Source organism: Cottoperca gobio, chromosome 17, assembly GCF_900634415.1.
Source record: "Cottoperca gobio chromosome 17, fCotGob3.1, whole genome shotgun sequence".
Lineage (NCBI taxonomy): Eukaryota > Metazoa > Chordata > Actinopteri > Perciformes > Bovichtidae > Cottoperca > Cottoperca gobio.
Window position 1 is genome coordinate 9454684 of NC_041371.1, and position 259166 is coordinate 9713849.

At 39.3% G+C, this 259166-nt stretch overlaps 15 protein-coding genes and 1 long non-coding RNA gene across 43 annotated transcripts; 7 read left to right on the top strand and 9 right to left on the bottom strand.

The window, feature by feature from the left end:
• Positions 1–2346: 2346 nt before the first annotated feature.
• Positions 2347–8310, bottom strand: ube2v2 (ubiquitin-conjugating enzyme E2 variant 2). Its single transcript, XM_029454053.1, has 4 exons — positions 8155–8310; positions 4378–4526; positions 3352–3477; positions 2347–3208 (listed from the first exon to the last, which is right to left on the bottom strand). Exons 1-4 carry the CDS (start codon positions 8168–8170, stop codon positions 3062–3064), a joined length of 438 nt encoding a protein of 145 aa, XP_029309913.1. The 5' UTR covers positions 8171–8310; the 3' UTR covers positions 2347–3061.
• Positions 8311–9592: 1282 nt separating this feature from the next.
• mcm4 (minichromosome maintenance complex component 4) lies at positions 9593–18126 on the bottom strand. 2 transcript variants are annotated; one of them, XM_029454279.1, is made up of 17 exons: positions 17990–18126; positions 16924–17001; positions 16627–16785; positions 16129–16292; positions 15890–15991; positions 15708–15803; positions 15351–15446; positions 14911–15049; positions 14477–14697; positions 14212–14332; positions 13549–13808; positions 12126–12491; positions 11891–12018; positions 11393–11600; positions 11045–11273; positions 10476–10609; positions 9593–10131 (listed from the first exon to the last, which is right to left on the bottom strand). In XM_029454279.1, exons 1-17 carry the CDS (start codon positions 18087–18089, stop codon positions 10036–10038), a joined length of 2697 nt encoding a protein of 898 aa, XP_029310139.1. In that variant the 5' UTR covers positions 18090–18126; the 3' UTR covers positions 9593–10035. The 2 variants fall into 2 exon arrangements, with proteins under 2 accessions (XP_029310139.1, XP_029310140.1); XM_029454280.1 differs by lacking the exon at positions 17990–18126 and adding an exon at positions 17848–17898.
• A 3644-nt stretch (positions 18127–21770) lies between these two features.
• Positions 21771–23189, top strand: cebpd (CCAAT enhancer binding protein delta). The gene has a single exon (XM_029454278.1). It carries the CDS (start codon positions 21991–21993, stop codon positions 22867–22869), a length of 879 nt encoding a protein of 292 aa, XP_029310138.1. The 5' UTR covers positions 21771–21990; the 3' UTR covers positions 22870–23189.
• Positions 23190–23279: 90 nt separating this feature from the next.
• On the bottom strand, positions 23280–53376 carry spidr (scaffold protein involved in DNA repair). Its single transcript, XM_029454143.1, has 20 exons — positions 53163–53376; positions 52706–52867; positions 52508–52571; positions 51407–51580; positions 50920–51062; positions 47273–47502; positions 46290–46387; positions 44642–44861; positions 39238–39442; positions 37840–38093; positions 31924–32082; positions 29362–29449; positions 28475–28615; positions 28309–28371; positions 27601–27799; positions 26772–26942; positions 25542–25635; positions 25334–25445; positions 24427–24483; positions 23280–23799 (listed from the first exon to the last, which is right to left on the bottom strand). Exons 1-20 carry the CDS (start codon positions 53175–53177, stop codon positions 23680–23682), a joined length of 2769 nt encoding a protein of 922 aa, XP_029310003.1. The 5' UTR covers positions 53178–53376; the 3' UTR covers positions 23280–23679.
• A 1904-nt stretch (positions 53377–55280) lies between these two features.
• Positions 55281–67994, bottom strand: mapre2 (microtubule-associated protein, RP/EB family, member 2). Of its 3 annotated transcripts, XR_003833967.1 has the most exons (8): positions 62848–63157; positions 60815–60942; positions 59627–59772; positions 59314–59530; positions 58937–59085; positions 57008–57166; positions 56592–56736; positions 55281–56412 (listed from the first exon to the last, which is right to left on the bottom strand). XR_003833967.1 is itself a non-coding variant. In XM_029454020.1 (7 exons), exons 2-7 carry the CDS (start codon positions 60933–60935, stop codon positions 56665–56667), a joined length of 864 nt encoding a protein of 287 aa, XP_029309880.1. In that variant the 5' UTR covers positions 60936–60942; positions 67942–67994; the 3' UTR covers positions 55281–56664. The 3 variants fall into 3 exon arrangements, 2 of the variants coding, with proteins under 2 accessions (XP_029309880.1, XP_029309879.1); XM_029454020.1 differs by lacking the exon at positions 62848–63157 and adding an exon at positions 67942–67994 and having other exon boundaries at positions 55281–56736; XM_029454019.1 differs by having other exon boundaries at positions 55281–56736; positions 62848–63155.
• Positions 67995–69551: 1557 nt separating this feature from the next.
• Positions 69552–90096, bottom strand: dtna (dystrobrevin, alpha). Of its 11 annotated transcripts, none has more exons than XM_029452877.1 (24): positions 89846–90096; positions 86647–86714; positions 85882–85962; positions 85590–85803; positions 85179–85264; positions 84514–84668; positions 84308–84413; positions 83724–83890; positions 83441–83565; positions 82481–82489; positions 82023–82106; positions 81734–81802; positions 79781–79876; positions 78327–78408; positions 77859–77953; positions 75632–75745; positions 75330–75426; positions 74226–74249; positions 73627–73786; positions 73440–73529; positions 73255–73354; positions 72038–72170; positions 71869–71907; positions 69552–70677 (listed from the first exon to the last, which is right to left on the bottom strand). In XM_029452877.1, the coding sequence occupies exons 2-23, from the start codon at positions 86711–86713 to the stop codon at positions 71890–71892; spliced, it is 2172 nt and encodes a 723-aa protein (XP_029308737.1). In that variant the 5' UTR covers position 86714; positions 89846–90096; the 3' UTR covers positions 69552–70677; positions 71869–71889. The 11 variants fall into 11 exon arrangements, with proteins under 11 accessions (XP_029308737.1, XP_029308735.1, XP_029308736.1 ...); XM_029452875.1 differs by lacking the exon at positions 89846–90096 and adding an exon at positions 88306–88477; XM_029452876.1 differs by lacking the exons at positions 82481–82489; positions 89846–90096 and adding an exon at positions 88306–88322.
• Positions 90097–91526: 1430 nt separating this feature from the next.
• ccdc178 (coiled-coil domain containing 178) lies at positions 91527–110535 on the top strand. 6 transcript variants are annotated; one of them, XM_029452871.1, is made up of 20 exons: positions 91527–91597; positions 91944–92088; positions 94859–94995; positions 95094–95146; positions 95234–95313; positions 95712–95930; positions 96038–96258; positions 97454–97596; positions 98562–98715; positions 98812–98907; positions 99139–99275; positions 99398–99581; positions 99701–99763; positions 100144–100272; positions 100387–100500; positions 100658–100803; positions 101078–101237; positions 103926–104075; positions 107350–107484; positions 109772–110535. In XM_029452871.1, the coding sequence occupies exons 2-20, from the start codon at positions 92031–92033 to the stop codon at positions 109889–109891; spliced, it is 2499 nt and encodes an 832-aa protein (XP_029308731.1). In that variant the 5' UTR covers positions 91527–91597; positions 91944–92030; the 3' UTR covers positions 109892–110535. The 6 variants fall into 6 exon arrangements, with proteins under 6 accessions (XP_029308731.1, XP_029308729.1, XP_029308732.1 ...); XM_029452869.1 differs by having other exon boundaries at positions 91580–91688; XM_029452872.1 differs by having other exon boundaries at positions 91580–91688; positions 95727–95930; positions 109772–110534.
• A 7878-nt stretch (positions 110536–118413) lies between these two features.
• Positions 118414–133966, top strand: klhl14 (kelch-like family member 14). 2 transcript variants are annotated; one of them, XM_029453662.1, is made up of 9 exons: positions 118414–118469; positions 119346–120246; positions 122142–122263; positions 126722–126811; positions 127565–127643; positions 128057–128247; positions 130172–130330; positions 131668–131825; positions 132315–133966. In XM_029453662.1, exons 2-9 carry the CDS (start codon positions 119369–119371, stop codon positions 132453–132455), a joined length of 1818 nt encoding a protein of 605 aa, XP_029309522.1. In that variant the 5' UTR covers positions 118414–118469; positions 119346–119368; the 3' UTR covers positions 132456–133966. The 2 variants fall into 2 exon arrangements, with proteins under 2 accessions (XP_029309522.1, XP_029309521.1); XM_029453661.1 differs by lacking the exon at positions 118414–118469 and adding an exon at positions 118574–118701.
• LOC115022615 (uncharacterized) lies at positions 130572–138202 on the bottom strand. Its single transcript, XR_003833926.1, has 4 exons — positions 138131–138202; positions 134838–134938; positions 131609–131815; positions 130572–131010 (listed from the first exon to the last, which is right to left on the bottom strand). It is a non-coding gene; the product is annotated as an uncharacterized LOC115022615 (long non-coding RNA).
• Positions 138190–190963, top strand: cacna1eb (calcium channel, voltage-dependent, R type, alpha 1E subunit b). Its single transcript, XM_029453660.1, is given in 52 exon segments — positions 138190–138413; positions 140576–141023; positions 146634–146897; positions 150766–150871; positions 151606–151745; positions 163399–163502; positions 164222–164380; positions 165312–165502; positions 165588–165691; positions 165778–165893; positions 167065–167118; positions 167850–167887; positions 167889–167931; positions 168034–168243; positions 168382–168494; positions 168751–168863; positions 168975–169106; positions 169430–169499; positions 169901–170018; positions 171094–171111; positions 171114–171160; positions 171324–171391; positions 174028–174610; positions 174612–174787; positions 175230–175474; positions 175725–175899; positions 176006–176135; positions 177172–177231; positions 177326–177432; positions 177943–177954; positions 178703–178799; positions 178916–179076; positions 179634–179771; positions 179868–180069; positions 180165–180329; positions 180995–181105; positions 181360–181440; positions 181708–181827; positions 181945–182010; positions 183129–183220; positions 183330–183504; positions 183608–183735; positions 184049–184145; positions 184523–184628; positions 185246–185353; positions 185439–185539; positions 186249–186355; positions 186446–186545; positions 187807–187911; positions 188316–188451; positions 188657–188817; positions 189132–190963. Coding segments are annotated over 51 exon segments (7170 nt in total). The 5' UTR covers positions 138190–138413; positions 140576–140613; the 3' UTR covers positions 189639–190963.
• A 1598-nt stretch (positions 190964–192561) lies between these two features.
• Positions 192562–195663, top strand: LOC115023009 (RING finger protein 11-like). The gene is made up of 3 exons (XM_029454148.1): positions 192562–193201; positions 193588–193757; positions 194244–195663. The coding sequence occupies exons 1-3, from the start codon at positions 193079–193081 to the stop codon at positions 194410–194412; spliced, it is 462 nt and encodes a 153-aa protein (XP_029310008.1). The 5' UTR covers positions 192562–193078; the 3' UTR covers positions 194413–195663.
• Positions 195664–197583: 1920 nt separating this feature from the next.
• Positions 197584–203956, bottom strand: rpe65a (retinoid isomerohydrolase RPE65 a). Of its 3 annotated transcripts, none has more exons than XM_029452911.1 (14): positions 203746–203956; positions 201415–201497; positions 201094–201244; positions 200687–200794; positions 200315–200456; positions 200051–200198; positions 199722–199803; positions 199494–199626; positions 199244–199383; positions 199018–199147; positions 198320–198434; positions 198137–198231; positions 197941–198052; positions 197584–197848 (listed from the first exon to the last, which is right to left on the bottom strand). In XM_029452911.1, exons 1-14 carry the CDS (start codon positions 203781–203783, stop codon positions 197703–197705), a joined length of 1623 nt encoding a protein of 540 aa, XP_029308771.1. In that variant the 5' UTR covers positions 203784–203956; the 3' UTR covers positions 197584–197702. The 3 variants fall into 3 exon arrangements, with proteins under 3 accessions (XP_029308771.1, XP_029308773.1, XP_029308772.1); XM_029452913.1 differs by lacking the exon at positions 203746–203956 and adding an exon at positions 201873–202080; XM_029452912.1 differs by lacking the exon at positions 203746–203956 and having other exon boundaries at positions 201415–201545.
• A 28-nt stretch (positions 203957–203984) lies between these two features.
• On the top strand, positions 203985–211038 carry LOC115022077 (serine/arginine-rich splicing factor 11-like). Of its 6 annotated transcripts, none has more exons than XM_029452918.1 (12): positions 203985–204291; positions 205048–205181; positions 207744–207859; positions 208179–208259; positions 208370–208407; positions 208528–208661; positions 208845–208917; positions 209344–209463; positions 209577–209666; positions 209793–209858; positions 210064–210256; positions 210450–211038. In XM_029452918.1, the coding sequence occupies exons 1-12, from the start codon at positions 204170–204172 to the stop codon at positions 210546–210548; spliced, it is 1266 nt and encodes a 421-aa protein (XP_029308778.1). In that variant the 5' UTR covers positions 203985–204169; the 3' UTR covers positions 210549–211038. The 6 variants fall into 6 exon arrangements, with proteins under 6 accessions (XP_029308778.1, XP_029308781.1, XP_029308776.1 ...); XM_029452921.1 differs by having other exon boundaries at positions 203986–204291; positions 210064–210272; XM_029452916.1 differs by having other exon boundaries at positions 203986–204291; positions 210354–211038.
• A 427-nt stretch (positions 211039–211465) lies between these two features.
• On the bottom strand, positions 211466–221748 carry LOC115022076 (ankyrin repeat domain-containing protein 13C). 2 transcript variants are annotated; one of them, XM_029452914.1, is made up of 13 exons: positions 220817–221748; positions 220628–220669; positions 219873–219977; positions 217772–217857; positions 217507–217552; positions 217211–217277; positions 216923–217067; positions 216706–216837; positions 215694–215855; positions 215530–215609; positions 214862–214960; positions 212948–213048; positions 211468–212849 (listed from the first exon to the last, which is right to left on the bottom strand). In XM_029452914.1, exons 1-13 carry the CDS (start codon positions 221184–221186, stop codon positions 212719–212721), a joined length of 1566 nt encoding a protein of 521 aa, XP_029308774.1. In that variant the 5' UTR covers positions 221187–221748; the 3' UTR covers positions 211468–212718. The 2 variants fall into 2 exon arrangements, with proteins under 2 accessions (XP_029308775.1, XP_029308774.1); XM_029452915.1 differs by lacking the exon at positions 220817–221748 and having other exon boundaries at positions 211466–212849; positions 219873–219978; positions 220628–220661.
• A 35-nt stretch (positions 221749–221783) lies between these two features.
• On the top strand, positions 221784–222992 carry znf830 (zinc finger protein 830). Its single transcript, XM_029452923.1, has one exon. It carries the CDS (start codon positions 221812–221814, stop codon positions 222826–222828), a length of 1017 nt encoding a protein of 338 aa, XP_029308783.1. The 5' UTR covers positions 221784–221811; the 3' UTR covers positions 222829–222992.
• A 52-nt stretch (positions 222993–223044) lies between these two features.
• On the bottom strand, positions 223045–229716 carry efcab14 (EF-hand calcium binding domain 14). Its single transcript, XM_029452922.1, has 9 exons — positions 229042–229716; positions 228201–228349; positions 227912–228057; positions 227554–227652; positions 227348–227455; positions 225892–226044; positions 225676–225775; positions 225457–225588; positions 223045–224572 (listed from the first exon to the last, which is right to left on the bottom strand). The coding sequence occupies exons 1-9, from the start codon at positions 229215–229217 to the stop codon at positions 224394–224396; spliced, it is 1242 nt and encodes a 413-aa protein (XP_029308782.1). The 5' UTR covers positions 229218–229716; the 3' UTR covers positions 223045–224393.
• Positions 229717–259166: the final 29450 nt, after the last annotated feature.

Below are 259166 nucleotides of genomic sequence, written 5' to 3' on the forward strand. Positions count from 1 at the left end.
CCGAGTGGTACAAGTGTAATAGGCTCAGTGTGCTCCCACTGCGGCTTCAGCTGGTGCCTTTGTGCAGGTGCATGAGTTTGAAATTCTGATTAGTCTGAGGTTAAATAGTAATGGAAGGACTTCCTACTTCAATTCAAATGAGATTTTAAAAAAATAAAAAAAAGTTCAGAGAAGTGTGCTCTGGAAATACATGTGTTGAATAAAGGAATAAACCTGTGTAACCTGAGGCGGTGTCTTTTATATGTTGGGATGACTGTACTTCTGAGTGAACTGGCTGCAATACAAGCCACTTCTGATTTCATATTCATGACTTCCGAGAAGAGTGAGGGGGAAAAAATAAACAGAACAACAAGCAAGCAAGGAGAGTATATACAGTAGCAGATGGAAGCTAGAGCCCATATACTAACCGTCACATCCAGAAAGTCAAATCTCATCTCACTCAGACTGAGGTCATCCTCCGCAGCAAACACTGACTCATCTCACTCCCACATGCACACAGTTTGAAATAAGAAATCTTGCTTGCACTCATATCTAATAGCTTCATTGTATAAACGCTGGTTTAGTAATCTAGCAATGTGCACAAGCACAAAAGGCCCATAAGGACACACAAGGACTCCAGCTAAGAGTCTTTGGAACAGTCGCCTACATACAGCCGGGCTGTAGTTCCCTACAGCAAACTGCAAAACACATCACTTTTCTAAAGGAATAATGGCAGCAAACACAAATGGAGCCTGGAAGCATCACAGTGGCTGCCTTTTCAGGCAAGTCATGTCCTCTAAACAGAACCCCTTCAGAGAGCCTGCCAATGACATCCATGAGTGTAGAGCGCCCTCTAGGGGACAGAGCTCTGAGCTGACGTACATGAGAAGCAGCCAAGCATTCCAGTGCAACCAGACACATCAAAGCTCACCCTATGCAAATGTGGCTTTGTAATGTAGTTAAAAATGTTGACTTTTGATATGCAAATGCTGCACAAATTCACAATCCAAGCATGTTTTTTGTTTATGCGTTGCTTTTCTCATGCAAATGTATGGTTTATATTCATATAAAGTAAAACACACTGAGTCAAGATGCCTTTGTGGTTTGATTCATCTTTATGCAAGTCAGCTGCCTTGAGATTAAATACACAGAATGTGACCCCAGTAACAAATTACAGGGGGCATTTTTTTTTAAATCATCAGCAACGCCGAGCTCTTCCCATGCTGCAGTGACAAGTGTTAGGTGCGGAGTCAACGTGGCAGACAGAAGTGTGCTCATCCCAACCCCGAGACAAGACAAGCTGCCCGGAGTCAGGCTCTGCTGCAGCGAGGAAGATTTATGGCCTGGGAGGTCACACGGGTCGAATGTGGAAGCCGCCACACTTCATCATTTTTAGATGTCACACAGACAGACCGTCTTGAAGCCTTGAATGCTTTTGAGGTTGGAGTTGTACTTGCTTACAGAGAGGCTTTCAAAACTCAACATCCATCATAAAAAGGTATTGACAATATATGGGACAATATCACAAGCTCTGGGTAGAAGAAAATAATGTCAAGCCAATGATTTGACTGATGGCACATTAATGTTTTGTGGCTGGACCATCAGATACTAATCCTTCTAAATCAGTTGTCTGTTGCCAGTGGATAATGGGAATGTAAATTGACAGAAATCCCACAAAATACACGATTAACCTTCCCTCACAGACCATCTACTCTGCCACTGGAAAAGAGAATGTGGTCTTGCTCAAGTTTCCTGGTAAATAGGGTTTAAAAAATAGTTTCATTTAAAAGATGCTTCAGCAACTTAATGTTTAGCAATACACAACTAGAGTAAACAGTGTACTGAAGACAGAAGACTACATCATCTGCAGTGACTCACCTTTAAATGCCAATTTGGTGAATTAAACTTTGAATAATCAAACCACTGAAAAGCAACAAAAGGTCACATTGTCAGAGGGAACAGTACCCTTGCTTCTCACCGCCACACTAGATCTCTAGCACCAAACACTGTGCACGGTCTAAAAACAAGAAAATACATCCTAACGAGGTTTGGATGGACCATCAAATCGTTATGAAACAGGGTTGTTAATCTAATAAATATGCCACTAAATGAGAACTGCAGGGTATAATTAATGGCATTTTGATTGTATTATTCTAATAAGCACCAGTCACATATCATACATCTGCCGCGTGGTGTCACCCAGCAGTTTCATTAACCTGGTTTCCATTACATGTCCCCGACAGGGCGAGAGCTTACTCACAACGTGATGTACGACTCAAACATCAACTTGTCATCTGAGGCCCTCTTGTGGGGAAACTGGCAAATGTTGGTGCAGCTGGGGAGTCAAATAAAACTTCAACCTTGGGATTGTTTTTCGACAGTGATTTTAATGTCAGAAAATCACAAGTTACACCTGCCATTTTCACAAGAAGTTAAATGCAGGGGTTTCAAAACAGAACAGGCTTCAACGTCTGTTACATGTCAAAGAGCTGCAGAACAGAAACATATTGGTATCGTGTCAAATACAGATATATATATATATTTATAAAAAAAAAAATCCTTCTTACCTTGTGACACTACTTTTAAACTACAGCCACAGTTCAATATTTAGCCATCTGCATGATATTTTAACAAACCTGCTAAATTTGACTAACAAACTCAAAAATGTGGCTTCTCTTCGACTAGGTTTTAGTTACAGAACATGCCATCATACACACTTCTTGCTGTTTACTTCAGTGATCAGCCATTTGGACTTAAAACTATTGGGACTCTGGTACAGCCTTTGCGTGGCGTCATGCTTCCCTCTTCAAACCCACTCAAGCTGGAACATGTCAAACGTAGGTCATTTTTTCAAAGTAAGTTTATTAAAGGCAGATAACTGTGGTCTTGTAGTATTTTAATCTATCTATTCAGTGCTTAATTGCAGGGACATTTTCTTTTTGAATGAGCTATGTATTAAGAAAGTCCAATCTTGCTCTTGCAGATGATATTGTTGATGTGTGAAGTGAGCTTCTTGATGATTTTACACGATATTTCTAAGAGAGTAAGGTTTAAGACAGAGGGTCGAAACAATCCATTACGATTAAGTGCTGTAGGTTTGTCCTTCTGGTGGTTGTGGAAGCTTCACATTTTCTTTGGACAGCATTAGACGCCTTAACTCTTGAAGAACAATTTTAATGCTATAAGAATTCTGCCATTTTGCTAAAACGGGTATGCTACGGGAATCCACCTGTGAGATGAGACCAAAACACAAAATCAGTCATTGTGACAGAGCGGCTGAAAGTGAGTGAGTGAAACAATTTCTGAGATCGACAAATGATAAGACGGAGCAACACTCATACATAACCTTGTCAGATTTCTGATGACACTTACCAAGCCGTTGGAATTATTTATCCCATTCATGCTAATTTTTGTTACAAATCTAACATTGGGGGAAATGTCTGGGTATCTTGATCCACATTCCACTTTCAGACTGTATATCCTGTTCTCATAATTGGTCTGAAAAACAAAAACAAAAATTAAAAAACAGATTTACATTGGTAGGTCTGCACGATATTGGACAAAACATTTCTGCAATATAAATGGTGATATGAAAAAATACAGGAATTTCCACCAGATGTCTTGATGTCTTGTCTATTTGGAAATTATTTTATTATTTTGTTTTGTGTGAATCAACTTTTCTTGAACTTTATTACTATACAATTCATTTCAACACACCAAACACAAAAGCAGGTGAGCGCTGAAGTGATTTTGGATTGGTAAATTAGGTAAATGAATACACTGGTCGACTTGCCATGACACCATTGTATTCATATAATTCTCAATCCAGGCTACAGTCAATGATCTAACACAGGGGTGTCAAACATGCGGCCCGGGGGCCAAAACCGGCCCGCCAGAGGGTCCAATCCGGCCCGCGGGATGACTTTGCAAAGTGTAAAAATGATTTGTCTTGATCATAAAGTAAACTACTGTTCCAGATACCTGTGACGAAATGTTTTGTGCATTTGTAGATACACTGTGATCTGTAAGTTGTGATGCACATGTGTAAATGATAAGATGAGGCACTAAAACGAAGGGAAATATTTGGAGTTGTCGTTATTCATAGGTCATTATGCTGTGATTTTACTGGTCCGGCCCACTTGAGATCAAATTGTGCTGCATGTGGCCCCTGATCTAAAATGAGTTTGACACCCCTGATCTAACATGTCATGATTAATAATGCATGTTGCTTTAAATGTGAATGAAGAAGGGTAGTGTCTGTCTTGCCATGCGACTAATGCACATTTGCACATCGCAATGTTGATGCTGAAACGATATATGTTGCTGCCCCAGCATGTAAAATAGTTGACAGTATGTACATTGGAATGACAGTCCACATGGTGAGTTTGCTCTGCTTACTCTTGCCGGTCCAATGATCATGCCTGTCCACCGTGTGAGAGTCATGTCTTCGTCATCCTCGAGGCCCCAGCTGACTGTGCCATCACCTTCGCCCTTCTGCCCTTCTTCAAGCTCCTCCAACAAGCGAAAATTGCGTGGAACTTTAACTCCTAAAATAACAAAAACAGAATTACACAGATTTTAAGAGGAGGTGTCTGATATTATATCTTTCTTCTGTTTGCAAATTCCTCAAAAATACCAAAACCAACCAAATCATCCGTGTTGCCAAAACCTGGTATAGTGTAGCTTATTCCTCTGTAACATAGACATCCAGTGAGCTTGAGTGGACTGTTGCTTGGACAAAACAAGCAATTTGAAAAGTCGCTTCAGAAAACTGACAGGCACACGTTCTATAGACCAAAAGGTTAATTGATTAATCTACAAAATATTTTGCAGAAGAATCAATATAGTAAATAGAATTAAAACAATAAATTGATCGCCAGAAAATTCTGCAACTACTTTAATAATCGATTAATTGTTCCATTCAAATATCAAGGAAATACTTTCAAAATTCTGCTTCCTGCTTCTTAGACTCAAGAGATTTTTGTCTTCGTTATATCTTTGTATATTAAGTATTTTTGATATTTAGACTGTTGGTCAGACAAAACAATAAAAAAAACAAATCATTAGTTTCAGCTCTAATTGTAAAAAAAGTTTTAAATTCAGTTTTCCCGCTGAAATATGACTGCAACATCATTATGAAAGTGTTTTGTCACTGTTGTTGCGCCAACTGTCATCCTTTCATGAAAACTAATGCAGATACACATTCATCATCCTAAGATGACATGAACAAAACATGTGCAAGACGGGACTGATTACAAGAAACGACTCAATAGTTTGGTGCGCTATACGCACACAGCACATCCTGGTCTACCTGCTACCATCTAATTTGATACCTTGTTCACAAGACATTTATTTAAGATATCTGATGTTGCTGAAGATTGAGTAAAACTAATGCTATTCATAATCATGACCTTGTAGACAAATTCACAAAAGGGAAAGTGAAAAGAGCGTTTTAAAAAAGGAGGCCCTGTGGCTGAGGCAGAGGACACGGTGAAAACATTCAAATGTTCCCTTTGGTCATCGAACCGTTGATTTCACCTCCTTCAATGTCAGACAACATTCATCAAAGTGAGCCTTCACAAACCACTTTTTAAAATCAATATTTCACATCTGGAGTGCAGTGGCCACAATGAAGGATTGACTCTTAAATGGTGCTCACATTTTCTTGAATATGCAAACACTGGTGAAGGCACCAATGTTAGCGGCTAATTTTAGCTCACCTCAGCGTTACTGGTATCAGTGTATGTCAGCTGCTAAGTAACATGAAACGGCAGTGCATAAATGCATTAGACTTACAACTAACATTCATAACCAGATCATTAGCCTTCCGATTATGTTATCATTTGTATAATAATAATAATAATAATAATAATAATAATAATAATAATAATAATACATTTAATTTATAAAGCACTGTTCTAGATACACAAAGATTATTTACAATTTTAGAAACATTCCATACAAGTATAAAACAGACATATATACAAATTCGTACACACACAAGATGCAAACAGAAGACTAACCAGAACAGGGAGCAGTTAAAACTAGCAGAGTCATGAGATGGGGGAAGGAGTTTAGTAGGGGGAAAGCAATCTTGTTTGGCCTATAAAAAAGGTGTTAAGACGTACACATTTCCTAGAACCCAAAACAACGTCATCAAATAAACATTTTGTACGAAACCTAAAGATTAATCGGTTTGATGGGATGTAAGACAAAAGGAAAAGCAGTAAATCAACACATTTGAGAAGCTGGAACCCTCAAATGTTCCCCATTTTTGCTCGAAAAATGGTGTTTAGTTAATCAAAATTAATTAATTTTTGGTAAATTGAATAATCATTGAGTTTCAGCTCTAGAAGATAATAATAATAATTACATTTTCCAGTTTATTATTATAATTTGCTCTTAGTGTTATGTTTCTCAAACTGTAAAAAGCCAACTTAGTACTTGGTCTTGGTCATATCTCTTTAATAACCAAATGTAAGGGATCCTTATGAGAAATGTTTTTGTAATGCGTTATACTCAGACTTTTTTTAATTTCCAATATCTATATTGGTATAAGATTCAAAGACAAGTAGCTGCACATTTCGAGGAAATGAATACCTGATAGAATCAAGTTGCTGATCTAGTATGCATCAGTTAATATGTTATTTGTAGAGGCTACTCCCATCCTACTTGATAAAAGACCGAATTAAATCAGTATCGTTAGGATCAGCCTTAGTTTGTGCCTCTCATGTATATTCATACTGCATAGTTTTATTTTCATCATGGCCTTTCCTGCTCTTTTTTGGTCCTCAATATTGTCATTAATAGGAATACAATGCTGTTATTCAAACATTTGGTCTACGTTAAGTATATTAGCACTACTGATTATAATAAAAGCATGAGGTGTAGGTCAAATTAATTATTCAATTTATTCTAAAATACAATATCCTCTCCTTCAAGAGCTATAGGCCTAATTGTTTTTTGGCGTCCCATTGCCTGTTCTTCATTTTCACTCATGTCACTAGTAACTTCAACCTTGCTAGGTTAAAAATTAATCAGCAGGTCGCGTCCACTTCTCCTAAGGTAGTTTCGATTATGAAGTTACTTCTCGATTAACCCGTTTGTGATTATATCTGTTTGTCGTGTGACTAAACGGAACCAGAGGAAACTAAGTTAAAAAAAATTTTATCGTATTAATATTATTGAGTTTTTCTGTGATTCTGTAAAATACTTTATTGTTGTAAGTTTGACAACCACGCTTCCTGCTGATCGCTGAAAGCAAGCCTGGGCTCCGACTACTTGCTGAAACAAAGCGTGCTAACTACAGCGTAGCGTTTTAACAATCTGGTGCGTTTCTACACTTCCCCGCCTAATCGTTGCAAACATCTACCTAATGCAAAATACACCGATATGTTTTCTGTATATATTCTTAAAGTTAAAGAGTAAACCTGATATAATTTGACAATAACGTTAGCAGGTGAAGTGCTGATCAAAGCAGCAGCGGGGATGGTTCCTTCATTAAAATGTAACGGTGTTGCAATGTGAGGTGTGTCACAGAGAAGCCATCAAAAATCCCCGCACAATATTTGTCACTGTAAAATGATTGCATCTGAATTTCTAGTTTCACACAAAATACTTGAGCTTGGGCAGTAAATACATATGATAATAATAATAATAATAATAATACGTTTATTCTGATCATATAACTAGCTATCCTGGCACAACGGAATCGACACTCGCTGCCTCGCGGTGTTGGAATATTCTAGTAGGTGCTAAAATAGCTTAGCTAGCTAGTACTGTCTGCGGTTGTTTACAATCCTCATACTAATGCCATTTACACACCCCATTAGACTTTAACATCGTATTATACGTCTATGGGCATTTCTTAGTGACACATTAAAGTCAATACTTGCAATACTGACGCTTATTTTTCACTCCTTGAGCTATTTTAGCCAACTCACGGGGCAAGCTATTCGCTCGCGACACAGTAGCTCCATGACATAGATGGCTCCCGTGAAGAGCATTGCCTTACCGAGAGGCGATAATAACGAATACGTTACAATTCAGAGCCAGTTTTGAAAACATTAATTAAGTGAGCAAGTTGCCACGTTTTGGGGCTGAAATGTCAGCGCGGGTCGCGGCTTCGCCTACACTTTGTGTCGCTGTATATGTTTAGTTTGAAGGCACACAAACCTGCGGCGTTCGCCATCTTCTTCAGCCGAGTCCAGAAGTACACAGAACTGTGACATCACCACCACAGCCGTTAAAACCGGCAGATCACGGCACTGCACACTGCTGTGTTCACACCCCACCCGGTCTACACACAGTTCACTGTTTACAGCAAGTATACCACTAGCAATTTGATCTAACTTTTAGACTTTTTGAACCATTGTGTTCGGGTCCAATTTGACCAGTTTCAAATTTCATAAATATCTAGTAACAAGGCTTCAAATCTGTGTTCCTATTTTACCTATTTCTTTAGGAATTTGATGATTTTTGGTTTGATGAGATGTTCCAGAGTCTGGGAACATAGGACCCTTTTTCATATTACCATTTTGTCCCATATAAATCTGGGGAACAGGACCCTGAAAGAGCAACTTTGTAGAATTTGGGATGATAGCACCCTTTTTCATTATGTGTGATATAAATCTGTTAAACATTGAACCCTGGGAACATAGGAATGACCGTGACCCCATTATTGTTAGCTAACTGCTGCACATTATTGCTTATTAGCGTACACTAGCCCCAGTGAATGGATAGCATAAAACATAGATTGATAAATCCCACACAACTACAAAACAGAGTAGGGATTTCTAGCACAACATCATCTACTTCCAAAGAGCATGGACAAGGGTTAGGGGGTTAGTCTTATTTGCTTGGTCACAGATTGCTATTGCAACATAATGTTCAAATGAAACCAAGTGCTGGTGACAGAATAGAAACTATTTTACTAAAACAAATACCATTAAAGAGTAAGTCCCCAGAGGAACAGTTGAAAAGGTTTAACAAGGCTTTGGAAGTAAACCCTGCCTTCTCATACTCATTAATTCAGTGTCTTGCTTAAATAAAGACTTCAACCCCACTGGTTTATCAGTTCAACTCATGTTGCAACAGGAGCATATTATGTTCCTAGCCAAGTGTTGTAAGCCCCAGGGTCCCATGTTCCTCAGCTCAATATCTTGATATGACCCATTAAGGAGAACTTTCATAGGATTTTATGTTCTCAGCAATGCGTTTTCCCCAAGGTCAAACATTCAGTGTTTTTCGCTGGGTAAATTTGTTCATCCACCTACAGCTAAAAACCTATTGAGGTTATCCTCCTTAAACCTACACACTCATATTTACTGGAAAGACAGTTTTCATTGATATCTCGATATACACTTATTTAAACTTCATTTGAAATGTGTATACAATGAGACAAGATATCTAAAATAACTCCATTTGATAAAATGGTACATCATAGCTTCAATGAAGAGCTGAAACTACCTGGTGCAGAACATAATACAATATATTATACAGCCAGAGTGCATATTCCTTTGATTATAACCTTTAAAACACTCAGGGGGAAACATAATGGGAACACTGGAATTTAATTCAACTTACCACTATTGGGGAAAAAAACTTTCCAAGCATTTTTTAGTGAGCATTATTTTTATTTTTTCCTCTATTAACAGGTAGTCAATGCAAGCTACAAGAACAATTCATCTCTGTGGAAATAAGTGACTGACTTGACACTTAGTCATTACAATGTACAAGTTGGAACAAAAGAGCTTTTAACCAGTGAACACAAAAACAGCAAGAGCATTACTTGAAAACAGGTAACAAACTAATGAAATACAAGCACTTTTAAATATCAACTCTTATCAATTGCTTCTTTTCCTCAGGACACCAAAGTTTGAATGAGTCATGTGGTTATTCTGAATCATGTCTCTAAATTGCAGGATATTCAAACATCTAATATGACCAGAAGACATGGTAGTTCAATTATACATAATATTTTTTACAGTACATGAAAAGAGGTTGCCACGGGATAGCATTTAAAATTAAGGACTGTACATAATTGCAGGGTGTATCTTAGGCGAGGAGACGAACGGTCTTTCCAGTAACAGTTAAGTAATCCTCGTCAGCCAGGGCTCGGAGCCCCTCGTCAAACAGCTCCTTGGTGATCGCCTGAAAACAAAGTCACAGAGACACAATTCAATTGACGATGTACATTTATTACTTTGTAGAAAAGTTAATCACAAAATGATGTCATAGCTTTTCATGTAATTTAATTCCCAACATTGTAAACTGGCTGGCCAATATCAAACGATGTATTCCTGTTTCTTACATCAATGTCTCGGACTAGAAATTAAAGACCTCTCTTCTCGTTCGACCGAATTAGAAACACGAACACGCTGTTCTCACAGTGTTTTTGTATCATCTCAGGAGTTGAAAAAGAAATTTGGTAAAAATGTTTCTGAATTGGAGTTCAAACGGTGGTACAACGAAAAGCAAAATAAAAAAGTATTTACAGTTTCAGACTGTCTTCTGAGTTCATCAAGCAGCTGCTGGTATTTCATGGCTGGTGTCTTTCCTTTGGTTTGGATCAGTTTCTTCAGAGCTTGGGCGATCTCCTCCTTGCGCTTGCGGGCAGTGGCACTCATACCTGGAATCACAAATTAATACACTCAAATACACCGTCAGGCTGCAACTAATGATTACTTGCATTGTCGAATTATCTGCAGTTTAGTTCAAATTGCTTCTTTCGGTCAACCAACAGTTCAAAATGACAACCATTCAGTTTTCGATCCCATTAGACGAGGAAAAGCAGAACATTGTCGCATTTGAGAAGCCGGAACCAGTTAGTCTTAGCTTTTCTAATTATTCTTTTGAGCAAAAAAGACAAATTGATTATCAATTCACATAAAAACAATCAATACAGTTTTCAGTATTTGATATTAGCAAGATTGTGTCTCTCCATTAGCAATATCTCTCCCCAAATCATGTCACACATCACCACCATAGGTTTTTGCTATTATTATTATTATTATTTCAAATGCATACAAAACACTTAAAATTCACAAGGCCCTGTGTTGCATACCTGTTGTGAGAATAGAGATGTCGACAAATCCTGTTCTGGGGTCAGTGGCCGACTGTTTGAGGGCCTCTCTGTGCAGCCGCTTGGCCTCCTCCACGTCGATGGTCTCCACCTTCTCAGAGAAGCGGACCTTGGCGTGGGCCTCTGCCAAGCGGATCAGGGACTCCAGCTGTCTGGGGTAGGCGGACACCATCCCCCGTCCACTGCCTACCTTCCTCATGTCTACATAGGCCTGAGGAGAAACATTTACAAGGTCAGTTGAGGCCTGATGTCTAATTAATATTACTCGACTGTTATTAGGCAAACCGTTCTGCAAATATTCAACGTAATGCATCTTAAGAGAAAACAAACCTCAATTAGAGCCTGGCTGGCTTCCTCACTCAGCCTTGGATTGATGTATGTTCGTGCATATGCAATGTAGTCCCTCAACATAGCCATGTCGAGGAACTCTTCCTCAATCTGCTCCTCGCTCTGGTAGTACAGCGACACCAAGTGGTGGGCCAGCCTGCGGTCGTAAGCCTCGTCTTGGGGATCCAGCATCAGGAAGATTAGGTCGAATCTGATGGAAAAAACAACAACATGATGAAGTTTAGGAATAGGCTTCGAATTAACTCCTTGATAATTGCTTGTCTCCATGAACAGCTGGTAAAATAAACAAAGTGACACTATACATTGATTGCTGTGGGTATACTTTCTGTAAACCTTTTATAATTGAGATTTAAGGCTTAGAGAGTCTGGAGATCTTTGGTTAAAGTAGCTGGAGCGTGCGTAAAAAGTGCTTACATTTTCTTAAAAAGCAGTCAGAACCCTCCAGATGTCAGTGTGATCGTGCTGACTAACAGTACTAACCTGGACAGCAGTGTGTGAGGCAGCTGGATGTTCTCAATCGTGGTTTTTTTGGGGTTCCACTGAGATTCAATAGGGTTAGCAGCGGCCAACACGGAGGTACGGGCATTCAGTTGACAAATAATTCCAGCCTGCAGACAGACAAAAAGGAAAAAGAGAGTGAGAACTTCATTTTGTAACTTAATAAAAACATGTTTGAGTTTTCAGTCTCATCTGCCAGAAGATTTGTCAAACACACCTTGGCAATGGAGAGGGTCTGCTGCTCCATGACCTCATGCAGCACAGAGCGCGTGCCGTCACTCATCTTGTCGAACTCGTCGATGCAGCAGATGCCGTTGTCGCTCAGCACCAGAGCTCCGGTCTGCAGGACCAGCTGCCTGGTCTCCGGGTCCTTCATCACGTAGGCGGTGAGACCCACAGCGCTGGAGCCCTTCCCCGACGTGTACTGGCCACGGGGCACCAGGTTGAAGACGTACTGCAGCAGCTGGGACTTACTGGTGCCGGGGTCTCCGCAGAGCAGGATGTTCACATCTGCACGGAAGTTGCCCCGGCCGGTCTGACTGAAGTCCTTACGACTGCCGCCAAACAGCTGCAGCAAAATGCCCTGGAACCAACAGAGAGGGAAATAAATACTAAATAAAATCTATATCATGAAGCATCTATTTAATCTAGAGTTACCAATAACTGTGATTGGAATAGACACCAGCTGGGATTTGGTTTTAATTGTTTTTATCTTATTATTAGGGCTGTCAATCCATTAAGGTGGATGAATATATACATGTGCACATAATTCTCTGGGTAGCAATCGGACATTTTGAATCTTATCATATGTCAATATTTGCTTAGAAAAGTCCCCAAATGAAGATATTTTAACTCCCAAACATGTCATTATTGTGGCACATTACTACATGATAGAATAGGAATATCAAAATGGGGCATTAGAAATCAATATATTGTTTTATTTCCAATGTGTCTGAACCCCTGACAGTCGGGTCGTTTGGCAATACAGGTAGCGTTATTCAGCATGCAGCAATTAACAAACATAAAATAATATGATAAGAGTTATTTTTTATAATTAATTTATCAAATTACGTCTGGATTTGACAGCACAACTAATATACACTTTTTTAAAATTGGCTTGTGGATATTTTTCTAAACTGTCTTGGGGAAATGGACAAATTGGAAATCCTTAATAATGTCAGATAACAGATTAAAAAGGTTTTTTCACCTCATGAAATATAATGATGATAATTGATGATTTCCACCCACTTAATAAAACTAGTTTCACTTTTTCTCCTTGCTCTGCGTCAAGAGGGCCTGAAGCCTTTTCTGTGACCATTAACATGATGGTATTAGAGATACATCATTATACTTATGTTAACGCCTTTATGGCATCATCTTAATTTAGGTGTATGCCTCATTGACTAGATTTCTACTCAACCTTAAATTTGACTTGCCACAGCAGGACGCACAGGTGTGACTAATAATATTATTTCGAGTGACCTTATAAAACACTGTTCGACTGGTCGTAGCAGATTTTGTTAACGATGGCTCAGTTATATCAAGTGTCCCAGTATGCTCAGTATCATGTTACTCTTTTTACTGGTTGCTTGTGCAGGAAACACTCATGTGTTGGCTTGCATCCATTCACACTTGCACACCTTTTTGATGTCCTCATGTTCATAGATGCTTGGTGCGAGGGCTGAGGCGAGGCGTTCGTAGACGTCTGGCTTGGCTGCCAGCTCCTTCAGCGTCTGAACTCGGTCTTCGGTGAAGAGCTTCTGTTCAGAGTCCTCGTCCAAACCGTGCAGGCGCTTCTCGTCTGTCTTACGGAAGTGGATGGCGTCGATGTGAGTCTTGTACACCGACTTCACGTTGCTCTGGCGTGGGTTTGCGCGCATGGGGACCGCTCTGTAGACACCTGCAGGAACATTTGGGAAGCTGTTAGTATGTCTATGACTGACGAGACATATGAAGCAATTTCTCACATTTTATAGACGTTATTAGAGATTACGTATCTATTGGCAGAAATGTAATGTGTAACTATTTTTAATATAATCAATTGTTTCAAGCAAAAATGTGCGTCTCATTCTCATCACTTTAAAAATCACCAATCTCTAAACATTTCTGGGTTTGGGGCAGTTGGTTGGACATAAGCAATTTGTCTTTAAATTTCAGCTCTGGAATAATGGGAAGATCAATTCTGACTATTGTGTGTCATTTTAAAAAGGCCAAACGATAAAACACAAACAACAGGCAGATGAATCGATAATGAAAATACTCATTAGTTGCGGCCCTCGCGGTAGAGATTAAGGAAATCTTACCGGTGATGTTTATGCGGTCTCCTGGCTGCACTTTATCAACCAGGTCATTGTGAGCGTAGACAATAGTTGTGTGGGGCGTCTGGCCAGCCGGCATGTCATCAGGAGACTCTTGAATTTTGACCTGTTGCAAAAACAAGATCAATGCATGAACAGATGTCATGACCTCAACGGCAACACGTCACTAATTAACACTCAACTAATTCTGAGATTAGGTGTCGCTGACTGAAAGCAATCTGCCCCTTTAGCAACCCTGTCGAACTCTCACCATCTGTTTGTCTGAAAATACTGAGCGATTGTGAACGAGCGCCAGGCTGTGGGTGGTGTTGCAGTGGCGGCACACAGCCGGCTCAGCAATGCGCCCGCGATCCACCTCCACACGGGTGCTGAAGGCGCACACCTGGCACTGGAAGAAAGCCTCCTGCATCTCGGGGATGAGCTGCGAGGTGCGGATCACCATGCCGCTGATAGTGATCAGCTGATCGATGTCTGTGGAGGCAACACATAAGGCACACAGACGCTTTAGCCTGGACCTGATACCTCACATTTTATCAAAGCACGGAACAACATTCACAAAAATCCCACTCGAAATATCATGGTATGGTAGTCCTTATAAAGTGTGATGTGACTTCACACACACACACACACACACACACACACACACACACACACACACACACACACACACACACACACACACACCTTCTGGGTTCAGGTTCCTCATGTTTCTAGTTTTCAGGGCGTTGTAAGGGCGGACTTGGATCTGGAACTCCAAGATGGAGTCTGGGAAACGCTCAAAGAAAAGCTCATTGACCGCCATGTCGAAGGTTGGGATGACTTCCTGTAAAGGGAACAAATTACACCCTTATTAGCGTCAATATGCTTAAGTGTAATTTAAACTTTAACAACATCCTGTGGATGTAATCCCATTAATCAGTTACATGAAGCATGGTTGCCTGTCAATGCTTTACATTGTATGAACAAATACGTGCCCTCAGTTCCTCTGGCACGAGTATGTTTGTTGTTTCAAGGTGCAGGACTAAAACCTTTGGTGAATTAGTAGCAAAAAACATATTTGGATAAAGATTGTATAAATTAAATTTGTAAAGCACATGAGGTCATTATAAAATATAGGACATTACCTGTGGGTAGCAGACGAGCTGCCTGTAAAGTTCTGCATCAAAGGACTGCACATGCAGACAATTCACATTCAGCACGGGATCACCGACAACACTGATCTGCGAGACAAAAAGAGAAATATTATTATTATGCAATCTGAGATTTCCTGTGATGTTTAGAATTGAATCATGTTTTGTGGGCGTTTCTCTCTCTCACTCTCATTTCCTGTATAATAAAAAAAGGAAAAATGGCCAGAAAATACACAGGAATTAATCTAATTCAAAAACAGAATCTACTGCAAGTCTGATTTAAAACAAAGTGCAGGTTGTTCTCAATAGTACCACAAAAACTAAATTTAATTTAAAAGAAATGCACACTACCTCTTCCAGCTTCTGCATGTATAAAGGCTCATTCAGGTCCAGACCAGCGTTCTCATCTTCAGTGGAGGTTGGGTCAAGGAACCTCTGCAGGAACCTCTGAAAGAAAATTGACGCAAATAATTAACTCTGCTGCATTAAGAATGTGAAATATCTTATAATAGCTGAAATGTAAAGGATGATACCTGAAACTTCTCCTTGCAGGTCCCAACATTGACATCAGTCCCCCAGATCACAAGCCGCTGGCCTGCATTTTGCTCGCTGGCTACAGCACCATCGGCACTTGGCTGCAAAGAAAATAAAAAAGTGTTTACTGTGGTTTTAAGTTTGTCATCCTTAACGGTTCCATGATTGTCTGATTGTCTGATCCTGGCTCATTTAATTGCAATACAATCTAAATAATTTTCTTGACTCGTCCACTGACCGGCTCAGACTGAAGATCGACTTGTGGAGCCTTCCTGACTGACCCCAGATCAGGACGCTGTCTCGCTGGAGTGCCACGCACTCCACTGCGTGGGGTCCCCTCAATCCTGGAGCTGGGTGTCCCGTACATCAGAGGGGAGCTCATGTCCACTTCATTGGGTAGGACTGTTAAAGAGAGACACTGGAGTTAACACAAGTGTCTCACAACAAAGAATATTAAAACATCCCTGCGTTTCCATTGGATGAGGCTAAAACCAGACATTAAATAAACTTAAAAGGAATACTTCCCCCACAACATGTCTATTTGAATATCAATTACTCACACTGTGTTACCTTGAAGAAAACTTGGTGAAAGAAGAATAAAAAAAACAGAGAAAGTCTTGATGGGGGGCCACATTAAACAACAGAACAATATAACATCCGTTTACAAACTCTCACACGATGAGCATTTTGTGGGTCAAGTATTCCTTTCAAATTTGGCACACTGTGTGATTGGTACCTGAGGGTCGAGGGCTGGAGAACAGAGAAGTGTCCTGAGGTGCTGATGGACTGAGCACGTCGTTAGCCGGGGAAGTGGGCATTGGCATCAGGTCAGCGTTGGAGGAGTCCTGACCTCTGCGCCGCTGAGAGGGAGGAGAGGTGGGACCCTCACTGCTGGCTGAGAATAAACAAGACACCAAGACAAGTTAATAACAGTACAGACACATTCAGGTGGACAGATCAGTGGTACATCAGTTGAAATAAAAAGGAACAGTTGAACAAAAAGTTTCATTTCATTTAGGACACATGGACTTACGTGTGGGTGGGTTGGTGTTCCTTCCACGTTTGCGGCCACCAGGAGTCGACATTGGGGAAGACATTGTTGCTGGGATATCTGAAAATCAAATGGAATCAAGTGAATTAACTTTAGCCAAAAGAACGGCTGTCATAGTATTTACAGACTTCTGTAGAGGAAGTAAAACAAGAACTGCACTTTCTCAGGTAGGACTTTTAGCATAACACCTTGTGGATGTATTTCAAAAACCTGCCAAGTCGGGAATGAAAGTCAGGACAGTGTGTTTGATCGCGCTTGTTTTCAGTTGGAGGCTAGGGAGGATAATAGCCTCACTTTTAAATGAGTTGAAGTTTGTTTTGTGCAGCCAAAACATTTTACAAGGGTGACTGTTGCAGTTAAATCTACTGAATATGCAGAAAAATACAAAGATCAGCAATTTGTGAAAGTGTGGAGAAGTGCTTAATATTGTGTTTTATTGTAATAAAATGTCATATTCTGTTCTTTAATTTTCTTATTTATGTGATGCTGGTTGTAGGTTTTGTTTACTAGTACTGAGGTTTAATGTTTCCATTTTTACTTTACCTCAAAATCAGTCTACTCTTACTCTGCAGATGAACACAAAGCATACTAACATTGGAAATATTAGTGACAGCTACAAGTACATTAAAGTATAATGAAACAAGTATCAAGTATCATTTTAACCATACGTCAAAGTTGGAAATACTGACTTCCTTCACATGTTAATTTGTAACTTCCAATACTTCAGAATAAATTTACTTACATATTTTATACTTGAGCACACTATACAGCTACTTCTTTATGTATGACGTTATTGTTAAATTACTTAATTGTGCTTTTGATACTTTTATGGAAGGCTTTGGTTCAGACAATAACTTTCCACCATTTCACATGTGGCTGCAGAAGAAACAATGAGCTGAAACTTACTGCGCTGTTTCACCTGATTTGACACTTAAAGTGAGCTTTCAAGTTGATTCACTACCACACAAACATGTGTAAAGACAGAAAGTATGATGCAATCAACATGATCGCTCGATAAATAAGTTAACCAAATGAAGTTTATTCCTACCTCTTCTTCTGTGTACGTCCGAGTGCTGCAGATCTGGCGCGAAACTGCGAGTGACGTTGTTTTCGCGGGGAACTTTGGACCAATAGCATGGCAGGATCATCGTTTCCTTTCCGGCCAATTTCTTCACTGCAGAGGGGGGTTCATTTTGAGATTCACTCATTGCGGCTTTAATTAAACATAATAAAACATTTTAACAAATTAAACTATTTGCGTGAAAGATAAATAAAGCTACAGGTATTTTCTTTGTTGTATCTAAAATACGATCTGCGTTTCCTGCGCGTGTCCTTATGCTCGTGGATACCCTCTGGGCTGATGTAGTTTGGTCCAACAATAAATGGCCCTTTTTTTCCTTTTCTTTATTGAAACAGTTCACAATACAAAAATACAGAAAAATAAACAGTAGCATGACGAATACTAAATTAAAATGACAACTGAGAATTGGAAGTTAATAAATATATGTAAATAAAAATAAATAAGTAATAATACATTGTTCAATGAGTTTCATAATGTCAAATAATATATATATATAAATATATACATATAAATATATACATACAAATAATATATATACACATATATATATATATATATATATATATATATATATATATATATATATATATATATATATATACACATATATATATATTTGTTTATATGTATTTATTAATACAATTAATACATATTTAAATATATATATATATATATATATATATATATATATATATATATTATACAGTATATATATATATAGAGATTTTGTACTAGGAAATAAAACATTTTTAAGAAAGGTCTAACAAATATAGTCCGAGGTATGGCTTGAAAGGAATTATTTTCGACAAATGAGTTTGCAATTTTCCTTTTATCAGTTTAAAGCAGTAGTAGTAAGTAGAGAAATATCTACTCAAAGTAGGAACATTTTAAAGAGTAAATAGATTAAACCCACCTCTTTGTTGCTATATGAGCAGCCTGAGGAAATGTCAACTTTAAATATATTTAATCGTCATCATTCATTATAAATGATAAAAATATATGAATTATTTTGAATCGTTAAAAGGTCACATCATCCTGCAGGTCCATTCAGTCACCACCGAGTGGCGCAGTTTACATTTCAAACAGGGCTTTGACAGAGGAAAAGTACAGCACACTTCCTGAGGGGGAAATCATATGGGATGATTTCCAAGAAGTGCTGGAACATGTGTCCCTTAAGGCATGACCAACCTGTCCTGTAAACATTAGTCAGTGCAATAAAATGGAAAATAAATACATTTACTGTGTTTTATTGTTTTATTATAAAGAATTAATAAAATGTGGGATTAATAAAGTACTCTATCTATCTATAATCAGGTTCTCTATTATATGCAAAACTGAATGTAAACAGGAATGTACTAAATGTATATGCATAATAGTAAGTAATAAATATATATACACAGAGATGGGAACACTTTGTAAATCATTTAATATGATGTTAATAACTTGGAATGAGATGATAAATATAATATACAAACACTTCATTGTCATACATTAGTCTAGTAAGCAGACTATATTTATTGTATACTCTCAACATATGCACAGTAACCACCTCTGTATATAGAGACACTGTCCTTATATATAAGATATGTTGCTGCATACTTGCATCTATATGAACCATAACCCTGTATGTTCAGTACACAGTAACAATGTGACCTTTATATAGATAGATATAGATATAGATATAGTTTGTTGCCTGCATGTAACAACAATAATGTATGTTAAAGTTTGCTTTTTTGTTAAGCTTCTAATCTTTGATTAGGTTTGTTTCCAGTTTTGTATCTCCGTAAATGAACTCTCTTGCTGTATGTAAATCAAGAGCTAGAAATATTTGTTAAATTCCCAGCATGTGTTAACTAAGGCTGCAAGTAATTATTAATCTTGCAATTCTTTTCTTAATTCATCAATCTTGTAGTCCATAACAAAAAAAAAGTGAGGGAGAAAAATGTCAGAGCCCAAGGGGACATTTTGAAATTGCTGGTTTGGTTTGACACAAAAAATAAAACAAAAAACGTACAGCCTGAAACTATTAATCGATTCGCCTGTAAAACATAATTGCTGCTTTATTTCCTGTCAGCCAATTAATCAATGGATTGCTCCAGCTCTAGTGTCAACACATGATTCAGAAGATCCGTTATAGGCTTTATCTCTGTTATCTAATGCCTTATTATTTATTTTTATGTGCATTCTTACATAATTACTACTACTACTCCTACTGTACTTAAGCAGGATAGTACTTACAATTTTGAGTCATGAATGTTATGAGAGCCTAAAAAAGTAGGCATGTTGCATTTGTTTTTTCCCTCCACGTCACTTTTATCACATAATATTTTGCATATTTGACCACTTCTGGGACAGACAAGTCAAATATAAACAACAGAAATATACAGAAATAAATCATATAAAACATTTAATACCAAAATAACTTAACTAGAACTAAAGACTAGGGCCTGTACGCTCAACTCTTAATACATGTAATGACAGTAATATGCTGTATATGGTTCGTGTAAGTCTTGTATTGGTATGGCATACACACTAAGTCATGCTTATATTTTGTAAGTAGTACATTTTACAGAGTACATACATCTTTATGTCGTACATCAGCGTGAACGTATTTACTATCATATGTTTTGGTGGCCTTCCATCCACAGCAACACTTTTATCAAATACTATTTCTTTATACTTTACCACTTAAAAGACCAGTGCTAAAAAGTACATTTACTCAAGTACTGTACTTAAGTACATTTGTGAGGTACTTTATTAGAGTATGTTCCTTCTCTGCTACTTTCTACTTATACTTCACTACAGTTCAGATGAAGATATTGTACTTTTACTCCACCTCATTTATCTTAGTAGTAACTTTTCAGATTACGATTTGTACAAAAGAAAACATGTGATCAAAATATGATGTATTGTTACAGATGAAACTACCAAAAAGTATATAAAGTAATAAGCATGTACATCACAACCATCTAAAACATTACGGATTATGAGACTATGAGCCCATCATCTTTCCTACATAAAAGCAAGACACATACTTTGTGATGTTTTTGCCTCTTTTTGTTGTTATTTTGCGTTGTAGTCGTTAGGAGTCTCTCTGTGGTTATTTTGTGTTCCTTTTCTGGTCTTTTAGTGTCTCTCAGCAGTTGCTTTGTGTCTCTTTGTAGTCGTATGCGTCTTTGTGGTCCTGTTGCATCTTTACCTGGTTGGTTAGAGTCTCTTTAAGAGACATTTTGTAGTTCAAAGCCAGGGGGCCCCAGACACTTTGGGTCCCTAGGCCTGTTATAATGTAATGTATCAGTAATAATGATCCTGTAATGTAATGATATACTGTAACACATTCTCCACAATGAGTACTTTCTCTTTTGATACTTTAAAGTACATGTTGATCATAATACTTCTGTGCTTTGTACTTTAACATCTTGAACGCTTGCATAAAGTACTACTACAGTGTACTATTCTTACTTGAGTTTTAGGAAATGTTCTGAGAACTTCGCCCATTTATAGTGCTGGTGACAAATTAAATTAAATCCCAAACACTCAGAGCCTTCAGTATGTAAACAACTCTGAACCATTCATACTATCGTAGTAAAAAAAAAAAAAAAGGGTGGCATGAGCAACACGCCCCCTCTCTCCTCAAATGGGAGGTTAACGAACACCACGTGACCCTCGTTTTGACTTGACTGGCTCGTGAGAGGGCGGCACGTGTGACGTCAGCGGGTCAACAATACAAAACACTGCGCGAAAGTACAGAAGCCCCAGAGAAGTGTCAAGTGTTGTCAATGACAGAACCCTGACATCCAACAACAAGGGCAGAAATCCAAAGAAGATTTTTCTAAAAATAAGAAAGACAAAAGGGGCGCGTGGACAGAAAGTGAAGCCGCAGGGTTGTTGTGCTGTCTCAACTTTTCTATTACATTTTAACAAGTTTATATCCTTCCCAAAACCACGTGGGCACTCCACCAGGGTTCATGTGTGACATATACAGCCTGGACTCTCACTGCGTGTCTCCACGATGCAACATGAGTTGGGCGATGGAGCCTGCTAACTTCTACGAGAGCCACAAGCTGGGCGTCCCGCAGCAGGGGGTCTGCAAGCCGGGCAGCAGGAGCGAATGTGCGGGCGAGGACGGCACCATGGTGGAGCTGAGCACCGCCCCTGCCATGTACGACGACGAGAGTGCCATCGACTTCAGCCAGTACATCGAGTCCATGACAGCCGTGCCAAACCTGGAGCTGTGCAACGATGAGCTCTTCCTGGACCTGTTCAACACTGTGAAGCAGGAGAAGGCGGATTTCTACAACATGCAGAACCCCGTGCTGCCCGGCGACATGCAGCAGCTGTCAGCCGCGTACGCAGCGGAGAGGAAGGCGGACAGCGGGCTGGACAGAGTGGCGTACAGCGCGCCTATCAAGCAGGAGTCCGACTGGAGTGACAGCGACATGTCTTCACCCCTGCCTTCCCAGATCGAGAGCTGCGCTCAGACCTCCGTCAGCCTCACCACAGGGCAGCCAACTCCACCCACCACCCCGGAGCCTGGCTCCAATGTCAGCTCGGCCAAATCCTCCCCGCGGAAGATCGGCAGAGAGAAAGGGAAGAAGGTGGACAGGTACAGCATAGAGTACCGACAGAGGCGAGAGAGGAATAACGTTGCAGTGAGGAAAAGCAGGGATAAAGCCAAGAGGCGCAACACGGACATGCAGCATAAATTGCTTGACCTGAACTCTGAGAACGACAGGCTTCATAAAACTGTCGAGCAGCTAACCAGAGAGCTCTCCGGGCTCAGAGATTTCTTCAAGCAGATGCCCAACTCCTCCTTCCCGGGCTCCACAAGTGCAGCGCACCGGTGACAGATCAATTATCCTATGAACTGAGCTTCTAGGAAACATACCTCAACAGACATTTTTTACCATCTGTACCAGATGTATTTTAAGCTTACCATAATGGCACTGGAAAATATATGATGTTGCTGCCATATTTTTTGTGGGATTTTTCTCTATTAAATTATTTTACCACTGCATTTACATGATGTTATACCTGATATGGTACTTGTTTTATAATTCAAAACTTTGTATAAGAGCCAGAGCATGATCTTTTATATAGTTTGTATGAAACCTTGAAAACATTTGTTTATGGAATCTATAATAAAATTGCTGAAAAGGTGCAGAAATATCCTGGTCTGAGTTGTTTTTGCATAAAATATGTTGAGGTAGCAACTGGAGTGCAGAAGTAGTAAGACAGTGCAACAGGAAATAGAAAGTCAAGTCAGCAAAAATACAACTTTTTATTGACACAGTGTCAGTAATCATAAATACAGAGGAAGAGGAAGATCGTTAGAAAAAAGTTTTTTTCAGAACACTTAAATGTGTTTACAACCAAAAGTCCATAAAGTCCTTGAGGAACCACGTGGGCTGCTCTGACAGACTGCATGCCACTTGCCTACCCTTGGTCTGTCAACTCCTCGTCCACAGGATCACATATCATTAACACAAACAAGACCTCGTCTATGCAGCCGGTTCACTTCAGCACAGCCTTAAGCTGTCAGGCCTTCAGAGGGGGGAGAGGAGGCAGAACGGGCTCAGACCGAGGCCTCATGTGCAGATCCTTGGAGCCTGCTGAGGCATGAGGATTGATAACATGAGCTACTTGCCCTGACAGCTTCAGAGGCAAATTTCTTCCAGGCCGATCCAGAGGGCAGGTTTCCTGGTGACGACTCGGACGTAAACGGCGAGGGGGCCCACCTCTTTTCCCAGGACATTCTCCACATCGTAACCTGGGAACTGAAACACACTTTATGTACTACTTGTTCAGAGCACTTTAGGCTGAAAACTCTGGGTTTTTTTTGTATAAAACATCTCCCCTCAAAACACCCCCTACTAACCACACATGAAAAACTTTTTTTTTGCAGTGTTTAAATCTGATAAAGTTGCACGAATATTTGGAGTGCATTCAAGGCCCTGACCTTTGCACTCTTCCCCTTGGTCAGCAGTATTTCTGTTGATTCAAGACTTTACTCTGCACGAACAAGTTCCCCTGCTAAAACGCATTAATGCCGACGATGCAAAATTGCAATGAATTTGCACGTTTATGAACAACTCCACTACCTGTAGGTTATATAAGAAACTAATTGTTAATATTCCCAGTGTAAAAACTGCATGCATACTTAAAAACAAACAATCACTAAATTCAGGAGGTGGGTGGAAGATTACGTCACAGTTTTGGCGGCAAATTCCTTTAACTGTGTCAGTGTCAAGCATGACTCAGGGAATTGTCTTGTTCAGTACAGAACAGGCTTTATCATCGTGACATGAGCAGATGACAGTGCTTTCAGGACATATTGACACGAGATCAATGCACCGAGCAGTTCAGCCCAGAGCTATGTAACAGTTTGCAAAGATCAAACCTACCTCATTACCCTCCAGTGCTGCAGTGTTTAGGATGGACATAATCGTCTTTTGCTGCAGCTGTCGGGAGAGATGAAAAGATTTGGAGCCATTAATGTCTCTTAAATTATGGCCTTTATGTTGTAAATAAAAAAAGACATGCTGCACTAGCACACTGTGCTCACTGGTGAGTAATACACTGATAGAAGGGGTTGAATTATCAGTTGGCTGATAAGAAGGAGGCTGATAATTTTATCAGTGTGGCTCACTTAGTTTTCTAATTTGCAAAGTCACAGCACGCTTTACACAATACAAATGCTGTCATGCAGATGCACATGCATTCAATGATTTTATTTTTTAATGTGCAGGAATGTCCCAGGGAGGATTCAGGGTCTTGCTCGAGGACACTTCAACAGGACTGATGTTTGTTTGTCTAAAGGTTTGGAAAACAGTCTGCCTCTCAACACTGCTGCTCTTTGTACTACTTTGTCATACTTCTGATATTACATTTGCTCTTAAGCTTTTTTTTTTTCCCAGCTTCAAGCAATACGACAAAATACTAAATGTTAGATGAGAGGATCAATACCTCTGTCATGTCGTAAATATGAAGCAGCCAGTTATCTTAGCTTAGCTCAAGGACTGGAAACAAGGGGAAAAAGCAAGCTGGCACTTTACAAAAATCTGCCTACCGTCACCTCTAAAGTCTCGGAGAAGTTGGGAGAAGGAAACCAGTGGAGACTCCAGGAGGTTACTGGTCTCAACCAACAAATAGTCTGACACATGACCTCAGCAAATTGTCCTTTTCCTTTAAATACATGTGAGCTACAGCCCTAAAGCATTTAGATTGTTAAACTTCATTCACCGTACAGTGGACACCAACATATTGGTATTGAAATGCAAAGTTAAAACCCAATAACAGTGTTCTTCTCACCTTAACCTTCAAAGTGCAACTACTTAACGAAGAAGTCAAGAACACTTCCAGTCGGATCCTCGTGTCCGGCTTGTCCATCGACGACTCACAGGAAACGCAGCGGAAGTTTTGACTTTGGAAAGAAAACATAATGAAGAAACGATTTACCATCATGTGTTTGTTTGTTTGCATGGACATTAAGCAATTTTGATCAAACTCGAGAACTTACAGTCTTTCATCTAACATCTCTAAATTGTCACTTCCACAGTGGTTGCAGGCAGGCCAGGAATAAGATGTGTTCTCATCCACACCAACTATAACCCCTGCAGGCAGGAATTAAAGTGTTAAAATTGAATATTAAACACACAAAATAATCTTTTGGCAAACATCCATGCACACTATACCTTTCAACTTGGCTTTAGTTTACTTTTATTGGCTTATTTTTTTAAATCAATAACTGTATTTACATTGGATGCCAAGAGGAAACGCATTGAAGCCTAACTAGAAGACACGCTGATAAATGATCTACGCATGGGTTTCAAAGTGTGTGTACGTTTGTGACAGGGTGTGAGAGATAAACACATCCCTTTCAGTTTTATCTGAGATTGTCGTGATAAACGCAGCAGAGTGGCTCCCTGCCTAAACACCGTGAGATACAGAATTTAACTCTGATAAATCGATCTTGTGCATTCTTGGTCTGAACCTTTTTCCTCTGGTAATTTCCAGGAGATAGTTTCGCACACGAGCGCGAGAGATAATGATGTTTGGTTTATTTTCTTGCAGCCACCTGACCAAACATGTACGGCCAGAGGGGCCAGAACCAAGACGGTTCACGGTCTGAACTATGCCCTCAACTGTGACGCAAAGCCGACAGATGCAGATCATCATCTGCTTTTGGGCGGCTTTCTTTCTGCACCAAGCAAAGCTAATATTTGTCAACAAGGACTTTTAATTGACATCCTAAGCAACAACAAAAAACAGCAAAGCTGTTCTTCGATATTTTAATTTAGCTGCAAAAAGTCACGTTTCTCAACATATTTGATGTTGAGATGAGACGTAGGGGAAACAATGCTATGTTCCTTCAATCTGTAACTTATTTTCACTACACCCTCATCTGAAATTTAAAGCCTTATGGGGGGGGGAGCAGGCAGGCTGGCTTATTTCACTGACAAAAAGACATGGGAATTGACATGAATCCAACTAAATTTCATGTGTTTTCATTTCATAAGGTCCCAAACAATGACAGCCTGAGGACACTGAATAACAAACAGCAGAAAGCGATGCCTTGAAGCCACATCAAGGCCTCTTGCTGAGTTGTAAACTTATGAAAAACAAGTGGTTTTCTTCCCCCGAGAAAACAACACATTGGGGCATGTTCTACAGGAATCACTTCACATGAGGCGAGTTACATGAAAACCACAGGACTCAGTGAAAGGGGGGGGGGGGGGGGGAAACTGACCTGAGAGAGAACAGAGGGAGTTGGGTGTGATGTCGGGACTCAGGGGATCCAGTCTCACAGGTTGGGGCAGGGTCTTTGCCTCAGGCTCAGGCGGCAACTGTGGAAGCGAGTGAGACCTGGACTCGAGTTCGCACATCTCAACAACCGACTGCTCCGCACACAGGAGAACACCTAGATTTGGAAAGTTGAAAAATGATTACAAAAGGAAATATGAGTCCTGATGGTGGTGGAAGAAGCTCCCCATGGAACCAGAACAATATTTTATAAATCCTTTACGTGATGCATTAAATACATAAAGCTGATAATACTTCTTTAGTTTTACTTAAGTTGAATTTTAAATGCACAAGTTTTACTTTTAAAGAGTATGTTTACATTGTATTTGTACATACAAGTACTTCTACCACCATTGCAAGTACCGATAGCTGCCAGATAAATGTAGTTTAAAAGTACAATATTTTCCCCTGAAATTAGAAGTATTATTATTATTATTATAGTAAAAAATGATTTTACATTCCAACGACTGTCTTTTATTAGTGCTTATTAAGATATACAATTGCTGCTATTTCTTTTATTGTTGTTATTCTTGTCCACTACGGCCCTGGAGGAACTGTTTTGCAATCTTTTCTTTACATGCCTGAAAGGAGAAGTAATGACACAAAAAAACACTTCAACTGTAAAGTAGCAGACAACGGAAATACGAAAGTAAAGTACAAGTATCTACGAAGTGTACTTGAGTAAATGTGCTTATTTCCACTAGTGTTAGGGTGACGTGGGCACCTCATCTCATGACAGGATAAGATGACATGTCAGGTCACCAAAGAAGCTCTACCATGTTCTCTGATGGCATCTCTGAATGACATGCGACAGGCAGCGGGGGAATTTAGTGCTTCGAGGACAGAGGAAGTGAGCGCACAGGAAGTGCTCACACACAGGGCCTCCGTTCGCCTGCACGGACTCTGGGGCTGCTCCTCCTGAAGACTGGAGTCTGTCAGCACCAACCAAACCTCACGCTGGCCTACATCACTGCTCTGAAACAGAAAACACAATAGGCCAACAAAGAACAGACTGAAGAATTACTTAGAAACAGCATGACCTAGAAAGAAAAAGCTTAAAAAGGAAACTTACAAATACACGCAAATTTACATTTTTGTCATAAAATAAAAGACACTTAAAAACAGCTTTGGAGAGATTATTCAGTCGACACACGACGCTGGTGAAAAAGTACAACAACATAAAAAAAAAAAGGGTTTATGTGGTGTGCGCGTGAGGCAAAGTCCGCCACTTTGTTCTGAGCTGCTATCTCATCTTGGTCAAAGTTTAAAGGTCCCACCAATCAATGCTAAAGAGCGCTCGGGCCTCACAAAGACCATACACAGCGATATGAACGCCGCTCTCTACGTCAGAGCTCAACCTTATCAGTTCAATTCAAATGATCACAAAAAAGATGAGCGAGGAGCTCTTTAGGACACCGTGTTCATCACGTCCTTCTGAAGTCAAAGTAGAAATCAGTATTTTCCAGAAACAAGAGGAAAAGTACCTGCGTTCTTCTCTTGTATAGAACAGTGGCAACAAAACTGCAGCGACATGTTTTAATCTCACTCTGCAAAAGAAAAAGAAAAAGAAAAAAACAAGTTTGAGATCGACCCGCTGAAGATAAGGTATCACGATCTGCAGCAGATGTTGTGCGTGTGTAAAGAGTTCACCTGCAGTAAGTCTCGTAAGGTTCGTTTTGCGGGAGGAAGGTAAAGCGGGGACACAGTTTGCTCCTCGGTGGGTTCAACCGAGCTCTCTTGACCAGAGAGCAGGTAACAGAAACGTGGAGCTGGACCGGGAGGTCTGCTTTCCTATAAAAACAACAACAAACGCGTGTGAAAAGCATGTTTAGGAGAATATATCGATTCCTACATTTGAATCAAATGGTCTTCTCAACGAGCAATTTCTCCTCAGACCTTTCCAGACGTAACGCACTTCTCTACATGCTAAATAAAAAACACGTTACCTTTATTTGTGCTCTTCTGAATTTGTTTGTTTTCTGTATCTGCAGCATGTTTTGTTATTCTGAACATGTGTCAGCTTGGATCATTTGTCAGTTCGCCCATATTTGATTTCTTTGCAGCGTTTATTTTTAAGTGTTGCAGATGTGTTGTCGAATGGGTGAAAATGTTTTCTTTATTTAATTGACTTTCGTCTGCATCATGCGTCATGTACTATACTTCCCCCGTTTGGCTCATCTTTGGATGTTTGCAGCACTGGTACATTACTGTGGAGCTTTCTTGTAAACATTTTATTTTAATAAAATAACTGACCGATACCTTGATAAGACAGAAAATCCCTTTTTGTATAAATAAAAGCTTCTTATATTGTGATGATTTCCTGGTTTACTTTGTCTTATGTGCTAGTTCACTGAATAACTTCAGGGTCATTACCTCAGACTTCAGGACATGTTCAGGGTGTTTTATAGGCCAAACAATAACTCAATCAGGAACACAGTCAGCAGATTCATTGATCATGAAAACAATCATTAGCTGCAATACTAAATTGCTTTTATAAAAATGGAGGATGCATGATTCTTGCTAAGGGAAGAACTTACGCTGGAGATACTAGGCGTGTTTCCATGAACTTTAAGAGGCAGCACTGGAGGCCACAGACTGTCTATCAAGCTGAAAAGCCTGATGCTCCTGAGAGTGAGACACAAGAAAGAAAAAAAGATTAAGAGGGGTGTGTGTGTGTGTGTGTGTGTGTGTGTGTGTGTGTGTGTGTGTGTGTGTGTGTGTGGGGCTACTGAATAAAGGGACTAAAATGGGAAGACAGAGCCAGTTTCAGTTCCAGTGAAACCCAAATCTTGTTGAGTCAGAGCTTGTTTTAACGAATAAGAAGCGAGCATGCTTGGGCTGGCAGAGCACATAGACACAAAAACTGTTTTTACAAGCAGGTTTTGGGCTGGGAAAACAGTTCACACACCCCATGTAACTCACAACATCATTGTGGTGCAAAAGAAACCAAGGTTTAGGAAAACAATTACAAAGTGATTTCAACCGCCGCATTTAAAATGCTCCGATTAGTGACGTTTGCCTTCTTTCACCACATTCTTAATCGCAGCACTGACAGATTGAAATGTTATCATCCTCGATGTGTTTTTGTGAGGTTTCATTTACGTCAAACGGATGAAATAATTAATAGGTGAGTGGCAACTCAAACAGGAAACATCAATCCCCTTAATTCAGGGTGGCCGCTCCATGTTACCTATTCATCCCTGTGTCTGTGTCCGTGTGTGTGTGTGTGTGTGCCGTCACATCAGCCAGCGGTTAACAGCCTGTCGTTAGTCATCCGGCAACTACAGGCTTTCTTTGTGTGGAACTGGTCCTACAGCCCAATCAAGTCCAGTGAGGTCTGCTCGAGGATAAGTAACAACAGACTAACAGGACTCTTTCAATTCACTTGGATTTTGATACTAAGCTTAAATACTTGTTTAACGCCAATACACCTTGTTTGAGTCTTTAGGTACGAGCCGTTTGTAGTTTGTACTTTTTAGAATGTCTCCCTCTATTGTTAAGAGAAGAGGTGTTGATCGGTACTTAAGACTTTTAAAATAAAATAAAAATCAGGGTTCCTACAGTTTAAGGCAAATTAGATGAAAGACTTTTCAAAACTTTTTTTTAATGCCACTCAAATTTAAATTCAAGATCAACTTTGCAATATCAAAAAATGGAAGAAAAAAAAAAAGCTCATTACTTAGGGTGAGGTGAGGGACAATTTTGCTTCCGCCTTGTGCTGGAACCGGAGATGAGGGTGGGGGCGTGGTGGAGACGAGATTAGAACAGAACCAGGAAATACCTGAAGTCTGTTGGCGGGCTGACCTGGCAGATTTGTGTTTCTCACACTACGTGTGGGATCATGGCAAATTTGAAGCACTTCCTGCACTAAAGACACCATATGTCTGATATACTGTACATTTCCAGGTGCCGGGGTGGCCTCTGTTTGACCCCTCAGAGACTAAGATTGTTAAAGAAATAGTTAGACATCTTGGGAATTACACTGTTTTTGCAAAGAGTTCGATGATTTCACCCCGTTTCCAGTCTTGAATGCTAAGCTAAGCTAACGTTCTCCTGGCTGTAGCTTCACGTTGACCATACAGTGGTACCAATCTTCTCCTCCAACTCTTATGATCTGCTTAGAAGGCATTTATTTACTGGTTCTAACAAATATACGCCTGATTTATCCCAACCGGGCTCGTGTGCTTTCCCACTTGAGCTCGTAATACGGCCCATGTGCGAGCAGTGGAGATAGCCCATCCGTCACAGTCCGACCACCTCCAGAGACATTATAGGCTGCAGTGGCATTGGATGTAAACATACCCCCAGCCTTTAAATGTTCCCATGTCAAGTGCTTCTAATCTGGGATCCTGACTATGGAAACTCACAAGGGACGCAGAGCGTGCGCCTCGGTATCACTTTACGTGTAAACACAGTTGCACGGCTGCCAAGGGGGGGAAATAATCAGGCTCATATGAGCTGCAAACTTTAAATTATTGTTAATGTTTCAGAAGGGCATTTGCTCAGAATTTGCTGTAGGTTTAAAAACCCAGAGATTCACACATTAGACGCTAAAGCCATTCGCTTTTATTTCATAAGACCGTCTTCACCTTCCGTATTGTCGGACTTTCCATAATCAATATTCACTGTAGTGCAGAGGACCATCTCTTGGTTCCATCTCTACAATCATTAAGTACATTCTCGTTAAGCTATTCAAAAAAACATCTAATATGCATCTCACCTTGTAAACATAAACTTCTATTTAAATGTACATTGCAATCAATTTTTGTGTTACTGCATCTTAAAACCTTTGTTAATCCTGCCACACCGAGAAGTCTATTCCAACACTGTGCATAGTCATGTGCAATACTCTCATTCTCTTTGCTGTAACGTGTGTGTATATGTGCAAATCATCAAAGTCTATGTGTGATGTTTTTAGCTTGAGGCTCAGTGCCTCTGCAACACTAGGCCCTGGGGTTGTTGTTCCAGAGATAAATTAACCTCACATATAGCACAGATCCATATCCCAGATTGGTCACAGGTTGAAGTTTACCCATGGCACTGGGCTAAGATTGAGATGAAAAGCTACCCGGGCATGGAGGGATCAGTGCGTCTCTCACCTCTCTCGAGTGACCCGCTGCACCACTTTAATGTTTCTCAGCACGCACGTCCTCCCCTGCCACATGTGGCAGTACTGGCGGAGGTCGTCCTTGCAGGGCAGAAGGTGGAGCTGGACCACGCTGAACATCCCGTAGCTATCCTGGACAAGCACACAGAGCCTGAGGAAAAAAAACACAAATACTAAAATTGTCATTTGTCATTCCTCGTGACGCCGCACAATACCACCAAAACTGGAACCCACACGCCACAGGGTACAAAGGAACAAAAGGAAAGTGACATTTTTCAACTGCAAGTTACAGGTCGTGGCCGACGAGGTGCAGAGGCATTCATCAAAACTTAAACGTGACAGAGAGAAATGTATTTGGGATTAAATATGAGTATAAATGTGCTTCAGTTACCACCAACTCTCTAATCACGCTAATAATAACACAGCGTGTGCCTATTAGCGCTGATCTTTGTGAATTGGGCTAATTTGCACAGAAAATGGATAGAAATGGGCCAATTTCGCATCAAATGTTTGCATATTACCTCATAAGTGCAAAGGAGCACGCATTATTTGCTTGGCAGTGCCGTCGGGGATGCATTTCACCTGCTGCGGTTGCTTTTAGAAACACAGTTTCTTTTTGTCTTATTTGTGCAGGTTAGAAGCTGCAAAAAGCTACACAATCCTTCTGACCCTGAATATTAAACGGTATTGACCTTCAATGTCTTCGCCAGTTCTTGAGGTCCAAAACGTCGTCCATTTTAACTTTTAAACAAACATTAACAAGAAGTCCTAAGAGCAAATTCAGTTGGCACAAACTAGTAAGTAGGACCTTGAGTTTTGTCACTTGATTTATTCATTTCTCGTGAGCTTGTAATACTTGGTGTGAAGAGTGCATTTGTTTCCTTTGTGTGTCCCGGCTGCACCTGTACGCTACCGGGGCTAGATTAGAATGAATAATAAATACATAAATGGTTCAACTTCAAGTATTTGTGCTATTGTAATAATCCAATATTTAAATGTGTTTTTATATATCCGATACTTTTTTGTTTTTATGAAAATAATGAGCCATTTATACAATTAAGAATTCATAGGAATGAAACACCACTGCTCCCAGTGACACACTAACAATACACAGTTAAGGCTCAGTACAGACACTTAAAGTGTTAATGCTGACAGAAGAGACCTTTGGCCCACAAAGTTGTGCAGCAAAGTCCTGCTGTGTATTCCTGCACTCTGCTGCTCCCAGTGAGCGAGAAACAGAAACGTCTAGAAGCTCCAGTATCTCAGCCAGTCAAGCCCAGACACAGCCCTGTACCAGCCCTGAGAGTAAATAGTAGAGTTCATATCCCCTGGTTAGACAAGCAAACGGCCAGGGAAGAAGTGGAGGAGGAGGAGGAGGAAGGAAAAAAACAGGGAGGAGGACTGTCAGCAGGCTCATCATACATGTGCATGCATGCGCACATCCCAGACATTGGGAACGTTTTGAGACTGTTTTCAACCACCTGATTAGGCCTATAAATGTCTCCTGTTGGTAAACATGGAGTCTGTCTGTGTTTGTTTTGAGGAACCTGGAAATAGATAACTCAATAACATTCCTGACATGACCTCTGGTGGTGTAGGCCAATGTTTTCTCCAAGATTATTCTCAGTTGTTTGCTTTATTCAAAATCCAGACCTATACTACATCTGGTTAAAACAACAAGCATTGGTGTTGAGCATACAAACAATGTTTTTCTGTAGGTTTATGCGTATGGAGCCGTACGCACGGGTGCATAACTTTAAAGTTAGGTACAGCCCATTTTACTTATTGACCTGTATGAAACCAAGTCAGACAAGAAAAGCCCTGAGGAAGAAAAGAAGACATTCCTGAACACTGTTACGTTCTGTCGAAACACAAACATAATATTTACCACTGTTGGAGTGAGAAAGAGGATACTGTCCTGCGATGAACCTGGTAAATTGTAAACAATATATATATATATATATTTTTTTATTGTTTTATAAAATAAGGAGTCGTTTTCAAATAACCAACTTTAGTATGCAGATTATTAATGCAAACCATGACACTGCACAAAGCGTAGGGAGATGGCTACACTTATTAAGGCATGAAAGATGTAACATACAAGTCTTACGATGTTCTGTACTTTTGTTCACAATGACGCTTGTGGTCTGTCAATAATTTACAAGACGTTTATCTTTAAAAGTGCGTTACAAAGATATCAAATGATTGTTTTGTTTTTTTAAAGACATAATCTTTCCTTAAAACTCGAAATGTAGCTCATTTCAGCTACAGATTAATTAAACATATTTGGTGCGAGTGTATACAGCAGCAGGACGGCGTTAGTGGGATCGATACGTAGCGAGCATGCTCAGCGTAATGGAGAAACATGTGACCCAGTTCAACAGTGGGGCTCAATGATGTGTTTGTAATGATTTTTGAACAACAAAGGAGGAATGTTTAGGATGATGAGCGCAGAGGAATAAGATGCAGCAGTCTTTGCTTGAAGCGGAAATACTGGTTATCAGAATCAGTTCACTGTTGCTTTGGTTTCTTTCATGGGATTTGTTGACAATAACAACATTATAACACCATAAGTATCCTTTTAACTATAACTTCAAGCACATAAAACAGTTTATAAATTAAAAAATGTTGTTAAATACTGTTTTCTGTACTTAATATTTACGTGTGAAACCAGGAGTTTAGAACAATTACTCTGCAGTTCAAATCAATCAATAGATAAACATTCCCTTGCTTAATTATGAATACAGCTGCTAGAGGCACATTTGGTAGGAATATATTTGCACTTTCACTTTTAGTGGAGCTTGTCTGAACTTGCAAAAACTTGGTATGAAATCTGATATGACACTTGATGGATAGAAAAGAAAAGGGTGATGAGACTCTGGTACTAGCTTGACATAAACAACCACCTCCCCATTCAGTCACTCCTTTCAGTCGTTCACAGCCCAACTTCCTCAACAGCGACCCCTCACACCCCCCCCCCCACCCCAAAAAAAAAAAAACCCCACTCTGCCATTGGCCAGTTTCAGTTGCAGGCCGTTTTCAGGAATTTGTTATTGTGCGCGATCTCAGAATTCTCAGCAACTCAGGTTTTCTTCCAGGAACTACGATCCACTGAGCATGTGAACACACAGTCACACACACAGTCACACACAGTCACACACACACACACAAGCACATTACTTGGCAACACACAAGCAAGTGACCCACACATTAAGAAAACAGCAGAAAGGCCTCATTGGTGGGGGGCGGACAGGCGGGATTCCTTTCTATGTTTTGTCCACCAATCAGTGCAGGCAGAGTGATAAACACGGTTGTAACAGGATCCTTGCAGCACATTGTGTTCCTTCTCCACAGAGAAAAGAAAAAAACCAAACTCGCCTCTCCTCACTTCCTGCAAACAGTTAATCTTCTTGTTTATTCTATTCTGAATTTACGGGAACTTAACATCTTCTTCAGGCATAAATATCCTACTGGCCTCCCTCCCATATGTTGGTTAACATGGAGGGTAAACAACAAAAGGATCAAATAAGTATGCTGACCAGGGGAGTGAGTCATAGAAGGCTGGGGACACAACATGAGAGGCACAAACTGTCCTTGTCTTTACACAGAACAGAGAGAGAGGGGAGTGAAGTAAACTACCCTGCCCAATGCAGAGCAGGCCTGCATCCTGGAAATGAACTATAAGTAACAGCATGTACTAAGAAGTTGTTATTCAAATCAACACCTATAAACAAACAAAAAAACAACCCCTATAAAAACTACAGGCATAAAAGTGAATTCATTTAGAAAAAACATGATGGTACAAAAAGGAATGTAAAATGTATGATTAAAAAAATATATCTTTCCAGACATTGTTTAAAACCGACACAATAGGCTGGCAGGCGTTGCCCACGTTATTTGGAAGTCAGACCCTCGTGATCACTTCCTAACATCCATCATTTCACCACCAAATGAGCCTGTTCAATCTGGTTTAGTTAAGACAGAAACGGGAGGGTTGTGTAGGAGTGTTTCCGGTCATGAGGGCGGCGTTTATTTACCAGCTGGAGAAGCAGCATGGCAGGAGCAAGTGTCATATTACCACCGACCCTCAGTTTGTCAGTTTGCCTGTCAGCTGACTGAGGGCTCTCCTTTAACCACAGAGTGCCCCTTGGGCCCCTTCAAGAAGAACCAACGTTTTTTTTCTTTTATTACTCAGCAAAGAGTTAAAACAACAAGCTCGGGGCGGGGCGGGCAACTAAAAAGGTCAAGCTCGCTGGATTTGCGTCAAATAGAACATTCAGTGATTCATTAACTATATAACAAGACCATCTTGAGAAAACCTCAAAGTAATTTCAATAACACAGGAAGCTTTGAAACACTGCAAGTCTTTTAACAAGAGTCAAGAGTTTTGTAGAAAGGTGATCACGTCACTGAATAGAATATAAGAATATAAACTTGTTTTAAAGCAGCAGTAATCAATATGTTTGTATCAATAATGGAAAACAACCTAAAAGGGCACTTTGAGAGCACGGACCACTGCGGAGGCCATTTCCATTAGTGAAAGAATAATGCGTGCATCTGCCCCCGTGTTTCAGATCCGCTCTAAAATGTAATGGGTAATGCTTGTAACCTGACAACGGCAGATGGCTGGTTACACAGAAGCGTCCTAAAAGTGGTCATTGGAAACTATTTGGAAAGGTCAGGTACTTTCAAGAAATAATTGACAGGTGATTGGATGAACCATCTGTCAAGCAAAGCCACCGTTTCCGTCGAGAAAATCTTTCAGTGCCGTTCTATGCTCTTCTTTCAACAATCAAATACTCCAGTTCTGATATTGCAGCATCTACCGTAACCTCTTTAAGAGCCGCCATTGGTGTTGTTGAACAGTCGCCTCTAAACCTAAACCACGCCCACAGCTGCCCGGTTGCTTTGCAGCGTTTGCCAATGCTAGTATAGCAACTTTTCCACCATTGAATCAGGCTTTCACCATCTGAAGGGACATGTGTGTGCATCAGCCAATAGGAACGCCTTCTCTCAGAGATGACCTGTGATTGGCCAAAGTCTCCCGTCACAGGCAAGATTTTCTAAAACAGACAAGAGGGGGCGCAGAAGTCTAGTTTTCTCTCCGAGCACTTGAACTACAATATGCTGAAAGGTAATTATGGATTTTTTGCCCAATGATGCAAAAAACGGCCTACACCAGCATTAAAAGATTATTCGATTATCCAAATAGTTCGCCATTCATTTTCTGAAAATAGAAAACTCTGTTAATCTAATGGTTTCAAGCTCTACGATACATTTTCTTTTTACAAAGAATACAACGTTCTGATCGCGCACCACCTTCAGATAAAGTTTAAAGCTTAAACAAATCTCACCCGCTCTCCACACGACTGTACAATGTGACACTGAGAGGCATGACGTTTCTACACCCATATAAAATATACTTTTGGTTTTCATTTAGAGCATTAAGGTAATCAAAGCTGTTGCAAGCCTATTCCACCCAATTGAGTATTGGTGGGCACCAATTCAACTCCGGCTTGCTGATTATGAAAACATCATGCTGCCTTTCCCCAGAATTGGCCTGAATGGCTCACGGAGGGGCTGGATTCAATTAGAAATGTTTGTGTCCTTTGTCAAGCAGTGCCATATGGCTGGAGACAGTGTGAGCACTTTTTGAGGCCCACTGTGCTGTGAACAATAGCTCGACCACTTAAGACACATGTGCCACCAAAGAGAAGCATGCGAGGCCTGAGACCAAGGAAAACAGCATGACATTTATTTTACAGTAAGAGTAATTTATATTGTGGGAGAGACACAGAAGATAAAATATGATTCATTCCTCCCCCCCCCCCCCCAAGTCTCTTTTGGCATCAAGTGACAAACCAAAGGCCTCACTGGGCCGCCTAATTATCAGCTGGTCCAACAGTACCTGGTTTTGCCTTTTTCTGCAGGAGGAGGAGCTGAGGAAGACCTGGTGAGATGTCTGGGCTTGAGGATGGACACGGGCGAATAGTCAAGAGCAGGGATGGAGTAAACTCTCTGGACCGTCACCTCCACGTCCTGCCCCACAGAGCCAGCCTGGCCCAGGCCCTCGATAGCTTCGAGGAGAGAAAGGCAGTGTCTTGTTAAACCTCCTAAACCTCCTGAACCTCCAAAACTGCACAGGGCGTCGGAAGCAGCAACCTGAAGGGCAGAGAGAGGGAAATGACACTTCATTTGAATCGCGTATAACACTTTAGAACTGCACCGGTTAGTCGAATAATCGATTAGTTGATATAAATATTTTCTGTTCGGTCATTCTTTAAGCAAATTCTGAGTTTATTATTCAGTTTAATGATTAATCAGTGATCAGCATTTGTTACTACCTTCTGACATGATATAGCCCGAACAATTAATGTATTCATAATATTTGTTGCAGCTATGCTCTGGGTTTGTGTATGCGACATAAACAAACACAGCACTAATTTCCCTTACATGTTTACCATAAGCATCACATTTTCTTTACACTGCATTAGAAAAAAAGTAGGGCGTGGTCGATGGCGCCATGTTTTTCTGAAGTTACTTAAACACTCACTTATTTGTATTTGCTCAAAGCAAACAGAGATTCAGATTTAAGAACACTGAATGCACCTGTTTCCGACTGATGTGGGTCGAATGCTCCACACAGACTATTTATTACCAGCTGAGACAGCATGTGGCTTTTTACCTTGCGAGCCTCTGTGTGTGTGTGTGTGTGTGTGTGTGTGTGTGTGTGTTCATGGCTAAAAGTGGTTCTGAGACACCTACTGTAGCGGGAACTACCACAGAAGCTGTTTTCAGTACTTTGCCAGGTGTTTATTTTTCTGTTTATTTTTGTCTGTGGACAGATTTCTTGGCACCGCGATAAGTGTCACAACCGTGCAAGGTGACATCACAAAACTTTACAGGTGTGTGGATGAGATCAAAATAAGGGCCGAGTTCGAAGGTGTGTGTGTGTGTGTGTGTGTGTGTGTGTACCCTGTGGCAAAATGTTGTCACAGATGCACCTGTGATTTAATAAGAATGTATTCTTCATAATCATATTTGTGAAGAATATTGACATATAGCTTCCTGATGTTTGATCATTCAAGTTCACTTGCACATAAACAACTAACCCCGAGTAGAACCTTATGGCTTGTAGCTTTAATGGACTGATTTATATGATCATGGTTACTGAGTGTGCAGTTTAAGAGGCGTTAAAAAAAAAGGTTAGTTTGATGTCTCATATTATTTACTAAAAACACTACATGTTGAATTGGGCATTAAAAATGTACTGCACGTTATTCTAATGATATCGAAGCATACACACTTGTTTGCCGTCGATCTCCGCTGGGGTCCTGCATTCCTCCAGTAGTCCAAATATCTTACACAGAGAATACGGCTTGCACCTTTCTGCTGAGAGCAGGCCTCGAGGAAGGGACAGGGTGGCTGCTTTAGTAGCAGAGGAGACTTTCTGGCTGAAGTGTGTGTTCAGAATAATATCACAGCTGGAGCCCTCTATAGAAAGACTCTGCCTGCAAAGAGATCAAGTTAACTTGTTTTAGATTCGGGGTATAGCAGTGGTTTCATAGTTGCATTCTGCACTTTTTCTTTTTGAGTTTTGGACCTTGCATTCACCAGGATATTCAACATATTTAAAAAAGGTGTTGGTCAATGATTAACAGTTTGTTTTGTGATTCAGCTGATAAAAGATGCAAAGACTCAGATTTTTACAGTAGATGAAATTGAGTAGATGATTGCACAAACGTAAGGGGGGGGGGGGGGGGGGCTGGGAGCTCGAGACTGCTTGAATGTCAAACTCAGATAAGGAAGCAACCACCTCCACAGGTTCATTAGTTTTAGAAGAGCACAGAGTAAAAGTGAGAATACACAACGGATGCATTTGTCTTCCTTTAACGAGGTAAAAGATACATTTTCCATGCAAGTGGGGTTCTTAAAAGGCAACACCTCGCAGCGCAGCAGAGCTCGATTAAAGCACTTTCCAAATGTGACATCATGTGTGGAAAAATACTTCAACACCCGTGACAATCAAACAGGTTGAGAGTTCGCGGATGAAAAACACCAAATCAAAAGCACAGGCTGCGTACGTGTGACCTGAAGCGCTCGTGTTTCATTTTGTTCGGCTTTTTTTTTTTTAACCCTTACCAGCTTTAAGATTTCACTCATCTGTGTGTGTGTGTGTGTGTGTGTGTGTGTGTGTGTGTGTGTGTGTGTGTCAAGAAGGAGACGTTGAACTTCTCCATAAATTCAAAGAAAAAAAAAAAGGTTTTCCGGTCAAGTGTTTTAACTCGTCGAGGTAAATGACACACACCTGAGTTGTACCGAGCCTGAGAATAAAACCACTAACAGCCAGATAATTATAAGGCTCGTTGTTTTGTGGTGAGTTTTAAGTTACAACTTGATTTCTTCCCCATGTGACATGGATAATAGAGTGATGGTGGCTTATCATTGACTCATGCAGGCTCACTGTGGGACTGCCGAACATGTCGCAGCGCGTCCAGTTGAACCACAGAGCAGGAAAAAACTATTTGTTTGGATGTACATTGAAAACAGGAAGGGAAGAACAAATGATGATATAGTCAGTTTACAGTTTAGCTCAAATGCAGTGTAATGTCACCTTTGTGAAGGCTGTGCCTTTCTGTTTCTGTCTGGCTTCAGGTGTTTATGGTCATTCTGTTGGATTGTACCGCATAAGACTGGGAGGCGTTTCCATTTGTTTGTGTAATCTCATTGATATAAATGACTTAGTGTAAACACTGTGTCCTTTTACAAGTGGAGCATTTTCCTAATAGTTAGCTACAGAAATGATCACATATTATAGATTTAAAGCACATAAGAGAAAGAGGGAGGACACAATTACACCAACATCTGTACAGCCTCATGTGGAGTTAAATCAACAACTAAATAAACATTTTAAATGATGTAATCTTTACCAAGGTAGTGTTTTTAGCAGGTTTTTGTCCTCGACTACATTTAACCGTACGTACATGTTCATGGCACCGTTTTCATCTCCTGCATTAAAGCAAGACTATTGCATACACAATGCACATCCAGTCCGGGCTGCAGCAAATGTGTTTATTTATTTATTTCATTTGAAGCACATTGAACACAAATGTCTGTCGTCATATTTGTGTTATCCCTTAAAAAAAAAACATATTTTTTTTGTTATTGTGGTTATAGAAATGTAATGTTTACATTTGTTGGCTAAAAGAAAACAAATGTAAATTGAAGCCGAATATTTTATTAGATAACATGATTTTTTTTTTACTCTCTGGAGTTATTGGAAATGTTTGAATCGCACGAGACGGAAACAATCCTACGCAGCCACCACTAATCTAATTCTGCAAATAATATTATAGTAATAATTTTAGTGTAGCCAAATCTTTATCTGGAACTGTGAACAAATACCATGTTTAAATAGAATTAATAGATATGGGGGGGGGGGGGGGGGGGATGTCAACGTTATGAATCAAGCATCTAACTACACACTGTGTGCTGTACCATGCCGGTGCATGACTCGCTCATTACTCACTCAGCTGAACTTTGATCCTCTGGTACCCTGTCATTTCTCAAGTGAACATACCTAACATTTTCAAAATGTACAAAAAATATTTTCTTTCTATGAATCATATTATAAATGACTCCTCGTCAGACTTCGCATGCATCGCCATTTAAAAAAGTTTTATACTAAAGACTTTCTTGAAAATGTGAATTAATACAAATGATCATTATTTGTGCTGGCTGTAGATCCCCATCGTCTGTTACTACTTAATCCCTCTCATTTGTGTATCTGTTTAGCGTGCCAATTGTTTTAGTATCTCAAATTGTCTAAACTTTTATTGTATGTCTGTATTGTATAGAGGCACACACACATGTGCTTCTATTAGGGATCTTTAAATAAACCCAGCAGGATGTAAATCTGGTATAATAAGCACCACAACAAACTATAACAGTAGAAATACAGTTTATATGTTGATGCGTCCATACTAATAAATAAAATAACATTACATGTTATTATTATTATTATTCAATAATAGGATGTTCTCCCTTCTTTAATTATCTAATCTTGGGAGGGGGGGGGGGGGGGGCATACAGTAATGTTAGTAGAGCAGAACATCCTGTTCACGGGAACAGGTACAACACTCACACAGGAAGTCTGACCCCATTGTGAACAGGTGAGTGGGCAGCTGTCATTCATCAGACAGGTAGCCGAGCTAAGGAGTGGCCGCGGCTGCTGCCGTCACAGCTCGTGAATGAATAACGCAGGTATTTCCGCTCAGGCCCACTCACAAGAAGGTGTGGGAGGTGGGAGGAGCGAACCTACGCACTGCAGGAATGGTGGAGGAGGTTAACCCCTCTTGAGCGTCACACAGGAAACTGATAAGAGGAATTTTACCAGACACTCAGATGCTCTAAACTCCGGGTTTTTCCACTTCAGCCCCCCCCCCCCCGAATTTTGGATTAACTAATATATTTCTCGGAGAACATAAAGTCGTCATCAGTTTATTATCGGTTATGAGTGTTTTGTTATGATTTGGGGATTTGTTTTATTGAGTTAGAATGTTAATTGATTTAACATGTTGACAAAATGCTGTAACCAAAAGCAACTTCATTTATTTATTTCCACTTTATACTTCTACTCCACTACATTCAATTGACCGCTTTATTGACCGCGTGACTTTGCAGATTTAGATTAATAATGCAAAATATAAATCAAGTAATATATAAGATGTATTATTATAGGTTAAGATACCCAGTAGTATATAAAGTAACTTCCACCTTTACCAGCTGCAACGTTAAAGCGATGCACACATAAATGCATGAATAATAATAATCCAGTCTTATATATATATATATATATATATATATATATATATATATATATATATATATATATATATATATATATATATATATATATATATATATATATAACAAGTACTTTTACTTTTGGTACTTTAAGTATATTTTAAAGCTAACACTTCTGTACTTTTAGTTGTACTCGAGTTTTACACTGTAGTATTGTTACTTTTAATAAATACTGCTGAAAGTAATTTACACAAACAAAAGAGGACTTCAGGACGCTTGTTCAGAGGAGAAATTATTCTTTGAAAGAGTAACTGGGAGTGTTTGGTGGGGGCTCCACTCTCTCTATGATTTCAGGAATAGAATATAGGGAAGGAGAAGTGCTAAAAGGCAGAAATACTTTCAAAAACCACCATGTGTTTTCAATCTCAGTCCTTTGGCTCTCTCCACTCTCTGCTCCCAAATGCTCCAGAAAATAATCCCACTGTGTTTTTTCCCCAGCTTGCTGGAAATGACCTAACTACTGCCAGGAAGAGGAATGTGAAGCATTCCCTGGAGCTGTTCGTGACGTCAGAGCGCTGAGGTGGCCCCTGCGCTTCCGCCAGCCTGGATATTCCAGAGTACACTCAACCTAAACTCCCAACAGCTGGAGTCAACTGCTGCCTCGCTCGAACTCCAAAACAATCCCGAAAAACACACACACACACACACACACACGCCCCCCCTGCTCGCCTCTCTGCCCTGCCCTCACATCTGTGCATTTGCTGCTTACTATTGTGAGCTGAGAACAGTACATTCTTATACTTAAAACCCAAAAGAAATGTGATTCCTACAGAATTATTATTACACTTTTTGTCAGTATTTAATATATATATATATATATATATATATATATATATATATATATATATATATATATATATATATATATATATATACACATAAGTACATAAGTGTTGTATTCTGACAAACAAAGTATGCCTCCTCAGCATTATTTCATGAGATCCTGTTACTCTTTGTCCAGCACACAGTATTGAGTCTTGTGTTGTGCAACTGCGTCTTTTTGGTAGTTTTTGATTGCTGATGACGTTAGAAATAAAAAAACAGGGGCGTGCAAGAAAAAGTTAGACGGATCAGTATAATGTACACTGTTCAAAAATGTGTCAATATTCTAGAGTTGAAAAGTAAATGTATCTATTCCTATGATAGCTGAACAAATTAATCAATTAGTCTATTGACAGAAAATTAATTAGCAGCTATTTTTGATACATTTATTAAATTATTTGTGTCAGGCATTGGTTCCAGCGAAACAGAAAAAAGCCTTTTGATTTTATGATTATATACGATATGATTTTTTACCTTACCCTCTAGTCTAAGGGGACAAAAGATCCCCATTATTTTATCTCCCTGTCAAAGTTTTCTGCAGCTGGTGCTCAACGGCTGTCACTTTCAGACTCTGCTCAATGTAATAAATATGCAAATCAAACTGCGTGCAAAGTGCAGCAAAATGTGGTTTTCATTTAAATACTCCTTCAAGACAAGACACAGAAATGTGAAAATATTCTACTTTGACTAACAATGTGCGTCTGAGATGCTTTTTCCACAGAAAATCCATTTCAATAACTGAATTTTCTATACATGAAGGCCATTAAAGTACATTTTTATAGGGTTAAAGATAATTCAAACAACATGTCTCTTACGTCACTGAAAAGACCTGCATCGGTTTATGTCCACTGGAGGTTTCAAGTTACTTATTGGACACAGCAATGGCTCCAAACTGATGTCATAAAATCACACAGTACGGAGAGCACAGTGAAACTGTTCTCCTGCAGCAGAGGAATGTTAAAACAGTCTTCTAGTGTCAAACTCTGCACATGTATCATTCTGCACACATTGCATCCTCTCACCATGGCGGGTATATGTGGACGATATCTCTGGGTGCAAGCATCAGCTGGGCTGCAGTCTCTCTGTTGAACAACGCCAGCAAATGTGCTCTTTCTTCAGAGAGAGCGTTACTCTGCTGGTGGCCCTCTCCGGGAGGCTGGTGGCGCTCACAGTGCACCAGTTGCATGCTGCACTCCTCCTGAACCTCCAGCACCTCCAGCACCAGCACACCAGGCCTGTCCACTGGAGAGCAGAGTAACAACAACACAGATGTTGAGTGTGTGCGTCTGTTTCAGTGCGTGTAAAGAGTGCACTCGTGCTCTCCCGGACTCTTGCTCTCTGAGGGACTCATTATACGAGAGTAATTTACTTTTAGCATTAGAGAACTTCACACTGCATAACTTTAAAAGCCGTTACTGACTCAAGCGTTGGATATGAAACGCAGTGAATCCCACTGAGTGAGTGTGCAAATGTTTGGAATTTCACCACAGTGCTGACTACGCTTTTGCCCCCGAGCAAAAAAGTCGACAGACTTAATTAAGAAGAGCAAACGGAGACAATGCCCTGAAGCTGTAAATCAAACTAACCATGCACATTTTGTGGGTAAACATGATTGCATTGAATTGTGAAAATTGCCGCAGAGGAGCTCACAGTCAATGCAGCTCTGTGTCTGTGTACGCTCACAATCCCTGAAAGTGGCCAGAGGGGGAATTTTAATACGACAAGAGTAAATCATATCAAAAAGGGAGCTTAAGAGCAATAAAGTTCTAACATGCATTTGTCTAAACATGAAACCGAAGTACTTCTTTTGCACATTTAGGTCACAGATTATTAAGTCGTTAAAATAACACGAGGGCAGTATGCCAAAAAACTGAGATCGTCCTGAAATCCTTCACTGGTTTATAATGATTCGATAGGTTGTTGGCAGAGCATCACGTCGGGAAACAATTTGAGGCCTTTGTGCGAGTGCACTGAAATTACACAGCAAAAATTAAGCCAATTTTTTTTTATAAACAGATGTCCTGTAACAGCACGATCCAGCCAGGTAACAGTGTTGTTAAGAATGAACCAGGGAGTGGGACAAATACAAATTAACCTTCCTGAGAAGGTTTAATTATGCACTCAGCACGCAATCTGACTTCAATGCTTGAAAAAAAAGAAAGAAAAGAAAAACTCTATAGATGTCGTCAATGCAAAAAACACTAATGATTGGAGCATCTAAAATGAGGTCATGTCAATATAAACCTCCACGCTTTAACCCTCCGCTCAACTCTTCACACATTGCTCTAATCCAATCATCGACTGACCGCAAACTGGGATCAGGTGGGTGTTTCCTTTTTCCACAATCAACTGTCACTTTTCAGGCTCTGCTTGTGTCCGATTATGAGCAGATACATAACAAAGAGAACACAAAAGTGGTTTGGTACACCGCGAAAAGGAAAGAAAGAACTAGGCAAGCAGTTTCCTGTCACCTACATATTGAATTCACAGTTCAGCCGGCACTTCCTCAGCGTGGCCTCTCTCCACACACACACACACAGCAATACAATCACGCCTGCTCAGAGACGGGCTTCATCCCACTCACAAATCAAAGTTCATCGTTAAAAAAAAAAAAAAAAAAGGTGAATGGTGATTCATTCTGGAGGAAACAGTAGTTTTTGTGTGGATCACCTGTCGCTGTGGTGTCAGAGATAGACTGGTGCCTCCAGAAGCTGACAGCTGACCTCTGTCTGCACTGGAGTCGATTCAGCCTCTCAGCAAAGCCTCCACTACGCAACAAAACAAAAGACAAAAAGGTACAGTAGATGACGTTACTTGATAAACTCACGCAGCTTGAACTCGCATGAATTTCAAAAAAAGCTTTCTCACAAGCTGTCGAAGACTGCAGATAGCCATCTGTCAGATTGGGTGGGCTTGAAAATGGCAATGACATTTAGCACCCGCATCATGACACCAGGTGTCCCTTTCATCGTCAGTTCTGCCGTGGAAACATTGTTGTCTGGCAGCGAGCAATATCTCTTACTTCGTTTGCCCTTATTTTAAAAGGGCAATAACCATGTGACACTTGATGATCATGTGCGTGGGGATGCATGTATGGATCAGTTGTTCCCCCATTATTAAGCAGGTATCAGCTACACATGACGTACAGTTTCTTTAATAAAAGGAATACTTATCACCTAGAATGTGTGAAGATAACTTTGTTTTTCCGCGCATGCCTCTATGTTGAGCGAATAATCCAAAATCGGATGCTCACTGCTCCCTAAAACCTTGCTATTTAAAACACTTACACATAAACAGTACTCACATTGATGAGCAACACGCCTGCGCAAGAATGGGACAGTTTATGCTGAAGGGTTTTAAATAGCAAAAATACATGTGTTTGGGGAGTAATGAGCCTATGACTGGATACATGAGGCTTGGATTACACTGCACGTGTGAGGGTTTGTAAACGGATGTTTTGGTATAGTTTGTTGTTGTTGAGCATGATTTACTTCAATTTATCAAATATTGTCTAGTTTTTTTATTCTTCGTTCGCCGTGGAGGAAAGCGAGGGAACACTGGTACAGGATACTCCCAGTCGAGATCTCAGAATCAGTGTGACGAGACAGAGAGCTGAATTTGATGTGTCCCTAAGGTGATAACAACATCCAAACCTTTTTAATTTCCTTTTCTTTTTGGCGGAGTCTTCAGGGGTCTTGGACTGCATCTTGGACTGCAGTTTCTGAGGCGTCTGCAGCATCGCCTGAGCAGATCTGACCCAGTCACGAATCGACCTTCTGCTGCCCTCACCCGTTTCAAGAGGAGAGTCCAGTCTGCTCGAAGTCATTGTGGCGTCAATAATCTCGCCGTCAGACACGTAGCCTGATATCTCCAGCTCTGTCATCTAGGGATAAATAATAATTATTAAATAACTATTTTTTTAAACTGTCATATTTTAATTATATATCGTTATAAATATAAATATAAACAGCTGCATATAATTATAAATTTATAAAAAATATGAAATAACACTGTATATCCGGGTTAGGGTTAGGGTCATTAAAATGGCCTAATGGGTCATTAAAGATTAAATTAAATCAATAAACATAATCCTACAGTGGGTGGATATGGTACACTGACACACTGATTCATCTCAAGATATGGAAACAAAACAATCTCTTTTCTTTTTGCTGCATCACTGCACCTGAAGGAAACAGTTCTCATGGAAAAATCCACAAGAAACCTGAGTTCCTGTCATGTGCAGACAAGACCAGCATACCCGCTCTGTCAGCCAACGTGCTCTCTTGTTTGTATCAACTTGACCCTGCTAGGCGCCGTGCCAGCAGACGTCACACTCTAACCAGCTAGAGAGAAAGGAACACTGTGTTCCTGGCTCCGAATCAAAAATGTTTTCACCCGGCACTGAAAGCATTGTAAGTGGCTCTGCTCAGCTTCATCCACTCGCATGTTTTCCTGAACAAACGGTAGTAAAAAGATGTTTATAGTCCCTCTCTGTTGACACGCCCCTGATCTAGCGAGTGAGCCCTGATGTGGTGGAGGTTGTTGACCCTTTAAAAAAGGGTCTGAAGTGGACACGCTCCATCTGGGAAGTGGCCATCCTCTTTGGCCTTGAGATGCTAAAAAAATCGACCTCACAGCTCCGCCTATCCACTTTCAATGCTAGTACAATAACACAGAAATCTGGCAGACATACGTCGAGTGAGTCAGCCGAACATTTATCCGGAGTAATAAACTGTGATTTGGACTCAGATCTTCTTCCCCGTATCCTGTTAGATCCGGTTTGATTTAAAACTGGCAGAGAGGAAGAAAACTTTCCGGGAAACAAAGAAATTCAAACTACTTTGTTCTAACTCAATCAAAATGCACTGTATTGTTTTCTGAAATGTTATAATAAATGCTAAAGATAGACACACGCTGTTCCCATTGCTAAATACGCACTTGAGTAATAAGCAATTAAATGGTCAAATAGGGCTGCAACTAATTGTTAAGATTATTTTCATTGTCGATTTATGTTGATCATTTTCTCGATTAGTTGTTTGGTCTATAAAATGTCAGAAAATGGTGAAAAATGTCGATCAGTGTTCCCCAAAGCCCAAGATGGCGTCTTCAAATATCTCGTTTTGTCCACAACTCATAGATATCTCGTTTACTGTCATAGAGGAGTAAAGAAACCAGAAATGATTCACATTTAAGAAGCTGGATTCAGAGGATCTTTATCTCGAAAGAAAAGTTACTCAAACAGATTAATCGATTATCAAAATAGTTATTTACTTAATAGAAATCGATGAATGTTCACAGCTCTACTGTCAGAAACGCATACGTTTAACCATATTTGAAAAACTAGGACCCTTGAGAGTCTAGGAAGTCTCTGACCACAAGCCTGCTGTTAGGTGATCTTAAGGCTTGTTTGACCCCAGAGAGCTGATAGCAGCACATTAACTGTGACAAGAGGAAGTAGCTGGGTCTGTGGGGGTGATGTTAATCTGTCTACAGGCTTCCTCTCAACATTCAGCAAACTGCAAAACCTCAGAGCTTCATCACAAGGAAATGGTACTTAAATGCATCTCGAGTTTAATTAGCAAACACAATATAGGAGGGACGCAGGGGTGACATATCGTAGGCCAAATGGGAAAGTTAGCGTCGCCCTGGTTCTCTTGACAAAAACCCAATTGGATTTCTCCATTGGAGTTTTGCAGAAATTAAGCTCTGTGGCAACAAATCACCAGAAGTGAAAACGTTAGGCTATGAACCAACTACACGACGGTTGCATGACTTCAACGTCACCACCACTGAGTAGATGAGCTTCCCGGTGTTCGGCGGGATGACGTACCTCTGTAGTCTCATTTAGCCACTTGTTAGCAACCGCGTAAAAGCTTAAAAAAAACGTGAACGTCTCTTAAGCTTGTGTTAACACCAGCTTCAGGCGTCTAACAAAAAACCCATCGACTTTGAGACGAGGGAACTAAAAGTGCATTTGTTGCAAATGTTTTTGAACTCATTCCTGCAGCGCTCTATTGTACGGTGCTGATTCACTCACCACCACCATCCTGTTAAGAGAATATTTTCACTAACCACTATCTACACAATCGCCTCGGTAATTCCGCCACATCTAGCTGATCAATTACTTGTTGTGAATGTGAGCTCGTGTGTGCTTTCTTGAACCCGAGCACGGCACCTTGACCACTCCTTGTACATTGTGTCAATGTCAGCTCAGCCTTTAACAAACACTGCTCCTGAATGGCTTCTGAGAAAGAGCAGTTAATCCGAGTCTCCAATGTATACAGGAACAAGGGCCCACAAAAGATTGTATGCTATGATAACTCAAATATTTGTGTCTAATGAAACAGCATGATAAGTGTATTCAGTAAACCACAGCGTATGCATCATAATACAAGGTTTTATAGTCAGAGAGCACTGAAAAATGGTCATCACAATGTCTCAGAGCATAAGCTGACGTCATTGAATGACTCGATTTGCATTAAAAACTCGCAAAAATATTAAATTCACTGTAATGCAACACAAAGAAGCAGTAAATCCCCACATGTGTCAGCTCTCCAGTGTTTTGATTTCCATGAAGAACACTATTAAAATAGGTCTCATTCTTTACACATCTGAGTTTCAAAAGGATCAAAAACAACTATTGTTTGCATTAAAGTAGAAAAGTTGAATCTTCACTATTCCAACTGTTTTAATATCTGCTTTGTATCAGTGGCAGCTTATCCCTTCACACTTGCTTTATTGCTACCTCAGCTTGTGAACTTTGACAGTTTGGATAATAACCTGAACCTAGAAAGAGCACAATGCAAAGCTGGTTTAAACCCTGCAAAGCCCTTTCAGGACATGCAAACAGGACTACAATACTCCACCTAGTGGTATAATGGCTAAACATACACTCAAAACAAATACAATAAAATAAGTAAATCAACACTGAAATTAAGCTTAAAACTATTCTTTTACATTATACTGAAACGTATGCATTCATGGCCATGTAAGCCAAAAGTGATGGTAAAGCTCATCAGGTTTAAAACACAGTGAATATAATGTCATGCTGTGCCTCACAGGACTTTAGGAAAAGTACTGACACTCACAGCCAAACACTTCTAGGATAACTGCATGCACTGGGAGTAAACTGAGCACTTTTAATTAGAAACATACACTGGACTCAAAAGATATGTAGATTTAAAGTGGTTAGGTGGCGCCATCTTGTGTTCGGTAAAACACATAACACCTTTGAAAAATGTGTTATGTTATATAGTGTCTGAAGCTACAGAAAGTGTCCGAAAAAACACAGTTCACTCACATGTGTAGGTGTAACGGGTGAATCTTCTGCTTTTTCATCAAAGGACTGAGATTCACACTCAGAGATTCGTTGCCCGCTGTCCTTTTCGGCATCTTCCTCAGATTCATCCAGATCACTATCTGTGTCAATAACAGGAAGTTCATCTAAAGAAGGAAACATGAATAATAAATGAAAAACAAAATGACAAAATAATCTTTCAACCACATCTCACAGCCTCTCAGTAGAAATGGCTCAGTTCCTTACTTAGGTCACAGGTTGACATCTGAGTAAACTCTAGAGAAAGCTAGTACGTGGACCCTTGACTTAAATAATAATTCAACATTTATCATAATATGCTTATTCACTTTCCTGCTACAAGTTAGATGAGAAGATTGACACCACACTCAGACACTGACGAACATATTTAAGCCATTTTTCGTAGCCGAAACTTAACTTTAACTAATATGTCCCTGCCATGAGTCAGCAAATCCCAACAGACATAATGTACCTTTATCAGAGCTGAGCATGCGCAGCGCTCTTGTGTAAGACTGAATTGGAGCTGTGGGTCTCTCGGGTCTCTGAGGACGCTGCTGCTGCGTCTCTTCATCAGACTGTTCACCATCACTGGAGCTCCACGCAATGTGCACTGGGTCTTCATTACAGGGAACAGCACTGGTCTGCACTGGGCAAACACAAGAGAATGACAATATGAGGTGATGTCTGTTAAATTGCAATAATTAAAACCAGTGAGACATTATCCACAGAGGAGAATGGTTACACTACCCACACTAAATTAAGCACTCGGACAATTTATATTCTTATTTGTCCCCTACTCTGCGCTCTCCGCGGTCTAAATGAAGAATAGAATAAATCACTGGTGGGTTTTGTTTGAAATTAAACCTGATCCCTTACTTATAAGCTTCTTTTCCTACAAAAACGTTTTTAAGAATGAAGATGAAGATAAGATAAGATGAGGAAGATAAAGGTAGAAATCAGTGTTCCCAGACTGCCTTATCTGCCTTATGGTCTCATTCTCAGATTTATTTTAAGTCTATTTTATTTAGTATATACACATTTATTTTATCCTTGTTAATTAAATAATGTTTTTGCTGGTACAGTTCAAATCTCAAAATTCCTATATCTTTTAAGTCATCTGTTTTTAATCTGTGAATTGATATAATTTAATTATTTCATATAAATGTAAATAAGCATTGACCAAACAATATACATACAATATAACATTAAATGTTGTCTAAATACAAGCAGCGTCATTTATTAGGGTTAAACAGGGACATGTTGGATGAAAGAATAAGTAAAAAAAAAGATTTAAAATCTGACCAAACATTCAATAATAATTTCACTAATTCACAAAAACAAACAAAAAAATAGGTTTGATACTCAGCACAAGTAGAAACTGACTGTTTAGTAACATATATTAAATAAAATGTGATTTTATTAGGAGTGTGGACATTATAATTTAATACTAAGTACATTTAAACAACAATATTGTGTTTCATGAGTGACTAGACGATGTTTAAAGTGAAGATACATCTTCAATATATTGCACAGCCCTTAAAAGTATTAGACAATTTATTTTAGACTAAATTACCTAAAGCAGGGGACTGGGACAACTTTCTTATGTCAGACAGTTTCCTTCCTGATGACTTGAGGTTCTGCAACAAAAAACGAGCCCCAACACCATCAACAATGTTAGAGCAAGAGGAGAGTCCCACATCAGAGTAGGGGGGGGGGGGGCTGTGGTGATGGGTTAGGGGTGTCAGTCATGTCATGGTGCATCTTTATCAACCTTTATGACTGGAGTGTCCAGAAAACTGTCCCCACACTTCTCCCAGCTCTTGGCCGAAGACACAGATGAGAGTGATGGTGGCTCTTTACCAACTTTTTGTAAACCATTTCCGACATCATCCGGAAAGAAAACACACTTTACATCCTTGTAGTGCCATTTACGCTACACAAAGATTGAACAAAGAGAAAACAGGGGTTCAGGTTAAAAAAAAAAATGTCATCACTAAATAAAACAAGTGGTTTAAAAGCTTTAACTCAGCGCTGATTCTCATTGTGATGGCTACAACAGTGTATGTGATAATGAAGAATGTAAACCAGTTAACACATGACTGACAGGTAAACCCCACTCAGCTGCGGGCGGGCAGGGGCAGATAACTTGGGCTGGCAAAGCTAACTAGCCTGTAGCTTCAAATGAGCGCAAACTGGCTAGCAATTTAGCTAGCTAGCAGGTTTCTTACCTTCCTGGAAGACATGACGACAAAATAAAGTTAGTTTAAACGATAGCTGGAGCTTATGTGTGTGTCCACACAACGCTATCTAATTAAATATGTTTGTATTAACCCATCTGTGTGCAGTAGCGGTGATTTCTAACTCACTAGTTTGCAAACTAACTCGCAGAGTGTTGCTCAATCGGACGAGGGGTGTGTTTGATTATTCCACAGCGTGGACCGGATATGGTCCGGATCTAAACCCGTGTGTGTGTGTGTGTGTGTGTGTGTGACGTGTGTGTGTCTGTGTGTGTGTGTGTGAGTGAATGTGTGTGTGTGTGTGTGCGTGCGTGCGTGTTTGCGCGTGCGTGCGTTGTATAATTTTATTGTATTCTACTTTATTGTTATTCTATGAATCTATTTTTTTTTATTTCATTCAGTTCTAACACTATTACTTTTTTTTATTAAATTGTTTTATTAAATTGTATTACATTTCTATCCCTTTATGGCTCATGTACATGGGTGTCAAATTGTCCAATTGTTGAATTGTTTTTGTCTTTTCAGTTGTTTTCATCTTTTCTGATTGTCATCTGTCAGCACTAATCTGTATGAAAGGTGCTAGAAACATAAGTTTAATTGATTGATGACACTTTTTACTTCTACTGTAACATTTCAGAGTGAAATATTGTTTTTCTTTTATTACCCTACATTTATCTGGAAACTTTAGTTACTAGTTAATTAAAATGTTAAGATTTATGCACACAAAACATTATGTAGAGCTTAGAAAATATGTTTTGTTATAAATTAAACTACACCACAGTTTATACAAGTACAGCTGTAAGAAAATTAATTGACAAATATTAGATCTTTAAAATGCAAAGACAAAAACTTTACTTACTTAATTAACATTTTCAATGCGGGACTTTTACTTGTAACATAGTATTTTTACTAAAGTAAAGGATCTGAATCCTTCCTCCACCACTGCTTTCACTTTACTGGAGTATTTCCATTGTGTGCTACTTTATACTTCTACTCCAGAGTAAAAAGTACAGTATACAGTAAGTATACTGTACTTTTTACTCTCACTACACTTATTTGACAACATTAATAGTGGTTACTTTGCATCACTGATTATAATCCAGTAATATTATACATTATTCTGCCTGATACGTTTGACTTTTGGTACTTTAGGTATATTTAAATTCCAGTATTTAACATAAGATATAACAATTGTAACAGAGCATTTTTACACTGTGGTATTGCTATTTATACGTATGCAAAATGATGGCCTGCTTGCAATGATGCAAAGTAACTAAGTACAATTTCATAAAGCACTGCTTAAACAGGTAGAAGTCCAAGGCATGCTCTGGTCTTTTAACTTCACCACATTGCAGCCGTCGTTTGAGAAGTAACCTGTGACTTAACATACTCTGTTACAAGTATGTTAAGTCCTGCATTCAAAATGTTACTCAAGTATAAGCACAGAAGAATTACCAGCGAAATATCAAAAGTGAAAGCATTATTACACAATGCTCCTTTCAGAATATTATATTACAATTATAGGTCATTATTTTTAATGTATTAACATTTAAGCAGCACTTAATGGTTGACGTTACTTGAAATGGAGCTCATTTTGACCACTTTAAATAATCTTGAGTATGTTATAAATCATAATTTAGAGGATTATTATGTGTTTTGCATCTACATTTAATTTACATCTACTAAATACAATTATATAAAGTAGTTAATATCATCTCTATCTCCGCCAGGTGGTACACTTCTGCTTAATGTATCCAATACATATAACACTCTTCATAATGAGTACTTATAATACTTGAAGTTAATTTAGCTGGTAATTAGTTCTTTTATAAAAACAAGTACTTATTCCAACACTCCCCGTTTCTATGGAGCGTTCCCTGCATTTGAAAACAGGTTTGTTAAATGATCATCCAATTAAATACTTACACAACCCTTGCATACTGTATCTGTGTGAGAAACTTTCTGTTACTACTCTAAATAGAGAAAAACACAATCAAACTTAAGTAGAAAGTATATATTCTTGTTAGTTGCAGCAGATAACATAATTTAGTTTGTATACCTATGAGCAAGGCTAGTTGAAGCTATTGGAGTGACATGACAACACCCCTATGGACTTAAAACGTAATTTTATTACAGCAAATCCATCCAAATCTCAACATCTTTCAAATAGCCAGTTAAACATACAAAAAGCTCACTTACTGTAACATACCTTGTTTTTTATTAAATATGTAAAAAGCAGGTCAAGTTATTCACAAATAAAATGCAAACATGCAACACATTTTTTGGGGAATGCATAATGAGTGGGACATGAAAAAAAAAACATTTACCATTCATTAATTTTTGACAGTACATGTTTACATTCCTTTTCATTTACACAATAATATATAACTAAAGCATTATGGTGCACTGCCCAGTTCAATATTAGTAAATGCAATATTAAGAAAGGGTATACAATGTACTTACTGGAATATAGCATGGCAAATTGCTCAGTGAACTGACTCTCCCTAAGACCTGTGGTTAAAAAAAAAAAATAACATCTGAAATCCAAAACAGACCACAAGTTCCAGCTGAGGTTTAAAACTTAAAATGCTGCATCATAATAAGACTAGTCCACAACGTTTCTTCCTACGTTTATGGCATACCAAGTTAACTCTATCACCAAACCAACTTGTATGATGTGAATAACACAATGTTGAGCACACTGATCATCTGAAATGTTGTAATTTGTGAGGATAGTTGTAACAGTAATACGTTGACATTATACTACATTTTATTCACAATTCGTTGACTGTATTGTCCTCCTTCATGAGGATTCAATGCAGAATCTCACACAATTCCTAAGGCTTAATAATAATAATAATAATAATAATAATAATAATAATAATAATAATAAATATGGTGAGGGTCTATGGACAGATTGTCCAATACAGAGTCAAATGTCAGTGCAACATATGGAAGGAGGTTAAATAAGAGCTACTATGAGCCCTTTCTGGGCTTTGCTTATTGCATTTTTGTGGTTAATATTGTTGGTATGCAAAAGAAAAAACAAAATGAAAAGAAAAAAAAGGACAGAAGCTGGGAAGTTAGCATTTGCACCGATGGGTAACAGTTACCCGTCTGAACTTCAGTATTTCATCACGTCTACTGTAGAATTTGAATCGACTTGCCACCCACACAGTCCTCAGAAAAACCTCTGTGATGGTCTGAGCTCGTTCTGCTGGCGGAGGTGGTCACCACAAACCTGCCACAGCAGTTCATCAAAAGTCACAAAAAACATTGAACAGTGAGCAGAGGGATACAAAAAAATAAAAAACTGTGATTGTGGCTTCTATTCAGGAGGTTGCTTCATGTGCTCAAGTCTTGGAGAGAACAAAAAGATAAACCATGAGGAAAAAATTAAAATCCTTTAACAGTTCTCACATATTAAAAAAGGAGGGATGTAACTGCGGTGAGGGATGATGGCAGTCAGTATTCATCCTGTTCCTCCTGCTGATCATCCTGTCGCCTCCTCGTGGACTTGCTCCCCTACTTCCTCAGCATCACCTTCAGCCAGCTCTGCTCCTTCCTATAGGAGTAGGAGGGGGGGGGGGGGGGGGGGGCACAGAGACCGCTTAACACTAGTGCTACTGACATGTGCTCATGGTGATGAACATGTGATCACACACACAAAGACCGACTTCTTATCTCTTTCAACCGCACAATAACTTTCACATGATTTTACCATCAGGAAAATCCACTGGTATACACGGCTAGGAAACGCTTATACGTATCGTATACGTCAGAGGGGGGGAAACATCCCGATTCCTGTTGGGATCAATCGAAGGCGACAGACTGACCTGTTCTTCTGAAGCGTATAGGACCTCCATTAGCCGATCGACAAACGGGGCATTTTCTTCACCCTGATCCTGGCACAGCAGCTCCACCTCTCGCAGTTTGCTGAAGTAGTAGTCCCTCTCCTTCTCCACTCCTTCCAGTGCCGACTTTAATGTGTTCATCTACAAAAATAAAAGTCACAGGATTATTTTTAGCATCAATATGAAAACGCAAATAACTTTGGTTACAGACAAAAGCACCTGGACGAATCACACACACACACACACACACACACACACACACACTTAATGTTTTACATTGTTTTTGTAAAAATATCGATTATAGCCTTTTTTCCTGATACAAGTTGTCTAAAGTGCACAAGTCACATGTAACTAGATTAGTCCAGAGTAAGTTGCCTAATTGATAAAAACAATGGCACTCAATCTTATCATTGTTTAAATAATCTGATTCAATACTTTATTGACATATCAACATGATTGATTGTTAAAGTGAGCTCACTGAAACAAAGACAACAAGAGTAAAGCCACTCACTCATGAAGCACATGATACATTAAACTACAAATAGGTAATATCCATACCCACAAAATAATCATAATAGCTGAAATAAAATTGAACAGCATAGCTAAAGCACCTGTAGGGAAATTAGCAACAACCTCTAACGACCCACTAGATAAAGTGCTTCAAGTACATCTACCCTATTCGATCCTTTAACCTGCCGCGTGGCCTGCAGCTACGTTTGTGGTGTTACAGCTTCAATACATGTGCTGGGTGTTCTGGTCCTAATGTTTCTTAGTCTTTTGTGAGAAGGAAGGAATTCAAAAGGTTGTTATGGTGAGAGGGGTCCTTTGAAACTTTGAGGCCCTTCTTTTTATAGATTGTTAAAACTACCATAGTATAAACTACCACACACACACACACACACACACACACACACACACACACTCTTCATTTGGTTCCATTATAAGATGCAATACTTTGGGGGTTTTGCCGGCTACTGGTCACACTACATAAGCAAGTTCCAGCTCACTTTCAGAATGACCGGCTGCATTTGCAGAAACACGTTGGATCACTCTATGGAACACTACATGATATGGATTCTATAAAACTGAACTATGTACGTGCAGCTCTACATGTTAAACCTACTCAGCCATGTAGTGTCTGCAGTTGAATTTCTACTTATTTTTCTTTTTTACCATATTCAAACATGGAGCAACAGTAAAAGTAATGTAAAACAAGTCATAGTAAAAGCAAAGCCAAATCTTTGGAAGCTTGTGCAGCCTTCATCTATGTGGATAGGTCAACAAAGTCAAATTGTGCCAATATTTTTAGACAAGATGAGTCTTTGGTATAAGAGATTAAAGAATTGGCTACTGAAAAAAAGTCTAATGTTTTTACAGGTCACTGGTTTGTGTTACATACAAGTAAAGCAGGGAGTGAAGGTTTTCCAAAAATGTTGTTTACTCATTAAGTTTAGTTGCAGTTCTCTGGCCTCTTCTCTCTGTCTTCTAGAGCTGAAGCTGAAGGTCGATCAATGGACATAAAATTAAATCGAGAACTATTTTTAAAATCGTCTCAGTCATTTTGCTATAAAACGACAAACATGCCCTGGTTCCAGCTTCTCAAAGCTCGTCTTCGTCCTTAGTGTTTTGGACAGTTGGTTGGATAAAAGAAGCAATTTGACTAAGCCACATTGGGCTTGAGGATACAAGTATAATATATATCATTTTTTACTATTTTTGGTTACTTTAAAAGATAAAATGATGATTCGATAATTAAAAGAATCATTAACTGCGGCCGTACTACCATCAGAGCGGTTTACAAGTGAACACAGTGTTGGAAGTTGAGCAGTGTGAAGAAAACAAAAGAGATTGGTTGTCCGTTTTTCAGTTTCGGCACGATAACCATCACAATCGAGCTTTTCATAAACATACCTGCTCGGTAAGTTGTGTGACCTGTGCTTCCAGTTCTTTCTCTCCTTTGGCAGGAATTGGTGTTGCAATTGTCGGAATCTTTTTGGCCGACGAGGGCCGGGATGTTGGTGTCGAGGACTTGGGGGTTGTAGAACTCGACCGTGATGCTCCTACGGCAGACCAAAGGTTTATTACTCGGGGATGGATGACTGGCAACGTAATAGTATAGTAGTAATAATCACTAAAGTTGTTGATGTGAAAATAAATACCACGGGCCAGGTAAATAAATGTCAACATGCTTTTGTGTCTGCAAACATTTGACATACACTAGGATAGGTAACAAGATGTTTGCAACTAACATAACCTTTGCTTTCCTTTCTGCAGAATATGAAGCTTACCTGCAGTAGGGGAGCTGGCTGCGTGGAGGGACTTCTTTGGCAGGTTGAAGATCTGCTCACCGGGGTCAGGTGGGGGAATAGCATCCTGACCCTGTCTGGCTGCAACTGGGTCGTATTCTTTACCATCGTAATTGGCATCAAAGAACTTCTTAAACCACTGGATGAAATCAAGATTGTCCTGAAATCTGCCTTTAACCAGTTTCTCCACAGGAATAATCTGAATCCAAAAAGAGAATACAAATGTACGGCGTTTACTCAAAGCACATACAGTGTGGAGCGAACATGTAATTGAAGAAAGGTTAGGAAAGCTCACCTTGTCCACGTTCATCCGTTTGAAGGATGCCTGCAACAGTTTGAAATTGTGAATGTACTCGTGCTCCAACTTAGCTTGAAACTTGACCTTCTTAAGACTGATGCAGCCAGGGAAGAGCAGATCCATGAACTGGCAATAGGCAGCTCCTAAAGACGTAATAAAATGTTAGTTGAGTACATAATCCCTTGCTTGAAAATTAGAAGACTAGAGTCCAGATATAGGGCAGGATTTATCATGTCTGCCTTTGCACGACAAAAATCCACTGGAATACAAGAATAGAAAAAAGCCCGGGAGCCTTTTCTCCATGTCCAGATCTATCACCCCGTTTCCTCAAGAAGAAAATGATTAGAGTTGGGTTGATTTCCAGTTTTGCCGGTCTGGTCCGGTCAACAACTTTAAAAAATCTGTTGGATTTAATGCATTCTGGAAATTGTACAGTTTTACACGTTCTGACAAATTAAAAAAAATAGCTTACATCAGCAACCTGTGCCGATGGCGTCACAACTGCATCGCGGCGCAAAAGCCAATGTGAAATAATAATATTGCGTTTGTATGTAAACAAACTATCGTTAACGCGTCCGACAGGCGGAGAGCAATCTACTAACTTCCCGAAGCCGTCAGCATGAAAGAAATCAAAATCCAGTAGAGGTTGTAAAGTTCAGTATACCGGTCCAGTCCAGAGTTTGGCTTAATATCAAACCAGCTTGAACATTTTTACACCGGCCCAACCCTGCTATACAGATTATTGATGCCTAATATTAACTGAAGCCTAGTTAGACCTTTCTCCATTTGGCACCTTTCTCCATTTGGCACCAGCTAAAGCTATGAGATCAAACACATAAACCCATAAACTAGAGAGCACGTAAGAAATAATCTACATCAAACAAGTAGTTTACACCTTAAGAAAAGGGGTGTGTGTGTTGTGTTTCTGTTGGCAGAGAGTAATTGAAATTGGATTACTTGGTAACAGCATGAGAACACAGCAGGCTAGAAGTTTATTTATAGACAACTCTCTGCCAGCATGCTTCCACAGGTTGCTTTAACTGCCAGCTTACACTGCTGATTATTTGAACCTTGCGCTCTACAGGAAAATATGTAATCTCTAAAACATGCATCCCATCTCAAACAGCTTCTTTGACACAAGCAGAGGGAGGAGGATGGAGAGAAAGTGTTTTATTCTGTTCTCACCTGAGGAGAGCTGCTCCACTTTCGTATAGTTTAGGCAGAACATATCGTTAACCCAGGCAGTGATGTCATGCCTGCTCATAGTCTCCTGGGTTATTGAGGTAGAATATACGTTGACCGCCATTCCCCAACTGCAACAGAAAAACAACAACACTTAAAAACAAACGCAATGCATCTAGAATAAGAGGTGCTTTTTTCCTCATGACTTAGGTTAGATATCTAAATTGTTGCAGACGCATCTTTCTGCCGATCGTTTAAACGATTATCTGTACACACAAAACATACTTTAATGACACAATAATAAACTAAACAACTAACAGTGTGTCCGTGAGTTTGTCGTGTTGCATACTTTGGCTCTTACAGCTCTTTTTTCAGTTCATTCAAATAGCTTTCTGCATCTTTCGTGAAACTGACAGATTTAAAGACACTCTCTACACTTATGGTAGTAACACATCTTTTTTTTTTTAGCAGTACACCTCTCGATATTAACACCTGGGTTTTAGCAGACATTGCAGGCCCAGTTTGAATTTGTGCACAGGATCCTTTAAATCAGATTTTACCTGCATGGCAAATAGAAGCGGTACCAAAGTTGGATTAGTAAGGATGTAGTTATTTCACCTTCTTGCTTCCAGGGCACCTGCCCCACTTAACACATGGGATATTTAAGTCTACACACCAAAAGCATACAATGTGCCACAAAAGATGCATCGGGGATCTCCTTCAACTACAGGTTAAGCCTTTACACGGCAGGGCCACAACACAATGAATAAATGCATACCATTTCATTTGTTAACTCTTAGTGACAGACACATTGAACAGCCAAGCCAAGTATATTAAAAGAACACCAAAGTACATCTGGGCTCATTTTTAACAAATATTAGAACATTTAGTTGACTATTTATAGGTTCAAAAAAAACACAACACCTTGTTTGCAGTTTGCCTGTCAACATGTGTGTTTTGCAATACAAAAATTGTTTGTGAAAGTCAGTCCTTTAAAGCCTATTTGTTAACTGACTTGACCTTGCACACTAGGGTGTGTATATTAGCATATACATCATAAAGTAATATTCACCACATACAATAAATCAAGTGTGCAGTCCTCTTTAATTCCTTTAACAGAAATGAAGAATGTAGCATAACCATAATATTAATTAGCATCATAGAGAACAGCAGGACTGCACTTAAAACGCCCCTCTTTATTGGATCATGGCTGCGACTGATATGCTGTTAAATCATGCTAAATCATGATCATCACCATCAACTAGCCGACACCAGGGCACGCGGGGTAATAATAATAACCCTTCAGTGTTAAAGTTGTGCCATCACAGCACTGCAGGAGCAGATCCTCGGCTGACTGAATCTCTGGGAAGGAAGGAAACTGGGCCAGCCGATGTCATGTCAACAAAGCGGATGTATGTGCTGCCTGCTAGCATGCTTTGTTAGCCGGGCAGGGATAGCCAGCCGACACCGGGGCTGGGCTGATGCCTTCAAACACGGGGAGGGGAGGGAGGGGATCAGGCGTGTGCAGCAGGTAGTAAGGGGGTCTTACACATTAAAACACATCCCCTAAAGACACACACACACACATCGTGATAATAGGGATTATTAGATAGCTGCGAAGTGTCATGTCACGATGGGAATATACTAGCAGCAGCAGGGGCGGCTGTCTGTGTATTCCTGTCATAGAAAAAAAAGCGATCCACTCCTGCAAAATGTACCAGTGCCATTGCGCACCGAAACACTTCCCAACATTATACTGGTGCCAGCTATGATTTGGGGCGCTTATATACCAGCAGAAGAAGGGTTTAAGCTAACTTAATTTACGCCACATAGAGAGAGCTAACATGACAGGAGACTGAGAGACAACACGGGGGGAGAAAAAGCGGATGGGTGCAAAGCAAAAAAACAAACACACGACGAGGAGGAAGAGGACCAGGCCGGAATGCAGGTTTCTGTCTGCAGCAGTGCTTTTAAAAAATAAATGTGTTTCTTTATTGCTAACATAAAATCAAATGCGGATCATTACACTGATTTACCTGTAGGCGCGCTCTCCTCGCACTGTATTTTTCCTGTAAGGAATGATGTTGGTTCCGTTGTCCGGGACGATGTCGTTGTTATTCTCTCCATTTGGGGAAAGGGCTTGGGTGGGACCGGGCATTTGGGTCTCTAAAATGTTGAACAGATACTCTGTTCTCTCTCTGGCCAGGAAAAAAACGATGCAAATGCTAAGAAAGTGTCGCACCTCCGGGTCTCTTTCCTGCTGTCTGCTTATTCTTCACAAATCTCTGCCCTAATGACGTTGCTGCACCCTGTACCACGTGACTGATGGGGCTGGCTGCCTGTTCCTTATGGTGGGCTATTTCAGTAAACCAAATTACATTGATTGTTGGAGTGCTTTAAAAAAAAGAAAGAAAAGAAGCATGATCAATGCTTTCCGCTTTTGTGATGCAAATCCACTCAGTGACAGCTCATCAAATGCTCCAAGACAATAAATACCCAATGATTTTTGATTAACAAGGAAAATGCAGCCCACCCAGTTTCACCTTCAAATCTTTAGGTGATTATTGGATTACAACACCCAACAGATAAGAGAAAAAAGCAGGCAGATCCTTATGGTTGAATAGAAGTGGTGCTAATGAAAACGATTGCAACACATGGTATGAGGAAGTGTAGTAAAATGTTTTGATTACTAACCATATGAATCCATTTTCAACATCAATTCAACTGCTAAAATGTTTTAGGACTGCAATAGAGCTGCAACAATTAGTCGACTAATCGATGAATTAATTTAATGTAGAAAAAAAAATGCAACTATTTTGTTTTATATCATATTAAACTGACTATACATTTAAAAAACATAAAGACAGTACGAGATATTTTTGGATGATATAGGACTTAAATAATTAATCGATTATCAAAATGGTGACAGATTTATTTTCTGTCGACCCTCGAGTTAATTAATCGACTAATCATTTAGCTCTAAGATGTGAGCAAATGTACAAATATCCAATAGGGGTGTAACAATACGATTTATCATTCATAAGATCTAAATTAAATTCACATGGTGTTGCAGTCCTGTGGTCACTAAGATGTTTCCTGTTTGTGTCGTCACATGTTGTTTTTATATTGTAAATCACTGCTTTTGTTTTGTATTTTCTGCTGAGCGGCCACCTATGCCTATATAATTGATTTAATACCTTAGTAAAGACATTTGATACAGATTTTAACTTTTTTTAATAAACTGGCAAAAGCTATTAGATTGTTTAGACATTTCAAATTTAATTTAATATACAACTATATATATATATATATATATTCAGTATGTATTCAGTATATTATAATATATAAATATATATATATTTACTGAAACTTTTACAATTAAAAACTGGAACATGTATACTATATGTAATAATTGTAATACATTTTTTCAATAAAGTAAAAAACAAAAGAGAATGGCTCAGAGGAAACTACACCGTTTAATTAAAGGCTTGTACTACATTTAAAGGTGAATTCTCAACTACACATGTTGCTGTATTAAAAACAAAATAAAAATTTGTCAAATTGTGAGTGACATAGTATCCAAATTGTGCCATAAAACATTACACCCCTAACATTAAAATATCTGTACGAGTCGAGGCCAAATCAGTCCGACTTTATATGAACATGGTTAGTAATCAGTGATAAGAAGCTCTTGTATGTGGACGAGCACATTAACAGGCATGATGGAAATCTTATGACAACACAGGCAGCTCCATAACAGCACTGAGCAAATACAACACAGCTGTAATGTTTTATACAGGAATCTTATGCATGAAGTATGTGCAGTAAATCATACGCCCTCCAACTCTACTGATGTAGCTTTGCTTCTGCTTTCAGGACCCTGACAGCAAAAGGACGGCATTTCTATAATTCTGTAAAGTTGTTTTCCAGCCTTGGTTTTTTTTTCCCCCTGCAGTTTTTTCCTTGTTTTGTTGATTTAACTGAAAGCCCCCCCTTCTCTGATAGTCCTAACATTTAAAAACACAGACTGCCAAAGTAATGCATCTACAGACTTTGAGATCAATACAACGATCTGTCTATAGCACCGCTATCAGTCCGAAAGTCAACTCACATTTTTGGCCAGTATTGCCTTCATCTTTTTTGGGTCTTTTTTTACGTGTAAACAGTTTGTCCTCTGAGTTTCTTGGGTCAGGTTGAGTCCAACAAGAAGTCTTAGCGTCAGCCAGGTCACTTCTGAAATGGTTGTGACAAAACTGTCAATATGGCCAAAATAAATGATTACTCCTGCTAGACACACAATGTTTTGCTATTGCACTCAACTTTGTTGCTTCTTTCCGTACAAATGATCGAAGCACTGCCTTAGTGGAAAGGAAGCATCTTTAAGAAGCCTTTAACAGTGCTCATCTACAAAAGATTTTAGTGCCAGCAGTTACTTTTTCTTTCAAAATGGCGAATACTATTTTAAACTGTCCATCCATGCTTTTAAAATTGGATAAGGAATGTCTAATACTCATAACATTTGGTCACCATCTGTTGCTCACTTACAAATGTTCCTCTGGTGCCACCATCAGGCCAAAGTTGAGGTCACTTTTATCTACAACTTATAAACTTTCACAAAGAGCGTACAGACAGACTCTTGATCTCCGATAAATCTGACAAAAATAAGTATAAATTATTCATTTTATGTTGTCTTATTGTAGCAGTTTATCCAATTTCCTCTTTGCTTAGCACATTATAGTTATTAAAAGGGATTTTTATTCTCCATATTGTATGTTGAGTAAGTTGCCTTGTGTATATTCCAAAATTCCAATAATTTACATCATCAATCTGATTTATTCGGCTTAAACTAATCACACTGGAGCTTTTAAAAGTCACATGTCAGCAAAGAGGATGCATGTGCCAAGGATTGCATATTTGACTGCAAAAATGTGCATTTAAGCTGTTTTTAGAATATTTGAAAATATTAGAAAACAATTATGAATGCAGGATGTCCATGTCTTGTGTGGTTATTCTGTAAAGACAAATATTCAGAATCCCCTGCCTCTACTGGGTCAAAAGTGCCCTTTAGTCTTTACACAAATTCCCGCAGAGCCAAACAGAAGGCAAGAGCTAATCTCATTAAATAACCAAACCGTGGCGTGAACACAAGAAATGTCTCCGATAAGATCCCAAAGCATGCTGTGCTACTGTTCTACTACAGTAATGCTATAGGCCCTTTCAGACTGGAAAGTGACAACTGACACATATTGATCTCATCACAATTAGACAACAGCGAGCACAGAGGTCCGCTTTGTATCTGGCAGCAAGCAGCCTAAGTGTGACATGGTCGAACTTCAGGGGCAGCGGGAAATCAGGAAACTGTGTGCTTGTTCACATGAGCAGCAACTGCATTCCCCGTACTGCATCACTGATAAATTGGGTGGCAAAGCTTTCGCCAGGCTGTCATTGGAATTAACTTGCCACTTCCCAGTTTGATGGGCCTTTGAGTGTCGCCAGAGGCGAAGCATGCATGTCCTGTTTAAAATAAATGTTCAGACTGTAAAGCCTAAGATTTAAATATGGAAATAGCAGATCATAACATGAGAGACATGTCATCTGTCGGTTTTTGATTATGCTGTCAGACTGAAAACAGCACTGTTGTTTTAGGTACCAGTCAGGTTATGAAATACAATCCAAGTCCAGTTTGGGTATTAGAGTCAAGAATAGTAAGGCCAATTAGATGCCAAAACACCACACAATGGCTTATATTACAATGGAGAGGGATTTTACGACACTGAAAAATAATCCATCAGGAATGTTAAACATATTTAACTGGCCTACGTAGTGATGACGTTGCACTGTGTTGGACAACCCCACGTCTGAAATGAATTAGGGTGCTAACGCCTGTCTGAACACGGCCATACATGTTTCAAGACTGTTGAACGGAAAGTTTAGCTATAGAAAATATGCAGTGAGCCTACTTGCATGGGGTGACATATTTGTTTGGAATTGAGTAGGTCCAAGTAGCTATGATAGAATCAAGTGGGTAACAGGCTAGAAACACAGCAAGATAATCTAGATATTACAGCTGTGTTGTTTTTTTTATAGCTTGCTTAACATTCTTGGTTAAGGCTGTATGTGAGGCTACAATAAACCATTGGGCTGTTGTGCATAAGCTCATTCCATAAGAGGAGAAGCAGTGCTATGTTTGCTCTCTCCATTCATATCTCACCAGGCCTTCTCTTGCACTGGGTAATCAAGTGGGTGGGTGAGGGGTGGCAGCTCCACCCAAAACACCCACCCTAAATATAAAAATAAAAATAGCAAGCAGGTCTCAGTGGTGTCCTGATTTGCATGTTGGTCAGGTTACAATGTTTGTTTTCTAGGTGTATGAGGTTATATTCAAGGTGCATATTATTCTTGACAAACAGAGAAGGGTGTGCACAGACACTTTCAGGGGAACCTCAAACCAAAATGAAGGCAGGGAGGACCAGAGAGGAGGGAGCACTGATATTTTATATCTTACATCTTTTAAGCAATTTGTTTTAAATACACCATGTGTGTAATTAAAAGTTCTCTTTTGCGATTAAAAAAAAAAGGGCAATTTTGCAGCCAAGACAATAAACCAAGGAGGTCCATGGTCTCCTCTTCTTCTAGTCTGTCCTCAGGGTACGCCACTGCCCAGGAATAGCTTTAAAAGGAGGAAAACACGAAACCGCTTTTGCTCATTTCTGTGATTTTTTTTGCGCGACTAGAAGCAGCTAGCAGCAGCAGTGAGTCTCGTGAATGAAGCTAACTCAGCTTCCTGTTGGGGATGACAGTTCAATGAGAAACAATGATTGTTAAGCCAGGCTACTATACAGTCAAACAATGGCAGAGCAAAAATAAAAAAATAGGGTTATACCAAGCCAGACGTTACTTACAGTGACTGTAGTACACCTTGTTCAGCTAACCGCAAAATTAAAGTAAGCTAATTTTGTTCCAGCCAAGACTTTGTCAGAATAGTGACAGCCGACATATGCCCTGACCCTGGGCAACATCACCGTACAACCCACGTTAAAAAACGTAAAAACGCACCGGTTTTGGCATGCACATATTATAATGCACGTCTCAAATAAATAACAAACTGCAATTGTTGAAATAAGACTCACCAGTGAACTCCAATCCGCAGGTTACAAGGTGTTAAAAAAATGCTGTTTTCCGGCTGAGTCACCCCACCCTCAAACGCCCATTCTCACATACGCGATGAGCTGAGAACGCGCAGTTGATTGGACAACTCTTCATCGGCGTCGCAGCTGATTGGTCCGCTACATCTGTCGCAAATTCGACCAATCATGTATTGATGCGTTGATCATTCGGAACATCCGACAGCCTTCCGTCTTGTCGCTCACTGTCAAATCACTTTCCAACAGAGAGGATCGCAAAATATTTTCCAAAACTAATAGATCACAAGATTGACTCAATCCACCATTATGTCGAATCAAATTTCTTCCATAATAAATGAGTAAAGTAGAACAATATATGACAACAATTAGCTAAAAAGGAACATATTTAAACCTTTTTTTATGCTTATTAGTACAAGATATTAGAGAATTGAGTGAAAAATTGGTGATTAAGTCGTTTAACTGACTTACTGAAAACTAATAAGCAACACTTTTTGATAGTCGATTCCTTGTTTGGTTTAATCAGGCACAAATGACTAAATAATAATAATAATAATAATAATAATAATAATAATAATAAATTTCTGGTTCCAGCTTTTCAAATGTGAAGATGTGCTGCTCGTCTATGCTTTATATGATTTAAAGTTGAATATCTGAACCATTGGTCAGACAAAACAAGACCATTTATGAGGTCACCTTGGGTCCTTTTTCATTTGTGGTGGCCAGTTCAATTTCAAAATATGGGTATTTTCTGTACACTACAGTTTTTAGTTTTTTAATTGTTATGGGAAAATATACATATTACTTTCAAGGGCCTTGCTGAGCTAACGACATAACGATGTATTGTGAAATACCACTTTCTATTTATTGTTGTATTTATTGTATTATCATTCTTTTAATCATTCAAATTCTAGGCACAGAGCAACACTGTTTTTTTCAGAGGGGAATACAGTGCACAAAGTCTTCCTCTTTGATTAAATAAACCTGATGTTCAGATGCTGGCACAACTGCATTCCTCATGTTTTGACACCAGGGTGCAGTAATGCACTTGATACAAGACAATTGATATCTGGAAGAGGCTTGGTCTGAAATCCATCTCTATTATATCTGCTTTGCTAACTATGATACAGTACACGACATAGACCAGATAATAAAAGGACATATTGTGGGAAGATGGCAACATTCAATTATGCAAATATCTGGTGATTAAGCTGTTGGTCCATCTTATAAATGTGGAAAGGACTGGGCTTGTGTTGAAATGTTTTAAAAGTACTGATACTCATAATAATAATACTACTACTAATAGTAATAATAATGAATACTAATATCAGTTAATTCATATGCTGAGAATATTGCCTGAGCCTGAAAGCAAAATCCTCCCTCTTAATATTCACATGACCGTGAGATTCAGTCCTGGATGGTTGCTTTTATGTTACCTCAGATGGTGGGTCTATGTGATGAATTATAGACAATAGGTTGAGGGCAGCCAACAGTGCATTTATGACAGATAATAAATGTGCACTGCCAAACCAAGCCAATTGAAGTGTGCCGGTCTGGAATGGAAAAAGAAAGAGAAAAAGGAGTTCATAGGCAAAAAAAATTGTGATATTGTGTCAACACTTTATTATGCATCACCACCATGCAAAATCACTGCTATGAACTTGCTCAAAAATCAAACTAGATATATTTCACACATTTATGATTTTAGATTGGCTTGCCACTTTTCCTAAAGTGACTGAGTAAAGTTTCACGCACGCTCAGAAAATACATCAAGTGTGTGTGTGTTTGGTGTGCAAGTCACACAGAGGTTTGTGTGTGAGAGCATCAACGCTAACATATGAAACAATGGCAAATGATTTTACCTTAATTCATAAACCATTGATAGTAAACACATGTTGTTCAATGCCCTTAGCAGTGTAAACCTTTGAATTTGAGTTATTTGGAAGTCTCTGTGTTACATCGTTTTCACTGTACCTTAAAACACTTCCAGATATCATAACTAATCCTTCTATATTTTACATTTAAGTGACAGTTTATATGTAGACAGAGTACATATTAGCAGAGAAAATCCCTTCCCAGCATCAGATTTAATGAGTTTAACCTCATTTGTCCGGTAAAGACAACGAGCATTTCTGCTGAACAGGTGTTTTGTTGTTCGCTACATGCTGCATTGACAGTTTGAATGAGTTCCTTTGAGAGGTCATCCAATCAGCTAAGGCATGTGTGCATTATTATCATTAATGTATCAAATAAAATAAACTTATCTGATCGGACTGCTTGAAAAACAAGTCAAAAAACAATAGCCACTCAACAGCAACTGTAAGAAATCTATGGACTAAATCTGGAGTTGTAAAATTATAAAATATTGCAAATTGTATCTATAACTTTAACTCCAATGCAGATTTATACCTTAAATCAGAAGACAAACAAACACTTACATCTGGTTCACTGTTTGCAGAAACATGAGAATTTGAAGTGTAGTACATTTGTTTTTTATGGCACCTGTGGTGTAATAGACAACTCCCTAATTAATCTCTTTATATCAGCTCACAGTATTACCTTAAATATGTGGTTGGTTAAAAAATATATCTTTACATAAATGTAATCTATGGTTGGATTCAGCCATTTATTCAACTTAAATTCTTCATATCTTCAGTGCTCTGTGTCGGCCCAGTGTCGTCTCGTCCAGTGTCTTCTACTATTGTTGCTTTTCATATTACTCGCCTGTTAAGCATACAGAACAAGTTACCAGCTGCACAATGCAATGAAAGAGCTAAGAAACACAGATAGAAACCTGAACACTGTGGCATGTAAACTTTATCCATTGATGCTTTTTTAATGCACCTAATTTACAATTATAGTACAAAAAATTATTCCTATTATGAATACATTTATTTTCATTGTGAATTAAAAAATGGTTGACGGCCGATCGTTGGCTCACGGGCCGTAAATTGAGTATCACTGACATACATGCCAGAATGAAAGGAAAAGTCTGATACTTTTAGATAATCATATTTCTTTTGGGAATGATATATTGGATGTCAAAGGGAGATCTTCTTACCAATGTTTAATTAAAAAATATAGATAATGATATATATATATATTTACAAGGCATTGCTATGTGCAGCTATCGTCTGCAATCCCTTTATTGTGGAGAACTTTGATCAAAAAGTTGCAGGATAATTTAGCTGTTAGTCGCCTCTTGCATATGAAATTAGAAATGGTTGGTGAATTGTAAAATCAACTGATACATTTCTTTAAGTCGTCTGAGAATATAACCTCTCATCCATTTCATTTATCACTCCTCTTCCTTGGTCAAAAATGTTTAAGTTCATTTAATGGTCATCTTGATCTTAATCATGGGCTTTCCAGTTAAAAATGTCAGACAAGAAAAATTCTTAAATTATGGAGATAATATCAGATAATGTTGTGCTGAGGAGGAGGATGCATTCATTTTGGTATTGTGCAGTTGTTGCATCCTTTTGGCAGCAGATGGCAGATTAGTTATCTGAACAAACATGTTCAAAATATATTATTGAACATCGTTGTGTTGCTTGGCAAAGTTTATTTATTTGATACTCCAAAAAAGAGGGTTTTAGAAAAAGTTCAGGTTTGAATAAGTTGGAGATCCTCACAATTTTGAATTATGGATATTTTATGATATCATATCTTAATATTATCTAGCTTTTTTTAAAAAGTATTTAATTTGAACTGATGTGATTTGTTGTTGTTTTTACAATTACATATAGTACATTACATGTATGTATGTACAGTATATTTATAGATGTGTTACATCTAAATTGTATAGTTATGTCTGTGCTTTTATTATATTATATTTGCCATTTGTTTTGTGTTTAAAAAGCCTGCCACCAGTAACGTGAAGAATACGTTTTTATTGTCGTTTCAGATACTCACCAGTCACCTGGACTAACACGGTCACGGCTGCAGTGTCACCTGTACCACACAACCAAAAACACACTCAGCAAAGTAGATCAAGTATTGACAAGGTGTCATTTAACAATTCAAAACACACAATATGCCACCAGCTCCTTCCATTTACAGTCCCGGAAAAGCTCGAACTCACCATGCACGCTTTGTCTGGTTCCTGCCTGTGCTTCATGAACTCCTCCAACTTGAGCTCGTCTTCCAGCTGCTGCTCCAGATCGTTCTCAAAGCTCTCGTTCTCAAAGCTCTCGTCCTCTGCAGCGCTGGCACTCCTGCGACAGATAACGGGCACTTTAAAATAAGACTCAAGATCGGAGGTGTGCCTGAAACTGGAGGTATAGTGGCAGAAGACGAGAGCAAGAACAACATTTGTTATTTTCAAGTAACACAATTGTATTCAAGTTAGAAAACAACGAGAGTCAGAGCTGAAGACCAATCTTACAACAACTGTTACATTGATTCACATCAGTGGTTTAAAGAAATGTAGGACATGACCTGGTGTATAAAGCATTTAGTATAAGAAGGGTTTTTCTTTGGATTAAAATCACACCATTCTTCATGGGCTACAAAGCGTTATGCTGTTTTTGAGGTCGGGGGAATTGCAACATATGTTTGGTAATAATTTCTCATGCAGCATAAAAAACTAATTAGAACAAAGTCTCTCAAAATTACGAACATATAATCAAATCAAGCACAACTATGGCACTGAATCGAAATGTGATGGCAAACTTATCAAGGATTCAAAGCTCTACAGAACAAGATCCTTCCTCTGGCCCTCGAAGTCACGTTTGAATTATGCAATTTACGAGAAGTTGAGACTGAATCGCATTTTCTTCTGTATTGTCCTTATGATGATAGAATATCTATATTAAATCAAATGTCTGTTCAAAATTCCAGAAATGTTCTGCTGCACGGACAATGGAAATTAAATTGTAACGCTTATAAACTCGCAACCTTTGTTTCTAAAGCTTGGAAAAAAAACATTGGGATGTTTTATTGGTTTAGAAATTATTTGTAATTTATGTTGCTATTCTGGTTTCTGGTCTCTTTTTGATAAATATTAATGTCTTGTAAGCCTGTTTGGGCTGGGCATATTATTTACGCATGAAACAATAATAATAAAAATCAATCAAATCAATTATTTGGCAATCACATCTGTATGGGAAAAAAAAGCAACACTGCTGAGAAGGCTGGCAACAGAGCAAATAAACTGTCAGGAGGAATCAGCAAATTGTGCCAAACCAGTTTCACAGGTTAAGCAGCTACAAAGTGTAGAAGAAAACACTAATTACTACTTATTACTTGTTATTATTACTTATTATAACTAATTGTTTCCGACACATCCTACAGTAGTACCTTGGTTTATATGTGTAGAAGGGATCTGAAGAGGTTGTGGGCAAGAGGTCACCACGTCCAAAGTCTGAATCCGCAGTGCTCTCAGTCTCACTTCCACCCTCTGTGGGAAAAATAAATTTTTAAAACAGCCGTTTTATAGAAATTCAGAAATCAAAAATACACCTTTTTCCACTAATTTTTTGAACCTGAATTGAGTTCCTTAACCAGCGATGACATTGTGTTGGTGATGGAGTCAGCAGCAATAAGAAGGTCGTTTCTCAAATTTCTCCTTGGACCTTTGAAAACGCACAGAAAAAAGTTTTGCTTCCAACCATACTTCGATCACCATATCTATGAGCAAATGTACGCTTTTTCTGCGTGTGACTGTGTTACCGTGAGCGAAGGCCTCCTGAACATCCCCTCCCACGCCCATGAGTGAGTCCTGAGGTGTGTGAGTCGGGGTCGTGCCGGCAGAGTCAGAGTAGATTGGTGTGGGGATCTGCCGGCTGATGGTGTGGCTGGGGGAAGAGCGTGGAGAGCCGGTACCCTGAGTCTGCAACACATAGAGACCACGTGTTGGCATTGTTAACAAAGAAACCTACGCTGTAGTGGAAAGACTGTAAGAAGAATTGAACATAATCTTAAATCAGAAGGTTTCTTATCAAAGCAAACATCCACGAGCAATGCAACAAATCACACAGCAAAGACCATCAATTCAAAACTACAAGAAACAGCTACAAACTACACACTACAGAGAAGCTCATTTGTCCTAAATATAAACCACAAAAGCTTTATAAGTACCAAACATGACACACATGTTAGAAATGTAAAATATGTGGATTCATTAAGATGCATTTTCATCACTTATTCCCACAAACCCAGAGTCGGTGCCTTCTGTTGAACACCATGCATCTCCAAATTTACTTCAAAAACATTTTTGAATCCAAGTGTAGTTTCAGTCGCATTTTTTGCTTCACAGTTTTCTCACTTACGGCTTGTTTCCGTTCCTCCTCCAGCTGAAAAACAATATTTCATGGCTCATGAAACAACAACCACATTACATTGAATATTTCAAAAAGAAAATCCAATCAGTGATTCCTCTAGGACGTGAAAAGCATGTGGCTTCCTCATGAAAGTTTAATAGATTAACATTGATCCTTTTAGCCTAATTAGATTATTATCCTCCCCACTTAAGTCAGTATAGTGAGCAGTTTATGTAGGCTTTGAACTCCTGTATTGTTGACTGCCGATGATATTATCGCACCAACGGTTATCCTCCTTAGAGGGGGGAGGGGCATAATCTCAAACTCAACATCCTGCTCTTAAATCGTCTGTCTGGACCTTTCGCACTTGAATAACATAACAGCTAATCACGGGGCATATGTGGCATCATTTACAAAAACGTATGTAAGAGAGGGCACTTAATATTAATCCACATGTAAACAGAACAAGATCATTTGTAACAAAGACCAAAACACAGATTTAAAGTCGATTTGTGAGTGACAGCAGGACTGACACTAGACACCAACTAGATTATGTTTCTGATGCGATTAAAGGTTTGTTTAACAAGAAGACATGTTTTAATTTTGATCATGATAGAAACACAGAAAAGCAGATATTTAATTTATAGCTTGAAATCTTAAGTTATATATGCGATTGTCCTGTAGCTCTAAAACATGACATAATAGGACGTCAACAGAGCCTGACTATTAAAATATGTCCGCCCTCTAATGGACATGTTGGGTAATTGCTGACATGTTTTCCTCATCTGCAAAGTGCAGTGTTTGCTTTACATTAGCATGTGGGGATCAACAACAGCTGTGAGAAACTGTGATACAAGTGTAATCCATCATCTACCCATATTGCTCACCACCCGCATCCAAAAAAATTAATCAAAAACACAAGTCCATGTATATAAACATTCAACAGAGCCGATTCTGCCCGAAAAAGCAAACTTTAAAACTAAATTACCACAACCTTATTGTTCCCCGTAGGAAACAGAATGCGTGTGTGTTCGGTAATCATGAAGGCGTCTCATCTGTGTTCTGTATTTGAGTGCTGTGAAGTCAAACAGATGAAAGGCCCGTCTGTAGTACCTTGAGAAGCATCATTAGTTGCTCCAGCTGCACCATGAGTTCCCTGCGACTCTCCTGCAGAGTAGACATTCTTTGTTCAAGCTCATCTTTGCGTTGCCTAACAGAAGAAACAAGTTGTACAGCGTGATGATACCATAATGTCACGTCAAATAAAATGTGTATTAACATCTGTAGACTCTTAACGTGTGTTGTTCATTTTCTAGGAAAAGGCAATTACAATAGGTACATTCTCCTGCTGCATAAGCAAACATGTCTGTTATAAACGCACTGCATTGTGCAGGATTCAAAGTAGGCAGAGTTACCTGAGAAGTCGTAGTTCAGCCAGAAGAGTGGGGTTCTGCTGACCCCTGTCAGGTGGCAGCTGGGAGGCCTCCTCATGCTGAAGGCGCAGCCGCTGGATTTCCTGCAGGATTTCTCTGCGGCACAAACATATATACAATCAGATAATATTTCAGACATGGTTAGTCTGTATGACCCTGGGTCAACACAAAATAACAGGAAAGCTGCATTTTTCTACTGTGGAACAAATTGTTAGTACAACCTTCCAGATGATAATAATAACAACAATAACTTTATTTGCATATTCCATGTAAAGATGCATCTTACCAAAACAAGTTCAGATGAATAAAACAGTAAAAGTAGTAAAATTACCCCAAATTAAAAAAGTCTAATAATTTAATTTCTTTCAGTTTGCTGTTCTGATATGCAAGGAGAGGGAGTTCCACAGTTTAGAGCCATAACACAGAAAGCAGTTTAGTTTTTACTGTCCAAATCTGACCACGTTTAAATCTGAACTAACAGCTGCAATAACTGATTTATGTCGGCCACTAGGTGGCACTAGAAACAAGCTGTGTGTGCTACAACAGAGGGAGCAACATTAGCTTGTGTCCACTTGATGACAGAAGTCCAAGATTTACTCTCTTTCAGCTGCTTTTGGTCTCTATTAACTCCTGAAGGAAGTATCTGGCTCTTTAGCTTCCAGATACTCCACTATGTTTACCAGCTAGTTGCTAACTTTGTCTATCTGGCATTTTGTGGTGCTGCACAGGTTAGTGTAGAGTGGGGTTTTTAGTGCTCAAAACGACAGTAAGAGTGAACTAAAAACAGTAAAGATACAGGAAAACCAAAGCAATGAGGTGACAGACACTTTAGACTTTTTGTACAACAGATATTTTTCCTTGCAGGATAATCTAAGATGTTACTAACAACATAAACCATGGCGCCGTTCTATTAAAGCCATGACAGTGTGACCGTGAGCCAATAAAGCTCTGCAGAGCTGAAGGTGATAATTATCTGTGGGTTCCTCACCACGTGACCGCCGTCATACACAAGTAGTCATGTGATCCATCATGTGTTTATATTAAATAAAAAATATAAATTATAGCTGCATTAAAACCTACATACTTGTTCACTGTTGCCTGTAATTGAACTTTTGTCTCCACTTTGGTTTCATTATTCACTATTATTTATTGCTGTCATTTTAATGTTAAACCTGCCGTTACTTTCAATGATACTCTAAGTCTTCTTAACAGCTTTTCTTTTTTGTCTTATACTAGATTTTTGTTTTAATTGTATTTATTGTACAAATAAGTAAAAAAAGAAAACAGAACAAACAAAACGAAACATGAAGCAAATGATCATAAACAACATAAGGAAAAAGAAATAGGAAATATACATTTTCATAATCCTAGCTCCATAACTCAAACATTCAACTTAATATTTATCATGTATACAACTCAAAAAATACCTCAACGCTATTATGTACAACCCAAATGTCCACCCAGAGTCAATCAATTACCTCACGTTCATCCTCTCAACACTTCCTCCTCCCTAAACCTCTTAGAAATACTTTTGTTTTGCATCTTCTTGAATTGATTTATATTTTTTAACTTTGCTTATTTTAAACTTTGGAGTTCTTTATCTAAACCATTATACAAATTGATTTGACTTATTTTAATGCAAATTGTAAAGCTATTTTGAATTTACCACTGTATATGTAATATGTACACAATATTAATAAATTGCTTGACTGGCCTCACATGATCAGATATTCATTGGCCCATATTTTATACAGAATACACACAGTTACTTACCTCCTTAAAAATGGCTTGTAATGTCTCTCTATGAAGGCATAGATATCTGTGCGTATGTACATCTACATGCATGTTTGGATTTTGTTTCCCAGGTTAAAAGGTTGTTTTTCTAAAGACGGATTTTATAATAAAGACTAGGGGTTGTCCTTCCTGATTTGGTTTGTTTGAGGTGCGAAAGGGACAATAAATCTACATATTTTTAAATAAAAATATTGTAAAAAAACCCCAAAAGAAGGCCAATAATGAAAGTTTCTAATAATAATAGCAATAATAATGGTAGTTTTCAGTAATATATGTGCTATGAGGTGTGTATATTTTGGCAGACAAGGCATCTCTTTCTTCTCAAGGAGAATTTCTTGAAAAGAAAAGAAGAAAAAAAAGAAAAGAGACAAACAGAAAAGGACTGAACAGCTTCACAAAAGCAGTCATCCCCGACCTGTTTTTGCTTTCAAGCTCGGCAATGAGCTGCCTCTGCTGTTTGTTGGCATCCAGAGAGCAGGGGAGGTCTGTGGGGATCCTCTGCTGATGAGCCTGTTGGTGAAACCAAGCAAGAGACGTCACGTGAACTGGCTTTACCTCGGGATGATGTCACCCATTACTCTCATATCTCACATCTCACAGGGGGGAATAAAACAGTCAAGTCACCAGCCATCCATCAAGACCTGATCCGAACATAAACCGGCATACAAGTCTGCTTATAAATGATCATCACCTAAAAACTCCTTCATCATCTTAGCAATAAAAAGGACTGAAACCTTCAAAAGGTAGAGTAGCAGCGTACGTCAAAACCTCTTCTCAGATATTTGGCAGTGGACACAGATGAAAGATGCCACGATATTGTGAGCAATAAATGTATTTTATTTATGTATATATATATATATATATATATAAAATATATCTCTACCGCGGCATCAGCAGCCAGTCTAGCAGCATAGCGGGCGATGAGACTGTGCTCTTCATCTTGATAGCTACTGCTCACCAGCAAACTGATTGGAGAGGAAAATTGAGTCACAACAGGACACAGTTACTACACTAGCTACGCATACGATATAAACTGTGCAGGAAGAAAAATGCAAAAATCAAAAGAAAGTTTAGTTTGATCAAGAGTCAGATTACTTCTTTGGCAGTAAAGCTTCATAAGTTTCACAGCAGAGGCCCGCGTCATCATGCTAAACTACTTTGTACAACCACAAAAGCAGGAATGACGTTGGATTATTATTACATAAAAATAGAGCTGAAGTAATCATTGTTAGTAGAGTAAAAGCACTCGCACAGGAAGATACATGAGAACTAATATAATACAGATAGCTAACATGATAGATGACACTGCAACCAGCATCTCACACACACACACACACACACACACACACACACACACACACACACACACACACACACACACACACACACACACACACACACACACACACACACACACACACACACACACACACACACACACACACGGGAAACAGCAGCTAAATGTATTTGCTACCAATGAACTACCTAATCTGCCCTAAGCATTTGGATTATAATTTTAATGTGATAACTATGCAGTGTTGGGGAGGAGCTAGTTACATGTAATGGAGTTACATAATTAAATTACAAAATAAATGTAATTGTTATCAGATAATGTAATTAAATTACAGTTACTAAATGTTGGTGATTACAAAAGAGGGTTACATCCGAATACAATATGTTTTTTGGTTAAAAAATGTATATGTAGAATATAACATTAATTATGTTGTTCCAATATTTATTCAAGTTACATTGAAGAACCTTTAATAACAGTTTGACATCGTCTGGTTTAAGTTTTTAGGACTTTTCAGCTTTATTGGCAAGTTAAGACATTTATTAGAAAAGTAATGAAAAATAATCAAATGTAATAAGTTACATTACTTAGATGGAATCATTTAAATAGTTACATAACTTTACACTACATTACTTGCAAATATGGGACCTTTTTTTGCCCTTTTTTCTTTTGCAAATTTCAGTCAAAAGACAACGATATATATATATTTTATGAAAAATGTTGAATTCAATATTATGTAGTCGTGTGTATACTTAGAAGGTATTTTAACTACTTAAATATGAAGAATGTAGTTTCACCTTGGAATCAAATGAAATATATTCAGTTCAAAACTCAATCACTCAATTAATGCTGTTGAATAACAATGATGGGTTGACAGAAGTGTAAGATGTCGACGGGACTAGTTTGTAAAACTGGCAGCATGCAGCGTTAGGGCTGTAACACACTCAGAATAAGGTCGGGTTAGAGGAAGGCTTGCGAGGGGGCAGTTCGGCAGAGCACATGGTTTCCACTGGTGTTTGGCAAACGCAGTGGTAAACCAAACTAACCATGTTTTGGGGTCGTTTTGGAGTAGATTCACATAGAGGCCAATCAGAACATGTTCGTCTGAAAGTCTATTGGCAACATCGAGGTTGTAGCTCAACCTGGAACAGTGCAGGGTTTCACAAAACATAAAACACGACATTACACAGGTGACAACAGAGGGACAGGGGACGAGAGGGGAGAGGCAGCAGAGAGAGAGAGAAGTAGAAAACGTAACAAAAGAGAAGAGGGGGAGAGTGGCTGAAAAGAAGCCATTCATGGGTGACTAGAGAGAAACAACCATATTATGTTTGGGAGGGACGGCAGTGATGAAGGCTAGGAGCACGATTAATGACATGCCCTGCATAAGAAGACTCTAAAAGCTATACGTTTAAATTCTCCAAGCGTCAATCACTCAGTGCTCTATTATTAAACTATTGAAAGTCATTATTTTTAAGTCAAACAATCTGCCACCCAAGATATGTCATGCATGCACAGTCTTTTTGGTGTAGCTCCTACATTTATAGAGGCGTTCCACCTGCATCACAAACTCCTATAGCAACCATTCCTACTGGTCAATGCATCGCTGTGACCATAACATGTCTCAAGAACAGCAGCCATAACAAAGAAATACATAGTTAATCAATCCAGAGGGGGGAAAAAAGGGTTACTGTTACAAGTGCATATTGTCTTGTTAGAGTTGTTTTATGTATTTATTGGCTTCTTTAATCGTAGCTCTGAAGTATCTCAAATTGTAGCCTGTTAACCTGAAATATTAGCATTTTGGCTAAACCAGCAAGCTACCAAATCATTAAGCTACTTTAGCAAAGCAACTAACTAAAACAGAAAAACACTCAACCACCAGCTACTGCGTACGGACCTCATAATGATGGCTACGACCCATTTCAAAGTACACACAGTCATTCAATTCATTGTCAATATAAGACTATTGGTTAGAGTAGCTTTAACAGAACAGCCTACATGCAAACCTGCAAACTGTGGATATGGACCGTTAACCTTAATGGAAGCTTTTTGTGTTGTAATATGATGTAGAGTCTACAAGTCAGGATATCTTGCCATCACTCCGTTTTGATTTTAACCACTCTTTTTAAAAATGTGTCCCTAAAAAAAAAAGAGATACAACTTTATTAAAGCAGAGTACTAAACCGCTGCAGTGCTCCGTTAACTGCATTTTTCCAGTCTAAAGTCAAAACTCTTGTCATGAAGCCTGGGAATGTAATCAGGTATTCTCAAGTCATTGTTGTGCAAAAGCCAGTCAAGCTCCGCAGGGCACATCAGCTGAAAGCCTGCTATTATATGGTGTCCGTAAAAAAAAAAACAGTAACCGCGTGTCAGATGCTCCGACATGCATATCGAGAATAAACTAAAGAACGGCACTCACTCGTCGCATCTGTATGTTTTTCTATAAGCCCGAGATGTGAAAGGGAGCAGTGTTCCCTACAGAAACACTTCATCGAGTGCAGGTGCAGAGGAGCTCAAAAGGCCTTTTACTAGAAAAATCATGATACTTTTATCTTCCAAAAATAAAACATAATAGCAACTGAAAACATGAAGTTAATCCCGTTTCTCGTATACTTCTCCACATACATCATAAAAAACCAGCCGGGGAATTTAAAATGTTTAACTGCTACGGCTTTAACATAGAGGAGATTGAGGGGTAAAGTGAAAGTGAAGGCTTATATACGAAACTCTTTAGTATTTCCCATTTCTGTGTGAATAAAAACATTGTAATAGACACTCCAAACTAATTGCCAATGATCTTCATGACACATGCTTCATATAGCGTCTTTGAAATAGCCCCTCGACTGCAACAACGTAAACGCCTCTATAAGAAAACTGGCTCCTTTTTAGGACGATAAACAGCACTCCAGTTTATGCCCTATGATTATTATCTATATTAGTTTATGCATGCGTTTGAGCTACAAAGGCGTTCTCATATGCACACCTGAGTCACTTACCCTCTCCCTTTCAACAGATGTGGGGCAACCTCAGTCAAAGGCTTTCTTTTCTCAACATCATTACTCTTGCTGTAAGGCAAGCCATTTACATTCAGCACAAGGAACCACAAAGAAGAAAACAAGGAGCACGATGATGCACAAATGTCCACATACACACACACACACACACTTTGGAAATAAAGACAGTGCGTGCCACAGAGTCTACAGGGGATGGCGCCTTTAGGGAGCGTGGCAAACTGAAAAGATCTGCTGTAAAATCCAGGACATCCATTGTTGCGGCTGTACTCACTTTTTGGTGGAGTAAGGGTTCCCTGATGTAGGCATGGAGTGGGAGAGTGAGTAGTCATTGGTGATGTTCACTGGTCTCGGTGGCCTGGACAGGAAACAAATGTTTTTTTAAGGCTGTTTTTTTTTTTATGTTGAAGAGACATCAAATGCCCCTGCCTTTTTCTTTTGTCTGTGTGGATTTCCTCCAACTTTACAATGTCTTTATTTCCATTTCGGGAGGTGACCTGCTTTACATACATATATTAAGACGTGGCAACAAAATCAGATATGATTAGTTATGTAAGGTGTGGCAAACAATGAAAACAGGTAATGAATGGAGGAACAGTGACTGTCAGTATGCTAGGGCGGATGGGACTTGACAATTCTGGATAGGTTTAGGACGAAACAAAGGATTCAAAATCTACAAATATTGTACAAACACACATTTTGTGATGCGTTAAATAATCAAAGCAAACTCACCACGTATCTCTGAGGAAAGTACAGAACAAGAAAAGGAATGAAAATAATTTATTACAATCAGCCGAGCAGTGCAAAGACTCAACTACACGTAGAAAGTCCAGTTATTTAGAAAAACAAACCAGAGTTTTGAATCAATTCAACAAAAAAAGGAAAATTATAAATGTGCAGGACAATATTATTGGCATAAATGTCAGCCAGTAAAAATCATCAAATCAGTAAAAATAAGGAATCTTAATGTTGTGTCATATTTCTGCTATTCTGTACTGTTCAAATATTTGGATACTTTGGCAACATTGTTCTTGAAACTTTCATGCCCTTTTGAATTTGCAGTATATACATCTTTAATATCTCCATCTTTGACACTAGTTTGTGTTCTAATGTCCTAATTTAAGGGATCCTTATCAGAAAGGTTTATGTGAAGAAATATATCCACTGCTACGTATCATTATCAGATTGTTTTAACCGACACTAATACAACATTTTGGCTTCAAAAATCCAGTATTGTTCAGGCTCTAAAACCGACATTCAGTTCTGCAAAATCTTTAATAATCCTTTTGGCTGTTTAAGGGTCATAAAAAATACTGCAACTACTTTCAATTTACGGTAAAAGGTAAAATAATAACACAGATAAAGCCAGTAGGTGGGTTGATTTTTGCACAAGAAGTAGCCTTACTGTATGTCCCTTTACGGGCCTCTAATAAAACAGCACGTGGTATGAAGTCTGTGCTCGTGTAGGCTGTCGTTTCATTATTTATAACACAACCCGAAACATCAGTCAAGTCAAGGAAAAGGTAGCAGCAGTGTTGCAGATCACAAGCATCCCCAGGGCTATAATTAAGCCTCATTGATCAGTTGACCCAAGAGATTGACTGGAATCACTTCAGACTTCGAGGTAGCAACAAGATAATTATCAGCTGAGGAGATACGAGTCAGGGAGAGAAAGAAAGAAGATGAACTTACACAATATGAGCTAGGTTGAGAGGTTTGTCTGGCATTTCAGGAAACATGGGGTGAAGAGGCTCTCTGCTGGATGCACAGCTCAGTGATTTACTGAAGGCATGGGATAACTTCTTAGCAGGGGATTTCTGGGAGAAAACACAGAACACAGAACGGCGATACTGTACACCTGCATCGAGCATTCAGCATCCTCACATTGTGGTGAAGCAGAACGGGAAAAGAAAGCCACAACGACAGGTCCAGTGCAGACACACCTCCCTTAACCCTCCCCTCTTCCTCCCCTTACCCATGACGTATACTCCTTCATTTGGTGCTGGTTGCTATGGGAACCGCTGGCATGCCCCCTCCAGAAGCAGTCCTGACAGAGCTGGTAATTATGACATTGCTGGCAGCGGTAGCGGAAGCCCATCATACTCTCAGTACGGCAGTAGGAGCACTCGACCGGGTGAAAGACTGCAGGGAGGAGAGGCGGGGTCAGACGCACAGATGGACAAACACATGCACACAAACAGATGCGATTGTAAACCCAGAGATATTTTTGCACATTTCAAAGAGAAGAGGATTAGTTTCCATTAATTTAAAGGACAGATGTGCAATTCAGTCTGTTGTGAAGACAAAGTTAATTTTATTTAAACGACGAGGCCGGCATGTTGTATAAATGTAAGCATGGGACTGTTTCTTCTGCACAAGTAGAGGTGGTTTGTGACACACGAACACACACACGCACACTCATGGTGTAAGGTCCCTAGGGGTCACCTTCACTGGAGGTGTGTCTGCATGACTGATTGTGTATGGTGACTCAAGATTATGATGCAAAGCTGAACTTTACATCCTCCCAGACGCCCCCTGTTTATAAATATTCCAACTTACCGTTCTCCACGTTGGCGAGCCGATGCATGAGAGGTAACCACACCAGACACTGAGGGGGCGGGTCTGACATCAACGTATCGAGGAATGTATTAAGGGTGACCTTTTTCTGTCGCAAAAGGAGAGTGAGAGGATTCATCAGGAAAAGTCCTGCACAACGTCAACGCTAAAACAATCACCGACACACTCTGTGGTTAATGAACCCTCACCTGCTGTGTAAAGCACGTTCTTGCAGCTTGTTCGGTGTAACCAAAAGAAGGTCCCTCAAAAACTGCCATGGGTAATTTGAGCACCTCCCTCAGAAATTGGTCAAACTGCGAGTGCACTATTATCCCAGCGGAATCGGATATCTGGGAAAAAATATCTGGGAACAACGCAAGGGAGACATTACACGAATGAATCAAACTAATTGTCTGTTGCCACCACAGTCGGCTAATTACAGCATAACACAATACAATTATCCCCACTTATTTGTGAAAACAAATCAAAGTAAAGCAGTTATTCAAATCATTGTTATAATACACCAGCAACATAGCCCTCTTTTTTCCTCCCTTCACGAGCCATTGCGACTGCACCCACGGATTTAGTAGATTATGTAATAAACCCTATCCTTCAGATAATGAATAATGACTTCTCCCAGACATGAAGAGCTAGAGCAGTACTGCTTCTTCCTTTAGGAACAAGAGGCTAAGCAGGCCGAGGTATAGAAAATACAGTCACTAATAGGTTTGTATTAGAAATTCCAAAGCAGTACATTACTTAGACCAGAAACTGCATGAATCAATTTGGTGATTTATTGCCAATAAAATCGGTGATTTCAAATTTCATTTTTCACAATTAAAAAAGTGAAATAAGTATTTGCCGTGTCGCTTACATCTTAATTTATCCAGGATTTTCCCTCCACAGATTGTTGCTACGGCCATCTTCACAACAAAGACACATATCTTGCCATGGCTCTCCCTGAAAATGAGCAGAAACATTTTTTACATTATGGTCAAAGATTCTTTAAAAATAAACCATCAAGGCACATAATCCTATAAACAGATTATTTTTATAACCTTAAAAAAAAAAGGTAAACATGAATTACAGTAAGCATAGTGAATGTAAATAAATGTTTAGCTTGGCTTTTAGAAGCATGTTGTGACATTATGAAAGTAAATAGTATTTTCACTCCACTTTGGCAGACACTTCAAGGTCACATTTCACACTACATTAGCTCGCGTCAAAACCTCAGATGGGAAAGAACACAACCAGCCGCAGACGCGTCACGTGACGCGTTACTCACGGGTCATAGGATGCCAGTAGGAAGTTGAGCAGCAGGCTGACGGACTGTTCCACATTGATTTGGTGGGTGGTGGGCATGCGCTTGTTCAGCTGGTAAAAAATGGTGGACAGTACTACTTCTAGACGAGCCACAGAGAGCTCGGCGCTGAGGTCCATGTTGTTGATGCCGTTCTCTCGGAAAGCCTCGATGATGTTCCAAATGTCAACCAAATGCACTGGAAACAGGAAAACTGAATATAAACATTTTGACGGAGCAAAGTGATGAGGTTAACAATGCACTGCATCATACTCACAATTGCATTTCTTCTGCACAAATCTGAGTTTGCAGGCTGTCCTGTATGTCGATAATCGTATAGAGTCCAAATCTTGAGCCCCTGAGGAAGAATTACTCATCATTACATAACATCGGAAATGTCAATGATAGTTAATATTGTGGCCACTTTTCTCACCATGTGCATTGTGATCCAAAAACAATATATATATATATATATATATATATATATATATATATATATATATATATATATATATATATATATATATACACACTGACTTTTATATTTTTCTCGTATGTGAACTCAAAAGCTTCTTAAAATGAGTATGTATTATGAAACTGGGACATTTTTAAGACTTAAACTATAAAATTAAATAGGAAAAATGGCGATTTGGAACAGACATTTTGAAATACTGGAATAAAAATTAAAATCATCTCTATAAAAACATTATATTCTACAACTTCTACATGGTTATATCGTGAAAAAGATCTCCATTTCCTTCATAATGTCTTGCTTATGTATCTGATATTGAACACCTTGCGTCTCCATAGGAGCGTGCATCCACACTGTAAATAGTGAGAGAGCACGAGGTCATACTGGGATGCGTGTACGTCGGTGTTTAAAATCCATCTTGTTGACACGAGTGTAGACACTTGATCTTCACAATATTTGCTTTACAAGAACGCTACAGAGAAGAATTTGCCATTTTTATGATCAGTGAGTAAAAAGAGTAGACAGTAGACAAACATAGATCAGGCTGAGCTGTGGCCCTGAAGCACTTACTCATCTCGACAAACAGTTGCCTTCGATCTGCCATGTTGTCACCGCTCGACTCGAAGTCTTCAATCATTCTGATCAAGAGGAGAGAAAGTAATGTCAGAGCCTTCGTGCACAGAAACAGTTCCAAGTAGGGCAAAGTTTAATCACTGAATATGCTCTTCCTATTGCGTTTCAGCTTTATTCTGTTTAAATTAACTGCAAAACTCAACGGTTTCTTTCAGGAGCATCACAAAACATCTGTTAAACTACTGTGTATAACACATCTATAACAAACACTCACATGGTTAACATGGTAGACGTACTGTAATAATGTTATGCCCATTTGACAACTTTAAATATACATTATTACTGTTTACATATGCAAGTTATAATATACTACTGGGGGGGGGCAACAGTGGCCCACAGCTCATTTGACCACTGACCTCACTTTTGTAGCGTTTAAAAAAAGTACATTTCAAATTGAATGTAGCACACTACAGTGCTCATCAGAAATGTGAGGGGGGGGGGGGGGGGGGGGGGGGGTGCACTGAAAAACTTAAGTAAGACCAGGACAAGACTTTCAAAGGGGCATGGTGTGAGAGAGAGCTCACACCATGCCTCGCTGCGCACTGTCCGAGGCAATCTAATACACCTAGTCATGTGGTTTGTTGCCATGGCAGCAAAGATCCCAGCCGCTCCGTCCATAAAAACATAGCACTAGTCCCCCCACACACACACACACACACACACACACACACACACACTCACTACACACACACAGTTTGTAGAGAAAAGTTTCTTTTCACTGGTAAATATCTTTTATGAGATAAATAACAAAGTGTGATGACACTTGAGAGCACAGTGGCACTTCTTGGCCGAGTGGCTTCGAAAACACTCTTTCTGCAAGACGACCATTCAGGCATGGCATTTCAAATTAGTTTCGACATTAATTGGTAGACCCAAATATTATGCTGCACAGACCCATGGTGTGGAAATTTGAATTCCCCTAGTGTAAAAAAAAAAGAAAAGCAAAGCAACAGCAGCAGCAAACTTTTTCCCTCTGCTTCCAGTCAGTATAAGCAGGCAATTATGGAGCTCTAGGAATCTTTGAAATCCAGTTTAAGAGGGAAAAAGATTAAGATTATAAATTAACCTGGAATTACAGAATCAAGTGCTGTATTTGAGGAAATCAGCTCACAGCATAGCAGAGAAAGTGGTCATTATTAATGGCATATTATCATGACAAGACAGAGCAGAACATCTACATAAGAATTAAAAATGATCTGTACTTTAGGGTTTATATAATAAAGAGATACAAATGACAACCCTGTAAAAATATAAAGAGAAAATGAGTGTTTCAAGACAACAGTAAAGAGCTGTTTTAGACGTATACACAGCAATGTCAGGCCACTACCAGCAGCATGAAGTCCAACGTCATCTTGAAAGTAAAGGAAATGCAAGCCCATTCATTACAAATATACGCTATTTTATAGATTAACATTGATATTCTTTGCACATCACAGGGAAAACACATCCCAAGTGCCAGATATGTGACCTTCTGGGGCCTGTTTTCAGTCTCAGAAATAACTGAGATTGATACAATCTATTCCAAGAGCAGATATTAAACCAGCACAGCCAATGCAAAGTGTACGATGGTGAGGGGGAGCAAGATCATCAACATACCTTTCATAAAGCACCATGGTTGTATTCCTTTCCCTTTGCCTGAGCTGAGTTATTACAGAGCCAAGTCCTCCTTCTAGAAACAACACAAACTCCACTCTAACAAGGAAACATTACGACAAAAGAAGCCCAAATGGACGACTGAAGATGTCCGAAATTAGAAACGGTCAGCTAGGATACATCCCGTGCTGCCTCTATCTTTAACCACAAATGAGAAGGCTCCACATTCTTGTACAGCTTTGCTGGCTCTCTAGTTGCAGACCCCAAACCTCATTCCTGGCATGTGCCCAGCAAACATTACTCTTTCTCTGTGGCACTGTCACACTGGCAGCATTAGGAAATAACTGCCCTTAAAAGAGCAAATCATCGTATACCATTAACAGTGCAAAAGGATCTGGTAGGGCTGAGCAATGCCAGAACAACCTTTACAAATTCCTGATTAGTCAGTTATTTACATTATGAGTCCATTTTTGAATCAGCGCCTATAAAACACAGTGGACAGTGCTGTTCATTTATATCTTCCTTGATACACTTGGAACAGATTGTCATGCAACATTTCCAAACACAAGCACTCGAGTTATAGAGCAATCTGTGTTTGGCTGGCTCGGTACAGTACATCGCAGCTGTTACCACTGATTGGCCAGAGTTATTTTTACATCATGATACTATAAACTACACAGGCATCCGAATCCCATCCCCTGAAAGGAATAAAAGCCGTGCCATTGACTTAAGGTTAATCAGCAAAGAGATGTTGTGCTTTAGTGTTGTAGTAGATTCTGTGTAGGTATAGTGAAACAGTTTTCTTCCCCTGTCTGGTACCAGCAGGAGATGTCTGCTGGAGGGCCCTGTGCTCTCTGTTGCCTGCTGATGATCACCATGGTTTCAGCTGCAAAAAGGCCAAAACTTTAGGACCCCGGTGAGAGTGCAGCTACACATTTACGATTTGCTGGTGCTGCTGTGATTTTGTTTACAACACTGTTTTTGAGTTCTTTGCACAAACTAAAAAAAGTTGGTTCTTTAAAAGTTTTTAAAAATAGTAAAATCACTGGAATAAATGGAAATATATTATAGTTTCCTGTGAGAATGTGTGATGGTTTAGACGAAAACAGAATTACATATGCATTTCAGTCACAAGCTTGAAAAGAGATGTACTCCTGGGCATAGACAAGTGTCACGTTGCCCTCTGGACATTAGGGGGAAAACACATCTAAATTCCACCACTGACTAAAAAGGTAAAAGGGCAGCGAGAAAGGCAACAGGCACTTTCTGGTAGACTCCATACTCAGCTCAGACATCACCTGCCACGCCAGAGACACCTGTGTGTACGCGACACAAAGATCTCATTGTTACAGAAATATCTGCCAGCATACACGACTCCCTTTCTAATGTTTTTTATCCTCGCACATCCCCACTTCTATCGCTGTAACTTGATCGAGGAAACTAATTTCGCCCACAGTGACAAAGTAGGTTAAGGTCGCTGTACTCCTTCGCTGCTTTGCCAGCCTCCAGCAAGCTGCAGCAAGCGCACATGCACAATACTTACCACCATTTATTTCGAGGACATGTCATGCAACATCACTGTTTTTCCATCCAAGAATCCGACAGCCGGTCGTGTTTGTCCTGCGGTGTGATCAGGGTTTCTTTGGTGTAGGGTGCTGCATCACTGCACGAAGCGGCCGATCTTGTGCCGCTCTCCTGCAAAGCTTGTGTTGTGGAAATTTTCGGGTAGCTACTGGCTGAGGAGAACAGAGGCAGCACTTGCCTCCAGTATGTGGCCTCGCGATGACGTAATGCGGAATCTCTTCGCTTACGTCAGTTTGCGGCTGCAAAATGTTAGTTTGATTAAACAAAAACGGGCGGGGGGGTAGAGGGGATAATTAACTTACTATTGTCATGGAGGAGGTCATGCAAAGATGCGTTCATTGGCTGGTTTAATCACGTTTGTAGCTTTATCGAGATCAAATAAGTCAATCTTTGTGAATGAAAACAATATTCATCAAAATAGGCTAATTGCATTTACAGGAAAACTTGTTTGAAATATCTTTTTTGAAGATAGATACAGGCTCGCTAATTTCTTGTCATTACCTCCTGTAGTACATACATCCATATATATTTTTGAGTTGTACACCAACACATTATTAATATGAAGTAAAATAGGGTCTAATCATTAGTCTGCAGAGGTTTTGTAGCCACAAATTTAAAAAAAGGAACATTCATATTTCAAGGGTTATATAGGTTTGATATGTTTTGCACATGTCTGTATTCAAGTCTTTTAGCTGTCCAAAGCTTTTGCAACACTTTCTCATGAAACATTCAAATGATTTTTAGTAGTAGTGCAGTTGCATCCAAATGATTTAGCCTATGAATGCCTGAAAAGACACAATTGACCAAAACAATCAAAAATAACACGTTTTTTGGATTTAAATTTGAATTTCTATCCTATTATAAATCCCCTCATATGTAATTTGCAGACCTACAAGGATTAAATTTTTTTACAAGTCCTTCATCCCAAGTCGCATCAATATTCTTAACTCAACAAAGATTTAGATAGAGATATTTACATGAACTGTTTTAGTAATATGACCCTATCTAAGCGTTTGTTATTACTAACTGCTTTTTATGTTGTTGTCTCATGTGTTTGGTGAGTCGAAGAAAAATGTCCACCCTGGTGGACAATACAGATATATTGTATTCTATTGTATTCTATTGTGTGTTTTCTTTGGACATAGTATGTCGATGAATATTTTCATATTGAATTCTTAAGCAACTTAAACACCCCATTTTTATTTTATTTATCTATATTATTATCATTATTTTATTTTGTGTGTTTTCTTGTTTCATTTTAATCCTCCTGTCATTTTCTCTCTTTTGTTTGTAAAACCCAAAAATTCTATTTGCATTTAATTTATCTGTAAAACTGAAAACCAATAAAACCTTTTTTTTAAAAAGTCATTATTATTGTGGCCTAGTATGCATGTGTTTACAGTTCTACACGACATAATGCATTACTGACATTGCCTAAAATGATCTAGATAAAAATAAAAACAATTCTTATTCATTAACTCCCGCCTCTTTGATTCTATTCTATTCCTCAACAAAATGTGCTTAACTTCACATGAAACGAGTAGGAAACATCCCTCAGTGCTGCTAAACAAAAGCACTAACCTTCATTGCTGCTCTTGAACGCAACTCCAAGCTCAGCCCTTTGTTGCTTAGCAACCTCAGCAGAAGATTGACAGCAACTTCAGTTGATTCATTTGGAGAAAACTTTATTCAAAGGCAACTTTTTTTACAGGTAAACTGCAGCGTTGTCACCACACAGAACAACAGTTACAAACTTCAAGATAGCTAACAGATAGCTGGTAGTCAAAGGTGTATTAATACAAGTAAGTTGATAGCCTGCCATTTTTCGCTTTCACTTTCTGCCATGACAACAACCCCCCCTTCTCATTAATATGTCATTAGCTTAGTTAATTAACCGTCAATTTAACGTTAGCTAAAAGAGCGAGATGAGGGAAGGGATCAGTTGCAAGTTTAGCTAACATTAGCTAACGTTGTCCGGAAGATTATAAGACTAGTATCTAATGTGTAAATAGAACAGCTAATTAACGGTTTGCATTTCTCCCCCCAAAATAATTCAGAATAATGTTGGACGTCAACTCCTCTACGTTTCTTCGGGACGGTGGAGATTAAACTGGAGGAGTTTTAATATCGGACAAGTTTCAGCGATGCCAGACGTGGAACCGCTCAGATTCCCTTCAAGGGAAGGACGACCAAGTCAGCAAGGTAATAAGAATGAACAGTGTTAATGTTAAACAAGTCGACTTATAATGGTTTAATAATTAATATAGGTCATTTGTGAAATAAATCAGCTGTATCCCATCTCTGTAACTGTATGATAAGGAAAAGTAACACAACATGTTATGATTGGTCTGAAATTTAAGTTAACTAACAGTTTAACTTCATCACATAAACAAAGTCAAAGTTAGGACTTTAGAAAAAATTAAACATTGTGTTTATTAAATGTCTTTGTCTTTGAGTTCATAGATAAATAATGTTTGATTGTGCTCCTTGTAGTGTCTGAGCCTATTTCTTATCACACTAGGCTACTGTTTTTTTATTTATTTTTAACCTATAATATCATTAAATATATAGTAAAAACAGTTGTCCCATGTGCTCAAAGACTTGCTGCCAATCCCAGAGAACACTTCCAAAATAAATTTCAGATTCGGGCAAAAATGGGTTTATGTCACACACTGATCTCCTTACTGAAGGTTTTAGGTCTAGAGATAAACAGACATACAATCTGATGGAGATACTCTGTTACAGCACTCTCAATAGGAACATAACTACAAACCATTATGGATGACAGAAACTAACCAGTGTGGTTACATTATTTATTTTGACAGTCATTTTTATCTTAACACACAACCTAATGAGGGTCATCCTTATGTTCCCAGGGCCCTGTGTCCTGTGTGTTGGTTAGTGCAACAAAGGCACATGTACGTTTTAAATGCAGTTTGAATGGTAAACATGAGTTCAGCCACTGTGGAGATATCAATGTCTAGAAAGTCAAGAAAACTGTTCTGTCTGCAATTTTTGTATGTGGGTGTTTCCAACATATTGACCGAGGGAAGCATACATTGAACCTTTTGACCAGAGAAACACATTGCAGAGAACATAAAACCTTTCATAAAGGTCTCTTTAATGTGTCACATTAAAAGGATATTGAGCTGGGAAACATAGGACCATGGGAACAAAGATACACTCACACTTAATGTAGTGTTTATTTACTGTCTACGACTATAAAGTTAGTCTGGAGATCACACCTGTTCCCAAGTACAGAAAGAAAGCTGCCCACAGACACTCACAAAGTCCAGCTTGTAGACTGTAATAACTGGACTGCACTTCAGAAATGATATCACGGTGGTGAATACGTTTTTTTTATGATGATTACATTCAAATAGCTAAATCATTAGTAAAAATGAGAGGTGTAACTAGGGGATTGGTTCTTTAGATGCACACGGAACTGCTCTGTGGCTATAATACACCCTGCCAGTATGATATAGAGCTTATTCAGCCCACTGGTGACATATTGCCTCACCACCTTCCTACCCCACTTGGTTCTTTCATTGTGTATTATTCATCTAAACTGCTCTGCAACAGATGGCCCTCATTTCTGGTCTCCACACAGTTTTTCCTCGACTGTTCTTGTGTCGGTCTGAGTCAGCTCTCTCACTAGCCATAGTTGTAATTAATGGATCATTATGGCAGGATAACAGTTATCTCAGGTGGTAAAGGTTCAATAGTCTCACATACAATCTGTGATCTATTTCTTACTGATACTAGTACTAGTTTGTCAACTGGTCATTGACGGTTTTTGTTGTATCATTTACCTGTCTAACCTGTGACGCCCCAAACATGTGATGCAGGCAACACAAGATGTCACCATGGGGGCACTTTTGGCAAGACAGGTGTATAATCACCTGGTGGTGCATGTCACATCACCATATATATATATATATATATATATATATATATATATATATATATATATATATATATATATATATATATATATATATATATATATATATACATATATTATAATGTAGATCGGTGTACAGTTTGTCAGTTGGGCAACATACATTGGAGTCATACTGTATCTTAATTTCCAAACATGATTTTCTAAATAATCTATATATTTGTGATTGTTTCATATCTTCTTTATCTACTTACTGCTGTATATCGCAAATTATATTTTTACATTACTTCTATGAGAAATGCCTGTTAGAGATCCCCTCAGTTCCACATTCATTTATAACTGTGATAGACTAACTGGTAAGTCCAGGCTTTTTTTGAATGAATCATTCAGGGACTGAATTAAAAGTAGTTTGTGGTAGCATTCACATACTGTATATTGAAATAAAATACAATACAGGGAAGATTTTTCCACAGACATCAACTTGGAGTTCAGTAATCTTCACTATTTTGAATTTGTCCAAAGGTTACTGTTAGTTGTGAATGAGCATGACTTGTCTTTGCACTATAATATAGACAAAAGACTAAGTCAGTATTTCTCAGACTATTGCCATCTGCAATCTGTTTTTTTTTTACCTGTTTCATCAGCCAGATGGCGTCCTTTCACCACTAAGAATTGTGCCCATGGGTTTGTCTTGAGATGTTCAAATTAGTTGTCTCTGCTCTCTCACTGATGCTTCCAATATATGCAACCAGAATCAAAGAGAAAGTAAAGAATCACAGAACATATTTCACAGCCAAATACTTTTCCGTAATTACTTTTCAAAATAAAGTTACTGAAGTAGGGTGAGTGTTTGTTCCAACAAAAGTCTGTTGTTTTCTGATTTGTTTTCCCCTCTTCATTGAGGGATGGTTCATCAGTGTGTTATTTATCAAATATTTCAGGGGCTTTGTGCCATTACGTAAAGAATATCAGGAGGTGTGGTTGGCTTTTCATTGCTTCTCTGAGAGCAATTGTTTGTTTGTGATAAACTAAAGTCGCATGTACAGATCTCAATATTTTGTGTTCCTCAAGATCAAGCAGATCTTCAAGCCGTCTGCTCTGGTCGACGTCGCACATGTGCTTTGCTCAACAGTCCCTCGCCATGTGTCAACAGTGTTATTTACCATATCCAAGAGCTGAAGATGGCGGTGGAAAATTGGTGTCAACAGGTAAACTGATGTCAGATGTGAGCAGACATTTGAGAGATTGGTGTAAAAATCTATTTAAAAGCTGTTTTTTTTTTCTCCCCCATTCTGTTTTGTACCAGTCTGGAAAATATCAGATCAATCAGGACAAACATCGATATAGCAAAACTTTACGGTTAAGTCCTTTTGTTGTTTTCCTTTTTATTATTTATTTTTGATTTATTCAGTAGGACGTAAAATCACGACATGAATTTCTCTACAGATTTCAGTCCAAAGACTCAGATACTGAATCAATTATGTCGACGGAGTTGTTCGTTGAAGGCATCGCAATTAGTGCAAGAGGTGAACCCCTTTTGTCTTTCTGATATACTTTGTCTCATTTTTGTTCTGCAATAGAAAAGCAAACACTGTCGCTAATGCAGCTAAAAGAGCAAGACATAAGAGCACTTCCTTAGGAGAAGCTCTAGATTTAGATGTGATTTTATTCCTTGCAGTAGTCACTAGTCCGTACGACAATAATTCCTACCAGTCCCAGTTACTGGTTTACATCTTTTGTCTGCGTAATAATCAATTAGATACCATCCAGTACCCACTCGTGCTAGCTAATAGAATACCATAGATCAATTTGTAGTCGGGGCAGATTATGTTGTTGCTTCGCAAACGTGTTTACTTATTAATTCTTTTGTTTTATGAGTTGAAAACGATTCTACAGCACAATGCAATGTGCCAATGTTGTAAAGTTTATCGTCCTCCAGAAAGTTGTCCTTTACCGCCATTATTGAAGAAAATAAATGATGTCCTTGGAGAGGTTGTGTATCTGATTGAGCGGCTGGAGGCTGATCGGCAGTATGCAGAAGAAGCTCTCCACAAGGAGAAGAGAAGAAAAAGATTTCTGGAGAACAAAGTTGACAGCATTTCACTGTGGATGCAACAAGAGCACTCTGTTGTAGTGCAGAAAGGTAGGTGACTGAAAGATGTGTTATCATCTCCTCATACAAATGTTGCTGCTGTTCTTCAAAACGATGAATACACTTTCTAATTCATTTTTGACTGACGTTTTTTCTAGAGCACGAGGCTTGCATTAGAGACATCACTGAACTGAAGTGGCAGCTAAAACTGGAAAGAGATAAACTTGAAAAAGCCCAGAAGACACTTTTACACACGGAGGTGTGTCACCAAAACGTACAAGAGGACATCATCTTTGCCAAAAAACAAATTCCCATTGTGAATGAAAACCTGGAGCTCCAGAGAAGCATCATAAATCAAATCAACACCGCACAAGCTGAGGTAACCTCTACTTTCAGTTCTTCTTTTAAAAAACAAAACAATTCCTGTTTTATAATTTAAAACCCCGAAAGGCTGGAGAGTTGTGTTTGCCAGCGATACGGTCTTCTTCTGTGGTAGTTCCACACAGGTAAGTGCTAAAAACCAAATTCCTGTGCACTTTATACATACACAAGTAACCACATTAAAATAAGCACCAAATAATGCACATTTTCAGATTTGCTTCTCCCTTGCACACTCGCTCTCTTTTAGCTCTATTCTTTATCCACAAGTGGCATGGCACTTGGGATTGCAATGTTTGTTGGTCTAATGGTCCAGTGTCCATCCCACACACTGGTTGAGTAAAATCATTCTATTCTAACAATTAACTGGAATGCCATGAAATTTGGTGCAGACATTCTTGGTCCCTTGAGGATGAATCCTAATAACTTTGATAATTCTCTGTCTTTTTCATTTAGCTTTTCTCCCCGTTAATTTACTTTTCAATTTATTTACGTCAGGATGCATCAAAAATCTAATAACCGAATTCCGCCGTTCTTTGGGTTTAATGCCGACATGCAAATGTGCCATGCAAAGTGTACCAATAGAGATATGAGTGATGGAGAAGAAACAGAGGGGTCAACTTTATATTTGCTAAATGAAACACCAGACTCACTCAATTAGAACAAATTACATGTTTGTACATGATCAAATTAATAAAGGCAGCCTGTAACAAGAACTTAGGCTAAGAACAATAGAATATGTGAAATAACACAAAGGAAGGCATAAAAACAATAACACATGTAAAATATATGATGGAAAAAAAGGGAGAGTGACGGTGAAAGATAAACGCTAAATAAAATAATCAAGTCATTGGCTGTGTGTGTTTAGACGATGGGAACACTGGGCTCTGATATTCAAGTGTTAATGTTTAAAAGCAGGATGAGGCCGGGGGTTAACGGCTAGGCTTGAGCTTTCTGGAATTTCTAGCCAAAGCTAAGTAAAAAATGTAAAAAGCCTTTTCAGTGCATAGCTTCACTCTTGGCTCGTGGCTTACTGTAGTTATGAGATTCCGAATATTTAGTTTGATAACGGGTACGATTTGATAACTGGATAATGTATTACCTTTTTAATATCAGTACCTTTTTTTTTTATATGAAATTGTTCACAAATAATGTGTGAGGAAAAGTAATGAGCTCTACCTTCTTTCTTTTTTTAGGCTGATGAAGTATTCTCGAAAACACAAAGTGATCTCACACTGATTCAGAAGGAGTTAAGAAAGATGGAGCTGGACGCCAACAATGAGACGATATCAGTGGATAATAAAGTGTTGGCAACGGAGAATCATCTGGCTAACAGACTGTGAGTATCTATCCTAACTGCAGGGAAAACAAACAGGTTCACCCTCAAAGTAGTACAACTGAGACAGGCGACATCTTTCTTTTCAGAAGTTTGAATCGTTAATGTCAACAAGTGCATACAAGACAGTATAACAAATATATATATATATATATATAGATATACACACTAAAGTGGTGGCTTCTTTTCATCTGGTATGACTGTTTTATTCTTGTGGATTTATTACTTCCAAATGCATTTATTCTATGATTTCGAGGTTTTATGCACAGCACACTGAAAAAAAACAAAACACTGAAGTCAAATGTTTATATCCCGTCTGCATCATTGTTGCTGCATAACAACACAGTCATTAAATATTATGTCATTCCTATTGAAAGCTTTTTTTGTATTTCGGATTATGCCACTGAAAACACTCGCGCTGGCTCGCACGTGTCCATTAAAATCATGTAACAGGACCGGTCGAACAAAGATATGGTCAACAGTTGCTTTGAATCAGTGTGCAAGATATATTAAACTGCACGTAACCATAGCAACAACAATACTTCTGCTTGATGCTGCATTACCAGATAACAAGTGTCATTGTAACAGACCTAAGCATTCATTAAACACACTGAAAGATTATTTGAATACAATTTTAAATGTGTTCTTTGATGACAAAGTGACAAGTCATGTTTTATATCAACTCTGTAGTAAAAAATAAAAAAACAATATAGGATTGATTCCTGCTTTGTTCAAAAATACCTTCATTAAGAGACTATTTTCCTATTACACAGTTATCACGCTGTGTTGTAGATGATTCTCTTGCAATATATTGAGTATCGTGAGTTGCTTGACTGTGCAACATATTGTGACAGCATTGAATTATGAGTTATTGTGTGATTCCCGACCCTAAGTGAACATTGGATTTCCAAAAACGTCCTTTAATTCACCAACTCGATAATAAAAGACAAAACTGTTTTTCTCTCCAGGGAAGATGTAAACCAGTGGACGAAGCATGACGAAGGTCTATGTGCTGAAATACAGGATGCTGAAAAGGCGATTGCACAAACGGAAGAACAGTGTGCCGCCATAACGCGACGCATCCCTGAAATAATGGCGCTCGAGAAAACTGAAAAAGATCAGGTAACTGATATAGTCTACATTTTAATGTTTAATGTCTAAAAAGAAAAAGGTAGCTTTCAAGCGTTTACATGTTTTTCTCTCCTTTTTTTATAACAGATTTTGCAATTGAAACTTCAAATTGAGGATGAAATGCGAAAGAATAAGAAATTAAAAGAGAAACTAATTGCACTGCAAGAAGACATTGAGAGAACTGTAAGTATCGTGCCACAAAAACTGGACCTTTCTACATAATGTTAGTGCTGCTTTTTCTACTTATGTGTGTCTTGATAGTTCGTTGGGTAGAGCATGAAACGTGACTGCCAGACTACGATTGGACTCTCACCGGAGCTATGCATGCTAATAATGTTTGAATTCATAGCACTGTAAGGCGTTTTGGATAAGTGCATCCACTCAGTGGCACACTGTATGTTATGTTATCCACAGAGACTTCATGGGGAAGCGGAGGTTTCCTGCATAGAAGAGCAACTCCATTCAAAACGTAATGCTTTTGCAGCTATCCGTAAAGAAAACATGGAGTATGAACAGAACGTAGAAGACTACAAGACAAAAATTTCACAGAGGTAGAGTGTAAAAGTCAAAAACGATGCAGGAACATATTAACATCCTCTATTTGTCATTACTTTATACAATAGTAGGCCAATTACGTGTGTTTACCATTACTTTTCGGTGTGATTTTTGTTAGTGCGAAGGCAGCGAAGCAGATGCTTGAGGAGAGGAAGCAGATGCTCCAGAAAATCATTGACAATGACGAGCAGTGGGAAAAGGCCAAGGAGGAAGTGAACCAAGTTGTAGCCCAACACCGTGTCACCGAGACTAAACTGGAAGAGCAGGAGCAGCTCACCTTCATGGAAGAACAGAGGGCCAGGGTCAGTGGCAACATATGTACATGTTCTATGTATACTGCATGGGTCACAGTTTGTGAGGGGAATGTGAGATACCAAATGTTTTCTTCAGTGTTGTTCAGGGATTTCGCTATGCTCTACAGAAAGAGATTGAAAACCTGAGGAAAGATGTGACAGGTCAGATGACTGCCCTGGAACTGCTGAAGGTAAATTCATGATGCGCCTCAGAAGAAAAATGTAATGACAATATTTTTGATGCAAACAAAAGTACATTTAAAGATAAATATTCAAAGATATATCCCTGTATCCTTGCAAACTTTTCCACTTTCTGTGGAAGTGTATAAGCGTGTAGCTATGATGAAAGGTATGAAGAGGTGAAGCTTCACAAAGCACAGTCTCAATAAAAAATTTAACATTATACGTTTCATAAAGATTTCATAAAGTTTTAAATGCCCGGCTGTATTCAATTGCATCCTTTTATACTTCCCTTCTCCCGTCACATTTCCTGTTACCGTTTTTTATCCCCTGTAAATGTTTTAAGACTGTGAGATAATGACATTCTGCCTTGTATTTTCTTTTGCATCAGGGTCAGTGTGAAAATAAAAGTGAAGAAATGTATCAGCAGCAAAGGAACTCAGATCTAACCAACCAAAAACTTCAGAAAGAGTTTGAAGATGCAGCCACAGCAACAAAAGAACTGGAGACAAAGATGGAGGTGATGATGAAGCTTAATATGGATTCATCTTAGTCTCATGACGATTTTTTTTTTTTTTTTTTAAAGCAAGAAAATATATAAAAAGTTGATGTGACTAATCTTTTGTTTGTATAGAAAATCAAGAAATTGACAGACAATTTTGAAAAGAATCAACGTGAACACTTGAACACGTTAGTCAACCTTGAGAAGGAGAAAGATCTCCAACGTGACCGTCTGAAAGCTGCTCGGGTAAGAAAAGAAAAGTTAAGGGTCGCATAAAGCAACTCCTCTTGAGTCAACAGTGGCTTAGTCTGCTTTACTCTGTGAAGCTCATTGAGCACAAAGCTAGTCACGGCTATTTATATAAGTATGTTCTTCCAACATTAATGCACCTGTTTGATTCCAGGACGTACACGCCGCCACTGTAAAGAGATACGACGAGACCCTGGGCAGGATCAGTGACCTCACGGAGAAGAGCGAAAAATACCAGGATGCTTCAGAAAAAATGGAAGAAATAGTTGAAAGCACGCCAGGAGTTATAGCAGAACTTCAGTAAGTTAGTTATTGCTGGAGAATACTCCGCCTTTTCTCCAATACCACCCTTTGTGAAAGAAAATGAATTCATGTTTCGTATTTCTCTGATTTGATAAGTGATAATATTGAACTCTTTTCTAGAACGCTAGAGTATTTCTTAAATGAATGCCTTGCTTTGAGTTTACATTTCTACCAGCTCCCCCACTGGTGCAGTAATTATACATTTATGATATTCCAAACTAATTTTAGAAAAATAATATTCATTTTATGTGTTTTTGATTTCTCCTTCCAGAAGTGTTTTTGACATGTTGGAATTCAAAAACAAATCAGCTTCTCTCGTAATGAGCACCTTGCAGTCTGATATTAATAACTGCCAACAACGAACACAGCGATCCATGCAGACACACACTGCTCATGTTACTGCAAGAAAAAAGGAAATGGAAGACACCAAGGTAACAAAATGTTGTTCCGTATTACTTTCTGTAAACGCACGACTTTTGTGTGTCACATACTGTGAAATCAGAGACAAGCAGAAAAAAAACACACAAAAAAAACCACCTCATTGTTTATTTGTTTGTGGATTAGTGTCAGCACATTGCTTGTCACAATACTTCCCTTAAGATGCAGGGAAAAGAGCTGTGTGCAATTAAAATTACAAGCCATGGTCAATCTTGTTTAAGTGCTTTTCCCACAAATGACAACTCACTGTTGTTATAGTCTTTTGTCTGGACGAATTTGATGATGCGTGTCGTGGTGAGATGCTGCGCCTATTTTGTTACCTGTAGGCCAACATTTTCCAGAGCAATTTCAATGTAAGCATATAGTTCACAGTATCAAATAACCATATCATCTGTGCTTTTTTTATATCAGTGTCAGAAATAGTCTCTCTTGTAAAAACACTCTGCACCAAACTGCATGTATTTGAACACTCCTTTGTAAGAGAAACCCCTATTTATTGTAAGGTTTTCATCTGCAGGATTATCAGCCCCAGCCAGAGCCTCTTTGCTGATGGGGGTTTCACATGGCTTATCTAATGTGAAATCGCCATGTGGTATATAGTTTCATTAAACGGTGATCAAGAATGCATTAGTTCAAAACAAGAAAAGGCAATGGAGCTTAAGCCGCCATGCATCCAAGTGCAACAACTTTAAAGAAGTTGTTGGCGTGAGACAATTTAAGAATTAGAAGTCTTCCTCATAGACACAACTCCCATTAGCCGGATAAAAGTTACCCATGCAAAAAAGGGGTTTAGTCTTTTCACTTGACGAAATAAGATGATACAACAACAATGCTCCTCACCAAATAAAAATATCAGAGAGAGTCTGAGGTTCGAAGGAAATTGGTCACTTTAATCACTGAGACCTGTGTAAGGCACACATAATGTCTGCATTAGCATAACATAATAAGCAGAGTGTGCATTCAGGAGCTACAGTGCGTGAAGCAGAATGGTTAGACTCTTTCAGATATTTCTTATAGAAGAGATTTCTGCTGACCCCATACAATACCCTTATAATCTCCTGTAGGTCACGGACTCCTCTTCTCAGTAGAAACTAATACAGGTCAGTAAAGCTAATAGCCTTATGGAAATTAGTATGTGGCTGTATTAAATACAACCTGCAGATACAAATACAGAGGTGACACAGGTTGATTCCTGTTGGAATCCGCGGTCATCTCGATTCTTTTCTTTCATACGTGCACGCAATTTTTTGATTTGATCAGGGCTCGTCGTATGGCGAGCACAAAGTAAACAATGCAAACTGCCGACGCCATCAGTTTCTTATGGGCAATGAAGTGTAATTTGTTCCATTTACACTTCACAACAGCGTCAGATGGGCTTTGTCAGTGCTGCATGGAGTAATTAAACCTGGAATCAATAGCAGGCATTTGTCATGTTTACAGCCCCTCTTTCTGCTGGGTTAAACTCATCACTTTAGTGCTGTTCTGTTTTACTGCAGAGACACACTTCATTATGTCTGCAGGTAGACTTGAGATATTCACCAACCACATAGCCAGTACTTGGGGAACATTGTTCAAATGGAAGGATGACATGCAGAGAGACACATACTCACTTTGATTTATTTGCATGATTTCACAGAAGTGTCCATTGTTGTATCCCTGTTATTTATATTGCCTTAATTAACAGCACAAACAAAGAACGCATGTTTGTATTGCACGCACACATAGCAGGTCAGTGATACAATTAAAGTATCTTCTAAATGGTTAATGTGCTGTTACTGTACAGTGTGTGCCGTGTATCGACTCTGCACTTCCCTACATATGAAATATGTTCTTGGGTATCTGTACATGTCATGAAAACATTGATCCATGTGATCATTCGTCACATATTTTATATCTATACTGCACACAATGCTGCCTCAACAGTTATTCTGCCAGTGTAGCTGTGGTCTACTGCAAACATATAAGTATGATAATCATCATAGTAACACAAATCCATTTGTAAATGCTGATTTCTGTGTAAAAATCTTCATGTAAGTGTAAGAGGTCCCTGCTTCCAGTCCTTGTAACATGTTTTGGTATATTGGTGATAGTTAGGGATACAAAAAAAAGCTGCGTGACGTTTCTGTCACAAGGACATTTCTCAAGACATATCATCAATCATAAAGTGACACAGCGCTTAAATACATTCCATAATTGCGTGACAGTTACATACAGCTGGGGATACACCAATCAGATACACCAGAGTTTCTGATATCAGTTATATTAATTTAGTCACAGAGGGACTCTAACGCAAGTTTTTGGCACCACAGCGATCCCTGGCCTCATGTTACCGTACATAAAATTATTTCATTTTGCACAAGATGTACACATTTTAAATTTGGGAACGAAAGAAAACTGATATTGGATCAGAACCCGGTATCGACAGATACTCACAGAATTGCTCAGAATCAGGATTGCAAGACAAAACGTTGCATCAGTGCATCCTCAGTGACAATGAAGTGTAGGGACGCCACAATAAGAATAGATTAAGAATACTGGTCTGCAGCCGACCCTGTGCCCGCTTGTGTCTTGATGGTAATTTAATAGCTACAGTAAACATATTATTTACCTTTGCCAATTTACCTGAACGTTTTATTTTCACGTGTGCGTGTGTGTGTGTGTGTGTGTGTGTGTGTGTGTAGGAAGCACTAAAAATTGCCCTGAGGGAGAACAAACAGCTTGCAAGCGAGTACGAAGGTCTTAAGAAGATCCTCATGGAGGCCAAACAAGAGGCAGTGTCTGCATTGAACGAGAAAAACCATGCACATAAATCTTTTCATTATTACACACAGGTATGGTTTGTATAACCTTTCGTGATGTTTACTATCACCCCCTCTCTTTTTAATTATGTTTTATGACTTAGGATTTGTGCTCTGATACCTATTCCAGGCTATTCTTCTTTGCACGAGATGGCTCTTCTTTGCATGGGCAGTAATTTTAAGAAGGTTTCACTTTGGCAACCAGTGAGGAGGTAACTGCAGCAATCTAATAATGATGAGATAACTTGAGTGGAGGAGGATGATGAATGTGACATAATGTAATGATAGCTATGTAGATTTGCCACCAAGGGGAGTAAAGAGAGAGGTCGATGGTACATGTAAATACTATACCTTCTACATTTTCTTGATTATAGTTTTTTTTTTTTTTTTTTTTTTTTTTTTTTAAGGTTTAAGAAGGTTTTTAAGAAGTGAAACATTTTATTATCAGGGTTTTATAAATGTGCCTCTGCTCACCACAGCTCACACACAACATTGGTTAGGGATCAGCAGCCAACACAGGTTAGGATCAGACAATGAACGTGCCTTCAGTGCTAAAATAGCACCAGAGGTCTTGACTAGTTGAGGGAGACAACTCTGCAGCATTTAACTGTTTAATCTTTATAGTTTTTGACACTATTTTACTGGAATAGAATTACACATGACAAGCATAACGGCAGGAAGAAGCCACACTGCTCCCGCATTGAAAAAAAATCATATTATTTGTTCCAAAAATGACTAATACCTTTACTTGAGCAATTCCTCATCTAACTGCATGAATGTTATCAAGTGAAAAATGCATGCAAAAATAAAATCCTGTGGACAGGATTTTCCACGCTCATGATCAAAGCCTGATTTTCTTTTACTCCGGATTCAGCCTTCACCATTTTTGTTTGTTTCAACTCTACACTTCTATAACGACAGCCTCTCGGCTAGTGTTTTATGCCTGAATTTAGTTTTTTATAACAAGCTTATAATAAACAATGTTTGTGAAATTTAGATCACATTTAATCTGATTTATACAGGAACATTCAAGGCCCCTTATTTCCTGTGTCTAATTTAAATAATTCTCATAATGTTTGAATTTATGTCCCAGTTAGTACATATATAACACAGTGTGATTGCCCTTAATTGATTTGTTTAGAACTGGAGGCAACAAGGTAAATGCATTTAACATTATCAGGATGATTTGAGAGATCAGAACATTCGTGCTTAGTGTGTGAGATGCCTCTCGCCAGTCGTTTGTGTGTTTGCAGAGCCCATAATCTCTTATTATATTCATGTGAGGGACACAATGAAAACCATCGCTTAAGAATCCTTGAAGTATAATCCTGACAGCAGGCATTTCTGACAGTGACAAGTTAAAAAAACCAACATACTATGCTTTCCAGAAAACTACAATAAAGCCTTACTTATAAACTGATATGAAGTACGGTTAGAGTTCTACTATTATAAATAGAAAAAGCATCTAAAAACATGGAAACCTGAAACCTCTATAATAAAGGATTAGGAGTGGGGGTTATATTGTTGTGATTGGAACTTCTCCACACAACCCATCGTTTTTTTATTCACATGTTAAAATGCAGGTTATAGTTTTACCTTTAAACCTGAAAGTATTAACTCTCCGCAGGCCGTCGCATTGAAATACGGTTAAATAGATGCAGCATCTAGCGCCAAGCTTATCTTGTGTGAAGTTGTTACCAACCAAGTACCTTAAATGTAAGTCAGGGATGGAATCGACGCGCCTCACGTTTTCCAGGCGGCAAAAGACGCGGACATGTGTCCGAGGCGTGTACGTGTAGCGCTGTACAGAGTGTTATAGCTTTAACTACTTTAACAGTTTGTAAAATAGTTCAAATGAGCTCATAATATAATATATACAAGTATAACACTCACAGGGTCATTCTTCTGCAGAATAAGTACTTTTACTTTGAAACTTTAACTAATAATACTTATGTACTTTTACTTAAGTTACATTATCAATGCAGGACTTTGTTTTTGTACTGCAGTGTTCATACTTTTACTTAAGTAAAGGATCTCAGCACTTTTGCCCACACTGATGGTAGTGTATTATTTATTCTGTATTTATTCCCACTGTCACCCGTTACAGGTGCAACACGTCATGAACATTTCTTAATAGATGTGTAAATGTGCTACTTTTAGTGTTTCGCCATACTCCATCTTAACAGATGGGCTATAAGTATATGTATTACTAAAAAACAAATGTTTGCTGATTGCAGCTTTAATATACTTGTATTTCAGATACAAATCATGTTATGCAACTCAACAGTTACATTCAACCACACAAGTGTTGCATATTTTGTGGTATGTTTGTATTTATGTGGTAAGTGTGTCCTATTTATTAAAGATCCAAACAAGGCGCATAGCAGCTGCTTTATCTAATATTACCGACAGCAGTTTTCTTCTAAAAGAGAGAATGTAGTAAAACATTAGGACATTTCTCCATCAAAATTCAACAAGTATGAATCCATTAAAAAAATTTAAAAAATAAAGTAAAACGACAAATAACATTTGTAAATGAAGAAACGTTCTGATGAATTAACATCTGATAACACTTGCCAGTACAGGATGTGCCTCTTATAAAAATCCTCTTGACTCTACTGTACGTGTTAACATTTCTTTGTTTATGTGGAGGCTTTCAGCTCTTGGGTTTTAACAGGGTACACCATAAAGAGCATTCTTGTTATTGTCTTTCCTTCAGGAGCTGATGACTGAGCTAATTCGCTTTAGTTTTCAATGCACTGGGGAACACATTGCCAAGCAATGATAAGCTTTGTAGGAAGAGTAGAGAGATGGAGGGGGAAGAAAAGCAATGGCATCTATCAGAATTTAAACCTCTTTGCTTGAAACTGTGTTCAAATAATAAAGCAAGCAGCATGTCTTTCCAAGAGACTAGGAATAATTTCTGGTTTCAGTGGGGGGTTCATGACTCTGTGTGTATGTGTAAAATATGTCTTGAGGGGATTGGTATAAAGTTAAACTGGGTGAAGTAGAAATATTTTACTCATCAGCTTTGCAGTCACAGAGTTTGCCTCGGCTAGAACAAAACTGCTGAAGCATTTAGAGAAAATTAACCCCCCATCCTGGCAGCCAGATGTGACTGGATTCTGATGAGTGCACACGAGTGGGCAGAGAAACCAAGAGACTGTGAAATTCCTGTCAGGCCCGTGTACTGCAGAATGGGCTATTGACTGCTTTCTCTATTCCCCTCCATCATTCTTCTTGAACACTGCCATTAATTTCCTCTCCTGCCTTACCAATTCCTTTTCTCTGCCTTCTCTCCCCCTAGCTCTCTTTGTTGCAGAAGAGGATGCACAAAGCTTTGGTGAAATACTTCAAACAACGCAGCCTCTACAGCCAGGCTGAACTGGACCGGTGCCAGGCTCTTTCTCAAGACACCGACCAGAAAATAAAAACAGCCCAGGTATTTGTACAGACACATGTAAAACAGGCTGGAAAAGTCCACAAACTGTCACCATTCATTTAAATGGTAAATCCCTCTATTCAACTTTTATCCCAGTCTAGGTATTCTACCGGATGGAAGCGTATTCCTCTGCATACTACAGTAACTCCATGTTATGCATGGCATTGTTTGAGCTTCATCCGGCTAGTCAGTTGCCTTGTGTCTTCTTTGCCAAGCAAGGGCAGCCAGGCAAACATCCACCAAGGCTTTGTGCCTCACTGCTATGGTGGAGTTAAAGACGCCACTGTTACATTAGAGTCTATACATTCATTCATCAGATCACAGGCTGATGTGATGGATGGTGTGTCTGCTAGAGTGCCTCTGCAGTGACCCCATGTCTGAGACTAGCTCTGCCTCTCTAGATAACTCTATATACACACAACACTTTGTGTTTGGTCACATTGCATTTACATCCGAGCTTGTTTCCCGTTTAGCTGGGGATGTTTTTTTTTTTACTTCACGGCTAATTCAGAGTGAGTTCATTACGCCGCTTGGAATGTTTCTGTGTTGCAGCTTCTTCTTTGTTAACAGAATAACCTTCTGTACGTCTTGCAGAAGAGTAGCGGCATATTCAAGGATATTCAATTAGAGGATAATCGGTGTCTAATCTGTGCTGTGATGTGAGATGAGGTCAAAGCGGACAGAGGGACAGTGATGAATCTTTATGAAATGTCCTGTTCAGCATTACCGCAGAGCCAGGTAGCATGCAACCATACCATGAACTACTTCCAGCCTTTTTTTTTTACTTCTTCTTGCCTCAAAGGTGGAGCATCCCAATTTCTGCTGTTCCCTATTTTGTTTTTGTTGTTCACTGAAATTCAACTTTATCAGATATGCTGGAGGCATATTATGCTCAGATTTGATTAAAGGTTTTCCAGGGGAGTACCTAGTGAAAATACTATTAAGTGGTTTCCTTCTGTGTTCCTCCTCCTCTGACTGGTGACATGTTTTTTGATGGGTCTGGTCCAGACATCACAGGGAGCAGCCATGTCTCAGTGGCCCAGCCTCAAAAGGCCCCAGCAGATCACAGCTCAAGGCAGGGAGGAGTGGGGCACAGGGGGAGGAGCTATCGGGGAGCTGCCGAGTGTGAAGGACAAAAGAGCTGGTGTATTCAAGCGCACCACACCGTCACCCGTCACAGCTCAGCACAGGGTCCATCAGAGCAGGCAACACTCACTTTAAACAGGCTCCTCCTGAACAGTCCAGCTCAGCGTCTATCCTCCAACAAAAAAAAGTACAACCTTTATGAGAAAAGAAAAAGAAAATCCTTTATGAGCAATCACACAATCTGCATCATTACATAAATATTAAGCCTTCGATGTGATGTTACGATCCGCGAAGAAATGCACTGGCAGTATGCAGATAGTATGAATGCAGTAAGTCATTACTAATTCACAATTACATAATACGTACATTATCAAAATCATTGCCACTTAGTAGGAAAGAAATGAAGAAATCAAATTGATTGATACCAGTTGTGACTGGAGTTAAACCCGGCTGAATCCCGACGAGGCCCATACTAATCCATCATGTCCACTTAACCCCACAAGCGTTCGGAACATAAGAGAGGTCAGGTTTGCGCTTTCACGGCTAAGGCGTGCTCGAATCAGAAGCCAAATGGCAGTTTGTTCAAAAGTAGCTTGAGGGGAAGAAGGCCGGGAAACCCTAGGGTGGGCGAGTGGGAGTGGGCGGGGGTGGTGGTGGGAGTGGGGGGGGGGTGGCGGGCTGTCATCCTGTTACAGTCCTGCCAGAACTGGCAGTTCAGCTTTGTGTTCTGCGAGTTTACACTAGGGATGGCATAATTGACAATGGCTAACAGCGGAGAGCAGTGCAGAGCCTTGTTGAATGGCCAGTAATGATTGGAGCAGACGCCCACTGCCCCAGTCCCAGGGGACTGTAATCCAAGATCCTGTTTCTGATATAATTGTTAGTCAGAGAATTTCTGCATGGCTAGGTCGGTTCAGATTCCCAAGCTGGTTGACAGTGCCAGGCAGTTTAATAGAAAAACTGGATGCTGAGGTTTTTAAAACAGAAGAGCACTGAACCTGGACATGGTTCACCAGGATCCTCTTGTTCTCCTCCCTTACAAAAATAAGAACAAGATGGTAACTTTACTTTCACAAATGTAGACTCAACATCGGCCGCACGTGAGATGCAGATAGAGCGAGGAGTTTGTGTTATTGCCTTTCTTCCAAAAAACAGCATTGTCCTAATTAGCTTGTTTCCATTGATCATGTTATTCAAACAGGAGGGGTTGTCAACCGATCTTCAGCTCATCTCTGCGTTCCTGCAATCCTTGACGGACGACTCTACTACCACTGATGATGCCGGGGTGAACAAACAAGCCGGTCCAGGATCGAAGGAGTAGATGCCTTCAGCTCAAATGGCAGTGTAATTGGACATTCACCTGTACCAGACAACTTACTTACCCTCGCACGCTTCACTATTCCCCCCTTTTTTACTTGCAGCGAATCCATAACAATGAAACAGGTGACTTTCATGCTGCTGTCAGGACTGATCTAATTTTAGCTGGGTGAATGATTGCAATTGGCTTTGCCTCATCAGATAATTAATCTATGTCACCATTAATTGGAAAAGAGAATAATTACAGGCAGTGTTGACAGAAATTCTACGCTTCTCCAGATTCCAAGATCTAATTACAACTAGTGAAACCCTGTGACCTTAACTAGCACTTAGTACACCTTGGCCACCTTGACCATGCCCATGTGTGGACCAGTGTCTCTTGAAAGACCCTGTTTTCGTTCCCTGCGTGGTGCACTCCTCCACTCTCCTCTCTCTCTCCTCTCTCTCTCTCTCTCTCTCTCTCTCTCTCTCGGAGAGCTGTCTCCCTCAATCACTTTTCAATATTCAATCTTAATTTTGTGGAAGTTTAGCATTTTCAATGAGCTGGAGATGAATGATTAATGAATAAATTTAAATGCTTCATTTTGTCCATGGATCATTAGTTAAGTCCTTTGTGGGAAGGACCTGAGAAAGGAGTGAAAATTATTGAGACATTAGCCTGAAGCAATCCAGGGGTAAATAGTGTGCACAAAAGGATGTTGTGTGCACACTATCCACTGGCTTTCTAAAGAACCCTGGGGAAACACTGTTTTCAATTTGGAATCTTAACTCAATCACATTTAGTACTCGCAGAAAATAGATTTTTGTTTCATCAAGTGTCATACTAATGGAACACAACACTAGGGCCTGTTCCACGTAGACTTTAAAAGTTCAAATGTTTCTGTACAAAGAATATTAGTCTAAATCGTAATACATTTAAAAAAAAAATGTACATAAAGAACTGAGATAGTAGATAATAACGGTCATATAATTCTTGGAAGATCACACAGGCTGTTGATTTTCTCAAGGTCGATGCTTTTGGACCGCTCCTCAAAAGATCCGGTAGCCCTCTCTTTCGTGTGTGTGTGTGTGTGTGTGTCTGCTTGATAGAGATGCTGTTGTTTTGTTGATACGCTGGATGCCTCTCCTACTCGTGGGGACAGAAGGGGGCAGTGTGAACACAACAACCTTAGAAGGACATAATTGACTGCAGCACGGTCCAGTCTAGTGTCTTAACATGGCCGTAGCGTTTCCTCTCAAATAAGGATTATTATTACTCAGCCAACTGGAACATTAGAAACCATTTTGGTCAAAAAGCATTATGAAGTGTTCACACTTTTATACGTGTTGTCTCTTTTATCTATAACATTTGAGTTCAGAGTTTTCTGAAAGTTTTCTTCTGTGGAATGTAAACCTACTGTATAACATTATACATACACAACAGCCTGTGTAATGGCATTAATGCAGAGTCTCATATTGACTATTCGCACCGTGCCACTACATCTCCAAAAGCACCTTGAAGAGAAAAATGTTCAGTCCGTGTCATATTCCTTATGGACTATATGGCAATATCTCAAATGGAAGTGCCTCCCTAACACATTTATCTCCTCTCTTTGCATCTAATCAATCCCCTCAATATATGAAAGTGAGCCGCAACTACATGTCATCACATTTATCTGCAGGCGTGGCTCAAAGTGCCCACACCTAAAAGAAGGTGGACTGTGGAAATACTGATGGAGCCACTTGACAGCTGAGATGTATTTTCATCTATGTTAGATGTTTTTTTCGGGGTTTTTTTTTGTATGATGAGGATAGAATGAACAGCACAAGCCTCTCTGTGGTGTTTTTTGTTGTTGTTGTTGTTGTAGTTTTGTATAAAGGCAGATTTTGCTAGAGACATGTTGGGAAAATCTGATTTACAGGCAGCATGATTCTCAATTTCAGCCCGGCGCCACCATGCAGACGATGGGCTCGTTTCGTTTGGATTCACTCCAGTGATCACTTCTGATCGCTGAAGTGAAGCCAAGTGAATCAGAGCAACGTCCTGTCTTCTCAAGCTAACCAAAAATTCTGTTTTGAGATCTTTTTAAAAAATCAGGGAAAAAATGGAGGTGTCCACTCAAGCCGTCCTGTCTTTGTTCATGAGTAAGTGGAGAGTTGAGCTGATGGAGTCAAGGAAAGAATGTGAGTGGAGAGAGGTGCTACTGTGTCTAAAATATCAATGAGGGAGATGCTGCCAAGTTTTGGAGCACACAAGAGGGAGTAGGTCTTCTGTTAACATAAAATAGACCAGACAGCTCTGGACTGCTTCATATATTAGCTCTTAATAGCCTTTATCTTATGGAGACTATTTAGTTTTGACTAAACAATTAAAAACATTGTCTACTGTTCATTCCCTTCAGTATTCATACAGTACAGTAGGTTATTAGGGAGTGTGTTCCTTTAAAGTTTTGGTAACTACAGCATCTGTCATTCAGTCATACTTTGCAGCTTAACAATACACTGGAACAGTGTGTTTGCCCAGGTGAGTCTTTAATGTGGAACTGGGAAGAAAACATGCCAAGCAAATTCATCAGTATAACAATACATGTTCCTTGTGTTGCCACACTCATTTGATTTCAAAGATATTTATCTTAACAGGATAATAATTTGTGAAAGTCTCTGACATTTGTGGCTAGCTAGCATGATAATAAATCCATGGCTTGGAACATTTTTTAGTTAATTAGAGTCAATCAATCCAAACTTTGCTCACTTACCGGTGTGAAACCGGAGTATAATGAGCAGAAATCAGCATGGTGATTGGAAAACACAAATTACAGCTGTTAAAGAGAAACTCATCCACTTTTCTTCTGTTGATGCCAATGCCTGCTGCGAGGATTTAAAATTAGCATGGCATCCCTTTAATGGATGTTAGGAGAATGTGCTCCTCTATAATTAAAAAAAAAACCTGTTAATATCCTCGTGGGCTAAAATAACAAGGCTTCTTATGATTATATGACACCTCTTACAAAGGACATATTGGTCAGTTGTCTAAATGTATTTAATTGTGTTTTATCATGAGACTAGTGTGTGTTTCTATTTGAAAAATATCCACCTAAATGACCCAACACTGCTCACATACAGTAGATGCTACTCATGTGATATATTAGTTATGTTGTTTTCCCGTTAATATATATTATGACCAAATGAAGTAACGCTACATAATGGTGTGTGACCATAGCAGCGAGGTGGTCAGCACTGCTGCTTAAGTAAGATCACGTGGCATATTAATTAACTTCCCTGATATATATACGGGACAGTCTTTGCCGTTAAAGGCTGTGCGTACCTCTATGGATAGGGCTACATTCACATTATTCTTGACATATTCCATGCACCTTACATTCATGGTGTAATGATGTGGGTAATAACTTGGGGATGTTAACAGACCTTTATCTGATCTAGGTTCTCTGACGGCAGTATGATTATGACCCGAGTGCTAGTGGCCACGATGTATGTGACCTCAGCGCTGGATGTAATTTCCTCTCAAGGGCTCTTGGAAAAGGGAGAGCTTATGTTGTTGAGCTCATGTCGTCGGGGCTGGTAACAGCAGCTTGCCATTGTATTAATTATTGTCAGGGAATCCAAGGGGTGTAGATAATACAGAATGCACTGGTTGGTCCCATTTGTTTCACTTGTCAGTGGAGTGAATAATTGGGAGTGCTGACCATATTAGACACAGAGAATTTCTAAACATACGACTCAAAACAGTTGCAACACAAAAGTATGGCTTGGAAATGAAAAAGCTTAATGTCTGAGAATTTTCACAAATCACTATGGAATAATTTGCTGGGTTTCTGTTGCCAAAGGAATTTACATAAGTTTATCTCTGACAACAGTTATTCAGATTCACAGTGAAACATACAGTTTAGAATATTATGCTTAATTAGAGAAGCCTTTCTTTATGATTGTATTTCACATTTTATTTTCTGAACACAGATTAATACATAGCACTTCAGCATTGCATTTCAACTTTAAAGCTTGCAGCTTCTCAGGTAAGTGTCAGATGTGTTGCGCCCCAACTTCTTTCTTTAAAGGCTTGAGAACATTGATACCGTTTCAGTAGAATGGGGGGTTGCTAATACAATGGGGCTCATCTTGCAATTCTCCCAAGGAATAACTATCAGTCCTGCTACAGCAGCTTCAGCGTCCCTAGGTGACCGCGCCACTGAGCCCGTGCTCGCTCCATCGCACCCCACTCCACGCCTGCTGCCACCCTGAAGGTAGATGCATCACGCTGGGGAGACTGTGCAACAGCAGCCCCCTCTCCCACCAGCCCCTAAACCTCCTCCACAGCACAGCGGCCTCCTACGGCCGCAACACATCTCCGGGTCGCCACTAAAGCCCTGGTCCCTACAGCCCACAATCTCCCCTTAGGTGAGTCTCCATGCCACCTCCATGTCTCCTCCCACCTGAACTGCACAACTGGTATCCTTTCTGTCATTTGAGAAATGCCACACAAACACATACTGTACACACACACACACACACGCTCCTGTGCTCACTCTGAAGGGGACACCGCCTGTTCCTTTCTGCTCACCTCCCGGCTGCCGGCTGACTCTCTGAGCCGTGTCTGTGGTGGCTACGCCATGTGTGGGGATCTAGGGGTTTAAAACAGCAGGCCTCCCATACTCCCTGAATGGCAAATATAAGTGCTTCCAATTTATTACACTATGGACTTTTTATGAATCATCTCTGACTAACTTTGATCTGAGATGACAAGCACGCGCTAATCAGTCCCAGTATCAAAATATATGTAAAAACTAATTTTTTTTAATCAAGTAAACACAGATCTGTTTATAATATTCAAATTCATCACGAAGAACTAACGCTGCCGCTAGAAATGTGGCACTTTAACTGACCCTTTCACTTTCGCCTCACCTCTATAGATTAAACTAATGCTTCAGGTGAACTCATTTGTTCCATTGGTGTCGAAGCTTCTCTTGGGAGATGACAAACTGGTACAACCTCTGCCACAGACGGTTAAAGTTACAAGTTACAGGTTACTGGGACTCTGAAACAGTGACTCCCAATCAAAACCTCTTCAAATACTGTATAGTAACTGTTTCCGTATCTAAAGCAGTGATATCACATTATAATATAATTTCACACATAACTGTGAACTCCTCTAAGATCATATAAGACGCAGGGAGATGGATGTGGAATCAAAGGAAACCCTGCTTGTGTTTAGAAATATAGTTAACTAGAATTGAGGCTGGGGGTCTTTAATATAAATGTAACTGCTGAAAGCTTTGTAATTCGGTATTACTGTCACCTGCAGTTTGCATTAATTGTGTCTCATCACAGTCTTTTTTAAAGAGGCTGGCTGCTGCATTGTCTGTTCCCCCCCCCCCCCCCCCCCCCCTCCCCTTTAAATGTATTTTTTTTTTTATCAGAAAACAACCTTTTCCGAACACATAAATTACAACTTTCACTTTATAGGTTGCCATACCACACCACACTTAGTTAACAAAATATTTTACAAACAAGATGATATCACCCTCTCCATGATATTAATATGATATGTTCTCTGATCTGTAAACAGCTGGTTATCTTGCTTTTCCACGATAAGAGAAAGTGCTGAGGATTTACGCTTGGTGAGCACATTTGGGCTGAATCTTTCACACGTCACAAATTGCAGATGGGAAGCAGTGATCTTGAACAGCCGATCACATTTCCGTGACCATCTGACACCTTCCATTTAGGAAAATAATACTTTCTATCTTAGCATACCCCTCTGCAGCAGCCAGCAAAAGGAATTATGCCTGGTAGACTTTTGCTATTCACAACTTTGGAGCTTCTCCTTTTGTTTTGTTTTCATTGCACTGATTAGATTAAAGGACATATATAAATATATATATATATACTGTATATATATATATATATATATATATATATATATATATATATATATATATATATAATCTGTTATTCCAGGCTACATATGTCTACAGTTTCTATTGTTTAGTTTTATACTTATGTGTTATAAACAATGAAAAATGGTGATATAATGTCTTAGACAGGAGGTAGTGTAGTAGCGGAGGGTTAAATAAGGTGCATAATGACCCTACACTACATAGATGTCATGTAACTGCTGTAATTTACTCTAAAAATATTCCCCTCTTGTGTTTCCATAATGTTTTAGAACAAATAGAAGTAAAGGCTTTTTTTACCCACAGAGGTAGATATAGTATCTGGAGTAATGTGACAGATAAATATGAGTCGGGTTAACTGGTACAGAGAGTTGTAAATCACTGTGGTGTGATTCTTTGTCTCAAAGGGTTTAATTAGTCTAGAAATTCTTCTCTTATCTGATGACCCCCCCCCCCCCTACACACACACACCCCCCCTTCCTCTGTACACTGCAACAACTTACAACCATAAACGCCCTGCAATCTGAAGACCAGGGGGCCTCAGGAGACTGAGTTGCTACAAAGAGCTGAAAGAGTTGGAAATGGTCATTTTATTGCGTTAGAATAGCTCGCTCGAGACTTGGGTAATGTAGTGCTAACTGAGTGCTAGTAAAGATAACAGTATGCGACACACAAGTGAAATACAGTGAACTAATACAGCGCAATGCTCTGCAGTGATAAGGGCTTTGAAAATGAGGCTACGCAATAATAGTCGTAAACGACAATACAAACTGCTTTCTCAGTGGCTACAAACCACTAATTAATACAACGGTAGTATATTTATGTTGCCGTGAGGATTATTATTTGAGATGCACACTCTAATCATTCATCTCGCAGAGTTCATGTAGAATGAATTTTCTCAGTACAACTACAAGTGGGGGATATGCTGGCTGCCTGCTTGTCAAATACTCAAACATCAAACAATATTCTATTATAAATGCTACCTATATGTGGCCTGTTATAGCTTGACGGTATCATGGTGTTGCTCTATTTCATAGTACATGAACAAACCCATTTATCCCTATCTGTCATTTCATAACTTGTGAAGTATCTGTCACTTCTGGTCCCATGGGAGTCCTGTATGTAAGTTTCTTTACTCTAATTGAGCTCTTTATTTAACTGACAGATTATTCTGTCCTAATAAGTCATTTCTAACAGTTTTTGCAAATATGTTATTTTATATATTTTGAACCTGCAACCCACTACTGATTAGGATTACCTACGATCTTAATTTAGATCATAAGATTAGTTTTTTTTCTTCCTAAAATCAGTGTAAAACATACAGAACTCAAGTTCCAGGCTGCACAGAACTGAATACTGTTTGTATACTAAGAAGTAAAGGAAGGTTGACTAAAGTGTTAAGACAGTAACTATATAATACAGGCCTGAAAGTACTTTGGGGCTTTTAGCTTAGCTTTTTGTGTGTGTGTGTGTGTGTGTCCTCTTTTCATGATCTTGTTTTAATGTATAAAGGTCAGTGTTGTAGGTGAAAGTGTGTAGGACTTCCACATGCAACACACTACTGTGCACTGATGAATGTTGCATTAGGTTTCAACCCTTTGTGTTTTCTGGCCTGCATCTCGACCTCAGGTTGTGGAACAGTGAACCGATCGGACAAAAGTAGACACGAAAACACTGTACGCTAAGTCGTGGTTTTATAACTTTACAGCACTTTTGGTAATATGTTGCGTTTCAGAGTGTGTGATGTGGCCTGATGCTTTTTTGACACGTATATATACATTTTAAAAAAGGGGGGGATTCTATATGCTTTAATTCAACATTGTAAACAATGTGTGGACATTAATGTGCATGTTGTATCTATGATGCAGATGCACAACTTGAGTTTGTGTAGAGCACCTTCTTTTTGAAGGACTAGCAGGAGCAGAATGAGATGAGGGGTTATTTTGGCGATGGAGATTAAGGCAGGGGCTTTTTGTCATTTGTGCGAGACAAGCCATTCATCCATCCAGTTCACAGCCAAAAAAAGGCTGGTCCCAGAAATTAGCAGTTTCAGCTCAGCAGCAAAGTCGTCGGGCTGTGAAGGCAGAGAGAAATTGACTAATTAGCAATGCGCACTAAAACTTGACGGTTCTCTCTATAACAGCGAGGGAAAGACTCGGTTTTTCTCCCCCTTTCTCTTTTCTTTCTTCCATAGATGTTTGAAATCGCAGTCATTTACGCTCGACAGTTTTTACAATAGCCTTGAGCCATAATTTTGCGAGTCTCTCCAGCATCCATACCCCTGCATGGTCTCTCTCCACCGGCCATGCACGACCGTTTCTCTCCCCAACCGTGGATTTCCTATTACTCTCGTTACGACTCACTGAGCCCCAGGCCCAAGGATAATGATGTGTTGTTTCTTGGTAGCATAATTTGTCACACGTATATTTCTTCTTCTTCTTCTCTTGCAGAAAGCACAGCTCCCTCTCACACACTCACACACTTCTTGTTAATTCAGAAGAACAAATGATCAACGTCAACAAATAACCTGAAATAGTGACTTTATGAGTTGGAATCAATGGTTATTTTGAGACACCACCGACCATAGACTTTAAAGGAAAGGACATTTCTTAAAAGGAGAACAAAGGAAAAATTCAAGTGAGAATATTGGGAACCTGAAGCTTACTTTCTTTTTTTGTCAAGAGCTGAAGTCAGGTAAGTTTGGCTCCTTCTCAGGCGAGCTGCTCACATCATTTAGTTGTGACAGGCGCTTTTAGTGAATCTGGCGACAACGTTACAGCACGCTTGTGTCAAGTTTACACACATTACGCACGTAGAAATAGCTTCTGTTGTGCCTAGGAAACAATAGATATGCATATTACGTGTAACTTTACCGAAAGCTGCATTTCAGCGAATATTTTTCGATACTCACGTCCGCTTAACTCAGGTAGGGCTTAAACATCGAAACGCAACCGTACTGCTGCTGACGGCTCGGAGACAAACTAATTGCTTTTTTTTGTATGACTCTGTAAATCTGTGCGATGTGTAATGTCCTCATTGTTGGGGGGTGTGCAGCAAAGATAGGAGAAGGGATAGGTGTTAGCTGAATGCTGCATGTTATCCGTCCACCGTGTCTCTCTTTTTTCTCTTATCCGACAACTTCAGCCGCGTTGCCGAGGGGGGAAGCGCTGCAGCAGCTCCGTATGCTCGTTTTGTTTTGACAGCGCCCTTCAAAACCTCAGCCTCCATTTAAATCATCTTTGAGTTTAAGAATGACAAAGAGTGGCACGCTGTGGGAACTACTGCGTTTTTGTTTGTTGCTTTACGACCAGAGCTCAAAGTTGAAAGCGACCGAAGCCGTATTGGATGTAGATTCTCGCCGGCTGGCATGGCATGATGGCTCTTTCTCCCCCCCCCCTCCCCACCCCCCCGCTGGATGGACGGGAGATATGTGCAATAACTTACTCTAGAAATCGTTTTCTGTTGTAATAGTTGACTGTTAACATCTATAGGCTGCGTGTGTTGTGCAAAAAAAAAAAAAAAAATACATGACCTGAGGTAAATGGCTTGCATGGTTTATTTGTTGCCTAGGTGGCGTTCACTGTCAGGAAGTCATGTCCAGATCGGGTGATAGAACATCCACCTTTGACCCAACACACAGTGACACCCTGCTGCACGGGCTCAACCTCTTATGGAGAAAACAGCTTTTCTGTGATGTGACTCTCACTGCCCAGGGACAGCAGTTCCACTGCCACAAAGCTGTGCTGGCATCCTGCTCCCAGTATTTCAGATCCCTCTTCTCTTCCCACAATGTTATCAACAATGAGGGGAGCAAAGGGGACCAGGGCAGCAGTGGGACCCCCTCATCCTCTCCTGATGACAAACTGGTGACCCCCAGGGCCAGGTCCATCAATAACCTGGTACTCCAGGGTTGCTCCTCCATTGGACTACGATTAGTGCTGGAGTACCTGTACACTGCCAACGTGACTCTTTCCCTGGACACGGTGGAAGAGGTGCTGTCAGTCAGCAAGATCCTCAACATCCCCCAGATTACCAAACTCAGCGTGCAGTTCCTCAACGACCAGATCTCTGTGCAGAACTACAAGCAGATCTGCAAGATCGCTGCACTCCATGGACTGGATGAGACCAAGAAGCTGGCCAACAAGTACCTGGTGGAGGATGTGCTGCTGCTGAACTTTGAGGAGATGTGTGCCATGCTAGATGCTCTGCCACCCCCGGTGGAGTCAGAGCTGGCTCTATTCCAGATGTCAGTCCTCTGGCTGGAGCATGACCGGGAGACTCGCATGCACTATGCGCCGGACCTTATGAAGAGGCTGCGCTTCGCCCTCATACCTGCTCCAGAGCTGGTGGAGAGGGTGCAGTCTGTTGACTTCATGAGGACTGACCCTGTGTGCCAAAAACTTCTCCTGGATGCCATGAACTACCACCTGATGCCCTTCAGGCAGCACTGCAGGCAGAGCACGGCCAGCAGGTGAGGATACAAAACATACAAAAGACACAAAAAGAGGAAAAAACACACACACACACACACACACACACACACACACACAGCAATGAGCTGTTACAGAGTAGACGTAAGGTGATTAAATGCCTCCAGCTTGTTAAATTTGAACAAATTGCCAACTCAAGAATTGCCCACTCGCTCAAGCACTGGTCGCACCGCCTGTGTAGTCTAGACCATGGAGGTGGTCGGTCAGAGATGTGAGGTCTGAGGCCCAGTTAAAGAGGATGTTGGGGACTTTTCCTGTAAAAAGACTGCTAGCTGTCTATGTCTATGATTTACTCTATGCTACACTGTATCCATAACTACAAGGTTACCTTATGTTATAGTGAAGAAAAAACAACTCTTTATTTCTTCACACATCTGTGTAATTGCTCTCTAATCAGTGTGGACAAGATGCCGCAAACTAGATGAAGGTTATGTGTTTGAAGTGTAGCAACTCTCAAGAATACAATTTGAAATGCTGTAATTTAATTGTTACCAGGATTACATGGTAATTATGTAACAATTATGGTATGAGTACAAGATATAGCGCAGCTATCGAGGATACAGTATACAAACATGAAATATACAGTCAGAGGGAATTCAATATATTATATTATTTCCCTATATACAGGTTAGATAAATGTGTCTCACTCACAAAATGACTTCCATGTTTGTCCTGATCAGCACTTTAAGGAGCTGGTAAGTAGGCAGGCGTTGTCAGTAAGATGATTGATTGATGGTGCTGTTGTCAGGTTTTGTTTACAGAGCTAACTGTACAGCCACAGCTGAAAAAAGGTAGTGATGACATCAGTGTCACAATTTCTTTTGAATTCACCGGACATACCTTTTTTAAAGAGCAGAAAATTAGAGCTGAATCACTGAGAAGCTCTAAACTTTCAAATCACATTTTGCACAAAGAATCTCAAAAGGAAATAATTGTACATGTGTCTACTCCTACATTATCCCAATAACATATATATTCCCACATATGGACCTGAGTGAGCAAAGAATCAGGAATCCTCATTATTAGTTTCACATGCCACTGTTTCTCTCCTCTCAATTAATCACCATTATCTATGTCCAGGGGCTCATTTGCATATGAATAACCCCAAAACACTTCCGAGTGGGCCAGTAGCAGAGAGAATGTACCGAGACGATTGTGATTTTGCCAAGCATAAAAAAAGTAAAATAATAAAAAAAAAGGGGGAACCTGACTGAATATAAAGGCCAGCTGCTCTTAATCTTTTTACTGCATATTGTGATTAATTGGTAGCGTTGTGTTCAATTCCATTAGGAGCTAGATAACGGTCATTAATGTACAGTAAAGTGTGTGGCTTCTGGGTTATATATCATATACAAACAGCAGGGAAAATCTCACAACTGGCTGAAAGATGTCACATGAATCATTGCAGCCAATGAAATCGAGACAATGTATAGGCAGGTTTATGTACTCAATTGCGCTTGTAGCCTCCAGCATGGCACCCTGCAGGATCATCTTCGTTTCACAGCTAATTGAAAAGATATCTTTAGAGTACAATAACCATTCAATAACACATCAAAAAGGATAAGTACGCTGTTGAGCAATCTATTGGTAATTATAATAAACCTGGCCACATATTGCCTGCTTTGTAGCTTCATGTTCAGCAGTTGTACCCAGACAAGAAGCAGGTATCAATCGAATGCTTGTATTTATCATTCGTTGACGATTTCATTCATACATTCAGCATTTCCACAGTGAAAAAATCAACGTAATTATGTAAATTGAGAAATTAAAGGTTCAGGTTGAGCCTTTTTTTAGTGTTTTTATTTTAAGGCTTAATACCTGTTTTGTTCTGTGTTTCCTAACACTTGTCCTCACACCCACACTTTTGACATTACAGAATCCGTTCCAATAAGAGAATGCTGTTACTGGTGGGTGGTTTGCCTCCTGGACCTGATCGTCTCCCCAGCAATTTGGTCCAGTACTATGACGACGAGAAAAAGACATGGAAGATCCTCACAAGTGAGTAGCAAAAGGGCTCTGCTGCTTTCTTTCTTTCTTTTTCTTTTTTTCACCTGAGGCATCTTGTGTTAGTGGCTTTTTATGATGAGAAAAAGTTGTTCCTATGGATGACTTTAACACAGGTTAATTTCCATGGAAAATGAGGGGAAGGAGTTCCCTAAATCCTTTAGGTAATAATGTATCACTATCACTTTTAATATAAGTTTTTAATCAGAGCGTGACTTCACAGCACTGTGGAGAGCTTCATGCCCGGTTTGCCTTGTTTTTGCTGAAATATGCTGGCATGATGCATGATGAGATTTACTTGAATCTAATGATCTATTGTAGCAGAGAGAGAGAGAGTGAGAGAGAGTGAGAGAGAGTGAGAGAGAGTGAGAGAGAGTGAGTGAGAGAGAGAGAGAGTGAGAGAGAAAGAGAGAGAGAGAGAGAGAGAGAGAAAATAATGAATGACATCTTTCAAAAGCTTTTACATGTAGCTTAATTATTCACTCACATTGATCAATGATGAGGTTGAATTACCCCATACATACTAAAAACGCAGCCTGTTGACCTGGTGTCACTATTGATATTAGGTTTATGTAAGGAGAGTTTAATACCAAAGAGACAGATGGGGTTAGAGTAACACAGCAGCTGTTATGTTGAGACAAAGATCAGCAAGCAAATGTATGATTTTCATTGACTAAATAGCAAAAATAAAAGATATAAAGACATATCCTATAACCTGGAGGAATTTATACCACGGTACAGTTTATGATATTGATTTCATGATATCAAATTGAAAGCAAGTTGTCATAATTCCCCCAAAGAATCTATATATATATATATAAGTATTATCTCTAGAGAAGATATTTGAAGACTTCCTGCAACACTCACTTCTGTAATGTGTACTATGCTCTTCTTCTCTCTCTGTCTTCCCTGACCTTTTATGGCTCGCCACTATATTGTTGTCATATTGCAAAGGTCAAACGAGAGCTAATGGGAAACCATATTTGTCCTTTGCATCATCATTGCCAGATATATTGAGTTTTTGTCCTTTTGTTTTGGTTGGAGCCATATCTCCGCCGTGTCTCTTCATTCGTACATATTAGCCATAGGTCTGTTTTCTGTCAGCTCGGTACTGTGCAGTTTATATTCTCAATTTATGGCCCGAGTGTTCAATGAATCTGTATATCTATATCTCTTAAATTCAGAGAAAGTTTCCGGCCATAGTTTCTTCCTCTAAACAAATCGTAGCATTTTCTTTTGGGCAGTAATTTGTTATTTTAGCTCATGTTTGGCTAAATCTGTCAGGGTGCATATTCTTTTACTAAAAAGGGAGCCCTGCGTGCACAACAACAGCCTGCAGCTCACTGGTGTTTGTATTGTCATTTTCTCATTTAACTCACACTCCTGGGTATAGACTGCAACAAGCAAAAGGTCACTAGGGATTTCCATCACTCTAAACTAAAAAGTTAACACTCAAATGGTCCGTGGCCAAGTGGAAGGACAAAACTGCAAAATCATCCCCTTAACACATCAGTGACCATCTTATGTACCCTCCACACAATGGATGTGGAATAGAAGATTATTAACATTCAATCATAACTTTTCAATGAGGCGAAACCTGAGAAGGACAGCCTTTGATTAAGACATTCATCAACACAATTTGGGGAAAGAATCTGATCCCTCTCGTTTGTGTCACATATATCTACTGCTCGGTGATTCCAGTGTAAAGTTTGCCATCTAGTGTACCCACAGCAGCGTGGACGAACACAAGACAAAGGCAGGCGCAGGCTCAGCCACGATGCTGGACTATTCTCTTCTTCTTCGTCTTCGTTTAAACCAACCTGATATTAAAAATCTCCCTATTGCAAATGGACCTCATCTACGCAGCATGGCCTAGAACAAAGGAATTGAGCTCAGTGGGATACAATTGTAATGATGTTAAAGGCACGTCAGAGCTCGAGCAGCAGTGGTGCATTAGCTGTGGAGTCATTCAACCAACCCCGACTGTGCCTCTATGCAGAGGTTTCTGACTCCCTCTAGTGAGCCCTACAGCTCACTGTAGACTGGAGTGATGGCGTCCATCTCGTAGAGGACGTGTTCATCCTGCCCTCCTATGGCTGTTCACCCCTGGGGTTAGTGGAAGATTTAGGGGACGCATAGGTAGATTAATTTCCCACTCTCTCTCAGGTGATAACTCTCAGTGAAGTATTACATATTATACAAAGGGGAAGATTATTCCTATGTTTTATTATTTTCACAAGACTATTGCAGTGCTCTCAATTATTATTATAGCCTGCGACTTATCCCACTGTTCACCTGTATCTGAGACACCTGTAGAGGCAGGCAAATGTCCCAAATCCTCCCACAGCGCTCCTCATACTGCAGCCTGTGACATACTGTAAAGCAATAATCTTCTTTTCACATGGGTACAAGATGATTTTTAGTACGAGTACAAGTCGCTAGACATCAAATAAAAAGCCGCCCATCCATGTCCTATATACTGCTGACTGAATGATATTGTAAATAGCATGTAAGGGAATTTGGCAGTCATATGGCACTCGTCTTTGAGGTGCACTGGAGGCAGGCAACCTAATCCCCTCGTTTCAAGATAAAGCTGTGTTTAGTGTATGTAGTATTAGTTCCTATCTGAGACTCCCCTCCCATAGAGGACCGGCACATGTCAGACAGCCAGAGTGAGATTGCAGGGAGAGGCCAATTGGAAAGAAATGAGATTCAAGGCTGTCTAATTTTGCAGCAACTGTGATCCATCAGGCGGTGGGGAGGTGACAGTGGAAATGACTGATGGAGACAGACAGGTGGGCTTTAACATTTCACTGATTTGTGCTCAAAAAGCACCGGGCCTGAGATTTATTGAGTGAACACGATCATGTTCATTATGACTGTCACCTAAGACCATTTCTCTACATCTCAATGGGGTCACTTCAGTAAAAGAAGATGGAGGAGAGGAGGGGAGCACGAAAACATACATAAGGGAAGATCCTCCACGAGGGGTCCTTCTGCAGCTTGTAGCCGTTTATGCTAACTTGTATGAGTGTGATATATTAAAGATCATATACTCAATGTATTACTAGATGAATAGCTGCTGTGGGATATTTAATGCTAGATGAAGAGAAAAGGAAAGCTATCGCACTGTGAGGTTCAGTCCGACCAGTACTTACTGGCGGGTGACCACAGAAGCGTATTGACCTTAACAGATAGGTAGGCAGGTGGGTCGGTAGATATTATCGCAACAAACAGTAGACTGTTTGCTCTGCCTCGTACTTTGATTAGTTCCAGTTTAAGAGTCAACTGGCTTGATTCCCCACAAGAAATCACTTCCTGTAGATGGATGAATGGAGGCAAAAAGCAATGAGAAGGGGGAAATAAATCCTATAATATTCACTCACTCACACTGAGGATGGTGAAATAGACGTCTGCCTGTGTCGCCGTAAGCGAGCAGGTCGGTCTGTGGTGATGACTACATCGCAATCTTGACCTGTGTGCCATGAGCGCTCCATGTCAAATAATAGGGCACTCGGCGTGACGAAATAAAACGACTCACTTAATAGGGAAGACTGATGGTACAAATATTTCTCATTAAAAAGTTAAGATGGATGATCTTTTAATAAGAACCTGATTTCATTGTGACTGACGTTTATTATCCGACCCAGCAGACCTACAGTATACCAATTAGGTTCAACCAGAGCCAGTCTGTTGAGCTTTGTTTAATCATGGGTCAATGTAGTTTTACACTGGCATGTAAGTATTATCGTAATTCATTTAAGAATACAATGGATTTATACAACTATTTTTAGGATTATGTTTGATGGCAGGTGTACATACATTTAATTAAGTACATTTGAGTAAAATACTGTGTTGATTAGTAGTATAATGCTGCATCATATCATATCAGCATATCATGTGTTTTTATATGGAGATAGTAACTATAAGTGGAGTAGAAGTATACAGTTGCATGAAATGGAAATACTCAAGTAAAGTGCAAAGTATTTGAAAATAATACTTATAGTTAATAGTTAAATGTGCCTGGTCATTTTGTTAAGAATCTAACTAACGTACAGGATTGTATGTTCTGTGTTGCACTACTGGAGATGTAATGGATGGGTGACACAATAAACTGTGGCGTTACTCATTTAATGGCGTAAAGAAAGTAGTAAATTGTTTTTGTTGTCGGTTTAGAAAAACAATGTTATCAGCAAACTATTTATTTTGAACCGCCACTTATTGTGTTTGTGAGAATCTGTAATTGTAAATTAGGATAAAGCTGTGGAATTACAACTTTGCTCATGGGGGTACCTGCTTCATTTAAATCAAGTATTATTTATCCGGTATGTTTATGAGACTTTATTTCAGCACCAGGGGTAAGCGTTAGGGTTTTCCCATAAATATATAGTGTGTTTTACATGCATGCTTTTTCAGTGATTGATGGCTTTTTTATGTCTGTGTCTCGTCTAGTAATGCCTTACAACAGCGCCCATCACTGCGTGGTGGAGGTGGAGAACTTCATTCTGCTGCTGGGCGGAGAGGACCAGTGGAACCCCAACGGTACAGTCACACCACGGACTGAACGTCTTGCTTTCCAGTGATTTCACACAGCAAATTTGTCAATGTTTACTTCATTTAGAGAGCGCGCTGAGCCAGAGTTTATGCAAGTTCAATCCCATCAGAGTTGATGTAACACTTTCAGATAGTTTTAAACACTCATCCTAGAGCCAGTTCATCTCTTGAGTGCACAAACAACACTCCACTCAACACTTGTCAATAATTGGCATAGAAGAATAACTGTTGTTAACAGTAAAATATATTTATGGTGTGGAAGTGTTAAGAGTGCTTTTTGCGAAATGGCTGTAACGCACGGAAATTGTAAAAAAAAAAAAAACTGTAAATGATCAACGAATCTGATACTGTCCTTTTGTTCTCAGTCCACCAAGTGCCATAACCAGTGCTCTGAGAGAGAACATCAACACTACCAATACACATCATTATAGAGATAATTTAAGATGTTTCCAACAGATTATCCTGATCACTCTATGATTACAAAAAACAAAGACTTCCGTCAACACTTGTTAACTCTACTGACGGTGAAAAGCAGCACCTATTAACACTGAAGATCATGTGTGGGTGGTGATTTTCAGATAATATGTTTATATTGAATGAAGACACAGTTGTGCATTTCAATTGGTACTGTGTATAGCAAAGATTTTTTGGCAATGAGTTAACCAATTAAAACACAGCTCACTCAAATAAGTCTTTTGAGTAATCAGTGTCATTGATCTTGATTTCTATCTGTTTTTGCAGGAAAGCACAGCACTCATTTTGTCAGCCGCTATGATCCCAGATTCAACAGTTGGATACAGTTGCCTCCCATGCAAGAGAGGTAAGTCTGGTAACACTTAATTTATGGTTGCCATAAGGAGTTATAGGTACAGTAACAGGATTTTCAGAACTGCACAAACATTATTGTAATAAGTCCCATTTAAAGAAAAACAAACAATATTTTCATTCTTTGATGTTTAATAGGTTTCCATACAAACATTGTATATCGCTCTCTTATTACTCTAAATGTATTGTCTTAAGAATTTACAATATTAATTCAAATGTATTATGCAAAAGTAAGTACACACATTATTCTTGCATAAAAAGAAGTGCTTGCAGCTGTTCAGCACGACCACCAGCACAGTTAAGATACGTGTAATGTGGAAGGTGATTTCCTACCTTACACGCAATCCTACAATAATTCTTGTCGTTGCTGGTTTAATGATGTTGTCTGGTTGACACTTCCTTCCTCAGGAGAGCCAGTTTCTTTGCCTGCTGCATGGATAAGCACCTGTACGTGATTGGTGGTAGGAACGAGAGCGGCTACCTCTCCAGCGTGGAGTCCTACAACCTGGAGACTAACGAGTGGAACTACTTATCGTCTCTGCCGCAGCCTCTGGCCGCCCATGCGGGATCAGTGCACAACGGCAAGATCTACATATCAGGTCAGGAGAGACACACTTATTAACTTCTTTTGACATTATTGCATTTGAAAAACATAAATATATCCTTTAAAACGTTATTTTATGATAAGAATATAGCACAACAATATCAACCAGTAAGCTTTATTATCACAGCTGAACATGTATCATATTAAAACAACAGTGACCACAACTATGAACACATACACAGAACAGAGTAATGCAATAGTGGAATGTAACTAAGTACATTTACTCAGTGGGGGAAGAAGTACTCAGATCGTACTACAAGTAAAAGTCATGCATTCAAAAACCTCACTCGAGTAAAAGTATGAAAGTATTCTACGCAAAAGGGAGTTTAAGTAGGAAAAGTAATTGTGCAGTAAAATGTTCCCTGTCAGTGTTTTACTGTTACATGTGATGTTTTTGGAATATTAATATCACTGCTGCATTAGTGTTGTTGCATTTTACTTCTGTAGATGTTTACGGTTGTGCTAATTTTGACTGTTTATATACTGTTGGGTAGTTTAATCTACAGCAATGCACCATACTCTATAAGATCACCATATGTTTGTAGGGTCGCTGTCCTGTGAGAACCACTTATCTCTAAAAAAAAGTACATTTGTCATGAGCTCACGAAAACAGCTTTCAGCTTTTTGACGATGCATTTTCCAGCTGACCTAAGAGGGTTTTTAAACACAATTACACTTCTATACAATTAATCCTTCAGTCTTTCAGATGAATTGACTGAACAGGAAGGACCTGAAAAATAACTAGTTACTAAAGCTGCCAGGCGAATGTATTGGAGTAAAAAAAGTAGCATTAAAAGAAAATACTCAGATTTATAATACAGTGCTTGAGTTACACTCCACCTCTGCATTACTACGTGAGCTCCTTTTTAGTATTTAAACTTCTATTCCACTACAGTTAAGGGGGAAATATTGTACTTTTTACACTGTTACATTTGTTTGACAGCTATAGTTATGAGTTACTTTGCACGTTAAGATTTTTTTTTAATATGAAACAAGTGATCAGTTTAAAAAACATAATGCATTTTTATAGATTATATTACCCAAGAGTATACTAAGGAGCTAAATCAGCCTTCACCATGACCCTGTACAACATTAGTGTGCTGTTAACACACTAATGCTTCAGCATTTGTAATTAATTAACTTATTACAATTATGATAATTTAACACTAACGGGCCTCATTCTGCTCCATAATGAGCACTTATGTTTCATTTGTGCTTTTTCTTTTTTTGTCACCAGGCAAAGTTTCCTGTAAAGTACTCGAAGGTTAAAGGTGCCATAAAATGCCAAAATACAAATATTTAAAAAAACCAGCTCAATATCACTTCAATGTAATTCAATACAATACTTCTTCTGAAATCTATAACGATATCTTTTGTTTTAGTGACATTCAAATCTGTCAAATACTCATCACACCAACGCAGAGTGTCATAAACCAAAAAATCCTCCTCTTCCGAAAGCTGACTATCACTGAATCATCAGTGCATTTTATGACTATTGTTCTGTATTATGCACCACGCCAGTTATTAAAATATTAAAACTAAAAGAAAGGAACAAAGACACCAACCTTGAGCGTTTTGAATAGAGATGGTTGGAGAAGGCGCCATTGACTGTGACGCACTCCGGTCTATTAGTTAAAGAAATGAAAGAATTCTCGCCAGCAATAATATATTAAGATTAAAATAAAAGTTTCTCTGTAAGTATATGGAAAATATTAAAAGTAAAGAAAGAAATCTATAAATATTAATCATATGCCGAGTGATTTTATATTTAAACCCTGTTAATTATTAAGTTCTTTAAATGAGGATTATCACTGATGAGCATACACAGTTTGCCCTACAGTGTATTACATGAGCGGTCAGTGTGTCTTCTCACAGTATGAACTTCGACACAGTATTAAAAACATAGTTCTGTGTTGTAGGAGGAGTGCACAATGGAGAGTATGTGTCCTGGCTCTACTGTTATGACCCTATAATGGACGTGTGGGCGAGGAAACAGGATATGAACACAAAGCGTGCCATTCATGCTCTGGCTGGAATGAACGACCGCCTATATGCTATTGGTGGAAACCATTTGAAAGGTAAGCACTCGAGCGTTTCAGGAAATTAACAGAAAAAGAGGTCAAGATTTTCCCTTTTTTGTTAGGTTTTTTTTAAAAGAGAAAAGTGAAAGAGATGCTGCCATTATGAGAAGGCAGCAATGACCTTTTATTACGCTGTGAAAACTCTTTCACTCTTTAGCATTCAAGGTACAAAATGAAAAATACTGAACAAACAACTGACATCTGTATTTTATCAGCAAAAAAAAGAATGCTGGCATTTGAATGGGAATTAGGAAAAAAGCTGTAATTGATGTCTTTCTTTTGGAATACACTGTTAAACTAACTCATTTAAAGGACTATTAAATGCACATTACCAATGCATAAAAGCTCTGATCTGCCAGTTTCAAATGTAGCTCATGGAAACCTATGAGTCCGCCTGAGATCTGTCACAACTGTATCCACACTTTTATTTCTCTTCTTTGTTTTCTCAGGCTTTGCTAGTTGCTGCATGAGTGTGTTGCTTTGTGTATCTTTGGATGGGGTGTTGGATTGTGTGTTCTTAACTGTACATTCATTTTAATGTACACTGATCTAAAGTAAATTGACTTTACTCGAAATGAAATGTGCTATATTAATAAAAGGCCTTGCCTTCCGATTCTGGCAACGTTCAGGTACTTGAGGAAAAGCTTGTAGATTTAATCAAACCGGCGTCGGAGGCCCTGAGAGAAATAAGGAAAGAAAAACAGAGATTATTTCGACTGATCCAGAGTCTTGATGTTCCATCTTTTATTTCTCCTCTATTTACCTGCATATATAGTGATCATCATGTTGCTCTCAGTATATTGACTGAGCAACACGTTTAAAGTTAAACAGACATTGTGCATACTGTACAATGACGGGGCCTGTTTGCAGCGCATGATGGTGAACTTGAGTTCTCATCAACATTAAGTATTCATGGCTACATAATGCAACAGTCAAGTTAAATTAAACAAGGTAAGGTTGGGAGAAACGAAGCATGTTAAGGTTTATTAAGAGTGTAAATCTCAGCTGATATGCTTCATCAGGACTGTGTGGGTGTGGTTTGATTTACAGTGGCATGGTAACATAAACAACAAACTGTGACACAGAAATATGTGAGGTCACTTTTTTTTTTCTCCGGCCACTTAAACACCAGTAAGAAGAGCACAGAGAAAATGTTACACAAAGAAAATAACCAAAACATTGCTCCGAGTAAGAGGCTCATTACAACAACAACAAAAATTCAGGGCCTTTAAAGTCAAACAAGCAGTTTACTGTAACCTGGACCTACAATATTACCTGCACGGAAGTATTCTCATCAGATCCTTCTTTAAGATGTTGTTCTTCCTCTCTCACAGGTTTCTCCCATCTAGACGTAATGTTGGTGGAGTGTTACGACCCGAAAGCTGACCAGTGGAACATCCTGCAGACGCCCATCCTGGAGGGTCGCAGCGGCCCGGGCTGTGCTGTTTTGAATGACAGCATCTTCCTCATGGGGGGCTACAGCTGGAGCATGGTAAATTCTTACATATCAGATTTAGATTATTTGATTAAAGGATTACGTTGGCAAGTCTATATCATTTTGTTGTTATCAAAAAATCTCATGAACAGACCAAAACCAACAATGATTTGTTAGGAACTATTTTCAGCTGCGGATTAATACACATTTGGCGCACTAACGGATATTTCCGGCAGCAGTGTTGAGGGTCAAGGGGCAACAGGTTTTTAATAGTTTTTGGACAACAGTAAAGTTCTTTTGCACAGAGCAATAAGCTATGTCTGGCTTTGGCTACACGGGAACTACTTCTTAGTAGGATACATTCATTGTTGGTCTTTTCATGGAATTGATTTGACAAAAGAAAAATATAAAGAAATCACCAGACTTGATGTTTAAAGTTGTCCCTGCTGTTTTTGGCTTCATGCATTTATATAAAACTTGAGTTTTTTTTCCCATCCCACATTCCAAACGGGGTTAAGAGGAAATGACTTTGTCTTTATTTCTCAGGGGGCCTATAAGTCTTCTACCATCTGCTACAGCCCAGAGAAAGGATCATGGACAGAGTTGGAGGGAGAGGTGGCAGAGCCCTTAGCCGGCCCCGCCTGCTCCACCATCATACTGCCCGCCTGCCTTCCCTTTAACAAATGACAACTAATCAAACCGAGGGGGGGTAAGGATTCGGAGCAGTGGAGTGAATGGGGGGAGGACCATCAATAAGCAAAACAGTCGTCAACAATTTTGTGACAAACCCTCCGGTCAGACGACAGGGGGTGTGTATAAATTATTTTTTTACAGGTTTGACCAGAGCACTTTCGTTATTCCCTACTGAAGGTTTAAAAAAAAAAAGGAAAAAAAGAATAATAATTGTGTAACTCATGTATTTAAAATCATCTGTGTTCTGAGAAATGGTCAGTTTCATATTTGATTTGATTTAAACTGGTAGTAAGTGTTTTTGGCTTCTCTTCTATAGCACGCATAGTGTTGAACTGAATTATAGCTTTCAAATCCATTGTATCTTGTATTCAGTAGAGGCATAATTCCATCAAAATGCAGTGTTGTTTCATGGACTGGGGAGAAACGTTGACCAGTTCCAAATAGTCATGGGGTTAAGTTAAACTAGGGCTGGGTGAGTTACAGTAACCCATGGAGATCAAAGTGTATAAATATTCTTCTTTACTTATGTTATAACTCACTTTTCTCTGGCTGGATTGTGCACTTATCATTATGCAACTGTTTTGTTGTCTTTCTCTAAAAATAACCACATTTACCTGTGCAAAATGGGGACATTTCCAGAAACATTTCCTATCTGCAGTCATTATTGAACTGACATGATATGAAAAAAGAAATCATTGTAACTAGACCTGCAAGCAGGCACACCGGGTCCAAACACAATCAGGATGACACTGTAAAAAAACAAACACATTTACACAAAGATCTTTATGAGGATGTGTCCATATCACCCAGCCCTAATTTACGACTAATTATCTTAATAATTTACACCCAGACTGAAGTCGTGTTTCTGTATAACTTGACAGAAAAAATAATCTTGCCAAATGTTTTCTGCAAGCAAAACAATTGAAGGTTTAACATTGATTCTTAATATTCATGCGACGCACTAACGTTCACATTAATTATACAATGACGGTACAATCAAATTGTAATTGCTAGCCAATGTATTTATGGGTGGCATGTTTGGGAAAACAGATGGAGAGGACATTGGGTGTGTTCACCTTTACAAGTTAATGCTAACAGGCCTGTTTATGAGGCCACGTAGTATTTACATTGATGGGATTTTAATCTTTAATGTATGAAAAACAAACAAGCATACAATGGTCCTTAATGCACTAATAGTGAACTTTTAATTCAGCAAACAAAGTTCACTAAAATGTAAATTAATTAATGTGCTGTGTTTCAAAAAAGTGGAAAAAAAAGTGATGAAAATGATTAAATGAATCTAAGTCCAGTCTAGTCTACGTTATTAGGTTCAAAAAGTTGACTCTAAATATCGATGCAGTACCTGTTGACTTCTGTAAAGATTTGTTGATTTCATTCTTGTACATAATCGCTTGCAGTGAAACATTTTTGTGCACTCAACCTTGGATTTATTCTCAAATCCTGTTATGTCCTTTGCATTTTAGAATATGAAAATAAATTGACTCTTGATGATTAAAATAAACGTTTCAGTTCTTTGTCATTTTAGACAGAAAATGCTTAATTAAAATGTATTGTGAACTAGATGTCGGATTAAGGTCTCAAAATAAAGGGGGTTTCTTGAGATTATTAAGCATATTTTAATGTAAAGTTAAAGTTTGCCCTTGTCATACATACACTGTGCTAAAACAGACTTTAAGAGTTCGCCAAAGTTATATTTTGAGATGAGCTTTTGACAGGAAAACATATTTCTACCATCAATTCTTGTATTTTTCTTGGACTAGTTTTCTGCTTCAAAATGTAAATGAAACAACCCAAAGACACAAAATCATTCTTTGGTTGAACTGTTCACCACTCACGTAAGAATTGCCTTAATTATAAGGAGTCGTGAACTAAAAGTTTGAAGAGGAACTTCAAGATCTGTGAAAGAACTCAACTTTGACAGAATAAAGCTAAATGCTAAGTGTTCACAACTAATGAAGACATTTAAAATGTTTTTCCCTTTCTGCTCGCTTATTACTTAGAAACTAGAGCTCGCTTTCAATACTTATCTTAAGACTCTTGTGTCTTGTTATGTCAGAGAGATTTTATTTAACTTGCAGTTCCTAATAAAGACTTATTTCCGTACTCTGAGCCTACAAAAGGTTAGATTATCAATACATCTGAGTTTAGGATTAAAAGAAAACACAGCATTACAACAAGCAGAAGTCTGTACAATGTGAACCAGCAAGCATACAAAGCAAACCTGATGTTTATCCTCAGGCCGGCCTCTCCAGACCAGATTTGATTTGCCAACCATTTACTACCAACTGTCTCAAGCACCAAACAGCATGCTCATCCTCCCACACACACACACACACACACACACAACACACACACCTGATGGTTTATTTCTCATGTCTTTTTTTCTTCTTCTTCGTTCAATGGCAGCCGTTTCTCTGCTTGGCGTCTCCACGTCATGCATCCACTTGGTCGTGTGCCTGCAGGATAAGACGGCAATTATTTCCTCACAGCGATGATTCTGCTAGATTACATAAATCCATATCTAATTCATACAATATTGCACTGGGACATTAGAAAATACTCAGTTTTTCTTTGTGTCACGAAACCCTCAGAGACATGTCTGACTACTACTGAGATACTGCAGTTTATAGAGATGTTTGAATAGATTAAGGAGGGAAATTTAAAGAACAATATAACTTTGATTAAGACACAGATTTGGAAAGATGTTCTAGGACAAAAATGAAGAGAAATACAGTTTTAACTTGAAGTCTTAATTTACCCTTCAGTGTTGGTGGTAGCAGATGGTTTCTGCAGCGCTCTGTCCCTCAGCTAGCACCTCTTCCTCAGTTTAGGGAATAACAGGATTTGGTTAAAATGAACACGTCTGACCTTTTAATTAAGTACATGGACCATAATGGCTCGGTTTTAATCACGGAAAACGTATTCTCTGTCCTTGACTCTAGTTTCATAATGTAGTACAGACACAGGACACATTTTCATGCCCTGGAAAGGGTTCAAAAAGTATATTTATAATAAGGATTTTGGAAGAAACCCTTACATTTCTTGAGCCTTTTTTTTTACAATGCTTATATATCAAGCTGAGAACGTTAGATTGTTTCTGACATAAAGCTTTGTACCATCTACACTGTAGTGATGCCAGCACTGCGTAGATTATACACAGTGCTGGCATTACTTTCTTTCCACAAAAAAAAATAGTTATAGTTTTCATTTATTCATCTGAGTTTACATTACAGGTCATTTAGCAGACGCTCCTATCCAGAGCGACTCACAGTGAACTAACTACAGGGACAGTCTCCCTGGAGCAGCTCAGGGTTAAGTGCCTTGCTCAGGGGCACAATGGTGGCAGCCCTGGTATTAAACTCACAACCATTTGGTGTTGTATTTGAAAGCCGTACCACTAGGCCATCACTACCCCAGTTTCAGCATTGTCTTATGTCAAGCTATTGTTCTGCACTTAAATGATTTCACCTATTTGAAGCTAATGTACTTGCAAGATTCTTGCTGTTTGGAGTTGTATCCTCGAGCTTGTTTGCACTTTTTGTAAGTCACTTTGGACAAAAGCATCAGCTAAATGAACTGTAATGCAATGTTATATGCTTTAATCGAACTTTACTTTACCTGCTTCAGCATCTTACTTTTAGCATTTTTGTTTTTTTACTACTTCTATGTCTTTTATACCTCCCAGTTCACTTCTTCTTCTAACTCTGAGACACACGTAATCCCCCTTCAGATTTGCTTTAAGGTATGTAAAACACTCTTAATATTTTGTTTACCATAGGTTTCCCAAAGAAAAGTAAAAAATGAACGAGAAATGATGGATCTAGCTTCGCCTCGCCCAACGCAGCTCGCGCTGTAAGCAGTGCGCAGCTCGCGCTGTAAGCAGTGCGCAGCATGGCGGCGCAGAGCTCCGCAACCGCGAGTTTCGGCGTCTGCTCTATTTTCTCCAATAGAGGAAACACCTGAGAGATTTAACCGTACATGTTTGACTCAGATGATGAATATGTTGTGCACTTGCAGAGGTATCAGAATGGTGAGTGTAGTTAACATCTTTAAATTAGTTTATGTTGTTTGTTAGCTTGTTAGCTTTTAACTGGCAGTGCAGCTTTACTGGTTGTTCAATAATATCTTGTGGGATTTTTGGTAGATAAAGAAGGAAGCTCCAGGGTCAGGTTTGTTTACATCCAAAACTTCATACTCTACCTTGTTTGCTGTCAAAAGTTTCAATATGCTAATGCTAGCTCATACTGTCTACTGACAGTCTCAGGTTTATTTGCCGCCTGTGTTGTGTCAAAGTGTTTCTCTGTTGACATGTGTGGACTTTTGATTATCAGACAGCAATTGGCTGTTTCATATTTGTGACGTAGCTAATCTAGTTTGCTGAGGGTACGTTTAGAGTAGTAGAGGAATTAAACTTTGCACTGATACAAGTCAGTATAGTCAAGGTCAGAGAAACACATCTTTGAGAGGAGGGGATTTTAAGAGATACTAACACTGTTAAAATACTGTAGTGACAACTAAATAAGCCCTATAAGGATATAGTCGTATACAGTTTTACCCAAATTGATTTTTTTTAGTTGTTATTTAAATATAACAACATATGTTTAACAAAAAGAAAAACATCTTAACTCATGGTCCACTGCTTTTGTTTTACCTCATCTTCAATTAGGCTACTGAAATGCAGTTTTTGTCCTCAAAGCAAAAAAAAAAAACGTCTTCTGCTTAAACTGGAAAACTACAGCATATGCTATTAATTCATACAGTGCATGCATCTTCTAAATTAGTATTTCAAGAAGAGATCATTTACATATTACATTACAAAGAAAACAATGAAATGCAACACATGTGCCACTTTGTGAGTGACTGAAGTCTGTTTCCCATCAATTACAGATATGACATCTTTGCTCATTTACATATTTATTCAAGTAAATTGTCTTTTAATGTTCTTATTTTCCTTAAAGAGGAAACCACTGAACAGGTGTGAAGTCCAAGGTTAATTTATTTACTTTATTCTATTGCTTTTAATTGTAGTATCACTTTATTTCATGGGTTTATAGATCCCTCATAATTTCTTAGGACATTTCCAAGTGATTTGGCTCTAATTCTTAATATTATCGGTAAAACAGAGTTAAACTGTTCCAATTGATTAATTCAAAACTAATGCTTAACTAAACATAGTTTTAGTCATAGCATTGTAGGTCAGAACATTAAAAAATGTGCAGTTTTTCTACAGATAAACCTTCAGTTCAACATATATGAATAATACTTTGAAAAATAATAAATAAATGACCCCAAAAAGTATTGTGCTGACCGTGCTGTTACACAAACAACTGAAGAAAAAGAAATAATATTAGGATGCAGGTGAAGGTAAAAATCTGTACTTTATACCTTTTTGTTGGCAAATGCCTTATTCACTGCACCTGCTGTCAGGTATGCGGCTTTAGTCCACCATCTAGTGGTAAATATATCTGAGTCAACGCAATTGTCCGCACACCAGACCCCCGTTTCAAATCAGCAGACCTGTTGCATTTACCTCCTTTCACCAAAAAAATCCTCATCTGATTTCCGGACAGGTAAATCGCTTCAACTGTGCACATTTCAATTAACTCTTTAAAGGAAGTTTGAAGACTCAGCCATTCACACTGACCCACATTAAGTGACTCGTATATCACCGCAGCTCAGCTAGTGAAGATGACTGGGATTATGTCCATGCCTCGCTCCTGTCACCATGCCTGTTTACGTTCATGTGAGCCACGCTCCTCTGGCTGCCAGCCACGCCGCGGTATTTATAGCCAAACAGTCGTAATCATCACTCAAGGAATCCTCGCGAAATCATCCTCAAACCTCTAAACTTGGAGTGAGAGCGGCTGAATTTTAGGATCCACCTGAACGGGGTTCTCTGTCTGACGATGAAGGAGCGCGTGTCACCTCAAGGTAAAGCTGTCAAATTCATTAATCATGTCATTACTTAATTGATATTTTTTCCCTGTCGCGCGCGCAGCATTAATCCTCACCCTCCAGTGAACATTTTTAGCATTTTATTCATCTATTCTTTACTTGTTATGACTGCTGCTGCGTGTTTTTCCTTTTCTTTCTTTCTTTCTTTCTTTCTTTCTTTCTTCACGTGTGTCAAACAATTAAACTCCACATAAATAAAGAATCAGCATCCTAATTAGCAATACCTGGGAACAGGATAGTCAATGTATAAAATAAAAAAAAACACCATTGCAGACCTGCAGCTGACGTGCACAAATTAGACTAGGTGGGGGCAGCAAGTTGTGCCAGTAGGCTATACAGTGTGAGCACTAATTAAAGGAAATCAGAGAAATATGAATTTAATATGAAAGAGCAAGTGTTTTAAATGTAATTCATGATGCAGATAAGGTGGACGCCTCTTGCAGCAGTAATTATTGTCTGTAGGCACACTGCAGTGATGCTCTCATCTATAAAGCAACCTCATCAATGCTGCCATTCATGATTAATTTCATTTCATGTTTGTATAAGTAACCCAGATGTCATGGATTCACCCTGCTAGTTTGTTGCACCTGCTGCTTTTTGAAGTGTGTTGACATTTAATTTCCCCTCAGCTGTGGCGGCAAAACCGGCAGATAATACAAGGTATCACATATATTTTGAACTTGAACGGCTGTGCTAAAATCAGAGGCAGTCCGCCCATCAGCCCGAGCCACCCGTGTAAATGTGCACGCTGACCTTGCATACTCCACCGGCTTTCAGACGAGCGCTGTGTTGCTTTTGAGGGCAGAGCTCAACTCAGATGTGTCCAGTTTATGTCTGAGGAGCCCTGCTGCTGATGTGTGCGTCACTGTGCCTTTTGCTTCAGCTCTCCCACACTCAGTCATTTTCCTTTCAGCTCCGGCTCAGTGGCAACAGCCTTGTTTCGTCTGTCTCCGACTGGCTCGTCTCAAACTTGCTGTTTTCCAGCCTTGCCACCTCATCTCCCTCATATTTCTTTGTATCAGTCACACATACACGCTTAACTGGACAATGGCAGCAACAACAGGATAATGGTTTTACAGGTCTGTTATGTTGTGTTCAGTATTCTGGAAACAAAACATGAGATGAGATTATAGCAACAACAAAAAAAGTCCAAATTATGTTCAATGCTGCTGACCCACTTTCTGCAAGGGCTGTGTATTGGCAAGAATATGACAATACGATATGTATCAGGATTAGGGCTGGAACTAACGATTATTTTCCTTATCAATTTATTTTCTTGATTAATTAGTTTGCTCTTTAAAATGTCAAAGAATTATGTAAAATGTCTATTCCAGTCCAAAACTCAATGATTTTCATTTGAATATAATATAAAATGGAGAAAAGCAGAAGAATATCCATATATGAGCGGCTGAAAACACAATTTTCTGCCATTTCTGTTTGAAAAATTACTTTAACGATCAATCGATTATCAAAATAGTTTGCTACTCAATCGACTAATCAATTAGGTGACTCATCGTCACAGCTCTAAGTGCATCTCAAGTGCATCTCCAGTATAATGATATTTTATTTACACCACTTCCTACTCATTCCGTTCACCGGTACAATTACGGCTAATATTTCTGTATGACCTCTTGGTGGTTTCAAAGCTTTTGTATAACTAGTGTCATACACTACTTGCATCAAAGATCCCACTGGATGTTAAATGGTGACATTCAGAAAAGAATCCGTTTTTGTTCCAGGAGCTGTCAGTTTATTTACTACATGTATCTTATCCGTATGCCATATCCACCATTTAGTACATTTATAACAGTTATCAATAAAAATGTGAGAGACATTCAGAGGAATGAACCGTATTCTATCTATCTGAGACTGTCTGTCTGGTAATGGGATTCATCCTCTGAGTCATACAAACTGTATCTGTGCAATCCATCCAATTGTAGTTAAATATTTCAGTCTGGATCAAAGTGGTGGACTGACCAACTGACCAACATTGTGGTCCCTAGAGCTAAGCGTCTAGCATGGCTATAAATAGACAAACAGAGAGGCTTCAGGCAGGCAGGATGTGAACTGTTTCATGAATGTGTTTCACCTCTTTTCACACAGATTCTTTCTGCCTTTCTTTTCACCCCCATTTGTAGCATTATGGTGAAACCTCCAACTACCGTCCTCCGTAGATATGCTCACCAGTTCAGACCAGTCCCCCTCCCGCTCCCTCACACCGAACCTCCACTCTCCATCCAGCTCTGGTGGAAAAATGCACGTCCAGTCCTCCCTGTCCCTCCCCGAGCCTGAGGCCTGGAGGAAGCCCTGCTCCACTCCCCGTCACGGCCTGGCGCAAGGAGCCCGCTCCAGCTCCCTGCAGGTTCCTCATGCCCTCCCCGAGTACATGGGGCTGCCTCCTCGAGCCGCCAGCTTTGACGTGTCTTGTGATCAAGAAGATGGCTCGTCTGATCAGGGTTCAGGGTCTCTGAGCCCCAACTGCATGCAGAGGCGGCGCGGGGGACTTGTGGAGCAGAAGGACATCATCATGGCTCACCAGGCTCACAAAATCCAGAGCACGCCACAGGCCCGCAGGAAAGAGTGGGAGTGAGTATAAAAGAGATTCAGAGGCAAAGGAGTCCTCTTAAATTACATGTGTAAAGATGATAAATCTCCACGGAGGAGGATGAAAGAAATGCTGTATAACGTCTCGACCTGTTGAATGTCTTCGGTGGGTCAGTCGTTACAAACACTTGCTGTGAAGACACATAACTTTGTTTTAATGGGATGGGATCCTTGATTTCAATAGTTCAGTCACTAATCATTATTCATAGCAGACACTTGGACTTGTGATTATAGGAAAAGCACAGGTGTAATTAATAACATTAATGATTGCTCCATTCCTTCTAAGCGTCCCAATTTGGTTATTGTTATTAATTGCACCTGTTACTTTCCTGCTATGATGCCTCAAAAAGTTGTGAAAAGATCCTGTAGAAGTGTGACATACTGTAGCTTCAACAATGTAGAGCAAGCAGATACACAATACAATATATGTCATTACTGCTCAACTTAAAGCTGCACGTATCAGTATTTCTTAAATGAACGATGAGTCCAATGATAATTATTACCCAACCCTGCAGTTACCCTCAGCTCTAAGGAGTGTTTTAGCATCTTGCCGCTTATTGTTTTGGTTTTATGGCCCACAACTTACTGTTTTGGTTCAATCTCAAAGCTCTCACCAACTGTGTTTACAGGAAATATTATCTGCCCGGCAGAACTAGTGAATTTAGCGGTGCATTTAGAAACCAAAGAACCAAATATTTCCCTCACAGGGAGACTAAATCAGAGCCCAAGGAGAGTCTATATTGGATTTAAATTCTTAAAGTGGCCAGAAAATGACTCCAAATTAATGCTAATGTTGCTCCATGTCTGCTGCGTAAATAAGCAACTGTTTGCTAATGCGTACTCCATGTCAACTTTATAAGGTAATAATATGTACATGTTGTCAGCTTCACCACTGAAAAAAGTTTGATGACTCTCTAGGCTCTCACCAAAATGCCGTAGAAATCCTGAATAGATATTAATGTAAACAATTATTATATGAAAGACAAAAACCTGAGCTAGAGTTTAGCATGTAGGACTACAATCTGAATGATCCTAGTGGCTAGTGAAGAAGCTTGAGCATTATACATCTCCAGATATTTCTCTCTTGACTAAGCTGGACCTAAATAAAGAGAGAAGTTTAGCACTTACATTACTTAGGTCTACTGGAAAGCTTCGTGTTGCTTTACAATAATCCGATAATACCAAAAGTATGTCAGGCTTGGAGTCTTATATCCCCCTAGTGGTCAAAACTGGAGGAGCATCTTTAAGGGAACAAATAAAAGGAGTTGTAAACTAGTTTTTAAAGTTTTGTTTTCATTGGCGGTTTCTCACCAGACTGCATTGTGTGTGTCCTTGGGGCATAATATATGTATTGAATAGCAGCTAAGGGACTATGGAGGAGTTTTGCTAACTCCAGCATGTTTACATCTTGTATTTTAATACTGATCTTCATTACCGTGCTCTCTCCCTATCAAATAAACAAACAAGTAAAGTAGTTTAAGGAGTTCAAGTTAATACATTTCCTCATAAAACATCTGCGGAGCCGAACTTTGGAAGAATTTGAAACCCGCATTGTTAACGTCCATGTTTGCTTTCCATCAGTCTTCTCTTTCCTCGCCTTTCTGAGTGCATTGCTACATCTCTTGGTGTTACTTCCACTAATTGTCAATCAGTGAAATAATGTGTAACCGTCGGCATGACTGTGCATCACATCTTGCACGCGCATCCTTGTGACGGTGTCCCAGTCTTAAAAATGATCCACAGTGCTACTAATGGTTCAAGTGTCCAAATGATACGTATTATTGTTGTTTGGTTGCTTAGCTACAAAGTGCTTGTTTCAAACGGGGCTCCATAGTAATGGAAATACATACGCATATTCTTTTGTTTTCAGCATTGTTATAGTTCCGCCAATGAATCACCAAATCTGTTCCCACTGCTTTCATCAGTTGATTTGATGTTTTTGTTAATGCCTGTGTAACATTGCTGCGGTTTACTGTGATCAGATACTGGATAGCGTTATTAATGGCGGGGCTGAGGGTGCTTGCTTGTGAACTTTCGCACTCTGGAGCCACATCGCTCTGATTATCTGCTTCCCAACACTCGAGTGTGGAGAGGTACTCCATCAGTGTAACCCCCAACCCACCAACAAGCCCCCTCCCTCCTCCTACTCCTTCCTCCATGCTCTGATTTCTTTTTACTTCACTGTACCTCCACCACCCACTCCACATCCACTTTACTGATGTCATTCTCTCTCTGGCTTTTCATCTTTCTCTCTCATGTACAGACACTCAAACACACGACTTAAGTCATTTTGCATATTCTCTTATTATCAACATGTTAAGTTTTGACTGAATGAGCAATCTAAGGTATAAAAGTACAAAATATTAAACCAGGGACAAACAAAACAAGACTGAACAGCTGATTTCAGAGTACTACTGTGCATGTATTGTGGTTATTTGTCCATTAGGGGATGCTAGGGAATCAAAGTAGAAGAGCAGCAGGGAAGCAGCATATGATGTCTTTGAAGCTCAGCATCTGAGTTTGGACATTGTTAATCTTTACTGAAATATTGATGATATTTCTTTTAATTGTAGGATGACATTTTAGAAAAAGATCACAATCAATGAGTGATTTTAAAATCCCTGAATAATATGACTTTTGAGAAAAGGTTATTTCTTTACGACAGAAACTTTTCGAGCTTTTTTTGTTGTTGCTGTTAATCTGCAGAGTTGTACGATGTTATCTGCAATAACCACAAGTTCATATGTTTCAAGGTAAAAGGTGTCACGGCAATTTGCGGTGATATATAAGTGGCGGTTATTGGTCGAATCAAACTGACATAACTCAGTACTAGAGGATGTCTGTTGCTAGGGAACAGAGAGAAAAATAAAATGCTAAAACCAATGCTGGATGAAAGCCTGTCTGCAATTATATAAATGCTCTTCAGAGCTCTGGCACAAAGTACGCCCATTAACGTTTTAACTCACAGTGCATGTCACCTGCAGCCTCACTTCATCTGTCTTCCGCTATACAACATTTCTTAAGATGGACTATGGACATAAAAATACATTGTAGTTCTCACATCTCTGTAGTATGGCACTAATGTTCACTAATGACCCCTTTCTTCTACAGTAGGTTCATCTAATTCAAAGTTTGGTTAAGCCCGAGCAAATTGGTGTGAGCTTTTCTGCTTTTATCCGCTAACAGTTCACGCAGCTATTTTTAGAAGCCTTTGTGTAGGCTGTGAGCAGAGCAGAAACAAAAGCCAAACACTCATAAAGCGGGCTACATCTGGTCACATATATACAGAACAATGGAGTATCAGTGTAGTGACGCTGCTGCTCCTTGTTTGTACAATGACCCTGATGGTGTGTTTGTTTGTGCGCCTGTGTGTGTGTGGGTGTGTGTGTGTGTGTGTGTGTGTGTGTGTGCGTGTGCGCCTGTGCGTGTGTCGGGAGAAACAGATTTCTTTAGGAAGAGGTTGCTCTATTGTGCAACATGGCTTTTGTTGGCAGAAATGAAAAGAACGAAGCAGAAATTCAAGAGAGCTATGTCGCTATGGAAACAACAGCAAAGAGAGAGAGCAAGACACACACACACACACACACACACACACACACACACACACACACACACACACACAGATAGATGGACAAATATTTTTTGTTGGGCAACATGCAAGTAGATTATGTTTCTTTTTCTAATGAATGCTTATGTAACATTTTTAAGTAGAAAGTGGGGAAGAGTGTGAGATATGTTGCAGATACTTTTAGTGCAGTGCATTACAGCAAACTGTACGTATGACATGCTAAGTGTCGTCCTGCTATAGTTACACTCTGCACTGGATAGGTCAGTGTAGCCCTTTGTTGCTCTCCTGCTTTGCATGAAGTGACACGCCCGCCTGCTTCATGCAGATTAGTAAGAGGAGGTAGTTTTTGGAGCTCACTTAGGGACTTATTCATAGATCCTGTTCCTGATTTTTATTTTTTTCTCTTCTCCCCCAGATCTCGACTTGTTTGCCAAGCATGAATTTGTCACTCTCTTTTGGCTTGCTTTCGCTGTCCCCGCCATCTGAGCCCTCGCTCGCTGCCCTGCTGCACACTGCGATACCTGCATTGTGCTGCTGCACAGTTGAGTCTGTCAGTCAGCAGCAGAGAGGGATATTATTGTGTCAGGGATGATCCCGTTGTTGGTCTTAATTGCATGTATTTGACGTGACGAACAGCAGCTTTCAGCTACGATTTAATAATATCGTGTCTGTGGGGGCTGAAGTGGTCATCTTCAGGAAACAGTGAGGAAGGGAGGAGAGCAGCAGATGGAGCGAGAGAGCCCAGTTGCCTAATGAGGTCTCACTTGTGGCACTGAGTGAGAAAAAGACCCTGCTTTCTTCTCTGCTCCCTCAAAAAGGGAGCAGCCCTAAGATCTATTTCATGCTCTATTTTTACTCCAGACTTTTACTCCAATATTAGCACAATGGCCCAGTTTTATATGTTTTAATAGTGCAAGTCTGTCTCCATTAATGAAAATATGACTGCTGTGTGACTATATCGAATCGGGGGTAAATGAGTCAACCTTTTGTTATTTTATTTTACTTGCTTGCCCTATCCACACACTTGTTGCCTTTTGTCTGTGCATTGTCTCACCTTTTAGTATTATATGTATTTTCACACCCCTTTCTCTTGCCACCCACCAACATCTTTACATAATTGTTTTTGAACCACATACCCACACAGCATGTGTATATATATTTTTTTAGGCAACTGTTTTTGTTCATCCTCAGCAAACTCTAATTGCTATGGTAACAAAATATATGTACCTCCTCCCCACCAGCTTTCATTCAGATGAATTTTGAAATCGCCATCATGAAATATTACTGTGGGAGGGGGCTGCTGGTGCTGGCTGCTTGATCATCTTTTTTCCAGCAGGTGATAAGATTGTACGATGATCGAGCGATTCAAGCCACTCTCTCGTTACATGTTCGACTGATTAGAGAATAACTTCACGTGCAGTTTTATATATAAAAAACAAACATTTTTAGACGCGTTAAACGGGCTTCCTCTCACGTGAGATCTTCCTTTTTGTCAAGTTTACCGGGTCGAGAAGATGCGTAAAGTTTGCGAAGACTTCCCTCGGATCTCTCCATCTAAGCAGCACAGAGTAGTTTCTGATCACGCAGCTACAGCTTTGTCAGATCAAAACGAGCTTGGATGTTGATAGAAACACTGAAAGGTGGATCTTTTTTTTTTCCTCCCTCCGCTGCCTGCAGAGTTTAGAGGCGCGCACATATTAAAAGTTGTTCAGAGCTGATTGTAACGCGCTGTTAAACAGATGGGATAACAGAGATGCTGAGATTTTGCACCTGAATCGAGATTAAGTAAATGGATGTTTTTTTCCCTAAAATATAAGACAACTCAATGATATAATCCTTTTTTTTCTTGTGGATATGGAGTGATAGGAATTTGCAACTTTTGGGGGGATTTTGGCGCTCGAAAAGCTGTCACCGGATTGCAGGTGGATCCTTTTTTTCGTTTAGCTCCACTTCACATTTTTCTTTACTAGAAGTCGTCCTGTAGGGAAACAATCTAAGCCGGCAGTTTCCTCATCTCTTTGTAGAATGGCTCGGTTTGGAGACGAGTCCGCTCCCAGCACGGTGGACTCCGGGGATGGGGACTTGGAGCGCGGCGGGGAAGGACAGGACGCGACCGCGGAGGGGCTGGCGGCTTCCATGAAACAAGCCAAGGCGCAGCGGGCCCGGACCATGGCTTTCTACAACCCCGTGCCCCACCGGCAGAACTGCCTCACCGTCAACAGGTCGCTCTTCATATTCGCAGAGGACAACATCCTTAGGAAAACCGCAAGGCGAATCATTGAATGGCCATATCCTTCCATAAAAACATGTTTAAAGTTGTCTTACAGTTTGTTATAGAGAGAGTGCATGTTGTGAGTTCAGCACCATGGACAGCTGCAGGCAGCATGTGAAGCCTGCAGCATAAAAACTACAACTCCTGAATGTTACATCGTGTCTAAAAAGTGACAAAAGTACAGTTTCTTTGAGTGCAATCTCATGTGTTTTGCATGCCTCTTTCACATATATGCATCCTCTTTGTTTAGTGTGTGCCTATCTGCATAATGCTCTCCAGCTGTTAGTCAAATCACCAGATTAATTTATTCCTCTGCACAGCTAAATCTAACCTTCTTCTCATAATTGTGCTCAGTAACTTTGCCCTGATTATATTCATATGTGGGCTCCATGTGCTCCAGTGTTGGCACAAGACAGACAGTTAGCATGTGGTGATCATTAGAAGCAGCTCTGCTCACTGTGGGGGTGGCATGTAGGCACATCTCTGCTGCCTTAGTGCTCATTGGAATATGAACCTGGCCATGAGTAGGTGTCAGTTCAAATACACCAGGCATGGTTCTCTCCGTTTCCTGCTGCAGCATCGGCCAACAGTTTCTCTCTCCTTAACTTCTGCAGATCTAACAAAGATTATCAGGGAAGTTTAAAAAAAAAAATGTTTAAAGAAACTGCAGCCAAATTGATGTAATGGGGGAAATCAGAGTGCAGGCAATATGTATTCACAATCACTAATTAAAGGCCAAACATAAGAATCCATTAGTGACACTTATCTTGTTAATTTAAATCTATTTATTTTTGTTCATTTTTATTTCCTGATCAATCTTGTACATATTTAAACATTTTTAAGACCAGACACTACAGGCCAAAAACACTTACTGGTCAATTTTGAGAGTTTGGGGCTATTTTACTTCCTTAATATATCTTCTTATAGACTAATGGAAAGAAAACATCCAAAATATAAACTTAGTGGTTTATTTGACTAAACGTTCTTAATGCAACTAGACACGTTTGATGGTGATTCTAGATACATGTTTTACCCGGTTCACCTGCAGTGTCTCCCCTTAAAGCATAATCAGTTCAACAACATCACTCAGTTGCCATATCTGCCCACTGCTCCTCCTGTCTTACACCCCCTTCAGTGCAGCGAGCCAGTCTCTCACTGTTACCTAACCACAGGCTCTGTGTGGTGTGTGGGAGTGGGGCTAGTGGTCAAGACTAGCTGGCCACTGGCAGCTCGGTAATGTGACTGTGGGTATCACAGAGGCAGAGGTATGTGGGAGAGAGCTGGCCAGTAGTACTGTGGTGGATCGTGGGCTGTAAAAGCAGCACATGTCAGAGTATTGACTGGGTGAGGCCCAGGGTTTTGCTTACAGCGTCCAATGGCAAGTGAAAAACAGATTCATATGCATTCATTGCAGTGGTGTTTCTTTGAATGTATGTTTCCTGCACAGACACAGTGGAGTGTTACAGTATGATATTTCTCCCAAGTTTCAAAGTTGCTGGGACTTGATTTGCCCAATGTAGGCCAAAGTCTCTGCACCAGAGAGTTTAGTTAAAGGACAGCAGCAGTGTTCCTGAGACAGAAACGGAAGTGCCAATTTTCTTTGATGCAAAAAAAAGGGTTGCATCTTCTCCAATATGCTTTTCTTTGTCGTATGTCACTAAGCTGAATATGTTTATGTTTTGACTGTTGGTCAGACAAAACAAGATGTTTGAAGACATCACCTTGGAGTTTCGGAAACTATGGTGGTTCTTTTTTGCTATTTTCTGGTGTTTTGTAGATCAAAATGTATGATTTATAGATACAGAAACAGATTAATGGATTCTGAAAATAATCATTAGTTGCAGCCTTCATGTGTACTTTATACTTTATACTTTGTATGCATGTTTTCTACCATACAGACATTGGTTTCCATACAACACAAAGACCCTTTTGCACAGTCCTGAAGCTTTAATTAATTATCCAATCCATCAAACTCCATCAAGAATGTAACTTTGACAAAATAACTTTAGACTCGATGTTGACTGCAGTAGATTCAGAGTCTCAGGAGACTTTCAAAAGTTAATTTCAAATAGAGTTTTTCAGTAAAGTTTTTATTGTGCTGCTTACTTCACATACAATAATTAAAATAATTGTCATTTGCAGCCTTTGTTTGTAGTCTGTTGTTCATCATATGAAACCAGAAGATGAGTTATAAATGTTTCGAGTGTAAAACATAAAAACAATGACAACAAACTGAAGAAAAGTAGAGCCCAGATAAACCCACCCTGTCCCCCTATTCCACATTTCAAAAGGAAGCAAATAGTTTTTTGTACTGTACTCAGATCAGAAAAATGTTAAAATAACACAAAATACGACAACATGATGTATGTGATTCATCCTAAATGGTCCACAACATGCATCATCTCTGGCATGCAGGAAACAGGTTAGTGAGGGCAGGTAGAGTGGGTGAGATTTATTAAGTATTTCCCACTTCAGCTATTTTCGACTGCCTTCAATGGCAACAATGTGGACCTGTCAATGTGAAGTCAATGTGAGTCAGTGCGAGTCCCAGAGGACTCCATCGCAGCACTCCTCTGTGAGTCAGTGACCCGGTTTTTCTGAAGGCAGGAAAATTAATAACAAGGAGCAGCTGCCTCATGGGAACTCCAGGGGACTGAGAGTCACAAGCACATACAAGTGTTTGGGCACAAGTAGTCACACGCAGTGCATGATGGCTCCCACATGTACTGTATCCATAGGGCCCATGTATGTTCACACACACACACACACACACACTTTACGAAGGTAGATATTACTCCTGAGAAATGATATATGATGATGTAATGTAATGTTTAAACCTACACAAAACATAAACAACATGTAAATATTTTTAAATCTGCTTATTAATTGATTAACCAAATGGTCTTTTCTTTTGGCCAGAAAATAGAAACAAATCCCCCATCACAATTTCCAAAAAGCCCAAAGTGACGCCATCAAATCGCCTGTTAACGCTCAAACTCACAGATTTTCCGTTTATTATCACGAGACAAAGAAAAGCAGAAAATCATCACAATTGAGAAACTGGAACTAAATAATGTTTGAGAGAAATTACTTAAACAATCGATTATTTTTCTGTTGATCCAGTCATTTGTTTATTATTCATTTGCACGTTCATCATTTCATTATAAAACTTCAAATTGAGAACATATGTATAAGAGTGTTTCAAATGCAACTTTCTAGAGAATGTACTCAAACAGTTCAAGTGAACATCTCGACTGATCTTTTCTAGTAGCAAAGAGATGAGACTAAGATGTGACACACTACAATTATACTATATAACACGTACATTAATGTACTGTGGTGTCAGCTGTGTGCAGTGAAAGGCGTTATGAGGAATCTTTGTTGTAGTTCGTAGTTAAACCAGCGCAAGGTGACTTCACGGCTCTCTTTCCCTCCCTAACCCGTCTCTTTTTCCTCTTCTTGAAAAGCACTTTTAAAAGCAGGTTGCCATGGATACTGCAATTTCTCTAACAGATTGCCTCCAAAAGCAAAGAAAATGCCATAAATCATCTGTCATTTAATCATCCATCCATCTACGTTTTTTTTTTCTCCTTTCCACTGATCAACGCACACATGCACTTTGATGGTTTTGTGGAATTTAGAAAGAAAACTATATTTGGATAAAGAACAACACTAATAGTTACTGCTGTTAGTGCATTGAACATTTTAAGCTGGTTTAACTTTAAATATGGTGATTTTTCTTTAGTATTGTAAAATAGGATCTGTTTGTATATTGTCATATGCCAAAAGTGCTTATCTACAATATCATTGTTTGTTTTTATGTGTATACGTTTTCTCCTTGTGTTGTGATAAAGAAAAAGTACTTTCCTTAACTTTGCCTTTACACCATTTGAGTACATGATCCTGGCCACCATCACCGCCAACTGTGTTGTCCTGGCCTTGGAGCAGCACCTCCCTGGAGAGGATAAGACCCCCATGGCAAAGAGACTGGTGAGGACAACGTCCTCGACACATAGACGGGTGTTAAGAGCAAGTTCACAAAACAAACCAGAATGACTGAGAGTTTATGAGAAGATCAAGTTGTTTTTGTGACTTGAACTTCAGTAATCAAGTTTCAAATCCTCCAAAGTAAAATCTTCTTTTCAGTGATTTCTCCTCACCGACAATTCAACATGAAAAATCTACCGAAAAAACGGAAACTAGTGCCAACAGTGCGGGACACACCGCAAAAAACACCAAAGGCCCTTTTATACTGTCACAAAGTTTGGGAAACATGATGACAAATGCCACATACAAATGTACCTTTTTGTGGTAGAAAGGAACAAGACTATTAGACTAAGACTTAAGCACATTGATTAAAGCTAGGGTAGGCAATTTATTTTATTTTAAAAGTCTGACAAAAAAGGAAAGATTATCTGTGGCTGTTACGGGCCTCTAATAAGCCTCTCCAGCTTTATACACTAATATATATATTATATTTATTTTTAAAATAAATATAATTCTGAGGTACATTTTCATTTTAGGATACTTCGTATTTCATACTTTTATATAAAAGTTGTTTAAATGAGCTTCACCTTGACAACGGTGCTTCTTACATTAATGAATCAGTAATAATATTACAATAATGTAAAGCATATATGATAAATATAACATATACACATTATAGATTGTTTATCCTTCCTACAGACTCCGCTGACGCTGCTTCTTGTACGTTATTTCCACAGGAGAAGACGGAGCCGTACTTCATCGGGATCTTCTGTTTTGAGGCGGCGATCAAGCTGCTGGCCCTCGGTTTTGTTTTCCATAAAGGCTCGTACCTGAGGAACGGCTGGAACGTCATGGACTTCATTGTCGTGCTCAGCGGGTGAGTGACATCCATTGGTCACCATGACAACCTGGTAGTGAGAAATGTTTGTTGTAAACAGTGTCAACAGATTCATAACGTACTACTTGCCAAGCATACTGCTGAAATCTGTTTTTTGGAGGAGGAACGAATATCAGTTCCCTGTAACTAATCAACTTTTTGAAAATCGCCATAAACTCTGATGGCGAGCCAATGAAATCAGAGCAAAGCAATTGCTCTTAGACTTTAGGATTGGCAGTAGGGTCTAAACTTCTTGTTAAGCTTTCCTCCTGTTTTCTTTCTTCTGACTGGATGTTTAGATCAGTCTTCAAAGCAGTGATAGCTGGGAAAAGCACAGGTGTGACTAATAACATTAACGATGGCTCACTTCCATGTGAGCCAGTATGCACAACACCAGGACATCGTTAACATTATTAATTACACCTGGATTTCTCTTACTATGGCATTGCCTCCTGTGAAAAAGCTCAGCATACATACAAACATAACTGTTAAATGAGGATCAAAGTGTTATTTTGCTGTTATTATTGAGGAATTTACAAATTGTGGTTGTTTTTTTATAGGTTAGTTAAAGAAGCTAAATCTGTCTCAATATTTAAAATCCCATCGGTGGCCATAGAGAGAGAAAAAATAAATAATTATATATATATATATATCTAGGGCTCGGCTTTACTAAGTGCAAGGGGTTTAAATGTGGCCTCAATTTAATTAAATTATTCCCACGTTTTGATTTGTAGGCACAAATTAAATAATTAAGTAATTCTGGCAGTGCACAAGGCCAAGTTATTCATTCCAGCTGCCACTTGCTTAAGGCACTTGTCCTTGCCTGTAAATAGAGACTCTTTATTTAAGCTTTACTTTAGCTTGGGGATGAGTTATAAAGACATGTTGACAGCACTTCCTTCGCAAGGGATTATTCTTAGTAAAAGGAAATTAATGAGGGTATTGTGATCTTGTGGACTATATCGTCGGCATCATGCTGACTTGAAGATATTATAGACTATATTGTTGTTCATGGTTACTGGTGGATGTTCTTACTTTAAGCAGGTGCACTGCACTTGTGTCGGGGAGAACGGCTGGTCGGCTGTACTTATCTCCCGTGCACAAATGAATAAATCTTGGCCTCGATTTATTAGTTTTTTCTCTTTATGGCCCTTATCTCCTGGGCTTCGTAAAATATACTTAATACAGGTATTTCTTCTTCTACTATTACGATTTGTATTGTCACACTGCCTTGCTACATTCTCAGCTACTGTAGGCTATAGTAAGATTACATTGCATGGCTACATTTTAACATGTCTTTATGCTGGAGTTGTGTAAACTGGAGCAAAGTCATGCACTTTCACACAATGCAGAGATAAAATAGTGCAGATAATGTTACTGTTATAAGAGAACAATGGCAACTTGACATGGATTAGCTTACAGTAGCTCAGCTAACCAGCTAGCTACATGTATTGTACTGTTACTACTGAGGAAACTACTGCTACTTTACTCTCTTTATTCCACAACAAATGACATTTATAACATTGCTGGTCACAGTGTTGGGTTTGAGAAACATTTTTCAATGGATGTAGTCGTTTATGTAGTCAAACTGTCAGTCCTGTCACCTTTCCATGCTAACGTCTGTTCCACTAGCTTCAATAACGTATTCAGAGAGGGTTTTCTTTTTCTTTGTCACTAGGAACAACTGAAACACGATACTTCTCTATCTTACTGATATTCTCAGCTACCTTAGTAGTATGGATAATACAACAATGCTTATTTTGCTAGCATTAACCAGCATCTCATCATTAGTCTTAGACACAGAAGCCCTGGCAAAGCTAACTGTAGCGCTGCTGAAGTGGCTTCCTGTACAGGAGCAGATGACTAGTCACTAAGTGTTTCTCTAATGCACTGCTGCGTCTGCATATGACCAGTAATGTATTGCCATATGTTCTGGCTATATGTTGGATTAAAGTAGCGAGAGTATGTTTGGTTGAAAAAAAAATGCAAGTTAGCAGTGCTAATAAATTATGTGGAGTATCCACTATTTGTTTGATTGTTAAATATCTCTGGATATCGGATTTTAACAGTAACTTTGTATCATCAAAGTCTTCATTTTTTGTGTTACAATATTTGAATAGTTGGTTGGCTCTGCCCGCTAACAAGATACAGGGTCAAATTTCCTCAGAATAGGCCTTTTAAGTCATTAAAGACTAATGGGATATATAATAATGAAGATAAATGTACCTAAAAACACTGAAAATGTAAACCCAGTGGTGAAAGCAGTAATACCACAGTGTAAAGATACTCTGTTACAAGTAAAAGTATATAATAATAATCCTGTAAATATAATTAAAGTACCAAAAGTAAAACAATTACTTCACTACTTCATCAATGTGTTCATGACTTTAATGTTGCAGCTCATTTTAATTACTTTATACTGCTGGGTAGTTTAATTGATGAAAACACATCATAATGTATTAGTAGATTATATTTTGTATTAATAATCTGAATCTGTAAAGTAACTAAAGTTATCAAATTAATGTAGTGAAGTAAAAACTACAATATGTTCCTTTGACATGTAGTGGAGTAGAAGTATAAAGTAGCAGAAAATGGAAATTCTCAAGTACTAAGTATTTAACGCCGAACCCATTCTTTCCTACTGAAGACATAAATATGATGTAAAGATTTCACTTTAAAGGCTGGGTAGTCTCCTAAAAAGCCTGGCACTGTAGTTTTTACCACGCTTTAGTAAAAAAGGAGTAAATAATGCATTTGTTGGGTACTTTTTTCTGCCACAGATCAATACACATTCGGTGCTCTAGTAAGTATTTCCAGCAGCAGGATGGTGTATGTGGGTTGACTCAAAATAAACTACAGTGGCCGTGTTCATAATGAAGGAATATGTCACCCGGTGCAACGATGTGGCTCATTAATGTGATTTTTTGACAACAATGGAAGTCTACGGCGCAGAGGAATAAGCTATATCAGGCTTTGGCTCTACAGGCTTGTTAGTAGTAGTTGATTATGGTTTTTCCATGGGATCTGTTTACAAGAAAAAAAAAAAAAGAATATTGCCAGCCTTAATCCTAACTACCTTCCAGATTCTAGTTGAATAATATGCGTGTGTGTGCTTGGAGGTAAGCATTCAACTTCTGTCTTTTAATTCTCAATTTGGTTGTACTCCATGATGAATTACAAACTTCAGTGATTGTATGAGAGAGTGCAGGGAGAAAAAAGTTTTAAATTAATGCTCAGCAACTGATTCTGCAATTAATTTTGACAGAATTCATTTTTACTTTACCAGGCTGTGGCTGGTGAACCAAAAGATTAATTTTGAGACACTGATTGTCAAGTTATGTTGGTGCATTCATGCATGTGACGCTGCTTGTGTCAACGTTTATCAATATTGTTGCCATGCGTGCTTGTGCTGCATTTTAAAGGCGTCTAATCCCCACACGCTGCACCTCATGTCTGACACATGGTCAGCAGTGGTTGACCCTATTGTCTTTATTCTTGATATGTTGTTATTAATTTGTCTCTAAAATCATATATATATATATATCCACAAAAAAACACAACACATAAATGCAAGGAAATGTGTGTTTCCATGGCACAGGCTCTGCAGTCAGCAATAGGTGGGCGGATAAGTGGATTGGCAGTTGTGTCTAAAACCTGCTTCGGTTCGCCCCCAGGACCTCTGTGAATTAAATGTGAATGCAGTGCTGTTATGCAAAAGCATTGTGAGAAAGGATGGATGGTAGAGAGAAGAAGAAGAGAAGAAAGGAGAGGAGTAACAAGGGGGGAAAAGGACAATGAAGAGTCACAAAAAAACACAATGAGAGTTAATTTGTTCCCTTTAAGACTGGGTTTAGGGAAATTAATTGCGCAGGAGTTATGCATTGTTACCACTCGTGTGCTGTTTATGGCTAAGTGTACAGTATTCACCATGCATGGAAGATTGCTGCTGGCGTGTTGACATCTCATTTCAACCTGACACCCACATCTTTCTCTTTCTCAGTATCTCTTATTTCTCTGTCTGTCTCTCTCTCTGGCGCTGTCTCTCTCTCCCTGCCTCTTACATAAAAGACACATCAGAATCACGTTTTCAGACCAGTTAGTGCCGGTCTTAACAGCTGTGTTGTTGACAGATTTCCTATGAATTCACAAGGTTAAAGTGTTCAGTGGGTTTTAATAATCTGCTCTGTTGTTATCTTAACAGTACCGGTTGCTTTGTAAGTCTGTTAGGCATCCGTCAATGTTTGCTGCAAAACATTTTGTATGACTAAATAAATACACTGCTCGTATGTTTTAATACTTAAATTGTACTGTGAATCTGTGTTAACCAACCAGATAACCACAGCTGCAGGAAACTGTTCTATTATACAAAAAGTGAGTGTTGCTTAAAATAGAAATTTGGTGTAGGATATCACTCGAAGGCCAGTGGTGCAAGTTGTGTAACAGTTTGATGGAGTTCAGAGAGGTCGCAGCGAGCTGTGGACCCAATTACAGTCCTCCGAACCACACTGGTGGGAACTCGTGTCTTACATAACAATTATTGTCAGAGATAAATGTTAAAAAAAGAAATTCTCAGTTAACTGTTACCTGATTGTTTCCCCTCCCCGACATAGAAAAGAGAGTAAAGGATTTACTCGAGGTGAAATGCTTGTTTGTCCAACAGTCCAAACCCCAAAGTGTACTATCATAGAAGACTAAGAAAGGAAATAGTCACATTTGAGAGGGTGTAATCATCATAAATGTTTGCATTTTGTTTTTAAAAATGGTTTAAACAATGAATTTATTATCAAAATGTTTGCAGATTAAACTTCTGTGCAGCGACTAATCAATGAATCAACTAATCCCTTCACTTCAGGTCGAGCACTACTTGGGAAAGACTCTATGATACTGTATGTTTTGACTCACACTTATATTTATACAATCTATTTATGTCTTCATACAAAGACTGGAGCAAAAACATTTGAGCATTAGTGCTTTTGAGGCCACCAGTTTGAAAACATTTTTAGGTGCAATACACCTTAAAGAGGCCATAATCAATATGTTTAACAATGTATCAAATGACAATACGAAAGTGGGTCATTATTACCCAAATCTGCCGATCCCCTCAACTTCATGGAGCTTTATAGTGAGTCTCAGCTCATTGTTAAGCCGTCTGCCATCTTTACTGTTTTAGTTCAGTCTCACTGCTCTCATGGTGTCATTTTCCGCAGTTACTGTTTTCACTGAAAAAGGTTCTGAACACTAAGTGTACACTACCTGCTCAGCAACAAACAGGTGAACATAGTGGAGCATAAAGCATCTGAAGAGTCAGATATTCAATTAGGAGTTGGTATAGAGCAGAAACTGAACTAAAAGAGACTGAATATGTGACTTACATTCATCAGGTGGCCAAAAATATGATAACGTTGCCTCGCAACTACTGGATGTGTAAATAAGCAAGTGTTTGCTAACAAGTCTGCCATATCAAGACCAAAACAAAAGTTACTCCAGGTCTAAAGAGTAGTGTAACGCCAGGCTGAATTGTAGAGCTTCAGTGTCTCGCGCAGCTTCACTCATGCATATGATCGAGTGAGGTCAGAAGTTGCACCTTTTAACCACATCCGACAGTAAAGTTGCTCTTAAAAATGTGGAATTTCTGTGGTTTCTATTGACTCAACTGTTGAAGTTAAGCTCTTGACTGGGAAAAAATGCCACTTACAGTGTAAAATGCACATGTCGTCGGTGTACTTTCTGCAACCCACAAATCATCTCGCCCAATTCCAGACACATCTGGTAACTGACGACCTGGTTTCCTGCCACCTATCTGACACATTTTCTGGTAGCACATATGCTGCTCTCCTCGCTCCCTCTCACACACACACTCGCACATACACACTGGTGGCACAGTACAAGTAAGTCAGACTTAAAAGAAAACACACATGTGTCAGGAACGGGCGTCTGGGAATAAAATCGAGGCCACTGGGCCAGTGCTGGCGGCATTCATTCCATTTCATATTAATGAATTGCTAGAAGCGAATCTGCTGGGACATTGAGCTCAATTAAAATCCTTAATCTGAGCGAAGAGTGTGTAGCAAAAAGGACAACAGCCAGAACAATTTACCCCCAAAACCAATTTAATTCAAGTATTCCTAAAATGGTCAATTATATCCTGCGGCAAACAGTTTGGCACAGGTGGACTTGATGCTTTGATTAGAAATAAAGTGTCTCCCAAATGACTTGTGCATGTGCATGCTTGTTACTCCATTTATAAACTGACAGGTACAGGTTGTTGCCTGTGGACCTGTCGCCCTCTTGTTGTTAAATTAGTTCTGACAACTCCCTAATCAGACCTGAATGATATTAATCCCCAGGTGTCACTATCAGCTTCCCATCATGTTGTGTGACGGATATTAGCTTTCCCTTGTTGCCACTGTCTGCTGTCTCTCTTACACAATTTGACACTTTAGTAAAGTCGTTGCTCTTTATACAGGATGAATAATACAACTGGGTGGGAGTTGGGAGTGATTCATTAGCCATCTGGCACAAAGACAGACACTCCGGAGTGAGTCATTGGCCATCGGCACCCCCACTTTCACTCTTTGGTTAGATTTGGCATCACAAAATTGTGTGAAGATGGGTGTGGTACAACCAAGGGGTAGCACTGATATTGTTTTCACTTTGTGAGTCTGCGCGTGTGTGTGTGTGTGTGTGTGTGTGTGTGTGTGTCTTTGTCTGTGTGTGTGTGTGTGTGCAGCATTTGAGCAAAATACAAAGAAAAATAATTACAGTCTTTAAACCAGAGTTTGACACACGGCGCACAAATTTGCAATCAATCTAAAAACCAAATGACACTCGGAGGACCCGAGAGGCTTTTTGGGCTCCTGGATCCGGGTGCTCCAGCTGTTCCTAAATTCAAACTTAGCATATTTGTTTGTCTTTCCTAAGTGGAGATATGAGCATTACTAAATTGTAACAGGTTGCACGACACAAACTAGTTCTTACATAGGGATTAGTCCTTCCGAAATATTTACTGTGTGAATGTTAGCGTGCTTATATACGACCTGTTAGTGTAAAAGTGGGATATATAGTCAACACATCTGACGTGGGAAAGTTTTTGAATTATATTTCACAAAAAATATACCTCAATTTTCTAAATGTTATGCTAAAAATGTGAGGCTAAATAACTGTCAGGTAAGTTAAACGGACTGACCGCTTTGTTTCTCTTTCGCACTTGATCGTTAATTCAATGAGATGAGCTGTTATTGTTTATGTGTCTGGTGTGTGTGTGTGTGTGTGTGTGTGTGTAGTGTGTGTTTGACTGTATATATGTGGAGCCCAGGAAGAATAGCTATTGCTTACGCTTGTGCTAATGAGGATCCTAATAAAGAAAAAAAAAAGAAATGTTCCCATTTCTGCATACATGATGTACAATTAAGTTTAACATATTGTCTGACCCTCTATGACTGTTAGATTGGAAAGTTATGCTACCGTTTATGTAACAGTTGATTACACGATGGGACAAATGTTTCAACCGATTTACACATTAACTTAAGTTGCTGCTTACTCAAGTTTTAATGGTGCAACTCGAAATAAGCGACTAAGACCTTAGAAGGACTCAAACTTTGTGATGGATTTACAAACAGCTGGTGGAGCCCAATCCTGGAGGTCTTGGCTCCGGGGCAGTTTGGTAATTAGTTGTTGGTAAATGAGTGTTATCTACCTCTATGTGACACATGATGCAAAGGTTTTTCCAACCATGTCAGGAATTAAGATTAAAACTTCAAAATCTTGTCGACATCATCTGTGTTATGCAAAGTGTTTTAAAGGTCTCTCTAATCGTGTTCTCATAATTGAACTGAACAAACAATAGCTTACAGTCCCAGGTGGGTTTTCTTTGGGAGAACATACACCCAGCCGATTATTCTATGACTAATAGTGAATAAATGTTTTTTTTTTTTTTATATATGTAATCCCAATTCAACAGAGCTGTAATAATGTTGTCATTAGACCAACGGGTTATGTTTTTTCCAGATTGAATTCAAAGTCATTAATTTGTTGACGCATTATGTTGACGTTGATTCAGCTGCACATTACCATATGCAGAGCTGTGCTGAAATGGTGAGCAACGTGATGCTGCTGATTGCTGTAGTTTTTGGAGATGTTCTTTGTGTAGGTGGAGGTGTGTGGGAGAGGCTGCATTCTGTACATGTAATGAATTCAGCCTCTCCAGAGCCAGTTTGGTATAATGCTGTGCAACAGTGCTTCACTTAAAAGAGCCAACGAGGAAGAGATTAGCCTCTCAGTATGAACATGAACTCGCTGCTGCATTGTTACAGAGCTGTGTGTGTGTGTGTGTGTGTGTGTGTGTGTGTGTGTGTGTGTGTGTGTGTGTGTGTGTGTGTGTGTGTGTGTGTGTGTGTGTGTGTGTGTGTGTGTGTGTGTGAGTGTGTGTGTGAGAGTGTGTGTGTGTGTTTAGCTGTCCTCTGTGTTTTATTTTCTCTTAACTGTACCAAAAGCCCCGATAAAGTGATCACATTTTGCATTTGTTTCATTACAAATTCTTTATACCGAGTGAATTTTCACTCCTGCAAAAGTGGATATTTGTGTAGGGTGCTGGCAGAAACAAGGCCAGTTGAGTTATATAGAACAATTCAAACATTTAAACTTTAAAAGGAAATGAAAACAAACTTTAACAGATGCATTTAGAGGCAATCTTGATGCAACAATGGGTTTACCAGTGTATTGTTCTCACTGTTGGAACAGCGAGCGACTTCTTCAGAGGATCTAACAGGTCTGGCTGTTTCATGTACAAGAAGGTGAGCAATGTATTTTGGAGCTCTGTGATTAACCACTAAACGCGATCATCGTCGTCCAACTGACTGTTGGTGAAGAGATTTCTCAGGTGTTGACACGAGGTCTATTATTCTCGTTATATTCAAACCGATCTTGTCACATAATTGATTGCGGTTGTAGGATAACATTTGTTTTTAAACTATACAAAAGTAAATGGCCTGTGTGTGTTTGTGTGGGAGGATTCATAAGATACCACAAACGGACATAATATTTGCTTTAATTTTGACAGAGCCTCTGCTGAATTGTTGTGCTCAAAGTGCAGCCTTGAAGGAGCTGTGCTGCTGCCTGCCTTTGTTCAGTGTGTTTGGTTTGAAGGCTATTTCCGCAGACTCCCACTCCTCTGCTCCCGCTCCGTCTCAGTGTCTCTCGCTGTGTCATCTCTTTGTCTGACATTCACTCGCTCACTCACTACAACGCAATAACTGCTCATAACCACGCTGAATTAACAGTGATCGTTCAATATCCCCTCAGTGCCACAAAATAACAAAGCCAAATATAAAGACTTATTTTCTTTTCATTGTTTGTCATGTTGATTCATTTTACAGTAATTTGATGTGATAATCTGCCTCTGCTAGCTGTGTTGTTATTTGTGTGTGGAAACAGCGCTTCTGACGTACTAAATTAAAACGTAGATGTCAGACTACACCTGCCAAAGTAATTAGACAGACTGGCAGGTAGTGACAGTAGGTACTGTTATGTTAATTAGGTTACAGTCTGCTCCAATTCCAGCTTTAATCTGACCGATTGACCAACTGACCAACATATAGAAGTTGATATCTGACCCTGATGATGTCATATTATCTTTAATTGTGTCTGGAGGCTAAAAATCTGTAACCTAAAGTCTGCTATGGAGGTGTGGAGTGTGGAAGTCACAGCGTTCATCAGGGTAGGAAAGACGCTGTTGAGTTATATTATGGAAAATCCAGCGTTTTACAAGCTTGACCTATACTCTAGCCTGTAAATTCAACTAAAGAAACCTGCACTGTCTGCCATTAGTGTTATGGGTACGTCCAGAGGAGACCCAGGCGCAGAACACTAGACTCTGGAAACAAGAGTAAGTTTAAATAGTTTATTTATGCAATACTCTCCAGTAGGCAGATGGTGAGAGAAAAATGGCAAAGCAGGCAGACGGGTAGACAGACAGGCAGACGGGAGTTGAGCGACAAAGTATGCAGTGATCCTGGAAAGAGCAAGACAACAGGTTATACGTAAAATGCAAAGTAAACTCAGATAGTGTGTATACTGAGCGGCCGAGATCTAAGCTACCAGGGAGGTAGAAACAACACTCTGGCGATGAGTGGCTGGAAGACCGAGGTAGATAAACTGTGCTGGGATGAGTTGATTGTAGACAGGTGAGCAGATCGGAGTTGATGGGCTGAATGAGATCATGCTGCTGAAGTTTTAGGCCGCGCCCCTGCCACATCCACACACACACACACACACAGACAGGGAAACACTAGGGATACAGATGGGACCGTGCCAGTTATAGGCATATTCAGGGTTTTATCTATTGGTTTGTTTTAATTTTACATATCAAGATTTTTAAGTCACCAAAAACATACCTTTTGTGATACAACGCTCTCCAACATTAATATCTGTAGTTTGAAGACGCAAGCTCACATTCTATTGTAGAAAGAAAATATACACACTTCATGTCAAGCTTTTTTTTTTTTCCATTTCTTAGATTATCTGTCACTACGGCAGTCGTCCCGCACGTGTCGTAGCGTTCAGAATTGACAGAAGTGTGAATGTGGCCTCACTCATTCACTCGCTCATTCGGCCTCACTCCCTCCCACTGCTTTCAGGAGAGATTCTGCGTGGGCTTACACTTGAGTTTCTGCCATGTGCTTTCTACCCCCTGCTCTCTCTCTCTCTCTCTCACACACACACACACACACACACACACACACACACACACACACACACACACACACACACCCACACACACACGCACTTCCCAACGCCGTCCAAAGATTGAATGAATTAGTATGTTTGTATTTGTGTGTGTATAACAGAGACAAAGAGAAATCTAGAAATCATTATGATTTCAAGGATCGTTTTCACAACTCAGTTGAAATATTACTGGACATTGACCCTCTCAGCAGTGACGGTTTAAATGCTTACGGGTCACCAAATTGACTCGGCTGATATCAACTTGAATAAATGGTAAATGTTTTTTCCGCAGGGACATTGCAGCACTTCTGTATCCTGTGTTAAAGCATCTTTCTCAAATTGACAGTAATTGAAAACCGTATTTTTTTGCGATCTCTACAAGAAACATTCACATGTGACATCTGGTGTACGTTAGTAAGAGATTGCCTGCAGGTTGCTCCTGTTGCTGTTTTTCATTGTTTGTGTGTAGGTGGAGGGACATCGGTGTGTGCGTGGGTAGATGTGAGTAGAGATGCCTGACAGGTGTAGCTGTGCGGTCTTTGACTCGCACCATACAAGTCTGGTACATTAACTAGATATACTGTACCGCTCACTGGCAGTGACATCAAATCAGTTTATTATTTCCCCTTCCTATCCTTGACTTTCATCCATGTGTTGCCTTTCACCTATTTCTGTCATTAAACTCACAGACATTAACATTAATCTCCAAGAAAGGGAAGAGAGGCTCGGCACCAGATTTAGCTACTAATGAATGTCCCTGTAGCATTTTCTCTACTTTAACCCAAATGTCTTTTTTCCTTTTCAGGCCATCACAAGTAATAGCTGTTCTTTTAACTGTCTTAACAAAAATAATAAAAGAACATCAAATGTACTGTCTGCCTATCAGCCCTACCATCAGAAATATATGTGTAGTGTGTGTGTTGTCCATCAGGATCCTAGCCACTGCTGGTGCCCACATGAACATCCCGGTCGACCTTCGGACCCTGAGGGCCGTGCGAGTGCTGAGACCTCTAAAACTCGTCTCCGGGATACCCAGTGAGTCAGTCGCTGACCTCTAGTCCTGCACCGTGCGCTTGAACAAACTGATCTGCAATGCAAATTACAGCTGATTATTCTTTGCGGGTTAACTGTATGTGTTTGTCAGAAAAATAGCATTTGCAGTTGCAGGAACATGCATGCTAAATCTCTCTTCTGCACAAGTCTGACCATCCATACGTGTGTTTGTGAATACTTTCGAGGTTCAAGGTTAATTTTGAGGCTACTAATTTATATGCCACGTTAAGATACCGTGTGCTGCAAGTCATTGGCACCTTTGTTTGATAAAAATCATGTGAAAAACAGCGTAGACATGTTGAAACATGTTGTATTGCAGTTTCTTTTCCCATTCTCGACAGCTTATTACTGCATTTATAGTAACAATACCGCATTCTGTTTTGTTCATATTGAAACTGTGAGGTGGAAAAGAAAAACTCATGGCAGAGTTGGAGGCTACCGAATATGTTCTCTTTAATCTCAAGCTGAGTTTTGGCAGGGCTACTTTTTAAGATACAACAGCCATCACTGTGATGCTACAAACTCGTGATAGGAGAAATACAATTCACATACGATTTTAAAATGATGTAGCATTAAGTCTTTATACACTGATTTAGTTTTTTTTAGAAAAGGGAGGGGGCACTGAATTAAATACATTTAATTTACATTAATGCAACAAAGAAAATACTGCGATGTCTTTTTTTTTTTGTGAATACTTCAAGGCCTGCAGATTGTGCTGAAGTCCATCATGAAGGCCATGATCCCGCTGCTCCAGATCGGCCTTCTCTTGTTCTTCGCCATCCTCATGTTTGCCATCATTGGTCTGGAGTTCTACAGCGGGAAGCTTCACCACACCTGCCTGCCATCTGTCGATCTCCTCGGTACGTCTTTCGGTTGTAAAGCGACATTTTTGTTTTATATTAATTTCTTGTTAGAACAGTTTGAAAGTAAATAGCTAGACGCAAGAAGAAGAAGAAGAAGAAGAAGAAGAAGAAAAAAAGCTTTGGATTTGGTCCTGAGTTGGCAGATTGTCTTTAAACACCTCCTAAAATACTTTCAGACTGTGTTATCCTCAAATGTTTGGGCCCATTTTCTTTATTTTAGTTAATACGTAAAATCAAATCAAAGGGGGGCAAATGTTGTGACACTATTTTAAACGTTAATCTAAAACCATGTTTTGGTATCAGTCTCTCAGAGTTGGAAATAAAAAGATTTCTTTACACTCAAATTACCACAGTTGTCACCCTCTAGTTTTAATGCTTAGAACGCATTATGATGTCCAACAGTTTGTGTAACGATAGATTTTTGGCTTGACCACCTCGCCATCTGTGGGCACCTCCTGTCCTAAGGTGTGCCTGCTTTCATCACAACACCAAAGCCTTTAGAAGATCATTGTCACACTTTGCTTTTGGATGATTTAATATTCACTTTTAATTGGTTTACCAGCAGGTACACCAAATGTGTGGTTTGCTCAACGTTCTCAAACAGAGGGTGTGAACATCTTTGTTTGAGACTTTCATAGATCACAGTAGCAGCGAGCTCAGAGGTATTATTAGACTTGTTGCTGGCTAATTTAGCTACTGCTTAATTAGTCAACAACTACTCTGTAATCACCCGCCACGCCATAGCATTTACTGTCATCGCCCAGCACAACTCAAAGATGGATTCAGATATATAACCTGAATAAGTATAAACAGTATTTAGTGCAGGAATAATATTGACATATATCCCTTAATTCTCTAATACTCCAACAAAATTCAAAACAAAAGGCCGTAAAAGTAACTATATGCTTTTTTTTTGTTGTTGTCGTAGAAAACGAGACAGTTGACTCGTCAGAGTTGGCGTTCGCCTGCGGAGTAAGGAAGTGTCCGGAGAGTTACGACTGCAACGACACCTGGATCGGACCCAATGACGGCATCACGCAGTTCGACAACATCCTGTTTGCTGTACTCACCGTCTTCCAGTGTATCACCATGGAGGGATGGACGGCCGTTCTCTATAATGTGAGCTTAAGATCTGCGGAAACAAACGAACCACAAAGCATCCCGGGCAGTTGTCACGTTATAACATTTATGTTATTTGTTTCAGACCAACGATGCCTTGGGTACCACGTGGAACTGGATGTACTTCATTCCTCTCATTATTATTGGCTCGTTCTTTGTGCTGAACCTGGTGTTGGGAGTCCTGTCGGGGTGAGTGTGACTCTTCCTATGCCTATAATAACTATGGTGTTTCTGTTTGTATTACGCATTATGTTTTATAATGTTTCCCTCTTCAGAGAATTTGCAAAGGAGAGGGAGAGGGTGGAGAACAGGCGGGCTTTCATGAAGCTACGCCGCCAGCAGCAGGTGGAAAGAGAACTGAACGGCTACAGAGCCTGGATAGACAGGGCAGGTACTGGGCAGCAGAACGACTTCACATCTGCAGACACACACTTGTTGTATATTTACATGGAGGATGGATTATGAGACAATAGGCTCCTGGGCACGGACATGTAAAGGACCCCCACCCCTCTTACATGCAGTAGAAACAAGAGCCACAGATTCAAAGAGACATTCTTTGGTAATTTTGCATTTCTTTGTAGACGTTTTTTGCATCTCGTTTTGGTTGTTTTGTGTACGTTTTCAGTTGTTTCAGTTGTGTCTCGTTTTGGTCATTTCGCATCTCTGTGGTAGTTTTGTGTCTCTTTGTGACTTCCCAACAATAAATGTTAACAGTAACTTCAAAAAGAGGCTCTAGCATAGGGGCCCCTTAACCTCCAACTCATGGGCAGTGCTGTCACTCTCACTTTATACATTTTGGATTTCAGATGTTTTTTGTCAGACAACACCTGATGTGTAAAAACAAAAGTTATTCCTAAACGTTTAGATTGTTATTACTTTTGAAAAAGAATGTAAAAGATGTGGATGTGGACGGTTTTGAGTTAGATGAGAAGATTGATACCACTCTCATATCTTTTATTAGTGTAATTACAAGGATATAAGAGCTAAATGGTCTTCTATGCAGCTGATTTTGTAATAAAGAGATTTCTCTGCAACAGACACACAGTTTTTTGATCTACAGTAGAGTAGCTCCGACACACACGCACGCATGCACGCCCGCACACACACACACACGCACACAGAGTGGTGTAATGGCAATCTACATTGCTAGTCTCCCACACAAGTAGAGGGTGAGAAAAAGGTGATACTGACTCACTGATTTAAATTTGAGTGCACAGGCATTGGTGTGTGTTTACATGCATGTGTGTGTTCGAGAGAGCTGTGGTGCATATTTATGTGTGCATGGATGTGGGTGAGTGTGGGAAGACAGAGAGAGAAAAGGGAGAGAGATATTGCGAGAGTGTAAGAGAGAATAAGAGCTCTGTCTCTGAAGAAGGTCATACTGGCAAAGCAGCGTTTACATCAGTTTGGCCTCAGTTCCTGTGAATGTTTGCAGACATGCTAAAGAATACAACAGTGCAATGCATATTTTCTGACGATTGAAATTGTGCCTTAATGAAAAACAAATACGTGTGTGTGTGTGTGTGTGTGTGTGTATAACCTCCAGTTGTATTGTATTACAGAGGAGGTAATGCTGGCAGAGGAGAATAAAAGTTCTGGGAGATCGCCGTTAGATGGTGAGCTCACACACTTTTGACTAATCACACTAATTACACATGGATCTGCGATTATTCCATATTATATGATATATTCCGGATAATCCACCTCTGTGCTATAAATCATTGTGCATGCAGCAACAATACTAATACATTACCAGTTAAATCTCAGTGGTGAAACTAAAGCTTCCGACCAGCCTGAGTGCACATTGTGTTATTACGAGCGCTGTAGTACATTTATCACTTAATGATCAACTCTTATGCACAAAGAAAATGAATTCACTTTTAAATAATCCACACAATATTGTGAATGGGTCCATTTTCAATTGACACATATGTTCAACCACACTAATCATCAGAGCAGCAGTCTCCCTCTTTACATTTTCAACTTCCATTCAAGCCGACTGCATTGATGAAATCCCTCAAATGGCTTTCCATACATAATGAAGCTAAAGTTATAAACTAAACTAATACATTAACTAATACAACTGATCACAAACACAACCTCTCTTTCACTAAATGGCCGTGGTATCAGGGTGTTAAATTCTTGCATTGTGAATCATGTGAATGAATTCAATGCACTGTCCACAGAGTCAGCTGATGACTGTAGATAACAGAAAGAATTGTAGTTACGACTGACTGTTAAGGAGTCCTTTAGTTCACCAAGAATGCTCATTTTCTTTGTTGTTTTGATTTTCATTTGAAATATATTGAATGTTTTATGACTTTGAGTTTTTGTGGAACATTTCCAGTGCTAAAGAGAGCGAGTAAGAAGACTGGTGCACGGAGAGGGAGCGCCAGGGGACGAGAAGTATACAGACATGTCTACAGCCAGTGAGTGAAGAACTTGGTTACTTCTTCTCTTAAGTTACATACTGTATATTTCACCTATGTTTTCCTTCCTCTTCTTCTCTTTTTCCCCTCTTTCTCTCTCAGGCATGTCGCGATCCAGGATGAACTTCCGCAGCGGCCGGCGAGGCCCCGCTGCCTACCTGCGTCGCAAAGAGCGCATGTTACGTATTTCCATCCGACGCATGGTGAAGACGGACACTTTCTACCTGATGGTGCTCAGTCTGGTGGCTCTCAACACCATCTGTGTGGCCATCGTCCACCACAACCAGCCCGACTGGCTAACAATCTTTCTCTGTGGGTTTCAGTTTTTACATCATTCTATGATTTACTAATTAATTCAGGTCATGATGAATGCATTGTTTTTTTGGGAGAAAGTTGCCTCCTTCTCTTTCCATTTATTTGTGTTTTTTTGTTTTGTTTCCCCATCTCTAGACTATGCAGAGTTTGTTTTCCTCGGGCTGTTTTTGGCTGAGATGTTTTTAAAAATGTACGGTCTGGGTTTCCGGCTCTACTTCCATTCATCGTTCAACCGCTTCGACTGCGGGGTGAGGTCCTTCATCCCTTATTCTGACTGCATATTACACTTCAAAAGAAAGAAAAACAGACTAAAAAGAAACATCTGTATATATCACAAATAAAAAAAGTTGTATTTCTGTTGCAAAATGAAGAATGTGGGTCATCCTCATTAACCGCTAAAGCAATGAAGGTTTCTTGTAAGACATGATTTGTATTAGTCTTATTAATTAGCTAATTTGCTGCTGGTCAGATGGAGCCTATAGGACATCTTTGTTGCTGTTTCAGGTCATTGTTGGCAGCATCTTTGAGGTGGTTTGGGGCTTCTTCAGGCCTGGCATGTCATTTGGGATCAGCGTGCTGAGGGCGCTGAGACTTCTGAGAATTTTCAAGATTACAAAGTAAGTGGGACAATGAAAAGCTCAGCATTTCACCTAAATGTGGCCTGGGTTCTAGTGTATTGTGTGTATGTATTTCCACAACGATTTTAAAAAATGATTTCTTTTCACCAGATACTGGGCCTCTCTCAGGAACCTGGTTGTGTCCCTCATGAGCTCCATGAAGTCCATTATCAGCCTGCTTTTTCTTCTGTTTCTCTTCATTGTGGTGTTTGCTCTGCTGGGGATGCAGCTTTTTGGAGGAAGGTGAGTACAAGCCTTAAAGAACTACGACACTGACATCCTATCTTGTTGAGTTATCGAGGACAGCTTTCTTTTTTAGCTCGTCATTTGTGATGCTGATTTTCATAGAATATTTTTAAGCTACATATCTGATCGTGCCGCCGGTTAGAAAATGGTAGCTACACACCCTGCAAACTGAACAGCAGTTTTTTCAATGATAAAGAGGAGAGGAAATGACATGTCCGGATGAAAATAGCTCTGCATCCTCCTCCTCCTCTTCTTCTTCTTCCTCCTCCTATTCTTCCTTGGTCGTATCTGACCCTGCTTTCTATCTGCCTTCCCTCTAGGTTCATCTTTGAAGATTACACTCCCACCAACTTTGACACGTTTCCAGCTTCCATCATGACAGTGTTTCAGGTTTGGCTCCCACAGATCCCCTCATTCTGCTTGCTCTTCATGACACATTGCACCCTGGGATATTTCTCACCCCAGGCGCAGATTAAACAACTCTGCTCACTCGCTCTCCACCCCCTGCCTCCGCTATCATCCCACACATCCATGCACACATATGCGCACATGAATATCAGACAAGTGAAACGTGAACGAATCCACATCAGATCTGCTACAAAACCAACCGCACTGTGAAAGAGTGTTTTGATCAGCACACATAATAATTATTTATCTCGCTGCCATTTTTAATACCATATCTTGGGATGGTTTGCAGACAGAATATGTCTCGGTGTTCCGTGTATTTATAGGCAGATCAAATATGAGCAATGTAATTATTTACGCTAAACATTCTGTGCATTTGCCTACAGATTCTGACTGGTGAGGACTGGAACGAAGTGATGTATAATGGGATTCGCTCGCAGGGGGGAGTGCAGTACGGCATGTGGTCATCGATCTACTTCATAGTGCTCACCTTGTTCGGAAACTGTATCCTTGTTGACCCTTCAAAAGTGGAAAGATGTAGCATCCGTACACGATCAACGGATCCTTTACTTGAGTAAAAGCAGTGAATAATATAATATTCCATCACAAGTGAAAGTGAAAGTATAGTGTCATTACCAGCAAAAAATATACTTTAAAGTAAAGTACTTATAATGCCAGCAGAATGGCCCCTGTCAGAATGATATATTATTTTACTGGATTTACATGCTGTTGGGTAGTGACGTTATCAGCCTATTTAATGGCCGTTATCACTACCATATGGGGCAGAATGGCCAAATTGCACCTACCTGCACGTTGGGAAGTGAAACTTAACGCTAATAGTTAACAGTTGTGAATTAAAACAAAACTTGTTTTAGGTTTAGGCAACATCAGTACTTAGTTAGGCTTAGGAAAAGATTGTGGTGTTTGTTACATAACTTAAAACAAGTCAAAATGTTAACTTTTGTTTTACCACGGGACATGAGCACTAGTCTTCTGGGGGAAAGTCCTGTGTTTGTTGAGCCATTCATCCACCCCAAACCTCCTTATATGGACTTTGTGGATCTTTATACTACGGCTACTGACTTCCTCCTTTGCTCCGGTCATAATTACTACAGCCACTAGAGGTTGACGTCTTGTATTCGTATCGGTGATCAACCATGTGAATAGATGATAACAGCCATATGAATCTTATAGTAGGTAGAGCAGGCCTCTTCTAACCCATATATATGAGGCTGATAACCACTGATAACACACATCTAATGGGCTGATGACATCTGAAGCGGGTGGAAAAATGTTAAAGGGACAGTTCAACATATTGGGAAATATGCGTAGTCTTTAGGAGACTTAGAAAATCGATACCACTCTCATGTTTGTACAGGTAAATATGAAGCTACAGCGAGCTGCTGGCTCACTTAGCTTCGCATTAACACTGGAAAAGGAATTTATATTTATTTCATACAAACTCAAAATCTGCTTAAGTTTAATCAGTATGCATTTATGAAAGGGGGAAGGGGAGTATAAACAATGATAGGTGCCCACAGTTTGGTGTGTTTGTTGTTCTTAACTGCCTTCATGACAGACACGCTGCTGAACGTCTTTTGGCCATCGCTGTGGATAATCTGGCCAACGCACAGGAACTGACGAAGGTTTGAACAGCTTGTACCTCCGTTATGACAGTTTAACCCATAAAATATATTTATTTCGACAGCGCACACCTTCACTGATGTATCTTACAAGTGTATTATTTAATAACAGTTTTGGTGTTACAGTAAGTGGTCATTACATGTGCATATTCATCATCTTTATCAGGATGAAGAGGAGGAGGAGGAGTTCTTCAACCAGAGATATGCCAGAGGCAGAGATGGCCTGATATCGGAGTAAGTTATTGTTTAACGGCTAAACTTAATGAGCATTTGAGGATGAGATAGTGGTTCTTAGTCGTGAGTGTGTGACTGTTTCTCAGATCAGCTCTACTCCTGAGCTAATGTAAAATTCAGATTGGGCTGAAAATGTGTCACTACTCTTCAAACTGTTTTGTCTTTTTGCAACAGATCTAAGTAGTGAAATCAAGCTTAGACTTACTTGAGATACAATGCGGATGCTTGTGGGAAAACTGGTGGTGATGCTGAACTTGATCATCGTGCTCTATCAATCAGCTGCAGCCAATAAGATCAATATTTCCACAGTGTCATCGGTTGTGGTCTCTGAGAACCAGTTGAAGGTGTAACTGGTGAATGCTCAATCTGCTCTTCAGTACCTCCCAGGTGCATGGTGAATGCAAAGCTAGAAAGGCATGTTTAAGGCATTGATGACATCGTTCTGAATGGTTATTGAATGTGCTTGTTTTTTAAAGCATGACCTCTTACAGACTGATTTTGCAGCATTACTGAAACTTCTTTTTATAACCGTCTTGTCCCGTGACTGGTAATGGGCAGCCTCTTTTCTGTTAATGAGGTTCTTCACTGACCTGGTGGTCTCCCACAGGTCTAATGATCCAGCAAGTCAGGAGGAGGGCAGGAGGTAGTTTTCAAATATTTTTGGGAACAGTGGGAAGTTTTAGTGTGTCACTCTACTGGGAGGCGGCACACTTCAGAGTGTGATTCTGTGTGATCAGCGGCGCCACTGTGACAATGGAGTTGCTGTTACTACTACAGTACATTACTGACACATTAAGCACTGGCCTGGCAGCTTGATTGAGACTGTTATCATTATTTGTGCATGTTTTACACCATTAATTACAAACTCTGAGCATTTCCATTGGTGGACTTTTATTTGTAGTTACAATATGATAACCAACTTGCAGAAACTTACTAGAATGTCATTGTGTGGTGAAGTGCAATGCTTCATCTCGTTGAGGCATTCAGGCTTATTTGAAAATCTAACCCAGAAGACAAATGAGAGAAATTGTGAAAATGGATCAAGGTTCCTGAATTGAAGATGTTCACTTGTCTGCATCAGATCCTCAAGTCTTGAATGTTGGAACAAGCAAAATGTTCACCTTGAAAAATGATTTATTCTAAGTGTTTTAAGTCTCTGCATATAATATTATTATATTATATTTTATTACTGCAGACAATAACATGAATGTCTAGGCCATAGGTCTTCAACAGGGGGTCCGTGACCCCCAGGGGGTCCGCGGAGGTACCGCAGGGGCGGTCGCGAAAGTGTTTGTAGATAAAGCAAATTTTACTAAAGAAAAAAATATATATATATTTGTTTTTTTTGCTTTGCGCATTCTCTCCTCTGCTGTGTTTCGGGAAGGGCGGGACTTCGCTCCCGACACACACACACACCTACTGAGACAGAGCGGAGGAAAGGAAAGGGGTGAACTTAAAGAAATTCGCGCCACGCACCCCCAGTCGCACAGACCTCTTCAAGCCTCTTCTATACAATATATACAGTAGGGGGTCCCTGCTCCACCAGCTTGAAAACCCCTGGTCTAGGCTATCGGTGTTTAATAAGATAAAACATACAAATTCCCTGGTGAAATTATGGTTGGATCCTTCAAACTCCCTAAAATCATGTTATATTGAAAACAACTAACTTTTATTTTGTGTAGCACGTTTCTTACAAACTGCATTACAGACAAAACACAAACAAATGTAGACACTATTTAACTTTATGAAGTGAGAGAAAAGGCAAATAATCCCCTCTATGTACAATGACAGGTAACCTACTCGAGCTGTGACCCTGAATGTATCATTTGTCTGTTACATATTTGAATGTTAGTCTTGTACGTGTTGCAGCCGTCAAGATGCTGATTCTGATGTGTATTACAGTGTTTTGCTGCTTCCATCACGTTGTCTTGTTTTATGACTGTTAATGTGGCACTGACTAAAATGTTTGTATTTTGACTTTAACAGCTTTTCAATCAATTTGAACCTTAAATTAAGAGAAATGTGTAACGGTTACATAGAAGTGAATGTTTCCGTGACAATATTGATCTTAAAAAACTGATTTCGGTCCCTTCTGTGTAAACTGGATAACCTTCACCTACACACTTTTGAGTCCCCTTTACACATTTTGTTCTGTGTCACAACAAATGTTCTGTGTATGTTGTAAAACACTAATGTCTTGTTTTCAAATAATCACTCATTGATTACATGGACAGCAAAAGAATCTGAATACCAGTAAGTATAAGTGTGCATCTCTGTCTCACAGAATTACAATTTTGAGATTATTTTCCACACTAAATCCTGCACCTTACCTTTCCTCACCTTACCTTTTTTGTTCTTGTAATTTTTGTTCTTTTAATCTGTCCTTACCTCTTAGGTACCTTCATTTTTTTGCATATTTTTCCATGGGAGTTTTTTTGTGTTACTGATTAACTAACATTATAACTTCATAGAAAAGGTCTGTCCTTTTCTTGCAACTTTTATTTCATTTATTTGAATATTGATTTATATAACTGGTATGCTTTGTAGACACAAGTCTTGATGTTTCTTGTCACCAATTCCTTAGTTTTGAGCCTGTTGCTGCCCCATCTTGATATGAAATATATTGTGGTCCTTAGTGGGAGGAGAAGACCCTACCTATACAGGAAACGAGCCATCCACAGAGGCCGACCCAACTTTCCAGAAGAGCCCGAGGACAGGGCAGCGCCCCCAGACGAACAGCCCCTCAAAACCTCCAACACCTTCGTCACCCGCCGCGAGAGGAGGAGAAAGGTTAACATGTCGGTGTGGGAGCAGAGAGCCAACCAGCTACGCAAACGTCGCCAGGTGGCAAGCAGAGAGGAACTTTTTGCAAGCCCTACGGAGGACACTGCCGAGACTCCCACAATCCCCCACAACGGCCCTGAGGCCAGCCCGGCTGGCCTGCCTGAGTCTCCCATGTGTGTGGGGATGCCCCTCCCCGAGCCCCCGTTGTCCGTCACCATCCCCATCCCTGAGTATCCGGCGGCTGAGCCTTTGGTTAACCTGAGCGAGGAGAAAACAGGAGGCGGTAACCACCGGGCCGCAGGCGGGGGAAGGCACAGGATGGCTCGCAAGTTCAGAACTAGTCAGGGGCCTGACGACGGGGCACGACACAGACGGCACCGTCACCGCGATGCTCGCAGTGAAGCTAAAAGTCTGGACTGCACCCAGTCGCCACACTGAGGTGCTACAAGTCAAACGGTCGCTCAGCCAGGAGAGGAAGATACTGGATGAGAGGGAAGAGAAGGACGACGGAGAGGGGAGAGAGAAAGCAGAGGCAGAAGGAGGGTCAGTCCAAGAGGATGGTGGAACATGCATCATCAACCCATATGCAGAAGTTGGAGAAGAGTGTGGAAGGTGAGGCTCTTCTCGTGTATTCCTTGATGAAGAAGAGGGACTATGTTTTCAGTCCATCTCAAAACATTACTGACCATATGTACATTTAAAAAGTTATTAGCTGAGATGGGGGACAAATTCCACAGTCGACCTTTTAATGCAAAGAATTCAAAATTATACAGGAAGTGGGTTTGACAAATCAAGTGTGTATTTTCCAAATGTACTTTATAGTTTAAAATTCACCCTTTTTTGTTTCCTCCTAAAAAGATTTTACCCTTCAAAGCTATCCATTAGTTTGTTGTCTTGCTGCTCAGGCCTCATGTTGTGTCACATGACCTTTGGAAGCCTTTTTGAACAGAACAAGAACTGTGGATTTGGTCCCACATCTCTTCTATCACAATAGGAAGTATGCTCGTCGGCAGAAGAGGAACAAAGTTCAGTGATCTTTTCGTCCCCGTTTCAGAGATATTCCTGATCCTCCTCAGTGTGAGCAGCTCCTGGATGGTACCTGGTCCGAGCAGGGTGAAGGCGGGCACACAGATCAAAACATCCCAGTGGAGCCCGCCTTAGAGGCCACAGAGTTCAGTGTGAAGGCCATCGAGTCCGAGAGCCGCCCGGTCTCCATCAAACGTGGCAAGTCCAACCAGGCTGGAAGCGTGGCCATCGAAATGTCTGCGCAACCGCTGCTGGAGCTCACACCCATGACAGGTAGCGCTGCGATCACTCCTCACGGCAGTCACGCTCCTTTACTGTGCATCATAAAGTGGGTTTCAGTGTCGGTATCACTCAGGATCACCCGTGTGTGGGTGTTTGACATCTGAAAAGAGTGCCTAAATCTTTCTCTCTTTTTGATGAATCCATTGTGCCGGTGACTCACATTGTTCTTTCTTCTTCAGAGCTGTCCATGCACAGCTAAAGTATTTTGTTCTCTCCTCTTGCACCTCTGTCTGGGTTTTAGTGAACAGTAAAGAGTTGGAGGCGTACCATTCTGAACAGACAGACAAAGAGGACGACACGGACGACGAGGACGACGACGAGGACGAGGACGACGAGGAGGAGGAAGAGGAGGAACCTCCGATTCCTCCCAAACCTGTAGCTCCAGACAGCATGTTCATCTTCAAGGCCTCCAACCCGTAAGATGCTACAGAATCCACTAAATCACTGATTATCAAAGGAAATGCCGTAGTGTTTGCTTCTTTTAACCAACGATTAACGATCTCCCCCTTCGTTGATCCGCAGTATCAGGAGGGTCTGTCACTATGTGGTCACTATGCGCTACTTTGAGATGTCCATCCTCCTCGTGATCGTGGCGAGCAGCATTGCACTGGCTGCTGAGGACCCTGTGTGTACCAATTCAGACAGAAACAAGGTGAGGCCAGAATGCATCCTCCTCAAGTTATATAGGGGGTATGAAAGCATTTGGTGGACTAAATGAAAATGTAATCTCACAGAAGCATTTTCATTTCCCACTCACCAATGCAATAATTGGGTCCAAATTAAAATGTTATCACACAATTTAGAATTTAGATTTTCATTACTGGCATTGACATTCTCTGGCAATATTAAAATGAAAATGGGAAAGCCATTTAATATTTCCTTTTCAAAGAGCTTCTTCGCTGTTCAAATGTTAACTCAAAAATTAAAATGCAATATATAAATCTTGTAGCTTCATTTTTGCATTTTTAGATGCATTATTTAAGTCACAAATGAAATTATTTCCATAAGACTGAAAAAGAATGAATGCAAAATATGGATTTACTCATTCTGAAATACTACTGACAAAGTTTTCAGGTTTGCTGTTTGATCCCAATTTGACACTGTGTCAGCAACAATGTGTCGGGACACTTTTGGTTTCACACACACACACACACACACACACACACACAAGGTGAGAATCGGCAGTTTTGCCCGAGAGATAGCTGTGCAGTTTGTTTTTCACAACTCCCTGTCATAGAAAGTGCCAATAGTAACCAAATAAACACAAACTAGTAAATGATACACTTTCGTATGAGAGAGACGGAGTAAAGATCCACACGAAGGGCAAAAAAAAGTCACATTTGATTTGTTCCACATCATCTACGACGTAATCGATTGCATCATTTCCCATCTCACCGATGGCTTTTTTCTAACATCACAGGACCCTGAATCTGTACAGCTCTTAAAGAAGCACAGCAGAACTCGCCATGTACAAAGTAAAGTTAGAAAAGACATTTTAAATTGGCTGAGACGTTCCAAGGTTGCAATTTGATTGACGTCTGACATAAACGTACACACATGCTGTTAGCATACAATGGAATTAGTGTGTGTTCCAGAATGATACAAAATGAGAGCATGCATCTTCACTAAAGTCTTTTTCTAATAAATAACTGTTTATTTGTATTTTCCCTTGTTTGTAAATGATCCAGGTCCTCCGCTATTTCGATTACGTCTTCACTGGAGTGTTCACCTTTGAAATGATCATCAAGGTGAGGAAAAGAGACATATTTTCTCCACCGTTTTTCTGTCCCTGTGCGTATTTAATCTGTTCCCTTCACATGACCGTGTGGGCGTGTCCTTCAGATGATAGACCAGGGTCTCATTCTGCACGATGGCTCTTATTTCCGAGACATGTGGAACATCCTGGACTTCATTGTGGTGGTGGGAGCTCTGATTGCCTTTGCTCTAACGTGAGTCACTACAGTGTATAGTGCTGCCTGCCGATGACTAATGACTGACTCAATGCAGCAAATCGTTTTCTGAACATACAGTATTGTTATGAACGACATTCCCTCAAAAACACCTTTTGCAGCTTAAAAACCAAAATGTTGCTTCAGTTTTAAAACCGGCAATATGGAAGCATGCATGGATCTGTGTAACTCAGATTTAAATGTCACTATGATCCTACAACAAGAGGAAAATATATATTTCTGTGTAATTTGGGGGTTTACACATGGGTGGAGTGTGAAGCTAAAAAGCCTCTTCGATATTTATTTTTTTGTCGTCGTTCCAAGCATGAGTGATAACTTAGCTTTAATCTTTTGTGCCTTTTGTTGTACTGTAGAGGATTGTATTGTATGTTTATTTCTCTGTTGTGAATATAGCTGTGACCCTCCGTGCTTTGCTCACGGTGTATCTCTCTTTATGCCTCAATTTTTCTCTGTTGTTCCTGTGGATTGTGTCACTGTTGGGGCTACCAGGAATGTGATGGGGTAAAAATTTCAGTCACACTAAATGTAAACGTCTCCCATAAGCTTCTCATATATATATTTTTTTTTATGCGTGTGTGTGATTTTAAACTTTTTGTATTCAGTGTGTGTGTGTTTTTTTTCTTTTCTTGTTATGTCTTCTAAATCTCACCAAACTGCAGAGCCCGACAGGTATCAGGGATAACATCTTCGATAATTTGAGCACACTGATAAATCATTTCTGTCCCCTGATTAACAATTTGTACCTGCAAATTATGATTTTTTTTTTCACAGTAAATGATAAAATATAATTAGAATGAATACTGTAATTTAACGCTATGACCTTGATAGGATAAATTCAGTCATTAAAGGGCAGTTCTTCTGACCTATAATACCTTAACGCTACAGTATTATCCTCATTTAGAATCCTAATGGAGGAACGTTATTTTAAGGCATCATTTCATAATTTGAGGACAAAATAATGTGAAAATATTATTAATTTGTGTTCACAGATAATTAATTCAAATGTACAAACTGCATAAATTATCAACTTTTACCTGTGACACCTGCTGGGCTCCTTACAAACACACTCCAGGTGAAGTTCTGTGTTTCATTGTGTTTTTTGATGTGCACTTGTGTTGACGTTTTTCTTTTTCTTTTTTTACTGTGTTTTTATTTTTCACTGTTTTTGAATGCGTCTCTGCCATGTGTCCTTGTGAGTTAGTTTGAGTGTTCAGCTTCGTTCCTAAGTGTTGTATTTCAATGTCAACAGAAACAACAAAGGCCGAGACATCAAGACAATAAAGTCCCTCAGAGTTTTGAGAGTTCTGCGGCCTCTTAAAACCATCAAGAGGCTTCCTAAACTCAAGGTGTGATGTTAACATCTGCACAGAAATCTCCAGTATTTTAGTTTTTTGGTGTTATTTCACAGATCTCTCACAGATTATGCTTGCTTTGCCCGCCCTCTTTTCTTTCTTCTCCACAGGCTGTTTTTGACTGTGTGGTCACATCTCTGAAGAATGTCTTCAACATCCTCATCGTGTACCAACTCTTCATGTTTATCTTTGCCGTCATTGCCGTGCAGCTCTTCAAGGGGAAGTTCTTCTACTGCAATGACAGCTCCATGAATTCAGAGAAAGAATGCCAGTAAGTGGATATATCCAAATTAGTGATACGCAAAACTATTAAGTAAAAGTAGTCATACCACAGAGTAGAAACAATTAAAGGTCCTGCATTCAAACTTCTGCTTGACTAAAAGTACTTAAATATTAGCAAATATATATATATATATATATATATATATATATATATATATATATATATATATATATATATATATATATATATATATATATATATATATATATATATATATATAAAGTATCGAAAGTAAAAGTACTGATTGGGCGGAATGGCACCATTCTTGTAAATGTTTTAAACTATCAGATCCATATTTTGAAATAGACAAATCCTACAATAAAGTCCTCACACCCCAGGATATATATATATATATATATATATATATATATATATATACACTGTACCCGCAGATGCCTGTGATTGTCTGCAGATCCCCATATTCACCAGTTAATAGTATTTTCCCGTAAAACAAAAGCGTTAATATCTTTCTCTTCATACAAACTGCTGATTTAATAAGTGAATTAAGTGAAACGATGACCCCTGGGCCGCTCTGCTCCCTACAGAGGCTACTACATTGACTACAGCAGAGACAAAAAGGAGGTGAAGAGGAGAGAGTGGAAGAGACACGAGTTTCACTACGACAATGTCTGCTGGGCCCTCCTCACACTTTTCACCGTCTCAACTGGAGAGGGATGGCCTCAGTGAGTGCAATACATACTAATTATATTTAAGGGATCAAAATGTAACTTCTTAAGACATATGACGTCTCTTTGTATCCATCTTTCTTTCTCTGTTAGAGTCCTGCAGCACTCTACCGATGTTACAGAGGACAGCATGGGGCCGAGTCGGGGGAACCGCATGGAGATGTCCGTTTTCTACGTGGTCTACTTTGTGGTCTTCCCGTTCTTCTTCGTCAACATCTTTGTGGCTCTCATCATCATCACCTTCCAGGAGCAGGGTGACAAGATGATTCAGGAGTGCAGTCTGGAGAAGAACGAGGTGTGTCGCGACAAAATACATATGCAGACACATACACACAATTACATTTGCACGTGTTCACTCACGTCCGTTTTTGTTACATTTCCGTTCGTCAGAGGGCTTGCATCGACTTCACCATCAGCGCCAAGCCGATGACCCGCTACATGCCCCAGAACAGACAAACATTCCAGTACAGACTGTGGCATTTTGTGGCGTCGCCCTCTTTTGAGTACACAGTTCTCGTGATGATCGCTCTCAACACTGTGGTGCTCATGATGAAGGTAAAGCACTTTAAAGGACCTTGTGTTCATCATGTTTGCGTGTTATATTGCTACAAACTGTGAGGAACACACTCGCTTGAGATAAGTAATCCATGACCATGAACTGTTAGTCCATCTTCTATATTTTCTTCAGTAATTTACTGTAATTAAAGGAGAAATACGCTTTAGTACAACTCGAGAAGCTGGAGGTGTGCAGCCTGTCACATTCAACACGTTGCATTTTCTCTTACGCCTTTTGTAATAAACGTCTACTTGTGTTTGCCAGTTAAAAGCTTTTATTGTGAAACTGCAGAAGCAGGAAGTGTAATGTCACCACTCAGTTTATAATACTGCAAATATATATTGCAATACTTTCTTCATAGTATGACTTAACATACATTTATTTAAATGAAAATCTTTGATATTATTATTTAAAATTGCTGCACCGTACGACAATAATTAAACATTGATAAAACATATAAATAAAGACAAACTTTGATTAACGATCTCACGCAAGTTTTAAGTCTCTGCAAAAACATTTTCATACCGTACTGAAAGTGACTGAAACCAAAGGCTGTGTGGAATCTATTATTTGTGAAGTATGCAAAATATATGGTTCGTTACGAACTTTGAAAGTTTGTGTGAAGATACTGAGTAACAATGATGCCCGTTCCCTTTTCCTTCAGTACCACTCGGCCCCGACGGCCTACGACATGGTCCTGAAACACCTCAACACGGCCTTCACTGTCCTCTTCTCTTTGGAGTGTATGCTCAAGATCATGGCATTTGGTTTGGTGGTGAGTATCAACACTAGAAGAGATCATTCAAAGAAAGAAGACATTTAAATCGCATGTACCTCCACTGATAAAAAACTTTGTCTATGTTGTACGGTGGCCTTGAGGGTCAACCCTTCTTGTTTGTGATTGGACAGAATCCAGGGTCCCTGGCGACAATTCAATGTCATTCATTGTGACAAATCTTGTTGCGCTTTCACCCTCAAGGCCTCCGTAATGTTGAGTTCAATTTCCTAACACATTTTTTTTTGCCGCAGAACTACTTTCGAGATACTTGGAATATTTTTGATTTCATCACTGTTCTTGGCAGCATCAGTGAGATAATTGTGGATTTACAGGTGAGATACTGCCAAAACACCATTCATTTTCACAATGTTCTGACCCTAAAAACATAATAAAAAAGAGACAAATATCTAGCGTTAAATGCAGCATTCTTTCTTTCCAAGTTTCCCTCATGTGTTACGATCCTTCCAGACACAATTTAAGTCATGTTGTGATGAATTTTGCCATCTGTGTTTCACATCCTGTCCCTCCCTTCTGTCTGCCACTCTCTCTCTCTCTCCCTCTCTCTCGTGTCACCCTCTCTCCTTCCATTTGTGCGTCAGTCGGTGAACACCATCAACATGAGTTTCTTGAAGCTTTTCCGGACAGCCAGGTTGATCAAGCTGCTGAGGCAGGGTTACACCATCCGCATTCTGCTGTGGACCTTTGTACAATCATTTAAGGTCGGACTTTTTTTTTACCATCTTCTTTCTTGTCACTTGGACTCCTCGCTGACGCAATACAACGTTTTATTTATCACACGTTTTAATCGACTGTCATCGCTTTCTCTTTTCCAACAGGCTCTTCCTTATGTCTGTCTTCTTATTGCGATGCTTTTCTTCATATACGCCATAATTGGAATGCAGGTATCCTTTCACCTATATTTCACAAATACCATAACATACAGTAATGTACAGGGCTTCAGTACATTTTTAGAATAACAAATGTAGATGTGTCTGAATATACACGTTTATCTGTCTGATAGATATGTTTTCACAAACTTTAAGGAAGGTTGTGTCCTGTAGCCGTATTGATATAATTAGTATGAGCTTGTTGGGTGCATTCTTTTATATCATAAGAGGTCATTTAAAACATGTTTATTGGACATTTTTATGTATGGACCTCAAGAAGATGACAGCTGTTTATGTATTTTATTATATTGTACTGTTCCGTGTTGCATTGTGTAACAATTCGTAATAACCTGTCCAGGGACTACAGATGAAAATGAGCTTATTAGCTAACTGTGGCACATTTAGGCTCATTTCCAATCTGGCCCCTACACCCTCTCCCTACACACTTCCACTCCTTTTGCGCATTCGTGTAGAGGGTCAAGTTAAGTGCCGTTCCAAACCAAATAGCGGGTAGTGAAAGTGGGTTATAAAACCCTCCGAGTCTGCATCAATCCTGACTTAACCAGCTGCCCTTACTGATCAATGCTGTTTGTGTCCGTCATGGAACACACTGTGTAAAATGAGTTACATTCACTAGTAAACGGCACAAACTAAGAAAGACATTTAATATTGTCGTACAGATTTGAACAACTGCAAGTGTTACATTGTATTTGTATCTTTAGGATCAAATATACTCGTGTCGAGTCTATGAAACGCTGGACGTGTTCATTTGATTGTACACGTTTGTATATTTACAGGGACGGTTGCAAAACACAAGAAGAGAAGAAGTTTACAAAGTAGCAGAAATGCCACTAAAGAATTTGGAGTTATATCATTATTTATTTACAAAAACTTCCGACAGTTCCTGTTAGAGTGAGAGGAGTTTGCTTTATTTACTCCCTACACCTTTAAAGAAGGGAGCCTCATTCAGCTGTGAGTGTGACTACAAGGGGAGTGGGAGCGTGTAGGGGCCTGGTTGGAATTGGGCCTTACATTGAGGTGGAAACTGACATGTGGATTAATGTGCCCTGTCCCTGGTAAATACAATAAATAATGGGACATCCAATAAAATGAACAAAATCTGTTTTCTGCAGGTGTTTGGAAACATCAAGCTGAATGATGAGAGTCACATCAATCAACACAACAACTTTAAGACCTTTTTCAGTGCGCTGATGCTGCTCTTCAGGTGGGCTTGTAAAAGAAACACCCCGCAAGCTTAATTTTCAACTATTTTAATCCTCTTTCATTTCAAGAAAACGGATCTTAATTATTTTTTTTTGTGTTTTAAACACCAGGAGTGCGACAGGGGAGTCCTGGCAGGAGATTATGCTTTCATGTCTGTCTGGTCGGGAGTGTGAACCGGACACCTCCATCTCACCCCTCACTACATCTCCAGACCACGAGGGAGGCTGTGGGACGGACTTTGCTTACTGTTACTTTGTCTCATTCATCTTCTTCAGCTCGTTCCTGGTCAGGGCTCCACCAAAATAACACTCGGTTTATATAATTGCCAAACACTCTGCTGTCTTTGCACACTGCTTTTTCTTCTTTATGTCCCTTTTTTTATTTAAAGATGCTGAATCTGTTTGTGGCTGTGATCATGGATAACTTTGAGTACCTGACGCGAGACTCCTCAATCCTGGGTCCCCATCACCTGGACGAGTTTGTTCGCATCTGGGGGGAGTACGATCGCCTGGCATGGTGAGACTCGATCTTATTGCTGCTGCATTTTCACTTGATCAACATTCATGTTCCATCTTTATCCAGCAGAGGGCTGTCAAAGCATGTGAAACACATGTTTCAGTGCATTGAGCTGTCATTGAGAAATTCAAGTCCAAAAGAAACAGCAAGTTCTCTGTGCTGACGTGTTTGCTAGAAATAGAAAACAATCTGAAATGCCACACAACAAGTACAAGACCTCTGTGTTAGATCTGAGTTTTATGCCACTTTTCATTAACCTCTCCACCTTCTGCTTCTGTTTCTCCGTGCCTTCTCCTCACTTATCACGCTGAAGTGGTCGTATCCACTACACTGCCATGTATGAGATGTTAACACACATGTCACCACCCCTGGGCCTGGGCAAAAAATGTCCTGCTAAGATCGCCTACAAGGTACTGTACACATTACCTCTTTTCTTCTAAACACAAAAGGGCTACATTAAAGGAAATCTCAAGAGAAATCCTCTCTGGAAAGAGCAATACGCATTGTAAATAAGGGAACATGCCAACAGACGAGGGTAACAAAACTTAATTCAAAACTTTGTTATTTATGTTTAAAGAGAAAATCTTATTATTGCCTGATTTACAAACAGCTGATCACAAACTGTGGAACTATCCGGGGAATCATTTCAAATGTTGTGTAACTATTATTACATTTAGGGAAATGTATAGAGACAAAAATCATTTAGTGTGGTATCGTGTGCAGGAACAATAAATAAATGAATGAATCTCCTTCTGTCTTCTTCTCTCCGTCCCTCGTTGTCTCTCAGAGGTTGGTGTTGATGAACATGCCGGTGGATGAGGACATGAGCGTCCACTTCACCTCCACTCTGATGTCGCTCATCCGCACAGCTTTGGACATCAAAATAGCGAGAGGTCAGAGGCACTAGTTAGCGTGTCATGGTTTGTGATATGGCATCTAGGGGTTCAAATAACAATTATTTTCATCATTGTTTATTAGCAGATTATTTTTTTGATAATATATTTGGCCTATAAAAGGAAAATATTCAAGATGACGTTAAATTGCTTTTTTTGTACGATCAACAAGCCAAAATTAAAACATGTTCAGTTTGCTGTCAAATAAGACAAACAAATGCAGCAAATCTTCACAATTGAGAAAGTTATTAGTTATTTATTTAATAGATATTAATTAGTTGATAAGTAGTTTAAAGTTAGGTGTGTTAGTTAGTTAACAGCTAGGTTGTAGTTACCTAATAGGTAGTTAATAGTTAGTTAGTTAGTTAGTAGTAGTTTGTTTGTTAATAATTCATTATTATTATTATAATGAATAATAATTAATTTAACTAATGGCTAGAAACGCATCATTTTCAAATGTGAAGTTTGGGTTCACGTGTCACAACATAAAGTGAAATGTTTGTTTGCATGACATCAATTAACTGATGGATTAATCGACTGATCCTTCAGCTTTATTCAAACCCTTAATGTAACATATTCTATTCACCAAAGTGGCTGAATGTGGATTTTTGTCACAGGGGGTGAGGACCGAATCGCTCTGGATAGTGAACTACAAAAGGAGATCAGCATCATTTGGCCTTATCTACCCCAGAAGAACTTGGACCTACTGGTACCTATCAACAAAGGTCTGGCTCTAACTATGGAGGAGATACTCAATGTAATGCTGAGACACCAGCAGTAACAGTTAATGTAGCGTGTCTGCCCTCACAGATACGGACATGACAGTGGGAAAGATCTACGCTTCGATGATGATAATGGACTACTTCAAACAGAACAAAGCCAAGAAGCTCAGGCAACAACTTGAAGCTCAGGTCAGCTCTGCATGCTGCCATCAACTTCCTCGCCCTGTTTTACAATTACATATTCAAAGAGAAGAGATATGCATATCGATTTTGAACAAGAGGGAGGAGAAAAACAAAAAAATGTTACCTCACAGCACAGTTTCAGACAGCCATGTCTATCAGCTATCACATGGGGATCTGTTATGATTTCCTCTTACAGGACTATGGCACACAGTTAAGGTATAACTTGTTCAGTTACAAGGAGAAACAAAACACCCTCACAATCATCGGCTACATTTCTTGAACTCCAAGATGTTAATAAAAAAAGAAGCAAAACATAGAAAGAAAAAATGCATGGGGGAAAAAAACATCCACTGTTTGTGTTTTATACCAGTAGCATCAAACTGTATAACTCCTCCCCCTTTTGCAGGAAGGACATGTGACACAGCCGACCAATAACATCAATACCATGTGCAATACTACTTTTTATTACTTTTTTAATATCATTGCCAATATTACTCTCTATTTCTATTTTAGTTTATATATTTTACTACATTTATCTTAATCTATTGTATTTTGCACTGGTATTACTTCTTAGAACACTTTATACTTTCTACTCTCATGTCTTCGGGATTAATACAGTTCTATCTCTTGAATGTGGGCCTGAACAACGTGAAAATGAAATTGGAATGAAGCCCCTCTCCACCTTTATTTGATTTGTTGTGTTTTCACATTTCAGAAGAGTAGCTTAATGTTCAAGCGTCTGGATGCCTCTACGCTCCCCGAGGACATTCTGTCCAACACCCAGACGCTGCCTATAATGGCCCACAGCGCTGGCTCGGCACTGTGAGTGTGCGCACACCTGCATATTTGTTACATTTGTACTTTCTTCTCTTTTTATGTCTTTGTTTACTGTTTTTCTCTGTCACAATACAGGACCAGAGGAGGCTTGGTGGCTTTGAGCCCCATCTCACCTGAGGAACTGTTTCTGCAGCCCATAACCTCTGACACTGATGCTGATCAACAGCAGGATCTGGTAAGAAAGAAGACCAACAACCACGTCTTAGAGCAGTTGTTATCAACCTTGTTCTTAAACGTGTGACCCCTTAAACCAAAGCAGTGTTGACTTCTTACAGGTTGCTTATGTGTTGGGTTTGTGGCAAGTTAAATGAAACGGCAATTTTCCTTTTCTGATTGTTTCTTGAATAATTATTAGCGGTCAAGTTCGAAAAGTAAACATCCTTTTGAAAATCATAAAACATTTGTATTTCTACTTTCTTAACCTGTTATTCATTTCACAAGCCCTGAAGTGCAACACAACATCTGCGGCGTCAGAGTGTCACGTCAAGTGTCAGCCATAACACACAGCATTGTTATCCCTACACTGCATAGAAAACTAGAAGGGCACTCGGAGACACCATGAGTGAAAAAGAATGTGTCGCGAGCCGAAAACATAACCTCCTTGGATGTAACAATGGATATGTTTTGACATGCGTCGTATGCCACTGATGTGTGTTGCACTTTAAAGTCACCATGTGATCCCTTAGGTCGGTCTTGACCACCCCCAGGTTTGGAACCATTGTTTTTAAAGCAAAGATTTTCACTCTGAACAATTACAAAGCACAGCTTTTATTTAAGTGTTTATCCCCACGATAACAGTATAAAGATGTTTCAATTGATGCCATTGCTGCAACTTTTCTCCGTGTGCCTTGCCGAGCGTGGCATCCCTGCGCTTTGTACTCCTGTCTTTTAGTCCTGTGGAGGTTGGAATAGCAAAGGCAGATTGTCAAACTTGTTGTTTTTTGCTGTGTCTATACTGTCTGGTTTTACTGGTCTACATTGCCTGCTAGATGAATGATATGAAAGGATTCGGAAATACGCACATACAGTATTAGTGTTTGTTCTTGCAGAGGAATGTGTTCGGCCCCGAGACGGATGTCGTCTGGCTCTGTTTGTGTAGCTATTAAGACCTGAACGTGCATGACTGAATGTACTTCCAAACTGGAATATGGACTCCCATCTTTCACTGTGAACTGTTTTGTTTATTGTCTATTCCCGCTCGTCCTTGAAGTCAGTTTTCCTGTTGCTAGTTGTTAATCTATTCGTTTTTTGGCTGGAATGGCTTCTGATTGGATGCCGATGGTGATGTCTATGATAGATGACGCTTAGTCATGAAATGGCTTGTCTCCCCCTCCTCTCACCTGAACTGGACCTCCGTATTTAGAGCCAGTCCTGGCGGGGACGAGCCTGATTGGTGTCTCTCCTTGCCCTCCTCTCTTGTTTCTGTACTCACCTAGGTGGGCGAGTGCAGTAGAGGAATTGAAGCCCCACAGGAGCTTCCACTAGGGAGGGGTCTGTGTGTGCGGGCCACTTCCATGCCCCGTCTGGCTGTAGAGTCGCAGGTACACAAATCTTCCTTGACACGGCCTCCCTGCTGGATCTTGGGGACGTCACTGGTTGCATGGGCTCTAATGCCAAAGTGCCTTGCTCCTTGTGTGATGCCAAGAAGTTTAAATCAGTAGAGTTCTGGCTTGTCTTTCGCTACTTTGGGAGTCTGATTAAGGTTCAAAGAATTGTTCAAATTGGGTGTGATCTGTGAATATGTTCTTTCCTTGAGCTCTCTCATCTCCAGAGTAGAGAAACCTAAACCTACTAACAGCACTGTTTGCACTGACTAAAGCATGTTTTCTTTTTTTAAAAGCTCTCTGCAATGTTCTATGAATTTAATTACAGCGTTTAATGTCTTCTTTGTGTACTGTATGTACCTTATGTTTGTTTGTTTTCTTTGTGTTTTTTCACATACAAGGAGACGGAGGTTGCAAGCGGCTCGATGAAACGTTCAGCCTCCACTGTCGCAGATCAGCGGCTGAACGGTCTTTGGCAGGAGGAGAAAAGTCCTGAGAGACTTTATCGACCTCGACACAAAAGCTACAAGGCTGCTGGTTAGTCCTGCCCGCCTGTAATTGTCACCTCAGCTTGTGTGCATACAGTATGAAGCGTTTCTTTCTCCCACCATTTGCCAACATTGTGTTAAAATACGGGAAAGATCCAATTCCGGATCAAAATAAGGACACCCACTCTGGCCAGCTTCTTCTCTCTTCGTCTGTTATTTTATGTTGTGTCCTCTGATGAATGTCTTCCCTCTAGTTTCTCGGTCAGAGCGCTGGCATCAGGGCGACAGGGAGCGTGGCCGGTCTAAGGAGCGCTGTCACCTCCTCTCGGACACGTCTCGCTGTAACTCGGAGGAGAGAAGATTGCAGCCCTCACGATCCTCTAGTGGAGAGAGAGCACACCCCAAAGATAAACAGGTGAGTCAGAAAAGCTCTGTCCAACTAATTGATTCTATGTTTTCCTTTTATTAACAGTTTTACAGATAAATTCAATGCAAAAAACATATATTTGTTACGTAATTTTAAAATGTAACTGGGAAGTTGTGAGGTTTTCCAGTTTGGAGAATTAGCCTGCATGCTAACAACATAATAAACATTGCAATCTTGTAATTAGCTCCTCTAAGAGGACTATCATCTCCTGAGACGACGACTATGGAAATCAAATGACCATGTCCTGTCCTGTAAGAGACGGTCCATAAAGTCATTGTTTGTTCTTTTACTCTCGTTTCCAGGGAAACAGCTCGGACAGTCCGGTTCCCTCCACCTCAGAGTCCAGCACCCCCAGCGCCCGACGACCCGTATCAAAGGCCTGCTCTCGCCCTCACATCTCCTACTCCCCGCTACACCCATCTGTCGGCGAGGACGAGGATGAGCAAGGCAGCCCAGGGACCAAGAGGCGGGGCAAAGCCAAAAGGGAGACCAAGGAGAGGGGCGCAGACGAGAGGCGGAGCGAAGCAGAACCAGACCCGTCCCCACCTCGACGCTACCCCTCCGAGCCGTTCCTGGCCTCCCAAGAGGGCGAGCACAGCCCAGACCCCTCCGGCCCCATGGAGACGTTGACCTTCGAGGCGGCCATGGCCTGCAGTCTGGGACGCTCAAACACCGTCAGCTCGGCCCGCCCCCGCTTGCGGACTGGCTGGCAGGTCCCCAACGGACACTTTCGGAAGCGCTTGGCACAGACAACCTCTGTTGCGGGCTGTGATCCTCTCAGCGACACAGAGGAGGACGACAGGTGCTAGGGACAGGAGGCACAGCATGGGGGAGGAGGGGGAGTTAGAAGACTGTACGACAGTGTACAGAGTGAAGGTTAAAGTGACTCATTTTGCATCAGTGCTTCGAGGCCATGAGCCCTCTGGATGTTTGATAAAAATGTGAACCCAAAACAAAAAGAACAATACTTCCTGAAACTGTAGTTGCCAATTCACACAGAACACTGACAATACATAAGGTCTATTTCCTGACTTGTACTTGATGATAGAGAGTAATATTACATCTCAAATAGTTGTGGGATGCAGAAAATAAATGAATGGATCAAATTATGTCATTTGTGTCAATAGGTATTTTCATTTCTGAAGATGTTTCTAAACGATTCAGTGTTGCTCTTAACAGTATTTATCTGTGGGGTGTGTGAATATGTAACTACATTTTCCTATAAATTATTGTTTTGTAAATACATTGTGATCATCACACCATTGCCATTTATAAGACCAGATCAATACAACAAGCCATGACGAAGAGGCGATCTGATACTTTACCAGACAATGTGGATACTAATAAGTAACACTCAATAATGCTGGATTTTTTTACAGTATGAATGAATGTGCAGGGGAAAAGACTGCCTGATTTCCCTCGTCATTTTACTTTTTGGTATCGAACGTAATAGGTTGTGAGATATGAATACAGTTATAGAATAACATAGAAAAGATGCTTTATTGTTATTTCACCCTGCGTTATTGTTCAAGCATACCTCCCACAAACCTCAAACCTTTAAATTAAAAACAGTCTGTTATCTTATTATATATATTTTTTTTACCAGTCTACACCCTTTAAACGAGACTTTCCCAACAATTATATTTAACATTTGATTTTGAGAATTTGTGGCCGTGTAATTGTATCATGAACTGATATGAAAACAAAAGGATCATTCATCTTTTTTTCACCTTTTTTCTTCCTTGTGAATATTTTATGAACCATTGCAGACGATGACTGTAGAACCACTGTAGACACACCATGACACATTTGCTTCACAAATTAACATTACGCTATTACTTACTAATAATGTACAGAGGAATTATGCTGTTTGTAACATTAAGAGGAAAAAAAATAACAATAACTATCAGCTGATGAGCTTTTAAGGTAAAGGAATCTTTGGAAATGTTCATTTTAAGGTTTGTGTTTTTGTTTTAATTGCCTGAACAAGGCCAATTCTGTGAAACTCACGTAACCAAAAACATGGACATTTGTATCATAAGTTCCTGGAATGCAAATAATTTGTGGGTTTTTATGTGTACAATAGTTGTATATACAAAAATAAAGGTGTCCACAAGTTGCCACTGTTATTGGATATCATTTTTTATATTTGTTTTTATATAAAGCCTTGGAAAACCTTGATACATGTGACATTGAAGCCTTGAGCATTGCAATAACATTTCACACAGAAACCAGTTTAAGTTGAAAATTGACAGTTACGAATTCATTTAAATGTATTTTCTATTAACTATACGTTTAAGTTATTCATACTGATCACACCTTTGTTATTATGGTGGCATCTGAACTCGTAGTGTTGTACACACATGCATTGTCAAAACAGCTCTCTGCGATAATGGATTCTGTTGTAGATTTTATTTCTTTATGTATTTTTCAGATTACCTGACATGTTTTCATGTATATATTATACATTAAATAGTACATCTGTACTGGTGCATTCATGGTGGGTATGAAACCAGCTATCTTGGGAAGGTGTGACCAAAATATATTTCCATATTACATTTATCAAAACATTAGTGTTAAACAAAAAAGATTGAACGCACATTTAAGATTGAAAACACAAATGTGAAACGTAACTTCGTAGACATGTTTTTTAAAAGTTCCTACACACCTGTTTTCACTTATGACGCCTGATTAGACCGCTACATCTGCATGGGAGCAAACAGCCTGCGCTTGATAGTCTTTTTTCACAGACAACATTTTCACACTAGAAAATGCACAGGTGTTACTCATAACATTAACAATGGCTTTGTACTATTCAAGTGTCCCAGTAAACCACTGGACAGTGTGACAGTGAGCCAGCATGCAACAACACCAGGATCCTGAAACTGAAGCAGCTCCATGGAATTCAGCAAAGAAATAATAGTTATTATCTCTGTTAGTTTTGTTGCAGGTGTTAGGATTAAAAATTGCACCTTTATCTATCCAATATGGTTCATGTAGTTTAGTGACCAGTGGAGCTCCACAGACATCAACCTGAGGTCTAATCAGCCAGAATAAGTGAAAACACCTGTGTGGGTGTGCAAGGCCAAACGCTGTAAAGTCTCAAAGAAAAATAGTGAACATACTTAATGATGTATCTATGATTTATTTTGTAAAGGAAACATTTGTGTTCAATCATAACATTTACAGTAAGATCAATCTTGCAGGAGGGGCAAATTAAAATGTAATTTTCATTTACATTGATGAAAATGTTGCAATCATTTTACAACTGAAGAAAATATGAGGTATTGTTTTTTAAACAAAAGGTACAACTGCTATCCATATTAGTAAATCATGAAATCAAAACAATAATGGGGTATATGTTATACGTAATTATATACAATATATAATTGATTCTGCTGAGAGTGTAGTTGACACATACAACATGCAAGGGGTCAAAATATATAAATAGAAAGTAGGCTACTGTAACTTGTGTAAAAACATTAAATTGGGAGCACAATCTTACAGGTAAGAGCTTTTTGTTTTTTTCTAAAGTCATTGTCTTAATTTACAGCTCCATTTCTTTCTTGAAAACATGAACGTGGGGTTTAACTTTAACTAATTTTTATTTATGAATGTAAAACGATAATATGAGATTGATTGTCATAATTGAGAGGGGCGGGACTTCGGCTCCCTCGTAGACCCTACGTAAAAGAAATTCTATCCAATCACCGCGCAGAATCACACCCTTACGTCATAGCTAACGGACCGATAACATGTCTTCCGTTTGAAGAAAGAGCTAGCAAGGAAGCAAATTGTTTAATGTTACTCACGAAGTTCAAAGGCGGAAATGTCGCTACAGTGCAACACTCAAGCCGCTCAGTGTTACAGCCACAGCTACTGCTGAAGTAGATATTTTGTAGAAAGTGTTATTCTTACAACGGAATGAGCGATACTTATCGAGGAAGTCGACCAGCTGGCTAGCGAAAAAGTAGCTAGCTAGGCTGCTAGCTGTCGATAGCACGGGAGTTCTTTGTTTTGTTTTTCAGGTGGAGGTCCTTGTAAACATGAAGATAAACTAGTTTCCGTTAACATTTAACGTCAATGTAGGAGGTTTATAATCATGTACATGGTCATTTTAGCAGTGTGTAGTTGCACTGTAAGTTAATGGTTTCTGGGATATTAGACAAAACTAATATTAGCCACCGAGAGCAACTTTAGCAACAAAGAGCTGATTTTAACGTCGAGACGGGACTGGAGGCACGAAGAGATGGGCAACTGTCTCAAGTCTCCGACATCAGACGACATTTCTCTTCTTCATGAATCCCAGTCAGACAGGGCGAGTTTCGGTGACGGGGCAGACCCGGACCTGGAGCCCCCTCCGCCGTACCAGGTGAATGACTAGTAACACTTAACTTTCAGGGTATTACATTAAGAAAATAAAGTTTCTGGCATACTTAGCATAAGCGGTTATGCGAATAATGTTAGTTAAAAGCCTACATGTCCGTATGCAATAGGTAATGTTAATGAAAATATGCCTGTATCCCGTGTTTCACGCCTGTGGCCTTTTTCTACCTCTAGTCGGTAAACACCTGAGTAAACAAGTGTTTAGAGTATTTCTCATGAACTGGACTGTCAAGAATGTCCTCACCAGACAGCTGCTTTATTTTGTTTATCCCCTGCACAGGGGCACACTGGTTAGCTTTGTTTGCACAAAGTGAGCTGACACAGGAGAATTGTTTTTGTTTCATTTTTGGTGTTTCTTTTGTCTGTTACCAGGAGCAGGCTCACATGCCAATGTACCATCCCACGCCCAGTCAGGCCCGTCTGGCCACCCAGCTGACAGAGGAGGAGCAGATCCGCATAGCTCAGCGCATCGGCCTCATCCATCACCTCCCTAAGGGTGTTTATGATGGAGGGCAAGACGGCTCAGAGAAAAAGATCAGAGAGTAAGCATTTTGTATTTTTGCGATTGCTTACACAAAGGGAAGTTGCAGATCATTAGAGCTGAGCATGTTCTATTATTGTCAAAGTCTTAATTGAGGGAGTCATATATTGTACATCTAAAGCCAGGAAGTCCACTGTTCAATAGATTGAAGTCGATGAGTAATCGTGTTAAATAACTGATCACAACATTGACCAAAATAATCATGCTTATGATTTTTGCCGTAATCAAGCAATTCTATAAATAAGAGAATAGTTGTTGGTAAATTGAGTTAAATGTGCAATCACTTTTTGTCACTGAACTACATTAATTGATTAATCATTTCAGTCCTACAAACATGTAATACATCCTTAAGATGCAGTAAGAGACGGAAGTAAAGCTATATATAAATATTACTATAATCTTAAAAGTATGATGATTTGTAGTGTCACGTCACAATATCAGCTTAATACTGGTGTTTATTTACACTCTTTATTTAATTTATTTTCAGATGCGTGATCTGTATGCTTGACTTTCTATACGGAGACCCCATCCGGTTCCTGCCGTGTATGCACATCTACCACATGGACTGTATAGACGACTGGCTGATGAGATCCTTCACTTGCCCCTCCTGCATGGAGCCTGTGGATGCTGCCCTGCTCTCCACCTACGAGACCTAATTATTTTTTTTTCCCCTCCTTCCCCAAACTTGGATCAAACACGGTCCCTCCGGACTCAAACGCACCCAACCAATAACTGCCCTCTTATAGAGTGAAAGGAGCTATAAAAAAAAATGTCTTGGCTGTTTTCTTGCACTTGAAAAAAATCCAAATTTACTCACCTAATGTTGGCCTTCCATGCCCCCAGGTCTAAATAATAAGCTGGTCTTAAACATCAGTTACACAGGTTTGTGTGTGTGCGTGTGTGTGTGTGAGAGAGAGAGAGAGAGAGAGAGAGCTGTTGGATGACTGCATTTCCGCTTGAGCTGGACTCAGTGGTGTTTCTCCCCAAAATTCACCTTCATTCTTAGTAAGTGGTCATTAAAACTGATAATTAGGTTAACAGATTATTGAACACAATGCTACAAGGTGTTTCTAGAAATCTGTTGGCTTCAATTTTAAGTTTTCTGTTGACTTCCTCAACATATGGATCGATCTCCTGAACATGCTCTCGCATTAAAATGGCCCTACACTGGAGATATGGGAATACATGGCTGAAGTTTACACTGTTGGTGTTAGATGATAAAGAAGAAATCACTCGTGTTTGTCGGGAGTACAAAAACAATTATGCACACACTGAACAGAAATTACCCAAATTTAATAAGTACACTACGTTCACCTACAGGAGATCAAAGCTTAATGATATTCGGCCACTCCAAATGGCCAGACTTTAAAGAAGATGCTTTTGAGTTTAAGGGGAAATGACAATGTGTAATGTGAATGTTTCACCTGGCGGTGTGTAAAGTAGCTGGCAGCCAATGTAAAGGGCTCAGTTGTGCATGGGCAGGTGGATCAGTCAAAAAATTAGAAATGCTTGCACACACTTTTCATCTGATCCAGAGATTTGCACTTTACTTATAGGACAGTATCTAAACAATATATTAATATATGTACCTTATAACCTTGCACTATCGATACTTCATTCCTTTATTTCCTGAGATGCAAAAGTTGTATAACTAAAATGGTATTTTCAAAGCTGTCAGTAGTCACTTATCACATTGAAGTAAGCCTAAAGATGTATTTCATGAAATCTGTGATTCGGTAGTGTGAGCCTCCGCTTTGTTCTGCTTGACTTTTGATTCTTGTGTTTTTTGTGTGTAAGTGAAGGGACAGAGGCTTGCTCCAGTTTAAAGAAGAAGTTTGATATTTTGGGAAATACACTTAGCTGCTTTCTTATCACGAGTTAAATGAGAAGATATCAATCTGATTCTGTGTGTTTTGATTAGCTTAGCTTAGCATAAAGACCCTAAGCAGGGTAAAACAGCTGGAATGGCTCTGAAGCTCAAAAATACACCTACCAGCAGGGTTCAACTCCCTGTAGAACTATTTAAAGTATGGATTCAACAAGACATAACATGTTGACTAAGGAACTATAGAGTTGCTGGTAGGCCAACTCTTTAACTTTGGACAGAACCAGGCTAGCTGTTTCCCCCTGCTTCCAGTCTTTATGCTAAGCTAATTGCCTCCCTCGTCTAACTTCATACAGTACAGACATGAGAGCAGTACGAGTCTGCTCATCTCTTGGCAAGAACGCAAATAAGTATATTTCCCAAAATGTTGTGCTGTTCCTTCTTAAGATAGAAAGAAGGCTAAATTTGAGGTGAACTCGAAACTGTTACATTTTTTATCCACATTATTACAAAGTCATTCTTACATCACATTGATGTTTTATTACTTTAATTAGTGTTTCTTTGTTTCCATTTACTGTAGTAGTTACAATAATTTCCTTTTGAATTGTGGCATTGTTTGTTGAAAGTGTGGCTGTCTTTTATGTTACATGTATTTGATCTTTTTGTTACATATGTGTAAAGTCCACTTTGTACGTAGGATAGTAAGTGTATAACTTTTACACTGGTTTAAGCCCGACTGTGCAAACTTCTGTCCCAAATGAATTTTCAGAGTGTGAGAGACTTCTTTTATGGTGTGATAGGTACAACAGAGATATCAAGTTTTCCATTGAGCTTTTCCTTTGCTGTGTTTTTTCCATTTTACGTTTATTCTGAAAATGAATATTTCCTGTAATCTTGTTTTCTTTATTTTTGGAAGGCTAAAAAGCTGTCATGTAAAAAAAAAAAAACTTTACAAAATAAAGAGAAAAAACCATTTCGTATTTAATTACGAACATGCAGCCAGGCAAAGTGTACTAAATGCATGCAAAGGGGCCGATTTGTGGCCCTATGATTACTAAAATGAGAGATTACTAAATACACGATTGCAACATATTACTTTAAGCCTTTCGTTAATGTAATCCTAAAATCTGGCAGTGGAGTGTACAATGTGACTACGAAATCAGGGTTCTCTATTTGACTGATGTAGCAAGCACAAGCCATATTAGTAATGGTTGATGCTTTGCATCAGCGGGGGAGGGAACATGCGAGTCAAATTGAGTCTTTTGCATGTGATTCATAAACATCAGAGTGGAATTGTAATTAGAAAAACAAGATAAATCCTCCTCTGAAACTCCACACAATATCCATTCGAGTCAAACAGGTGCCTTGTTCATGTACATGAATCTTACATACAATGAAATGTGGGTTCATGACATTACAAGTCCCACACATCCATCGTTATGCACTTAAAAAAGAACAATGCATTGCCACATGCCCTTTCTCCGGATTAAGCAGTGACACAATCAGCTTTGCAGTGCTGCAAATTCTGCATCAGATTCAGACGACGTTGAGCAACGCAATAAAGACGGACATGGAAAGGTCACTTGTTCAAAGTGCAACCATAAGATTTTGTGTGGCAACATATTAAATCTCTACAAATATCTCAAGAATGTAGGCTAAGGGATTATTTGAATTGAAATGTTATATACGATATATATCATGAGAAATGCCTGCTTGTTTAAAGATAACACCAAGCATCATAAATGGACATCAGGTGTTTTTTTTTGAGGGAGATTGGACCACAGGGTCAGCAGCTGGCAGGAATTCAGTGTCATGTTAAATAGTATTTAAACCAGAAAATATCCATTTTCACATAGGATTAAATCCCATTCAAATGTATTTTTCCAACCATACAATGTTCATGTGATACATCATGTGAACAAATCCATATTCTAGTACATCCAGCAACTAGAATCAAAAAGGCCTGTCAATTCACATACTATTTTTTATTTAACAACCCACATATGCTGCAAATGAGAACATACAACCATTTAATCATTAATCTATCTTGTTTTTAATACTGGGTGGCAGTCGATAACCCTGTAATGGCTGACTACTTTTGACACCCTGATAAAAGCGGACTTAGGGTTTGTACATCCCATGAAAGGTGACAGGCATGGTGCACTCCACTTCTGCCCTGGCGATCTCAGACAGATCCTTGGCGTTGAGGATGAGGAGGTATCCTGGTCTCTGGGCACCAGGAGCCACCACAATGGTCAGCAGCACTCCTGAGGACACATCACCAGAATATCATAAAACAATCATCGATCACAGCGGGTGTAGGCTTGAATATATTGTGTTTATATTGCTGCTGACATACCATCATCCTCATCCACCCCATCAGGATTCTGAACAAACAGAGGCTCTGAGGGGTAGGAGTCTGGTTCTTGCCATACCCAGGTCTCTTTGGTCCTCACGTTCAACTTGCAGATCTACACACAACGAAATCAGCTAATGAAAAAGCTTGTTTTACACACTCTGAAACACTTCCCATTGAACATATTTCGTTCATTTACCCTGTCTGGTATGAAATGGTTGAGACCCAAGGCGTAGGCGTATGTGTAATTCTTCCCTCCGTACTTCCCATAGTTGATCTGAGGGAACTCAAAGGCTACAAAAACCACATTAACATGATTACATAATGAAGATATTTCCAGTATACCATACATCAAGGTTACATTTGTTGGATGTGTTTGCACCTTGGCGAGGCCCAGAGAACAGCACCTCCGGCTCCAGCCAGATGGTCCCATCAGCGTTCATCACCGCTGTGGCTGTGGTGTACGGCAGGCTGACAAGGTTCTTCCCTTGCTCCTCCTACAAGTCCGCAGTGAGATGAGAAGGAATAACAGGAGGTGTGGACTTGAGTCGCATGACTTGGACTTGAGTCAGACTCGGGTCACAAATTGACAGAATCAAAAAAGACTTTAACACCAATGACTCGTGACTTTACTTGGAGTTAAGCCTTTTAACTCGAAAATACTTAATACCTTCACCCCGAGCCCAAAGATTTAAAAGTATGTTATTTACAAAGTGTGCCACAGATCAATTTCTTGTGAACGCTATTAATTCTCAGCAAGTGGACATGTAGGCGTAAACCATGAAGAACTCACGTTACTGAGAGCCAAAAATAATTTTGTTCGCATATGTTGTTATGCGGTGATCAACAAAAAAAACGTGCAGGTTGAAAATGCCATTTAATTTGGTGAAGAACACATTATGAATTGTTTAGGACTTGTGGCTGGATTTGGGTTTTGATTTGGGACTCAAGTGCAAAGACTTGAGACTTACTTGTGACTTGCTAAACATTGACTTGGTCCCACCTCTGACAAATAACATGAGACTTTACATCTGCAGGTGGCAACTTGTGTCCTTCAGATGAGCAAAACAGGTGACTCACCTTGTGGATGTCCAGGGGAATAACATATCTGCGGACCTCTGGCTGTGGCGCCATCATGGCCGCCTTTTTCACCTCCTCCCAGTTGGCTCTCAGGTTGGCCAACCAGAGGTAGTTGTAAACAAACTCAAAACTGCATGAATAAATGAATAATGAACAACAATATCTCTGTATCAAACAAATCTGCAGTAGATGAACAGGAGGGTTTGAATAAAAGTCCGACATTTACCCTTTCCATCCACAGACGTCAGTAACAATGAAGCCTTGGTCCTCATAAGTGTTGATGTGATGAAACATGCCAATGGCTGCCCCTTTGAACTTGTGATCAATGTACTCTCCAGGGTCTTTCTTTGCAATGTGAAACAAGGTCTATAAAACACACATCAGAAAATAGATATCATGAGATTTCAGAGGCAGAGACAGTGGTAATATCAAGGGGTAAGAATATCTAAAGATGCCAATTCACTGCAGGTTCTTACTCCTTGGCTTTCATTGGACTCAAAACAGTCCATGTAGTTGGAGCCTCGGATGCTCCAAGCACTCAGGAATTTCAGCAGGTTGATTTTCACCGGGGTCTCCACAAAGACAAAGTAGTTGTCTGACATGCCGAAGCTGAAGTTGTTAAGCAGAGAATGTCAAAACTTGGACTTTCCGTGACAACACTGACAACAAAAGGATCATCGACAAAAGTCCTGAGTCTCACACACCTGTGCACATAGGCGGGCTTGAACCTCTCAGCGCTGGGGAACTGCACCACCACCTTAGACTTCTCAATAGGATCAGACTTATCTAAAAAACAAAAAGTATATGTTACTATTTTGAATCATTTTCATTTGCAAGCTCCAGGGGACTAACCCTGACTGGTAAAACATATTTTTATAAACCCTTTTCCTTTGCATTTGAGAGGGGTCGCAGAGATTCCTTTAACCTTGAATTAGCATTCAGCATCATATTTTGGTTAAAAAGACAAACTGAGGAGAGGTCACTGCGGTGAACTGCTGGTGTTACGTGGGGAGATGTCGGCGCTGATCCAAACCTTTCTGTGTGGGTGGAATCTTGACAATGTTGTAGGCCAGCGATGCTCCTTTCCCCATGCAGTTTCCAATGTTATACACTGTACCATCTCTCTCAATGTGAGGGTGGGCTGTCATTCCATTAATGTTGACATAGTTGCACATGTCAACCTGCATAGAAAACAATTTTACTGTGTTTCAATATGAAGAGTTGTACAGTTTTGAAGTTTAAAAGTGGTAAAATCAGTTTGCATCTCATATTCTACGATATATTTGAATTTAAGTACCTTCTTCAGCGTCTCCAAGGTATCAGTGTTTACTTTAGTGAGGTAGTTGGTTTCTGTTACAGCATAAAAATCCTCACCAATAGGGTAAACATTCACCAGGCAGTTATCTGTGACCTCAACACCCTTGAAGTAAGAGAAAAACCTGCAAACAAAAAAATATATTATATTGTACAAAAGTAATGGTAGCTCAGAGAGCCGACACAAGTCAGTTTAAATACATTTAATAAGCAAAATAAGGAGATGTAGCATAATAAGCAGTGCCATGACGAAGGAAAATACATGACAACTTTAGAGCACTTTGTGTTTCATTTCATTTTTACATTAAAAAAACCATCCAGATAATGACATCCTGTGTGTTTATGTGCAGCCCACCTGGAGAAAATGTTTTTGCAGGGATCGGGGTACGCAAAGGTGCCAAACTCAGTGATCACCACACGTTTCTCTGTGATGGCTCTCACATAGGCATCTGTTTTGACAAACCTAAATGGAGAAAAATAATTGAATCCAAAAACATTATAGGCTTACATCCGTTTTGAAAAACAGAAATGTTTAATTGATTCATGGATATCCTTTTATTTTATAAAATGTTGCTAGACATGATATAATGTCATGTTCTTTAATGCAGTTGTATGTGCAGCTTGATTAGAAAAGTCTAAACCTGATGCACACACAAGCTCAAGTTTCTGCAGGATGATTTTGCTACATGTCTGTGATGTAAATTATGCAAATCGCCTGAAAGAAATGACAAAAAAAACCAAGTATTGTCCTGAAGGTCTTACTTCCGGACGTAGGTGACCTGGCCGTTCTTGAAGTCAAATTTGTGCATGAGGGCCTGCCCGTCAAAGAGGTGGTAGAAAGGTTCATCTCCAACCTCAAAAAGCCCAGGTCCCAAACGGAGAAGACTTCCCCTGAGAAAGGAAGGAATCCTACCTGTAAAATACCAACAAGTTAAACACAAATCAGAGATTGTTGTTAAATAAATAGATTTGTAAAAATCAGAGCCTACTGTATGTGCTCTTAGAACCACAAGGGAAGATCCTGAACAGTTCAATCAGTCTATGACTATCAAAGGATTATTTGCCTGCGCGATGCAAACAAACCTGTGACTGTTGCTGGAATAGGCTCAGCCAGCTCCTCGCATGTCTCAAAAATCTTCTTGTAGCCACCAGCTGGGTGTTCAAATCTGTTATCAAACAGTGAAGGCATCAACCCACATTACAGTGAATTAAACATAATGAACATTCCAGCAAGTTAAATGTATGAGTCTGTCAGTTGAAGGCAATCAAATCTGTATTTCTTTAAATCATTCAGAATCGGCTGGGGACATATTGAGCATTCAAGTCACTGTGTAAAACTCACAGGATCAAGTAAGTAAATGTTTATAGAAGAGATAAATAACATCATAGACATTTTCAAATCTTGAAAAAAGCAACACTTAAATTCAATGAATATAAATGCAGAACCCATCGCTGAGTAAGCATCAAACATGCTGTCCCCACTTGTTACCTTTTGGGTATTAATGTGAGATAAAGAAAATTATAGTTGGACTAAAACTCACCGGCTGACCATGTCTCCCTCTTCTCGTCGCACCACACAAAGCAAACTCTTCAGAAAACACTCAGCTCACTTCTGAACTGAACGTCTCTGGTCTGCCAGCGGATTTGTGGTATTTATTTGTCTAGTCCCCCTCACAGTCACTGAAAATCTGTGCGGTAAACTTTTCTACTGGCCAATCATGTCGCACCGTGAACAAGAATCCCTTTGTGCCAATATCCTCTAGGTGACTCAATGTTCACCCCACTGAAACCGGATTTATAACGATATTGATTGCACAGAATTTGCAAATGTGTTGCAATTGTGCATGTGATTTCTTTTTTCAATTGTTGTGCTTTTACGGTATAGTTATGCTGAGTCATACATTATATTTCAGAGTAGGCTTGTGTAGTGGGACTACAAAAAATACAGAGCAAGTAAAATAGAAGTGAATGTGAATTTTAAATTCAGTAATTCAGAATGTGTGTAGTGAATTTAGAGCAAACATTACATCACATTACTTTTATTTAGCTGACGCTTTTATCCAAAGCGACTTACAATAAGTCCATTCAACCATGCAGGTTGAAACATTGGGATTGAGTACCACCACTTTATTTCAGATTAAATAATGATTTAGATTAAATAATGATTTCTAGATGAGGATTTATTGAGAAACAACAACAACAGTGAACCTTCACAGCTATTATTATGCCACCTTGTACAATATAACGGTTACACACAACGCTAATGATGCTGTGTGGCCATTGTGTTTTTTGGACTGAACTCAAAATGCCATAACTTGCTTGTCTCAGTGCAACTATAATCCAGGTGTGGGGATTATGTTTAGCGTGGCACGAAGACAAACGCTGCATTGTTCCCCCTGGGAAAAAACACCATTAGTAGAAAGGGTTTCACCAGAAGCAGTTTGTCAGTAGCTGCTGTTGTGATGTGGCTCCACCAGCACAACACATGTGGACTGACCTTAATTAGCAATACATAACATTTTTATGACAATCTATTGATCAAAAAGAGTCAGTTATTGAATAATACCCAGTGGAAGTGGCTAAGGTTTAGAGTTTCTAAGACTTTCACTCGTATCACATGGTCTTTATCAGTGGATAAAGGCTGCGCAGTTGTCATGGCGGGTTATAGTGATCATGACATCTGCAGCTCTACTGATCTACATGACAAACTAAACGAACATCATCTGCTGTTGAAAACAGTGTGACGTGGTTGAAATCTCTAGAAAGAGTCAGCAAGCAAATATGAGGTGAATCTAATATATTCTTTGCTGACAACTTTGGGCATGTGATTTAAAATCCAAAGGCAGATTTCCATTTCGCAATTCTAGCTGTATTTGAGAGCAAAAATAACCCACACGAAAGCTCTGAAAGCGTCATAAGTTCACTTGCAATTTCCAAAGTCAAGAATTAACTTTAAGCAGTGAGAAGTTAAGGTAAAGGACTTAAGATAATTATATTTGGAGGAATTTGTGACATACTCAGTGTGACCCTATTTTTTTAATTATCTAATCATTGACTGTAAAGTTTCACTTTTAATCCCTTTTTTAGTTAATTTACTTTTTGTTTAATTATGTGGATGTTGTTCTTATTTTTGTATTATTATTATTTGTTATTATTTTATTTTATATAATGCATTAGGTTCTAATAGGAGAGAGATCTTATATGTATGCATAACGTGTTAAATTTATGAAATCAACAACAAATGTTGACCAAAAAAAAAGAAAATAACTTTGATTTATATTTATACATAAAGATGTAGATACAATAAAGAGAATGGATGACTTAGTGTGTGGTATAAAAATATATATATATATATAACCATAGCAAAAATATAGATTATCTATAATTTAATTAAACTTTCCCAACAATACTTACTCTATCTTTATGGCCACCTCCTTGTTTATATCAATCATTCAAGGAAAGGGAGACCTCTGTTGGTTGGGTGCAGGTTAAAACTTTTTCAACATAGTATCATTGTCGCGTGCCCTGGTGTGCAAGACTAAAATTAGATTGATTACCGGAGGCGATAATTCATTAATAAACCTAATAACCTTGGATGATTTTATAAAAGTATTAGTGTTTTCACAGCAATGGAGTTCAACTATACGCATGCGCACTTCGTTCCCGAATTACAATATGGCGGCGATATGTTAGTCTGTTGACGTAGTCGCTAGCTAACACCTAGCCCGCTAAATTACCTACAAACACGCTGTTTTAATATCCTGCGGATAACTGTGGCTTTAATTTAAGTGTATTGGTTGACTGCAGTGCTATTGTTCAAACGGTTTTAATCGAGAAAATGAATTACACCACGAAGGTGGTCCAGGTGACGAATGTGTCGCCGAGCACAACATCGGAACAGATGCGAACACTGTTCGGTTTTTTGGGAACCATCGAAGAACTGAAGTTATTTCCACCAGAGTGAGTTGACTATCTGGTGATTTACTGTAATTGTAATGAAGTCACTGATTTTTTGTATGGTTTTCTAAACAGGTTTACTTTTTTAGAGCCAGAAACGTAACTAGGCCTAACATGCTAACCAGACACCTAATAACGTTATAGTTACCTAACACCAACGGATGTTACGTTCAAATTCATCGTAATTTGACTTGTTGATTATGTCTCACACACCTACACTAACATTTATTTAACCCATGTATGCCCCGCAACTGAAGACATTTAGAAAATGAGCTATTTTATCATACTAACATTAATTGTGTATTTCGGCACATGTGCCCAAAGACAAGTATAGTAGGATAAGAAAAAGGCTCAGAAACTACAAGGAGCATAATCAAGTATTTGATATATATATATAAACTCATAAGAGGTGTAATATCATACATATGCACACATGCGGTGTAAATTATTCATATGTAAGACATTTAGGTAATAAACAAAATATTAGCCTTTTCCTTAATTTTTCAAAAAAATCCTGTCTATGACTATTGATAAACATTACATTTTTCATGTAATCCAAAAATGTAAAAGTTCAATACTTAATACCAAAGTATGTCTGTAGCATATTTCAAGACTAGACCTATCAGAACAGCAAAAGCTGTACAACCCCTGAAGTGGTTGATCCACAAAAGACAGGACAAAAAAAAAAGGATTCATTGTTTAGATGATTGTTTTCTAATTTTATTCTATTTAACATAATATTTCTGACTTCCTCAATAGTGATTCTCAGATGCCGGTGACATCGCGGGTGTGCTTTGTGAAGTTCCAGGAGCCAGAGTCTGTTGGAGTATCCCAACATCTGACTAACACCGTTTTTGTGGACAGAGCATTGATTGTGGTTCCGTTTGCTGAAGGTTTGTCACGTCATTATTTCCATGTATGAGTGGTCCTTGTCGGTTGAATGGCATGAATATGGAACATACATAAAGAGTAAAAAAAGATTGAATCTATCCCATTTGTAAACCAAACAAGTCAACTCATCTTGGACTGTTTATATATGAGCTTTTTAAAGATAATTTCAATGATATTGGTAATGCCATTCCCTCCCATTGTCTATAAGAAGTGCTATTGTCAGATATTTGGTATACTGTGGTAGCAACGCCGTAGCTGTTTTACCACCACAATGCAATTCTTTTGATAAACTGGATTTGTATTTCTTTGGGTAAATGCATATCACGCGGTATGTCTCTGCCTAAAACAATAATTTGCTCTGTATTGTAAGTGCAGTATACCAAATTCTGCTTTACAGACATTTACAGATTAGGAGTTGAACATTCCCAAGCTGTGGCCGCCGCAGTGAAGTGAAGTGAAGTGAAGTTGTTAAAACTCTTAACCATATGCATTTTTTTTTTCTCCCCCGTATTGGACTATCCTCTGTTAAACTTCTCTCTGTTATTTGTGTGTGTGTATGTGTGTGTGTGTGATTTTTGTAGTGAAGAAGGCAAAAGCAGCCCCTCGTGGATGGCTGAAAATGGTCCTCTGCCTGCCAACAGGGGATTGTAGACATTTGCAAAGGCCAGCAAGCATTCAAGTCCCACCCCGCCCTTTTCGTGTCCTCTATTCTTTCTCTGCCTTCTCTTTCTCTTTCCTTCTGTCTAATTAATCTTTCTTAGGTGGTTTTGTTTAGAGTATAAAGGTCAGATATCGGGGCTGTAGGCTGAAACGATGCTCATTTTGCGACACTTCTTTGGAATGCTGCTTAGCCATTTTAAGGCGAAAGCATTGTTCCTTATCAGATAAGGCTGGCAATATTCTTAACTTTTTGACGTCAACAAATCCTATGAAAAAAAGAAAGTAATTGATGAAAAACTATTAAAAGCACATCAGTGAACCACAATGATGCACTGGGTGACTTTTTAGTTCATTATGGTGAACGCAGGCACTGTAATGAATTTTTTCAGCCTTACATACTCGATGGCACACCAAATGGGTATTAATCCACCACTGAAAATAGTCTCCTATAAATGCACTATTTACTCCTGTATGAGACAGTTTTGCAGAAATGTGTGTTCTCTGTTTTTAAAGATTTCAGAGTTAACACATGGGATTGTGACACAGAGCAGAAGGTACTGATGCCAATAAGCAACACTTTTTATATTGTCAGCCTTATCCTATAATAATGTGTAAATTTAGTCTTGAACGAAAAAGCTTTGAAAGGCTGTTATTGGGGTTTGGTTGTTAAAGCTGGCTGGTAATAATCACAATGCCCAGGCAGCTGACACTGCACATACTTACCCATATGAGAGCAGCTAATTGTGCAACTAAACATAGGAACAGTAGTCAATGATTGGATATCTTATATGATAGTCATTCTACATCTCATCATAAGTTGTCTTAAGATGCCCAACCGACATGACATTATGTTGGTCAAATATTTTCTTTAACAGTGGTCTTCTTTTGTTGTTGTGTTTTACAGTTCTTTTTCCTGGCTCAGCCAGTCCTGTATACCAGGCCCTGCTGAAAATACCATCCAACAGTTTTGTCTCCTGCAGCAATTTCTCTCTTCAGTGTGCTCTTTTATTTAAATGTTGTCATTGTTGTGTGTCCATATTTAGGTCATGTCTTTTTGTGAAAGAGTTGTTTTGGGTGTGGATTTACTGTGAGATGATTATGAGGTATATATATATATATATATATATATATATATATATATATATATATATATATAGTGTGTATATATATATATATATATATATATATATATGTGTTGAATTTGGCCATTTTCTAAATACAATCAGTGCAAATAAAGATCATCAAATTATTTTTTAAATTGGGCTGTGGTAGCGCAAATCAATGAAACCAGTCATCCTCTGATCTTATTGGTTGATTGATGCAGTGGCAGGTAAGGATACTAGATAAATGATTTACAGCAGACACGCTACCCACCCTATATCTGCTATTGTCATTTAGTACATACCACTATATGCTGTGACATTTGTGTTTTTGGTAAGTAAACACTGATAGTTTGTATAGTGTTCTTGCCAAATCCCTAAAATTCTCTCTGTTGTGTGTATCTCGATTTTTCTCTGTGTGCTTTTAGTAGCGAAGCCGCCAGCGTGAGTCGCTTGTTTCAGTAAACGTCTCAATGAAAATTGAGGGCTCACCCAACTGGAGAAGCAGCTGTGCTTGCTAACCTTTGGTTCATGACTTAAAAAACACGTTCAGGTGATATATTCTTGGCAGTGTTCATTGGAGTAGTGTGATATATTCCAGCAATAGTTATGTCACTTCAATGATTATGTTGAATTAAGGGAACTCTTTCTCTGATCTGTAAGGTAACCATTTTGTTGAACCTAATTTGAGGAATTGCAGTGTGAAGACTTTTGTTCTTTGTCTTTTCCAAAGTGTCTTCTCTGTAGTTGATGTGTGTGTGAAGATGTTGTTGTCTCCTAATGCCTGTTTTTATTTTCCTGTAGGATCTATTCCAGATGAGGCTAAAGCTTTGTCTCTGTTGGCGCCAGCAAACGCTGTTGCAGGAATTCTGCCAGGAGGAGGACTTCTTCCAACGCCCAATCCCATCTCTAATCCTGGGGTAAGTCTCTCTGATTATTGAATAATATGGAAAAATATACCATCTCATTCGAGTGCATGAATTTACAAAAAAGATTACAAATTCAATTTGCTGTTGTCACATTGTATAACATTTAAAAACACAGCCTGTTAAGTGTTATAAAAGAGGCGCAACATGTTTGTTATTTGTGGTTGATGCTTTCGTGCAATGGTTATTTGGAACTGAAAGAGTGATCTGATCCGGCCTCATCTGTCTCATGAGTACACGATGCCACGATCTCAACAATCGGCTGCAATAACACAAGTGCCTTTACGTGCTGGTGTGTTTGTTTTCATTACAGATGGGAGGTAACCCTTTCGGTGTTCCGAACATGGATGCGATGGCTGCATTTGGATTCCCAGGACACAATATGAATCCCCAGGTGAGAGGTTTTGTTGAATGACATTGACTAGCAAATATTATCCAAAACGTGTGAAGTGAAATATGCATCTATACATATATAGACAAACCTTCCCACTTTTTTTTTTACAGGCTGCAGATCAGCTGTTAAAGTTCATGACGGATCCAAAGTAAGTTGGTATAAAGTGGAAAATGTGCCTGATGCAGTTTTAAACTAAAGACAAAAGAAATAGACGTGTTGGTGTGTTTGCAGAAATGATGAGTCAACTAATTAATATTCTTTTCTTCAGACTGAATCCTTTGGCTGCAGGCTTAAACCTGAGTGCAAGCCTGAAGGCTGACGCATCTAATAAAGAAATCGAAGAGGCCATGAAGAGAGTCAGAGAGGCTCAGTCGCTCATTTCTGCTGCTATTGAACCTGGAAGTGAGTGCACAAATGCTTTTTTTCTTACCAGGATGTTGGCTTTGCAGTCTACAATAATATCAGTCTTGTGTGCATTGCAGTGTTACATAAGCATAATTCTTATTTTCCTATTTCTTTTGCCATTTTCCACAAGCTTTGTATTTTGACAATCCTCCGCAATTTCTGTTTTTTTCTGTCCTGCAGATAAGGAGAGCAAAAAGAAGCGCTCTCGGTCCAGGTCCAGGAGGAGGCGGTCCAGATCCCGTTCAAAACACAGGTGTGTGTGATGCTACTGTTACTCATCTGAAGAGTGGAGATGGAGAAGCCTTTTGTCATTTGGGAATAAAGTAAATCAGGGGTGGGGAACCTCCGGCCTCCGGGCCATATACCTTGCGAGACCATTTGATCCGGCCCTCGAGGTCATTCGTAAAACGCACGCAAAAAATCCACTAGCAAAAAAAACTAGATGGCAATATTTTTAAATGGGCGACTGAGTGTTTTTCCTGGTCAGGGTCCTTGAACACAACACGAGCGGAACGTGTCATCACGAAATGAATGGGCTGTGTCTTTAAAAAAATGTGCAGAGGTTATGAGTTCAATAATTAGTATGGCCCTCGAAGGATGTTTAAAAAAACAAAAATGGCCCTTTATAGGAAAAAGGTTCCCCACCCCTGAAGTAAATGATCTGAATGCATGATTGCAGGCGAACCAGGAGCAAATCACGGCGACGGTCAAACTCCAGAAGCAAGAGGCGCTCCAAAAGCCCCCGCAGGAGACACACCGACTCCAGAGACCAAAGCAAGCGATCTCCGAGCAAATCCAGGTGGGTCATCCGTGTGAACGCTTTAACTCAAGCCTGCTTCATGCCAATAAAAGTTAAAGATGTAATTGAGCCTGTCAGAAATCTTACATTTCTTCCATCAAATGTATCTACAGAGATCGAAAGAAAGACGATTCGGGGAGAAGAAGATCCAAAACACCACCTAAAAGCTACAGCACAGCCAGGAGGTCACGCAGCGAGGACCGGTGAGTACAGCAAAGGCTTTTGTGTGCTCAGGAAGAAGAGAATTGAACATGTAAGCAAACTTTTATACTGCAGCCACCAATCTCTGTTTTCAAGTAGTCAGCTTTTTGTCCTGTTCTGCTGCACAGGAGACGCAGGAGAAGTCGAAGCAAGACCCGATCTCCTCCTAAAAGGAAGTCTCCGTCTCCTCGAAGGTTGGTGGGACGATGCAAATTATTTATGTATAAAACTATCACTGCATGTCTGTTTTAAGTCTCTGAGGAAATAAATTTTTCTTACCAAACTAGAAGTAAAAGTGTGCTATGTGTAATTATTTCTTTGGTCTAGAGACCATACAAGCTAAATATCCATTGTGTGGGTGCATCCACACGCCTCACCTTTCCCCATCTCCCTCCACAGACACAAGAAGGAAAAGAAGAAGGATAAGGAAAGAGACAGAGAGCGCAGGAGTGATAAAGAGCGCAATCGTGAGGAACGCGAACGCTCCATCAGCAAGAAAAAGAAAAGTAAAGACAAAGAACGAGAGCGGGACAGGGAGAGGGACAGGGAGAGGAAATCTGACGGAGAGAAAGGAGATGTGAAGGTCAGCAAAGTATGTTGAACTTACAGTGAGTATTGCTGTTCTGATGTAAACTAGACTGGGACTATCTATGCTTTAAAATGTCACATCCATTGGTTTCCTTTCACAGATCACCAGGGATTATGATGAGGAAGAACAAGGCTATGACAGCGGGAAGGAGAGGGAGGACAGGAAAGATTCTGACGACTCTGCTTTGTCTCCTCAGTCTGTAGAAGGTAACGGCACAGCACGGCCTGTGAAGCAGGCCAAAGTTAACGGCGCTGACGATCACCATGAAGAAGAGGACATGGATGTCAGTGATTAGGTGGTCCGTCCTTCTTTGTCCCTCGTTTACCCTCTGTTTTGGTTGTGAATGTTACAACTTTTTTTTTCCCCCCCACTGGGGTAAATCTAAAATGTGAAGTGAGCGTCAAATGTATTGATTTTTCGCACAGAAGAGTCGGCAACTTTTTAGCAAATGTACAATGCAGAATTGACATTTTTGCAGAGAGTTGGCCTTGATGACATTGTCACATTGCTTTAAAGTACCCACATGCTTTTTTTGCCTCTACAATCGTAGTCGGTTAAAACTGGAAGTAGGCTTGCTTTGCTTTTCTAGAGCTTGTGTTGTCAGGTTTTGTCACTTTTTTCACATATTGTATCTTTTACATTTTATTTCTTTTTGTGTTGTGGTGTTGTTCAGGCCTCTTCTTCCACTTTCTCAAAACAGTTAATACATTTGTTTCTTGTTATTTGAAAGTGTTGATTGTTTTATCAAGGATTTCTTTTATAATAAAGCCTATTTGGAGAACCAAGTCTTTCAGAAATTGTTAATGGGTACAATAACCAGATTGGGACAAACGACAGATTGATAAAAAAAAATTAATCGGCAACTATTTTATAATAACTACTCATTCAGACATTTCCAGCCTTCTCAGATGTAAAAAAGAATTTGCAGCGTTTATTTAGTTAATTGAATAAATTAGAGTTTTGATCACTATTATTCAATTAACCAAATTAAAATATTAATTGCATCCCGAAACCAGACATAAATGCCCGTTTTTGGCTAATCTAACAAATATACCTACCGGTAAGTAAAAAAAAGTCCAATATTGCTATAAAGCAGAGCCAGTTATTGCTTTGAAACACAAACATTAAAGTGACACCCTGATATAGTAAAATATGTGACCAATTATTGTATGGAATACTGTATTTTTATTATACTTGCACAAAGTCTGCTGAAACATGATGCTGGTGCTTTATTTAAAGGGAAGTGAAGTAGGTATGGTTGTGGTACATGTTAGCTGAAGCCAGAGACAACTCAATGGATCAGATTATTTCCCATCCGGACAGTTTTGGGATATCCAGCAATATCAACTTCACAGTTTAGTTTCCTCTCCTTGGATTAAAAAGAAGAGAAACATATGCGCAGACTACCATCAAGGAGATAATTTGTAAACACTAAAAAGCTGTTAGTGTTACAATGTTCAGTTTTTCCTTAATCTTGGTACCAATAAATCTGCAGATATATAACAAACGCTCCGAGAATATAGCTTAAAGATGCATGTGATCTAGTAGGCCAACACAGCCGTAGCATGCCTTAAATATACTTAATATCAGTGCAGTATTAAACTAACAGTTTACCTGATATCCCATCTTCCACACACAAACGCACATACAACAACCCTTGGTACAGTACAAGTATCCACTCACACCGAGCACAGAGTTCATACTATCACGACAAACCGACAGCCAAGAGGTAACATGAGCTAACCTGAAAACACAGGAGATTGCGTCCTGCCCAGGGGAAAAGGCTTTTGATATCGAACTGTTACGAATGTGTTTTTATGCTAAACCTTCTCCCACCTGGTTAAAAACATTCTTACGTACTTGAAATGTATTGCTACACAGTGTTAACACCTTTTGAGTTTATACATATGTATAGTACATCATTTATAAATGAATATTAAGCTCAGTTTGAGGATATAGCTATATTTGTGATCTTGTGAGTTTGCAGATGAAACGTGACTTATTTACAGATAACGGTGTCAGTGCAGTTTCAAGAATGAGAATTCAGTCTTGGAGATGAGAATTTAAGAGTAGATATTAAAATAGTGACGGTGAAGAGTCCAGGCTGTGTCTTCCGACAGCGTTCACATGAAAAGAATAGCAGCACAGAGCAGCGCATGTAACTTGCTCAGGTGGTGAACAGCGAGTACAATGAAAGCTTTCACTCATTTCACACAAAAAACAACTGCCGATATGCATCTATTTGTTAGATGGCGCTCTGTTACATCTGTATGCATCGATTCACTTGCGATCAATCAGCAGAAATGATCAATAACTGATCAATAAGAGCAGTTCCCTTTTTTTTTTTTTTAAACAGATACTATATATAGGAATAAAACAATACAGGATTCCCTCATTTTTTGTTTTCCACCTCTCAAACACATTAGCTTGCTAGTCATTTCCTGTTTGTCAGATGTGTTTACAGGTCAGAGGTCGGGGAAGCGACTGGGATCTTCTTTGTATTCAGTCGGGATGAAGAAAGTAGACTCTTCAAATTCGTCGTAGCGGAATTCCTGAAAGGTGACAGTTGCTGTGATCGTGGGGAAGACGGGGATGTCTGCGAGGGAGAGAACACAAGAAGAAAAACATTATGTGTGATCGTTTCTCGACGAGCTCGCCACTCGCGGGAACACAGCGGTAGGTCGACGCACATACCGAGTTTAACTGGAAACCCAGGCGGAAGTTTCATCTGAACGAACTCCCGGAGTTTGTTGAAGTGCTTGAACGGGGCTATGACCTCCAACACGTTTAATAACCTGGAGGCAGAGGAAAGTGAGTCAGCGGTTTTCTTTCACAGCCTTTTCTTTACCAACATTTCCTGAAATCTGAACAACGACAAAAAGGGAAGGCAAACTGAACTTGAGTGATTAAGGAAACTTGGTCCCTTTCTATAAAGGACTATAAACATGTACAACCATGGAATACAATAGTGCGTTTTGGCTACAATGTCTACTTCTAATCCCTCGTCACAGGTTTCCTATTTCTACGAGCAGTTCGACCGAAGAGTTATGTCCCCTTCTAAGGTTGTTTCATTTAAACAGATGTTCCTGTTTTACAATAATAAAAAAAAGCAAAGACTAAAGAAAACCAGTAAACCTAATTAAGAGTCCACAGCCCTGCAGCTGTGCGTCTGTACTTAGGCACAGTGATGATTTGAGCTAAAGACTAACGTCTGCATGTCAACATGCTCGCAATAAGAATGGGAACACGTTGATGTTACGCAGGTATAACACTTTCCATCTTATTACGTTAATAATCCTGCCACCGCTCAGATTTACCCGGTCTCTATCCCACCAGGTTGGAAGACACCAGAACTCTGGTATGTCAGCCTTGACAGAGGTTATCAACTCCATAAAAACCACCGGTCTTCCATCACATGAATTACACTCTCTCTACATCCCAGTTGTAAAAGATTCTCTAAATAAATAGTTAGAATCAAACTGAAATCCAATTCGCTACGGTCTAGTAAAATGTATTCGTTCAACACTTAAGATAATATGATCCTCTACAAATCCTAACGTTGGTCTCTTTTTTGCTGATTAACGACTTTAAATTGAACATTTTAAGAGTAAAGTAAGTACAACATATTTTCAACATTACAAAAAGCACAGAATGCGAAAGGGAGAAGAAAATAAATCACATTAAAAACCCATTAGCTATTATAAAGGGTGGGGTTTTATTACCAGCTCCATTTAGGTTTATTCAGTAGAGGAAATAAAGCAATTTACTACATTATGTCCCAGTAATATTTTTACAGCACTGCCTGTAACCCATTACAGGCAAACACATAAACCACATCCTGTGTGAATCCTACCTCCTCATCCACTCAGTGTAACATCCAGTATCCTTTAACGTTCTTGTTCTCCATGAACAGATCGCTTACACCATCCCCAATTCTTTAGATTAACTTGCACCATTTTCAGATTCATGAAATCAAAACTTAAGAAGTTTCCTGCATATATATATATATATATATATATATATATATATATATATATATATATATATATATATATATATATATATATACACAAAACTGAAGAATGTGAAGCAAGAAACACTTATTTTCCTCGAGGCAAATAACGGTCGTTAAAGCATTAAAGTAGTGATTTACACTCGTGTTTTGACAATTCTACTTCCACCAGCAGATTAAAAGAAATCTTAACTTCAAACCCCCGTATATGTCAGGCTCTAATATAATATAAGAGACTCCACAAGCTTGCAGGTGCATTACGTAAGGCATTCATGCATTGGAAATGAGAGAGAGCGAGAGAGGTGAGTAGGTTTCTTTCCCTTCAAACAGCCCGAGTACAGCCAACACGGTGGCCTAGTTGAGTTAATAATAATCCAAAAACACTGACAATTTGTTGTCACATGGTGGAGCAGTTGATTCTTCAATCATCTCATCGGTGGCTCCCCCACACAAAGAGCGTGTACCTGGCCCAATTATCTCATCCGAATTATTTCATCTCTACATTACCCTTTTCTAGTATCCCAAGTGTATTCACCCGGGATCAATCTGTGCAAAGAGCTTTGTAAATAGATCTGAGGAGGAAGGGATGTACTTACGACTCGATGCCTAGAGGGAAATCCTGGCTCATGGCTACATTAGCTTTGAAGTTCTTCTTACTTTCCTTACACGCAAGCTCTCTCCCAAGATGAGGTGGCCTGAAGGCAGGAGGAAACACAGACAAACACAAAAAGACATATTAATAATCAGCAACTGCCCTGATTAATTGTGAGTGATGAAGTAATGGGCTTGCGACGGTAGTCGGTGTTCGGGCATACACCGATTACAGCACCTGTTCACCGTTTTTGTGCTTTTCTCTCTTTATTGAAATAAAACCCATTTAGTTTATTTTTGCGTTTTTCTCATTTATTAAATAAAAAAATATATTTGTAAAATACTAAAGGGTTTAATCAAAACTTTGTCAGTCTACTATTATAAAATGTAAGTGTCAGCAGCAGAGTCGCAGCACAGCGTAGGAGGATTTCACCGCTCACGTGACGAGTGTAGGGAGAGTTGACCGACGAGACTATAGTGGAGGATTTGCTGTTGAAGCAAAAAGCAAAAGCTCGTAGTTGGCAATATTTCAGATTTAAAGTGCCGTACAGATATTGAGCTTCATCGACGAATAGCTTTTCCACCGTAAATCGGAAACACTGTTGTCGCCACGAGCTCGTTAACCGGTGACTCACCACGTGGCATTCCTGTGGAGAAATACGGAGATACTCACTTTCCTTGATCTGCAGCGATGTACTCTTCCCAAGAAATAGTGTTGGCCGCGGGAGCTGTGAGAGACTGCCGTCTCACAGGCTGGGGACAAGAAAACATCAGTCGTCAGGGCGCCGTTACGGTTGACCTTTGCTGGATGACGTTAGAACATTCTTTGTCTCTCACCTCAAAATTGTGTTCACTGATGCTGCCTCCTTTACTCAAGCTCTCCATGATGGCTTTGTTCCTCAAGATGTCCTCCTCACTTAGGTGCTCTCGCCGTTTCCGCGACTCTAGCACCAAACCGTTCACCGTGTAGAAGTCAGCCAGGAAGTTTCCAACCATCTCCTGTACAGAGAACGAGCAGGCGTTCCATCAGCACTACTGCCGAGGTGCAGCCTGAGGGTGGGACTGTACCAACTTCTCAGGAGACAAATGATTCAAATGTCCTTATTCTCTCATCCCCGTAGCAAGACGAGTTTATAAAAAGACAGTGAACAGAGCAGTAACGTACACACGGATCTTTTAGATTCACAGTGCAACAAAACATCAAGACTTGTGCTACGATGGCCGTATGGAGACATGTGATGATATCTTATTTGTATTAGTGAGATGAACCTGAGGGTCTGTGAGATCATTTACAGGAACGGAAACAAGACGAAGCATAGAAAAACAAATTGTATCCGTTGCTATTTTTATATCCTTCCTCTAATCTTTGTTTCCTGTGAAAGCTCAAAACTTTCCCCTCTTCACAACTCAAGTTATTCAACATTATTTAAATTAAACAGTCTGAGAGGAGGAAACAAAATTATAAATCGCTCTCACACTACTCTCATCTCATCGGATGAGGGGTCGCAAGTAGACAATGATCCATTTTAAGGGGTTGTGAGGTAAAACCACTTATAAAACAACCAGGCCTCATTCAAATGATACGTTTGGGAGACATAGAATAGCAGATGTTAACAATTTAGGCTTGCAGGTCAAAACATACCTGCTTAAATGTAATGTTTTGATATTTTTAACCCCCATTTAATGTGCCTTCATTTTTTATACATCAACTGTGCCTCATTTATATTTTTGCAAATCACTTTGTAAAAAAAGAGCCACTGTAAATACCTTTTTATGGATTTTTTTTATATGTTGTTGTTGATTGTGTCAAGTTGTGTGTTTTATTAAGGGTCTGTCCCATAAAGCTTACGGTTTTATCCTCTCTGAACAGCCAGCCAATCTGACTGCGAGAGAAAGTGATGGACTTGGTGGACAGAGTTGCAGAGTAGACGTCACTGCTCATCAGAATATCCACCTCTTCTTCAGTCTCCATCTCTGACTCCTTGTGGGCAATAAACAATGGCAGTGAGGCGTTGCTGTTCATATTAAAACAGCTGCTGACACGATGTGGAAAAGATCTCACTCACCTCGTGGTGTATTCTTTGGTACACTTTTGCTTCATTGTCCAGAACCACAAAAGACTGGGAGGGTTCCGCCTCGCCGTTGAAAATGAAGCTAAGATCTCCTCGCTGACACTTCATATCAGTGAAGTCTATGAGAGTGGTGTCAAGTCTAAAAAAGAAGAAAAAAAAGAGCGCGTGTGAAGATTGTTCCGTCCTACTTTTTAAATCTTTTTAAGTCCTCGACCTGGATATCAACCGTTTGCTGCTTTACACTCACAGTGAAAGAGATTCTCTCATACAGGACAGTTTTACCTGATGTTAAGTCCCTGCTTGTAGATTTTACAAGCATCCGATGGCAACATCCGGGACAGCAAAGGCACTAAAATACAGAAGAGTGTGAAGAACACATTTCATACTGCAGGTTTTGCACTGACAATAGAAGAAAAGAAAACCTCAGTTATCTTAATAATAAAATCATTAAGTAAGGCAACAGCTGACCCGTTCAGCAACTTTGAAGAACTCAGCGAAGAGATTTCAAGTTAAAGCTGATCTTATCGATTACCAATGTTGAAATAATGGCTGAAAATATGGTAATGTAAACAACTCACCCCAGCTCTGAAAGTCCCAATGCAGCTCCAGATAAAAGTCCCCAAGCTACAGAAAAGACACAAACACGTCAGGGGTCAGAAAACAAAAAGGTACAGCGCAGTGAAGATTTCACAGTATGCAATTCAGCAGTTAATATGCATACTCAAGGACAGGCAAAAGTCATTAATGCAAAGCCTGCAGCGGAGTGAAAGTTCAGTGATGCATTATGAAAAGCAGTTTCAAACTCTGAGTTTGGTGTGGAAGTGACGGCAGAGCGGTCCTCACCTCCTTCAGAGCTTTCAGTAATTTTGGCCTCTTATCCTCCACGCTCTCCCTGGATTGCTGCTTTAACTTCCGCAGTATTGCTGTGACTGACGACACGGGGGTGAGAAAGAGACAACTTAAAATACACAAGAGGTTTCACAAATGTACACTTGGATGATGATGCGTCGTACGTTCACCATCTTCACACCTGAATATAGCTACACGAGCGGTGTACACTTGTATTTCCAACTAAAGTCGGACTGAAATATAAATAATATTGTCCGATCTTTCTCATCACAGATATATTGGTATCGGGTGTCAAATCTCTAGTTAAGTGCTTTGTGAGATTTTAATATGACGCCGCTATTGCACATATAACTTACGAGGAAGCATCACAATTCTGCTACAACTAACTCCTGTACAGAAGTAACATTGTTCACAGGAATCAGTAGCACTGGTTAAATGAGCCAATACAACTCACTGTCTCGTGAAGTGCAGCTCTTTCTATCACACGCTTAATAATACCACATGGACCACAACAAATCAACATAAGGGAAAAACATTGGACTGAGATTGGACGTGCCTGAGAAGAGAAGTGCTGATGAAGCACTGGCCGCAGCTCGTCATTGCACACACAGACAACCAGTGAGCGAGCTGCTGACGCGATGTGCACATGTGTAAAAGCGAAAGGTGATGACTGATGACAAGACTGCAGTGTTTTGTGAAAAGTGCGAAACCCACACGTTTGTCATCGAGCACACATTATTCTCCATTTGTCCTTCTCACTGAGCGATAGCCAGCTGTGTGCTGCATGTTATTTAACCAAAGATATAGAATCTAACAAACCCCATGCTATGCCTGTATTTGCATATCCTTCCTCATGTGTGTGAATGTACCCACCCCCCCCCTATCTTCCTCCCTTTCACCCTTGTGAGTGGTGTGACCTTCTTAAAGCGCAATTCCTGGTCCCAGTCCCAAACCAGCCGGCCACAGCGGGCACTTAGCGTTGCGCCGCATACTAACAAGGTCGAGGGTCATTTCTCAAACGGCTGGGCCTCACAACCTTCATCACAGACTGTGTAAGAAAGGGATGCTGCTATTTCAGGTTATCTAGGCAAGTGGCAGTGAGAGAAATGTGTCAGCTTAGCTTTGGCACAAAAATAGGTATACAGTCCTTTCATGAGACACTTTGCCCGCCCTTTTCTATAATCTTAAATTAAGCACACAAAATTAACAACACAATTTAAAAAAAGAAAACGGCAGTGATTTCATCCCAAAGGCATTAGTTGGTGCCTTTCACATGTCATTTGACTCTTTTTCACTGGATGTCAGCTCTAAAAGCAGAAGCATCATTAAGCAGGGGAGGGGAGGGACCAGGCTGTAAGCTCAGGGCTGCCTAACACTAAGCCATCGTTCAGGCTGCGTTCCAGCACATCTGGATGAAGAGTGCTCAGAGGAAAATCTCCACCTTCAGCTTTTTAGCTGGACCGATCGGACATCCGTCTAAACAATTAAATGACTGATAAAAACGCTCACACATATGCTGTGACCTCCAATGGTACCTTTGCCTTTTTCCACAATTCATAACATAATATGTTAAATAGGCGTTCTGTGCAACTTGATTTGATTTAAACTGTGGGCAAAACAACTGATTTCATCCCTCATGTGACTGTACAAACTGTACAAACTGTACAAAGGTATCAGAGAAGACTCAAACTGTACACACTGCCAGGAAATGTTTCTGCAAAGCACGGATTCCGGAGATTTAATTTATGTAGTGTATTTTATTAAACATGAGAAGTAAAAATATCATACTTTCCTTCTTCATTAGAAAAATATATTTTTATCATTCAGTTGGCAACACAAAATAGCACAAACACCGAGCTAACAATTGCCAATACTGCTACAGCATGATCATTCGTTCAGAAGACAAATAGAGACTAAAGCTGACACCACAGAGCCTTCGTGAAATCTATCGACCTGTCAGACAGTCAGCACTGGACCTAAATGTTGTGACCGGGAGTGTACGATTGCAGGTATGCCACTGATACCACAAACACATCCAAATATTAAAACCCCGGGACAGAAGACAGCTTTTCAGAGCGGTGTTGACATAACTTACTCATTTGCCTGTCGCCATAGCTGATGGCTTCTGCTAGAGGGCTCCATCCCTGTGCGTTCTTTATCTTTACAGGAGCATTATGGGCCAGTAGTAGGAGGGCACACTTCTGAAATAAAAACACAAAAGATTATATAATTATAATGATTCCATCTATATTGTTGTCAATTCTGTAATTTAATATAATAAATAGATAAAATATGTAATGCTCAAACAGACTACTGATCTTTATATAATGATACATTTAACTCATTATGAATATGTTTCAGTGCATTATGATTACTCATTCAGGTCAGCATCAACAATATTGCCAACCTAATTTGTAATTTGAGGCTATATAAATATAATTGACTTTAGTATTCTGCAATGCAAAACAAAGTATCAATTCCCTGAAATTGGCAACATTGCATGTAATCAGTAAACTATATGGATTTCTCTAAAATAACTAACTATGGTATACAAACAGTATGCTATCCCAACACTGCAGAGGTCAGATAGGACATGACGAGTGTATGGAGGCTACTCTAAAAAAGGAAAGAGAACTGAAGTGCTTTTAAAAAGGGCCTTCATTGAGGATGTCAAGTGCTCTTTAATAAAGAGAATAATAAAACCACATTATGACGGATGAAAGGCCATGGAGCACAGTGGATTACTATCTGAGAAGCTTTTTTGTTCATTTGAGTTAATCCTGTGTATGACAATAGGCTGTTAAGATTAGAAATTTAGTTAAATACATTATATTTTTTTATCACTTTTACCTTTGTGGCCCATCATCACAGCCAGGTGAAGAGGTGTATTCCCTGAAAGAGAAGCATGTCAGATGATTTCCAAAGTACATATAAATATTATTATTACCATAAATAACACCATGTGATCAGAGATACCTGTTATGTAATGAATTTGAAAAATTACTCAATAAACAAATCAGGTAATAGCAGAAAACTTACCATGTACATCTTTCTGCAAGATGCTCTGGGTCCTGATGAGAGAGGAGAGCCGGCGCACATCTCCCTTGAACACGCACTCGTGAACGGGGAAGTCCAAGTCTTCACTTGTCAGGATTATCGTGTTCTTGTTGTTATCATTGACAATGGTGCCAATAGATAATGGATTGCCGTTAATGTTGTTTGCATTGAGCTGCTGTTGCAGAACCGAGGTTTTGACTGATTTCTGAAAAGCCTTGTTGGATTTTAAATGGTTACTAGTACCGTTAGGGATAGTCCCGTTAGAGGTCTCATCGCACGTGTCCAATACCTCCTCATTTTTGTTTGATTTGTTGTGGTCCTTTCGCATTGTGCGTATCTTCTCACCTGTCATGACTACCGTGCGTTAACTGGCTAACAAATGAACGTAATTGGGATATACTCTAAGGAAGATGTGGCGTAAGTCTGTGTCAAATACGATTTCAAATAAGCTTCTTAGCAATTAAAGCCACTTTTTTAATAGCTAGCTGGTTGCGCTCTGTTATTCAAATAGCATTACACCTGCTGCTCCACCGCCTGTATTAGCGTTAGCTCCCAACAAACGGTCGCTAGCTAGCCCACAATATAAAAATAAATATGGTGGGTGCGGCGATGAAAACAGAGAATAATGCTAAACATAACAGAACACACACGCACTAAATCAACATACAGATAATAATGTAAACGAATAGCAAACGACTACATCATTGTCTCTACCGCTCCTTGGATTTACGTTTTAAAATGGTATCGAATTCCGTTTGCTTTGCGGCAAAATTCAGGAGGACTGGATGGTACAATAAACCATCCGAGCTAACATGTCTGCTAGCTTGATGCGAGAGTAGAATCTCGCGAGATTTCCACGTTCAAACGGACAGTTTGAACGTGGCTTCATGCAGTCGATGTCATCTTCACGGGACGCATTTTTACTTCACAGCAAAAGCAAGAAGCTAGCGAGCTAACAAGCTGCGTTGTTTTCAAGAATGGCATCTTCAAAGAAGGGGAAGAAAGTTGTAAATCAGGAGGAACTCCGGCGCTTGATGAGGGTAAAACAAAGGCAAACAACAGACAAGACGCGCGTTGAGTCTCCTTTTGCTAAATACAACAGTCTCGGGCACCTCAGTTGTGTTCTGTGCAATTCGCAGGTGAAGTCCGACCTACTGTGGCCTGCGCATGTTCTGGGAAAACAGCACAAAGAGAAAGTTTCCGATCTTAAGGAAGGAAAGAGTCAACCAGTGGCACCACAGATGCAACCAGTGAAGAGGAAAGCACTGGACAAGGAGGACGACGACACCGGGAAAAAGGCGAAACCCTCGTCGTCAGTGCTGCCCGGAGATTTCTTTGCGAAACCCAGCGAAAAGGCAGCTGTTTCTACTCAAAAATCTGCAGGTCTGAGTGTGTTGGCTGGAGTTTATGATGATGATGATGATGTTGAAGAAAGTGCTGAAGAGGCAGTTCATGCAGGAACCTCAAATCCCCCTCCTCAAAATGCCGAACCTGCAGAACTACCTGATGATTTCTTTGACAGCTCCATCCCACCCACACCATCCATCTCCCATTCAGGATCCATCCTCAAAGCAGACGTGCAGGAGAAAAGCACAGAAAAGAAAGACAACACAGCCGAGGCACTGCCCGAGGGCTTCTTCGACGACCCTGTTAGAGATGCTAAAGTGCGCAAAGTTGACGCACCCAAAGATCAAATGGACAAGGAGTGGGAAGAGTTTCAAAAGGAGATACGACAGGTGAACACAAAATCAGAGGCCATCGTGGCGGAGGACGACGAGGAGGGTCGCCTTGAACGACAGATTGACGAAATTGATGAACAAATTGAGTGTTACAGGAGGGTTGAAGTACTGAGAGATAAGCGGGATGTGGTGAAGAGCAAGCATCTGCCCACAGAGGAACATATGGAGGTAGATGCCAGCGAGGAGGAAGAGGATGAAGAGGAGTTGCTGGGACTTTTGTCCCGGGACTGGAGGGCTAAAGGGGCACTGGCCTAAGTCTCTCTAGTGCTCATATAACTGTGGGGGAAAAAAGCCATGTGTGTCTTTTTGCTCAAGTTTGTCAGCAATCCAATACATGTAAATATGTTTGTTAAAAGATCCTGAACTCCTTTTTTTGTATATTTCAAACTGGATTAAATGTGATGCAGTGATCAACAAGGTTTCTCAGTTCATGACTTAAACTTTAGTTGCTTTAAGATGGACCACAAATCAAACCTTTAACTTTGTGTTTATTCAATGGTGCTCACACAAAAAACATTCATAAAACCTCCCCATGTACAGCAGCAGCATGGACCCAAAATCTGCCACTATGGTCAAAGCTGTTACATTGTCCTGCAAAAAACAAGTAGTCGACTATGTTAAGTTTATAAATAATTTGTTCATGTTACATTATAAGCAACATGCAAAGCACAACAGAATTATATTTAAAAGAAATGCAATGTTGAGATTAAGACTGTAAAACAAATTTTACCAACCCCCCTCACAAGATAATTTGTGAGAATACATTTAAACCATTTTTACAGAGTACAACACTGTTTAAGTATGACAAATTTGTTATGTAAATACACCCTTATTAGGTCCATAAAAATGGAATAAAATGGATCAAGTCAAGAGTCATGGTCAGTGCTTCCTATACTACCTGTTGCACATTGTGAGCCAGGTGTGCCTTCTGTCTAATGCAATTCTAAACAAGCAATATCTATGTCATTTTGTTATTGCTACATATGCCTCATGAGTTACCACTTCAAAACTCTTTCTGAATGATTCAAAGTTTTCATAGCCCTTCAAAACATGTAAAACTGAAAGCTCCAAAAAAAACAAACACAAATGTACAGATGGCTTAAACACAATGAAATTACAGCAACTAACTTAAAATAAATGAGGGAAAACACTTTGCAGAAAGAAATCTGAAATTGTTTTTAGCTTAGAAAAGAGCATACCTAAATCCAAACTCTTATGCTCAATAGTGTTTTTCAGTTGTTAGGATTATCTTGCTAAAACAAAAGACTCACAAAAACAGTTTCTAATTTGTAAACATTCCTAAAATTCTATCTCAGATTCTACAATTAAGGTTCAGGTGATTTGTACCAGGTGTTTGTGGGGAAGTAGACTGACAACAGCAGCCTCCAGAGAAGCTAAATACACAAAAAAATGTTACATCAAGATGGGAAAGACAAATTAAAAACTAAAAACACAGGTGCAGGAAGTCTGAGAATTGATGGAGGAAAACAGGATTCAAAATAATTCACAACACATCCCACGGTTTATTTAATGTAAACCCTAAAATTTGCCAAAAATAAAACGCGGAATATTCTGTATACAGGTACTCGTATGGATTCATTTTAAAATTTAGGCGTACATTTTGTGTATGAGATTGTGTTGAAAAAGACCGGGGGGAGGGGGAGTGAGTATGGGGCATGCCAGCGCCACTGTTCCACAATCAGTATGATAAATATTCAGTTCACAAAAGTGCAGCAGTTACAGAAAAGGGTCAGGAACTTCATACCCCCCAGACCCTGCTGGGTGTTCAATACTGTCCACTGCTGTCAGTGACAATGTGCTCACACACCTACAGCAGCTCTCAGCTCCGTCAGGGACAACCTGTGGTCTCCGTCATTGTCAAAACACTCCATGGTACGAGCATTGGGAGTTGATGTTCCAAATACTTTCCTCAGGCTTCGATAGGTCAATCCGGGTGAATTATGACCAATGTCTGTCTTCTGCAAGATGTCCTCCAAGTCTGTGAAAAGAAGAGTTTCATTCAAAAAGATCCCAAAAACAGGTTCGTCTACGAGGCACTCTTGAAATGGCACTTTGCAAAACTGAAAATATTTATAATACAATTTGTAGCCTTTCAGCATTTTGGGAAATAAGCTTATTTGCTTTGTTGCCAAGAGATTGAGATCACTCACATGTCTGTCTGTTGCTGTCTATGCATCTGTAAATATGCATAGATAAAAGCAGCAAACCTGGCTCAGATAATGGGACATTTATATTATGTATTATCCCAATAATTAAATTAGATAAATTATCGGCCACTAATACGAAGCCACATTGTTTTCATTGACTTAAGCACAGCATCTGCACACTGTGATACAGTAGGAGGCTGTATGCACCTTTAAAAGTTGGTTTACAATCCACCAATAAAACAGAAGAAGACGAACAAGCGCAGCACGCTGACTATAGAGTCAAACATGGCGTCGCTGGCGTGGACGTTTTTTTTTTAACAGTTTCAGAGGAAGACAACACGATTGCCATTTGAAATACAGTGTTTTGGGGTACCGAACTAGAAAAAAAGAAAGGAACATTTGAAGAGAACTGTTCTTTGTTTTTGTTTTTTTGGCTTAAGAACTTGTTACATCTCATTTGTTTGTATGTAGAAACTGCAAGTTAAGGTTTTACGGGGAGTTATGTGCAGAGTACTTTTTGAATTGGAGCTGTAACTTCCTGAAGTCTTGTCGTCACGGTGAGGTTGCCAGGCAACTAGTGGAGACTTCATATATAATAGCCGTTATATTTACTGGACGACATGAGACTTGTTTAGATCCAGGCAATAAAGCAAATATGTGTATTTCTCAAAATGTCAAAGTATACGTTTAATAAAAGCTGAGTGGTAGTTCGCACCTTTCAGAGAACTGACACCAGACAGGAGCACCCTCTTCGGGCATATTGTCTCAGCATTTCTCTTAGAGCGGTTTGGAGTTAAGAAGCGTGGGAGTCTGCTTTTCTGTGGCTCCGTCAGTGGTGTGGCTACCTCTGTGAAAATTAACAAGGAGAACAAATTATAATATAACATAGGGCAAGAAAATACCGCTGTAAAAAGTGCTTTATCATACAGTGTACCTTGCACATGCCCAGGTGTTGCTTTGGTTGTAGTAGCTTCTGCCAGCATGTCGGTTGCTGGAGTTTTACTGGTGATTGCTGCTGCGTCTTTGACCTTTGACTGTAATGCAGATTTAAGAAATGTAAAATTCATCAAGTTGAATTTCACTGTCTAGGCCAGTGATTCTCAACCTTTTAAAATGCAGAAATAAAACTGCAAAGCTTCATATTACTCACGCTTTTCTTCGACCCGTTCTCTAACGACAACACTCTCTGCTGGAGATCTGCGATTGTAGAGAGGAGGATGTGGATCTGCTCATCGGTCTGTGAATGATGCAGCTCCTCCGTCTTGTTAGCCTCACCCACTGCGTTCCTCAGGTCTGTTATGTCCTAGAACAAAAATAAATAAATCCATGTAAAGCAACTTGCAGTTTACAGTTAGATGACATTTCTACAACTTTCTAAGACTTGTCGGAATCCAGGCAAGACTATAAAGATCTGAGCCAGCTAGCTATTCATCACTGACCACATAATTATTGAGGTCACGGTATAAAACAATATGTAAAAGTGTAGGATTATTTGCTGATCCCATTTTCCTTATGAAAAATAAAGAGGAGGAAACATTCTGCAGATGTCTCAGATATTTGACCTAGTTTCACTCAGCAAACTAAAGCATCTAAGCTCCCAAAATAGATTGGCACTTGTTTCATGCATTATGAATGGAAACCCGACGCGTGGATCCAAGAAATGACAGGAGCTTCTTAGCCCGACAATTGTGTCGATGTAAGCCCGACAAGAACTGCAAAAACATTTGTGCATCTGTTGGTAAACAAAAATAAATATTACAAATTAATCTGGCAGTGGAACATTTCACCACAGCTTCTTGTTTTTGGAATAGTGCCGCAGTGGAGCAGACATTTTATCATCAACAGAATAATTTTTGGCTATATGCAAATAGATTTGCCTCAATTCTGAGTGAGACAAATATGCAAGAGCAACCCTTCTCTGCTAGGAACTGAGAAGTAACACTTTAGACACCAGCACACCAAGTTACTGAACAAATTCACTTAAATCACAATGCACTGTGAACTTGTTTTATAAAACACAGCTCTCCATACATTTGTGCATGAATAAAAAATGAGAAAAGCAGCCTTGAGCAATTTTTGCAGTGAGCATAGAGATGTAATGAAAAAAGACAAGCTGTCAAACAAAATAAGTGAACTCTAACTTTGACTCATGAAAAATCCATGTGCTTTTCTCATGTGAAAAATACTAGAGCTTTCAGCCCGATTGACTATTTTACAAAAAAGGAACACAGCTTCAGATTCCTCTGTGATGTTTGTCATCTGCCAAAAACACTGTGTTGACATTTTAGCAGTTTAATATAAAGACAAATTATTATGAAAGGTAAGGCTATTCTCTATGACTATTCTCCCACTCATCGCAAAATAACCTTCATCATCCCTGTGAGTGCGAGACACAACTGTTAATTCATTTTGAGATATGAGCTCTAACTTGATGTGAATTCTTTTTTCAGTATGCAACAGTCACTCTGCAAGACCAGACAAAATAAAATATTTTAAAAAGTAAGGTTTGCAAGCCCTGATATCCTATTTAATCCAAACATGATATAATATCAGCGGTTCAGTATCCAAATAAGAAATTATTCGAAATGTCACTAGCTTGAATTTACCATCGTCTTCTTCAACTCGTCATCTTTCTTCGGATTTTCAAGAGCAGCCTGCATAGTCTTCACATCATGCTGTACACTTGTTAGTGTGCTGCCAATTGTAGCAACACTCTGGAAAAGAAAAATCCACCAGGTCAGTTATGAAAATCAGTACAACAAATAAAAGTCAAAAGATAGATTACCACCCATCCAGTTCTCTTTGCATTTACCTTTTGAAGGTCTTCAACTGTAGTGGGAAGGCTGATTAAGTCGGCGGCGGATTTCAAGTTGACCTTTAAATGGTTTACTGCAGAGTCCAGCAAACTGATCTGCAGGAGTAAAATGACACAGAAATATTCAGTTATATCTATACAACAGAATTAGCAATATGTTAAGGTACTTCCAAAGAAAACAAAAAAAAACAGCATTATGTTGGGAAGTTAATGTCAAGAGAAATTCAGCAAAGTATGACCAATGCAATACTCTCTAGATATTCTCAATCACTTTGTCATGAGCTGTGGTTAATGTGTGACAACGTGAAAGTTAAGGTGGCTTAAAAACCTCTGAGTGACAAACAAAACAACTGACCTTTCTGTTCATTTCTGTTAGGTTAGACCAGAGCTTGCTCAACCCTTTGTCCCCATTTTCAATGTCGTCAAGCTTTCTCTCCTTGTTTTTCAGGTCCTCACTTAGTTTTGGTATTTCACTTGATGACACCTTCTGGCTGGATTCCACTGTTATAAAAACATTACAAAATGTTAACAGCAGTGTTAAAAACAAAAAGGAATGCTGACGTAACTGGTATATAACAGGATTAAGTGTATAAAGGACCTTTTTATGACCGATCATAAGGTAGGTGTGTGACAGTGAGACTTACTGCTATGCATCTTTTCTTTCATCGAGTCCAAGTCTTCTTTCAGAGCAATCTGCATCCATATGAGTCCAGCACAGGCCATAACACAGGCAGCAAGTATGATGAACAGAAACAAGGGGTAGCACACATTACAGCACTGTGTGTAGCTTCTTCTGCAAAGAGAAGAAATGTGGTAATGTTAGACATTACAAGTGCACAGCCTCTTTCATTATTAATGAAGGAGATATTTTCAGAAGGCTGCATGCTGTGTCATGGGAATTATGAGGATTACTGGTAAATAACGATGCTTCAGAATACGAGTTGATACGTACTATATCATATTCATGCTGAATGTACTATTGATTATTTCTAATTTGGCTGATATCATGCTTCAGGGGTAAACAAAAAAAACTTGATATCTTCTTAATGTGCAAGATGCATCATTTTTGCTTTAATATCAGCCAGAAGAAGTTGGTTGTATAACTGGATTGATCTGGACATAATCGTATTTTTTTTTAAACTACAATTAAGATGATGTGTTTCAGGTCAAAGGAAAATAGGACTCTTTCTGCATCTTCTCTGATTCAAGATGTAATATTTTTGCATTACAATTAATCCTTTAAAAAAACGCATACATTACAAAAAAACGGAATAATCGTAGTTGATGAGAAGTAGCTATTGTCAATGTTGTTAAAACCAAATATTTCAACCTTCTTATTTAACTAGTTTACCTTTATTTTACATTTTATTTGGAAATGTAATGGCAGTTTTATGCAGGAAGTTAATGACTAGTTAAACACCTTTAAAAAACACACTCATACTATATGTTACACCACAACAAAAAGTTATTTAACTTATCACTCACTTCCCAAAATTAGCTCCGCTGCTCAGGTTGTTGAACTCGTCGTCGTCCGAGCTGGAGTCTGACTCAGAGTCCGGCGGCTCGGTTCGGAGAAGCCGGTGACCGGAACCCTTTTTTGTCTTCTTTCTCTTGCTGTCACCGAGTCCGATCAAGGCATTCAGCTCCTTCCTCTTCTTCATCTTCTTCTGAGGCGTCAGCGAACCCACTGAGCCCGATTTAAACCCAACTAAATCCAAAGTTTTGTCCAGCTTGGTGGATGTTATCGTTTATGTAGCAGCTAAGCTAACTTAATGTCCTCTTGCTAGCTTGAATTTCAACCACGCAACGTTGCTAACGGATACACACATCGGACTTTACCAGTTGGTTACCTTGTTGATTTACAACTATACATTAAAATGTGCAACAGCTGATCGGCATTACTCTCCCAAAAAGCTTCTCCAAAACAACTTTGCCGCTAGCTGCCGGGTTGTCACATACGTTCGCTAACTCGGCTATCACCTGACACCTTACTAACGGTAGCTAACAGGAGCTGGCTATCGTTACTTTGCTATCACATCGTCTCTGTGAGGTTTGAAAAGACCTACCTCATCGCTTATTTTGGAAACACTACAAAAAATCTTTAAGTAGATTGATAAAACCTGTCTCTCGTAAAATCTAAATATGCTACACTGTATTTCCAGCGATCTGTACAGCTGCCTTTATTGTTTTTGCAGGGCGTCCAAGTAACCTCTCAGCTGATTGGTGCAGCGAGCAGCTACAACTTCCTGTGCTCTGTTCTGTCCGGGAGCGACACAGAGCACAACACCGCCTTCCTCCGACAGCCAGTTTGATTGATGCTGCAGAAAGTCAAGAACAATGTAAGTAAGTCGAATAAGCAAAAGCTTACAATGGGCTGGATATATCAATGAAAAAAATAAATGGTATGAACTAGCTAAAAACAACGAGAAGGACTTCTGGCGTGTACCGTAAGAATTACTACTATTTGAAACAAGGCGAAAAAGTGCTAGATGTACTGTACATTGGTACCAAGCTAAACTTGACTGTTTGATGAAAAAACAATATGTTGTTGTAGCTGGTTCCAAGCAGTGGTGGACGGAGGCTGTCTGAGAAGCAGGGGCGCACATATTCTAGGCATTCACTTTGTCATGTTTTATCTACCATAGAGGCATCTTTGCTGCCCCTTTCAAAATGAATTAATTTACTTTCGTTAAATATGTGCACTAAGCTTTTATTCTGCTTATTAGAACAGCCAAGGGAAGGTTATTATCATATATATATATTTTAATTATGAGGCTAATTACAAGGTCCAGTGAAACAATCCAAAGAAAAGTTGGTCATCTTTATGGGTTTATTATCATGCCATTATGTTTTGTTGCAGTATTTGATTTTTGAGGTATGTGTTATAGTCAACATAATCAACTGTGAAAGCAGTATTGTTATGTATTGGAATATGGCTTTGAGTTCTTCATATGGGATTTGGCATATATTTGCCTTATTGTGATATATATCCTTATTGATATATTGATGATGATTTCCACTACAATGCCAGCCCTGATCAGAGCCATTTGTACGAGGGCTAAAAAACCCATTATTATTATTATTATTATAGAGATTATTTATTTGTCAGTCAAATATCTGCCAGAAACCAAAGAGACGTCTTTATATTGCTTGTTTTGTCAAAAGCCGAACATGTTCATCTTACAATGATATAAATCAAACGTAAAAGCATCAAATCCTACTATTTGAGAAACCGCAAATGTTTGGCATTTCTCATTGATAAACAACCCGAATAATGAATAAATGATCAATATTGCTGTAATTTTCTGTCAATTAACTGATTATTTGTCTAATCGTTGCAGCTCTAATTTGCACGTTTGTAGCCTGTATTTTGTTAAATCTACAGGTTATTCCAAAGGTCTTTATGCAGTGTGTTTTGGTTTTGACATAATATTTTCATGAATGCACTACATTCTATGAAACAGGATTTAATATTTTGTTTCAATTCGCCTCTTCCAGCAGGGGTCCGGCAGAAATCCAGCTGACCTGGAGCGCTTTTGGGCCGACCCAGCAAGACACATGGGCTGAGTCGAAGCAGGGTCTTTGCAGACTGGCCTTTAGCTCTTTCTCATTGAAAATAGACTCCCACTGGTCTGCTTTTGGCTTTGAAAGGATGTTCCTTTATGTGCCTGGCCCCCCATCCTACCACACCACAATACTATTAATAATGACACTGGACCAATTTACAAACTCACAAAGGAACTGAGATGCTACTCGGCGTCTCAGTATGACTTTGGCATGACAGCCTATTGCTGATGTTTTAATATCCTCAGAAAACAATTTCTCAAAGCAATGTTGCCATCCACACAAATTCGACGCTAATATTTTAATAGTCGGAAGGATGTGCCTGCCCTGTGGTTTAAGTGCATTAAACTGGGAGGCAGCGATTGTATTGTTTTGAATGCATTTACTGTGAATCCAGCAGTGACGTGCGGGTTGCAGAGCAAAATTCAATCAGTTGCTTGTGTGCACTAATAACACCTGGTGAGGGGACAAGCATCACGCTGAGGGCTTGCACTGATCCCTGCCTGCACAAGGCTGCAAATCAAAGCATCAGAGGTGTTTCATCTTTTCGCTGGAGTCTCCGGGGTTAAGACTGAAAGGATGACACTTCAATTTATGGCTCCTCCAATCTACAGCCACGAGGTAGGGAGCTTCAGGCATTAGAAGCCCACGACTGATTACTACAAAACACTTGTTTTCACACTTTGTTCGCAGCAGGGTTTCTCATATTCTCACCAGGAGTGATTCCTGCAACTGTCTGACAGGGAGCTGCATTAGGTGCTGACGGAGAATGTAAATAGTGGTGGCATGATAGGAAATACTGAATAGAATTCACTGCTAATTGAAGGCTTTCATCTGACAAGGCAGTCTGTGTGAATACAGATTATCATCAGTTGGAAGCAGGGCTGCTGTTAGAATACCAATTTCTCTTACCAGGTGTTTTTTTGTTTTTTTTATCATTTATTTAGAATCTTTTCCTCCATTATGTTGGATAACTCAACTAGCAAACATGAACATTTAATCTTTAAATATATGCTGGCTGACAGATGAAATGCGACCCACATGGTGTTTAGACTGGTGACACGTGCTTGAATTTATGAACTTAATCTCTGACAGCTGCCAACTGATGCTTTATTTGGAGAAAAACTGTTATTTTACAGTAAAGCACAATCTCTTTTATTTATTTGCTCAGCTTTCATTGTTTGTTTTTGATGCTTTTTTGTGTTATTAAAGGCCCACACATTGTATTTCTTAATAACCTTACTACGAGGAATCTTCTGTAAAGCAATGCAATGTCTCCATTCCATATTCTACAACAAATTGCCATCAAGTATAGCAGTTGTTTTTAAGAAATTGAAACTTTTGTTTCATTTTAAGTTAAACAACGTTTACTTTGTGATGACAGAAATCACTACGGTGCAGTTTTTCATGTTCATGAGCTTTAGTCTTATCAAGTGTTTGTTAAATCAATTATTACTAAAATCACAGGCTATGTGCACCATGTTAAATAGTTCCCTATCTAACTTATATATATATATATATATATATATATATATATATATATATATATATATATAAATATATAAAAATAATATATATAAATATTGTTACCATTAATTAAATTAAATTATTTAAATAAAACTGAGAATGTAATTACAAAATAAATCACATTTTACACCAGCTAGGTAATTTAGCTATGTTCTATGCACAAAAAACATAATCTTATCTGATGTGTTTTATATCTATAGACTTTGTTTCAGCCATAAAGCGAAAGAACAATCTGATCAGTTGCTTGTGTGAGTTCAACCCGGTAGGAAATGCATTCTAGCTTCAGAGAGAGAGAAAGTTATGACTTTTGGATGTGTAGTCTTTTATACATCGACATTTTTACGACAAACTGCAACTTTCCTGACTTGCAAACATTCCTTTTACATTTACAAACATCATATGTGTGATGGGACAATTCAAATGGGATCTAATAATGATTTGTCAGAATCAGAAATGAGGTCCCATGCACTAGAAAGAGAGGGACTTTGTGTCTCAGTTTTCTTTCCAGACTTTGACTGTTACTGTTGTTGTGGTTGTTGCTTATTTGGTTACGAATATTTAATGTCATAGAGAAATATTTCAGAGTTGAAGTTTAGGGCATTAATACTGCAGTGTGGATAGGGATGCACTGAATCAATTAGTATGTTTTTTTTTTTAATTATGCAATAAGTATTTATTTAGTATATGAGTGAATTATTTAGATCACTTTCACTTTATTTTATATGATTTATCCAAACACTGGTGTGGGGAGTCCCATCACATGTCAGCAGCGTATCCAGAACATGATACATTTTCTGCTGCAGATGAAACTCACGTGTCAAACGATATGACAGAGTTGTGACATGAGAGTAGAGGGGACCAAAAAAAAAGTTGTCAAAGCTAAGAGTGATCGCTCTGTAGCATTTGAGTGACCCCATCCCACATGTCTTCTGTCAGTCAGTTTGGCTGGTGAAGGCCTCTGATAGTATACAAAAGGGAATCAGCAGGGGGCAATGTTCTCACATCAAACCATCCCAGACACGCAGCATACCAGCAACACTTGAGTCAAGGACAGATGAGCTCAGAATCACTGGCTTGGCTCAGGCTAATGGCTGCAATGCTAGTATCTTTCATATCCAGCACAGCGGTCATCATTGATCATTTTTGTGCTTTGGTATTGAATGCAGCATCCTCTGCAGAGCTCTTATGATTGTAAAGGACTTGCCCACCTAAATATTTTACACACTGCCAGAACCAACATGAGCCGCATACATACACAGTCAGCTATGTTTAGGGAGCAAAAATGCATTTGAGATCATGTAACCATTAATAATTAACACAATTGTAACATCCATTGTGGGTTGCCTGGAAGTAGTTTCAGTGTAAAAGCAAAGAGGGAGAGGGAGACGACAGTTTAAGCACTATTTGCAGTTTTAGTTGTAACTCTTTCTGTGTAGAAGGGTCATTTAAATGTCTTAAACGTAAAAAAAAAGAACATCAGACAGGAACATCATGATTTGCCGATTAATTCTCTGTCTTCTGCCAGATATCCCACTGTGGCGACACTTAACTGTATAGGCCGCCTCTGCAGTGAAACAGCAAAGGTCTGATATAATCTAAAATAGATAAAAGGGAATAGATTAATATATTAAGCAAATGAAAGGGGCGAGAGAGGGAGAAAACGAGACAGGGAGAGCTCGCTTTGATTTCATTTTGTGGAAAGTTCAAACCCTATGCGCAATAAATGCAAGAGCCCTCAGAGGTTGTTGTTTAGCGTAAATCTTTTTTTACTCGAATCACTCCTAAACCAATACGACCCATCTCAACGCTATTAATAAAGCAGTTGTACCGATAGGTCTCCCATATTGTGTAATACAGCTGAGTATATGGCAAAAATATCAGGCATTTTAAATTCAATGAGATTTAAGGATTGGTTTCACAGACAGACGGACAAAGTTCTCTTTTTCAGTGTATTAGACCAGGATTAGTTTAATCCATGTCTATGAAATAGGCCTTTCATTTTTCTGGTAATGTCTTCAGTGCACTAGGTGTCTTTTTCTTCTTCGGGTTTTCTGTTATTTGCTGAGAAAAAAAAGAAGAAGAGACAATTCAAATTCACATAATCACATTTCTTTTTGAGGGGGGGGGGGTGTTTCAAGCAAGACCACTGATTTGCAGCATAGTCAAAAGAGTTCAGTAGAAGAATAAAAGACCACAAAATAATAATCAGGGAGAAGATGATATGTTGAAGAACAGGAGACAGAAAATGGGGACAAGAAGAGGCGTAGAGCATCTAAAGGGGAGAAATTCATTGAAGTTTTGCATATTTGATTAAAAACTTTGTGAGGGGGAATCATTTGTGTTGATGGCAGTATGTCTGCAGAGTGGCACTCAAAGAAAACAAGAACAAAGCTTATTTTCCACAGCTGTTTCAATAAGGTAGAACAGGATTCTGCTTATATTGTACCTGTTTTCCAAAAAAAACCCCTCAGAGTGCATGGTGGGGTTGAATTGTGGTAAACAGAAATACTGCCCTGGCCTAGATTTGCCTCACACAGCGTCTATTTCATTAAGTACATCCAGCTTGCAGCAGTCTGGGCTCTTTTTACTGCATCAAATATGTGACAAGAACTGATGGGTTTTATGCAGTTACATGCAGCTTTTTTAGCCGTTTGCTGTTGTCAGAGATGGAAATTCTGTAGTTTGAACTATATTGCTGGACGTGTCATGGTTGTATCATCATATTACTGCCCATATCTCCACGCCTATTTAACTCCTCTTTCTAGAGTTTTCCTCAAAATCTACTATTAATGGCTTACATCTGTCTGTTACATACAGAGTGGTTTAAGAAAAACATCTCCAAGGCAAATACAGAGAGAGCTATTTTTTTCCTCAAAGACAGGGAGTGAAAAGTGACATCCTATCCCACACACTGTAATTTGAAAGTTGTATTGGCAGTTGCATAAACTGTGTGTGTGTGTGTGTGTGTGTGTGTGTGTGTGTGTGTGTAAAAATACTGAAGTAAAGTACTAGTACCTCAACATTGTACTTAAGTACATTAGAGTACAGTACTTTACTAAATGTATTTATATATATATATATATATATATGTGTGTGTGTGTGTGTGTGTGTGTGTGTATGTATATATATATATATATATATATGTGTATATGTATATGTATGTATGTATGTGTATATATATATATATATATTTATATATGTATGTGTGTGTATATATATATATATAGATATATATATATATATATATATATATATATATATTGTGTGTATATATATATAGTATATATATATATATTATTATGTATATTATATAGATATATATATATATATATATATATATATTATATATCATATATTATATATATATATCACAAATATATATACATATATTCCAATCTATATCTCTATATTATCATTACTCTATATTCTTATCTATATATCCTTATCTATATCTATTATATATCTATACTATATATCTCTATCCCTCTCTCTTCTATATTATCTAATCTATATCTCTTTTCTGTCTTCTTTATATTTCTCTTATCTATATTATCTCTCTATCTATTATCTATCTCTCTATATCTCTCTTATATTCTCTATATCTCTGTATGTATGTTATTATCTATATATTATATATACCGTCTTGTATGTTGTTGTATACTATATATTCGTATCTGTATGTGTCTCTTATATTTATATATGTTTTGTTATGTGTTGTGTGTGTGTGTGTGTGTGTGTGTGTGTGTTGTGCACATATTGCTCACAGTCCCTCCAGATTACATCTATTTGTTTTGCACGTTTAACAGTTACTGAGAGTGTTTAACTTTAACAAGCAAATGAAAATGTGTGATGTGTATGTATTAACAGCATTGTGGCGTCAGTATCACCTAATTGCATTATTCAACCCTTTAAAGTCTAATTATCCTTATCTAACTTTAATAATTGTAATAACTCTAACACAAAATGTGTAAGTGTGAGAATTTCTAATTTCACACTTGTTATTCTTAATGTCTGAATTCTGGCTGTTTCCTGTTTCAATCACAAAGACTTTACACATGTGGGGTTTGAACTACCAGGAACATCTGCTCAGTGTTAATGCAGCCCACACCTGATGGGAGAAAGTGTTACAACTACACCGAGCTAATGGTCTAATCACATCCATACACGTGGTAATGGAATAATTTCAGTCTTATTACAGTATTTACTTTTCATTTACTGTACTGTTTAACCTGGAATTATATAAAACTAAAACAAAAAAAACATCGTAATATCTGGTGTAAACCCAAATATTTAATACTTTTTTTATTTATTTGAGGATTTCTAGAAAAATAAAGATGATGCAATAACATTTAAGCTTCAATTTTTGAAAATGTTCATGAAGTTTTGATGAGCCAGAAAGCAGACCAGTCCGCATTTCTTTCTGCGTAAACAAACAGGAAGTGATAAAAAAATGTTTGCCTTCTAAACGTCATCAAAGTCGCAGAAACTGACATAGCTGTGTTTAGTGAAGAAAAATAAAATCACACAGACATTTTAAGCTTGTCTCCAGCACCATGCGGTTCTTCTATCTGAATGCTGTACTCTGTTTGTGGTCGACTCTTTCACTTGCTCAATTCCTGCTATCCTCCCTCATTCCCGGCCATTAATGAGCTGGGTTTTTTTTGCCCTCCGAGCTATTGCTGACTGGAGTGTTTGCGCCTTTGCGGGTCTGAAAAGCACAGGAGGGGTGTCTGTTTATGTGATACTGGAACCATCATGCCTGGCAAGGACAATCGCAGCAGCACCCTCGCTGTCGCTTAATTCTGCTAAACCTGCTTTGTACTACAAACCACAGCCATGTGCCTCGGATTCACTGTATTTAGAAGCCATTCATTCTCATGGATGTATCTAATAATATTCTCATAACTGTTGTTGATCATTAAGAGTAACAAGGATGCGCCCCACTTATAAAACAGCAAAGCGTTATTGTTTTTTTTAGAGATAATGTGAAGAAAACACCGGCAGAATATCTCCTCACGCAAAATGAAATGCTCCTCTAACTTATGTTGAGGTGCAGGCAACGCTGTTTAGGCTCTTTGTGCTTGGCTGCATTCATCTACTGTCAAGCTGAAGTTGATCTGCAATTCTCTTTGTAGCAGATCCTCTCCCAGCATCTACGATCCAGACGCACAAGGGAGAAACCTTGACGAGGCGCATGAGAGGAAAACCAGCACATTTGGGTATGACTAAAACCTTCAAAGCATTCTTCCTCAGCCAGATCTTTTTAGTGATTCAGCCTAGTACAGACAAGCAGCACATGGAAAAAGATATTCTATATTTTTCTGCAGCATGTGTTATTTGTGTTTCTCCAGACCTTGAGGTTCATGGAGCCCCCGCAAAATGAAGTGAGAGCTAGCAGCAGCTGCCAGACGGCATGTATAGAAATACTACCTCCTCTGATGAGGTCAAGAGGAAAGACAAATTTTTAAAAGGAGAAAGGAAATAAGAGGATTAGGGCTGATAATGTGTGTGCAACCTCCCACTAAGACGAGTGTGCTCTGTTGTAGAATACCTGTGGCTCGTGTAAGGGCTGTTTACAATGGATTCATAGACCGTCACAAGACAAAGGAGGGTTGTTTTGATTGGTTGCTGGAGGTTGTGTTGAGGCATATGTGTTACTTACATGAAAAGCTGAAGGTCATCAACAGCAGCTATTTAATGTTTTCCTGAAGCATATTTTTTTTAGTGGTAAAATGCACTCAACCCATTTAGTTATAACTGCTTAATTTGTTGTTATTCATTCTAAATTGCAATTAAATGTGGCCACACACCTTGGCAGCAGATAAGCTCCTAAAGTGCCCTTAAAATATTAAAAGCGTAATTTAACGTCCTTAATGAATAGCCTGTGAGTGTGAGAAATGATCTCAGAAATGTCGTTATCAAAGAAGATTTTTACGCAATGTGCAGTTGTAAATCCCTGCCCTGTGTTGTTCACCATGTGCAAAGGATTAACTTGCGATCTAATGTTTGGAGTACTTTTTAAAGCAAAAAAATAAAAACCGTGTGTTATGCTCAGGGTTAACTCCGTCCGAATTTCACAATTGAAGTCATTTGTAAACTAAGTGGAACACGTTTATTTGCTTAAAAAGACCAGACAGAGTAGCCAAATGTAGTGGGAAAAAAGCCAGAAAACAAAACTATTCCCACATTTGCCCTATTATCATATCCAGGTATTAAAAGGTTTGATTGATGAAGGTGTTGGCAGGGCAGCGAAAATCGCTCTCGTGCCACTTTTACATGCGATAAATCACTGCCTGCAGAGTGAGTGATTTAGCATTTGAGCCATCTGCAAACATTAATAAGACATAAATAAATAAAATGAGGCAAAGGTGATTATTAGTCTGTTGGGATTCTGGAGCAGGATGCCTCTTACAAAAGCGTTTCAACATTTTGTTGGAACTCCCTCGCCAAGCCTCTATCAGCCTCCTAAGTCATATCAGATGTTTGGGATTTATTGGGACTTGAAATAGTTATTAGCCTGAGCTCCCACCCTGCTGAATTTATATCCAGCGAAATAAAGACTCGCACAATAATTAGTTCTGCTTACTGTGATATCTGTTCCTTCTGCTCACGACTTTTCTTCTTTTGAATTGAAAACTGTGCCTTGTAGAATTATGACGGGCAGGTGAACGGCAGTTAATACGAGAGGTAATATATCTTTTGAAAAAAGTATTCTTGAAATTCATTGGAGATTATATAAAACAGTTGACAGAGCCAGCCTTATTACAACTGGATGTGCTAAAATGTCTTCTTCTGTGTGAGTAAAGGAAAACTTCCATTAAACAATGAACAGCACAGCCACAGTGGCTCTGAATAGAAACCTCACAGCGTTAGAGTGCAGTCGTTTTGCTTAGACTGTACTGAAAACCTTCAGGAGGAGGGATTACGAGAGAATTTATGCCGTCCACTGCATGTTTCCTAAATTACACTGTGTGGGTCATTTCCATAGGGGGGAAAAAGTAGGCCTGCGGCGTATCTAATTCGTCTATAAATCCAGCAGAAATAGAAAATATCTTGCCAAGCAGCATCTCAACTTCTCCCTTTGTCTGACATCCTGTTGCCGGAATTGCAAATCTCTGCCAATATTTTGCCGATATTCCATGAAATCAGACGTAAAATCAACACAAGTTGTGCACTGGAAAGATTGTTTCATGGATATCTAATGTGTGTTACTTCACAATGCCTGAAGTATTGAATTAATAGTTTAGTTTTAATAGGAGATGTAGGTTGAAATCACATTTAACATGAATCAATTTGACTATTTTTGTGCTACTTCTATTATTGATAATTTAATAATGACATTTTTATACACAAATTGCTTAAACATGTATCCTTATTTAGCTTTTAGACTAGACTAGTGTAACTAACTGTGGTTGTACAGGTTAGAACTGTATGAAAGTGGAGTGGGGGCTGAAGATATCATAGTATATGGTCATGGATCTATTAATAAAACAAGGAAAGCTGTATTTATTTAAAAATATGTTTGCCAAACGATACTAAACATATCTTGTATTATTTCAGATTTTTTTTCTTCTATATAATTATGATGCAATAATGAAAAAGAATGCTTATTCCAATTAATCAATATTCTTCTTCTATAAAGTGGATAATATTGTATTTAAATGACGTGAGTTCAGTGTTTAATGATGTTTATTTGCTGCAGCAGTGTGTGTCGCTATAATAAGGCTGTATGTGTGAAAACACCTTCGCTCTTTTGTCGCATGAACTAAAGGATCATACATGTATGCATTTCTTTCATCTTTTTCCTCCTATATTCCATTGAAATTCAACAACAATAGAGGAAAAACCCAGAATGAAGGAGAAAGTGCTTTTTCTCCTCAGGAGGGAAAATAAAAAAAAATCTCAATAAGTAGCGGGTGCGGTGTTAAGCCTTAATTTGTTTTGTTTTTAGGAAATACAATCACTGGTGCTGCTAATGAGTTCACAGTTTCTGCCATGTGGGTGCAAAGTGACAAGAAAAGTTGGCAGAAGGAAGTGAAATCTTTTTCCTAAATGTTACCATTGAGGTGTTGGTCAGAGGGTTTGGACGTGCTTGACTATTTCAAATTGATTACAGGTTGAATGATGGCCGATAGACCTAAATTTAGGAATGCTTTCACAAGTGAGATCTGAGATTTTATACTCTTTATACACTATACTATTTATTTATTTATATATATATATATATATATATATATATATATATATATATATATATATATATATATATATATATATATATATAAAAAGTCTACAGTCAAAGTGCTGCCTGTCACTCAGGGTTACAAGATGCTTTTATACTGGTGTTCAAAGTTAGGCACACTTAATGCAGACTGACAGGGAAGCCAAAATGATGTCAGACTTCTTCTTTTTTTTCAATGTTTTTGTACATTTTATAGCAATGTTAAAAAATCTAATTGTGTCTTTGTTAATAATCAGTGATGATCCCTATTTCTGCCTAACCTCTACTTAATGAAAAAGAAAAATTAGAAAACGGTAACTTTTTTGACTGCTTCCTTTGTGCTCTGGTTAACATTTATATTATAAATAAAACCTTCCAGAAATAGACCATGTGACCTTTTGTTCTCTTACAGGTAAAACAGTTAAACACTTCAAGCCCTTATGACAGGGTTCAACATCTACTGTAGCTGCGTTACACAGTCCATAAAAATATATTTGTGGTATTAATAGCAGTTGTACTTAAATTTGACAAAAATGGTCCTCTGCTAATCTGTTATTTGAAGCAGTGACATACTCAAATACCGGTAAATAAAAAGATGACATTACAGGACATAAAATGCTAAACTTCAATATTACTAATTTACAACTGCAGTTTCTAAGACAATCGCTGAACCTTATGACGCTGCACTTCGTTTTATGTACATAAGTCTGTAAATATGCACTCAATTTATTAGTTAGACCTAGCTAATGCAGTCTACTGCCCTTCAATAAATCCTACTATCATGAAGGGTATACTGTTAGAGAGATGTTGATTTAACTTTATGGTCATCTTGGAGGCTGTAGTTTGGTGCTGTTGAATTATATTGCGTTGTCAAGAGAGGACAAATACTATTGACACACACACACACACACACACACGCACACACACAAAACGCAGAGCAAGGGTCAATTATTCTTCTGCTATTTACTTGATTTTATGAACTGTACATTTTTCTTTTTCTTTATAATATCATTATTACTTGACGCTTTGGCGATATTATAACCACTCATAACCACACAAAGTGAAGAATTTTGTCAGTAATTAACAAATTACATAATCATAGAGAGTTAATTAACAACTTAGAGTTTTTAACAATGGTAGCAAAACCCCAATGATTGTGATTGAAATGTCGTTTGACACGCATGTTTCAGACGCCATCATCCCTGCCTTGCTTGCGTTCCTAAATGTCTCGCTGCTATATCATTCTTACTGCACCGTTCCGTTTAACGACTCAGTGCATTTTTCAGTTCACACCCTCTAGTTTGTCCCTCTTTTCCTCTTGTGTTTGAATAAACATTTGTGCACTTATAAATTCTACTGTCAGGGCTGTAAACTGTGTTGGGATGCTAAACAGCAATATGCACAACGGCTCTTCATCATTTAGCAAGACGAGGAGTAAACTTTGGCCACTAGGCGCTGTAACATGATCATTATAACACAACGACACAGTCCAATTGACTTATATTAGTGTCAGGTCTCTTGTTAACATAACTGTGGTGGTCTATTTAGCTGCTGTGGGTGCAAACGCTATGTTAAAATCCATATCACTGCATGTTGTCACCACGTGTCTTTTTCACAGTAACATAATTCCTATAATAGGTGTCTGGTAACGCTCTGTGTCGAAGGTATAATCAGTGCAGGAACAGCCTGAGGTGTTCAGTTTATTATTGTATACAATGAAATTCCTCTTGGTAGGTCAATCTCAAAGAAGTAAAACTGGGCAGTGCTGTTGTGAAACTGTGAAGCCGTACTGCTGCTGCTGTTCTTACTTATTTTCTGCGGATCACTTGCTGTGGATTTCTACAGCTAGAGAGGGAATTTTGTCAGATTGGATGGTGTTTAAAAACAAGAGGTTAGAAAAACACAACCTGCCTGTCTGTGGCAACATGGTGTGCAAGGACATGCTGCTTCAGTTTATTCCCAGTGCAACAAAATCCACATAAGTAGAAAATATTAGCAGTAGAAATCTGTGCCAGCGAGAGGAAATAACACATGTTGTGGGTCTGATTCTAAGAAAACATAATGCGTAATTAGATAATTGGGTCCAGAAACTGACAAAATGAATTACTCGACTGTTTGTGTCACAGCCGGGGGATAACCATGCAATTTTGATTAAAAAAAACATTATTATTTTGATGAGGGTCTGTACGGCTCTAACAGATGGGGGCAGGCAAGCTAACCTTCTTAACACAATAACACTTACTTAACATAATAGATAACCCAAGGAGAAGTCACACTGTGTAAGTGGTCACTCTCTGCTGCTAATAAGTAATACATATATTTGTGAATTTGATTTGTTTTGACAATATCTAAGAACTTGCTGTGAAGCCCCGAGGCGGAAAGAAATGTAGTAAAAATAATTAAAAAATATAAAAAAATATAACTGAATACAGCAATAGATAATATTTTGGTTAAATAACATTGTTAGTTAAATCATTGAAATAAATGCAATGAAATAAAGATAGTAAAAAAAAATTAAAAAAGCTTAATGCTTTTCCTTTAACTCACACATTAATTTGGTATTTTCTTTTATTTATTCCTTAATTTCCCCTTTCAACATTTCTCAATTTATTCCCCAATTTTCCTAAAGCATTTACGCTAATGAGTTGTCTGTATCCATGTATGTACAGCGCTGTGTGTGTGTGTGTGTGTGTGTGTGTGTGTGTGTGTGTGTGTGTGTGTGTGTGTGTGTGTGTGTGTGTGTGTGTGTGTGTGTGTGTGTGTGTGTGTGTGTGTGTGTGTGTGTGTGTTAGTGAAGCTGTCGAGAGTACTGTGGCTAGCTAGCTAGCTTCACTGAAAACACTGGTGTCTTAAAACATGAGCACCAGCCTGTTCAGCGATCCAGCTGAAGCGAGTTTCATGTAGTGCTATACTGTACTGCATACTACCTTATCATCACTGTGTGAACTCTTACACTGGCTGAAAGTTAGCTTGCTAATGCTGTTTTTTTAACATCATGAGAAAAGAGACATTACATCACAGGGCAGGGCTTCACAGCTATGAAATTTGATTCAACAGAACATACTTTTCAATTAAACTTTTACACGTCCACTTTTCCAGCTGTAATTGCACACACACACACATATATTGTTTCATCTTAATGTGAAATTACATTTGACTTTAATTTCAAAAATGGCTCACATCATTTCCAAATTGTTTACTAAATCTTCAAAGCCCCATTGAGAATAAAACAAAAGGTTGCATACTCTTGCTGTTTTGTTTTATGCTCTGTGGAAATCAAATTTTGCCATGAAACTCTTCACTTGATACAGATTCATCCAATTATCTTTTTCTGTATTGTAATTAAGTTCTGTTCAATATCGAGCAGAGAGAATGTACAAGAGGGCTTTATCTGCTCATGTCATTAGATCTTTGCAGTTAGGATTGCTCACAGACTGAAACGTTGCATCTCTGTAGAAACCTCTGGGCATTACCATGGGGAGAGATTAACCCCGTCCTCTGCTCTTTGATGTGGTCGGTGGATGTAAAGCACCACAGTCGACTGTGTAAAGATACACAAACCGATCTCCATGCTAATGCTTGTGAGTTGTGTGTGAGGCATGCGAAGATGTTCTATGAAGCCTACTCTCTGCTAGCCCTCTTCCTAACAGCTTCCAGCCAAGGATGATGTCACTTCTTGCCCTGCAGAGGAGTAATCAGTCTCCTGCATGCCTGAAGGCCCCTTTAGGAGTTATCTGTCTTTGATAGTTGTCTCTGTTGCAGCTGATTCAATCTGTAACACTTTAGGCCCTGCGTGAACATATAACAAACATGCTTAATCATTTCTGTCGTTAGAAGTGGAGAATGTCCTCTCCGAGCCTTCCTAGATATGTTCTAGTTGCAGAGTATTAATATCAGAGGAGACAAAGTAGTACGCCTTGCAACAGATATGATTACGTACATACACATGACAAAGGGAGACGCAGAGCGACAGATTCACACGCACACACCCGCAGGCTGAAACAAGCACACAGAGGCACACACGCACAGCTCAGTGTGCCACTTCCTCATCTCCTGCTGCTCTGTCCTTAAACCTCTTCACCCTCCATGCAGGGAGTAGACACTGTGCTCTTTTCTCTTTGTCATGGTAATAACACTAAGCCTAACTGTCCCCCATTTTGCCTGTCAACTTGCATTTATTTTGTTTTCCTTTTTTCTTTTCTTTCTCCGGCATGTACTGTCAGGTTTCTTGGGGTACGTTTAAGTCCCTCCCTGCATCATTCACCGCTCCTGGAACCAATTATATTATCCGGCCGCCCCTTTCAATTTCTACAGAGGGAAAGACAGAAAGAAAACTAGATCTATTCTCTGTGCCGGCAGTATCACACCTTTACTACCCTGTTCTTAAGATCCCACCCAAGACATTTTTATTCCTTTCTCTGCTTTCTCTGTCCCTCTCAAACTCTTCCCTCCGTACTTTCTAATTTCTTCCATGAAGCTTCCTCTGACAGTGCGATTAAGGGTCTTGTTGTTTGCGACACCAACATACTGGTGTGTGACACATTGTCGGGTGTAGTCTGCCATTGCAGCAGGATGCTTGCCTCAGAGCCTAACCGTATTGTCTGAGCTTTCACCTTACCCCTGGCTATCTGCTGTGTTTTGGCTTAAGGCTTATCCTCAGGCTTCTGCCGAGCTGCCGGGCCAATGAACACTAACAACTTTCCCTTTGTATGCTGTGAGAACCTCTCTACGCCATCTCTGGCACATTTTCTACTACTATCTACCTCTACTACTGATATTATTCTCTCCGTCTTTCTGGTTTTGTCAGCCTAAAAGCCAAAGATATTACGTCTAATATAAGATAAAACGGATAAAAGTAGGAAATCTCCACAATTGAGAGGCTGAAAACAACGTTTTTCAGACATGTTTGCATGAAAAATTACTTCTGTGATTAATCGATTATCAAAATAGTTGGTGATTATTTTTCTTGTCGATCTACGAATCAATAAGTCCACTGATTGTTGCAGCTCTAGTTGTATTAGGTCAACATTTTTGCCATATCCGACTTCGCTCTTCTGTGAAGGCTTTTCATAAGATTTTTGGATGCTGGGGATTTGCTTTCATTCAGACACAAGGACATTAGTGAGGTATAAGTGAGCACTAATGTTGCACGATAAGGCCTGGCTCACAGTTGCTGTTTCAACTATTGCCAAAAGGTGTTGAATGGGGTAGAGGTTGGGGCTTTGTGCAAGCTAAGTCAAGTTATTCCACATAAAAAGTCCTTTTCTATGGACCTGGCACTGTGCATGGAGGAATTGCCCAAACCAGGAGAACAGCCCCAGACTAAAAGCATCTATCCATCTATCCATCTATCCATCTATCCATCCATCCATCCATCCATCCATCCATCCATCCATCCATCCATCCATCCATCCATCCATCCATCCATCCATCCATCCATCCAGCTTCTATAATATCAAAAGCCTAAATGAAGTCAAGAGACCCCAGTTAAGTAAGAAATACGACAGGAGTTTAACAGGCCTAGAGCAACAGAAACAAAGGATGATTTAGTCCTTTTAGTCCGTCCAGCTATCTATCTCCGTACCTACCTCACTCACTCACTCTCCTAGTAAGTCATGGCTGCTGTTTTGCAACCCAGTCAGAGTTAACTCAAGATTTGTTTCCACCTGAATGATGCCACACTGTTCATTTGACTCCTGGATGCCTCTCACATATTATGACACCTTTTTTAAAGGTTAAAGCAAACTACCACACATGTGGTGCAGTTTCAAAGGCATGAAGGTGGATATCACATGGGAATCTATTCTTTCATCTTCTCACTAGCTGCTATTGCAATCAGACAAGAGTGTGCACATGTAATCATTGGCTTTGATATGGATGCAGTTCCATTGAGCTTTGCGTATCGTCAATTCTTTTTATGTTGCATTTCTCAGCTGCTTGACATGGGTTCTCTCTGAGTGCAAAGTGATGCGTAACTTCAGATATATTTCATATAAAAGTGATATAAAAGACTCTACATAGGTGAGATCCTGTATATGAGCCTGATTCCAGTGCTACAGTCAAAGTTGTCCTTAGTTTCAGCTGAAAAGCAGTCCTCTGTAATTATCCTATCCGTTTTAAAAGCAGTGGAGCTGTCAAATACTCCCATTCAGGATAATACACATTGGTTAGAAATGAGCTGGTCGGACAAGTGCAATCATTTGTCAGGATTGTCAAAAGCTGAAGAAAATGCCCTCCATTGTTGTTCTGTGACACCTGTGGTTACCTACCTAACTATAATTAAGTGCTCAAAGATTACTCATGTAAACTTTTCTATTTAGGTATTTTTAATGTATTTATTGTGGCTTATTATCTATTATTATGGTTGTTGTTAGTGTGTTGGGGGTTGTCTGTATTGTATGTTTGTTTCCCTGAAATGTCTTATTGTCATTGTTAGAATACAAATACAAAAAATTAATATGTAAAACGTTCAAGGATAAAGTTAGAAAAGTTTCAGGTGCCTGCCAGTAAGTGTGGTATAGGTCTCCCTAAATTAGTATTGCATCATTATGCCTTCTGCTTGAGACGTATAGCTCAGTGGGCATTCCTGGTTTGAGATTGGATGTAGACTGTTCTCCCCACTGTTCTCCCCACCTGCCTTTGTAAGTGCCCTGTCAATCAATATCAATATACTAGAATTACAATGTCACCATATCATAGCCAACCTCTATAATGTATTGAAGAGTATCTCTCAAGCTTGCCAACTAAATGTTTATCTTAACTCATGTATTTGGAATAACTCGAAGTTACAAATGGGTAAATACTCTTTTTTTTAATGTAAGGACTGGGTAGAAAAAGGAAATATAACATTAGCAGACCTAAATGAGGGAGATAGTCGAAAGTCAATTAAGAGTTTGGTTAATGAGTACAATCAGACACCTGCTAATCTCTGTTTTGGGAAAAGGGATCCCATCCCAACAGTTGGATCTCAGACTATAAAGGTAATTGGTCTGGGACGAGGCGTCTATTTATTATGTAATGATTTTCCAACGAACATTTACTATATGTTATGCTTTGATGTTTAGAAATAGTGGGGTCATATATATATATATATATATATATATAGTATGTGAAAACATTACGAGGGTATCAAGAGACTTCAAAATCAGATTAACCCAATTTAAGATTCTCAATCGCTTTTATTGGACCTGTTCAGGCTTAAGCTGAGGGACAACGCTGACTGTTGGAAGTGCCGCAGCTCTGAAGGGACTCTTCTTCACCTACTCTGGGAATGTTCTATGATTCAGAACTATTTGCTAAAAGTTCATAAACGTATAAAAAAATCCTTCCCCGGACCAACTTTGTGCTCTGCCCGAGGCTATTTGTTCTCAGTGATCCACAAAATGCATTTTACTGTGAAGCCACATGCTTTATTCAGACCAGTATAATGGTGGGGAATCAAATTATAATGAGAAACTGGAGGAACCCAGGTGAGCCCTATTTACAGTAATGGTTCACAGAATTGGCAAAAGTGGCATTATACCAACGATATTTTGGTTTTTTATTTCAGCTCGAAGGACAGGACTGAGAAATATGTGTCGAAATGAGGAGACTTGGAATACATTGTTAATGTGGACGGATCTTAAAATAAAACTTCATATACAGCACATATACACACTCTTTGTGTGTCTTAGAACAATATTTTTGCTTCTAAATTAGATTAGATAATGGTACATATTATTGAATGTGCATTTGATTTGTATGTTGTTATTATTATTAGGTTTTATTTTGTAATTATTAATATTATTATTATTTTGCATACATAGGAGTTATTGGATTTGTTAACCAAAATGTGACACTATTATATTGCAATTTAATTAAAAAGAAAAGCTTAAATGAATACAGCTGAGAAAAATAATAATAATTATAAATAATAATTTTTATATTTCAGAATTTTCCAGCTAAACACACAGCTGTTGAAGGCTCTGTGGCGACCTGCAGGTCAACAATACTCTAAAATGTATTCTGGAGTTGCACTAATCTAATAAAAAGATGTGCCACTCTAAATTGCGATGTGAAGTATACTGTAACCCTGAGGAGGCTGTAGAATGGAGACATAGATACCTGCGATCAAATTGTGCTTGTAATAAAAAAAGAAAAGCTATAAAGCTGAAATCATGGTTCTCTAGGCTGCACGTAGGCAAAATTGCACTCGGTTACATTCTGGTATGCATTACAGTTACATGTGTTTCAGTCCTGTTTCGATCCCGCCTCCCATCAGAATTGGAATTAACCAAACAACTCGATTGACACGCAGTTGATAGTTGATATATTTTTAACTCTGCAAGCATCTTTGACTTACGATATCCTTAACACCGAGAGCAAGTTTCCAAAAACGTTTACGTGCAAAGAAGCATAATTCCAGTTTAAGAACAAAAAGGTGTGAAGCTGATATTTACAGGAAAGGCACAATTATTTTAGATTGTTTGGGAAATGTATACAGTGGAAAAATTGACTTCCCTTGTGAGTTACAGGAACTCATTTTGGCAGGTATTGGAAAATGTGGATCGTTTACATGAAACATGATGCTGGACAAGCAACTCAAGTGTTAAAATATGGAATAACTAGAACTCTCTGGTAGTAATGATTGAGATGTTTACTTACCAGCCACGACAGCGACGCTGGTATTGTTTTCACCTTGTGAGTTTATGTGTGTATGTCATCATTGCAAATTATGTTCCTGGAGGCTACTGTAACGAGAACTACCACGATGGAAGTTTTGAGTACTTTGCCAGGTGTCTCACATTTTGGTCAACTTGATAGCATCGCAACCTTGCGAGATGCAGTCTCGGAACTTTACAGAATTGTAGTTGAGATCAAAATATAGGATGAGTTTGAAAGTGGGTGTGGTCTGAGCACCCCTGGCCCGATTTTAGCATCACAAAACCTTACACACGTGTGGTTGAGATCAAAATGAAAGCTCAGTTTTTAGATGGGTGTGGTCTGAGCTAGGGCGCCGGAAGTAAGGGAGTAGGAAGTGGGGAAGAGGCCATTGGCCATTGACCCTGGCCCATCGCAGCTGGTTTGATCCAATCGCAAGATGGTCTCTAATTTCAGATTACAATTATTGATGAGAGAAGGAAGGGGCTGCAGGTTGTAAGTAGGAGTTGACTGAAGCTTGGTTGCTCAAGCAGGCTAGTGCTCACATCTGCGCAGCATCCAATCGTGTATTGATCAGGAGGTGAAAAGCTTGTGATGGTCGGTGTTCATATGTCAAGTTCAGTACCAGCTGTCCTGACAGCATGTGGCAAACAGGCTCCTGGTGAGGTTTACAAGCCCGCTGTAGACGCTCGCACACGGAGCAGATTCAGCAGGAGTTGCTCGATGCTCGGGTCACTGACAGTTCACACTTCCAGATTTCTGTTCCTGCAGTGTGAGGCTGCTGCTGTGAGAGGAGGTGCAGACAGACTCTACAGATCTCTGCAGGCACAGTCTTATTTATATTCCATGTGTAGATTTACCCTGACTCATCATGGTGCAGGAAGAAGTATTAAGAGTGCTGCATATCACTGGAAGAAAATTAATCTGCTTATACTTTTTGTCAGTGATACCAAACAAAGAAAAAGCAAATCAATCATTTATATATGACAGTTGGTTGTGAAACAGAAACCCTTGCGTGTTGCATACTGACTTGGACACACATTGCTTACATTTTTATTAATCCTGTTTTATTCAAACGCGCCCAAGCAAAATGCCAATCAGATGTCAGCATTGTATTATATTTATACAATGTATTTCTTTAATAACTATGCAAAACAATGCGAGATCCCCAGCTTTCTTCAAAGCCACCTCAAAATCAATGTGATCGTTCGATTGAGTTTGCATATCGTGCTGTCTGTCTGCTGCCTTGTTCTCAAGTGAGATGAAACCATACTGGGATGTTTCATCATATCAGAATAACAACTGTTATTTCCTGATGCCACAAACCACAGTATAGAAAATTCACAGCTGCCTGTGCTTAAGGGTCTATTAATTCCAGCCATGGCTGCTTAAAGATGAAATAGCTGGATATAAACTATCTTGACAAACTTGTGCCTTTTGTTGAGCGAAAAAAAATGTACAGCCATACTTATACAGTCTCTATGTCAGTGAATTTTTTATTTTCTCTATCATCACTTTTGCTTCATTTCCCCAAACTATGCCAGAACCATCACTTATTAAGAGGAAGGACAGAGAGCATATTTAATTTCCCAACAGTTCACTAAGAACTGTTTCTTAGGATTCCTAAAGGACTTTACAGGTAGCCCCTTTTCAGTGGTTTAGTGCATGTTCTGTACTTCCACTGACATGAAAAATTAAATGGATCCTACATCAAGCACTTGGGACTTACAGTACCTTGAACCTCTTGTCTAGATTCCTTGTTTCTCCAAGAGCAGTAAATCATTATGTAAAAGTGTTGAAGTCTGGGTTTAATGACTCACAATTTAAACTCAGGCATCATCAGCCAAAAGTGGAGTTTATGTAACACACAAGCCATTAGTGGTGTGTTTCAAGATTAGCCTTCAAGATGATCTCCCTTCCTGCCTGTGAAGCCAGCACCTCTGGGGGGCAGTAGAGGCATCAACACTTCCTTTCATCTCATCCTGGCTGCGGGAAAAGGGGCAAGGTCAGAGGGGATTTGAGCTTGGCTCACCACCACATGTTTCTTTGCTTGCCCAGTCTTGCTTCAGGCACAGATTATCACCATATATAAGGGCTACTGTTACAGTCTACCTTCGCGGCTTGTGTGCCACGCCAGATCCTGATCGGTCTGTCAGAAAACTTTTCCTACCTTTCCTCCCATATTTATACAACCAAAGCCATTTCTTCACTTCACTGATAAAATTATACACAAACATCAAAAACACTGAAGAGCCTCTTAAAAGATTTCCTACCAAAATATACATCAGCAAAGCTAGAGCTAGAAGCCATTTACAGAGCTTTAGCTGAAAATGTTTACCTGTATTGACTGTTTTAGCAATTTAAAGCATAGCATTGTACTTCTCTTTGTTGACATCATACAAGGACGCTGCATGTGATAAAAGATTAATTAAGCTGTGGGTATGCTTGCAGTCTCCAATGAGCACACATCCTTTACATGGCCTACATTTGTTGCAATTGAATAGTTTTATCATAAACACAATAAGGGCTCTCTGGGTTCTGTAAACGGGTAGCGTGTGGCTTGATTGTACTGATGACTTGGCAGAAAGAGCATCAGGGAGAGCGTGACTGAAAGAGAAATCTAATGAGTGAAAGGAATTAGAAGTTCATTATGTTTCTGGGGAGTGATGACTGTGAATAGAAGAGGTGTGGAATGGAAATGAATAACTGCAGGACTCTCGCAACTTAAAATGTCACCAATCTTGCCATTTGAGAAAAACGGTAAATTTGACAAATACAAAGGTCTTTGAATTAAATGAATATTAAGAATACCCAAGCTGACAAAGATGTACAAAATATTTTTTTCACAGCTGATGTTGTTACCTTAACGTTTTCCTGTTAAAACCAGCACAACTCGTTTGGTAGAAGGACAAATATTTCTCACACATTTCTCCCATAATAGACACAAAACAAAACTGCATCAAACTGTTGTTGTTTTATAGACTTCTCTAAGTCTCTAGAGGCCTCAGGAGGACTTTGCTTAGAGTCCCAGTATGGTGAGGTCGAAGTCATCCAGCAGTGGCCTCCGTCTGGCATTTTACCCAGAGCACATCCTGTGGGAGCGGGAGCTTTGGAGCCGGCTGCGCGACCACATCAAACAATGGCTTTTTGTTGTAAACAAAGCCAGGGCAGCTTGCCGGGGGCCCTCTCTCTCTCGTCTCCCGCTCACGGCTCGATCCAGTCTGCCTACCATAATTCTGGACTGTCAGACAAATGTGCGTCAATGCACCACAAGTCTCTCTATTCTATTTGTATTTGTACACAAAGACCATGAACCTGGCAGTGTAACAGACAAATTCAAATTTGTTTAAAATAGTAAAGCAAGATGAAAAGCAAAAGTAAAGGTTTGCCTCAAGAGGATAGTTAAAACACAATCACCTGAACAGTTGTTTGAGTGCACGGCATGAAACATAATGTCCTTATGTTTGTTTATTGTTCAGTGTAACCACTGCTGCAGCTGCTTTGTCCAGGGGATAGAGTAAAAGTGGTGCATAATAAAACATTTTATTCGTGTTTGTTTTCCTGAAATATACTTTCCCATATGCTTATTTGCAACTTGCATCTCTATGATTATAAATTAAAAACCCATATGTTTAAATATATTCTTGATAGCCCAGAAATTTGATTAAGATATTTTTAATTCTGAACTTCTTAAAAGTGACATGCCAAGCATATGTCATTAATGGCTAATTGAAAGTTTTTAGACTGGCTGGCAAACGGCATAACTTTTAGAATGATTGTACTGCCTTCATTTTTTTGTCTTCTGTGCCTGATTATTTTAATCATTTAAATTATTGGCACAACAAATGACATAATACTTGAACAATTCACATACCGCATTTGGCCGAAATTATAATTAAGTACAAGAGGAAAATGAACTTTATTTTCATCATTTATAGTCCGTAGCTTATTTGACTTAAATGTAGCTCTGTCTTGTTGTTAGCATGTTAGCTTCGGCAAGAGTTTAGCTGGTATTTTTTTCCCATAATGATTGGATGTAGCTACTGCTTCAAAAACCAAGATGTCAGTTCATAAATATTTATATTTTTCAATTACTGATTACAGCCAGGAATTCACAAATACATTTCGTTAGCTTAAGCTAAGGCTAGCTGTGGCTATCTCACAAGCTAGCTTTAGCTTGATATATAACAACTCTTGCTTTGGCTATAGTTACTTGCTGTTTGGTTCACTTTTTTGCTCTTTCTTGTAGTTATAAGAAACGCTGTTTTCACAGATTACACTTATATGGTTTCATATGTTTTTTATATTGTAAAAACATAGACATAAGGACATAAAACAGACATAAAAACATAAGGTCAGATTGAGGTTTTGTCTCAATTTTGACCCAGTACTGGGTTTGCCTTTGTAGGGCGAAATAGATTTCCAGCATGGTAGTTGGCCCACAGACCAGTATGGCTAACACTCACCATGAAATTACACTTAATAGATACCCAAAGGTGCTGCACCACAATGCCACATTACATCGAACAAACCCATTTGAGGATCAGGACTGATTCAAAACACTAGCCAAATGATGCAACGTACTGCAACCCCTGCTGTTTCATGTTAGTGCCATTACCTCTGACGCATCTGGAGTGTACTTGATCAAAGGTGACAATGCAAAATGTTTTCACAGTAGGGTTCGTGCTGTTCCCAGTGATTAGCATTATATTGTTTTCAGGAGTGTTGAATGCACTCACTTGGTATACCCCAGTAATCTCACTTTAGCTATCATAATGAAATATTTTAAACACCATGCTAATTGAAATGCTGGTGCAAGGCCACAGCTGGGATGTGTGCTTTGCTATTATTATTACTAATAGTTTTGATCTGAAAGGGAAACAGGAAGGGGAAAGGGGGAGGCCCCTCTCCGTGTACGAGGAGCCCCCGAGACCCTACGAAGCTGTTTGAGTTTGTGTTTTTCTATAATGGCAACTACGTATATGTTATCCAAACTGATATTCTGTCAGCAACTCATGCAGAATAGAATTTGGAGAGCTGGTTAATTGCAAGGTTTGCCGATAATTGTTTCATTAATTCTAGCTGGCTCCCATTGTTCCTGGCCAGGCACATGGGTCCAAGTCTACGCAGAGCTTGGCAGTAGTTTTTAAACGAAGGGGAAATGGAACAACCTGCTTCACTGCCCCCGCTGATCCCTCGGGTTTCAGCTAGTTTTTCTTTTTTTCCTCTCATACCTAGAGTGTCAAGGGCATTGCCTGTTTCCAGGCTTCTGGAAACCTGCAGAGGACAATCATTGAAAGAGCTGGTGGAGGCGCACAGCAGGGGACCAGATTTACGTACTCTCTCCATATTCCCCTCAACAGACTGTCCAAGACATTTGGTCTTAATAAAAAACAGAACTTTTACAATCCTCTAAATTCTATTCTCTTCAAAGAAAAATGTACACTGAAAGCTTCAAACATAATTTGTTTTGTTTTTGACAAAGGGAGGATTAGCATGCTGTTCACATTTATGTTCTGATTCTGCTTCATATGAAGTGGAAATTATAATGGATTGAATTCTCACCAAGTATGTGCATGCTAATCACACCGCTTTGCTATTTGAGATCCACATGCTGACTGCTGAAGGGGAAAGAGGCGCCTATTGACTCTATTTGAATCCATTGGTGAGCACATGTTCCAATCTCAACATGGAGAGCTGGGGTTATAAAGTGTGGCGATGGCAAGTATACCAGAGGGCAGAGGCCAGTGGCTTTATTGCTGTTTGGAGCACTGCTGTGTGTCTTAGAGGTTTGAAACGTTTGAATTAGATTTGCTTCAGCACATCTCCAGCTGGGTACTATGTAAATTGACAGTAAGGAACCTTATCTGTGCAAGAAAAGTTAAAGCCTCTCCCATCAACTCTACAGCCACAGGCACTAGCATGTTATATCCTCTACACTGAGTGACTAGTCTATAAATTGTTATGTATCAGTGATTGAATAGAGCTCCTCTTGTTATCTGGTGGCCATCAACAGCGAGACTGTAACCATATGAGCGTATCCTGCTGATAAAATCTATTTCTTGTTTGTTCTTTGGGACTGAACTTTTTCATTCGAAGGAATTAAACCAGCATGGAAATATCTTTCAGTTTTTTTTTGTTCTTAAAGAAAAACAGGATGCCTAGGTTTTTCAATTCATGTGCAGTTACTCAAAATAAAGGAAGCGTCCAATCCCTTCAGTGTGAGGCTTAGAAGAATACATTTCAGCTTTGAATCAGTATACAATAAGTGTGCTGCAGGCTGGTGTGGCCTGTAGACCCAGGGCAGGGCTCTACAGTGAGAGACAACAATCCTCCGTCATGGCTGGTGGCCGTTTTTTCCTTGAACTGCAAAAACATATGAGGAGCCAAAGCGTCTCTGTGTAGCAGAGGAAAAAAAAAAAAGGCTATCATTTATTATTCAAATGAAATGAGGTCCGGCAGATGGTGGAAGAGGGGCTGCGGGCATGCAGCAGAAAACCTCCTGCTCTCTACCTCTGTGATTTCAGTCAGCCCGTGACAAAATAAAAAGTTCAAAGGGAATCAGCGATCGTGACGGATCTCATTAGCATATTGCCAATGAGCAACATTACAAGCAGAAATGGAGGAGTTGCAGGGTGTGTCTCATGCAGGAACTAATCAATGTATGCTGTGTATATACGATACTGCAAGCTTCACTTACACATACTTCATTTACTATTTACTGAGTAAACTATAATAAATGTATCTGGTGTCAGATAGGCCATGCTTTCAAACAAATAAAGGCAATGTTGCATTAATGTGAATAATCTGATCCACAGTTCAAAATCTTGGAACATTTCTATATTTAGTTTGAGCTATTCACATTTAGTGTACAGTAAGTTACAAAGACTTATGTTCTGTTTTGCGGACAGTTTCAAGAAAGCAACTGAATAGATGCTAAAGGAGACTTTAAACAGAGCTCACATGTTGACACTAAAATGGCTTGTTAAAGGAATAGATCAATATTTTGGCAAACACACACATACTCACTTTCTTGCTGAGATGAGATGAGAGGATTCATTAATATCACTCATGTCTATGTGTTAAAGATGAATCTACAGGAAGGAGACATTTAGCTTCTACCTGATCCTCCTATTCCTCCTACCAGCGCTGCTAAAGCTCACTAACGCATTATATCTTGTTTGTTTAACCCGTACAAACAGTAAAAGCAATGTGTAAGTAACTACTGATTGCTTGTAAAGCCACAACATGTCATTTTTAGTACTTTGGGTTATGTATGGATTAAACAAAAAAAGATTGTATGTGTTAATTAGTGAGCTTTAGAGGTGCTGGTAGGTGGATGTGTTACTGTCAGACAGAGCCAAGCTAGCTGATTTTCCCTGCTTCCTGTTCTTTATGCTAAACTAAGCTAACCTGCTGTTGCCTTTTGCTTACAAGTTCTATTAATCATCTCATCCGATTCTCTGCAAGAAAGAGTAAAAATGCAAATGTTGAACTATCCCTTTAAAAAGCCTTTTTTCTTTTATTCAAAATTGAGCTCTCCGTCACAATCCCCTTCAGGCTCTATTCAGTTTGCATTTTCTTTTCACAGCATACAAAAACCCTTCACTTCAAATATATAATAAGATGTATTACTACACAATAAAGTACTTTCATTGTACAATACTGTAAATACTTATGTTTTCCAGCAATCCACAATGGCTCTTTTCACTCTGTGGACACTGTAGCATTAGGGAGTGCAGTCGCGTCATGCCATTTGCCCGAGCACTGTAAAACGCCGCCATGTGTGGGGTGAACAAACCAAGGCTGGGCTTGTAAAAAGAAAAGCTGAAAACTCTTAGGCTGCCCTTCAGACACATACGACTTGAGCACCTGTCAAGGGGTTACTTAAGTGTCAGCCTGTGACCATGTGCACCCAGCAACACATAGCCAGCCTATCGCACACGGAGCTTCATGTCATATACTTTATTCTGTGGGAGGCCATTCACCCTTCGTTACAGAACAGAGTACAATTCCATCTCTGACTTGAAATATAGGGTTGGGAGATGCTCTTGCCCCCTAGGCATGACTGTATTTAAAAAACTGAAATTTGAGTGAGTTTTTCTGAAGCTCCCTGCGGTGCTGTTCTTTTGGACCACTACAGGCCACAAATCTGGCAGCTTTTTTCTCAGTGAAAATACAGAGGAACATCTACCCATTAAAGCACTAGAGGAATTTGGTCAGAGAAAGAATGCAATAAAATGTTTTAAAAAAGCCACATTTTACTTTACACAAAGGATCTAAGGGTGCTGCACAACCAAACGAGGGATATAAAGGAACAAATAGATCACAATCTTTTCATTTATGGGTTATAAAGAAAGGGGCGGTCACATCCTGCAAGAGGGTTTTGGTTATCACATAACTTAGGAATGTTCTGTCTGCAGACTAGAAAGAAATCTGCTACATGTAAAATCATGCAATTTGTTAATCCTAATTAGGAAGTGACCGTGGAAGCAGTAATACGTTGGCAGTTTTACTTCTTGTTATTTGCATATTAATTAATAGGGTATAATTCTAACTCCTTTTTGAAAATGTGTTGCAGTACAAAAAGAGAGAATAATAATAGAAGTCTTTAAACAGAAACATTTGGACATTTGCGTCACTTTGCTCCTTTGTTCATTACAGATGAAACAATGATTTAAATACATTCCAGATTATAATAACACAAATCTCATTGCTAGGAAACCACCCAAATGTTGCTTTACTGGCAATAATCATGGTTATGAATCTCAGTTTTGAAGATTAATGACTAAGGCGTTGTAAAACAGAGGACATGGCATGCATGTGAAAGACAGAACAATTGTGCGCTAAATTGTAAGTCTTGATTTAGGAAGGAGATCAGTGTTCGAAGCTCTGACTTTCTTGTGTTCACTTCCTGCTGCCAGCTCAACGGAGCCCTCGCTGAGGCTTTACGCAGCTCGCACATGACATTCTTGCAATATCAGTTTTGTGAATCTCACTCCTCTTTGCTGTGTCAACTTGTAAATTCCTCCACTCCTGCTTTGAATGCATTTTAGTGCTTTGAAAATGAACAGACCACCATGTGCTTGGAACATACCTTTGCTCGCAACAGGTTCTTCTTTTTTTCTGACTCCCACTCAGACACTCACCCACTTGCTCCCCTCCACTTGGCGACCAGAATAGAAGCAGCAAAGCGACATTGACGAGCCCACTGGGCCTGCAGGCTGACGTTAGCCCACCCTGGGATGAGGCTGGTGAAGGACCACCCCAGCAGGCTGCTAAGCCCAGGGTGCATCAGCCAATTTATGACACCCACCATGGGGGATTGCACTGTAAACACTTTAGAAATCAAGTGTCGTCATAGACCTGCTCCTTTGCTTCCTGCTTCTATTCAAGTGTTTATTTTTTGACTGTTTATTATACCAACAGATTTATTTGTCACTATTATTAGCATGATTGATATCCTGAAACAGTCACACTCCTTGTCTTGCATACATATTATTCCTGTGCCTTTTATTTGGTCACTTGAAGCTTGATATATATCGAGAACGTGCATCATTTTTCTAATTTTTCTGCATTTGCGCATTGCACAAAAAAACACGTCTCTGAATTGTGTCTCCACCTTTAGCTCCCAGAAAACTGTGACATTTTATGAATT

Coding starts and splice junctions, on each gene's coding strand:
- ube2v2 (XM_029454053.1), bottom strand. Junction 3,478..4,377: donor TGATCATTGGACCGGCAAGA/GTAAGCAGAGCA, acceptor TTTGTTTTTCAG/ACCAATTATGAGAACAGGAT. Junction 3,209..3,351: donor TAAATAATTCCAACGGCTTG/GTAAGTGTCATC, acceptor CTCATCTCACAG/GTGGATTCCCGTAGCATACC.
- mcm4 (XM_029454279.1), bottom strand. CDS start 18,089: ATGATCCTGCCATGCTATTGGTCCAAAGTTCCCCGCGAAAACAACGTC. Junction 14,333..14,476: donor TATTTTCAGACAAACAGATG/GTGAGAGTTCGA, acceptor TTTTTGCAACAG/GTCAAAATTCAAGAGTCTCC. Junction 12,019..12,125: donor AGACCCTCTCCATTGCCAAG/GTGTGTTTGACA, acceptor GTCTGTCTGCAG/GCTGGAATTATTTGTCAACT.
- cebpd (XM_029454278.1), top strand. CDS start 21,991: ATGTGTGACATATACAGCCTGGACTCTCACTGCGTGTCTCCACGATGC.
- spidr (XM_029454143.1), bottom strand. Junction 51,581..52,507: donor GTCCCAGTCCCCTGCTTTAG/GTAATTTAGTCT, acceptor GTGTTTGCCCAG/TGCAGACCAGTGCTGTTCCC. Junction 51,063..51,406: donor CATGCTCAGCTCTGATAAAG/GTACATTATGTC, acceptor TTCCTTCTTTAG/ATGAACTTCCTGTTATTGAC.
- mapre2 (XM_029454019.1), bottom strand. CDS start 62,969: ATGCCCGGTCCCACCCAAGCCCTTTCCCCAAATGGAGAGAATAACAAC. Junction 59,531..59,626: donor AACGGATGAACGTGGACAAG/GTGAGCTTTCCT, acceptor TTTTGGATTCAG/ATTATTCCTGTGGAGAAACT. Junction 57,167..58,936: donor TCACACAACTTACCGAGCAG/GTATGTTTATGA, acceptor TTATTTTTGTAG/ATGAACACATTAAAGTCGGC.
- dtna (XM_029452875.1), bottom strand. Junction 85,963..86,646: donor GCAACTGTTTGTCGAGATGA/GTAAGTGCTTCA, acceptor ATTCTTCCTCAG/GGGCTCAAGATTTGGACTCT. Junction 83,891..84,307: donor GCTCGCCAACGTGGAGAACG/GTAAGTTGGAAT, acceptor TCCTCCCTGCAG/TCTTTCACCCGGTCGAGTGC.
- ccdc178 (XM_029452871.1), top strand. CDS start 92,031: ATGCCAGACGTGGAACCGCTCAGATTCCCTTCAAGGGAAGGACGACCA. Junction 95,147..95,233: donor CGATATAGCAAAACTTTACG/GTTAAGTCCTTT, acceptor ATTTCTCTACAG/ATTTCAGTCCAAAGACTCAG. Junction 98,716..98,811: donor AGAAAACTGAAAAAGATCAG/GTAACTGATATA, acceptor TTTTTATAACAG/ATTTTGCAATTGAAACTTCA.
- klhl14 (XM_029453661.1), top strand. CDS start 118,626: ATGCATATTACGTGTAACTTTACCGAAAGCTGCATTTCAGCGAATATT. Junction 122,264..126,721: donor GACATGGAAGATCCTCACAA/GTGAGTAGCAAA, acceptor TGTCTCGTCTAG/TAATGCCTTACAACAGCGCC. Junction 130,331..131,667: donor TGGTGGAAACCATTTGAAAG/GTAAGCACTCGA, acceptor CCTCTCTCACAG/GTTTCTCCCATCTAGACGTA.
- LOC115023009 (XM_029454148.1), top strand. CDS start 193,079: ATGGGCAACTGTCTCAAGTCTCCGACATCAGACGACATTTCTCTTCTT. Junction 193,202..193,587: donor AGCCCCCTCCGCCGTACCAG/GTGAATGACTAG, acceptor GTCTGTTACCAG/GAGCAGGCTCACATGCCAAT. Junction 193,758..194,243: donor TCAGAGAAAAAGATCAGAGA/GTAAGCATTTTG, acceptor ATTTATTTTCAG/ATGCGTGATCTGTATGCTTG.
- rpe65a (XM_029452911.1), bottom strand. CDS start 203,783: ATGATTGATATAAACAAGGAGGTGGCCATAAAGATAGA. Junction 201,245..201,414: donor TATTCCAGCAACAGTCACAG/GTTTGTTTGCAT, acceptor GGTATTTTACAG/GTAGGATTCCTTCCTTTCTC. Junction 200,199..200,314: donor CCTTGGAGACGCTGAAGAAG/GTACTTAAATTC, acceptor TTTTCTATGCAG/GTTGACATGTGCAACTATGT.
- LOC115022077 (XM_029452916.1), top strand. CDS start 204,170: ATGAATTACACCACGAAGGTGGTCCAGGTGACGAATGTGTCGCCGAGC. Junction 209,464..209,576: donor CGATCTCCGAGCAAATCCAG/GTGGGTCATCCG, acceptor ATGTATCTACAG/AGATCGAAAGAAAGACGATT. Junction 209,859..210,063: donor AAGTCTCCGTCTCCTCGAAG/GTTGGTGGGACG, acceptor CTCCCTCCACAG/ACACAAGAAGGAAAAGAAGA.
- LOC115022076 (XM_029452914.1), bottom strand. CDS start 221,186: ATGACAGGTGAGAAGATACGCACAATGCGAAAGGACCACAACAAATCA. Junction 217,068..217,210: donor AAGCAGGGACTTAACATCAG/GTAAAACTGTCC, acceptor CTTCTTTTTTAG/ACTTGACACCACTCTCATAG. Junction 213,049..214,861: donor TTCCCTCTAGGCATCGAGTC/GTAAGTACATCC, acceptor CTCTGCCTCCAG/GTTATTAAACGTGTTGGAGG.
- znf830 (XM_029452923.1), top strand. CDS start 221,812: ATGGCATCTTCAAAGAAGGGGAAGAAAGTTGTAAATCAGGAGGAACTC.
- efcab14 (XM_029452922.1), bottom strand. CDS start 229,217: ATGAAGAAGAGGAAGGAGCTGAATGCCTTGATCGGACTCGGTGACAGC. Junction 227,456..227,553: donor CAGTTGAAGACCTTCAAAAG/GTAAATGCAAAG, acceptor TTTCTTTTCCAG/AGTGTTGCTACAATTGGCAG. Junction 225,776..225,891: donor AGAACGGGTCGAAGAAAAGC/GTGAGTAATATG, acceptor TCTGCATTACAG/TCAAAGGTCAAAGACGCAGC.